We start from the raw sequence: 288,358 nt of genomic DNA on the forward strand, positions 1-288,358 counted from the left end.
GAAGTAACACACTTAAAAATAAAAGAGCAAAGAGCTTACTGCAACTGTAAAAATATCCTTTTTTTACCTCCCCACAAAGTGTCAGTCACGAGCTGTCAGAAAAGCAAAAGTCTTCTCCATTGACTAAATTCAGACATAAAAGAAAAACTTAGCAATTCTTTTCAAATAAGGAATAGGAAAACAAGTTTTCAATAAAGATTAATGCACTTTAAGTTCCAATTCCAAGCTTGTCTGCCACCAGCAGTCTCAGCTGTCATTGGGGTATCAGCAAATTCTACTGAAAGAGTCCTCAAAATGAAAGTATGCCAACAGCAGGACGTTTTCTGCCAAAACTCTTCTAATGCCTCTGTGAACAACCTGAAGTGAATTGACAAATTCACTTTCCTCATACTGCTTTTTGCTGTGTGCATGACAAGGATTCTGTCACTCCAGCCACAGCAGCTACATCTCTATTAATTTTCAACACCCCAGCAACCTTATCTGTGCTGATGAAACTGTTGCACAGCCCAAGACTCCCAGGATGACACATGTAGGTTGCTCAGCACCGCTCCTTCGTGTGGTTTCCTTCTTCCATTATACAGCTTGACCTATTGTTCCTAATGTCTTTTCAAACTAATATTACATCCAGAGATCTTCACATAGTAATATTTTTTTTCTAGGAGAGAAACCAGCAAGATTTAGACCTGCCTCTCCTGAATGAGATAGTAGGAATTGTCCTGGGGATGTCACATCTTTAAAAATAAATAAAAAATAATTTAAAAAGTAAATCTGGAACAAAAGGACAAAAGGTATGCCAGATTAGAAACTAAGCATCCCATACCTTTCATTTGGTAAGATGTATTTGGTGCATTGTGGGTAACGCATCATTCACTGGAAAGCTGCTTAATTTTCAAAACTACAACGGATTCCATCTTCCTATTTTAATATAAAGTGCTTCAAAATTACTAGTAAGATCCAGATAAAAATTGTGTGATTTATATTTACTGTGCGAGTACCTGAGTTAACAAAATGATCTCAAGAAATGGTGAGAAAACAAAACAAAACAAGAACGTTGGCTAGCTGTGAATGGCCGGTTCCTTAACTCTTGTCCCAACATTCCAATTAGTTCCTTTTTCCTTTTCTTAAACTCATCTAATCTTCTGTATTCATTCAATTCCTCAGTCTTTCACAAGATGTGAGGCAGTTTAACCATACTGGACTTTTAAAAGGAAGGAGGGAGAAGAAAAAAAGGAATAAAGTCCTATGTCTAAGTTATGCAAGGCAATATTTATATATTAATAAATGTCCTGCCCCACTCAAGAGGGCAATTCCATGGTCACCTACACCTGCATATTCCAATAGCATCCTCTCTTCTTTCTTCTTTTCTTTCTCTACTTCTGATAGTTATAGATGAAATAATTGGAGCTGAATCTCCATCAAGCTTACCCTAAAACAACAGTGCTGTTAAATTCAAAACTCTTAATAAATAATATGGTTTTGTGTGACAGCTTCATTTTCAGATTAAAATTCTGAAGTCTTCTGATTAGGAAAGGAATCAAAAGAAATACTGGAAAACTGCAAACACACAAAAGCATTAAATGTAGCATCAAAAATGAAGGCACACCAAACAAAACCCTTGTGCAACCTCAGTTGCTTTTGTTTGTGCACATGCATTGCAATATAGTCTTACATAGCTATGTGCATTTATTACGTAAAATGCCTTTTTAGAAAAAAAAATACTCCTTCTTAATGCATTTGATGATCACACTCAGCGGCTGAAAAGCTTTCAGGACCATGACCATCCCTGTATTTCAGTCTTGGAACTCTGTGTACTCCAAACTCTTCAAGTACAACTTTGAACTGTTCATTTCTTTGTCTCTGTACACAGTTCTCACCTCTACAGCAGAAACTGGTTCATTGTTTAGTTTTACAATTCCTCAGAACTCTTCCTCAGGTGAGGTAAGGAGGATAATATTACCTTATTTACTTACTGATAAGCAATTCCTGGAAAGATCAGGTTCAAAAGTGTCTACTAAATGAGTACTTATCTGAAATGTCAAGGACCTGTTAACTCGGAAGTAGAGCATTTATAAAACACTTCAGTACTCAAAGACTAGTTTCTCGCTGGTATCCACTGCTCATCAGTTTTGCAAAACAGACTTCAGAACAGCATGAGCGCATAATTAGCACAACCGCAATCACACTAAAGCATTTTGCTAAGTATCACAAAGACAACTATCTAGAAAAATAATTGCAATTTTTTGAGCAGTCTGAATTCTCTGTACGTGAGAGAATTAGAGCTTGTGTTGGCCAACCGGGAGGTTTCCTGCAGGTCTGGCTGCAGACTATTTCATAGCTGCACAAGACGTAATGACCTTTTCGACTACACTTGGGTGGAACAGCAGCAGGTGAGCAGAAGTACTGTACTGAACCAGGCCAAAGGGCTTCTGGCATCTCCTACTGTGTCCAAAAGCACAGCCTAGGGAAAAACGTACTGCTGACTTCTCCAAATAGGCTTCCACACTCCAACTTGTGGCTCAAGGGTTTCCCAAACCAGCAGTGATGTCTATATTTTTAGCTCTGAGTGGACTTCCATCCTGTAATAGCATCTGTAACATCTTGTTGCAAGGAGTCCTGCAGCTTAAAAAAAACCACCAAAACAACCAACCACCAAATTTTGTTTGCTCTGGTCCAGCCACTAAACTGGTCTCTAAGAAGCCTTATAATGGAACAGGCAGATAAGAGTTCTCTCTCTTCAGCTTTTCAAAGTTATCTAACATTTTTACAGTCCATTATCATATTCTCTTTGATGAGCCTGCAGAATTGAAAGGTGGACCTGCCTAGAAAAAAAGCTCACCCGGTATTAGAATTGCTAAAAATCAGTTTTAAACTTTTTCAACATGGAAAACTCAAAGCAACTAGAAATGACAGAACTGCAGAAGGAAAAGTTCATATACCCTACCCATGTATTTCTTCCGGGAAGTTCTTTCTTCCTTGCTTAGTTGCAGCTAATGTTACGTCTTTCTGAATGGCAATGGGCTTTGTTCAGTCCTCTATGGTCCTTGTATGTTCCCTTCTTGCCATCTCCAAGGCCTCACCTCATATGACTAATTCTGCTTTTCTCAGCAAACTCTTCGCCTGACCTGCCATCTCTCAGCCTTGCTGTATCTCTCTTACTTCTTGCATCCAGCACTTTCTGAAATTTTGCTTCTCCTTGGCTCCGTTGGTTCCTCAACACAAGGAACAACCCCTGGCCCCACTACTTCTGGAAGGAATGTAAAAACACTTGACTTTGTACTCAAAAGGAAGAAATTACTATTGATCATGTTCTGCTCTTTGTCAGCTCATTCAGCTTTGAAAGTCCTATTTTGCTCACTTGTTTCATGCACATAAGCTGTTGCACACCCTGAAACATCCTTGCTGTTCTTTTCGAAGGTGGGTGAGACTAGAAATGTACACCATTATTTCTAGTGAGGGCTTACTATTGATTTAAACATTTTGACCCTTTTTGTGAATTGCTCCACATGCTGTGTTGGCCCTCATTACCATGGTTTTAAACATAGCTTTCCAGAGTACATGGTCTTTATTTTATTTAAGTAACTTTAAGAATCAATCCTTGTTACTTATGTTCATCTCCACTACGCTGTTCTTCAACTAAAGAGACCTTTTCTAGACCTTTCCCAAAACTTCCTTGATAGCTGGTTAGTAATGGCTCTCTTTACTGTCAGGTATTCAGATACCCCAAAAAATGTGCTGGCACACAGATCAGATGCCTGACATTGCTTGATTGGGGAATCTTACCAGTTTTGCTCTTGCTTAGTAGAGATATAGACTGAGCATATATCATAATTATCAATTAAATGGCCTTTCCCCTAAACAGTATAGACATCTCAGTGAAATTTTCATTATATGGGCAGGTACCTAAGACCTCAGAGGAAGTCATCAGCAAGGGAAGAAAAATGAAAGCTACATTCTTTCCAGAGACAAGGATGTAGCCTTACTGAGTAGCTACCGAGATGACCAGAAATCGTGTTGGCTGCACTGTTTTACATACTCAGATAATGAAGATGCTCAAGGGCTTTAGCTGGCGGGTGAAAGGCAGTGTGCTGAACATGTGGAGTGCGAGGGGGATGGTCTGGCATTGTGTGGGAGACAGTGTCCCCCATCCAGTCTGCAAGCTTACAGAGATTTTAATTAGCCTGTGGTGTGCATTAGCTGGTCGACCAGCTCCAGAACTAGTCACAATCACTGCCACCTTCTACATCTCTCCTCATCTAAAGGGAGAGTAAGATGCTGCTTTCATCATATGACTCTTTTCTAATTATTCAGCTACAAATGAGACTCACTTCTAATAAAGCAAATGGAAAAAATAATAAACACCATAGTGTACACTTAAAGACATCCCAAAAAACCCCAACTGACTCATAGCAAAAAAAAAAAACAATCGCACTCCAAATAGGAAGTCTAGTTTAGTTCATGCTTCCAGAAGGAATGGAAAGGCTAGCATTTTATTTTTTGTAGCTGGTTTATGCTGATATCATTTTCAGCAAAAGCATGTGTTTAAAAACTACCATCATTGTCGCTGGCATGTTTAGGATTAAAACTAATTTGAAATGCATGTTTCTGCTACTGAAAAAAATCATATTAGTAACATGCATGTAGTCCCCTGAAATGGAATATCCCCTCCTCCTCTTTTTCAATATAGAAAAGTGAATATACTGGTCACATTAGTGTGTGTGAAGGCATCTGTATGTTTATGTATTTATAAGCACACACACATGAAAGTATACATTTTAATGTATTTCATCAATTTCAAAAATGCACACCCAATTTTCCCATATTTTCAACATCCAAATTTGTTGAGTGACACCTGTCCCAATTCTTTCTGATTTGAAATTGCAAATAGCTATTGTATTAGCTTTGAGATCTCTCCATACACTATAACATATACACAGGAGGCTTGTTTTAGAATAGAGGAAGCCTTTTATACAAGTGTAAATGAAAAATCATCAAGATACACCTGCTGAACATGCTCAGTTCTTTGCTGGTGTATTACAGCAGGTATAACCTCAACCTGGTAGCAGTGTGCTGAAAAAAGCTTAAGACACCTATTACACATAAAACTTAGTTCTGTATTTATCTGTACCTAGGACTATGAATGGCAAAAAAATAAATTAATAAAAAAAAAAAAAAAGAAACTTTCAACAGCTGAAGACCAGCAAAAGCAAACAAAATAAGTACTATCGAAAATTTTTCTTACTTCGTGGAATCCTGCGTATTATGCAGGACTGTTCTCTGTACCTGAATGAAATAACTAATTGTTAAAATATGTTTAAATCACAAGGTGCATATTCAAGGAGAAAAACAAAACCAAACACAAACAAACACCCTCCCCCCCAAATGCAGCATTCAGGTCTGACATTAAAAAAAGTTATGCAACATTCAAAAAGCTGAACTAGATATTACATGCAAGAAATATTTATTCAGCAGAACAAAACACATGAATTTGTATTTTTAAAGAATCATAAAAAATTGAGTATGAAAGCAACAGGACTATCAACAGACACCAAAACCTGATCTGTATCAGGTAAGAATTGTCACTGTGAGGTATTAAGTGTTTTATCATAAAGCACGTGTAATAATGTGCCACAGTGCATGGGAGTATTTCAAAGTTTTCAAGCAGGAGCAGAAAGAAGAGTTAAAAGAAGTAAGAGACACTTCAACTGCAGTTTAGAAAGCAAATGAGTACATTTTAGTCACATGAAGACAGCAAATCTTCCTGTGGTACAAATATGACGGATCATGCTGGATTTGTGCTACAAACGGAGAAGAGCTGGAGACAGAGCAGCAGGAGATCTTACCGCTAAAAGTAAAAATCTCAACTGCACTGAGACTTTTTGGCCATGGGAACTTGTTAAACAGCTATAAAAGAAAGAGATTTTGGAGGGGAGAAAATACATAATTCATCACCTAGTAATGATCTGAGCAATTTCAGTTATAACTGGATATTTTTCCAAATTTTTCAAGGGACTCTTTACATACAGTTTCATGAAATTACTATATACTATGTTATTTGCTATACTACATTTCCTATTTACCCTAAGATCTACAAAGGTACCTATGTAGCCATTCATCTGTAATCATGATCTGTAAGTCAGTAAAGTCACATTAAAATGCATTTTTTTTTTCTTCCTAAGCACACAAGCTCCTCAAGATTTGGAAACCTGCCCTCTACTTGTCTCTTTTGGTTTGTAGCAATCTGAATCTGTTTCTTCAAAGGATTTGTTTCTTCCCCCATTGAAAAGAGATGAACTATATGCAAGGCAGACCAAATAGCAAAATCCCTATGCAGTAAAATCATCTTGTATTTAACAAGTTGATAAAAAGATAAAAAAAACAGATTTGAAAATATTTTTCAGAAGTGTTGATACAAAGAGTTAAAGTACAAACCTGACAAGTTTTTTGTGTTTTATAAAATAAGTGTTAAACACAGCACAAAACAACAGAAGAAAACAGACTGCCAGCAAGCTACCAAGAAAAGGAGAATATTTAGAAGACAACTCTACCTGTCATTCCATTAAGAACATTAGAAGTCACTCAGTTACATAGAATCTCTACGATTATTAGGACACTCAGAGCCAGGTACTGACAATTTCTATGTCTAAAAGATTTTGCTGGTATGCTCACAGTTTGCTAAGACAACCCACCACCTCTTAGATGCTGCTATCATCCTCTGAAGAGGAGGATATGAGCCAGTTTTCCATCAGTTTTCCATTTCTGCAATGTAAGAAAATCTCACCAGAGAATGGTCAGTGCAATTGCAAGTCACATCTAGATCAAAGTCCAGGTCACCAGTCCTGAATTAGGCCTTACAGGCTTTGGGATGAATAACTGCAGGACTTCAAATACATTAAAATGGAAGCACAACACATAGTCATACATTATTAATAATCTTCATTGACATCAGCTCTATTCTTATGTCCCAGCTCAGAGAGTCAAAGTTCTTAATTAATATTCGGGATTGCTAGCCAAACATTCTCATACTAAACATAACTTCATCTTGCTTTCTTCAGGGCCACAGCCCTTTTCAATGCCTATATAATGAAAGTGAGACAGATTACCAAATTACACTGTCAACTTTTCTCATCAACTTACTCTCTAGTTGTTGGTTTACTGCGTGATAAGAGAGAATGTTTCCAGTGTTTAGCATGTAATGGTAAAATTTCAATAATATTCTCCTCCTTTTAAAAAGGGCTTTTTTTGTTAGAATTATTTTTATTCAATCTCATTGTAGTAGATTGTGCAACTCTGACATAAATATTAGATTGTCACTAATGCGACTCAGTTTCAAGGCCATATTTTTATCTGATGTAGCAATGGGTAACTTGTATGCTGTCACTACTTTGCAACTTCAACACATGTAACACCATATTAGCAAATATTAGCAAATCTCATACATTCTGATGAAAGCAATAAAATGTAAATTTATATAAGTAAAGTTTAAAGTGTTTACAAACTAAAAGAGATGAGGGAAAATAATGCCAGAGTGTATGCCATTTTATAAGGCACATACTTGTGTACGCAGATCAACCAGCTTGTTAAAAAAAAAAAAGAGAGGGAGCAAAACTACAGGAATATCTCACCACAGTTCATGTTAGCATTTAATCTCATATTATACCTCTACCAGCTGTGAGGAGAAACCAGACATATAACCTTGTTAAATGCTAACATCAAAACTTAGAGAAAATACTCCTGCATAATATCACAGGCAACAACATACAAGGGTAAGATCAGCAATGAGAAAAAGCAGCACAAAATCCATTATGCAAAGCAATGGCATGCTTCATACAATAAAAATTCACAGACATACACAACTGCAGCTAGAAGGTACAGTTTATTCTGAGATGCACTGATGAAAACAAAAACTTCATCCTGGAGTGTCCAATTTCTTATCAGAGTTTCTCCAAAGTAAATACTTATCAAACCACAATCACTCTGCTCTTTTAAAATCCAACCCTTTGTGAAATAACTGCAAATTTAAAGCTATGGAGGCCAATGGAACTCCACAGAGCTCCACAGGAAAGCCAATGGGGTAGCCAAGACTGCAAAAAAAGAACTCAACTCTCTCCCGCAATCACACCTACCCCCTAAAACCCTACAGCATTGAATGGCTCTTGGGCTAATACAAGTCAAGAAAGGTTCAGACAAGGAATGATGATCAATGAAGACCTGCAGCTTAACCTGTTTGTCATCAAGGGCACAGGAAGATTTGTGTTTTAGAGGAATCCCCTGAAGCAGCTGGGCAGGTGCTGCCAGAACACTCAGCCAGAAGTGCTGAGCACCCGATAACCTTCGCTCTGCCATGAGGAGATGATAATACACATGACATTTTGCTGAGAGGCTGACAGCGCAACTGGGAAGCTAAATTAACTTCAGTTCTCTAGACTTTTGCCTGAAAGTATAAAAGACATAAATTTTCCTTTCCCTTTTCCTTTACTAATAATCTGTGTTTAAATTTCATGAGGTCATTTAGAACACATGTATAGAACACCTTGTTTTGCACAGCATAATAGCAGCTCCTGTCACTGTTAAAACTTCTTTTTCTCTCATTTATTTTATGGATGTGTAAAGATTTTTCAATAAATCTTTTTGTTAAGCTGTAGAAAATACATTTCAATGGCACATTTTTGTGCCATAAGATTAAAAAATTAGGCTTCCAATTTAGAAGTTACTTATTTATACATGTATTCTATCTATATAAATCTGTAAAATGCATATTTTGTCCCAGCTTTTGCTGTTTCCTTCAGAATCTTGATCTCTGAGATATCTATTAGAAAGCATCCTTCACTTTGAACAAACCTTCTCAGCTCACATACAAATCATAAAATCGTAGAGTATCTCAAGTTGGAAGGGACTCATAAGAATAACTGAGTCCAACTCCCTGGATGTTCCGACAGAGGATGGAAGGAGAAGGGTAAAAAAAATAACACTCTACTCAGACTTTTACTTTTGTCCAGTGAGGTGAGTTTTTATTAGAAAAAAATCAAAAAAAAAAGAAGGAAAAATAATTTATTTAGAAAATATTCAGTGCACTTTAAACACATAATCTTTCAACTACTTTTCAAGTGTCCTGTATTTCTCTCCACTTCTTTTCAGTGACTGGCAAAGAAAGCCCCAGAAGACTAATTCCCATATGCTAAAGTTATACTTCTCAAAAAAAAAGCCTCTTTAGTATGTTTTTGATTACTGAATGATGAAGAAAATATTTTCCAAAGTACATCTGGAAGGGTTTTGAGCAAAGCATTTGAAGGATTAACAAAAAAGTCTGTTTATGTGTCCCTTTCAGAAACTTCTTTATATTTCATTTATCATCAGATTAAGGAGTTTTCAGCTGAATTGCCACATTTTGAGACTTTGATAATAACACAAAATACCTAATTTAGCTAACAAGTTAGGACAGAACTTGCGAAGCTGTGCATTCTAGAAGAGTTGTCTGCTTATGGTGAACTCACAACAGGACCAGTTCTGTTCCTGTACAGCCCTGACGCAAGGACTTCATACAGTAATTGCTCAAACACGTTTGGAGTCTTTGCTATTGATATGCAAGACAGTAGTCTTACATGCTTTTGTCTCAGTTTGTCTTCTAAGAAAACATATACTTGCACTTGGCTAAAAGTTCTTTTAAAAATACTGTTCTGAATATTTTTAAGATCAGACGTGTAAACCTCAGATATTACTGCTCTGATTGATTTTATTACTCTGATGTCATTCCTAAGTGCATAAAAGGAAGTTCTGAAGGTACACATTGACCTTGCAACTTCCATGGAATGTGGTGGTAGCAACAGACACTCTAAAATTGGGCAACAGCGATCTCATGTGACCTTGTGGGATGTCTCACACTTTATATACAATTCATTGATAACATATACAAGTGCAGAAATAAATAGAAGTATTTATTTCAGTCTTACTGTGTCACTTAACTGAATAAAAAGTCAATGCTTGTAATGCTTTTAACAAGAACAGCTATCCTGGGTTGGGCAAAGGTTCACTGAACCCTGTGCCGTGTCTTCAACAGTTGCCAAAACTGAATACCTAGGGACACCTAAGCAACTGAGTAGGAACACGTGAAAATATGTCATGATGCCTCCCATAAAATACAATACAGCCTCCAAAAATCTGCAACTCTGGGACTTGCAAAGCCAGAGGTGGTGATTTTTTATTTAATAGCCTTCAAATAACTGTCCTGTAACTTATATTTTTAATCCATATACAGTTCTAACGTCCACAACAATCCTGTGTCAAGGACTTCTAAAGCTTAATTACATATTTTTATTTTTCCTCAGCCTACTGCCTGCTGTTTTGATGCCTCCTCATTCCAATAGCATGAGACAGAAGGCATGTTCCTCATGGTATCTTAGAGACCTCTATTATATTTCCCCTTAATTACTCCTTTTCTCTTTTGAAACGTCCTACCACATTTACTTGTTCTTTACATGAAAATAGTTTCAAATAATCACTCTAGTTTGTTGCTTTACTCTGGATTTTTTTCTCCTGTATCTTTTTTTCTGGGAGGTAGCAGATCAGAACCACACACACTATTCAAGATGTAGACATACAAAAAAACTGTAAGAGTGGCACGTGGCTGTGCTTACTTTTCCCTGTATGTCTTTTTTACTGACACATAACAGGAGATTTAGTCAGTTGATCAATGCTGGTTTTGTGAGACCACATCTTATTAATGAGTGGTTACAGTCACCTTTTAACATTACTATTTTATATGTGAATTTAGGACTGGTATTCCTGCGTAACTTTGTACAGTTACCTACACTGAATTTCATGTGCAATTTTACTGTGAAAGAATCCTGTAAGGATCTTCTGAAATTCTTCACAGTTGGTCCTTGTCTCCATTTCTTTGAATAATTTGGTACTGTCAACAGGCCTGGCCACCCCACTATTAACTGCCTTTTCAGGATCAGTTAGAATCATAGAATCATTTCAGTTGGAAGAGACCCTCAGGATCATCAAGTCCAACCTAACCTTACCTAACTCTAAGCACTAAACCATGTCCCTAAGAACCTCATCTAAAAAAGCCTTTTAAACACCTCCAGGGATGGTGACTCCACCACTTCCCTGGGCAGCCTCTTCCAATGCCCGACAGCACTTTCCGTGAAGAATTTTTCCCTAATATCCAATCTGAACCTCCCCTGGCACAACTTGAGGCCATTTCCTCTTGTCCTATCACTTGCTATTTGGGAGAAGAGACCAACACCCTCCAATGCAGGTATGAGTACATTTCTCAGAACGGTTCCAGCACACACTGCTGCAGGACTCATTCTCCAACTTTCCATTAACAGGAAAGCTAGCGATTTATTCTCACCACTGTCCCCTATATTCCATCTGTTTTTTTTATTCATGAGTGGATCTTCTCTCATATTCCAGAATTACTTATATGCTTTTAGCTAGTGCCTTTTAGAAACTCAGCTGGGCTACATCAATCTCTACTCAGCATTCTGTCAGAGTCTTCTTGTCTGAAATGTTCAATATATATTTTTTAAAGAATGCTAGTGTTTTAAAGTATTTACAAATAGATTTCTATTATTTTCATACTGGGTATTCTCTTAAGCAATTCTCTTTAAGCATTACCTCACACTATGAACTGACCTACAGTAACATCAATGGCCACTGCTATGTCAGTGATCTACTGATGGTACTACCAATCCAAGCAGTTGGTAAAAAAACGCTGAACTTTTACAAAATAATTAAGTCATTAAGTATATTTCACAAAATATCTCTTCTGCCAGTAAGAAAAATTAGAAGGAAAAAAAAGGAGAGAGACTCATGAAATGAATAGTATACGTTTGTTTCAAAACAGTTGAGCTGTTTTACTCAACTGTGTGTCGAAACACCCAAAAGAATATAATATGTTATGCTGCTGATAGGCTCACATGCTTCAACAGAACTGTGTGCCAGGACATTCCTTACTAAATTAGTGACTAATCAGATGTTATGCTGGGAAACACACCCTCACGTGTTACAACAACCCAGGCGTCTGCAACATGAAAAAAAAAAATAAAAGGGGAACTACGACTACAGGTTCTCATGCCCCCTGTAAATAATTTCCATCCTGCGTTTTGTAATCTAATACTTGTATTTGGCAAACCAGACGCAATTAAAGGTCAAAACCCGGGTACTATATAAACTCTACTTACTCTGATCTTCCTCCTGACTATCACCGTTCTAAAGATTCCAAGCAAAGACGTCCTCTTCCTTACACAGCAATAACTAGTTGTTGTTCTTGTTGAGATACGACAGTAAAAAATATTATTTAAATAATAACAGACAGCGATTCAATGACCTGTGTCTCAGGTTCTGGAAACCTTGGTATTGTCTAGGGAATAACCCAAAAGCTGGTCTCATGATGCTGAAATCAATGCTAAGGGGCAACTGGCCCCAGAACCATTTCTGTACATTATGTATATATATTCTCACAATCAGATTCATGCTGATTTGTGTGGCAAGAAAAATTCTGTGATTGACAACAACTGTGACAGGTGACCACCAAAATGGGGAGACCAATGCCTCTGATAAATATACCTATAAGAGGTTTGGGTATTTTATTCAGTACCCATTTTTGTGGGGCATGAGGCCTATTTTTCTCCCCAAAATAATAAAATAACAAAAGCAATTTTTTTCCAACAGGAAACAGATTATACAGACAAATATTAAGAGTGGGAAAAGCTATTTGTATTTGGCAACAGAAAAACATCTTTTAACTTTTTTGGTGTTTGGCATAAGCCATACCATTTGCTTTTCATGCAGTTTTTTGTGATAATATGAAAATAGGGAATATGGTTACGCCTGCTACCTATTTTTATGGCTTTTTAATGGCTTTTTTCCTAAATATGAATTGACTTTTATTTTTAAAAAACAATTCCAGAAATGGAACAGTCCATTTTTTTCTTAATCTTAAAAGCAGTCTATTTAAAGTTACACTGGGGGCTCCCTGAATGCTATAGTTTATAAATACCCTTTAAGATGACAAGTCAAGTGACTTCAGGATTGCAAGTTATCTCTCACAGTTGTTCAACTGTTAAAATGGAAAGTGGTAAGAATAGAATAAAAATACCCATGGTGAAAATGTTACATGTGCAATGGAATAAATATAGGGAACAGGACACATGAGCATTTTAACATTAATCTCCACTTAAATTTACTCTCTACCCTTTAAAAAAAGGTCAGTTTTGTGAACTTCTCTCCTGATGAGCACCTTGAGGTCTGTCATTTTGTTCAAAGCTCCACAGTGATCAGATGCTTTTTTCCACTACTCATGATCTGTTGGTACTTGTGGCAATGATATTCTGCTGGTTTAGGCATTAATAATAATTTGATGCAACTGCCCTAGTTATGTAATAAAGAACATTTTAAAATACACAAAAAAGGCATAAGAATACGAGCATTACATTTGGAAACAGAACAAATCTCTGATGCAGACAAAGATGCTGTGGCAGCAGCCACAGCAGCAGAGATAAAGCTCTCTGCCCTTCTGTGGCAATCAGAGAGGCTGCTCCTGAACTAGGCAGTAGTTCAAATGTATTGTATTGTATTGTATAAGGATGTTTAGACTGTATTTGAGACTTTGTCTTTTAACAGGGTTGGTACCTTGGTACTCAAAAAAACCACCAAAACAACAAACAAAAAAATCACCAACCCCACTATTACTTGGTAACCAATTCAAAGGTGCAGCGATATGCAACTAAGGTCCACCTGCCTAGAAAAATGACTGATCTGTTTTACTACAACTGCCTAAGTTCTCTGAAATCTTTTAAATAGAATAGAGACTTGCTAACTCTGAGAGCTGCCCTTAAAAAAGGATATTCTTTGGAAGGAACTGACTTTTTCAGTTTGCACTGTCTGCAAAGCCTTGGAACACAGCACCTCAACTTGAAAATAAGGAATCAGACTGCACTCCAAGCCCTAACCTAGCAGTAGTTTTAGTGCACTGATATGCAGCTATGTCTACATAGTCACAACTACAAATTGTGAGACATTTGGTGCCGGCTCCCATCACAAATTAGAAAATTTCAGAGTACTGAATAAGTTTTAAAAATGTTCATAACCGGAGTCTGAGCTCAACATGTGGGTTGAAGTACACCTGCCTAAGAAGGAACATTATTTTTTGGCGGACATTTTATTAGAGTATTTCCAAACCTCTTGGATCCTTCAGCCAGAAGGATCTTTATCTAGGATACAAGGGGTCTTTGGCACTTTCCCCCACATACGCTTCATTCCAAGTTTCACTTTCTTATTGAGGAAATACCTGTCAATGACATCCTCGGACAGGTTTTCTTATAATGCTATTTAGGCCAGCAGCCAAAATAAGAGTGTACCCTTCTACATCCTGCCTCCAAAGCATGCCATTTTTAATAGACGCTTTGTAAATATAAACATGTCAAAAAAAGAAACAAAGCAAGGGCTTTATACTGCAATTGCATTAGTACTGTTAGGGAATAGAGTGCCTTAAAACTTCCCTAAAAATATGCAAAATTGACAGCAATACATGAAGTGTGCTTGTCAGCAGCTGATCATTTCTGAGCAACTTTGAAAAACAAATAGGGAAATAATAACAGATGGTATGGTTAGCAAGCAGAATTCAGTATTTCTGAGAAAGCTGATCTTGCTCAAAAATCATCAGAGAACAACATTTTCTTAGATTCAGGAGGTACTCGGGTATTGTCCCTTTTCTTTTAGTTCATTTGATACTCCCTGTGGACGGTCTTGCGTCCCATAACAAGCAAAGATTAATTAATTGCTTCAAGAGGGATCCCTGCAGACAGACAGAAAAAGTGATCTGAGATGGGTGGTACCGGCACAATTCCTCTGCATTTTTTCAGATACAGTTTTACTACAGACATGCTCACAGGCTTACAAAATGAACCCACAAATATCAGACAGATGAATAATTTAAGACAAGCTTGTAGCTTTCATTGTATGTCCAAAGTGAGGCCTACAATTCAACACAGAAGAGAGTATATTTTGTTTTCCCAGTAATTAATATTTTAAAGCTTTATCTCTGCTGCAGAAAAATACTGGTGCCAATATTGCTGTATCAGTAAGAAACATGAAAATATTAAAAAGTGAAGGACACCTCCAAACTTCTCTGCTGAAAGCTGAGAGAACTTGGCAAATGGCAGGCAACTGCCAATCAGCAAATTCACATGCAGCACCTGCCATACTTGCTCTTGTCTAAGACAGAAGAGTAGATCTAAGCACTTGTTATCGAGGTGGTGCAAAGCTGAGAAAGGGACAAGTGGCACGGGAGAGCTCCAGAGCAACACTCACCATTTTGGTTATTTTCTTTTCCTGCATCTCTGGTTCGTTTCTCCACCCACCTCCTCAATGCAATTTTCTGTATTTGCTTTATCACTTTCCTTGCAACTCCCATCAGCTTCCAGGAGTTGTTTTCTTTTGTTAGTGCTGGAAACAAGCTGAACTAAAAAAAACCCACACACCTGAAATTCTACATATCTTGTACTTAATGTTTAGTTAATACTGTGATGAAAAGAAACATTTTATCATTACAATAAACGTAGCAATAAAAAAAAAGATGTGAGACAGCCTAGATGATGGTAGGCAGCAGTGGGGAGGTCACATTTTTTTCCCCAGTGATGATAATATAATACGGGTGTTACATGACATGCCAGTGAGCATGAACACAGAGCTATCAGAACTGGGTCAGCTCAGAATTAGCAGTTCTTAATGTTGTCCACAATGAACAAATCCACCTGGCTGTGCTCACAGACACAGAACTGCATTTTTGACACAGCAGATCCAGAAGCAAAACTCTCATGAATAATTGAATGGTGGCTGCAGCTCCATACTTCAAACAATTAAACACGAAATAGAGCTGGCTTTACTGTACTTTGAAAATTGCAGAAGAAAATTGCCTTATGTTTAAATAAAAAAAAGATAAATACTGTGTTTCAGTTCTCCCACCATTACTGAGCTAGCATTTTTCAACTGAGTGTAACAGTTCATTTTTACCAGTGAGTAACAAAGGAAATGAATTACTGAGTCACTTTTGCACAGGATGCAGCACAGGCTGCAGTTTGCAAAGACTGCATTTATGTTGGGTAGTTATTTCACACATTTAATCATGGATGCAATGACTTCACTTGAATAAAAGCATTTCAAATCTAGTTTATTTAAGCATAGCAAAAATACATGTCTCATTGTGCTGGTGCCCGGATGACCTGCTTTCCAACATGGAGGCAAAAGGGCAAAATGTTAGGATAAGGATTTTCAGAAACCTCCATATGAGGTTCCATGAAATTACTCCTTTTGACTTATTCAACGAATAATATTTGTTTATGCCTGAGAAGATACACACAGAGTGCTAAAAAAAAAGCTTTCAAACAACATACTTAGAAATTATTACTGAAAGGTCCTGTCTGTGAGAGATTAGTCAGACCAAAATACTACTGTCAAATCTGACTATGTAAGGTGCTCTTCTGCATGGTGAAATTTTAACTACAGATTTGTATAAAACCACTTCTGCTAACCAGAAGAACAGAAGGAAAAAAAATCCCTAGAGGTAAACAAAAGCAATCTCCTGAATTATTCCCTAGTATCTCAGTGCTGAAGAACCAAAATATACTGTGACGTGTTGATCTTACAGAGCTCTCTAAATAGAATTAAAAGTTTAAAATAATCTTGATAATTTTGGCTACTAGCCAATGGGTTAAGGAAACATTATCAGAAGAAGGGAGAGGATTGTGGAAGAAATGAAGAGAGTAACACATTTCTAAAGGAATTATGGTTTATGAAGTTAAAACTAGAAAAAATAGGGCTAGGCAAGCAACTTCAGATAACTGCTCTTGCTTGGATACTCAGAAAGATACTGACCGAATTAATAACAACTGAGAAGCTGTTTAAAGCAGTCAACAATGATTATTCAGCATCCAAACAAGTAAAAAAGAAGGCATACTTCTTCAAAAAAAGTACATAGCCTGTACTAAAGAAAAGATAGAAGCATACAGATCAACCGTTGCAATGCTTTTGAAAATTTCCTATATGACACTTAAAAGCAAACTGCAAAAACATGGCTTATATGCAATCCCTATAAGAAAACTTCAAATTTAATTGAAAAGGGTAGGTATTAGAAGTGTCTTGTTATATGAGATTGATGGGTCCTTAACATTTTCATTTGGTATCCGCACTAATCCTTCAGATGAGTCAGTGGCAATACCCTGGGAGGAGTGGCAGACACTGTAGCGGACAGAATCAGTGTTCAAAGGGGAGCTTAACATGCAAAACTGCTTGAAAAAAAATTTATCAGCCAAAATCATGAGGAAAATACTGTAGTTGACAAGCCAAATGCATGAACGCAAAATGGAAAATTATTTACTGAACAAACAGTGTAGTAAAAAATGAGAATGTACCCAACAGAACAGAAGCTACTTGAGTCATTTGTAATAGTCTTAGGAAAAAGAAAAATACATGCCTAGGATGCATTTACAAGACATATACAGTATACAGCAAAAGTCATCTCTCTTTTACTCGATACTGATAAGGCCTCAGTTTGGGCATCAAGGTAGGAGCAATACAGATGCTCAAACATGAATGATGAAAGTTTCTGAAAACATAACTTGTGACTCAGCAAAGATTAAGTTGATAAAATACATCCTAGTTAAAAAAAGTTAAAGCAGCCCCAGTAAATTTCTGCTAGTCCTTTGCTTCTGCCCTTACTTGCTCAGAAGTTGCTCTTTTCTTGCAGCCATGAGAAAGTTTACCCTTTATTTTTAACTAATAGAGACAGAAAGAAATAAGGCTTACAGAAAGAGGAACACAATGTTTGTTTGGTAGTGGTAAGGAGGCTGGACAATTCCAATATTTTCTACTCATCTCTTCCATGCACTCTCTATAATGAAAGGTCAAGTTGACCTGGAGATGCAGAAGAAAATGCCTTGTGATGGCTAAGGCAGAGTCACGTTACAGCCAAATTGCTGGAGAACTGTGGGAAGTGGGCCTGACTTGAAAAGTTTACAAACCATTCTCTGTGCAAGAAGAAACTGGTTGTATGCAGCACACATTATTCCTGGCATACATAAGCAAAACCAACCAAACAAAAAAACCCCACAAGCCAAACAAACCAACTATTTCTACCAGGGAGATACATAACACCTTCAAAGGCTCAGCCATCTCCTTCAAACAAAAAGAACCAAACCAACCAACCAAGGACAGGTGTGTAGGAAAATGTATTAAACAGTCTTCAGACTTTAAGTGTGACTCTTTGGTCAAAGTTACAGCCTTTCTATTGAAGTATTACCATTTTTTGTTCCCGCAAGAAAATGAACACACAAAATTTTACCAGAATGCCAATTTTATCATTTATCAAATAAAAAAATAAACACTGAAGAACATACTAGTTGAGAAGTGAGCTAACAGTTTGGAAATAGCTAGCAGGAATAATGTCACGCAATATATATTAAAAAAATAATACAAACGTCAAAAAGTTTTTGCAATGTAGACAAATCCTTCTGTAATCTGCAGGAGGTTTGAGCATTTATATATAATGTACCTTTGTGATTTGGAAAAAAATCCCACCATGTGTATTGCTAGTTATCTGAGTTGGAACAATGCATTATGTAAAACAAAGGATAATTACAATTTGATATTTGAACAGTACATTGGCTACTAAATAAATAAAAGTTTAAACTGCAAATAAAACTCAATTTCCATTTGCCAAGACTACAGTTCTACGTGTATGTACCCAGTTTCTGCAGGATTGCAACCACTATTTTATATTAAGAACACTTGGGAGAATCATATTTTTAAGAAGAACTATTTGCAGAATGTTGTCTTGCTTTTATTCAGCCTTATATATATATTCCAGCACAAATTCATATAAAAACATGAGCTAAAATGAACAGAACACTAGATGCCTTCAAATTACACTGAAAAAACTGAAGGAGGAAATATTTGCACTCCGAAGCCTATTTTTATCTATTAGACTATTTTCTGCCCTCTGCCCTCCTGTAGGTCAACAGGAAGGTTTATTTTTTCCAGTCTATTACCAGATTCCATGCGGTTGTGTACAGCCATGTGAAGAATGGATCTCATCTGGATGACCAAACCAAGACTCAGAGACTGCGCAACAGAAACTGATGCCAACAGCCCCGTGTTTCAGTACTGACTGGGCTGCATGCCTGGCCTTGACTTACATGAGCTTTGCTCCCAGCTATAACATCAAGGAAATAGATGAACAAGCATAAAACAGAAACACTTCTGTTACAACCTTGATTCTGTTTAGATTTCCTCATGGAAAAAGACTCTATTTCCTAATCCACTCATCTGCAAAGAGATCTCTTCACAACAACCTGAAGGGCAGGCAGAAGACTTTTTTTTTTGAGATATGATTAAGTAGCATATCCTTAAGGTCTCAAGAGTGATCTGAATACACAACCATAATGTGCCTGAGATTCATCTCAGAGAAACTGCTTGCATGCGCACAGTTACAGAGGCAAATCTAGTCCTCATGCTTGTTTGTCAAGCCCTGCAGTTGTTGCTGTTGTGGAACAGTATTCCAGAACATCAGCTTCTTACTGTAACCATGAGCACCAGTCACTGGCATCCTTGAGACAGGCAGGCCTTCAGATCAGTAAGGAATAATGACACAAGGGTTGTAGTAAATGCGTGTACTCAACTCACTACCCTACGCTTATTGCATATATTCAAGGGAAACAAAAAGTCACCATTAAGGTACAATGTACCTGACCAGCCTACAGGCATTTTATTTAGGACAAGATGAATCATGTTATATATCTCAAAATACTTCACCTCTTTCTCCATTTATCACAAAATAAGACTGGGCAGACTAAATCAGAAATCTTTAGGCAATGACTGGCACATTGTTCTAAGCCAACCCAGCAGGCAAAGCATATGTAAATCAGAGGTATGTAAAGCTTCAGACATAGTAAATGAAGCATGGTAATTAGATGAAGTGGGAATTGTGCCATTTATCTTTAGTGATAACATTAAGAGGCTTTTTCCATTCCTGTCAGTAACATAGTAGGAAGAATTTTGCACAGCTGCATTACTGAGTTATGATTAGATTCAAAAGATATCTTCTTCTTGTAAAAAAACCAAGAAGCATGTATTATGTGGAGTCTGTCAAGCTCTGAACGGTGCTAGTACACAATATTGTTCTTCAGAGTACACTGACCATTGTAACATGCACAAATGTCTATGAGCTGGGCTGATGCAAGTTACAACCTGAATTTGAAGCTGATATGTCACGGCTGGGATTTAGCATCTGCTGGCCCAATAATGGATGCAGTTCCCTACCAAGCAGTAACACTCTTTTCCTGGGAAGCAAGCAGCAACTGTGACGGCTCTGGGAGTCCACAAGTATTGCCACAGTAAACTCAAATGAAAGGAATCACTGGAGGAGAGGCGTGGTGATAAACAGGAATGCCCTCGGTTTGGACAATAACCCCTATGTGTCACGCTTTCAACCTCCTGTCAGTGAAGGCTATTATCTTAGAAGTATCTCAGCTGGCTAACTACTGAGCTTCAAGACAGCTTCAATACTGTGAATATTAACTCATGGTTTCCAGCATCAAGTCCTAAACTGCTCCAGCAAAGATAGTTGACAGTTAAAGCTGCCTTGATTGGTCTGATCATGTGGGCAGCAGTGGGTAAGACATTCTAGTCAGGGTGATACGCTTTCTTATTGTTTCCACCTCTTGGGACCAGAAGAGAACATGCAAGTCTACCTGGGAAGAAAGCCCCCCTCTGGGAAGAAAGTCTTCCTTTCAAACTACAGGGCCAGGAGAACACTTTTAAGCCTTTTTTTCATGGCCTAAAGAATTATAACCAAGGCATTCGATGTATAATAATGTAGTAAGTACTACATACATACTGCAGTCTGTGCAGCTATCAGTGCAATAGTGAGCTTGACACCATCTTTGGTCAGGCAAGTCTCTTCCTAGAAGTCAGTAGCTTTAACTTGTTTAAGAACATGATCAAGCATAGGGGAGCCTGAAAACTAGCTATGCAGAGCTGCCAGGTTTTGTAACATTAACTCTTCACTCTTTGGCTTTTTCTCTTCAGTCACTCTCTGATAGCCATTTTAAAGGACTGTTGCTTAGTCTCTTCTCAGGCTGCAACTGGTTTTTTTAGGCTTGCTGCAAAAGGATGATTTTGAATCCATATTAATTTGAACTCCTTAAGCTTGACCACTCAAGCAATGAGGGTGTGGCACAATTTCTGTGCATATTCTAATACATCTACTAGCACTGACTAGAGAAGCATCAGGTTTCAAAGAAACCTCACCAGGATAGGAAGAAATAAAGCAGCTCTATAAGGTATAAGAAAGTAATTTAACAAGTGACCTTTTCCAGTGCTCTTTTAATAGTTGTTACCCATTTTTTAAAAGGCAAGGTTTCAGTAGAAAAGTTCCTCAGAAACAGAAGCAGATTCAGAAACAGAATGTGGTGCAAGAACCTGCTTCTCTGAGAAAGGTTCAGGATGAGTTCTCATGTTGCTTCAGGTTGAAAAATTTTTAACTTAAAATAGCACTAAATGACTCCATTAGAAATGGGTCAACATGTGTTTATGAAAGGCAGGTCCTGTTTGACCAACCTGATCTCCTCCTACGACAAGGTGACCCACCTAGTAGATGAGGGAAAGGCAGTGGATGTTATGTACTTAGACTTCAGTAAAGGCTTTGACAGCATATCCCACAGCATTCTGCAGGAGAAGCTGGCAGCTCATGGCCTGGATGGGTGTACTCTGCGATGGATAAAGAACTGGCTGGGTGGCTGGGCCCAAAGAGTTGTGGTGAACAGAGCCAAATCAGGTTGGAGGCTGGTTACGAGTGGTGTTCCCCAGGGCTCAGTATTGGGGCCAGTTCTGTTTAATCTCTTTATCAATGTTCTGGATGAGGGGGTTGAGTGCACCCTTAGTAAGTTTGCAGATGACACCAAATTGGGTGGGAGTGTTGATCTGCTGGAGGGTAGGAAGGCCATACAAAGGGATCTGGACTGGCTGGATTGTCGGGTTGAGACCAGTTGTATGAGGTTCAACAAGGCCAAGTGCTGGGTCCTGCACTTGGGTCATAACAACCCCAGGCAGCGCTACAGGCTCCGGTAAGAGTGGCTGGAAATCTGCCTGGCAGAAAGGGATCTGGAGTGTTGATTGACAGCTGGCTGAATATGAGCCAGCAGTGTGCTCAGGTGGCCAAAAAGGCCAACAGCATCCTGGCTTGCATCAGGAATAGTGTGGCCAGCAGGACTAGAGAAGTGATTGTGCCACTGTACTCAGCACTGGTGAGGCCCCACCTTGAATACTGTCTTCAGTTTTGGGCCCCTCATCATAAGAAGGACATTGAGGTACTAGAGAGAGTGCAGAGGAAGCGATCAAGCTGGTGAGGGGCCTGGAACACAAGTCTCATGAGGAGCAGCTGAGAGAACTGGGGCTGTTTAGCATGGAGAAAAGGAGGCTGAGGGGAGACCTTATCACTGTCTGCAACCATCTGAAAGGAGGCTGTAGCATGGAGGGTGTTGGTCTCCCAAGTAGCAAGTGACAAGACAAGAGGAAATGACCTCAAGTTGTGCCAGGGGAGGTTTAGATTGAATATTAGGAAAAAATTGCTCACGGAAAGGATTGTCAGGCACTGGAACAGGCTGGCCAGGGAAGTGGTGGACTCCCCATCCCTGGAGGTGTTTAGACGAGGTTCTTAGGGTTTAGTGCTAGAGTTAGGTTATGGTTGGACTCGATGATCCTGAGGGTCTCTTCCAACTGAAATTATTCTGTGACTCTTAAATAAAAGCACAGGTCTTCTCACATAGACATATTTTATATGGGAGACAGCCAGTTTTCACCGCTTGAGTTATCACAGAATCACAGAATGTTAGGGATTGGAAGGGACTTCCAAAGATCATCTGGTCCAATCCCCCTGCCAAAGCAGGAACACCTAGATGAGGTTACACATGAAGGTGTCCAGGGGGACTTTGAATGTCTCCAGAGGAGACTCCACAAGCTCTCTGGGCAGCCTGTTCCAGTGATCTGTCACCATCACTGAGAAGAAGTTTCTTCTCATATTTAAGTGGAACTTCCTATGTTCCAGTTTGCACCCATTGTCCCTTATCTTACCATTGGTTGTCACCAAGAAGAGCCTGGCTCCATCCTCATGACACTCACCCTTTACATAAGTATAAACATTAATTAGGTCACCCCTCAGTCTCCTCTTCTCCAAGGTAAAGAGCCCCAGCTCCCTCAGCCTTTCCTCATAAGGGAGATGCTTCACTCCCTTTGTTGCCCTGCGCTGGACTCTCTCCAGCAGTTCCCTGTCCTTCTGGAACTGAGGAGTCCAGAACCGGACACAATATGCCAGATGTGGTCAAAGCAGGGCAGAGTAGAGGGAGAGGAGAACCTCTCTTGACCTACTAACCACCCCCCTTCTAGAGTTATGTCAATGAAAAAGAAGACAGGCTACTCTTGCTTGAACTAGTCAGTGGTGCTCAACAAAGATCAAGGAAGACAAAAAAGGAAGGGCAACAAATTAACAGTATCTTTACTGAAGGACTCTGTCTCTGATGCTTTGAATGTATGTGCTGCACAATGCACATGAATGTTGAAAAAATTAATTTTTAAAAGAGTAATAAACAGTCATTCATCCTCCAACTACCACAAGCTTTAACTGCACAATAATAGTAGAAAGCATACCATCTCACTGCTAAAATCATCATGTGATAGCAAGTGACTGATATTAATTTTCAAAAGCAGAATTACAGAACACAAAGTTAAGGCAGGAAACAAGTCTGTTCAGATAATTTGTTACTTTCTGACTATATTTTTTTTTAAATAAACTAAACAGTGTGTGGCAATGTTGTTGAGCACTAGAATTGGTCACTTACGCAGTTAAACCATTAAAACAGGTCTTGGCACAGTTTTGGTACATGCCAACTAGCACCTTCCCAAAGAACCCAAGGTAGTTTCCAAGTTGGTGCAGACCAGGAATCCCTTCCAGCCTGCATACGGCCATTCCACATGGACCATAAGGCACATAAATGCTACAGACACACTTGTTTTGGGCCTCAATGCCAGAGAATGGTCATGAACACATTTAATTTATTAGAATATGCAGTGCCTCTCATTCAGAGTACCACAATCTATCTTTTTTTTCCCTCTCTGTTTGTTATTTAAGAGCATGAGATTCTCTCCTGAGTAGTGTGTTTTGTGAACAGAGAGTATGGGGATACACTTGATACAGCTTGATTATATAAGATAACATGAAAACAGTTTTTCATATCAAATCTTGAGTAAAATGAAAAGCAACCATGCACACAGATTCAATGTCTTATAGCAGTTCTTCTAATTTCAACCCAATTAACAGGCACATTTATATGTTAACATTCAGAAAAAAAACAAAATGACCAAACAAAAACCAAACAAAAACCAAAAACACAAATGCAAGCACACAGACACACCAAAACGAAAAACAACAAAAACAGAAAACAACCACCAAAACCCACAAATATCCACCACAGTGCTATCGTAAAGTCAAGTCTCTATGTGAACTTACAGAAGTTCAAAAGGAAAGCTAGGGTACAACAATTGAAATGCCATTTATGCTAAATAACCTCTCTTAAAGCCGCCTTAACACCAGAGGACTGTGAAGTGTCTAAAGCAACAGCTATTTTTAGAGAAGGTATGCAAACACCAGAGAACTGCAAACCGGTAAAGACTCTGTTCTGTGCAAACTGTCAGGTAATTAACAAAGGACACACATGCCTGATCCACAGCTGTAAAGGACATCACATCAAACCTTCTGTGCTTTCAAGAAGAGACTGGTCAACACCCTCAGACACACGGTGTGAATTGTGGGGCTGTCATATGCAGGGACAGGAGCTGGACTCAAAGATTCTTGTGGGTCCCTTCCAATTCAGGACATTCTGTGATTCAAAGAGTCAATCAGCTTGTACATGAACACTTATAGCCATAAAAGTTCATCTGGATTTCTGAGAAAAGTTTCAACAAGGTCTCTCACCAAATGCTCTTATGGAGACTAAGAAGTTATGGGATATGAGAGGAATTGTTCTGGTAAAGATGAAGACCAGCTAGAAAGAATTGTAGAATTTTAATCAAGTATCAAGGGATTTGTTTGCAAAAAAGCAGATGAAATGTGAACAGATTAATGTAGAAAATAATCTTAAAGTCACATGGGCTTCAAGTTGACATTCACTACTCAAGAACACAACCTGGAGAGGATTTTCTATCCATGAAAACATGAATTCAGAGCTCAGTAGAGGTTAAAAAAGCCAATCAAGAACTGGTATTTATCTTCAAAAGAAGAGAGGGCATTCTTACAATAATGCATAGTCCTATGCCAATGTGTAGTCCAAGGTCCCCCTGAATGCCGAGCACTGTTTCCAATTCTGTCCTCCTGACAAAAGGGATAACAGAAATGGAAGAAAAGTGCAGAAAAGGACAATGAAGATATCAAAGCTACAGAAAAGTTTTATTTTAGGGAACAATTAAGTAGTCATGGACTGAACAGGACATGATAGAGGTTTATCAAGTCACAGCTTGCTGGAGAATATTAATAGAGAGTGATTGGTCAGTATCACTTCCAAAACATGCACACACACACACACAAAGTAGAAAGGGATTAAGAAACTATTATATAGCAGTAAACAAATGCAAGGCTGTGTTTACAAAACACACAGTTTAGCTGTGGGTATCTACAATGAGACAAATTCATGGCACCTAAAACAGCTGGGGGGAGGGGGAAAAAAAAAAAAAAAAAAAAAAAAAGACCACTTCTGGTATGTAGAAGTCCTTCAACTGGAAGCTGCTGGAGGTTGGGAAAGCACAGGAAGAGAAGTACCTGGCAAACTTGTCCTGCTTTTATCCAGTACCTGCAGCCATGTTTGTCCTGGCTGGCCACCTTCAGAGAGCAGGTACTGAGCTAGACAGACTTATGGAGTGACCTTGTGTTCTTACCATTGCAAATGATTTTACAGAGAGACATACAACACTTATATTACCCAGCAGCACAGGCTACAGTGAGCTCATCAAATTCTCTTTTCTGCTCTCCCTATAGGGCTTCCCACAGAACAGCGAGTCAAATACAAGAACAACACCTGAAAACATAAACCCAAGATATTTGTACTATTTATAGTCTTTTAATGAAGATCAACTCTTCTGACTTTGGGATATGATGAACTAGAGAGTGAGATTAAAAATTTGTCTTGGGCTGCAGAATTATTTTTTTATGGAAACAAAGTGCAGTTAAAAATCTACTTTTCCTTCCATTCCAGGAGCAATCTGTTTTTCTTTGCTCTCCTCCTCTTTAATGTAAACAGACAGATAAATTCAGATGCTAAAAACCAAAAATATAGTAAGCTTTATGTAAATTTCTCTTACAAACAACAGAATGAAACACAAGTCATGCTAAAATCTTCAAAGCACCGCCGGTCTACAGAGAGACACTAAGTAGCACTAGCTATGGTAAAAAACAAACAAACAAACAACAAAACCCTATCCAACACCACCTAAAACAAACAAACAAAACACATAAAAACCCACTGCTCAGTTCAGGAACTAACCTGTTACCAGTTCCATATGGTTCCACTTCAGGTGAAAAGCCTGAAGATAGTTCATACCTCTAGAAGTTTAGGAATGACTACACATCTGAAGTGCTTTCTGTAACTGCCATTATATCAGTATCTATGCTATGTAGAAACCACAAATCTGCATCTTCCCTTTTCACCCTTGGCAACTTTGTGTTACAGTTTCTTCAGTGTTAGGTTATAACGCAACAGTGGTACTAATGGATATTTCTAACGCAACAGTTTGTTTCAAATTACATCAGGTCCAGTACAATAATTCCCAGTGGTCTGTTTAAAAGAGTAACGCTTTAAGTTATACAAACCTTTATTCTGAAAATGGGTTGTCTGTAAACCATTTAGAGACATCGTTTATACTGCAAACAAATTAAGTCAATTATATACTCTACACTAACAACATTATGTAAACATTTGCCTGTGAACTGAGACAGCTCAACGGCAAGTCATCAGACTTCACAATTATTAATTTATATTCCTATGTATCTCAACTAATATTTATTTGAAATTACAATGATCACCTACCTGTGTTGGCTACTACAGAGATAAAGGGAAACCTCAGCAAGCTTACCTACTTCTAGACAGCACTGGCATAATAATGTTCTGGAAGTAAGCTACCTTCTTAACCAACACAGTGTTTTTGCCTAATAACCAACTTCAAAGAAAACAACGATTCCCCAAAAACATAAAACGTGATAATCCCACTGTAAGAAACAGCATTTCTAAAAGTATTATTTTGATATGTTACTGTATATTGGAATATAACTCAAATCAGAAAAAATACACTTTCTACAAAGTTATTAAAAATTAAAGCAGATGAACAAGTAGTAATACACATAGAAAATACGCTAAGATAAAAATAATTCAGGTCTATGTTAATAAGAAGGAAAAGAGACAATTTAAGTTCCAGAGCAACTATAAAAAATATGATATAAAATAACCAATATATTAAAAATAATGTACTTACTTTCCAGTGATGCTCCTCCAAAGCTGTGCACCTGAAATTGTGGGAATGTAAGATGAAAAACAATACACTAAAACAAAACCAATATTATTTTCTTCTTTATTCATAAGGAGTGTTCAAATTAGGGACAAAAAGAATTAGAAAGTCTCTGTAAGGGTTAAAACAGGAAGGGTATATTAACTTAGAATAACAGTTCTTTAATTGTTTTCTGTAAACGTAACACACCAGTTAAAAATATAAATGCAAAAAAATCAGTATTAAATATTGCTACATTTTCACATGTAAGGAGAAGATGACCAACAGAACTTCTGTTTTACATGCCCAAACTGACAACCCCTTTCTATATTCCTTATGAATCCGTAATAGTCTTGCCATCTAGTGGCTGGCTGGAAGTGCGAAGTGGTGACACTGAAGTGCTACACTGGAAAGAATTCTTTCTGCTTTTCAGAGTGGCACTTAATTGATTTCAAGTCACTACTACCAGGTTTCTACAGTATTACTTCAAGAACCTGATTGTTCTTGAACTCTGTGTACAATGCCATCAAATGCAACAGTAACTTTTTTTAAAAAGTTAACTATACTAAAATAATCATCCTGTAAGCTGGAAAGCACAGGTCTTCCTAGCCTTCTCTCTATGGTGAAACAGGAGTGAAACAAACGAAAAAGGGATGGTTTGCTACTCTCTTAGCTTGGTCAATATCTGTACTCTTGGATTTGGTCGATACAAAGATAGTAGTAATTACAGCTAAGAGAAAACTTAGGTAAAACACTACCTTCCAACTAGTGAGGTATAAACATTAGTGGTTATTTATACAGCAAAGAGCCTAAACCCCAAATTCCATTAAGCTTTTCAGGTTGGTTTTTGAGCTTGCAACGCTCAAGCAGGAAAAAGAACGGTAACAAAAACTCTGGAGAAGGCAATGACAATAAATCATCCTTCAAAAAAGGTTGCAGATAACTGCCCTAACTTAGTAGGGAACAAAAGGCTGTGGCAGTCAGAACTGATCATCAGAGAAGAATATTATGCTTTTCCAACACTTATTTCCTGCTTTTGCACTATGCACAGGTGATTTTTCAAACACTTTGCATGGAGATTCAGCAAACAAATGGCAAAATAAAGACACTTAAAAAAAAAAAAAATCTTTGACTGATGATGAGCATTTTTCCAAAGAATTTTCAAGATGGTAAAGAAGCAATTAAAACAAACAAAACCCACCACACAACCAAAACCAACCAAATAAACCATAAAAAGGAAAACAAAACACACAAACAGCCCAGCCAATAAACTCAAAATCCTTTTCAAACTTAGTTGTATTCACATAAGACTTTATAGACACTGGAAACTAAACACTATTACATAAAGTAGAAAAAAAATACTGCTCACTTCTTATTTCAGTTGTGCTAAGATAGGTGCTTTCTCAGTCTGCTTACAAAGTTGATCAATTTATATTGGGTCACCCAAACTTTCCAACAATTATGTGATTAATATCAGAAGTAGGAATGTTTATGAAAACTCTGTATTTAGAAATAATGTATTTCTAGACCTAGCAGTTAAGGAACAAGAATGACTGTTTACTGACACCAGTTATACTCATGTTAAAATAAATCTCCTAATAGCTTTTCTACAAAATACAGCAAAACTTCACTGAAAATAGTAATAGATCATCATAGACATAATATTTCTCTCTGAAATTAGCCAATACTTTTACAATAACCATAATGTCAAAGTGGATTTAGTAACAACATGCTCTGAATTGCAGGTGTTTCAGCGAGGAACTCTATCAGTATACTGCCTTACCTTTTATCCTCGAGAATACCAAATCCTTTATTATCTGAAGGATGAGTATTCCAAGTATTATGAGAGAAGTCAGATGATACACTCTCCAAGGGGTCAGTGCAACAAACCTAGAATGTCAAGAAGTCATAAATGTTGGACAGTTTTAAACTTATTGGAAGTATACATAAACTGATAGCTACTGTTAGTACTGAAAATAAAAGAACAAAAATAGACTGATATTACAATAATTGAATTTACTTTCTTCCCACAACCTTTTCACAGGAAGCAAACACTGAGAGTTCCAAGCATGACAGTCTCATTTGAAGATGCAATTGTTAAACACACATTGAGTTTGTAGTAGATTTTTGTCCATACTTTTCTGTACTTCCTCTGTGCTTAGATAAAACAAAATATTTTAATTATTGCATAAGACACATTAATTTTAAAATTAATTATGGCTTTATTAACATAAATTGTCTTGGCACAACAGTTTTCTTTTTTGTTCATATACCAAAAAGGTTGGAAATTTTCTTGTCTTTTCTTTAGGACCTACGTTCACACAAGACTTTTATACAGATTACTCTCTCAAATGCAAAGATGAGGTAAGACTCATGGTATAATACTAAAACTTGTCTTCATAATGAGCTTTTGTGAATTTCATTTTTCATTACATTAAAATTTTAGAACATACCTAGTCAAGTCAAACAGAGCTAGACTCAGAACATATGTTTTATAATCTCATGCACTGCTGACTTGGCTATTCAGGTTGTGTTTGGAGATTAGCTCTTCTATTTGGTTTACTGACAAATATCTTAACTCATAAAAAAGGATCCAAAGCAAGTACAAATTAAAATTCAACTAAACAAAAAAAAAAAGCTGAAGCAGTTTAATAGCTTGTTTCAAGCACATTAAGCCAGAGATCTGATTATAGCTAATGAGCACATTAGTATCTTTTCCAAGGTAAAATAAAAAACAATTAACTTAAAAAAAAGTTGATGGTAGCCAAAGCCACTAAGATGCCACAGTTCAAGGGACTGGATCAAATGAGAATACCAACAGAAACAAAACCATACAAAGCTGGGAGGTTTCCAAGAAACTTCAGATTTGAAAACAGGGAGATTGGCCACCCAACTATAGTTGCTGCTGCAGAATTTTTCTGCAGGAAAGAGGGAGGAGTGAAAGGGAGAAGCAGGCATGGCCTATTGAGGAAGCCAAGAGACACCCATAAAGCACACTTGGATTTTTAAAAATAAAATTGACTTCCAGGTGCTTCTAACAAGCTCAGGATACAGTGCAGTTTTTTGAAAACTGCTCCAGTATTCCTTGCAAAAAACAGGATTGCATCAAATAAAATGTATGTGCCACTTATTTTCACATTTAACACAACCTCATAATGCCCAATCACCCTGAGCAGACCAGGATACAATTTCCAATACAAACAGATAAGCTCACTATGTGAGTTTTTCTGAATATGAAGGGTCTCTGCATCTGTGCAGAGTTTGAATTATAAGACTACTCTATCAAAAATGAAACAACACCACCAAAAAAACACCAAAAACCAAGTATGAAATCAGTACTTCTGAATTATTTCAGCCAGCTCAAGAAAAGCAATAGAGAAGCTTAGAGAAAAACTATTACGAGTTAAGCTCTTTCAAAGCTGCCCAAGCATAGCTCATTAAATCAAAACTCCTAACAGCTTACATCATGTCGTCCCACTGTTTTTTCTTGGTGATAATCTTTACCATTAAACAACTTGGATATATGTTTAAGGATCAAGTTTAACTGCACTGAAGACTTTGTTTAACCTACTTTAACTTATTGATAATGGAGATGTGACGCTGTAGAGAAAAATCAAATAAAGAATTTTTCATACAACTTCTAGGCATCAGAAATTCGTAACAAATGCATACCATTGAGTTATATGAGCTTAATGACATGCCTGTTCTATAGGTTCTTCATAGTGGCTTGTGCATTAATATTTTACAGAATCAAACAGTATGCCCCAACTTAACAATTGCCATTGGCCTGTCCTCAGCGGTTTAAGAAATAGATCAATACTGAAATTTATGTATGTGTGCATGTGAGTGCATGTGCACACACACAGACACATTTTATCAGTTGTTAAAGGTAAGATCAGATGTTTACTAAGAAGGTTTAGCCTGTCTTTCCAAGAAACATGTTTGACCTAGTTTATGCTCACAGCTAACCCATACCCCTAGTTTCACAGCTGTCACCTGCTGTTAAAAGCAACTGCACTAATGCAGCCGAGGATTAGCAAACAAGGATTAACAAGGTAGCATCCTCTCTGAAAGATGCTTCCCAGTTATGTCTACCTTCTCAATACTGAAGTCTTTCTGCTCCATAGCTTTTGGGGAAAAAAACCTGCAATCTAGTTGGAGCAGCTAATGCTGTAGCCAAACAAGGGCTCTCCACTTACTTGGAAAGTTTTGAATTGTTGTGACTGGACTTCCCATGCCTTAACATTATTGGCTGTCATACTCCTTCCTCCCCTACTCCAGTACTGTTTATTTACACTGTGCTGTTTGCAAGAAAGACCATCCCTTACAAATTCACTCTCAGCCATCATCTCGGCTCTCAGATGCTCCAGCTATATGGATTAGCAAAACTGTTTGCAAGCCATGTCAGACAGATCTACACCCTTGAAGCCCTTACTGATTAAAAGCTGACAAGGTCCCCTTGCAGTTGTTTGTTTTTCATGTCTACCATAAACTTATAAAAAAAAAAGCCGGGATCTGAAAACTACTTACTATGCTAACAGTGTAAGGATTCAAAATTCTTACAGGAATTATCAACATGATGCATAGCAACCAGGCTAACAAAAAGCTTCAGTGGTACTTTTGTTTATTATTAAGAGGTAAGGCTTTCCCACCCTCCTTATTCTTTGTGAGGAAGAGATGTTACTGAAGTATTTCCAGCACATACACATACCTGACAAAATTGAAAGGCTCCAGAACGACATGATCATATACTGCACAAAAAGATTTCTGTTTAGTAGAAGAATTAATAGCTATACTTATTCAAGAATTTTAATGCTTTTTAAGCAATAAACTGAATTTCAAAGTGTTTAATTTCTTCTACAAGTAAAATGGAAGTAACAAACATCACTAGAGACGTAACAAGATTTGTCCCCCCATGAAATTCCACAGTATTTTGAGAGATAGGTTTGTGGGTTTTTTTTTCAGAAAGCAAAGGTTAAAACTATGTATAGAATTATGTATTTTATGTAATGACTTCAGCAGTTAAGAGGGCAGTTTGCATGACAAGGGGGCAAGAACCTGTACTGCAGACAGCATGGGACTAAAGAAAAATGGTCATGAGGTGCCACAGGGCTCAGTCCCCAGCACTGGCTGAAATAGGAATCCCCAGCACATGAGAGGCCTCCACTCAGACACAGCTCCAGAGGCAGGACACAGCCACCTGGTTTCTGGGCATGCAAGAAATGCCTCGAGCCTCTTCCCTGGTATGCTGGTACCAGTGGCCTCACCTGTGAAAGATGTGCGCTGGTTGACGTATGCAGCAGCCAAGTGGAAGAGTTACTGGAGGCAGTAAGCAGGAGGCAGACCGCTATGGAGTATGATCTCCAAAACGTGACTGGGTAAGTAGCTAAGGAGCTGTCTGCACCTGCTCTGAGGAGGAGTTCAGATGAGCTGAGCTCCCAGTGTCCTTCCAACCTATATTCATTGGTGTAGGAAGAATGTAGATTTGATGGAGCCAAGCCTGCGATTGACCTCCACTATGAGAGACTGGGAAACCATTATTGTAAAAAGAAACAGGAGAGACAACTATTGACTGTTATAATCAAGCAGTGGTTGCCCATAGAGGTGGTGGTGGAATTTTCATCCTTGAAATCTGTTAAGACAAAACCCTGAGGAACCTGTTCTTAATTAGGTACTGATCATTTCTGAGCTGAAGGTTGTACTAGAGACCTTCCAAGACCCATACTGATCTCAACTATATTTTCACTCTATGAAAGTGACTGGCAAATCCTTTTCTGTAAGATGCTGAACCTAGAACTTTAAGGCATAACCATTTCTATTTCTTGGCCTGGTTGCGCTGCAGCTAGACCAAAATCATTCTAAAGAGCAAAGTTAAGAGTCAAAACTTGACTACTTCAACTGTGTAGTGGTAAAATATTTCTATTGCAATTTTAAAATAGTACCCATATACAATACTACATACGAGTGTGAGATTCACTGAAAAAAAAAAAAAAGAGCAATTCACTGAAAAAAATACACCATTCTGAAATTCCACTGAGAGTTACCTTACCTGCTCTTCAGCATTTCAGTTACCTTTGTTTTTTCCTACCTACATACAGTTACAGAGTACAAAAAAAATTTGCCCTAATCCCATAATGCAACTTCTCTTAGCAAGTCATTCTTCTTTATTTTTAGTGTCACATAAATAAGCACGTGCTGCCATTAATCTCTATTGCCTATTCAGAGGCTGCTAAATTTAAATGTAACCTTTTCAGTATTTTGGCAACTTCCATATTTTGCTAAAATGTTACATTTAAGTTCAAGAATGATGCTCTGACTAAAAATAAAAATAATTAAAAAATAATACCATTTTGACAAGGTTCCCATAGCCATGAAGGTCAGGTGGAAAGAAGAGACAACAAATGCAACTGAAATCCCAGTGGCAAAAGCAAGACTGTATGTAGTAAAAGAGCAACACATTAAAAACAAAGATTAGGCCTAATCTGGTTACGGAACCCCTTTACTTGTTCCTGGATGTGGTATTACCTAACACTGCATCACTTAAAGACAGAAAACTACCCAAAGGTACGTTGTCCTTCTTGTCTTTTCTCCAACGCTTTATAATATGGGATGGCCATATGTCAATACTGACAAGATATGTTAAATAACACAACAAATCATCCACTGGAACTGTTATATCAAGAAGTAGCCACCCCCCAGTGCAGAGCTCCTGGGACAATTAGCTGCACAAACCTGACCATACAGAGTTATCCAAGCGGCGCAAGTCAGCTAGGAAATTTCAAGAGGCAAACATCGTCACACAACACTGTAGTCTGTAAACACAATGAACTCAACATGGCAACAGCTATTTTTAATTGTACTAGTGACATACAGGGAAGGCACAGACCCCCTAAATTACTTCACAAGTCAAATATATCAATTTGAGGATATAAGCCTCATTTCAGCTGTGAAGGTATATTTTTTACAACATATTCTAGAATTATTAATGACTTGCACTTTGTGAACACAAACCATAAGAAAATATTTCTTCAGAAATTAAACAATATAGTTATCAGTCAGAGCTAGTTATTTCTGGAAAGCCTCAGTAGGTGCACTTTTACTACTCATGCCTCCTTAGATGAATTCCACAAATAACCACATAAATACATCAAGGTTGTGTATAACATAGACATGAACATGAAGCTTTGCTTCACCATCAGCTATTACAACACATTTACTGGCTGCATGAGCGATTTGCAGACTTGAGTTCAGTGCTCAAACGGTACCTATTTACGTCTTAAAACCAGAACTAAAACTCTTCAGAGTATTTTTGTGGTGTTTTAAATATCATAGGTTGGTATTGAGTTGTTTCCTCATTAAACACTAAGGTAAAAATCTACTAAACACCTTCCAGCCATAGTTTTCCATCTAACCAGCCTTGTTCCATAAGACGCAGCTACAATGCACCACCCAGCAGAAATGACAACTGCCCACAGCTCCACATGAGGTATCTGTGTGCAACCATGGGCTATGAGACAAACCAGCTATAGAATGGCTCTCACCTGTACAGATCACGTATTCCTAGGGCATTTTGAGAACGCTCAACTGCCAGCAAGGGAAATTCTGCTTTTTTTATCTGCTAATTTTAAAGGTATGTCTACATCTGCTCTTACAGGGAGTTCCCAAACACTGTTTCAGATGTCTGCAGTGATGGCATGTAGATAATGAAAAAATGTGGTCATAACTGTTTCCTGGTGGTAACTGTTTCCTGATCGGAGCTGAATGTAGACCATTCTTCCATGCTTACTCCTGGAGTGGTCAGTTTCAGTCTGGTTGCAAGAAATTCTGATGCCTATCTCAAGCAAGAAACCTGGAGAAGGGGAGGAGGGTTTGCTTTCTTCTAAATACAGCATGAAATAGAATTCCTGAAGAACCCTACCGAAATACACTACAAAGGCAGCATCGGGAAGCTCATGCTCTTACTCATCTTACTCAATAATTTTGTTTGCCTTCTTGTGAATCAAGAAGCAATAATAAATATTAAATTCAACTATATTTTATTTAAAGGTAATTTAGCACTTTGACTCGCATAATTGAAAAAACATCCCAAAGCAGGTTTGCAAAACCTGTTTTTTACATCTATTAAACCTGTGAATTTATAATTTCTATGTGCATTGCTCTTAGATATAAATGATTTTCATATTAAGCCTCTGTAAATATCAAAATGCAGTATCTATAAATATTAAAATCCAAATGCTCAGGTATTCAATACATTTGAAATCCAAAACTCAATAATCCCGTATTTGGCCTGCTGTTCCTTTAGTACCTATTGGTCTGAGCCAAAGTATTTAGATACTTGTTCAAGAATTACAGTGCAAAAATCCTTTCCACATGCCTGCACAAAACCTGCAAATACTCACTGAAGGCAGAACAAGTTATGCATGGTTTTATGGTAGAAACTGTTTATAGACTAGAATTTGGTAGAATCTTATTATATTTATATGGTATTTAGCTGTCTATCCACATGTCTGAAAGATGATACACAGAAACTGTGGTACAGCAGATCCCCAGTTGCAGAGAGGGAAACACATTGCATGTAAGAAAATACATATGCACATCTGCTGTCAAAAATTTTAGAATTAACAAAGACTATCATATTTGTTCAGCCAGAAAGCACAGATCAGTTCAAACCTGGACAGCTGTTTTTTTAGAAAACCTTCTAGAAATTATTAGGAATAACAAATAAACCTTTTGTCATAAGAAACAGACTTCCACAAACTTGAACTACTATTACTTTGACAGCCACCTGTGGAAGCTGTAATCCTCTCAGAGGTCTGTGCACGGTTGCAGGACAAGAGGCAAAGACTGCAGGGCAATTCTAACTAAAGTTAGTAACACATACGATAGGAATTCAAATTGCACATACTCTCTACCCCAGCTAAAAGAAACGACATTTTAAACTTATAAATAAGTCTAAATAAAAATTAAAATAGTACAATTCTCTAAGCAAAAAATATTACAAAAATCTCTAAAATGCTTTGCATTTAATCACTGAAGATAAATTTGCTTATAAGGTGGTAAACTTGGAAGTACATTAGTGGTCAGGGAAATATGATCAAGTCAATAATAAAATGCCACATTGCAAAATTATGTCCCACTGTTTGCAAGGAAACCTCTTGGAGAACGCTGTGATGATCAAATAACTTTTCAACATTGTGGTTTATGGACCAGATTTACTGTAACACTGCATTTAAAGAGGTATATCAAATAAAAAATTGAGAAGGAGGAAGTTTAAATGACTTAGCTAAAAGACATACCTTCTGAGTTTACTATGACATCAAATGCTACTGTTACATCAGTGACAACAGGGGATGGTATTTCCATTTTTTTTTAATTAAATACCAAAATACATCAAATAACCTGGCTTCCTTTATTTTTGCACAAGTATGCCCAGATGACCTTAATTAACCTGTACCCTGGCAAAGTACAGAAGAAATCTTAATCCCATTTTCTCATACAGTAGCAGCAGTTTGATGTTAAACAATCCACCTCTACCATGTTGCCCTAAATCTCCTTTTCTTTAATGCTCTCATTAGTCCTGTGGCATCTACCATGGAGCACAGCATATCCCCCTAGAACTTCCACTGTTTTCCTAATTCTACTTACTATTTGAAAGGTCTCATTATTTTGAGTTAATAAGAGATAAATGATAGTTTCTTATTGTAAGACAACTGCTTTAGACACAATTTCTAAGTTTTAGCAAGACAGAATAAGCCCAAGCCATGTTGCAATTCATCTGTTCTCCTTTGTTTGGGATTTCCACCTTCCACAAAGTCCTCATCCTGGATTTGGTCCTAAATTGTTCAGTAATGCTCACTTTCCCTCAGTTCCTCAATTATCCCATTTGATTTCTTTCCTGATTGATCCTGTTTTCATCTTACTGGTTGAAAAATGTTGTAAACTGTCCAGATTTTTATGTAACAGTGTCTGGCTCTTAAACAATGTCAACTTTCATTCCCATAAACCAATTTCGCAGCCCAAACTATGCAAACTGTCACTAAAAAGCTGTTGAGGTAATGGCTTTAATTTTTTTTTTTTTTTTTTTTTGCTAATTTAACTTTCTGTTCCACTTTTCTACCTCCAAAGACCTCAAAAGTTTTAATAATTTGTATTGGAAGAGTGAACATAAACAGAAAACCACCTGAGTGAAAACAACTAGACCCTAAAATTATATCACAACTTGTGTTGCCATCAGAATTTTAGCTTTACCTGAGAAAGCGTATTTTGGAATATCACCTTCTAAGGGAGAAAAAAAACCCAAAAACCCACAAACATTTTTTTAAGCTTGCAGAACAAACAGCAAATTACTGTACTGTAGTCGGGTATAAGAAAATAATCACAATACCAATAAATTACAAAAACTTGGTAAAGGGCAGCAAATTGAGAAAGTTAAGACCATTAGACAAGAAGAAATCAACTAGCACTCCTGTAAGAAAACCCATTCATGTGGATGTACAGTGAATTTCAAAACTGCATTATAATTGCAAATGAAATATGTCAACACATAACTTATTCTACCACTCTTATTTAAGGGATAAGAGAGAGAAAATCTTATTAGAGTTTGAGGCAACCTATATTAAATTATCCACTTTTGTGTTATCCTGAAACTTTAGATTTTGGGAAGGTAACCCCAAAATGACTAAAAAGGTAGCTCTAGGATCTACTGTAACAAAGACAGCTGAAGACTGAAATTTCCCAAATTCAACACCACATTTAGCATCTAGTTGCTATAAGAAGAAAAACATTTTGTCATGTACTCTCCCGAGTTGGAAGATATTACAAATTTAAGATAGTGATGTGAAGGCCAACATACTACAAAGCGGCCTCAAAATGTCAATACTCCTCAATCCAACCCACTTAATTTTCATGCATTTTTCTTTCTCATTGAATTTAGTTTGCTAATCTCCCTCCTGTCCAGCACCACTGATGAATCTCCCACATATATTCTAAATGAAAGCAAGTATTTTGGACCAAGTAGTTTTTTTGTTAGGATTTAAATTTGGGCAGAATTCCTTCTGTGTTAATTTTGCTTCCTATGTTCGCAGATTGGAGTGTAGTTTTTGGCAAGCTTAAGCCTGAGAGGTGAAAAAAAAAAGGATTCTGAATTACTGTGTAATCTGAATTAAAGCTACAGGAGGCAAAATACATGTTGTAATTTGCAAATTCAATAACTTGACTCATCAAAAATCTAGAGCTGTTATAAGCTGTGTTTAGATAGCCAATACAATCTATACAGAGTCCCTGTGAATTTCTTAGTAATGACATCTGTTGGCATGTTGGTAAGGAGGAGTGGCTTGTATGGATAAAAGCCTACAAGGATCAAGTGAGTCATCCTTAAAGAAGGGACCACACAAACTGCTGAGGGAAAACAACCACCAACCTCAAAACCCCCAGGCAGTACTGCTACAGTGACTGAAAAACACCGATGATCACCACACCAGCCTTCTAGGAGTAACATCACTAGCATAAGAAGACCACAATACAGACAAGATCAAGAAGAAAGTAACATTTTGTGAGTGTCTTGGTTTAATCCCAGCTGGCAACTAAGTACCAAGGAATTCATTCACTGTTTCCCATGGGCAGACAGGTGTTCAGCCATCTCCAGGAAAGCTGGGCTCCATCATGGGTAATGGCTACTGGGAAGACAAATGCTGCGACTCCAAAAATCACACCCCTTCCTTCTTCTTCCCCCAGCTCTATTTATTGAGCATGAAACCATATGGCACGGAATATCCTTTTGGTCAGTTGGGGTCAGCTGTCCCAACCATGTCCCCTCCCACTTTCTTGTGCACCTGCAGCCTTCTTGCTGAAAATTCCTTGACTTGGTAGAAACATTGCTTAGCAACAACCAAAACATCAGTGTAATATAAACACTCTTCTCATACTAAATCCAGGAAGAAAATCAACTCCATCCCAGCCAAAACCAGGACAGTAAGCATTGGACTTCCTAAAATTCAGGATGCCAAGTTCACCAAGATGTCCTGTTTGACTGAGCAGTTCCCTGAGGACTACATTTCCAGTGGTACCATGGTCAATGTTGACCACAGGCAGAAATGTAGAGTTCCCCTTTCTCAAACACTTGAAATGGAACATAATGACACAGCCATACCAAACACGTATAGAGTTATGAACAGCTATACAAATGTGCGTGCTGCATCTCCAATAGGTCAGCTTTTTTTTCGGTAACAAAGAATAAAATCCAGATGCTGGCATCTGAACTTGTATATGTGTATACACTGTGCTCTGTGTATACTGTGTACAGACTGTGTTTACACACTGCTCTGAATGTGCAGAAACCCTGCTCTATAAGCAAGCTATACATCAAGATGTAGCAGTGGCAGCATTTACAATTTGTGTGCAAACACCTGAAATAAATGCTTGGCCCAGTACTATTTTCTTATGGTGAAAGAATAAATTAGTGAAAAGCACTTTGAGATCTCTCCATGGTAAGCATTTTCATTGCTAAGCAGAGATTTCAAGTAAGAAACATTTCAATAACAAATCTTAAAGCAAATTGGACACTTAAAACAAAGCACACCAAACTTCTGAATGTGATTTTGTTATTAACATTTAAATACCAATTAGGTTTTATATCTGGAATAACCTGCAATGCACATGGCCAGTTCAGATGTAAGAAATATTGTTTCCTCCCTTGATGAATTAATTCTCCCATACAATAAAAATACTCATTAGGTCTCAAACCGAACAACAATAAAAAAATCCAAGTACAGATGATGATGAAAGACGCTATTTTTAATAGTAAATTTGACCACCATACCTGTCTAAATCAAGGAATGATACTTGTCCTTTACACAGTTGTTCAGTTCATTTGTTCATTCAATACAATAACATCCTACAATGTCATTAATAACAGACTGCAGCAAACGTGTATATTTGCAATGAGAATAGCAAAGTAATGCAATAAATTCTTTCCACAAGAGAAAGAAACAGAAAAAAACATTTATTACATTTGAGTCCTTCTACTGCTTCTCTTCCCAAGAAACCCCATGGAAATCAGTGTTTTGGGCAACTGGTGCATCTAAGGATGAACTTGCAGAAACACAGGATATATCTGCAAACTACCAAAGACCTTTAACAGTACAGAATTACTAAAAATAAAGTTGTCCCTCTGACCACGTAGAAATATTTAAAATGACAGATTGAGAAAAACGAGAAGCTGCCACTATCCCTCCTACCCCATAGACATATACAAAGTAATAATTAAGCTAGAATATTAGCTTAAAATCTAAGATTGACTATCAATATTTGTCTAAGATTTAACCTAAGACTGAAGGTTATCAGTTAGCAGCCTAACACTTAGAATACCTGGACTAAACTGACATCAGGATAGAATTTCTCTGCTCTTGGGCAAATCACTCATTTTCAGTACTATGTGTGTAAAATAGGGAAAAAAAAAAATCTTATTTTCTCATGTGGTATTTTGACTTCAGTTTATAAACTGTGTACAACAGAAAAGTAGAATTCATATCACATTTCAGATGATTAACTGCTAAATAATATGTATTTGAAACTTATTCATTGTAAAGATTTTTCAATTAGGGTCATTTGGGACAGTGGGCTTAAACCTACTCATAGTGAAGAAATAATGGGAGTGATAAGTGGCAAATGTTTTGTTCAATAACCAGATTTCTTTCTATTCCAACTGCCAGCCTTGTTTCATTCATTTTAAAAAAAGTTTTATGAAATGTTGGTTCAGTTAATACACCAGTATATCTAAAATGTAAATTGTATTACAAATAATATTTGATACATTTATTCAAAATATTGAAGTAAAGCATATCACGTTAGCTTTTTCAGGGTCTGAAGTTAGCACAGCGCTCATGTTACAAATCCAAGGAAACTGAAAAATGGTACAATACTGCCTAGTCTAAGAAGGTCCTGAATTCACAATCAAGAAGTAGTTGTTTTAAGCATTGCTGAAGAGTCCATGATGATTTGTTAGAAATATTTAAAAAATGAAGGAAAACAGATGAAATTAAATTTATTGTACCTACAAGAAAATTATTTCAGTAGTAAACATCAAAAATGCATTTATATAGTGTCATGGTTAAAATATCTTTAATGGGAAAGAGGTTACAATCAAATATAAACAAACAAACAAAGTATTTTGTGACATCAGATAAATAGTTGACACTCAGCAGCTCCTACTGCAACAGTTTACACACAAAGTGTTTCGAATGGCATACAAGAACTAAACTAACTGTGAGGGAAAAACACAATCCCACCAAAATTCAAGGGATAGGAGGAAAGAACTATCACTGCTTTCCCAACATTTAGAAATAAAATTAAACTTCACCTTCCCTTCCTCTCACTTTCACCAATGCTATTGCTGATATAGTAAAAGAAGTCTCCCATTCAGCCATACAGACTTCTCAGCTTTGAGAAATACTGCAATTAGAGGCCTGACACACTGGGAGTGCAAGTACCTCTGCAGGGTGATGGGGATATCTCCAGGTACGCAACAAAAGTTGAGGCACATGAAACAGTAACTGGGAAATGCTCCTTCAGCCAAGGCTCCTGTTAGGAGAGACTTCAGAAGCAGCAGAGGAGAACTTTTATTCCCAGTCCTGAATCAGTAGTGCCTGGCTGAGTCATCACAAACCAGGCTGACCAGTTGGATCTCAAACAAGAAAAGGAGAAGCAGCAAACACACTGTGCTGCAAACATAATGCCAACACCAAATCAAGGAAGTGAGAAGCTGGATTTAAACAATTGTTTCACTTTTGAAGTGTCAGGTAACAAGATCTTTCCTGAAGATCTTCAGTCTCAAACCACAGAAGTTTACTGGCCATCCTACCTGTCTCTACATATTTCCTAGTTTGTCTCCACCTCTGAAATTTCCCCAGCACTATGTTAGCGAGCTTCCTGCTGAGGTACAATACCACCAAAATGAAAGCAATCCTTGCCCTGACTTTTGCCATACTGACTCATCTTGATAGTAAGAAAGTGAACTACAAATTTTGATAAAATAACTTCACGTACTCGTCACATAACAAGTTGCTAGTAAGACTATCAAAGGAGATTTCCTCTAGGCATTACATAAGCAAGGTATATAGTGTATACATTATTATGACCCAACTTGGACAAAAGATCAACAAACAGGCTGCTCAGCAGCTACTATTCCTTGAGAGAAAAAATGTATTCTGTCAGATGCTATCCTTAAAAATTTTATCAGAGCCATGTCACAAAGAAACATAAAGCATTATCACTCTTGTAAATCACTGAAAGAACAGATCTCTGAGGTAAGCAGAGAATGAGAGCAAAACCATGTAACTTCCTCAATGAAAGGACTGACCATGGATATTTAAGAGCAAGACAGATAGTAAAAGTTAACCTAAATTAGACATCACACACACTTCTCCTGGGATTAAAGAAGATGAAATGATTTTGAAAATACTTGTACAGTGACATTTTCTTGTGCAAAGCAAAGCTTCAGAAAGTTATCTTTCTATGAATTAGATCTCATGTTTAAACATCACACTGTTAGGGTTATAGAGAACTAAGTGGAGTTTGCAACTAATCCATCTCTTCGCTTGTTTGCTTTTCATTTGCTTAAGAGGAAAGGAGGCAATTCTAGCCACAGGAGAGGAAACACAACTTGGTTTTAGAGTCTTAACAGTATTATTAGACAGAACCCTAACACATAAATTGCTTTACATGGGCAAGTAGGCATACAGCAACATTTTAGGAGATCAGAAAATGAAAAACATTGGCATTGGCAGAACATAAGATCAAGGGAAAGTCCTGAAGAAGTTTTGCATAGAAAGACAAGTTTTTCCTACAGAAACAAACAGAAGGGTTGTTATAACAATGAACATGTCCCTTTGTTCATGTCTAAGTTCTACCTGACAAAACGGTATCTGACTAAAACAATCTTAATCAAAAAAAGCGAACTGGTGCACTGCAGTTACATTCCAGCTGTCCCCACTCCACAAAGCCTGCACTAAATAGGCCACCAATTTGGAAAAGCACGCACACCCAAGATGAACTCTGAAGTAATGGACCAGCATCAACAGCGCAGCTCTAACTCCCGGCTTGAGGCCTCGCTTCAGGAGGGTTCAAAACTCTGCACCGAAACGCAGGCCCAGCACCCTTCTCTGCTGCAAGAAATACAGCTTCTCAGCAGGGCGTGCCGCAGCCGCCCGGGTCAGCCCTGGTCCGAGGCTCCTCGCTGGTGTATGATATAGGGGGGGAAAGGAGGGGAGAAAGCGGACACAGAGGGCGAAAGGACCCGGCGAAGCAGATGCACACAGCGCCAGGGCCATACCCTGCCCGGGAGCGGCTGCCGGGGCAGGATGAGGGATGGCGCAGGTGAAGAGCAAAGCAAGACCTTCCCTGGGGACGACCAGAGGGCCGGGTCAGCACCCCTCAAAAGGGGGCGGGGGGACGGGTTGGGGAAGGGGGGCGCAAACCAAACGCTCCTCCCGGGAGACGAGCGGAGCGAGAGGTGGGGTATGAGGCGCCCGTGGCCGGGGGGGCGGCAGCGGGCCGGGGCTTTCCTCTTCGGGGGGGCGGTCCCGACCCCGGCCCCCACCCGGCCAGGCTCGCTCACCAGAAAAGCAGGTTGGCGCAGACGAAGCCGCCCAGGCTGTGGAGGGGCCGCTCCCAGCTCAGCGCCGCGGCGATGCAGCAGCCCACCGCCAGCCCCGTCTCCCCCAGCAGCGCCGCGGCCGCCCCGCCTGACACCTCCGCTGGCTCCGCATCCCCTGCCGCGCCCCGCTCCTCGAGGGTCTCCGGCCGCTCCCGCCCGCCGCCGGGCTCCCCGCCTGCCTCCGGCTCGCGGGGCTGCGCGGGCGCCGTGCTCGCCATGGCTCGGTGGCGGCCGCCGGGCTGCCGCTGGGGCAGGCGGAGCTGGGCCGGGCCGGGCCGGGCTGGCGGGAGGCGGGGCAGGGGCGCGGCCCAGCCGGGCGGCACCGGGGGGCGGGGTCCGGAGCGCAGCCGTTTCCCCCGCACTCCACCCACCCACCGGCGCCTGTGACGTCACCGCGAGCCGCGCACCAGACGCGGGCGGCGGGGAACCGCCCTGCAGGCAGGTGTCACGAGGGGCTGCGCCTGCGCGCGGCAGGTGCCGGGGGCGGGGCCGAGGGGGCGAGGCGAGCGGCGGCGTTTGGCAGTTGGTGCTGTTGACAGTCGGTGGTGTGCGCCGCCCCGCGCCTGGCCGTTGGTGTCCGGCCGTGCGGTCCTGCCGGCTGCCGCCGTCTCTCCGCAGCTACGCCCCCCCGCGCTGTCCCGTCTGTTCAGGCCCGGAAATGGTGGGGCGTGGGGTTACGTTGGGAGTAGATGCTCCAAGCTGCCCCTGTCTTCTGTGGAGGGGTCATAGGTGTTCACCTAGGTTGCAGAAGTGAGCAGGTAGGGGTGGTGAGGATTTTGGTTCCCAGCTGGGGAAAGCTGGAGAACCCGTTGCCTTCTTGATTCAGGGAATGGTGTGGTGAACTGTGCTTTGTGTCAGTGTGCTCTAGTGAGGGACAGTAGCAAACAGCTCATTTTACTTGAGGGTAAAAGGTAGAAGTTGCTGATGGCAATCTGTGGGGAGGACAGCTGGGTGTGATGTTGGGTTTAGTGAACTGACAAGCTCCTAGTGAGGAGTGGGCTCAAGTAATGTCTACCGAGAGAAAACTGGATTGTGGGCACTGAAATGGCAGGGCTTGGGGTTACGGTGGGATTCGATGCTCCAAGCTGCTCGTGTCTTCTGTGGAGTGCTCATAGGTATTCACCCGGGTTGCAGAAGTGAGCAGGTAGAGGCAGTGAGGATTTTGGTTCCCAGCTGGGGAAAGCTGGAGAACCCGTTGCCTTCTTGATTCAGGGAATGGTGTGGCTATGACTCTGTGAAACCTACCGGAAGATGTTACTGCTGATGCTCCTTCTTCATCTCTTGCTCATGTAAATTCCCCAGCCACACAAAGATCTCCAAAATCCTCAGAAAATTAGAAGTAAATTATTGTCACACTGCTAGGAACTTCTCTCAAACAGTGCAGGAGGCTACAGGAGTTTGATGGCTCCCATCTGCATCTTAAGTATCTGTCACAGTTTACTGCAAGGCAACAATAAACCATGGCAGATGCTTTCTGTTATCCCCCTGCCCTCCTCACCAAGGAAAGGCAATAGGAGGAAAATGAAGAGAGACTTTCAAGTTGGAAAAGTTTAAAATGTTTTACTAATGCTACTAATAAATAGAGAAAATAATACAAAATATACAAAATCAAACGTGAATTTCCCAAAGCAGTGCAGTGTTGCCCACGGCAGAGCTGGCGCTGCTCCAGTGGCTGCAGGGCAGGTACCCGAAAGTCCTGGGCTAGACTCTGCAGCAAACCAGAACTGGATTCAGGGATGCAGGGTCTGGAACCAGGCCTCGGATCACAGGGACGACAGGAAGGGTCCTCTTCAGGCCATGGTTGAAGAGAGAGAGACCCTCATGATCTCGCATTTATATGGTGTTATGACATGGATGGGATGGAATACTCAGCTGGTCAATTTTAGTCACCTGTTTTGTCCTCCCCTCCTTGCAAATACACCCCTCTCACTTATGGGACATGCAAATTTTATCAGTATCCTTGGCTGTCATAGCAATAAGTATAAACCTGGGCCTCTTCTGCCTACTATTGCTACCAATATCAGTTCCAGAGCGCAGTGTCTGGAAAACATGCAGACAAATTCAGAAAAGTACAGTTACTTCGAAGAACTTAGCTGAAAGTAAAATTCACTAAAAGAGGAACTGGTCTTGTTCTTAACAAAACAAGGACAGTATCCAAGAAACATGCTTGAAAATCTATACTATGTTGTCCTGTCATCTGCACTACTAAATATCTGGCCAGCCTCAGGCTCACGACAGAAGCTTGACACTATCTTTAAGGTGATGATGTGTGTAATAGCGGATGTGATTATTGGGGAGCTGAATTCTGGAGAGTGTGCCTGGTGAGAAACAGCACTCCTGCTGAATAGGGACAGCCAAAAATTGGAACCAAAGAACGTGTCTCACAGTGTAAACTCAATGAAATTAAATAACTTCTATTGCAAGAGCAAAGTAGCAAAAATAGAAGAATTTAGAATTGGGAATTAACATCTGTTTCTACCTTAGTTAAATACATCCTGTTAGCTTGATTTTTTTTAAAGGAAAAGGTCAACATGCCTTTTCATCTCTGAGGTAAAAGAAGACAAAATAAGACCACAAAATCAAGTTTCAGTGTTAACTGTGGGTGGCAAATCTGCTGTATGTTTTGACCAGATGACCTTGGGAAGGAGTTATGTTACTTCTCTAATTCCACGTGGTCTATGTAACATGGATTGTACCCAAGAGGAAACATACAGACCATTATTCTACATAAGCAATTAATTTTTTTCTAAGGGACATTTTAGTTTTATGCTAATCTGTCGTATTACTATACTCTTGCCTCTGAGAACCAGGAGCCAGGCAGACCTGCCTGACTAAAAAGCCCAGCTAAGAAGTGATTGACGAAGTGTTGTCTAGGAAGGTCTGAGAGAGCAAAAGGAAAGAGATGGGCTCCCCTAGCAACCCAAAACACATGGACAGAAAAGAAAGGCTCTGGGAAGTAGTTGCGGTAAGGCTGGAGAAACACTTACCTGACTTGCTTCAGTCTCGTGCTGACAGAGAAAACTTTGCCCTAAAAAGGCTTGGTCAAAACAGTAAGTTCCATGGCTGAGTGCGTGTTGAAGAGAAAAAGGGGGCAAACCCGTGAATGTGCAGAGAGAGCCTCCAGGAGCCAGCAGATCACATGAGCAGGGCTGACACAGAGGGGGCATTGCCAGGTGCAACCATGGGAGATTTAAATGGCCCCTAGGGAGTAAGGTGACCAGGAGCATGGCAAACAGGGTGTGGCAGTTAGTGTGGCAGTTTGTGCAGCATTTCACCCAGGGAGGATGAGCAAGAAGGGCCCTGCCACTTCAAGCCAAGGCTGCAACCCACTAACAAGGAACTAAGTACAGCAGGAGGCATGGCGTGGTATCCACCCAGCAAAGAGCTGTGCCTTCGGCGTCCCTCACAGCCCCTCCAGCTGTAAGAACTGATGCAGCCACCCATCCAGAGCTTGGAAGGGAAGATGTAGTTGCCGAGGTCCCAGGCTGCAGGGTGTGCCTGAGTTTCTGCTCAGTCTCTGATGGCAGCAGTGATTTCACCTGTGGGCGATGGGCCCAAGTGAAGGAACTTCTCAGCCTGGTGGCAGAGCTTCAGGAGGCGCTGTCCAGGCTGAAGGGAGTCAGAGAAAGAGATTGACTGGTGGAATCACACTCTACCATCTACTAAGAGCACAGGAGCAGGCAATTCCAAAATGTTGAAAGTCAAGCAGGAAAGGCAAAAGGCTGTCTTGGCTGAGCAGGAGTCTTCTAGAACTACATCAAAAAAAGAAAGTATATGCTCGGTGGAAGCAACGTCAGGTATCATGGGAAGACTACAGAGATGCTACTTGCCACTGTAGCTGGTGGCAGTCTCCTTCCCCTTGCTGGTGTTCACTTACTTCAGTAATGTAAGCTGTTGTATTCAGCATTGAAGTCTAGCTAACTTCGGTTACTAGATAGGTCTGGAAAGAACTCAGCTGTTCTGTATGCACTTTTAAAGTGACCATGGGATAGTTAGCCCCAGAAAGCACACTAGGGTTAAAATGTTTAGATTTGGGTTTAACCAATATCAGGTCTTGATTTGTACTGAGTTTGTGAAATGCAGATAATGGCAATGTAATCCTATAGCCCTGTCACGGAGGGACCCCAAAGTTAGTTTTAGGCAGACAACCAGGTCCAAAACAGGCTGTTATTCTGTCCACGGAAGTCCAGGAAAATAACCAATTAGAAACGAGGTTTATACAATCAGTTACTCCAGTAACATAAAATACAGGTTCGCATATCAACTTTGAGGAAATTATTCGGGTGCAGCAAATAATAAAAATGGAGATCCACAGTGTGCATACACGTGGCTCACCATAAACAATGCCAGAGCCGTCCCTGACTCCAGGAAACAAATACACATGCCCATATTTTAGGCACGGAATACCCTCACTTTGCCTAAGTGAGGAAAAAAAAAGAAACACCCGCAAATTCTGCGAGGAAATATTAAATAGTTTATCACTCATGGTTCAGCGAGGCAATCCCCGTCCCAGGAGATTACTTTAGCGATCCTGCCTAAGGGGAGGGCTCTCGGCAGCAGCATTTGGCCCGTGCTCTGAGGGGACATGCCAAGCACATGCCTTGACGGGGGTCCCATTTATATACTCAAGTCAGATCTGGCTGTGGGCATTCCGGAAGCTTCTCTGCACCCCCACTCTGGTTGTGGGGTGCTCTGAAACTTCTCGGCACCTCCCCACTCTGGCTGTGGGTGCCCAGAAACTTGTTGGCTCTTTGGTGCCTCTGTGCCCCCTCCTGCTCTCTCTTAACGACCCTGGCCAATGGGCTTTGGGGTCAAATAAAGAAGTTGTTACCCCCGTTGCAGGAGAGCGGGGACGGGGGGAGGATGTGTTGAGGGAGAGGGGCATATGCCTGCACCTTCCATATGAAGGAAGGTGGGGTGGGATAAGGGGGAAGAAAGGGGAGGTGTGCAGCTGCCACAGGCCCTAAGGATTAAAACCATGGCAGATTTTAGGTGATCTGCTCTTACCACTTTATTTTACAAAACATTTGAGTATGATTGTATGGCCCCACCCTCCCATAATTTATACTCTATACTACATTTCCTTCAGGCATAGTCACAGGAGTTCCAGAAACCCCACTCTCTTCAGAAAATGGAATGGAAGGGAATGGAATCTGAGAGAGAAGGATGAGGTAGAGTTTCCCTGAGCAGGATAGACTAGAGATGTGGGAACTCTTTCAGATTTTGATTAAACTTGCATCTATTGTAGATTTCCTGGCCTCTACCATGAAAGGATATGAATAGAAATTAGTGAAAAGTTCTTCCAGAATACGTTTTGTAATTTAGCTAATGGAAAAAATGTTTCAAGTATTGGCAGATACCAGCTCTTCTTTTCACTGTTGATCATTACTGAGCTGGGTTTATATGAATGAGATAGCTGAAAGTACTCTGGTATAAACATCAGGGTGAGATAAGAGCTGGATCATTCATTCCCAGCCATTGAAAGTTTACATGTCTTTTTCAGAAAAATAGTAGTAAATAAGTTGTCTGGCTTTGCTCTTTCTGTATTCTGATGTTTTGCCTGCCAGGGTTTAAAAGGTTTATGTGCAGTTTGTGAGTTTGTGCTGGTAAAGCCTAGGACTAGCACCCAGTACACAATTACGTGTGAACTGTAATGCACAGAATTAAGTTAGGGACAGCAGTTCTGGCATCAGGGACTACAATGTAAGTGATGAATGAAAACTGAGGAGAAAGCTTTCTAAATGGTTGTATCAAATGAGCTTATGATTATGAAAGCATTCTAACGCTTCTGAAATATGGTTGAAAATTCTGAAGTCAGCATAGAGTAACATCATTGAATTCAATTGAGTATTGCAACTCAAAAATGGTATCTATCTTTTTTTTAAAAAAAAACTTGTTTTCCTTTTGCTTAATTTCATCACAAAATCACAGAATAAGTTAGTTTGGAAGGAACATCTGAAAGACATTTGGTCTGCTCTTTCTCTCCACATACACAGTCACTCAAAGCACCTTGGTAGTTGGTTATGACGGGTTGCTCTATGTCCTGACTGGCTTAGTTCTGAACATCTCTGGGGAGTGGAGATTCTACAGCACGCTCTGGGCAACCTGTTCCAATGTTTCACTATGTTCATTGTGAAGAATATTTTCTTATTATCTATTAAAAGTTTCTTCTTGTTCTGCAAGTTTTGACCGTGTCCTCTAAAGTTGTTTGGTCTGCACCTCATAGGGGAGGACTCTGGCCCCATCTGCTCTGTAACCACATATCGGGTACTTGGCAAGTAGATCCCCATTAACCTTCCATCCTTCAGATTAAGTGAACGCAACTCTTTCAGCCTTTCCTTCTACATCATGTGCTGTATGCCACTGACCTTCCAGGGGCCATCTAGACTCCTTCCCGCATGTCAGCATGTGTCTTGTGTTGCGTTGCCCAAAACCAGATGAAGTATTCCACATCATAGAATACCAGGTTGGAAAAGACCTCAAGGATCATCTGGTCCAACCTTTCTTGGCAAAAGCACAGTCTAGACAAGCTGGCCCAGCACCCTGTCCAGCTGAATATTAAAACCATCCAGTGTTGGGGAATCCACTACTTCTTTGGGGAGATTATTCCAATGGCTGATTGTTCTCATTGTGAAAAATTTCCCTCTAATGTGCAGTCAGAATCTCACCAGGAGTAACTTGTGCCCATTACCTGTCATATTTTGCACGCGACTCCTTGTAAAAAGGGAGTCTCCACCTTCTTTGTAGCCACCCTTTAAATAGTGGAACATAGTGATGAGGTCTCCCCTGAGCCTTCTTATCTCAAGGCTGAACAGAGTTCTCTCAGCCTTTCCTCACATGTCAGGCTTCCATGTCCTTTGATCATCTCTGTGGCCTTTCTCTGGACCACCTTCAGCCTGTCCACATCTTTTTTGTATAGGGAGGACCAAAATATGTGCTGTCACAAATGACAGGAGGGGAAGAATCACTTCCCTTGTCCTACTAGTAACCCATAGTTAATGCATGATTATTGACTCTGTACCCAGTCATCTCCACACCACTTCTTAACTTGTCTCTGCTTTGAAGAATTGCATCTTAGTCATTCTTCATATGGTAGCAATTCCATGACTTTGATCACCCTTTTTTCCCTTCCCTGAATCTTTTCCAGTTCTAAGATAACCTTGTGCAGTTCTAGTCACGTCATTACTGCATTCAAAGTGGGAGCAGGTTCTGAATTTAAGTAGTTTCATAACAATGCTCTGTGGTTTGCTTTGTGCCTTTTGTAATAATTTCTAATGTCTGATTTCAATTTTTTTTCCCTTTTCTTTCAAACTGCTGCAAAACATCAAGTTGTTGTTTTCCTGGAACTATTAAAGCTTCACAATATTGTCCATTAGTGATAATGATCAGTTCAGAGCTGCTCATACAGCTGAATCTGCGATTTGGCTTCCGCCCCACACACCTCACCTGTCTCACTTTATCTACTTGGAATTTATTCTAGCGTTTTGTCTTAAAGTCACACAGTTCTTTAGTGTACCCTTGTCCTCACTTTCCTGAATAACTTGATGTCATCACTAAACTTTGAGCTTGCTGATCATCATTTTTGCAATTCAGTGTTGAATAGGTTGAAGAGCACAGAGTTAAGAATGGACCATTTGCTCTTATTGTCTGTTCGGCATGTTCTAGCCAGTTATTTGGCCACATGAGGACTTGCCTTCTTTTTTGGCTATATAGCTTCCTCAAAAGCCTTAGGTGATGAATTTTGCCAAAAGTGTTTTGGAAATCTAGGTGAACTGGATTTCCCACATTCACAGGTCTGTCAAAGACCTTCAGCAAATTTCTAGGCTAGAGGTTTATTTTACAGAGCCTATGTTGCCTCTCCACAGCAGATTGTATTTCTCCAGATGTCCACTAATTATATTCTTTATTATAATATTTACTAATTAACATTAAAAGTTGCCTAGATCCCTCAAACTCTTTAAAGAATGATATGACATGTAACATACATACCATATACCTTTCATTAATTCTATTTTCTGCCTGAAGCTTCATGCGTGCTTTTGTGAACTTTCTCAAGGGTCTCTTCTCCAAACTCTGATATCTTTTATAGGTACTGTTCAAGTGTAGAATAACTTTGCAACTAATAATGGGCAAACAGTTTTCTCCTTTGATGCATATTCTCTTAGCCTTTCAGTATCCAAAAGATTTTTAATGTGGAGCATTGTTGAAACTACATCCCAAGCTGTTTATTTTTAATTAACTGTAGTATATCATAAACTATGGAGCAGGAACAATGTAAGTGTTGTCTTATGTTATATAAAATGTTGTTAGGACTAGGACACATAATTTTGGCTATTTTACATACAAGTTTGTCTATCAGTTAAAATGGCAGGCACTAACACTCCTATTCTAGTCCCATCCAATGCCACGTGCTTCAAAAACACAGCATTCAGTTTAATATTCGAGGTTTTGGGCTTCAATACAGCTATGTGGGTTGTTGCAGCTAACTAACTATATTTAAAGGAAATGAAGGGAAATTCAGAAGCATAATTGCCAGTTTGTCTCAGAGAACATCAGTCATCTCCCAGAAACACTATTTCAGAGGTTGCCCTCTGCTGTTTCTTTCAGCCATCAGCCTTTTGGCTTTTTCTTTTAGCTTCTTGAAGTAAACACAGGATAGCAAAATGAACGTGGTTTGAAGTTTTGTGTGTCAAATCCAGCCAAGTATATCTTGTCTCAAATTATCTTTTACAAAAAGGACTTCAGTCAGTAAGATCTTGTTTGGTCTTGATTGTGCGATGTTTTTTTCTTATTGTTTCCTTATTTTTACTTTTGTGTTCATGAATGTGTGTTTTCCTTTATCTAAAAAAAGAAGAACAATTTATTGCAGAACTCACTTTTTAAAAAACTAATAGCCTGTCACCAGTAGGATGATGCTGTTGAGAGTGCTCACACTGCCTCTGCTAAAGTTACACCAGTCTGGAAAACAGAGCACTGGTTGAGGGTGTGGAGATCTGTGTTCTTCTTCAGTGCTCCCACTGTCCCGCTACACAAGAGGGGAAAGATTGCTTGGACCTTCCTGATACACTTAATAGTCCCTGTATCTTCCTGACCTGGTCTTCGTCTTCTCTGACTGAAGTCTTTACAGATGGGGATGGCCTCATATGTGTTTGTGCGGTGCCATGCCTAAGCAGGGTGCAATCTCAAACAGATTTCCCAGGTACTTTCCCAATATAATGAATGAAAAGCAGGAGACCTTGTAATTTACAAATCAAAACTGTGGTCGATTTATAAAACAAATCTTAAAAGAGGTCTGTGCTTGCAAAAGCTTGTAAGTGACCTTAAGATGAAATACTTAGTTGCTTGAGGTTATGAGGCTGCTTAGCATATACATAATTATTCTTGGTTGTGGTAAACAATATTAGTCAGTAGGACAAAATTAAAACTTGGTGCTTTTAACATGAGGCCTGCAAAGATGTATGTTTAGGGGGAAAAATACACTAAGGAGCATAGCATGCTAAACAAAATTAAGTTTCCCAATTCAGACTTCTCAAAATGCTCTTCTGATAAACTGAAATGTTTTGTCATTGGGCAGTTGGAATTCATGGGACCTAATTGGCCTTGTAAGCTAAAACTACCAGGTGGTAAAAGATAGAAAAATGTAACAAGAGTGACAGAATTATATGAATGCTGATGTTGCTTCTTATCCAGAAATGTTAGTGCTTGGTTTTTTTTCCTGACTGCTACATTATGCTGTTTCTTAATGCCCATAAACTCAAAGCTTTAAGAGTGGAACCCAACAATGATGTAATGTGTGGAAGAATCAGGCTTCATTTTTAGTTTTTCTATAATACAGAACCATGATCATAATCAGAATGCTCTGGTACCTCTACATCAGATATTTCTTTTTTGTATGGTTAATGTGTGTGAGAACAATAGTAAATGTTCCATTCTCAAATGTAGTGTTGTTCTTTTCTGAATTTTTTATAGAATTGAGCTGGTGTAACAATATATATTTCTGTGTTTTGAGTTGTTAGCCTGGCATTACATGGATGATAAAGACAGATCAACTTCAAATTAGAAAGGTTCATATCTCTGAGGTAACTGTCTAGGACCCAAGACAAATGAATTTGCAGAAGAAAATGGATGTTGACAGGCTCAACAGCTATAGTCAAAGCCAGTTAAGAAACAAAGCAAGCGTTTTTAGCTCAGAAATAGTATTGTGCAGCAGTCTTATAAAATATTTATAGAACAATTTATAGGTGCTTGACAACAAACTACGTAGCTGTTATTGTCTGTTTAATCATGCCATGTGAAGATCAATAAGAATGATTGATTTTCATGGATCTAATTTTGGACCTAATTACTGTAATCTCTTAGATAGTGTTATCTGTTTGAATATATGTGACAGAGAGTCAATAATGACTTTATAGGCTTAGCTCCACCCATTGGTGATCTCCATCTGCGTGCAGGCCAAACAGGCCAGCAACCTTTTTGAATCTAGCAATTGCTTAGAACTTACGAAAAATATAAGCTCATATGGCAGTTGTTATTGATTGGCAAGGAAGAATAAAAATTGCTGGGAATCAGCAAATTCACATGTGAGTCTTTTGGCTTTATTTGTAAGGAGAGTGATCTAATCCAAACAAAACTATACAAGTGGCAAAACCATACAATGCCGTAAATATTGTGGAAAGTAACTAGATGCATTTGATTATTTCATTGACTTTATGAACTTACTTTTTAGCACAGATTATGTGGGTAATCCATCAAGAGTTGGTTTGATGCTGTGCTTTGTTTAAAACCTGTAGTTCACGAGACCAAGATTCTCAAAGTGTGAAGAAATGTGGAACACACAGAACTGGAAGCAGTTGAGAATGGAGAGAAGACATTTACTGTGTTAAGTACCCAAACTGCAGCCCCAGCTGCTGCCAGGGCGTGCTGCAAACTGTGGTCTGTACAGCTCAGGCTGCAGGAGGGCAGGGGATGTGTCAGTGTGCTCTAGTGAGGGACAGTAGCAAACAGGTCATTTCACTTGAGGGTAAAAGGTAGAAATTGCTGGTGGCAATCTGTGGGGAGGACAGTTTGGTGCGATGTTGGGTTTAGTGAACTGACAAGCTCCTAGTGAGGAGTGGGCTCAGGTAATGCCTACCAAGAGAAAACTGGATTGTGAGCGCTGTACTGAGAGGTCTGACTGGGGTAACATGGGGTGGGGGGTTGGGAAATACTCTCTCAGAGTGGGGCATGTAAGAAAATAGTTAAGGAAACATCCTTCAGAATGCAAAAATTATATTGTCCCCTTTATATGGATTTACTGGAGTACACACAAGATCCTGCCTTATAACTGGGAAAATAGACCTTGTAGATGGGGTTTCAAAACAAAAAGACTTCTGGCATCTACTGTTTTTTAATTCTGACACAGACAAATGAGAAGACGTTTGTGATCTTATTGTTGGTCAGTTGGTAAATATCAGGAGTGTGACTCAGATCTGCCAAGGAGATGAGTGTGTGGGTGACTAGCAGCAAAGGAAAAATAAACAAATAAACCCGTATGGGAGAAAAAAGGAAGTTACCTAAAAAGTCTGAAAATCACTGTTTAAAGACACAGAATATAGGAGTTCTTACAAAAATGTGTAGGAAGGTGGTAAAAGGGAGGTTTTGTTCGTTTGTTTTAGAAAGGGACCTTACTAATATAAATCACTCAAGTTAATAATGGTGTTACCAGGGATGGGTTGGAGATCCTTTAGATCCTTTAAAATGTTTTTATTAGCGACATGATTGTAAGAACACTGTTTTGATGTGGATGAAGCAAAACTAGGTAGGATAATCATAAAGGAAGGAATGGATACTCTTATGGATAGGCGAAAGAGAAAGAAAAGTAATAACAAAGAATGAAATATGCTTGGGAACTAATTTAAAGGACTAGTTGATATCTTGTCAGTTGATTAAATTGGGTCCTTTGTCCCCTCCTTTTATCAGTCTAGAATTCCCCTGCAGAATTAAAGTGGTGTCACTATGAACAGTACTAGTGAGATTATAAGATACAGGTAAAGTGCTTCTAATTGATAAGAGTTTTAGACTGTTGTTCTGAAGAAACAGTAAGGTGTTCAGTACAGTGTAACATTCCGATCTCCTTTGTTTTTAAAGAACTGTAATGGATGCTGAAATATGTTATGATGCTGATTAGGGAGCATGGAGAACTTGCTTTTGAGAAAAGTTTATTAGAAAAAAGTTTTAGTCTTGCAAAATGAAGGCTGGAAGATGATGCAAATATTTATACAATGTATTAGAAGTGAGGAGTGGCTAAAATTATACATGGAGGAAAAATTATTAAAATCAAAAGGCTGTGCTGGAAGAGGAACAAATAGTCTAGTCAATAATCAACTTTAGACAAGAAATTTTGGAAAAATGTCCACAGAGAAGTTCAGGAACAGTTTTCTGAACAAGTCAATGAGGGCAAGCAGCACATCCCCCCCAACCCTGGCCTCCACACAATGTACATAAAGTATCACTAAAAAGCAGTGACTGTTCAGTTAAAAACTTGCAACTTTGGTCTTAGAAGTTTCATTCTTTGTTTTGTTGGTGTCCCTTTTCTCCAGCCCTTCTGATGCTTCATGTATTTTTTACTTTATGGTTGCCCAGAGCTAGAGATGGGGGGGGTTGCTGGCATGCCTGAGAAGCAACCTGAGTAGCTGTTGCTTGTCCTGATCACATGTCTTGTGGAGAGCAAGAATGACAAGAGGAATCTCTCTTCCTCTCTTATCTTCTGATAAAGGCCAGGTAAAATCATACTGTAGCTGGAACTGCTCTCCATATGGTTCACTTCTTTGGACTGCTGCTGCCCTCTTCTGCTTGCTTCCCATGACTGTTGTAATATGTGCAGTTTCTGATGTAGTGCACTAGAGGCCTTGTGTCTGTTGTGACGTGTTGTGGGAGATAATTCAAAGTGGATTCCTTCAATATTAAGATTTCTCAGATGTTTGCTTGTGATGTGAGTTTAACCAGCATTAATAACTCAATAGTTCAAAAGAAATTAGGGTAGATGGAAAGGCGGATGAATTAATTGCAAATGCCCATCCCCACAGTCTCACCTACCTTGCTGTGTGTGTGTGAAAGTACAGTTGTGCCACAGTACAGCTAGTAGCTGTATTCCTGTCTCTGATGGAGTGAAATGCAGTGGATTTCTAGGGCTGGGCACCATGCAGAATTAGTTACATTGAGGACAGTGCTGTCATATTTGGTTGGTACTCTGTATTTACTTCAGAGCTGGAAATAATTTGGAGTGCATGTGCCGTATGTGAGAAATCATCTGTCAGCACTGAAGAAGCTGCTACTGTTCTGCCCCATTAAAAGGACTTAATGCCAGCATGTGTGCGTGTGTGTGTGTGTGTGTGTGTGTGTGTGTGTGTGTGTGTGTGTTCAGTGTTTGTACTGGTGCAAACCTGTGAATACCTGTTATAGCCATATGCCTCAGAAATGTAGGCCTTGAAACTAGGTTTCTGATGCAACACTTCTTGGGTGAAGCAATTTCCTCTGCATAACTTGTGTAATTAAGCTCATTAAGAATTCTAGCACCCTGACAAATGGATGTGTATGTATTATGAGGTACAGGGAAAATGCTAGACTAAAGCCTGAGGCCATAGGTGGAATTCAGGCACGGCCAGCTTTAAGGTGTGTTAAGATAATACAATTGTATTTCCGCTGCAGCTGCTGCTCTGTTCTTAGGCTAGATGGCGTAGTTTCTGCCCAGCCCTTGCAGCACATCTGGGCTGCTGTGGTCCCAGGGCTTTCCTGGCTGTGACTGTATTCAACTGGGTGCAGCCAGAGGGTGTCGGAACCTGCCAAGTGCTCCCAGAGGGTTTTCATCAGGGTTGGTGTAACTGCCTGGGGGTGGTGGGTCTCTGCAGCTGGGCAGGTCTTAAGGGCAGGATGGGCACTGGGTGACTCCGCGACCACCGCGGCCATGCCAGCAGAGTCCCAGTGGCAGTTGATGGGCAACAGAGCCAAATGGCTGCTCTTCATTCTTTCAGAAAATATGTGAGAGTTTCAAATCCCGAAGACCACAACACGTACAGTAAAACTCCCCTTTGCCCTAGAGGGACTGGGCAAGGAATGGTGTTTCTCCTAGAACCTTTCAACTTTTAATACTCAGTTCTTTGTGATTTCTGATGCATTCAACCTAGAGAGTGTAGCAGTTGCGATACTGTGGCCTGTCCAGAAGTACAGATCTACTCTTGCATTTTAAGTAGTGGTAAGGTTCTACAGTATTTGTTCTTTCGAAAACACAAACCTTTATTTCAAAACAAGAATAAAAGTAAAAATGTATTCTGAATTGTGAGAAAAGTTCCCCTCCTCTTTTCAGATACACTCAACTGCTACTATAACAGAAGAGATCATAGGCAAGAGAGAATTTCTGGCTCTAGCAAGAAATTTCATGTATTCTTGGAATAAGATTTGACAGAAGCAAAATAATTTGCAAGAATTTTTAAATATTTTATACTTTAAGGAACATTCTTCTCACTTCCAAACCCAGTGTATCTACTGTGCAGTATTTATTTAGATAAACTGTGCATTCTTTCTTGTATCAACAGTTATAAAAGCTTTTATTTACCTCAACAGCAGTAACTGAAGACTTGCATGGCAGGTTGATGGAAGTGGCATGAATGAAGAGAAGCTCTTAGATGTAGTGACAGGTGCCTCTGTGTATTGACTAAGAGCAAACATCCCTCCTAGTGGTGGACAGCGTCCAGAAGTCAGTCAGGAGGTAAATGAATTGCGACTGGAGAAGTGGCATCAGCTTCTCAAGGCTGTGACTCTGAACAAGATTGTCCCCTCTTATATTGCTGTTTTTTTGACCAATTAATGATGATAATGTGTCAGGGATTCATAGAATCATTTTGGTTGGAAGAGACCCTGAAGATCATAAGAGTCCATCCCATTAACCTAACACTGGCACTAAACCACGACTTCTGTGAGCACATTTACAAACAGCACATAGATAAAACTGAAGCTTCCTGCTGCGCTGGCTGATGTATAAATGTGTCATTTCAAGGATGCCTTGATAAGAGCAAAAGCTAAGTTCTTTCTGAAAAACCTGCATATGGAAAAAATCAGAAATTTTACAGTCTCAGATACTCTCTGTGTATGCAGCTATACCCACTGGAGTTACAGCTTTCTCATTTTTCTTGTCTTCCTTAGATAAATTCGCCTTTGCTGGGAAGGTGGGGCCATGAAATCAGTAGTGTAATTCAGCAAGTATTTAGGGACTAAGGAGCAGTATCACAGAGGGAGGTACTAAAAGCATCTGCCAGTTGGAGGATTTCTCATAGCAAGCCTTGCAGTCCAGGAAGGCCATGCACACTTACGAGGGCAGCGCGTGCTGCACTACTATGCTGGGGCTGGCTACTGAAAACAAGCCATCTTACATCAGGGCCACACAAATAGCAAAAGCTTAACTTGCACATTCCCTGTGGAGTGGAAGTGCTCAGCAGTCCTTCCCCTTTGCCCTGTTGGAGTAACTGAGACATATCACATGATCAAGGAGGTAGTTGTGATCACAAGAGGGAAACCTGCTCCATTACAACACAAAGCACATGTGCCTTTCCAAGCAAAGGCATATATATAGTCTACGCTGTGTTCCTGGCTTGGCTCCTGAGAAGGCAGATGAAATTAGGGCTTTGCTGCAAGTCCAACTCGGTATGAAACAGAAGCAGAGCACATCACATATATTTCCTTTATTGCTGGACTTTTTTTTTTTTTAAGCACGTAGGCATGATTCCTTAGAGGCTGAGGTTTTTAATAACAGTAAGGTTTTCCAGGTTTCTTTTTTTTTTTTTTTCTGTGGACAAAAAGATACCTTTGATCAAAGTTTTGCCTTATATTACAGTATTTCTGTACAAAAATAAAAGTCAAAAAATCAGCTTATTATTAGCTGATATTGCCCAATTTATTTACAGGGTAGCATCAAGAACCTTCATCAGGCAACCACGTAAAACAGAGAACTCTACACTAAAGCAGTTGCACTGTATAACTTTGCTTTCTTAGTCAACTCTGAAGGGCTCTGACCTTTGGCAGTCAGTCTGGGTTGGAGAGTCCAGCCAGAATTACAAAAGAGTAATGTCCTTAAAAGAAAAAAATTAATATTAAAAACTCAAGTGGACATTATAGAGTACTGAACTGATAATTGTATTTCCATATTAGGGTAGTCTATAAATATTCTCAGCTACATCTCTCTTTATAATACAGCAGATACAGAATGCAGACTTCTGCTACTCATATGGTAATAGATATTTGCAATAGTAAAATCAATGTATGAAAATTTTGGAATTTTCTTGTTAATAAAACGGCTTATAAAGGAACCATACAATTGTAACAACTATAACTCTGAACTATTAAAATGTACAGAAAGACTGTTTACACCATTGCACATACTTATTCCCTTTGCTTCAAAAGACTTGTGAAATACAGAATAAAATCAGTCAAATTTTACTGACAGCTCAAATATGCATGCACAAGGTGCACATCCATGGAAGCAAGGGGAAACAAAATGTTGGCGTCCATAGGAAAGCTGCCAGCAGCTCTCCAAAAAATATACTTTGCTCTTCTTCCCTCCCCCTTCCCGCATGTATACAGGCCAGTAGACTGGTGCAGAATGGATGAATTTACCTTTGTTTTCAGTGTTCTGGGTGGACAACAAAAAATCCTCTTGACTTTTATCAGCAATTTTAGGTCAATACAAGTTGAATTTAATATTGTAAGGCACTTATTACTGCTTGTATTGCAGTGGATCAAGTCTTAAGGCATGTGTTACATCAACTGAAGATAATAATGCTTTGGAAAGTTTTGAACGAGCCGGCAGTTCTAGTATGTGACTACTTCAGTTGATTTTCCCCTCCCCACCCTGTGGTCTTTATAAAACAATGTTTGAAGATATTTTCCGTGGAAACTCTGGTTCTTTGTTAGCTTGTCAACAGATGTGATCAGTATCATCAGGTCATTTGGAGGCCAAGCAGCAGTTCTATTTAGAGCACAGCAGAACTGGTTTTGTTTTCACCTGGAGCTGCCCTGACTTCCATGACTACTCACTGATCGAGAGGTGCTATAGCGTTTTTTCACGATCATGCTGATGTAAGCTTTCATCAGCTTCGCAATGTCAACCACCTGCCAAGAGAGTATAAAGAGCAAAGTTCTCAGTAAGGTAACAGTACGTGAATGAATTTATTTAGACACTAACAATATAAAACTGTCGAGCTTTCAACAAAACCCTTTTGTGGTTAAAAAATAAAAATACTCAGCACTTTTATCTATCTCACCATGTCTTCCCTTTAGCTTTCCAGGGATCTTGAATAAATCTGTAACAATTGCAGCAATTACTTAAATTACTAAGTAGTCTGGCTATCAGAACGGGAAGACCACAATAACAAAATTCCTTGCTCTTACCTCACTAGTTTCAAAAAGCAGTTCTCTCTCATCCACCACGATCTTGTAGGTGTTGGCAAGCGGTGCACCAAATGACAAGATATGTTCATACTGAAACACCTCCAGAGGCCTTCCTTCCCCACGCTTGTAGACAGAAACCGCATCAGCACTGACTCCAAGCCACAACTCTTGCGGGAATCCCCCTTCTTTACACTAGAGGAAAAAATGTGGATTAACGTCAAAGGGAACAGCGGCAGCCACAGAGCACTTACTGTTGAGGTTCTTGTCTGTAACCATTTTGTAAGAAGTGCATATTGCTTGTTCCTGTTTGAACGTAGCCTTTACACTTTTTAAACTTGTTTGCAACCTATTAGGCTAGCATTCCATCCCTCTAGATTTTATGGTTAACTGGTGGATATAAATGGCTACAGTGCTTGCTAATGGGAGAATGCTTTTAATATCTAGCATTTTATTATATCAACTGTCTGAGTATTGTGATACTGTATTTATGGTTTCACTGCTCTGTACTGAAAACATCATCTATACAGTATAAGAGGTAGTCCAAGTGTTCAGGAGGTCTTACCTCTACGTCAAAGAGTGTTGAGCCATAGCCAGGCCATTCCTTAATCAAAGCCATATACTTTGCCATAGCCTGCTCCTGGTTCATCCTCTGGAGTTTTTTCCATTTGTCAATAATACTAGTCCTGGAAGCTGAGATTTCCTCTTTGACCCACATGTCTAACATCTGATCCTCCTCAACCTTCTGTTTGCTGACAGAGCCACTGCGAAAACTTCGTCGCAATGTTCCTTCAAGAAAGCTGGCGCGTTTCTTCTCAGCCTTCTCTGCTGCAGTAAATGTTTTGGTGGACTGTGTAATCCGAGACTTGAGCTTTTGCAAGGGATAGACCTCTTCCATTTCTGGCACAGTGGTATGCAGAGTGTAATCTCCCTGAAGGTACTGAAGGCGCAAAGCTGCAAGGACCTGGAGGGTTTCTTCAGGAGCAGGATAATGTCCTCGAATCACTGCTTCGTGAGCCTATTGGGAGGAAAAAGGTAACTTTTATGTGCCAGTCTTTAACCCAGTCTTTGAAAAGACTAAGACAAAAAGGGGAAGTAGACTTGTTGCCAGGCGAACTCAGGATCTGCAATAAATGATCCATTAAATAATTCAAAAGTGATTAAATATCTTGGCAAATTTGTTAAACTGGGTAGGACATGGTTTACCCGAAGAACAGCAAGGCAATTGAGGAACTTGCTAAATGGGAACTCCTGTTACTAGTACAGCTCTTAGTGAACTCTTACATAAGTGTGACTGAATTGCTAAAACATAAAATAAAATGTAAAGGGGGGAAAATCAGGATCTAAACACCTGACTGGGAGGAAGCCATCTATGTTTAACAGCATTAGGAAGAAATGGATATCCATTTTGCTTACTGCTATCAATAACCTGGCTGTGAAACCTGACATTCCCAGACAAACAAGCAAAGCCCTAGGACAGCTTTGTAATAAACCTCAGAGGGAAAACAGTAAATCTACAATGGGTCCCAGATAAGGTTAGTAAAACATATATATGCTATAGTGTTCTACAGCATCAGGGATGAGATTCTGGACCAAGACAACACTTTAAAATCCTAGCTCTTTCCACACCCAGCAGCTAGGAGTTTTTTCTTTTTTTTCAGATGACACTAGTACAGGAAACAAACAGGCCTCATGTCTGGAGATGCAGGAATTGCAAACAGTTCAGTAAACACACAGAGACAGTTCACATCCAAGAAAGAGCTGGTTCATTTAGGTATACACTTAAGATGGAGACAAAATGTGCCTTTAAACATGCAAGATGGTTTGCCTGGGATTGTACACATGCAGAAGCAAGAGCTGCATTGTGGAAATGGAAGTACAGTATTTTAATAAGAAAGAAGAACTAAAAGATTTTTTTTCAGTGCCTTATGAATTAAAGGATTTGGGCTTTAATGTAACGGAGGTTACAGAAGTAAAACTGATGACAAAAGTGAACATTCTTAATAGGCCAAAAGAAGTTGATGACTGACATCAAAAGCAGACGATTAGAAAAAAAAGAACAAAATTGATGTTAGAATGCAATGAATCACCTCTTTAAGATATTCCTGTAATATTAATCAAAGGGATTGAATGTGCCCTGCTTTATAACTGAAATACTATTCATCTTGGTAAGACATAAAATATTTGGTTAAACAATGTCAGCACAGAACGCTGCATGAAAACAATCTGCTTCAGCCAATGCGCTTGTTTTAGTTGTTCATACAGAAAACTACCTAAACCTGCCTTTAAAACCAATAATGTAATGTAAAATATCTGATGCAGAGCTCTCATGGATTTTTTTTTTACTGTTTGAACTTCAACCTAAACCAGACATTAACTGGCTGACTCCTCTACAAGTACAGTCAGAATGGCAGCATTTCTAAGCCCAACCAAGGCAATCTATTGCCCAGATCCTTCAGCCAACAATAAGCACTTCTGGATTGAGCTACAATAGTAGGCTCTGGAAGGAGAGTTTTGGTAGACTCATAATGTAATATAGTGCCTTAGAACCTAAACTGAGAGCAAGGAAGAAATACTCTATTAGAGTGAAGATGTTTCTGATCCTCTGAAAGGGGAAAAAGGCTTCATACATATGAAAACTGAAATATATCACATCTTGATCACATCAGGCTTGTTTACCAAGAGAAAGTCAGTGTCTTGGCATTGCAAATGCCTTACACAGAAATCTTTATCTGTCTAGTACCTGCTTGAAAGAAGCTGTCCACTGGAAGAATTTTTAGCCATTTACAATAGAGTAGAAAAGGAGAAGGTCAGTCAACAATAATAAATGCCATCAGTGACAGTTTCTGAGCAAGTTCAGAACCTCATGTAATAGAAATCCAACTGCTGATATATTTAATTTTCATTGTAAATCACAGTATCACAGTATGTTTGGGATTGGAAGGGACCTCAAAAGATCATCTAGTCCAATCCCCCTGCTGGAGCAGGAACGCCTAGGTGAGGTCGCACAGGAACATGTCCAGGTGGGTTTTGAATGTCTCCAGAGAAGGAGACTCCACAACCCCCCTGGGCAGCCTGTTCCAGTGCTCTGTCACCCTCACTGAGAATAAGTTTTTTCTCAAATTTAAGTGGAACCTCTTGTGTTCCAGCTTGATCCCATTACCCCTTGTCCTATCATTGTTTGCCACCGAGAAGAGCCTGGCTCCATCCTCGTGGCACTCACCCTTTATATATATATAAACATTAATAAGGTCACCCCTCAGTCTCCTCCAAACTAAAGAGACCCAGCTCCCTCAGCCTTTCTTCATAAGGGAGATGCTCCACTCCCTTAATCATCTTTGTTGCCCTACGTGGGACCCTCTCCAGCAGTTCCCTGTCCTTCTTGAACTGAGGGGCCCAGAACTGGACACAATATTCTAGATGTGGTCTCACCAGGGCACAGTAGAGGGGAAGGAGAACCTCTCTCGACCTACTAACCACCCCCCTTCTAATACACCCCAGGATGCCATTGGCCTTCCTGGCCACAAGGGCACAGTGCTGGCTCATGGTCATCCTGTTGTCCACCAGGACCCGCAGGTCCCTTTCCCCTACACTGCTCTCTAATATGTAATTTCCCAACCTATACTGGAACCTGGGGTTGTTCCTGCCCACATGCAGGACTCTACACTTTCCCTTGTTAAATCAAATCAAATTCCCTCATGTTTTGCAATATGGATTCATTCTAAGCTCAGCACATTCATTGTGGATTTATGCTCATCGTAGCTCTCTTACGGTTACTGCTGAGACTGGCCTGATTTGTTTTACTTCAATGCCTATGAAATACCAATAACTTTTTGAAAAGAGAAAACACTATTGTTCTATTAGTTCTGAACAGTTGCCAACGTAGGTCTCTAATAATTAATTTGCTTGCCAATTACACATTTTTCACTTTATTTCTTACACTTTATTAAGAAAATGGTATTGTAAGAACAAAATTAAAAGGAAGTATTATCCTTTTTTTATGCAGTTAGTTCCCCTTTTTTTTACCACTACACACAAAGCAATTCACAAGTAATGCAGAGGAAAAGTCATAACACCAGGTAAATCATACGTGCTTTACTTTTATCAGGATAAGCCTATTTTGACCACTGAATTGCTTTCCTTGCACTTGATGCTTGAGTAGTAGTGCATTTAAACAGAAGCATAATAGAAACTCTGCTCTACCTAGATCTCTTTCTTTTTTCCTTCTCTAAAAGTGCTTCAAAATGGAACTTTGTCCTTTACCTGCTCAAACATAAAGGCAAATTCCACGCTATCTCTTGGGACGTTTTCTGTGTCCAGGAAGCAGTAGAGCTTGAAGTAGAACTTCCAGTGCATGTCCCCAGCAGTGGCAGCAAGCCTGTACAGGTGTGTGGAAAGACAGAGAGAGATCAGATCTGTGAAATCAAATGCCTTTCTAAATTGACACCTCAAGAATCTAAGCAAGGCATCAGCTGAATTTCGCTTTGCTACACCTGCTGTCAGTCTGGTGGTGTTGACAGGAGCTTAACTGCACACCACTTCAGACATTCCTTTTTCCCCTCATTATTATGTGGGTAAAGGAGGTTGATTGCCATGCATGTAACACAAGGACAAACAGATATTTCGGCTTGTACCACATTTTCTTACTACAGTGCTACGAATGGTTTCAGTTTTACTGGCAAGAAAAATGTTTTGAGCTGTACTGTGGCGAGTTCTATGTGAAGTTGGGCAACAAGTGGTCAGAATGGCAATGACTGCCTGGAGTTCAGTTCTCCTAATACTTGGACAGCCACAATACTAGTAGTGGTGGAAAAAAAAAATTAGTAGTGGAAAAGAAAATGTGGAAATAGAGATGACAAATATTATTCTACTGGTATCAAGACAGAGGAAAACCAAACACAGGTGAATAGGTGGCTCATTAATTCCTTTAAGAAGGAAAAATAAAGATGCTTTTGTTCCAGAAATGGCCATGTGTTTAATTCAGCTGCGTCATAACAAACAAGCAAGAGAAAGAGAAAATTCAGCATTATTGACATTGGAAATTTATTTAATTGCTGCTTATTAGAGTGGTGAGAGAGAAGGAAAGGCACACTCACTTTTCAAACTTTGCCAAGACATCAGCCACAATGGTCCTGCTTTCAATCGCTTTATCAGTAGTTCCATTGTATTCAAACAAAGCAAACATATTTCTGCTATCCTCCATGGCCAAGCCACGAATTAACTTTTCAACCACCTAATGAGAAACAGTGCATGAAAAAATGATAGCATGGAAAAGCAGCACCATAGTGTAAGACAAATAATTAGAAGAAAATTCAGATCTAGGTTTTACGCCAGGCTAAAAATGTTGCTAACATGTTTTCATCAGCAGTATTGTTGTCAAATTCCACTTTAATTTTATAGTAAATAATGCTGATTATTTCAGAATATGTGTATACAATCACCTGGCTGGATATAACCCCTGTATTTCACCAACTCAGCAAGAGTCTTTCAGCTTTAGGAAGCAACCTGGCTCTCATAGACACCAATATCTACTGAAGTTGTTCCAATGATGCCTCTGCTGAATTGCTTACTCTTTCCTCTAATTTTTCCTGTAAGAGGGAACTATAGTTGAGTAATTCTCTGCACTCTCACCTCTCCAGCTGTAGTGTGCGAGTTGATGGTAATCTTACAGGAGCCCCCGCCATGGCAATAAACTGTGGACGTCATTTCCTGCCTGCCGATCAGAGCTTCTATTTCATCCCGCGATGGCACAAACTCTCTGCATTTGGTTTTCTTCAGAGATTCATAAGTAAATAGTGCATATTTCTCCATTTCAGTTCCTGGAAACTGGTCACGAACCCTGTGAAAGAAATATTATTACTTTAAGCTGCCAGTCTGTGAAACAGAAAGTTTACTTATTTGAGAATGTATCCAGTACGCTATTTAATTGACACACTCAAAGGTTTAACTTCGCTGTCAAGGAAGGTGTTCTAACTTGTGATTTACTGTGGGGTAACTTATATACATTGATCATTTTGTTTTACAAACCTAATGCAAAGAAAAAAACTGAGCTACCTTTATAGCATTAACTACAGGAACCTTGTAATGACTCACATTTGATAGCAAGACAACTATAAAAATCTTGTAACCAACTCCCCTTTTTGTCACTAACAGTTGTTGAATGAAGACAAAACTGCACTACGGTACTAGAGAAAAAAGCAATAAAATGTATTTTGGCAGCTCAGTTTTGTGATGGTGTAATTGATTTCTTTTCCTGTTTTTCTTAACTTCTCTCTAGACCTTACTGTTTAGCAGTTAGTTATTGTTAGTATTCACTAATGACTTTAACAAATGCAATTCTTAATTATTGAAAACTGTTGAATTCAGGTAGCTCTCAGCAGAATATTTCTATAATATTTCCAGTGATAAAACACCAGCTTTTTAGAGCTATTAAGGTTTAAGTGAAAAACTACAGTGATTTTTGATTTACAAGGCATAAAAAGATTACTGCAGGATTACAGCAATCCTGTAAGATGACTATGTATCTGTTATATTGACACCAACCAACAAATGTTGTATCAGCTGCGATTTTTTTAACTGGAACACCAGTTTATGAACTGAGTTAAACTGAGAAAGTGAATCGAAGTTGGATTTTTTCATTTTAACACTTACATGAAGTGACAGATGTTTTTCACTAATCTTACTTTGGTTGAAAAGTGTATCTTCAACAGAAGCGTTTTACGAATATTTAGCAATATTTACCAAGTCCATACTCTAGCACAAACACAGACATGACTTTTAAATTACTGAAAACAGTTTGTTGTTAGTGGACTAACTTTCCTAATGGAACAATCTGCATTCTTCTGCTGCCTCACCAAAATGAACTCTACATTCTGGTTAGTGCTGAAATGTCAAAAATGATTTATTTTTTTAACGGTCACTAATGTATTAAAATTAGATCTGCAAAGAGACATTGCAAAGAGACCTCAAATAAATCTCTAAACATTCTAATGTTCTTTTATGTGTGTGATGCATACCTCACAAAACTAAGGTTGCACAGCTGAGAATGGGACCTGAGAGTACTGGCTGCAAGTCATTTAAGCAACTTTATACAATTACAGAAAGCCCCCCCTTTTGTCAGTGTTAACAAATTATGCATTCAGTTTAGTGGCATTTTGCCTGATTCTTTGAATGAGAGTAATTCCACCTAGATCAACCCATTCATGCTTTTCTTACAACGTATTTTAAGATTCATTTTTTGGCATAACCAGTTCACAAAGTGAACACATCTTCAAGTCTCACTTCAAGATGTTTTAAACACTGTTAGAAGTTGTGGGGAAGAAAACAGTGACTGAAGACACTTCTTTTCTCACTTCAGTAGTTCAAAGCTTTTTACCTTTTAAGATGGAACTTGAGATATTTGAGGATGCCGCGACTCGGCAGAAATGTGCAACTCATGCAGGTGAGGATTTGCCAACTATACAGGTTGCCCATGCTCCCAGGGTTTGGCACTTTGTTGGTCTGCTTGATGAGCTGACAGTAGAGCTCATCTCGAAGAGGTCTCAAATCATGTCCTGTTTGCAGGATACCTTGGATTATAGGGATGGGATCAGACATAGACTCCAGCTGCTGCAAAGAATTAAATATCTTGATGGCTTCATCCTGCAGAGTTGTGTAGCCTTTGTCTTTCAGCACTACAAAAGAAGAATAGGGAGAAAGGTGCTTAGACTGAGATATGGAAGAGAAAGCAGTCAGGCTTAACACAGGAATTGCTTAATGCTATTTGGTGACCCTTATCAGACAGGATATTAGAATGGAGCTTTTCAATTTCAAATGTGTGATGCAAATTCATTTCATGAGCTATTTTGCTATTGAGATTTGATCTGAAATTATTGAAATGCCATTTTGACATTTTCTGACAACATAACTTAAAATGTGTATCTTGCTTGATCAAGGGTTTTGTTGATGGAGAATCCACACTGCTGAAGTGTCTATGACTTTTTTGCTGTCACAAGAAAGTGAAAATCTAATCAGAACATAAGGGAGGTAAAGCACGACTGCATTTACAGAAGGTGGCAAAAATACATGGCATCACTTTTGTCTACAGCAGTCGCATTTCAATTAAACTCAAACAATGCTACTAAACTAGAGGAGGATGGAGAAGGGAAAGGTTTCTCCTAGGTTCCCCTAGGAAAGGTTCCTTATCACTTGAGCAGAAGGATATCGCTTGAGTTATCAAGAAGTCTTACCTGAAATACCTTAGATTTTAATCAACTGACCTCTCACCCTCCTCCCAAGGATGAAACTTCTGATCCAAGTCATACCTTGTTTCATATGCAGTTGCAAAGTAAGATAAGCAAATCCTTTTAAGGACACCAAATTCACAATCATCAATAGCTCTGAACCATTCACTCAAAACAGACTTCTAAGTTAGTGATTGAGCCAAGGATATTAAAATACATGATTACACCTGTTTCAGGAGTAAACGAACCATGACTTTTAAAAACCATGTCCACTTAAATGTTGTCTCCCATAAATAATCCTCCCACCACATCTGATGAAACTTAGACTTATTGTTAATTGGAAGTTGTGGCTTCTGCAGCTCCACTCATGGAATCAACAATAATTTGAGAAGGAGAAAAAGATTCAAGGAGACAAATGGATTTGGTTTAGTTGCCTATTTCAGTGCAAGGTTTTTCAAACTCAGTCATCTCAGCTGCATTGGTGAGGGCAACAAACTTGTATTACAGCAGCACTACCAACCTTCCCTTCTGGAAGATACGTGCAGGAGCAGCACCACGAGCCCATGGCTCTATGCTGCACAAACTGCTGTCTTCTGTCACCCAGAAGAGAACAGGGAAACGTCTATTTGTATTAAAAATATATGTTTTGCCTACCATTACTTCACTATAGCCCATTAACTAAAAACTTTCAGCCTCTGGTTTAGTCTTTCATACAGGAAAGTGCTTCTATGATTGAAAAACTTACAGTTTAGATTGATGTCCCCATATGGCAGAGGCAGTAATGGCGAGTGCAAGGGATGATGGGTGTAACGGAGAATAGGGTTTCTCTTATAAATCTGTTCAACCACATCAGCATTCAGGCAGTTTTCCTATTGGGATAAGAAAAAAAGCAGGATTTGAGGTCCAGCATTAACAATGCTGCAAGGCTTTGTGCCTTTCAGTTGGCTGTGAAAAAGTCACTCCTCAGTGTTACTATTTAGTGCTAAATCCAGCTGTGGGTACTGTGGCTGCCATGGCACTCTGCGGCCTATGAATACTCAGTATCTGCTAATCTCAGGCCTTGCATAAGCTTATGTTACCTGTGCAGTAAAAAACAAACCACAGCAGAGCTGCAGGAGACAAAAATGAAGTTTCACGAAATTTTTGAAGTGTCTTTTCATTTTACAATTGCTTTTACTCCGGTATTTCATAACTGGAATTAAGACATTTGTATTCAAGTTTTATTTAAAAATATTTCTCCAGCATGACTACTTGGTCCTTTCAGTTAGGACCTACAGGAGCTACCATAACAAAATAGTCCAGAAAAACTGCTGCTGTAAACCTGATGCACCTACTCTGACATCTAAATACTGTTTTTCCTTAGGCCACGTTTGACAAATGTGTGATCACTGTCTTCTATCAGTCCTGAGCTTCCTCATGTCCACTGCTCTGAAAAACAGCCTTCATAGTCTTGGAATTTAGGACTTGATAGGTTTTTTTGTGTCTCCTCCAAGAATTGTTATCTTCTCTCCTAAAAGCAGTTTAGCAATATCTCCAGAAATACATTCATGCCATGTCTTCAACAGGACCATAAAGCATTAAGCATTAATATGCTTCTTATCATGCAGAAATATGAGCTGTTGAGCCTGTGTTATCACAGAATAAGAAATGAAGCATAATGAAAAAAATCACCAGAGCTGTCTAGTCCACATCCTCGTGTGCCGCTCACCGAGGACACAGCCAGACAGGTCTGCTCACTCATGAACCTGCACGCTGCGCTCTACTGCCTGGCATAGCAATGTCTGTGGAGTTACACAAACCAGTAAAACTTGGTACTGCTTTCATGGAAAAAAGTTATCCCTCTTACCTTCTCAGCTGCACTTACACTTCGCTCTTTTACTGTTTAGATTAGAAATTCCTTTATCAGGTCAGTGAATGCACTCAGGTTCCACAATTTCAGTCTATGCCACTGTGTGATTAAAACTTAATTTTCTGCTTTATTACCCAATATGGCAAAGCCAACAAAAAATATTTAAACAATTATTCTTTCCCATCCCATGTCCTCCTGTTTGTGCCTACCTTAATATCCTGAATAAGCTGCTGCGTTGGAGTATCAATTGGCGCTTTTGTGTCAATCACATTCTGGATGGCACTTGACCAGCGGGTTGCCTCATTAAGCAATTTTGTATAGAGACGGTAACAATGTTTGCGTCCGTACACAGTTACATTCCAATAACCTAGCACAACAGTAAAAATCATTAATCACAGAAGATGCATTGATAAGAATACCTCAACTTCTATCTGAAAACAGCTGTAGTCCCATGAGACCCCGAGTGCTGCGCTCTGGATCATGCTGGCAGGTTTTCAGGATCTAAGAAGTTGTACGAGTAATTAAGTATCATAATAAAGATACTATGGTACAAGAGGAGATTCTCTCCTTTAAAAGAGCCTAAGAGTAATCTCAGAGTACAACCACCCTCATGCAGCCCCCCATTTTATCAGGTAATTTTAGTAAAAGTGGTCATAAGACAACACTATGGAATTCTGTTAGCTACTTGTGGGCCCTACTTCTCCAGCTCTGGCTGTAACATGAAGTTCTGAGTCTTGCTCTGTTGTTCATTGTCTGTAGCACACGTACAAGCAGGTATAGAGCATAAACTACCACTGCCTCTTCTGTAAAAAGTCATTAACTTCAAACCAGTGAAGTGGCGGCTATGGCAGGAAGAACATTTCAGTTCAAAATCTCTCCCTGCATCATTGTATAGGCTTTTTGTGAAACAGATTCTATTAAATAAAATCTGTTCCATCTCTCACCAGTGAAAAGCTCTTTGAAATGTCAGTGACCCCAATGAGATTATATAGGGCTGTCCACTTTCGCTTCTCATTTGCAAACAGCTACTTCCCAGCTGAAAACCAGTTTTGAAAATGCAGAGGGAACTGACTCGGATGTAGTCTGTAGGTTAGCACAAGCTGGATTCTTACTCCAGCGCCACCAATGTCAGTCCTCATAGCTCCTCAGCACATAAAATAATGTGTGATGAGAGTGCTACCCTATGTCTTTCTCCAGGTCTTTGATGTGTAAGCGTAAGTGTTCACACCAACTTAGCAGCAGTGTGAGTCTACAACAATTTGAATGTTGGTGAGAACAAGATGCAGTCCTGTATACATTGTTACCTCTGTTTTTTTGCCCAGTAATTACCTGTAAAATGCCTCAGTGACTTCACAGCTCAATTTGTTCACCAAATGCAACCATACTAATCCATTTAAAATACTCTTATGTGCTGTTTGTTGCATTAGCATGACAGAAGGCAACTGGAAAGCACATTTGAACAAGGGCAAAAAACTACCTGTCTCTTTGAAGATTTTTTCATCAGGTGGGACCACTGAGCAGAGGCTGTTCAGGACCAGTGTACCCAATTTCAAAGCATTTTTCTCTGAGCTCTTGTAGTAGTCCAAAGAATTGTGCGTCAAAACAAACCAACGCTTCTTTAGTTTCAATGAAGACATCTTGGGGTTGTTCTTTACTTCCTTGTGTAGCCATCCTGTTAAAGACACAATTTGAATCACACTTTTTTTTTTTTTAAAACAGAGTTGGACAAAATGAGGTTGTTCAAAGTTAGTTGTATACTTTCAACAACAAAAATGTGATGTGAATTGTTTAGCCCAGGTATTAAAAAACTTGGAGTAAAATTCTCAAACAATGAAATGATGACGGTAAATCAAATTAATATGAAAACTTTTCGACTTTTGTGTTTACCTGGAAAAAATGTTTCGTCAACTTAAAAAAAAAGCTTTTGTCATCATGACAGTGTTTTCTTATATGGCATAGCAGGAGTATAATTACAGCTGTATTAGTGTGTGAGTAAACTGAACTGTAAAAAGATGAGGCTCCAACACTGCCACGCAATGCCAGCACATTACCCAGACTGCATTGTGGGAACAACCTCTTGGAAGCTTAATGGATGCTAATTACTTCATTAGTGCCCCACTCAGTTCTTACCTCTCACAATGAATTCTTGTCCCTCCACTCTAGTGTCCCCTTTGGACCTTTGCAGCAGGGTTATCCAGTGATGCATCTCCTCAGGAGTGTCAGCATTACAGTGAAGAACACGATTAGCAGTGATGATCACAAATGAATTTGGTCTATGAAGATAAATGAAGATTGAAAAAGCCAATCAACATACATGCTGTTCACCTCACTTGCCATAACCATAAACACTCTCCATTGTTTGCATTTTCTATTCAGACAAATACTGTCCACGTCTAAAGCATTTATTTCAACACCACTAAAGCTAAAAAAAGTTAAGCATTCAAAAAGACTCAGTTATGCTGGATTCACACCAAAATGCCAGGGCTCTGAATGGTGGGAAAGTTTACATTAAACTACAACTTGTCCTGTCTCAAAATAAAACTATGCTGAGAAAAACCTCCAATCTTTAATTAGTTTTGGGTGTAAATCAGAACTCTGTTTCGGGGTCAGATCTATTTCGGGTGTCTGCTTCAGTAGCTACATTAGTTAAAACCAGCTACAATTTACAAAGGTCTATAGTGAAGCATCACGTGAACACAGATTCTTTTATTTTTAATGCAGTGCAACCCAACTCGCAGGGAGTACAATCTATTTTTAATGAGAGTCTGGCTTTTACCCATTCCTACACCAGGATTCGCTGAAGCATGAAGAACGGGCCAAGCGAACTGTGCTGATGGCTCTCTGGATTAGACAGGCAGGTTTTCCAGGCTACAAACACTCAGTTTAACCCTTTACCATTAATTGTTTCATCGTGGAACACACACAGTTTTTAAGAACTGCATCAGATGTGGAAAAAGGGAGTGATGCAGTCTGGGCCATCCCATGCATGAGAAGCTCACAGGATTCATTTTACAGTTCTTGCAATAAGGTAACTAGGTAGAAATCAGAACCAATCAAAAATTGTTTACGGGGATAGAGAGCTTCACCCAAATACGATACCATTCTCCAAAATCAGTGTGTGCCATGTAAAAGCTAAATGTATCACAGGGTTAAAAAAAACCCAAGTAAATAAAATCATTAGAAAGAAAAAATTGAAAACTGTGTGAAGGGAGGTTACAGTAAATCAAGTAACATGAGAAGGGCGTAAGTCATCTTGGAAGCTGTCTAAGTTACCTCCAGCGAGTGTTCAGCAGTGCCATGGAAGGGGTAAGGGAATGAGCAGAATCCAGTGTTTTGGTCACATTCACAGTGGTGCTCAAGTGCTACACTATGCAGGTAGAATGGTGGAGGAGGAAACAAGCGGGCATGTGAACTCAGCTGAAGAATTTTGTTAGTCCATGTTTTAAAATGTGTGAAGAGGAGGCAGCTTTGCATTGAGCTACATGAAGCACACTTTAGAAAGCTGGATAACATGACATACAAGACAGAAGCTATAGAAGAGCTGTAGCAAGAGAACTGGAAAAGGGGAATGCTAAGGTATAAACTAAGGTCAAGCTATCAAACAGGAGGTTATGACCAACAGTAGCCAACCTTCCAGGCTCCCCTCTCCTCCTCCCCAGCTTAGGAAAATAACAGGAGCCTCCTACTTTCTGCATACATATTCAAAGGGCTCTCTGCTCAGATTCTCTCTTTTGAACTTGCAATAATGGGTTCGTATGTGTCAAAATAAAAATAATCTACTGCCTGTATTAGTCAAATTAATTTCCTAACTGAAAAACCTCCCATCACTGATTTAGACCCATACAACTAAAACAAAAACAACAACAAAAACCACCAAACCAAAAAAACAAACAAAAGGACAAAAAAAAACCTGTGTGAAATATGCTTCTAGGAGAAATGCCTTTCGAACTTCAAATTTTGAAAGCTCCGGACATTTGTGTTGTATTGTTCAGGAAACCTGGGCTTATAATCACAGTCACTTGTGGCATCAGTCTCTTGGCAGGCCAAGGGCAAACCAGTAACTTAAACCCAGCTGTTTCACACATGTGCAATGAGGAGACTGGAATGAACTCCTGTAGCACAAATAACACCTCACTGCCAGTAACCTTATAACCAGACTCATAGCCTGAACCCGGATTACTTTTTATGCTCCCAAACACTGTTGCTTGTTCAAGAACTAAGAATGTCCTGATGGTTATTTTTCTATACTGCATTGTTTTATATGTTATAAAACGTTTTTATTCCAAGAAATAATGCTCATCCCTGCTGAACACAACACTCTTGCATGAGAAGCTGAACAAAAAAATGTTAAGTTTTGTGCTTACTGTATTACTAAAGGACTCAAAAACAAGCTGCTGTTTTCCAGGAGCATTACTTGTATAAATGAAAGACATATTTCATCTTCTACTTTTGGATCACTTCAGTATCTGGACAGTTCATATATGAAGCAGTGTCAGGGAAGTTAGAGAAACCCTCACAAAAAACACCACCATTCCTATTCCACGTTTTAACATGTGGTGTTTAGTACTGTGAAAAGGGAGACAATAACGAACAGTAGAATATAGAGACTAAAGTATAAAGCATCTGACTTTGGCTAGAGAAAGGAGAAACAAAGTCACCAGGCATGGTTCTGACTTACCGATCTGGATTGTCAGCAGCACAGACAGAATCAATTAGTCCTACGTCGAGTGTACCCTATAAGCAAATATCCAACCAGAAGAAGAGGAAGACATTTACTATTACAATACTCACAGTACTTTTCCCAGAGACAGGTGAAAGGAGCAGCAGCTTTGATCAAACAAAATGATCTGTGGATTTGGGAATCCGTTTCTCTTAACCATTAAAACTGCTGAGGGGAAAACTAAGAGACTCAGATAACTAGATCCAGTAAAAGATTATCTCTAGTTAAGCTGGAGGCAGCTCAACAACTGCTCGTATTTTTCTATGCTTCCAAACCTGCTTTAATTTTTCATCTAAAAGGGCCATCCCAATGTAAATCGCATCATCTCAGAACAAACTTCTGAGGCCATTAAGCAGAAGGTTTTTTATTTCCCTTTGCTTGATATTAGGTTCCAAATTTATCTCATTTATTCCCAGTGGATGTTGCACAGAATGATAAACACAGGACCAGAAACATCTCAAATTTTCTACTCTTGGGTTTTTAATTTACTCAATAACTGTATCTTTGCAAAACTTCAAACTCAAGCATACACTGTGGTGTGACAGGGAACTGGACTAGAAAAAAACACCTGCAAAACCAACACTCATTTTTCATCAAGGTGAATTATGGGAGAGGAGTCAGAAGTCAGAGTCTCCTCTTGTATAGCTACAGGGTGAAGGACATGGAGCCTCTAGCCAGTGTCACAGCTACCACCGCACGTAAGGAAACCAAGGTCGTGACTCTTGGAAGCTGTGGCCACCACAGTGCTCCTGTTTTCTAACAATGTCTGCTTTGATAAGTTCTTCAGATTTAGACTTACCACAGCATTCTGTGGATTTGCCTGCTCATCGTGCATCTCTCGAATCTCTTGCTCTGTGGACGCATGGACTTGACTCAGTACACTAAACCACTGGCTGTGGAGAGAAAGGCGGCGGTGTAAGTAAAATGTTGCTTCTGCACAAGCCCTTTGTCACCTTTGTTCTGCAGAGATCTAGCAGGTTCTGCAGGTTTTTGAAATTGCTTAGGATTCCTTTTGTCGACATGCATAAAAGCAGCAAGGCTTTTACAAACAAGTCCCTCCAGATCTCCCAACCAAGCTCATGTCATACCATTCTTCCTAAAGACAAATACCTTGTACAGAAAGGGGCATCTCTGAAAAACTGGCAGTAAGCACACTGAAACATCCAAGTGCTTAGAGAGCATTTATAAGACATTCCACACATTTCATCTGGAGAAACACACATTACCAGCTACACACAAAGACTTTAATGGGAAACCCAACCTTCAGATTATAAATTGTGCTGCACTGATGGCGTGACTCATAATACTTTTTACAATGATACTTCTGTAAACACGACCCAAGTCTATCGAGTCCTTTGCAGAAGCACAACTGAGAGAGAAAAAAGAGTAAAAACCCCAAGCAAATACCTCTAAATTTTCTGTTCCCTATAGAGCACTGGAAAATGCAGCTGTTGGAAGGGCCAGGGAAGTTGAACCTAAGCTAATTTGTGCCACTCCAGTAGCCTTGTCTCTATCCACAACAGGAAGACCAGCAAGAGAGGCTCCCAGTACTTTGGTCCCTATTGCTGAGCAGCAATTGCAGAAGGATTTTTATTCCAACCACACCTTCTGCTTCTGGGAAATCTCTGCCCTCCTGGCACTTGTATGGGATAAAGCTCAACTGCTTCAAGCAATCCCACTGAAATCTGAGGGGAGAGCTTGGCCTGTTCAGCGGGTTCCTGAATGCCATTCTTCAAGATATGAATTTGCCATTCTAATGGAAATCACCTGGGGCCAAGTTTTCAAAGGGCTTAAAAGCCCAGCCTTTCAAACAGACTCCTCACTTTTCTGCAGAGGTTTCTCTACCACCATCAGGTTGAGGAAACAAATGCAAAACTACTGACTTTAAATATAAAACTATATTCCTGCAATTGCTTGTAGTCAAAGAATATATGCTTATGACACTGAAGTGCTGCCTCCTTAATTCCAGCATTCAGAAGCTGACTGCTCCCTATCACATAGGTGTCTGGGAACCCAGCTGCCAAAGTAGCTTGAGAAAACCTCTGTTGTCTGTCAAGCAGTACCACTGCCCTCTAAATCAGTTCTAACAGCTTAGGCTTTCATTAGAAACAGTGCAAGGCACAAAGAAAAACAAAGATGTAGAGTGCCAGACAATAGAGAAGATGAGAACATACTTAGTTCTGGTTCTTCTGTTAAGGCTCAGCGATATCCACAGAAAGGTTGTGCTTAACACTTCACTTGGCTGGATTTAAAACAAGGTCACTGAAAACCCCTCCAAACAAGGGAAGGGTCATCTAGAGAGAAGGAACCACCAGCTGAAGAAAATTAAACCTCATCTACCAAAAGATTCCCAGAAATTCAATTCAGCTTCCATTTTCGGGCTCAGAAATTGCAAATGTTTTTAAATATCAACCTTCTATTTGAAACCAAAAAAGACTTCACAGCACTGCATGCACAGTTAGTAATAATACATTATTGGATTTTAAAGAACTCGGAGTTTTCAGAATTTAATGTAATCTTTGTGTAAACAATGAAAAAGAAATTAATCATGCCACTTTGCAGGAGACCAAGGCAGATTTTACTCTCCTTTTGCTTTCTTCCCTCTCAGGACCTCCTTTGCATTTCAGCTGAGTCCTAGAACCCAGCAACAGGGAAGAAGACAGATGGAGGGTTTGAAAGGTTTAAATCCTCAGCAGCAGCTGCCCACTGAAGCATTACATCTTTCCTCAAATACACTTCCATGATCAAAATAGTAATTCCTCTTTTTTGGGGGGGTGTCAGGTTTCTCTTGCTTTTTCCCATAATTGGAACAAAAAGCAACTTTGGATTGTGATCTAGACAGTGTACAAAATATTTTTTCAATAGCAGGTCCAGAACCAAAACAGTCTGATAATTTTGTACTTCACTTTCAACAATGCCAAACATTAGCGAGGCTTTGACTTCATCCCATTTGCAAATCCTTACACATGTCCCTCATTAAAGTTTTCTGGAAAGACTGAGAAGAAGGAAACATGGAATACAATGTATTTAATATGGATGGTGTGCAATGTGTACTATATACAACAATAGCATATAGTGTCTCCTCCTCCATGTTTAAGAAAAAAATGAGAGAGGTACATGACACCAGACAAGTCTTTATGCTGATAATTTCTTATTGGTCCCTAGGGCATGTACGCAAGTCTAGCAGAAGAGAGTTTAGCTAAGCCTTCATTTTAAAATATACTCACATCACACAAGAATCTTAACAATGAGTACTGGGAAAGCTCATACTTATTTCATGGGTAATTTTAAGGATGTATAAAAAATGAAGAATGATTCTGCACTGCAAGCGTTGCTAAATTTAAACTAAGGGTCCTGTGATATAGGAAGGTATTATACCTTTAAAAAGAACAGAATACCAAGCAGCTTCAAGGCTTCAGAGCAAAACGAGTTCAAGTGATGTTGACATAGGCATCCTGTGTTCTGGCCTTGGGGCAGCAAGGCAGTGGGTAATAAGCTGTGATTACTAAGTTCACTTTATTTAAATGCTTGATTTTTAGGGCAAGCATATGATTATCTCGCATGAACTGCAGTGTAGGGATTTTTTTTTTTTAAAGATCTGATCTGACAAGTCAAGCTTGCTCTGTACCTACCAACCTCTCCCTCCAGTTTGATATGGATCCTTCAGCAACAAAAGCAAGACCCTTTCTAAATCAGCAGAAAGGGAAACACGCCGTGGCACCCTCTTCTTATTCATGAACACACCTTCACCCTAAAAGCCAGTGACCACATTACAACTTTTACCTGAAAAAATTTTAGGCTCTGCTTAGGCAAGCAGATCCCAACCCTAAAGAATAATACATTATTTTTGTCAGATTACAGCGTCTTAAATACTGATTTAATCTATGCAGATAAGCACAGCAGGGTAAAGCACAAGACAAGCATCAATGGCTGATGACGCCTTTCTACATACACGCTGTATTTCAGAAAGTTGCTAGTAATAAATGGATAACAGCCAAATTCTAGGCAAATTTTCATTGGCAGTCTGACTCTTTCCAGTGATGGTCTGCCATGAGATTTTCTTTAGAAAAAGTGTTAAATACAATGTGTTTGAATATTTTGTGACAGTGGGCAAACAAATTAATGTCAAGCACAAGCCAGAATGGCACAGAGGTTAAAAAAAGAATAAAAAACACTCCCAAAACCCCCTCGAAAGACCAAACCAAACAAACAAAAAAGAAAAGAAAAAGGCCTAGTGATTTTCATACCTTGCATCCTCAGGAGACTCAGCAATTAAATGGTATGTCCTGTCGCCCATTATTAGATCAATACCATTTTCTTTGCCCGTATTATCAACAATCTCTCTGTAAAGAAGCAAATGCCAAGATTGACCATTAGAGATCATCAACATTTTGAAAATTCTGTTCTGCTGAGAGGGTCACAACCTACTGATACTTAAAATAACAGCAGTCAACCTTAATCAGGTTCATTTGCAAGATTCACAATGTCATTTATCAGACAGTATTAATTCACCAAACTACGGTTGTTGTGTTTCCTGCCTATATGGTAAAAATACTCAAACTACTACAAGTGTCACTATACCAAGTTGACTATTCTGTTATCTTTTTTAACAAGAACTAAAGAAAAAGTATTATGAAACCTCAAGAGACAAGGATAACTGGCTTAAGAAAAAGATATATTTCTGAAATGATTGCATACCCAAGTAGTTTTTTGAGTGTTAGAAAGAAAGCTCTTTAAGATTAAAACCAAAGAGCAAACAAAACCTGGATTAGTGATTCTGTGTGGTTGTGAGTCACTAGAGAAAGACAATTCCAAACGTGACTTCCAGAAAAAGCTGAGCACACACCTGCTGAAAAGTTACATCTTCCCAATTTGTAGTTTGGACATCTAAATATTGATATATTAAACAAATATGGATCACAAAGCACAAGATTTTTAAGGAGTAATTTAAGTTTTACTTCAGGTTTTCACGAAGTTTAAGAAGCCAACTTGATTCTGTTTTTTCTGTTTTACTGTACTTGTCTGAAGCTTATTATTTCCTTAATTAGCCATACTTCTTCATCGCCTATACTATTCTCATAAATCCCTATCGTATAAACATTATGCGTGAGCTCTGCTTAACAGACTCAGGAGGATGATTTCTCTACTATTAAAGCAAAAAGCTATAATTCTGTCCTATTTTTTTTAATTTGGTTTCCTCCCCTCCCACTATCAGTGTCCAACAGAACACCTCCCTAATGAATCAGCCTAAGATTCATTTAATTTGAACGGGGTCCTTTACATGGAGTTGTGAAATATGTAAGTCACACGATATGGCAGGAATGCATTCAGCGAATATTGAAGCTTCCTAGAAAAGCTATGGCTTATTTCTCACAACATATAGCTCTTTAAATACAAATATCCTTTCTTTTAGCTATTTTACAAGTTGTTGATTGAACCTACATTTCAAGTTAGTTTCAACAACCTTTACCTCATAGTTTTTAAGGTACGTTCAGCAAAGAACTTCTATAGGGCACAGTCAATGAAATAATGTGGCGACAACAAAAAGTGAAGGTTTAAACATATTAGAAAAACATGCTAAATAAATGGTATGGTACATGAGACAGATTCAAATTCAGTTTAAACAAAAAAAATGGTGGTAGGAACTTCAGTCTATATTCCGAGATTTACTTGAGAGCCAGCAGCCCATTGGTTTTACAAGAGCAAGTCAGGAAGCTCACTGAAAGTATTCTGTTCATGCTGCTTGAAATCAGACTCCAGCCAGGACTTCCAAACAAAAGATTAATCTAAACTTTCAATTTAGTTTAAGTACTCTGTTAAATTAACAAAATAAAACAGATACTTGCAAATTGCAAGGAGCAGCGTGGAATCAAGCGTTAAAGCCATTTCTATTTTGCTCTACCTTGGAAGAAAACCTAGGCACATTTTTATCCAGGAATGAGACTACCAACATTAGCAAACTCTAATTTTTAAATTAGATAGATAATCCATAAGTTCATAAAGCCTAGTGACTTTTTCGCAGGAAAAATACTATTCCTCAGAAAATCTCTTCGATGCATGCTTCAGCAAGCATAAAATTTTAAGGCGTAAGGAACTTTTGTTAGCAAGACATAAGTTACTAAGTTAAGTTGAGTAATTCTATTTTTTTTTAAAGACTTTATCACCACAATTACTTCAAACATGAAAAAAAAAAATGTAAATGCATACAGAAGATACAGCTTTGACCCATGTTAACTTAAATATATTCAGGGCGTATTAATTCCACCCTCTCCATTCTAGGTCTGCCTGCAGCTATGGACTTGGCAACATGCCCCAAATTGCCTTGGGAATCATTACAGTCTAAGTAGGGCCTCTAGTCTGGGAGAAAGCATAGATGGGTTCATTACAGCAGCAGTTTTCTGAAGTATTTGGCACCGGCTCAGCTCTGGAGCACTCTGCAGACACAGGAGAGAGCCAAGTAAGGACAACACTTGCTTTCAATAACTTCATCACACACACTCTCATGTTTGCATTCACACAACTTGAAGGCAGGGCACTCAACGTCTTCCTAGATTAAGCCTCAAGAAGTATTTAGGAGGAACTATGGCTAATATATGAACACATATAAACGTACTTGGCTGTCCGGACATCAATGGAGCCCTTTAGCTTTTCTTCACTGTCGTTTTCAAAGTACATCAACCTGGACTGTCTGAGAACAAACCATCGTTTCTTCCAGTTCCTTCTGGAAAGCGTGGATGATCCACCCCCCTTTTTGTGAAGCCAACCCTGCTTAAGTGCTTCCTGCTTGGAACGAAACCACAGGAAGGTCTCATCCTTCAGGACACACCAGCGCCGCTTCCATGTGTTTATTAAGCCACCTGGCAAGACAGACAGATGTGGGTTTATACATCGTTAAGACAAACAATTATATTACAAAACAGAAGCGGTGACCAAACCAACGCTGGAAGATGCTGACCAGCGATGCTGCAGTTAAACTGAGTCTCTGCTGTAAACCACAAAGCCAAAGATCTCATTTTTGCGCATCCTTAAGGCCACCAATACTGTTGGCAATCTAAAAACCCTTAAAACTATAAATTACAATAAATCTCCACATAATAAATATGTAACTTATATATAAAACTATATATACTTATACATAACACATATAGTAAATAATAGATTATTAAAAATTCATATTGCATATAACAAAACAGATCTTCAACACTGTTTTCAATGCATTTCAATAATAATTTAAGAAAGGTTTAGTGTTAAACTCTTTCCTCTCTCCAGTTTTCTGAAATACTTATGGTTATTAGGAAGTAACAATGTTCAACTCAAAACCACAAAACCTGGACAAGCTGTACTTAAAGAGCAGGAAATACACCAGTGTGAGCTCAGTCTTGCCAAAGTGTGGTTTTAATGCCTGAAATTCTTGTGAGCTTTGTTACGGTAGACAATACACCTTGCACCGTAGTTACACCACAGTCATAAAAGCCTTAACCAAACCAATTTACTCCTGTAATTCCACAAAAACTTATTGCGAACTATGTCAGAGGGTGAAAGTTGTGCTAGTGACAGCTGTGTACATCATTTTTTCTCACAAACATAAGTTTGTGTACATTCATCACTGTTCCTATTCCAGGAAAATAAGTTATGCTGCAGTGATGGCTACCACACAAGGATTCACCTAGATGATAATTTACTATCAGTTATCAGAACATAAAACAAGAATCTTAACTACACATCTCCTGTGTATACTCTTGCCGTGTCCCCCAGATCCCCTTGCTATACATTTCCTTCTTTGTGTCTTTTGGATCCAAAATGAAATTTGACTGATCAGAAAAATAAGTCGAGTGCTCATTAAAACCGATCTGCAATGTGGAATGTGGTCTATGTTAAAAGGCGCATGAATCAGCTTTCCTCAAAATTCGGTACAATTTGACTTTGTGAGTTATTTTACTCTCTTTATACCAGAGATTCCATTGTTTACGAGCCAGCAAAGGTGTAAAATGAAAGAGAGTCAGCTGAAAATGTTGGTGTTCCTTTGCAGAGGGAAGAACACTGCTAGATGGAAGGCATCTAAAGCAAATAATTTAATTTGAGAGCAGCTCAAATTAAGTTACTTTTCCACAACCCTTTGAAAAACAAGAAAATAGCTTAACTCTACAGAAATTTGAGCTCAAGGTATAATAAACATTTTTAGTTATTTTTTATATTTAGCGAATTTTGATTCACCCAATACCTTTCATGTACAGAAAGCTGTGAAAGTAGGGCAGGCTGACACAGCTATAGACTGAATCCCTCCGGTAGGAAAGTTCATCATCTGTATCAAATCTGGAGTCAAAATCTTCTTCGCTGTCTTCAAACTACAGAATAAAGTAAATAAAGGTGAAATAATCTCTCAGGACGGACTCTAGATAAAATTGGTTTAGAAGTCTTCATTTAAAACATTTTATGATGCACTGGAAGCACATAATTCCTCATTTTTCATCCAGCTAACAAAGGAAGGAGTACCTTGTGGTAACTTGCAGATTGAACTGTTTGATTACACACTGGCCTTGATGTCATGTAAGAAATCTATGAAACAGCTTTATCGCTGCTCAGGAAAGTCATCCCTTTGCAAGAGCATGGCCAGGGCATGTTACATTGTGTTACCTCCCTCCGTCATCGAAGCGTTGTGGGCAACAGTTTACAAAAGCCTTGAGAAAGAAACATATTCCAGAAGCTGTGGTAAGAGCTTTCCTCCACCCTCACCCCAAATAATCAGAATTTCTGTTCCTTATCTGACACACACCCTGAGTCATGCAACAGGCAGGAGTCCTCAACAGAGAAGCTAAAAGCATTTTCCTCTTAGGCAAGAACTGTCAACTTAACCCAGCAACCACGATGGCTCTTTGACTGTTTTTTTATTACCTCAACTGTAATAGATATTTTAGTGTTGGCTTTTTCCTTCTAAATAAGTCAGCGTTGCTGAAATACTTTCTCGCTCTCCCTGTCACAGAGTCTGACAGAAGTATTCTGTGAGTGGCAGAGGCAACCATATTCTTCCAACAAATATTTGTAGGAGTGAAGCCCACAGTATACTCAATAAACAGCACCGAGAAAGAGCTCCACGGTATAAGTGTCTGCCTCAATAATTTTAAGATTTGCCATCATGTGAAACTTATCCTCCAAGTAATCTCAAAATACACCTGGTAATTCAGGGACTTCTCCAAGCAGGTTATTCTGTGCTGCTGCAACTTGCACGCATAACTGAAGCTGTTTTTTCTGATAACAATTCCCCACCATGCTACCTGGTGCCCCTGCACACAGAGAGCAATTTTGCTGATGAAGAGCATCCAAGGCCTCGCACTGAGCTCCTCACCAAATACCGTGCGGTTCTGCATTAAAACAGACGGAACCACATCCTTGCACAAGCCTGGGACTGCAAGCAGCATCAGAGCCATCCCTAACTAACGCACTCACCCCAGTGGCATCTAGATGGCAACAGACAGCTACGTCTATACACGGTCTAAGCGAGTCAAACTACACAGCGCAGACATTTGCAAGAACAGCTACGGTCACTCCACAGCTGCACAGTGGGAAAAAAAGTAATCAGAAAGCATATATCAATTATTAGATAATAAAAACAATGATACTTACAGAGGACTGAGCTCCTTCAGAGCTAAACCGATATGCTCCAGAGCTATTGTAGGTCCCCACTGAGCATCGGTAGTCCGGTGACCACTGGCTACTGTGCGAATTGGAGAAGGTCACGCTGCTACCTGAAGTAATAGCACCATCTTCATAATCGTCTTGGTCATAATCGTAGTCTCCATCTGGAGAAATAAGTTCCACAGAATTTGGGGGTCTACATGATACATTTTCTGGCATGCAGTACGTGGATTCACCACTGGAAGAGTTGTGGAGACTGACTGTGTCATGGGCAGGAGGTATAAGCATGGTGTTGCCAGCAGCAGGAATTGTTGGCACCACCGTATCGTTCATATAGGGATCCTCTTCTGAGGAATCATCGCTTGTTCTGATGCCACTGGTCCTTTGATCAGAATGGCCATGCTCACTGGGGTTGGGCGAATCCTTAAATGCATCATCATCAGCTTCAAAGCCCTCATCTACCTCCTCCTCAGGATACGGCTGGCTGAAGTTAAAATTGGGCTTCTCACTGCAGGCATTTCCAGTCTGTTCAGTCAGCTCAGCGGGATACCCGTTGCCCACAGAGAGAGACCTCTCAATGTTTCGGACACATTCATCAATCTCATCAAAGTTCAGAGATTCCAGGAACTCCTGGGCTGCTCGACACGCTTCGTCCTCGAGCCGCCGGAGCTCCTCGTCTCGAAGCTGCTGCAGCCTCTGTAATGAAGCCTCTGTCAAGGACAGCTCCTGCTGCTTCTTCACACGCTGCAGGTCTTCAATTTCTTTTTCCAGACGCAGGATTTCTTCCACCTGCCTGCTTTCTTTCTGCTTCTCCACCTCTTGCTTCAGCTCTGCCTCCTTCTGGGCTTTCTGAATGGCAGCCAGTTCCTGTTTCTTTCTCTCTTCTTCAGCCTGCATATAAAGAAAATAATAAAATAAAGCCCCCCAGTGCAATATTTATTTTTAAAATTTATTTCTAAAGCACTATGCTTCCACCACACTGTTCATTTAAAAGGACCCTTATCCCTACATCAGAAAGAAAAAAGAAAAAAAAAATGAAATTATGATTACATTTGCTTACAGATACTGGACAGCTCAAGTACATGCAAAAAGTTCAATCCTTGCCAGAAATCAAATGAAGCATGAGGTGAAAGAAATTTCCATGCAAACAACTGTATTAAGTTTCCTTTGGCTTTATCTGCCAACTCCTGTAATAAGTTTAACTTAAATGCCACAGATGCCTTTTATTTTTTTAATGGCTGGGTTGAGATGCTCAAATAAACAGGATGGCTGAAAACATTAAGAATATCATTTACCTGCTGGGCAAGACGCTCTGCTTCTTGTCTTTGTCTTTCCCTAAAAGCGAGGCAAGAAAATAGGTTAGTAAATCAAGCTCAACATAAGCTCATCACATACCTTTGTAGGGCAATAGCTCAGCTTAGAGAGATCACATGGAAAAGACAGCCAAAAATAAGGTAACCAAGGACATATTTGTGAATATGATGACAGCTACATGCTTCTTTTAGCAAAAGAAGCAAAGGTTTCCAAAGTCACTTGATCAAGAATAGCCTGAAATAAAGGCTATTCAGACCAAAACCTAATGTGGCACAGACAGGAAAGTGATGTCAGACATTTCTGCACCTTTCTTCCTCTTCTTTTCTCCTTTCCTCCTCCTGTCTCCGCTTCTCCTCTAGTCGCTCCTTGTAAACACGTCGAGCAAGCTGGCCTCGCCGCTGCTTCTGAAAGATTATGGCTGCTTTCTTCAGGCACAGGAACCTTTTCCTACCACTGAATGCTCTGTAGTTCTTCTGTATCACAACCACATAGTAGAGAACCTTTCTATATCGCTTCCTGGAAGAAGGAATAATAATAATAATAATAATAATAATAATAATAATAATAATAATAATAATAATAATAATAATAATAATAATAATAATAATAATAGGTAAATTTATAAGGAAACAAGGAACTAAGCAGCAGTGGCGAGCAGTCTTGCCATGGTGACCTGCAATAATGGTAGCAAAACAATTTATTATTTCTAGGTCTGTTCTCATTCCCACTCTCCTCCCTAGGAGAGGAAAGAGATTCTCTCATTTCTATGACAGTGCTGTCTGTGTCCTCATTAAGGAAATACACATTACTTGCTTTACATGTTCCTGTGACTCTGACAAGGAGATGCTAAAAGGACAGCTCTGTGTGTGTGCACACACGCAGAGCAAGAATTTAGAGACAGTCATCCCTCGTCTCTGAAAAGAAAGATCACGAACAGCAGAATAGCTCTGTCATTAAAAAAGGAATATAGTTTTTCAGTAACATACTGGTCAGGATATAAGGACAGGACTAATATACACATGAAGAGAAACTACCTCATTATGCAAACAAGTTTCTTTAAACTGTCCTCATCTGATTTGTAGGAAAAGCAGAGAAATAAGCAGATGGGATGAGCAATTCCACCTAATACATAATGCATGAAGCCAGGTAAACAAACGAAACATTCATCAGTTATCCAATGTCATGGTTCTTTAAGAACCAAACTGGTTAGTTTTATTTGTCTTCTCTTTTCTTACAAAGATAAAGCTGAATCTCAGCTGGTAACTTGGGGCAGCTCCACTAGGTGCCATCCAGCTGGAGATCCTACTATGGATCTAATGCCATGATTCAATTACATGGATGCTGGCTGACCTCCAAACTTCCACACTGTCCCATTGATTATATTAAAACAATTCAAACTCCATTTTGTTTTATTCACGGGTCTGGCAAAGATACCAGCTGGTATTTTCCAAAGCCACTTACAGGATTTGGATGCCTGGTCCCAAGGAAAAGTTAAGAATTGTGCTGGAAGGATTTAACTCCATGACACCCAACCCATTTATTCCAAAGCTTGATCACTAATATTCTCATCTAGTCACTTACCGGGCTGCATAACCTAAGATGTGTGCTCGGATAATCATTGCTGCCTTGGTGACTTCCACCTCTCGCTGTTTCTCCAACTTGTGTTCCAAGGACTCCCGGAGAAACACCTACAGAAGAAAACTTCTGGGTTAACAACTTGTGGGGAGCATCACAGATAAAGGACAGCCAAGGTGCTGCCAATGTGAGTCTGAGCAACAAGCCTCAGCTTTGAATTCAGAGACAAATACACCATTTCCTCAACAGAGAATAAAAACAACCCAAAACATATTCCTCTTAAAAGAAAATATCTGCAGGCGATCCTCTAACTTGGGGGTTCAGTGGGAAGAGCCTGATTACAGGAATGGAAATTCTAATTAGAAGCAGGGTTTTTCCAAAAGCAAGACGGTTACTAGATTCATTAAACTGGCTTTCCCACCAAAGAGTAAGACAAGACAAAAAATGTGTAGGACCTAGCATGAACTTGCTGATTTGAGAGGCTGAAATACGACCCAAATTACTTAGCAGCTGGAAACAGCCGGTTCAGTGACACTGGGACTATCTGGGATGAGACCAGGTTGCACACCACAATGTGGTGATTAAAAGTGCATGGATAGCGTAGGCTCTGCTGAGGGAGCAAAGACAAAGAGCAAAGACAGCAATGTTTCCTTGAAAAGTTTGGGTTTTTTCCCTGAAAAACAAACAAACAAACAAACAAACAAAAAAAAAACCACCCCAAACCAGACTTTTGGAGTGTAGAAAAAAGTTTTCCCTCTGTGTTTAGGGGAGAAAAAGCCCATCATCAAAGCCAAAGCAGCAGCACTCCTGAGGAGAGACACAGTTGTGAGTTTTGAATGTAGCTAGAAAGGGATTACATTTTACCATCAATTACTCAACACTGCGGAACATAAGAAAGCTCACAGAAAGTCCCACAGTTCTGGTATCTGAGCTGCACTGGGCAACTCTTTCTAATTCTTTCACTTAGTGGGCAATCTATTCGCTCTACACGCACAGGCTTTAAAAACACAACAAAATTCTGCTTCAGAAAGGCATCCAGCTACTTCCTGAAGAAAAATGGACATTAAGCACACGTTAAGCTCAGGCTAATGCCTTTTCCTGAGCAGGTGCATTGCAGCTTGAGATGTGAAAGACAAGAAGAATTCACACTGAAGCTAAATCATTGCAATGTTGTTATCGCCCCTTTTAAATAACACGGGCAGGACGGTGCCCCATCCCATGTTCAGCTTGAAACCAATGTCCTCTTGTTCTCTTCTACAATGAGCTGTTTATTAAGACTCTTATAAATGTGCGGGCAGCTCCTGGGGGGGTGAGCCCCGGCCCTATTAAGATGCCACAGCACTGTCTGGGGTCTGTGCATAAACACTGTTAATATTCTGCATCTGAAAGTATAATGCAAAGCACTGATCATTATCACTGTATTATTTGTAAGTCAGTGTCTGAAAACAGGGGATGAAAGATGACTTCAATTGCCATCAGAATATTTCAGATGCTATCTTTTACAATGACTGTAAAATAATGAATTTAACTTTCCCAGTAGCATCTCCCATACTCCTTAAGCATGCAGAGGAATGGAGGAAAACGTTCAAAACTATGCAGTTGTGGGGTGAAGAGGATAAGGATGAAGGTCGTTTCACACAGAAATCAATCAGATTTTACAAAATATTTTTGCTACCTTATGGTAATGAGAGAGTTTTTTCACAGATCTAACATTTGACAGAAAAACTGCACATGTAGCACATAATTCAGCAAACTTTCCTTTAGGATCTGTTTTTCATTCTCTCTCCACTACAGAAGCCCTGGGAGCACCAACTAGAGTTACCCAGAAAAAAACAGAGGAGAAAGCCATCTGCAGAAGCCTGGGGGCTGATCCTTGGCAGTGATGGCCTCATGTTTGCAATCCACTCTCTGGTCCTTTGCACCAGGTGTTTTTAACATTTAGGAAACCTCAGATCCTGCAATGGGGATTCTTTTCCTGGGTACACAATACTTTCACATAATTCGTTAAATCTAAGAGCACAAATTCGCAAGGAGGGAAGCTCTGCACACAGCTGTTGTCCAAAATCAAACTGGCAAAATGAGCATGCAAAAACACCTGGATTGTTTTATTTCTCAAAGTTCCATTATTTTAATTAAAATACTTTGATTTTTTTTTTTTAAGACAAGAAAGTTGTGGGCAATTTTAAGGCTGTCTGGTAGGACGCACATTGAGGTCTAATGTACCTCTGAAAAAGATCCTCAGAGTAGGACAGCAAACACACTTAGAGCTCAACTCTGCCACATGAACATTGGCTAAAATTCCTACTCCTGATTTCAGCCACTGAGTGGGTACCATGTAGGTGGGTTTTCTAGCGTGAGTGGAGCTCCCAGCAGAACAAAGTGTTATCTCACATGCTCAATACTTCTAAAAACAATAAAATCCAGCTACCATGGTTTAAGTTCTGATCCTCCCCAGCACTATTGCTTGTGAGCAGTGGTAGAAAATTCACATGAACTCTTTCTCCGTGAGTGAAATCCCCAGTCAGTGTCTGAGTGCCTTAGACAGCAAATTCCTCAGCACGACCATTAATTGTTGCTATAAGGGTTTCAAGAGCACCAACAGCCACGCACAACTTCCTTTAAGGCCAGAAGTAATTACCATTACAACTACATCTCTGCAGCTGTGCAGACTAAATCCTGTCCCCTCAGCTTCGTGTAAGCACCATCCCCACAATATGCACAGCCAGATTATTTTACCTTATTTTTTCCAAGCTGCCATTCAGTGCTTGTGTTGTCATACAGACGAAGCAGGACGGCACATTTCTCATTTAAATCTTCAGGCAGAGTTAAGTTTCTCATGAGAACTTTATACCTGGCAATCAAAGAATATTTATTACTTCATTTAAGACACAAGTTCTATTTTTGCCATATGATTTTTTTTTTTTGTCATTAGATTTTCACTTTATCCCTCAACATGGGAATGTTGATTTGGCACCCATGACACATCTGAAGTGCATAAGTCAGCGTGTTTACCTTTTATAAAAGTCTTGAAAGGGCCTGCGGACCGGGAAGCCAGCCCTCCGAATCCTGACTGTCTCCAGCATCCCAGAATAGCGCAGCTGGTTAAGCACCACTGTCTGATCAAACTGGTCTGGCATCTAAAATGAGCAGGTTCAAAACAAGGATTTTAATAGCAATGGTAAGAGATGTCAGGGGAAGTAAAAAAGGGCAAATTTATGAATCTGCAACGCACAACTGCAAGCAACTGGCTACACAATGTCTTAAAGGACATCAGCAGTTCAGAACACATAAAAATATATCTACAGGATGGAAACAAAGGGGTAACTACACCCTATAATTTCCATAAACACAACGTTTACAGCCATTTAGTCCGATCAGCGCTCTCTTTCCATTTCTCGTATATTCGCAGGCCATTGCTGTGCAGGAAGAAATGACAGAAAGCAGCACAGGCAGCCAACAGCTCAACAGCTACAAACTTGGCTATTTTGTTTCTTTAGCGACTGAATTTACAGTCCCCATAGATAATCCCAAATATTGAAGATACACAAATAGAGTGGTGTGATACAGTTTTAGAAAACAAACAAACAAAAAAACCCACAAAACCCCGAAATCAGAAAGGCAGAAAACATTTAATTTTTAGTGTAGTGACAATTCATCTACTACGGACAGGGATGGAAGTTCATCAATGGAACCTCAAATCTTCAATGAGCTGTATTTCAAAGAGCTTCTGTTTGCTGTAGTTCTGAACAGCAGAAATATTTTCATCTGTGAACTCAACCCCCAAATTTCTGCTTCTCTGAAATAAGTTTCCCTTAGTTTGCATGCAGTTCTTTCGGCATCATTTTTCACTTAGAACACAGATAACCCTATCCACTCAGCCATGAAAACCTGTGAATACGGATGAGTGTGTTCCTTCCCCTGGGAGCATCAGGAATCCGCTCCTTCTATATCAGAACCCTTCGAGTCACCCGTGCTCCCCCCACGCTTTGAGGTAAACCAGCCACAGCCACACAAAGCTACGCAAGATGGTTGATAGAGAAGGTGCAGATGCCCCATCCCTGGAAACATTCAAGATGGTGCTAATCACTACACTGCAAAATGCCAGCAAACCTGATACCAAAATAACCCCACATGTAAATATACCACTTAATTCTTCAGCCCAAGAATTCACTTTAACCCACCAGCTGAGTGTCCTGCACAGTCATTTGCACAGCTGAGGTACAGTGCTTACTATTCTGCAAGAAGTTCAGAAGGTGGGATCTTGTAGATAGAGTCAATGGTTTATATAAAGACCTGAAGATCTTCAGCTGGTAGAAATGACAGTAAGATCAAGCCCTGAGCAACCGTAAATCAGAGGAAATGTTGGTATTTATTAACAGGCTTTAATCATGCCCCATGTTCAACTTTGCAAATAAATGACTTCTCAAAAGTCATTTCAGGAAAGCACAGACTCAGAAGTCAATTAAAGATATCTAGCTTAACTTTTCCACCAGCACCTTTATGCTTAGAACAAAACACTGTGTGCCAGTGATAACTCAGACTTGTTAATAAGGTAGCTTCAAGAATATTGATAGATTAGCTTCTATCTCCCTCCTTTAAAAGGCAAAATGTCTAAACCAAAACGTTGCTATTCTTCCTTTAATTTCTTTTCTGAAGCAGAGGTGGGAGGCTCCTTTGTAGGTGCAACAGCCCTTCTGTGCTGAGCTGCTGCAGAGCCGTGCGGCCAAATGCTTCCCTGGCACTCACCCTTCGACAGCGAAACACCTTCCAACCCTTTCCTTTGGTATTGGGGCTAAAATTCATACAGGAAAACACCACAGCCCTCCCTCCTTCCATGGTCAATAGCACCGAACAAAAATGAGAACAACTCGTGTTTTAAAAAGTGGCTGGACGGGGGCTATGGAGAAATTCAGCCACCGCCAGCAGCTGCTTTGCCTTCCCTCGCAATGGGGGCTTTGTGTCCCAGGGAGGCTTGGGAGCGACATCCACTCTGTGCCACCCCACACGCTGTTGCATTAATGGCTCTGTTACAAATACGACTTAACACTTAATTTCCATACCTGCATGTATAAAAAACCTAATGTTCTAAAGGGGGGAAAAATGCCTTTGCGAATGATGCAAACTCCCTCTTTTTCTCAGCGATGCGTTGCATTTGGATTTTGCCGCCACTACTAAAACACACCACAAGCAAAATCTTTGTGTTTTACTGAACACACAGCACAAATGCCTAATACAAAGGTATTGATACTGTCATGACTGGTATTGTCAACTGCATTTTCCATAAGTGCCCACCCTATGGCAGTGTTAGGGGACCCACAAAGCTGCCTGTTGAATCTCCAGAAAGGGAGGGAACGAACACAGATGCACACACAAATCCCTAGGAAAAACATATTCACTTTTTGCCTCGTGTAACGCAAGGCTGATGTGTGCTGCAAGCAGACGCCAGTCAATACATCTTTAATGCTACACCTGTTTTTAGTCCTTTTACCCGTCCCATACTCACTGGTTCAAAAGGTGACGTTGTTTGCAAGATTTGCAAACAAACTATTTTCGGTGCACTGAGGTGGGGAGGCAGACACATGGATGGGAGTGGGGACACAACAAAGCCAAGCAAAATTTGGACATCTCTCTCACAAGGCAGCCTCTCAGTTTGCAAGGGAGCACCTCCTGCTTTGAGAGCCAGATGGTTGCTGCACCCCCTAATCCTTTTATTGCCAGCCCCAGGCACTTAAAAAGTCAAAAGTCAGCCAAGCGGCTGGTGTGAAAGCTCATGTTACTTTTTAAAAAAACTTTCTCTTCCCATCTCTGTTTTGAGTTGCAGAAAAAGAAGCAACATTTTCATGACCTTCTTCCAGCAACTACAGAAGTTAGAAACAGCCCTTCTCTGTCATCAGAAGCTGGGATTGTCACCCAGTCACCCAGCTTCAAAAGCCTGTATTTATAAAAAAGCATGAAACACTGGAAGAGATGTTAACATGGTATCACAGCAGGGCAACATACAGACCATCACAATTTTAATTACATAAGCATACTCCTTCACTTTACCTTACTACTTATTTTTAATTACTCACAGACACATGAGGCTATTAAATTGGAGGGTCAAACCCTGCCCTGACATATCACGGGAATTACATCTGCATTAAGTCTGGTTGCTTGGGGTAAACTGGGGGTGGTGGTAAGAGATGTGCTGGACTCCTATTTCACACTTTGAATACCGAATGCCTAAAGAGATTCCCCATCACCTGGGGGGTTTTGACTGGGCCATCACAGCGACTCTCCATTCCTCATCCGTGACGAGAGCTGCAGCCAGTCAGAGAGGCAGCCCAAATCTGAAATGCTAAAATGCATCCATGGTTTCCCATGTCTAATGGAAACACCCAGAAGAAGTAACCCACGCAGTCCTGTTCTTAACACGACAGCATCCAGCATATCCACCTTATGACTTGGTGATACATTGCATCTCAGGCAGTTTTACTCTGGGGATGAAGAGGATTCCAGCCTCAGTTGTACAAACACTTGCAGACATGGATAACCTTAACTTCCAGCCAGCAAGACTCCTCATACTTAAAAAATGAATTGCATGTACGTTTATTGAACTAGGGGGCAAGTACTGTATATACCCAAATGTTAAACTGCAGACACTTCTAAGACAGGGGATGATGACCATCTCCACTTGAATGATGCTCACTGCAGTACTAAGGAGTTAAACTCACAATAGCACAGAATCTCGATGCCAAGGGTTTCCTATGCAGCTGATGCTCAGTCTTTTCTCTTTAGTGGTGCTCCTTCACTGCCCATGGTAAGCAAGCGAACTTTCAGATTTATACCAAAGTAATGTGGGACAGGACTCACCTCTGGGGTCTGCTAAATTTCTACCAGTGTTGCTGGTAAAAAAGAAATGGACTACTTTCACAAATGAACACTTTGGAAGAAATCATATTCTGTAGGAAAATTTCAGACAGACAACAGAACCATAGTTGACTGCAAAACAATATGTCTTCTAAAGTAAAAATTTGAAGTAATTGCTAAAAGACTCCTGAAAAGTAAGATCAAATTTAAAGAGGAGGCAACAGAAGAACTGAACTGATAGCTTCCAAAATTGTCTGAGGGATATAGTCAACTTCAAATCGTCTCAGTTTTCAACAGATATTTCACGTTTATCAAGGAATGATAGCACTAAAGCACTCTTGACATGCAAAATCGCCAGACTGCAGCTAGACTCACATGGGTCACAGCCACATTGAGGCACTGAGCACCAACATGAAATTAGCAGCTACAAGTCAGGTCTGCTCTACTCGATAAAGCTGTTTTTTTTGTGGTGTGCTCTTTCGTAGCACAGCTTCTAATTTATCATTTCCTGAATCCAAAAGTCTCCACTGAATCTGCACCAGGCAGCACCGAAGCCAAGGCTCCAATGCGACTGGAGTCTTTGCTGGTGAGACTCTGGCTCCTTAAGCTGCTAAATGCTTGCTCTGATCTGCTGTGACCTTCATGAAAGGCAAAGCTTCAGCCTGAAATCACAATTAGAAGCAGCCACTAGGACAGACATCTAACATCTATGTGTAATTTTCATGATAAAATAGTTCCTTAGATTACAGCCTGACTGAGGCTCTCAAAAAAGACCCTTCCTTTTCCCTGGACAGCAGAAATCCTTCTTCCTCCCTGAACTACTAGCTGCCTCAGAAAAGTACAGGGACAATAATGACAGATTACAGCAGCCTCACGGATTTTATGTAGGCAGAAAGAACTTCACAGAGAGACTGGGGGGGGGGGGGGAACAAAACAAAACAAAAACTACACACACGCACACAACCCAAACAACAACAACGAAACCCCCAGTCCCTTCTTTCTAGATATAGTTGTGAGAACTCAAGTAGGACTATGGCAGCTTTGCTACTGTGTCTTAAAAGTGTTGATTTTCCTGGCTTAGAAAAGTGTTTTGTGGATGTGGAAAAGTGGATATAAAATTTTTTTATTTAAAAAGAAATAACTTTTCTCAATGTCTTAGCTTTTAAAATCCGCTGTTTTACTCCTAAAATGAAGTCTTCGCAATTTTACTCTGGAGAAAAGCTGCAGAAATTAAAGTAGGTCAGTCTTCCCCTGCTTTAGAGTGGGTTTTGAACTTTTTTCACATCCTAATGTGTACTTGTATTTCTTCAGAAACAGGGGGGCCAGATCTTTCTGAAACAGTCCCCATGGTCTTCTGATCTCAGTCACCAGCTCCACAAGTCAAAACCAATGCCAGGCTTTCCTCCCAGACAAATCTGAAAAGTGTGAGTAAATTAACTTCTAATATGTAATTTAGGTGAACTGATAGAAAATTTCCGTATGTGCAATGTTTGCCTTTTTTAAACCACATTACACTCAGCGATTCCTATCCAACCTTCCTACCGCAACAAACCAGTTCATCCCCTGCTCTTGTAGCCATCATCTCTTCAGTCGCTTGCACCGTAAAATTTGGTGGCATTGGCTCTTTCAACAGAATTTCAACCTCAGGATTGCTGCGCTTACAGCACAAGGAGCATCGGAATCTGTGTGTGTCCTTGCCCAAGGACCGGGAGCATCAGGTCCCACTGACCTGAGCGCACATGTATTTCAAGGAAAAACCATTTCCAGTCTTCTCCAGCATGCAGCTAGCTGTAACTGGAACAGGTTCAGGTCGAAACATTGAAAAGTTTGATGCCTGCTTTGTTTGTGAAGACATGCCCTTACTGTCCCAGAGTATTTGTGTCCACAGACAAATATCATAAAGAGTACAGGGGAATAAAACCAAATAATGTAGTACTTCTACTGTATGGCACTGGCAAGTTAAGGAATATTTGGATAAACCTGTAATAACAGTAAGTGTTTTGCATGTCTGAAGTTCTCCTGGCTTTTATCCACACAACCACCCCCAAAAACCATAAAAAGCCGTTAAAAATTACTAACACTGCTGGAGGTAACTTGCTAAAAAAAGAACATGGGTCCGCTGCAACACCACTTGTGCCTCAAAAAATTCTGCTGCAACCTCCAGGCCGGATTTCACTGCAAACTCAGCAATGATAAGCTGTCACTTTTATACAATCTCTACAGGTCTGAACGTGAAAGTACTGCATTTACCAGCAGCAAGCATTTACACAATTAGCTGCTCTTCTCTTCAACTCCTACTACTGCATCTGACCTGGGTGACTCATCTTCCAGCCCCGAGTGTTTCAGATAAGAGACAGACTTCAAAATTAGCCACTCTCATGCCGCAGGTGAGAGCTGCCCACGTTAAAATAATAGTGTATAGAAAGGAACACTGTAATTTTAGCATTCTTCCACTGTACCCAAACAGTCAAAGGAGGAGATTCAGTGCACGAATGTGAAAATGCTTTTGCTTTTATATTCAGCCTGTCACCCAGCTTACTTTACAAGCAAGGGCATCTCAAGGGTATTTTTAAGACAGCAGCCCAGTTAAGAGTTACGAAGGAGTACATTACCACACTGACCATTTGCACTAGTGTCTAAAGATTTCAGCTAAGTCAAGACATCACTGATTTAGGTCCATCTACAAAGATGCTATTTCAGGTCCTGTTTGTTTATATATAATGAAGATAAGAACTGGAATTAGCTTCACTGTTGGAGAAAAGATGCTCAAACGAATCTGAGAGGCTTGCTGCCATTTCACGCTTCCATTGACAACAATCAATGACAAACTCACAAACTTGGAGCTACTTAAAACTACTTTTTATTAGTCACTGTGCTCTTGCATTTCAGAGATATCTTCTTTTTGTTTGGTTTGTATGGACCAAATGCTACCCCTGAGTAAACACACAGCAGCCTCTTTGCAAAACTTTCTTTCTAAAGGTGTGCAGAATTCGTTCTAAAGGAAGACAGATTTTGTCCACCTCTCTTATATCAGCTCACTCCCTCAAAATGACAATGTAATTTCTTACACACTGGTTAAAAAATCACAGAATAGGAATGGATTTTTAGAGTCACAGGCTTAAACACCAGAGATATTTATGTTTTCTAAGTGCATGTTCAGAGTTATCTACATGATTGCCTAAGTTTCAGTGAGCCCTTGCTGCTTGAATACATTATTCAGAGAGGCCATTGAAATGCACAGAAAGTCTCAGGGGCTGTTTGTCCCAGAGCAGCAACTGCAGGACCAGCCAAGTGAGACAGACAATTAAGAGCATTTGGGAAAAGAGGGATTTAAGGTTTGAAGCCGCTCTGGCAGGGTCTCAGTGCACTGACAGAAGGTGCAACTCGCAGCACGGGGGCCCCAGCTGGAACTTTTCGTGGACCCTCCTTCTCCACCTGTGAGTGATCTGCTGCCGTTTCATCTGAGGTCATCCTCACTAAAGCCTCCAGTCCCTGCAGACTAAACCCCAATCTGGCCTCATTCTCCCCACATTGTGACCAGGCTTCTCCTGAAGAAAATCAATCAGGCTGCCTGGTAGCCCCAGACATACCATGAAGAAACATGCTGTGAGGTACTAATTACAAGGACAGCTGTCCTTCCTTACCCACCCATGTCACAACAGCCAGTGTTACCACTGTTCATTACAATGGTCAAGACAACCACTGCACACACGGCTTCGTGTCTGCTGAGGCTGCACACAAACCAACTGCATATGGTGAAATCCTTACCCTCCATGTCAGTGGTGACTCCAAATAACTTACACAGACTGAGACGCCAACCCTCTCTCTCCCTCTCTTTTTTTTTGTTTTAATAAATTTTTCCACCATACTTTTACTCCTCCATGACAGATCACCACATTTTCACAAATTCACGCCTTACAAGTTTCTTTGTTATTTGACAGTTTATCGTCAGGCTGGGCATATAAGTACATTTCTACACTTAAAAGCAGTACATCCTGTTTCAGGATGGTTCCTCTAACATGATTTCTTCAGATAATGGTGTCTACTATCAAGCATTTATTCCTAAAATATATGAAGCTTCATTAGGAAATAGATGATCAGGGTGAAAATGCTTAAGAGAACCTCTTACTAAGATGAATGTCATCTTGCATGGCCAAAGTCTGATGTAGCTGTACAACCTTTTCTGGTAACAATCCATGTAAGAATCCAGTCCTGTGTTCTTCTAATACCTAGCGTAGTGTTACTACAAGTAATCTCACACTTGAATACATGAAAACTTCCACGTAGCTAGTTCTCACTGAAGTGCTAACACAATATCACTTCAGCAGGACATCCTGAAATCATACTGCAGATAACTTTGATCCACATAATCCTAACTCTCCTTGCCTTCCCTGGGCGACAAGAGACTAAGCAACCTTTTTTCAGACTGCAGCTGCACGTGGGGTGGGAGAGAATACACGGATATTGCCTCCTCTCCCCTTTTGCAGGCAAGTAGAAATGAGGAGGTGGAAACAGCATGGAAGAACCTCACTTCCAGCCAGAAGAGCTTGTGATGCACAGGTGGGGAGAGCGAACATTGCACTCCACAAAGGGACAAGAGACATCAACTCATGAAGCACAAGGAGAGGAGAAGAGGAATCTAAACCCAAAACTCACAGTATTCTCTGTTTCAGTCCTGGGCACCCACCTGCCGCTTCTCTTGATCTAGTTACACTCTGTTCCTTTAGGACCGTGTGTCTGAATGCCATTAGTCTTGAGACTCTTCTGTTTTGGGGCATTGCTTTAAAGAGAATACTAAAAATTCTCTGTTGTTTCAGAAGCCAGTTTAAATCACTAAAAAGCATGAAAATCAGAGCCAAGACACATTCAAACCAGAAGGCACACCTTTTTTTTCACTGAGCGTATTCATTGGAAGAGCTTACCTATGGTGGGGGGACCATTTAAAGCCACCAGACACTTCAAAGCAAACATGGGACGTTCTCCTCCTTTCAGCAGGTGTTAATGGTTTCCTCATGGTCTGCCACACAGTGGGGTTAGACCAAAAGATGTAACTAGTTCCCCATCACCACTCCAGTTGTGGAAAAAATACTGGTTTTATTTATTTGAAGAAACTTAGTGCTCACTATTGGGTCTTCCAAAGACTGACTCCGTATCAGAGAGAGGAACAAGACACACAGCTTGAAGCAGACAGTGCAATCCAGAACTGAGCTTCCCACATGCAAGCTTTGGCTTGGCAGGACCCAAGTTCATTATTATGCAAGTATTTAGTGGTCCAGCAAGAGAAATTTGGCTGAGATGTTACTGTGGTTAACTGTCTACGAAGACACAGGCTGCGGCACTGCGGACTAGCTTAAATGAAGTCATTACAAAGCCTTCACACATTCACCACAAAATAATAAAAAAACCCCTCTGCATTATCAGCTCCAATTGTTAAAAACAAGAAAAGCCCTGCAACAATAACTAATTATACCTCTGAAAACTATAAGGCTTAAAAATAATTAAAAAGTTTGAGCTGTCTTTAACTGATTTAAGTGTGGAACGTACATGTTTGTTGTATGGCCGCAAGGGTCAGCAATTTCCTAGTTAAAAATCAAAACCAGATTCAAAAAGTTAGGACTTGGTTGCACCTTTTTTTTCCATATTGAGGCCACAAGCAGTTGTTTCTTCTCCAATGCATTTTGTCCCTACACACGGTTCATTCCCTCAGTGGACCATAAAAAACGCCTACAAAGCACAAGGCTGACGTAACACACAGACTCGCTGCCTGGTGCTTTCTCAAGCAAGGAAACGTTCCAGTGCAACTCCTACACTGAAAAAAAACTAGGTGGTTTTATAAAATTATCTCCTAAGAAGCCCTTTCTCCTCTCTTTCCTGTACTGAGCCTTTTGTTTGAAATCTGTATTAAGAAATCAGCCAGGCTTAAATCACAGCCAATATCAGACATGCGTAAAGGAGGAACGCCACAAAATATTCAGCCGGAGAGCTGTGGGTTGCTAGGACACTGGAGGTCGGGCAGCACTGAAAGGGCAGATTATTCCCACCCCGGCACAGGGCTCCATTCACCGCTGGGTTGTGTCTCTGGGCTGCTGCCTGCACGGGCACCACAACCCATCCCTCCCAGAGCAGCCTCGTTGCCCGGCCCCCCAGGCCCCTGCACGGAACAGCTGGCACACGCCCCTCTGCACCAAAAATGCCCATGCATGGTCCTTGCTGTTCTGCATCACTATGGAGGGCTCACTTCAACCTGGAGGAGCTCAGGACACCGGGGGGGCTGCCTGAGAGCTCTACTGCAGTAGAGTTGCAGCGCGTGGTCTGGAAATCTGCTTTAAGTTTTAAAAGTATGAGGGAACCCCTAACACTGCAGTGAGTAAACTTTCTAAGTCTAGAGAGGGAAATCCAAGTTTACAGAAGGTGATGGGGATCCCTGTGACCAGCACGGACATCTGCCTGGCTGGCAGCAAAAGTTGCGTGATGGCCCAGATAAATGACCCAGCTTAATCCCATGTAATCAGTATGTTAATTACACCTACACTGTATATCTCAGCACATCTCAGATAGCGTCCGTCTAACTTTGCCATTTTTCTTAGAATTTGCTCCGTTGAGCTGCTGCTCTTAGAATCATAGAATCATTTTGGTTGGATGAGACCCTCAGGATCATCGAGTCCAGCCATAACCTAACTATGGCACTAAACCATGTCCCTAAGAACTTTGTCTAAACACCTTTTAAACACCTCCAGGGATGGTGACTCTGCCACTTCCCTGGGCAGCCTGTTCCACTGCTTCACGAACCTTTCCGTGAAGAAATTTTTCCTAATATCCAATCTGAACCTCCCCTGGTGCAACTTGAGGCCATTTCCTCTCATCCTATCACTTGCTACTTGGGAGAAGAGACCAACACCCTCCATGCTACAACCTCCTTTCAGGTAGTTGTAGACAGCGATAATGTCTCCCCTCAGCCTCCTGTTCTCTAGGCTGAACAGCCCAATTGTGCCCCTACGCATTTTCACGGTATAAATTCAGGACTGGCCTTGCAGATCTGCAGGCGACTAAACAAGGGGGTATCAAGATGAGCGGAACGTGTATGTGTGTGTGTTTGTGGGGAAGGGACAGAAAATGAAGGTAGTTGTTTGTTCTTGTGTACATTAATTTCACAGAAAATGGCAACAAATATGTTCTCCTTGGACTGCTTTGTTATAACACAACAGTGTCGGTCCACCCCCCCATTAGGAGTTGGAATGTCTCCTGCTCAAGTTCTTTGATATTTCTGAGAACCAAACCAAAATCAAATTAGGTATTTCAGATAACTCTGAAATTTCCATCCTAAAACAAAGAAAAAAAAAACAAACCTTGACTGATTCCTTCATATATTACATGAACATGAGATGAAGGAGCTCTGCAGATCACAGGTACCTGTGCTGCCACAGAGGCCATGCTGAAGGCACAGGTGAGTCAACATCACCTTGGCTAGAACAGCAAGTAGCTCCTGTGCTTCCTGCAAGCATTGCTAATAATTGCACTTGGCAGAGCAAAAAACCGTGGTGATCTCATTGCTATAGATTATATATTGGCAATCATTAACACTTGCAATGAATGTCATAATATATTTTTCCCTCACAAAAAATATTGCATGAACTACTTCTTTGTTCCAACCCCTATACATCCTGGAAATAAGACTTAGCGACAGTGTAAATTAACTTTATTAGCATGGTGCAGAGTTATCCAGAATGGATGGCAAGAAACCTCCCTTAACACCAATATGGTTATCAGACTACTAACTGATCTAACTACACACATGTACACAGAGAGAAAAAAAATGAGTTATAACCGATGGCAAAATTACATCAAAACTGATCTACTTTAACATTAAATCACCCTCTGAGTGATTTGAGATGGCATTGTTCATCTCCACAAAGCCTGCAGAATTTACAGACAGGGACGCTGGTCAATGGGTTCTTTGTTTCTCCAAGACAAGTTCCACATTTTCTTAGTTATTTGAAGCACACATTGTTGAATCATCTATTTTTAAGATGATCCTGTGAAGAAAATGTCTGCCTTTACAGAACTTCATGGGTTTACAATCTGCTGCTTCACATTTAAATAAGAATATGGCTCTCCGTGCCCCAGAAGTGGATTTTTTTCTGTCCCTCTTCCAAATTTTCTGATCACGGTGAAAACACACCATTAAGATTGGTTAGATGCATCTTCACTACTGACATCCCAGCACTACATTCTCCTGTGACCAGCCAGCAGTGTGGACCCCATGCCACTGCAGTACTGCATATGACAATTCTTCCCTCCTCCTCTGCACAGGCAACTTGTGGCTTTAGGCTGGGTACACAACTGCAGGACAGCTGCACATTTGCCTTGCTCCTCTTCAAAGCTGTGTGACAACAGGCATCGTGGCCCCAGGTACTCTGTTATGTGCCGGCCAGCACATCCAAAGCAGCATAAAAGCAGTAATAACTTAAGTCAAGCATTTAGACGTGTGCTTAGAGCTCATTAAGGCCAATGAAACGTATGTCCTTTAAGGACACGGCTGATTTGAGTTGTGCTAGGTTGTACACGTCTGTGGTCACATGGAAATGGCAATTCTGGATGGCTGAACAGCCATTTCTCCCCTAAGAAATCCATAGGCTGGCTTAAAGGTACAACAAAACATAACCCTTAATGTTTGAGTCAGAAAGAGACACTGAAGATATAAGCAACTTTCCTAAACGCTGCTTTGTTTGCTGTACAAATTGTTTACTTATGTTAAAAACTTCTGTGAAGCCAATTTAAGTGCTAAACCACTTTAAAGAAAAATTGTCATTTCCTCCTTTGAAATACTAGTTGATTAATGAGTCTGGACACTATTTCTTTTTGGCTAAATATGCAGAAGTGGCTGGCAAGCTGCAGATGGGCATACTCATTCTTTTCATGCTGAATCTGGGGCAGCCATTCAAACAAGAAAGCCAGTATCACAGAGGATTTGGTATTTACCTGGCTTTCTGAAAGCAAATGTCTTCTCTCGACCCATCTACTTTATGTCTGCTTGACTGTTAAAAGTTTTGAGGGCCCCAAAAGCCCCAACTTACCACATACTTAATGTTGAACATTTCTAGATCTACAGAGAGAAGTTCCAAAAACATCACCATCTCCTCATGTAAACGCTGGAAATCTAACACAGCACTCTGAGTTTGGTGACAAACTTGCCTTTTCTACACTAAACATTGTGCAATGCTCTCAGGTGTGTGCAACGATCCAAGGTGGCAGCCGAAACTAAACCCCCCGCAGTGTCCCAAATGATTTTCCATGGTGCAATGGGCTTCTTGGCTCACCAGCCACTTCACGGACTGGAAGAGGGCTCACCCTGCACTTAGGACTGAGCAACACCACTAATACTATCCACTAATAATGTCCTGAAGAGTTGTGGTGCTACCACCTCCTCAGCAAAGCTCCCATGAATGGCAGCAGCTGCCCAGCTCCCTGTTGGTTGAACAGGGAATGTACATCAGAACATGGAGGAGACAAACCAACCACAGCAACCTCAAACCTCATCGTGCAACAGCCAAAACCTTCCTGTAGTCTAGGCTGACCACCATCGCACAGCTACGCCTCCGCTTGATGTCCCAAAACATGGACCTTACAGCTACTACTTTCCACTCCATACAACTAAAGCACAACCTCGCTTCTGTTCACAGAATCACAGAATGTCAGAGATCGGAAGGGACCTCAAAAGATCATCTAGTCCAATCCCCCTGCCGGAGCAGGAACACCTAGGTGAGGTTACACAGGAAGGTGTCCAGGCGGGTTTTGAATGTCTCCAGCGAAGGAGACTCCACAACCCCCCTGGGCAGCCTGTTCCAGTGTTGTGTCACACTCACTGAGAAGTTCCTTCTCAAATTTAAGTGGAACCTCCTGTGTTCCAGTTTGAACCCATTACCCCTTGTCCTACTGCTGGTTGTCACCAAGAAGAGCCTGGCTCCATCCTGATGACACTCACCCTTTATATATTTCTAAACATTAATAAGGTCACCCCTCAGTCTCCTCCAAACTACAGAGACCCAGCTCCCTCTAATGACCCAGCTTCCTCCCATTAATTCTAATGGCAGTGTTAGGAATGGACCTGCCTTGCTTCTTAGGCTTGTAAACTACTTTAAACCAACAGAAACAGCAAATTCTGAGTGTAAGTTCGAGAACAAAGATAAGATGCTTTGATGTTCTTCCAGTAAGCACTTCATGTTTAAAGTTTCATCTAACGAGGTGACTACAAATGTTCTGAAATGTACTCAGTCCTTACAAACTTATCACAGTGAGGTTTTCCCCCCCAAAGTCTTTGCTTCTTTGCCACATCCTGTGTCTCAATTTAGAAAAGCCACACTATATATATATATGTACACATAAACAGATACAACTGAAGAGAAAAAAGTTTAGCAACTGACCTAAGTCTACTCTTAAACAACATCACCTTCTGCTTGGGTTTTGTGTTCCGAGGGCAGCTCTGATAAAGATCTATGAACAGCTGGCACAGTACTATAACTTTAATATAATTCCTATCAGCAATCAAGCTGTATTGGAAAGAATAAGTGCTGTTATGCTTCCATTTACATTACAGGTTGTAAACACATTTTTCTCAAGTAAGCCAACAAATGACAAACAAAACAAAGCTTAACTTTTTTGAAACTAAGTAGTTTTAGCAAAAGAAATACTGAATACATACAATTGATGTTTCACACAACAAAAAAACCCTACATTTTGACCAACCTCCACTGTGACCACCTGGGGTTTAAAAGGACACATCTCAACATCAGTGAGAGAAGAGCAACTGCAAGTTACAAGAGCCCCCTTTCCCAGTCCCATAGGCACTTTATCAGATCATACTTCCTCCATCTAGATTTGCAAGGCAAATCCAGGGTTGCTCTTCTTGAGACCAGAATAAAACTCCCATAGACGTCAGTGATGCAGGATCAAACCCATTCCCTTCATAACAGGTTCTCTCAAGCAATTTTAACCTAATTTTCTACCCTGTGGCTGAATACTAATGTTTGCAGAGGCAAGCTCTTTAAGTGGGAAAGCAAGGCAAAAAATGCAGATCCCAGAAGCAAAGCCAATCAGCGGTGAAGAACAGAGCTATTTTACCTGCTGGGTTGGGGGGCTTTTCATCAGGGGCGGAACGGGGGAGTTGATACAGCAAACAAAGTCCAAATATACTGCTGTTATGGTATTGTTTCCATTACTACTGCAATTAATTCTTTTTTCAGGCATATTCTGTTTCCCGAATTTCTCTGGCAAAAGAACTACTGTCTCAAATGTGCCCCATCAAGTTTCTCCAGTAAAACTATAACATTAATTTAGACTTCTGGGTGCTGCAGATCTCTTGCTGGACTCCCTCCACCCCCAAAAACATTTGTCCGCAGCGTCACTTTCTTGCCATGTAATCAAAGCAAAACTACAGCCGTGCCTTATGCCTTAATAAATTACAGGAATACTACAGTCCTAAACTTTACAAAGCTGGTTTTCCCGAATCTGTGCCACGGGTCGCCAAACAACAGAAAAGATCTTTCTCCAGAAAGCAGCACATCACTACAACACACATCTTCCCCCTCTGCACACACAGCTCTACTACTGCTGACTTCTTCCCCGCTCTGTGAACAATCACGCCTTTAACTTTCAAACAGAGTGTGATTTATTAAAGCAGACTACTTGGCAGCAAAGCTCTTCTGGCTTTCGAAAATACGATTAGACCAGTAAATTTAGTCTTTTTTTCATAAACTTGATTCTGCATGCATTTACCCTCTGGAAAAGAAAACACAAGCCCAGAAACATTTTGCTCAGCCAAACTCCAGCCACTTTCTTTTCTCTTTCTGCAAGTCCACTGCACCTCTAAGTATGCAAGATTAAAATTATAAAAAAGCTTGTATGAGTTAAACCCCTTACCTTTTAAGGCTTTTTCACCCGTCAGCGTTCGCCCATCGTGAAAAACTGAATCTTTAGCAGCTGCAGCTACGCACACACACACAGACATGCACAGAATGGGGCTTTCTTCAGCTCACTGGTATTTCAAGTCTTTCATGTGATATCTTTGGCTGTACTTGCTTAATTCATTCCTGCTGCTACTCAAAGGAAGTCAAGCCTGGCGAGGGCTGGCTCTACAGCAATCGCTGCAGATATTCCTGACGAACAGGACATGAGGGCTAATCTCACCTTATAGGCATCAAGAATGTAAATATATTTCACAGCCAACAAATTCCTAAACCTTAAGAGATAAAAAGTACAAAATGCCCTAAGGCACAGTTTAGCAAGGAAGTTATGAAGGTTAAAATTTTTGCTAGTGAACAATACTCTGTACCCCAGCGATGCTTTTGGGGCTCTAAGGAGGGCTATTTATCATGGACTGTGCATATGCCCTTGGTGTAGTTACCATGAGAACACAGCAAACAGGATTTGAATGCAAATTGCCATCTAGAGATGTGGGGGGATTTTTTTTTGTTGTTGTAGTTAAAAAAGAAAGCTTCCAAAGCTTGATGAAGTACACGCTTTTTCTGTGCATACATTTGCATGACAACGCTCGCAATTCAAATACTTGGTAGAGTGCACAAGAGGGAAGAAAAGCCAAGTTCTCTGCTCCGTATTTGTAAAAAGCAAATACTTCAGACTTGAGATCAGTAGTTGCAGATCCACAAGTATCCATCCATGTCTCACAATCATTTACGAAGAAATTCATAAAACAAAAAATCCACCAGGTGGCACAAAATGCAGAATTATTGCAGTGCCTGAAGTCAGCCGGAGGCGGTAAGACCCTCAGACTGATCAATTGCTGCAGCAGTCAAAATTCTTCCCACTTCTAAATATTACACTTACCTATTCAGAAAGAATTACCTACACAGCAGGCAAGCCTTACACTTGGAAAAACACCTCACCCCCAGGCATTTTCTTTTTCCCCAGAATTGTTCTAGCACTTTGTCGTTCAGGACACCTCCTCCCAAGTCCCTACTGAAGCAGCATTTCCTCCCCGCGCGTTCCCCCCACCATGCTCTGTGACCCAAAACCGACTCCCGCCACTCGTGGACAGAGTCCTACCAAAGTCCTACCAGAGTCTTTCCAGGAAATCCAGCAACTGTGCACGTACGTGCTGCAAAACATGCAAAAATCTGTTTGCTTGCGCTGCCTGGAGCTTGATGCAACCTTTACAGCACAGCGCCTGCTCCCTCCCTGGCAGCACCCCATCCCAGCTCTTTTTTTCCCAATTTTCAACTCCTTACACGACGGTCTCTTAAAGACAAACTCTAACACTCTTAGCAAAGGCATGCCTAGTCAGCCCTGCTTAGTAAACAACAAACCTTGATGAAGAAGAAGGACATGCTTGTCTGGGTGATTGCCTGGAGAGAAGAATGACCTACTTCAGCCCAGCAAACAGCGACGCTCTGAGATGGGGACAAAGGGACAACCCAGTGGCTCCCGGGCAGCACAAGCACACGCTGCACTGCCGAAGTGACGGGAGCGATCCTTCGGAGGGGAGACAGCAGGCAGGCACTGCCTGTGCAGCACAGAACTCCTTGCAGGAATCGTCTTGTTCCTTCAGCCCGGGATTCAGATCCACACTGCCGGCACATCGCTGCTGGTGCTTCGCAACTAGGAGCAACTGCTGTCCTCACACCCACTTTCCTTATCACTTTTACCTGAGGAGTCTTCTAGTGCCTGACCTAATTACTCAAGTGATGTGCCAGAAGATGATGCAGCTGAGACATACTCCACAAGTCTTGATTTGAAGCTATGTAATTCAGCAAAACCCAAGGCAACAAGATCCAGGTAGCTGAAATAAGTGGTGTTGGCCGGGCACGATGCCATATCTTATGACTGTGCCTTCCTGATTATGAACAATAAAGTCTTACGAGCTAGTTAAAGGGCTGAGGATAAATAGTTTGTATTTGGCCCCGTGCACTTGCTGGCCTCCGAGACTGGGTGAACATGCTGTGTTTTTGGAAATGGTTGCTCTCCTCCCAAAGGATAAGCCTGAACAGCAGCTCCCTGAGCCTGACCCAGGCTGTCCTGGCAAGCCCGACCTGCGCTCAGAACCTGTGGCTCTGCTTCCTCGAGAAGCAATGGCAGCAGTAATGGGCAGCCAGAAAGCTGCCTTAAAACACGTATTACTGAGAACAACTGAGATTAAAGAGAGACTTTTAAAATAGGCGGTAAGGATCTTTAAGACATGAGCTGCTTATACAGATGTAAATTAATACTACTAGACCTTAACTTTCTACAGGTAGTAACGCACATGCCCAGTAGCTGCATCACAACAATATAATCTATTCCCTTTACTTTTGAAGTAGGACAGAGTAGCTATTAACGTGATGATCAGGCTTTCTATTCCCTTTTTCTTATGGATAGAGAGTCAAGTTTACCCTATGATCTGCTAGCTCCCAGCATCAGAGAACCAGCTTCACTGCAGAAGGGCTACCCCTAGGCTCTGCAACTGCATGAGGAAACCATAAAGACACCTCAGTTTAGGGCCTAACACTTTTTAGCTTTTAACTGCTGGGCTCAGCATCTTTAAAAACCCACAAAGGTATCTGATCCCCAGTAAGGAGACCCAGAGTCTGCTGAGTGATTGAGCCTGGTGTATAAAGCACATGCGTGGTACACAACCACAGTGGGATGTGCACAGAAGTTTGAAGCTGGACCACTTTGTTAAGGATAATTTTTTAAAATAAAGACTTTGAAAAAGCAAAGTTTTATCTAGATGCTTAGCAACCTTGTGCTAAAGGTATAGTACAATATCGCCAAAGTTCAGAGCCTCCCTCTCTGCATCTTTCAAGGTTTTATATCAGTGCTGTTCTCAATGTAGTGGCATCAGACTTGCACTCTCCTTATCTGTATTTCCACAAAAAAAATCTCTCTACAAGGTGAACTCAGTAATTTATGCAGTCTCAATATGACAATATTGCAATTCCAGCTTGACAAACAGTTCACACAGTGCATTCACTGAACTTGTACCTGCTCCACACCCTGCACACAATCATCCTTGCAGATGGAGACAAGCTGGTCTCTCATTGTCTCTTTGTACCACGTTCCTGAGCTGTACCTCTAACTGGTATTTAGGTTGGTATCATGCTATACTTACATTTGTAATGATTCAGAGCTATTTTAAGAGTACAAGTTTAATTCAGACGCCAAGTGAAATATGTTTGCATCTTATTTTGTACTAGGGGACATACTGCTTGCTATTCCAGGGTGTCTCAAGGCTATTAATGACCTATACCTCAAAGTATATTGCAGGTGCCAATAGCCACACCTTGATCCCTTTAAATGCCTCTGTCCCCAGAAGTGATGTTAGCAATCTTATTGCCTTGATAGTAATTTTCCCAGAACGAATATGGAGCACGATAGGACTTCTAAGCAGCAGTAAACCTCACAGAATTTATTACAGACCTTTTTCTACCAGTCTTCCTTTGAATTGCAAAGTTACGACCAGTTTCACTTTTTCTGTAGCTCCCTGTAACCTCTACCCTGCAGTAGGTTTACAATACAGGTTTAATTTTGTACAATTTCTTTACCTTGCCTAATTAAATTAATAGAAAAAACAACAACAACAACAACTGAAGAGAAACAGAATTGCCCCTTCAGAGCTCCCAAGCTTCAGAGAAGGTGGCTTTTATCTTACCACTGGCAAGATCATCACTGCAACAGAGAAATGAGACAGACAATAAATGAGCAGGCAGGGAGCTGAGTAAAGACCCTGCAATGCTGTTCAGGTGGCACACACCAACACAGGTTTAAAAAAAGAAAAAATACATCAAAAAAACAGCAATCAACAACAACAACAACAACAAAAAACAACCCACAAAAAACAAAAGTGAAATTACCGTCTATATCAAACATTCTGTGCCAAGTCTAATGAAGCCAGGATTTTGCCTGTCAGGACCAAACTGGACTTAGAGCCGTAACCAAAGAGAAGTGGATGCACCTATGTATGTGCAGGAGAGAACAACCACATCTGAACCTGCTGAAGTCTCAAGGACAGGCAATTACAATCGAGGTTTTAAGAGACCAGCACAGATGCTGATGCTGGAGGTGGGGGTCACTCGCAATGAATACGCCGATATTATGTCACGTACTATGACCATGCCAATATATTTTCTGAAGAAAAATCCTAAACGGAGAAGGGAACTGGAGAAGGCACTTGAGCAAATCTGCCTTAGGCCAGCTCCTTCTGGCCAATGGGAAATTTTTTGCTTCTGAAGTAGCTTGCATTCAAAGTTCAGATTTTAAATTTACCCTGAACTGTCTCCTGAGCAGCACCAAGGCTGGGCAACTTCATCAGTAGCAGCAAGCTGGAAGAAACATGCAGCTGACAGCTGTAGCAATGGTTGTAGCTTGGTTTAAAAAGACACTCGTGGTTTGTTTTTGGTTTTGTGTGTGTGTGTGTGTGTGTGTGTGTGTGGTGGTGGTGGTTTTGGTGGGTTTTGTTTGTTTTAATTTAAGATGCACAAAAAGGATAGATGGAGACCAGAAAAGGCAAGGTTTCAGGGAGAAATCAATCTCAGACAGAACAGGAGGCAAGAAAAGAAATGTGAGTCCAAGAAACAGGGAAAGACGTGTCAAAGTTCAACTGGATGAAATGATATGTAGTTGTGCAAGCTGCACTGAAGATAAGTGGAGTTGAGGAGAAAGACCCTTCATTAGCAGAAAATACTCATTAAACATACGAAGTGGAAAAGTTTCCACGTTATGGCTAGTTCAGAACAGACTGGAAACTGTGAAAACAGATACACTGATTGTTTGGGGGTCTCAAAAACATTAATGGGTCCTCTGTTCTTCTGCCTGCTCGCTGAAATGGCTTGTGGCAAAAGGTCACGTACTCTGTGCGCTCCCTTTAGGAAACTGCACTAATGAGTGCAGATGCTGTTTGACATGTAAATGCTCAGTGGTTTACTGCATATGCTGAATTGTTTTTGCTTGCCACTGTAACAAATTTAATATTAAGCTTTTGATCAATTAAAAAATCAAATAATTACAGTAAATTATCACATCTCTTATCCAACATGAATACACTTTAATGTCTAGAAGAGCAAAGGAAGTACTGTCTGCTGCATGTTCTGCTTTTCAAAGCCTTCAATTTGTCCTCCCTCTGTTCAACATCATTCACCTACAGAATTCAAACATATTTCCAGACTAAAACAGCTCTCAAGCACCACCGCCTTCTCCCCTCCAGAGTTATAGAGGATGCTCACCAATAGGTGTGTCACCTATTCGTACCCAACCCAGTGAGCAACAAGTAGCTTGAAAGGCTCCTGATAACACAACTTCTGCTCTCCCCTTGCCGAGTCTCTCTGGTTCAGCTCCCGTTTAACAACACGTATTTCAAAACCATAACTAAAAAACCCATTTATTTCACATCATTTGCTATTTGGCAAGCGCTGCTTAAGTACTTTTGGAAGAGTGATGTTTTATCACTCCACATTACCATCACTGCAGAGTAAAAATGATGGATGGAAAACACAGAGGAAAACAGTCAGTGAAGATTTTTACTCTCTTTCAACCGCAGTTTCTCCTTTTCAGCGGCTAATCTGAATGTTTCAAGCAGTTACGTTTCTGACCAGCCCTGCAGAGTGAGTCATGTATGCGCTAATCCCTGGTAGTCCATGCACAGCTCACACGTCTCTGAGTGGTGCTGGTTCAGAGCTATGCAAACTGACTCACCTTATTTTGCTTCGTGTAACTGAAAAGAAGTAACAAGTTGTATGACACTATAAACTATGAAATGTTTAACGTGATGTGCATCCACAGAATCAAGCTGAGCTACAGAGGAGCCAAATACTGTTCATGTGCTTGCTTCTGTACCTGCACCATTGCAGAAGGAGCAACACCAACAATGTCACAAGGCTGGCACTAAAAACCACTGCGCCTGTGAGACATGAGGGGAACCGGAGGCAGTGCACAGAGGACAAAACTTGAAACAGTGAATCCCATTTTGAGAACACATGCCTGGGTGAAGAATGCCATCAACAAGTACTATGTATGACTTCCCTTCTCATTTTCCATTGAGTCTTCCACTGAATCAGCTACAGCGGGTAAACTGTGTCACCCTTTTCTCTAGTCTTGTTCTTCAAATAGGATTTCTTATTTGGTAAAGCCATTGAATCAAGTTAAATTTGCAATAAAATTAAAGCAAATGGAAAACAAGGACAAACATTTTTGTGTAAGATTTCGGGGAAATTTTATACGTACTTTGAAAGGGACTGTCTACAGGGATTTTCCAATCTGTTCCTGCATGCACTCCTGCAAATTAGATGCGGTTTCCTGAGACTGAGGCTGTCTCAAGCTCCTTCTGTTTGTACAGCTGCTAATTCTGTGAGAACTTTGTTTTAATGATAGTAAAATATATGTGCAGATACAGTAGCATATGCCAAATTTCTCAGACATGGAGTATTCTAGTGGGAAAAAGACTGGTAGAGCAACAAGGAACATGGGAGTGGGAACTCGGTGGTTTCCTTGCTATGGAAATGCAACTAGCACCTGGTTCTTGCATCAACCATGGCAAATCCTTGTGAATTTGGTACTGTGGAGATGAGCCTTACTTGGATGCAAAAGGACAAATAAAGAAAACACATGAGTTACGGAGATTCTTCTTACACTCCGGCGGCAGCAGGTGGGCTTTATAAGGGTCATGGGGTCTCCAGGCAGAAACAGGAGCAGGGAAGAAAACAAGCCTTTCAAAACTGCCCACCCTGAGTGATGAGGGGCTTTGCTACACACATGGGCTCACAGACCCCGGCTGCTGTCACCCGTGGGGCTTTGGCTACCTGGTGGCTGCAAACCTCAGAGCACCAGCCACTTCAGGAGGCAGAAAGCAGGTCTTACTCACTTCCAGGCTGTTCCCTCTTGCTATGGTGCCCACAATCTGCACATTATTTGACACACCACAAGTAACAGTGCAAAAGCAGACCAAATAGTTAGCAACTGAAAACATGTAAAGCCAAGGATGTACCATCCAGAGAACACAAAAACCTGCAATGCAATCTGCCTGGTTTGATGTGTTAGTGTCCTGATTAACCAGATATCCCAGAAAAATGTAACACGTAAAATTGGATTTATATCAAAGTCAACTATTTGTAAGTTGCCATGTGAAAATCATAAACTGGATTTCTTAGCACCGCTGCCTGTTGCATTTTTGACATAAGCAGACCATACCTGAATAACGGTCTATAAAGCCAAAGACAGATGCATAAAACCCCAGAATATCAGTACCAGGCTAACAATGCTAATTCCAGCAATTACTATATGATTACTGCTTCATTTCTAGCAAGCCCTCCAACATATCTAAAGTCTTGACATTGACTTTCATTATCTATGACTCAAAAGAGAAATTCCTACAGTAACCCATAGTTTCCAGGACTCTTTTGACAACATAGTTCTGTAGCAGAACAAAAAAGCCAGCATGAAGACACCTAGAGCTGTACATAAACTGAAAGATTAAGAGTGCGATGAGAGTCATTCATTCAGACCAGTTTTTCTATATGCAACACCATTCGCTGCCTCTAGTGATTTAAAACAAACTTCGCAGTTTTGACATTTTCCTCCTACAAAGGTTCCCACAGAATTGTCAACTGTGCAGTGCAGCCTTCTACCTTCCTTTTATAACCACCCTTAGAGCCAGTCATTTCTCGGAGTTGTGAGCAATGACTATTAAAAAGATGCCCAAAGACATGGCTCACCTTTTAAAAAAAAAAAAAAACAAAATAAAAATCAAAAGCCTTTCCCAGTGCCTTCACCCTGCAAAGCCTTTTACAAAGTCAGTGAAGAATGCTACCCTCTGCTTCACACAGCTGTAAATAACCAGACAGGCAGCGGAAGGTTAGGCCTGAGATGTACAGAAAAGACAGGTGGGATTTTAAATCTTACCTTCTGCACGTTGGGCTTGATGCACCGAACAAAGAATGGATTTGAAGAACTCAGCGTTGCCATTAAAGAATGAAGCGATTCCTAAAACACAGGTAGAAAGGAGACAGCACTTCACCAGCCGACTTTTTATACAAGCAACATACCCCAGAAAAGCTCCTGCAGCTCAGCATTGCAGGCAACATCTAACTGCAGCACCTAGTGGTGCACACCAGAAATTACTATAGGTTGTAAGCTCTTGCTTTTGAGGATACAGAATCACCAATAGGCATGTTCCTTTCTTCCACGGACCAAAGCTTTCATCACTGTTTTACAGCAAACAAGATATACAGATCGATATGAGGAAAGCTGCCTGTAAGGAAACACCAAATTGGAAAGCTGCTGTTTCAGGGATCTTTTGAATGAGTGCTTAAGACTTAGGATACACATTCCCAAATCTCTAAACTCAAGCAAGTCAAAAGGAAAGTTAAGGGGTCTAAGGCGAAACTGAAGTACCCACAAAACCAGATTTTCTCTTTTTATTTCAATCACCACATACCCACTCATTTTCCATTTTCCCTGCCATCACCAGCATTTTGTGCACAGGGAGTTCACCTTTCTTGTGAGGTCTCAACCTTTCTTGCTAAAAGGACACTCTTGATAATAAATGTAAGTCAACAAGAGGGTAGAAAAAATGTTAACGATTTCAGAAAAAGAGTTACTTCAGAATACAGTAGCATTTTATCAAAACTGGATTTTAAAACACACATGGCTGCCAAAATTCACAAAAATTGAGTAAAGCATAGAGTGGTAAAGAAAACACATCTTACTGAAAGACAATTCCAACAGCATTAAGCAGACAGTTTCACAGTTATTTCATGTGACAGCAAATTGCCTTTAACGATACAAAGTGAGATTATAAGGTTCAGTATAAAAAAAAACTTAGAAAAAACTCTTTTTTTTTTCCTGAGTTTCAAAACTCTGAGTGACCCAATACACATTAGACTATCAGTTGTTTGAACCTCAACTGGGAGATGAAAATCATAAAAACCCCTCAGTCCTTTTATGATTATTACTTTAATTACACATCCACCCCTTTCCCTCCTGAGCCGTCATTCCATATCTTATTCCAACTTGCCTCATTTTCTATCATTAAGTATGATAAACCATTTTAAACTGAAGTCTTGCTCCAAAGAGCCCAGAAAGCTAGCAATGATGATGTTTCACCCCTCTAAGGTGGCATGGGGTGCCAGGCAGCGGAGAGAATACAGAGCAGGCTGCCAAGAAGACAGAAAACTCACTTCTTAAAAGCAGCAACACTGTGTGTCCTATCATATATTTTGGAGCGAAACTGCCAATAGCAGCCTGTTGCAACAAATTCTTGCTTTAATAGGCAAACCAAGGGCTTTCTTGATGATTAAACACCAAGTGATAAAGGCAAGAGGCAGAGCTGTGGCTGTGCACAGGAGCTGGTACACAGCAAAGGGAGCAAACGGTGAAGTGAGTGGGAACATAAAACAATAGTTCTGTGGTTTGTTTGCCTTTGCCAGTCAACATAGCAAACATTAAACATCCAGAATATACAAAGACAAATATTTTCACCTAGAAACAAATACTTGCAGTTTCAAAAAGTAAAGGTTTCATCTGTATTAAACCTGTGTGAACTTACAATATTTACGGGCAACCAAGCCAGTTCTCAGACTTTTAGCAACACAGTCTGCTACCTAGAGAGACTGCAAAGTTTGTCAGTCTAAACAAAAATGATTTAATCTGTTTTCACATTCATCTGTGGTACAGACAGCCTGATTCTACACAGTGCTGCGTGCCCTTAAGTCACTGTCAGGTGACGAGCTAATCTGAAGTTTGCCCTGCTTTAAGCAGTAGGCTGAAGCAGATGGTGTCCAAGCTCAGCTATCCTCACCCCCAGGCCCACATTAGGCAGGCTGTCAAATGAAATGAAGAGTTAACCAACCTATCATGAGAATAAAACTGTGAAGGTAAAGTTCTTATCTTCAGTTGAAACAAGATGGACTAAACCCTGGAAGGCTTTAAAACATGGAAAAAAAACACTCAACCTAATTCTTTGGGAACAGGATGATGTGAAGGTCAACCTCTCGTAAAGCAGCTTGGCTGGTTAATGGCCAGTTACTGCAGCTTTAGATAAGGGGCAACGATGTTTTGATTTCATGTTTTACCATGTTTTACATTGCCCAGGGGCTCTGACCAAGACTAAAAGGAACTCTGTGTTATGTTCTACCTTGCAAAGTGCATGCAAAAATATGATCAATTTTTATATAGTAATATCTTAAAGGTCTACTTTGCACAGGTACAAATGACTAAGTGGAAATAGTACCTTCTGCTACCCCAGAGAGCTAGCAAATAGTACCACCACCGCATCACAACAAGTGGGCATTGCCCGAGATGAGCAACAGTAGCACTGAGCAAGCTGTCCAGGAAATATAACATTAGTGTTTTTTAAGAAAAGACATGGTGTGTGTTCCAGCACACACACCCTGCTATTCTGTCCAACAGTCTGCAATAGTCTGTTAGGAGAAAATCTGCCCTCAAGGGGTTTGAGTCTGCTCCCTTTTTAAGTAAAAGTGAATGAACAGCACAAATGTATATTAATTCAAACAAAATGAAAGACAACTAATCCAGACTTGTACTTACGCAATTTTGAGAAGGTTTTGTGCCAATCTTTCTGTTTTACATAATTTGCAGATAGACTTTATGCTAGATTTCAATTTGATGCCATTTTTGATGGTAGGGCTATAAAGCCTCATAAAAAGGTGTTTCATGAAAATGCTTTCTAAACTTCAAGCTAAAAAGGCAACACCTTAATGAGGTATTTATTCAGTACTTATTTTTCTTAGCAGACAGCACTGCTGTAAGGCTTTGTGCCACTTTGTGGTTGGTTTTAGATTAGAAAGAAAAACCGGGAGTACGGTGACCCACTTCACAGATGAGCTTTAAAATAAGGACAAATAAGCAAGTGGAAAGCAACGGGAGTTTTGTGCAGGTGGCGTGATGCAAAGGTTAGTTTCTGCTTGAAGCTATCATCAATCAGTTGATTAGTAAGTGCATTTTCACAGAAGCGACAGCAACGTTTTAATGCTGAAGTTTTGCCTGCTTTAATCCGCAACTGTTCTTTACTGAGCAGGGTTTATCAATAACTGATTAGCTACAGAGCAGAGACAACACATTAACTAACCTTGAACTGGAGACTGACAGTGGGTTTTCGGTGCTTGCTTCCACATTTAAGGGTGTCTTGATTGTTGCGACTTGAGACGTGTTCAAACAGATCATAGATGAAATCAAGACTGAAATGGGAAGGAAAAAAAAAAAACATCTCTAAAGTATATCTTAACAGACTACAAGGTTTACCACTATAGAAGGCAAAGAAAGCACTGCATCTTGAAAAGAAGCTCCTCCATGGAAAAAAAAAAGCTTAATGATTTTCTCTACAATTTTTAATAAACTATAGGTTTTGCCTTTGAAGAATTTATGCAAAGGAATAAAAAAACCCAAACCAAAATAAGGCAAAACAAAACAAACAAGTTCTGTCCTCTCCCCTGCCACCACATCAGCAGGGAAAAGAAGTGTGAAGTTCCTTCATTCACTCAACCAAAACTCCAGCTGATTGTAATGGGAACTGTACCTGGACAACGACTAAAAAACCAGACTTCCCGTTTGTTTGGGGCCATAATACAAAATAACCACCCACAAGAGCCTTATTTTCAGATACCAGCAGAGTATGCTGCACTATCAGTCTGCTATCCTCCTCTTACCGCTCTACAGAAATGCAGATCTTTTAACTTCATTGGAGTTGCTCCAGACAGATGTTGGTGCAAGAGCAAAACCAGGCCCAGCAGCTCTAGCTCATTTATTACTTTTACCTACATACTTGAATTGACAGATGTTATGTCAGATACATCATGAAACCAGAACAAACAACACACAGAGGGAAACACTTATTCAAGTTTCCCCCGCACAGAAGGGCTTAAGAGATTAACAAGCAAGCAACTCCCACAGCGAGGCAGGATGGGTGACACCCAGGCTTAGCTCTGTCCTCCTCTGTCACCTCGCTGTGTGTCCTGAAGTCTCAACTGTACACCTACAGAAAGGGATGTGGTACCGCTCCAGCTCACAGAGCACCCACCACAGTAGAATGACAGGAGGCATGCAGGTACCAAAGACATCCAAGCTCAGACTTTCTGTCACATAAATCTTGAAAGAAACTCTCCCTTTTAAGCTATTACTATATGGGAATTTGCACTGTAGTAGGTCTCCGACACTAAGCTTTCACCCAAATCAGGGAAAGCCAGGAATACAAGCAAATCAGGCTATCTGTAAAGCAAAAAACCCCCATGCATGCACACTGTCTATGAGTAGCAAGTGAGCTCTCTAGCAACCCTCTGGACTGAACAGGGATGAATTACTGCACCATGTGGGAAAACGCAACTTAGTGAGAACCGATTTCAGTCAGATGTGCTTACAGGTACCTCTGATAATTCTTCTACGCTCCTTTCAACTCTGTCAAGGTCTGATGCTATGCAACATTTAATGTATTCAAACTCTGGCAGATATGACACCCCTAAATGAAAATTGCAGAAACATACCTGCTTTCACGTAACAAGTTCAGGAGATCGTCTCTGAAAGTATCTCTGTTCTTCTCCAAGATCCCCCTGACATCATACTGGACCTAGAAGGAAACAGAGCTGGTTCAAACAACAAGCCAAGTAATCAGGCACCTCTCACAACAGCGGTGCTGTAAAAAGCACTGAGGGACCAGAGCACTTTAGTTAATTTTCAGCAGCCCCAGGGTAAAATTAAGCTAATGAAAACTCTGCTTGGAGTAATTTCAGAAAATAAAGAAAATTACCTCCCCAGCATAGTGCTTCACTCCAAAGTTGTGAACGGCAACTCTTGGTTTTACATAAAACGGATTGTTCTAAGTGGAGGGGAAAGAAAAGAGAAAAATATTTTGGGGGGGTCAGGGCGTGGAATGATATAAAGGATCACATTATCCTCTCAACCCAGATCTAAACAAACCCTTGTCTTCCAGTGAATTCCATGAAAGATTAGTGCTCCGAAAGCAAACAACCAACTTATAACAATAATAGGATTTGTTAGTCTGGGCTGCTTCAAATGCAGTAATAACAGATTTATAGTATCTAAAAAGGCATTATACTAATCCTGAACCCATCTGGCAGAACCATCTATTAAAGATACTTTGAAAAAGAAGGCTCTGTCTTAAACTGGCAGTTACGAAGATTGGTAGACATACGCTTGTATCCCAGAAATTCTCAAAAATAATTCTAGGATCACAAATAAAGGTAACACTAATCCAGATGGAGGAAACAGCAACCTTTTGGTAAATTACATCGAGATGAATACTTCATTAAATTAAAGGAAACTGAAGATCTACCTAATTTGTGTTACTGCAGGTTGTCAGAGCATTAAGAGCAGAACTTGGCTTATTCACCAGTATGAAAATCTTTAACTGGACAGTAACAAGGGTGCGTTCTTCCAGGTAGCCAAATGACATGGATTGCCACAGAAGTAGGATCACATCCAAAACATCCTCTACACTTATGCACCCACATATTTGAGCCATAAATTTCTACAGAAGACCCTCCGTATTTGCATAGAATACATGAGCAAAACATCACGTACAGCATGCTGGGTATTCAACTTCTCCAGCAAGGTGGAGTCAGTAGCTTGAGGAAAATGGCTCTCTTCATTGATGAGTGCCAAGAGGCCCAGTTTCTACAACAGCAAGAACAGGCAGAAGATGAATCAGTGCACAGATGGACACAGACCTTGTCCCCAGTTTGAAAAACCTACAAAGTTCTTGAAATTATCACGTGCAGAGAGGCACAAACCCAGCCGTAAATGACTAAAAGCCCACTCTCACAGAGGACTGGAATCCTGTTTTTCTGGCAACACTCCTTTTGAAACGTACAGCATATGATACATGGGCAAAATATGATATACGGGCAAAATAAAGAAAAAAAAGCTACTGGAAGAAGCAACAGTTCTCCTGATGGAGTTTTTAGCTGCATACAATGAGATTGCTCCAGAATATGTAACTCCAGCCTCCAAGATCTCCAGCGAGATCTCCCTTAAATCTGAGGAGTTTGTGTAAACAGCCTTTCAAAAATTTTTCTTCCATGAAATTGTCTACTTACTTGTTGAATCAATGCAAACTTTTAGCACCCAGAGGCATATCAAAAGACACACAGTTTAACTCCACACTGCACGAAACAAAACCTCCCTTAGCTTTGCATATGCCTCTGTGTAATCTCCTTTGATGTTCCCTGCTTCTCATACTAGAGGAGGCTGCAAACAAAGCAAGCTACCCTGCAGTCAATGAATGTGTCCAGCATGCTTCAGGTTGATACAGCCTCTCAGAAAAACACAGTTCTCCAGGTGCACATTTTCATAAGCCGCTTCCCACTGGCACAGAGCAGCTCCTGACAAACCCCAGCGCCCTGACAGCTGTCACGTCCCGGCAGCTGGATCCCCTGCCCGCTGCCCTGAGCTTCTGCCATCGCCTGAACTCCGGCGGCCACGCTCCCTGCTGCAGAGATAAACTCACGCCACTGTACAAGCTGGCAGAAGTGAACACGGATGAAAAAAATATATCTCTTCAGTTTTGTCATCCAGCCAGAGTTATCAGTTCTAGGTGGTGAAATTAGACCTCATCTGCCTGTCACCACCAACGATCCTACCAAAAACTCTGCAGAAACTTCATGCTCTTTGGCATCTTAGTACAAATAAGAGAACAAACAAAATTATAGATGAAGCAAAATCAGCAGGCAACAAATGAGGATTACTCGCATCCCACAAAAAGACATCACAGGAGCAAGAGACTGTCATTTTTTCTGCTTCCTCTTTCTATTCTTATTAATCATCTCCAAATATTGCTTTTGTATACTGTTAAAAGTTAAAACAATGAAAGATGTGTATATTGAGCTTACAATATAATGTAGAACATGTCCGTACATGAAAGAGATGTGACTGAAAGATCACTACTTAAACATGAAAGAGTCACCATTCTCTTCATGTGTTCTTTGTGTTGGCGAGTGTTTTAAGAATAAAAACTAGAAATAGGTACTGGTATCAAATTCTTTATTACCTTTTCAATAAGATCCAAGCACTCTCCATTGTCTGTCCAGTCAATATCCTCCCAAACTAGTCCTTCCCTAAAAAACAGAAGGAGGGCCTTTTCATTCACAAGTACAAAGAAAATATTTCAAATAGAGAAACAGGAGGATTTTTGTTGGAAAATACAGCAATATCAGCTTGCTTTTAAAAAATGCACAGCCCCAGACTAGATTTTCGAAGAAAGCAAAGGTAGCTGATAACCCAGATTTCAAGTGAACACTGACATTTTAAAAATTCTTTCACATTTCACCTGTACCTCTTACCTGCTGTATTCTAGTTGCTCCAAGGAAAATATGTGCTTGTTGAAATACTCCTGAAGCTTTTCATTTGCATAGTTAATATTGAACTGCTCAAAACGGTTTACCTGAAGAGACAAGAATTTTTGAAAAATGCACAGACTCCAAATATTCTACTTTGCAAACAAGGAACTGCTTTAAGTTGCAACATGTTTAATTATCAAGTTCCAGAGAAGATGACAAAGATATGTAGAATGATGAAGCATAAATATCACACAATCCATCTGCACAAAGATTTGAAACTTACCTCAAAGTTTTCAAATCCAAATATGTCCAAAATTCCAATGGACTTGAAGTCTTCCTTGCTTCTGATTCTGCTGTTGATTTTCTTGATGACCCAAGCAAAACACTGAGAATAAAGTGCCATAGCCATAGAATCTCTGCTGTCTATTGCCTGCATTAACGAAAGAACACACAACACATCAGTCACCCCTGTAACTGAGAATTTACCACTTTGCCAGTCAGTGTCCCTTGCATAGCATAAAGCAAGGTATAATGCAAGCAGGTCTGTGTTACTATGTACCTTTACAGCAATTGTATTAGCAGTTACAGAGAGTCCTGATTTAAACTTTAACAGTGTAAGTTACAACAGATGTACACCTACAGAGCTTTAACATTATATTTTAAAACTAAAGCACTCAAAAAATAGGAAATTTTAGACTTAAGGTGCAGAAGAAGAAAAGAGAGGCTAGGAAATAACACCTTAATTTAGACCTTTCTAGAGGCAAGCATAATGTTATGTATACCTTTTTCTAATCCCCTTCTTGTAAATAATAAAGTTATTTTGCTTTCAAAAATGCCTACCTGACACAAATGTACATAATGAAAAATATCAGCCTACATGATTCGATTTTGGAAAAAAATGGTAAGCAATCAGACTTAATAACAAGAGCCAAGCTACAAGCCCTAGCTAGAATGACAGGATGAGATATACAGAAATGTATATACACCCTTCCCAAAAAACTATGCAGTATTTTTGAAAGCAACTCTGATTCATCATCTAAACTTCTGATCTTGAGCAGCCAGTGATTTCACTGGACTCAAAGTCTGAGCCATGTATTTAACAGACCCGAAAAGCATGTTGAAACTGAGCTGTCTTTACCTGTTGTATACTAAGAGGTGTTAGGATTTCTTCTCCCCTGAGTATCATTGACCTCTGTGTCAACGCTTCAGTTAGCTGTGTGGAGTCCAGCCCCAGTAGTTCAGCAGACCTACCCAGAGCTGGCAAAATAAAGAGACATGCAAATATTTCCTTGAATGTATAAGGCTATGAAACCAATTATTATTATTACCACCATTTAGGATGTGTCTAAAATGAAGGGGATAGTGGACCAGAGATAAAAACACAACTAGAGATTCTAGGATATGTTTTTGCTGCTCATGAAAAGCCACAGTATCATAAATAAGCACAGCTGAAGGAATTTAGCAGTAAAAATTCATCACAATAACAAATATTTATTTTCTTCTTAATGTTACATGTGGAGGACTAAATCAACCTACTGCTTACACTAACATATTTTCCAAGATACAAACAGTAATTCACTCTGTGTCCACATGAATGCCTTTCAGCTTCCCTAGGGATGATGAGGACAAAGAAAAGCAATGAATTTTTTTTCTTACATGCATAATTTAAATTGCAATTTTGCTGTAATGTGGTATATAAAGCAGAATGTAATGCTACGCTTCACTGCTGTATTTGGACAAGCTTTTAAAATTCTCACCAGCCCAATATTTAGACATACCAGCATGCACTTTGGATTTGTAACTGAGGTACTGAAAGCTCTAACACAAGATACCTTCAGTGGAGACCTCAGTTCAAGGCGCGAGCACTATGTTTTGTCAGCTTGAGAATGTTTCAAAGAAGTGTGCTGGTTTTGGCTGGGGTAGAGGTAATTTTCTTCATAGTAGCTAATGTGGAGCTGTGTTTTAGTTTTGTTCTGGAAACACTGTTAATAACCCAGGGATGTTTTAGTTACCATTAAGCAGTGCTTACACAGAGTCAAGACCTTTTCTGCTTCTCACGGCACCCCACCAGCGAGCAGGTTGGGGGTGCACAAGAAGTTGGGAGGGGACACAGCTGGGACAATTGACCCCAACTGACCAAAGGGATATTGCACACCATGTAATGTCATGCTCAGTATGTAAAGCTGGAGGAAGAAGAAGGAAGGGAGGGACATTCAGAGTGATGGTTTTCGTCCTCCCAAGTAACTGTTAAGTGTGATAAAGCCGTGCTTTCCTGAGGATGGGGAGCAATGAATGAATTCCTTGTTTTGCTTTACCTATTAAACTGTCTTTATCTCAAGCCACAAATTTTCTCACTTTTACTTTTCCAATTCTACCCCAATCCCACTGCAGGGGAGTGAGTGAGCAGCTGTGTGGTGCTTAGTTGCCAGCTGGGGTTAAACCATGACAGAAGGAATTAGATTAAAATGGAATTTCACTACTATTAATGGAATAAATACATGTCTAAGGTCTTTCCTACTTAAGACCTAGCATCCAGCAGCAAACTAATTTGCCTTATCTGTTAAAAAAAAACCAAAAAAACCCATTATTTTAACCAACATTTACAGGCGCTAAAAAGCAGTAAGAGCCTTCCACTGTTTGTCCTTGCTATAGTCAGATATACTAGCAATAAATGTAACTTTCACAATCTCAAGAAACATCTACATACAACAAGGAAGCACAACCTTCTCACCTGTTTTAAAGGACACCTGTGCCCCACCAGCAGTGATGAACTCAATGTTTCCTAGATGCAAAATGCCAGCCAACAGCCTCAAAACTTCTCGCACCTCCTCCTTGCTGAACTGCATCACTTCCATTGCGGTCTGAAATGACATGGGAACTTCTTCAATAACATGCACAATGACTCAAAAATGGGGACGACGACAAACCCACCAATTCTGCTGTGAGGCCTTAGAAAGGCAAGTCAGGACTGACAGAGGGCCTTCCGAAGTTAATTCCTTTGGTTTCATCCCAAATCAAATACACCACAAGACATCATGAGGACCACTTGGAACATGCCATTATCACTCTGTTTTTAAGGAATCTCTTTCTGTTGCTGTAAGGATCCTGTAATTTGCTTTCAAATTCTCTGTGTAAACATTGAAATGCCCTACTAAGTTGTGCATCAGATGCAATTTCACTAACTTACACAAGTAACTCATAACCTTTTCTGGTTTTTACCACATTTTGTCAATTAGCTTTGTAGGTAAAACAAGGCATGGGGGAGGAAACACTACAACATGTAAGATTTGCTCATTTGTTGGCTCAGCCATGGAGAATTGAGAGGAGGCCTTCTGCAGCATATCCTGGGCAAGCCATGAAGCCCAAACACACATCTTAGCAGTGTGGTCTGGCAAATCAAGCCAAGACTGAGCAAGAAAGAGAGATAAAGAGATAAAGAGATAAAACATGTTGAATTTATGAACTACCAATATGGCAATGATCAAGGCTCAACTATGTAACAAAGAGAATCACAGATCTCTATCTAAAGAAACATTAAAACAAGAAGAACATACACTTTTCTCTGACATAGAAGGCGTAAGTAATTGTATGCCTCTGGAATCACCAGAATTTCCCAAATTTGGGTCTAATATGAGCCTGTCTGAGACCAGATCACAGTTATAGTCACATTATGGCCACTGCAGGTGTCTGACAGATGACACATGACACATTTTATCTTTTACAAATCATCAGTTACAAATGGAAATGTCTCAGATTCATCCCACAATTATGGAAAGAGAAGAGATAAAGGTTGAAGGTGCATTTTGTGTAGACTTTTCACAGCAGAGCACTGAGAAAGGCAGAAGCACTGGGAGGTTCATCTCCATGCTCACCACGCAGTTCCTCCCTCTCTCCCACAAAGGTTTCACTTAAGTAACGTTTCCAGGACTTCAACCTCAATAAAAATAACCTAAGAGGATGACTGTAATAGGAGAAGACAGGCCAGGGCACACTGCAGGGTTTCTGGCCACCTCCTGCTCTGGGAACGCAGCCCCTGCTGCAAGCGTGCCCACAAGGCAGGTGGCACGCAAGCATCACCTGCCCAGCCGATTTCATGCTCTGCCTACCCTGGCATGATGGGCACTAATTAAATGCTGTGCTAAGCACTTTAAGCCATGGGACTATAATGTAGGTAAGTCACCAACTTTTGCAACACCCCTCCCACCCCCACCATACCGCATGAGGATGTTTTACACTAAAAATAATTGCTGCATCCACTACATATTAATTTGCCAATTTGGCAAAGAGGTTAACATAGCTAAGCAAAAATATTTTGGTGAAGGGTATAAACCTCATTATTTTTACTGATTTTTAACATCTAACATATATCGCCTCAGTGATGAAGTAAGAAAGTAACAGTTATCCTAACAATCACTATAGATGAATTGCTGTAGCTTATTGGTGTGAGTATAAGACACAAAGCCATTCTTCCATCAGTGCCTGGCTTTTAATCTGTGTTTACATTTCCTTCAAATCCATCGTCTGAGTTACTCCATACAACTGCATTTCCCAGCTGCAACTTCAAGGGTCCCAGAAGCCCAGGTGCTTCATTCCCCACAGGCTGCACTGCAGACTCGACCCAGTATATGCTGCATGATCTGGGCAAAGCTTTAGGATGGAAAAACAGGGAAGCAGACATACTTGTAATATAAAACAATGTAGGGAAGGGCACAGGCAAGTAAATGCTTTGGTGTCTCCCTAGCTGATATTATTTTCATTTCAAAACTTAAGGATTACAGCACAATTTGAAATGCTAGAGTGAAAATCAGCTATTGGTAAGGAAGGTAAAGACATAGTCAAAATGACAGTGAAGTGTTGTGAGAAAATATCAGTCCCTGTAAGCTTAGTTCTTCTATGAGGGTGCAGGTAAGCAAAAGAAGGCTTTGTCACCTGCTCTATCCATGGGCAGCAGGCACCTCTAACACCAGCATTTTTAATGCATAAAGAACTAGGGAAACAACTCACAATGACTTCCTTGAAAGAATCTTTGTCACTGATTGTCTTATCCGCTATACATCCAGATTGATTCAGGTAGTGGTAGTTCTCCGGTACAGATAAGTAAAAAGCATCTAATGAGGAGAGAAAAGAGGACAAATGAAAAAAAAAAAAAGCCAAAAGCATGCCACAAATTACTATGTCAGAGTTAAACAGTTCATAATTAATTTGCTCAGGTTACGGTGATGCACAAAACAAATTTTTATATGAAAATCAGATATGGGGTTTTATTTTGCTGGGTTTTTTTGCTTTATTTAGCTGCACAGTGGAGTTAATTCTACTTTTTAGCATGCAAAGATAGCAGGCCCAAAGGGAGATGCTGAGGCAGCTTTAGGCATTTTTGTACATACACAAATGTCATTTCTTTTGTTCAGTGGATTTATTCTTTACAAGAGAGGGATAGGGGAACCAGAATTATTTCTCTTTGTTGCTGTGGAGTTATTTAGTACCAGCAAAAATATTCAGCTTGAACAGAATGAAGCATGTTTGTCCCCAAGTAATTTTCCCAGGGCCACAGCAGAAACTAGGAGAAAAATTACCAGCAGCTCAGTGACATTCTTCAACTAATCAGGTTGCTTTATCAAGCTGAGCTCAAATTCACACTCACTGAATCCCGTCTGAATAAATAACCCATTTCTCTGCTTGGGTTAGTGGGTTTCTGCAGTTAAATTCTCCGCTGCTGTCAGCATGGCTGACCGCTAGCAGAGAGCCACTACAGTCGTGTGACTTGCACTTTGCCACTCACCTTTCTCTCTCTCTTCTATCCCTGCCAGCAGAGCATAGAATATATGATAATTTCTTTCCCCGGGGTTTTGTCTTACTACACGATTCTGTCAAAGTAAAAAGTAGTTTCCATTTAAGCAATCATTTTTAATCATTTTATCCAGAATGTCAAAGAAAATATTAAAGCAAACAAAATTAACTGAGTAAAAGCAAAGATCAACTTACTTTTTCCAATAAATCTATAGACAGGAGGAAAAGCTTCAGTTAAGGAATAAAGTAAGAAGCAATTAATGCACAAGCTATTTCTAATTGTCCTTTTTTCACTAGAGACAACAGGAAAAGCACATCATGGTCTTTTCTTACGACATGCCTACTGCCATAACACGATGAATAAAGTAGTAACAATGATAGTATTGCAGATGTTCTAATACCATGTGTTCCCACACACCTCCTTTTTCTCCATCCCATCAAAACTGGACTTGTCATGTTCTGGATTTCAAATGACATATCATTTCCTTTACTTTTTGTTTTCCCTAAAGCTTGGAAACAGCTTTAAGGATGAAATTTAGCTCACTGCAAAAGCTGTTTATGTTCAAAACACTAGGTAGGATCCCCTCAGTACATTCCTCATCCCCACACCTCTGGTGCTCTGGTGCAGCTGGCTCATCATCCAGTTTTAACAAATGCAGGACAAATCCAAGGATTTGATCCACCCATGCTTGCACTGCAGAAATTCAGCAGCTCTGCTCTTTCAAATGCTTTTCCAGAAAAGTAAGAAGCTTATCTTTGGGTATAATAAATGAGGGAAATAGCTGACAACTGAAGTTGTCCCCAAGAACTGAGGCTAATTTAGCTCACTAAGTAAGAATGTGCACATGAACCACACTAGCAGTAGCAATACAAAATCCTGGTGCTCCAAGAGTAAATAAAACCCACCCTGTCAAAAATGCATGTGTGCATGTGCACAAACACATGCAGAATTTGGTGTTACTGTTTCCCTTCCCCACCTACATCAGCTACATTTAACTGTATATGTTTCAGGATGAGATGAAACGACAGCCCTCAGCAGAGAAGGTAGATGGGGGGAGGGGAGGGGGGGCTGCCCACAAACAAGGGGTAAAAATCACCAAACAAGGATACAATCTATAATTCTTCCTCCCTGAATGTTTCCTTTCTGACAGATGTTCAGCTGAATAAACTTCCCAAAGCGACTGGAGTTGTTGTTGTAAACAGTCTTCGCGTTGCCAAAAGCTTCCATAATTGGGCTGTGAAAATACAGGAGAACGACAAGAGCGTAAACGTGTGACCAGCATGCAAATGGTTCACACGGGACTGCTGAAAGGAACTGCACGCTGAAAAGCTCCCTTCTGACACCCTCCTCAGCCACAGCCAACATCATCAGTATTATCCTCAATTTATTAACAACAGACATCTCAGTTATCTGTCTAAAGATGCAAGCATTCTAGCAACAGGGAGATTAATCGTACTAAATTACTCTGCAGCTTAATCTGTAGCTGCTGAAAAGATGCACTCAATTCTCGTTGCAGTAATCAAATTATAGAAATAAGCAATCTCAGCACATAAAAATTGCTAGACAGAGGTAAGGAAAATAGTTCTTGTCCTAAGGCAATTAAAAAGAAAATAATTACATACAGCAGGTAAAACAGAGATGAAGCATGATAAACAAAAGTAATAGCATCTAAAATTGTCTTTGTTTTTAAACGCTTTAGAACCATGTGTTATTTTATTTGAAGACTGGTTTTGTTTCATTTGCTTAGAGTGTGTCCAATTTATCTGATGCCTTTACTCATCTGTCTTATCAGTTCTCCTTATCCTCCCCTTCCTCAGCATGCTTTTACCAGCTGCACACTTTATCTTCACTGTGCTGTATCTTGTTCTACCTTATCCTCAGGCTATACGAACGAAACCAATGATTTTTCCCTCCCATCACCCATTTCCCTTACTCTGATTATCTGAATTCAGCCCAAAACAAAAATGAAACCCACTACTAAAGTATCGTCCATTTCTGAAGTCTGCATCTTTTTACTTCATTAAGATATTGCACTGTGCTCACAACTCCCTAGAGCGGCCAGGTAACTTTGTTTAAAGGAAAACTTCCTCCTTTCCAACAGTAATTTTACTGTTCAGTAAATGCACCCACATCCCCAACTACGTTGCAAGCTCCTATTTCAATGACAAGGCTTATGTCTGGAAAAAAATATATGGGTATCGAAAGATCTAGTACCTGCTCTCCAGGATAGCTTGCTCCACACAGGAGGTGGTCTCTCTGCAGGACAGCTCCAAGGAGTGTTGGCTCATTGCAGACAAGAACTTGAGAATCAGCTTAGTGCTTTCTGTCTTACCAGCACCACTTTCACCACTGAAAGACAAGAAGAGGAGTTTGCACAGTTCCAGCCACCAGGCAAAAAGCCCTATGTCTGCCCATCCCTCCAAACTCTCAGGAAGATTGGGGTGATCAGAAATGGTACTTGAACAGCAGAATACCCCTTTAAGATTGCTGAATATGACATCCAACACAAAATACAAGTCATCTTTAGACTTCATGCCACTGTTCAGGCAGCACTGCAAGGTACTGATTGTGTAAGGATGTACACAACACCCGTGAAGAAAGGAGGAACTCTCAGAATACAAACAACTACCCAACAGTTCTCATCGACATGGAAAAACAAAGCACAAAAGCACAGAACTGGTCAGGGAGGAAGTTCAGAATATGAATTAAGCTGTGAAAATTTGGGATTTTATTGCAGTGATCTAGAAAAGGAGGAGCCCTGCTGTGAGAAGGAGGAGGTTAGATACGTCGACACACCAGTGCAAATCATAACACATAAGAGCTACTAGTATAATTAACACTTCTGTTCTTTGTGAGCCACATATTCTCTAACAAACTTTTTGTATGCCCATCCAAATAACACAGACTCACATGAGTTCAAAATACACAACTTTCACCTCATCACCACTGGAGACACAAAACCTCTCACCTTCACCCACAGCAGAACCAATCTATTTGATAATGCTACACCAACATTTTCAAAACAAACTGTTAGCAAGCAATATTGCTGGTACAAACAGAAGGCGATATGTTCAATTTCTCTTTTAAACCAGTGATCTAAAAAGGGAAGGTATAAATTTGGCTCATTTCCCTAGTATCCCTTCAATTCATTTGCCTTCAATTATGTAGCCTTATAATTAAAAACACACCATGAGCCATTAAGAAACATAACTTGGGGTTAATGTCTGTCTAGGTTGCTTACTCTTTCATCTGAAGTAATAGTATTTTATCCTAAGATGCAGCCTAAATTCTAGTCTTCCTAACTCCTAATTAAGCTATGCCTAATTCCAGTTTACTCCCAACAAAAGCAGGTACATTTTGGTCTTATCCAACCCTTCTCACTGTAGCAAGTGGGAATTTTGTCACTGACTTTGATGAAGCAAAACTGGACATGTGGAGCTTAGTTTGACAGTAATTTGCTGTGCCGTTGTTGACTGGTGAACCTCATAAATTTAGGTTACAGCAAAGTATAATGATGCTTTCCACTAAAAAGTCAAAAAGAATTGTACAGCCCAAGAAAGTAGCATGACATTTTCCAGTAAACTAATGCCAACAATTACAAAAATAATCAGGGAAGAGGCATTTAGAAAACATAACGAGACACAGAGATTTGTAGCTGAGATTTAAGTGTTTCCCAAGAAGAACCAGAAAGTCCTTAAAATGTTTCACAGAACTTCATACAAGATATACTACCCACATTTTGGTATTTGTTCCCTCTCTCCTTGCAGGCCCTGACCTGCTCATACTCCTTTTCCAACAAAGCAAATATTTAATATTCCCTGTATTTAATACTTGGTCCTTGTACAAAACATTTCTACTAGTAGTTTTGAAAGAGCTTCACAAGCCCTTGCATTATCCTTGTCCGGTGCTACAAAAATCAACAAGTGATACATATCTCTTCATGCCTAAATTCTCACCCTCTGAGCAGCATATAACTCAACAGCAGGAACACGGGTGCCAAGGAGGACATCAGTTCTTTCACAGAAACCATCCCCCTCTCTGCCCCATGCTCTGGAGCATCTGTAGTTCTATGCAAGCTGAAAGTTACCACACTGTAAATGAGAGCAATTCTACAAGTGACATATTCAAAACTGATGGAAAAATATTCCCTGCGCCTGTCTCTGGTATAGCTGGTATTACACACAATTATATGCTCTCGATTTTTTCTCAGAACAGGACAGGCTCAGAAAGAACTACCTGCCCAGTGTCCTGTCTCAGAGAGTCGCCAAATGGAGATGCCCAGGGAAGATGTGACACTTCTTTTCTGTGCTCTTCCAGCTTCCAGTTATCTGCTGTTCAGAGGGCTCCTGATCTAAACCTGGTTTCTATGTGTCTTGTAACCCCCAATGGATTTATCTTCCATGAATTTCTAGCCACACTCCCTTACAAAAAGCATATGAACATGTCTTGTTTTTTTGGATCTGCCTCCTGTTTGATGCCCCCTAGTTCTTGTATTGGAAGGAGAAACCAACAACTCATTCCAAAGCTCCCTCTCTCTGCTGTGCAAGACTTCATGAGTAGCCCTCCAATTTGAGCTGCTCATCTGCGTTAGCCATTCCCTTCTACCGAGCCATGCTATACTTCTGATAGTTCCTTTTTGTTCTCCTCTGAAACATCTTCAGTTCCACAAAGTCCTCCTGGATATCAAGCAAGGAAAATAAGGATTGTGCAAAATACTTGAGATATGAGCAAAGGGTAGATTTACCCAGTGTTCTCTGTTCATTTATGAGTAGCTCCTCTATTCTATTTAGCTTCAAAATTACTATTGACCACTGAATGGATGGGTTCCTGAAGACCTCTGTCATGATGGGTAACATCTCACCCCTGCATGCTGTTGATCAGCTCAGGACCCATAATTGGCTCTGCATTTTTCCTTTACAAAATGCTTTATAAAAGACAGTTATTATTAATGAGATGAAAATCAAGAACAAGCATGCTTAACTTTAAAGTTGTTTTTTCAACCCTACGGCACATACATAGTGGTAGATTAAGTGGGATCAATCTTTCAGACTCCTTAGAAAGCCTACGCCTAACAAGAAGTTGCCAAGGTCAGTAAAAGGGTAAATTTTTTTACTGCTCAGCCAGCCTTTCCAGCAACCTTTCCACCCCTTGAGTCTAAGTGCCCAGCTCATTCCACCTCACTGCATTCAGGACTGTGAAAATATTAAGTGTGACAGCAACCCACAAGGCCCCCACTTAGGAGATCTTTAAACTTTTGCCGTGACTTGTTCTATGCAGGGCATCTCACTAAGGGCACAGCAGCCTCAACCCCAGACTGCCGGGGTCAGAATAGGGCTCACTGAGAGAGACTCCTCATTCTGAAGGACATAATGCAAGTGAGGACGCTACTCTAAATCACTTCTCAGTTCTTTCTACTGGCTTTGAAACCCTGAAAACAGACAAAATAGTTCCCTTCAGCAAATACAGTTCATCAAACACACGTCTGGGTGTCATCCAAAGAGTACTTTGGTTCACATTGATTTCCAAGCTGAACAACAACAATAAACATGTCAGACTATCAGATGACAACAGAGAGAACAAACTGGTGTCAGACTATGACTTCCCACTCGTGGCACTGACTTTAATGTCATTCAGGGTGACTGTTCCTGCTCCTTCCACTGCTCTACATTTCTTTTTGAGTGCTTTAAAGTGCATTAACTGCTACTGTATCTGAAAGAAGAGCATGTGTTTGCTTGTGCATGGACTAGACCACCTCAAACAAAGCAGCAACAAAAAAACCCTAAAGATATTTTCTTTTTCTTACAATAAAGGAATGGAGGTTTGAACTTGGTCCCAGCTTCTGAACATCAGCTAATTATGGGGGAATTCAGTCCCTTTTCCACATGAGTAGAGGGTGGTTGGCTGTTCCTTGAGTAATATGGACTCCCTTCATGACTCTGCTGAGACACCCAGCTGAAATATCAGATTATGTTATTTTTATTTTTTTAACATGTCTGTTGTAGCATCAGATTTAACTGTGGTGGGCATTTCTTTTTTCCGCTTTAAATGAAACTGGACTCTGCAGCAAGGTTCAGATCAACACGAAACTGATCATTCGTTGATGTAGATGTTTTTGTCTACATGAGAACTCTAGTTCAACAGTTCAATTTTTAGGCTGGGAGAGCAAAAATGCCTTTTCACAACTGTGCAAATAATTCTAATGCACAGGTTGTGCACACCTTCTTCCATGTGCCATTTTGTTGACATTTTTAGGCTGCTAAGTCATTTTCATGCAGCATTACCATGAATTAAAGTAAGCCTGTGTAAAACAGGCTGATAAATAAGTATCTCTGGATTACTCAATTCCCTATCATCTCTTCTGTATCTCCTCCCTTTCCATCTCTGGTCTGGGTGGTAATGGTCTCATGTTTATATTATATTTTGAGTCACTACTGATGACAGTTTTTAATTCAGATTCTTGTGCTGACCCTCTCATTTACCCCACCCAGACAAACACTTCAAGGATTTCAAAACAGTAGAAGCTTTTTCACGGACTTTTGAACCCCATGCCTTAAGAAAGCAGCTCCAAAACAAAGCTGAGTCAATTCTAGATGCCAGCAGAGGGCACTTCGAGCCCAGAGGATGTGAGGACAGCGTTCAGTGCCTCACTTCGTGGGGCTGTTAACAGTTTGCTGCTGAGCTTTTAGATCCCAAAATTACAAGCAGGCAAAACTGATCATAATGTGAGGCCTACACAAACCATTTACTTATTTTAACTGAATGTAACTGCTTATTGTGTTTTCATGATGGTACAAAATTTTCCTTCTTCTCATCTCATATATTAGAGATCAGAATTCAGACATTGCAGAGGTCCACCTGATCATTTCTTTCAAATGCCAGTAGCAACCAAAAAAGCACGACAGTGAATTGTTGCAACACTAATTCTTGGCCAGTAAAGGGTGCAGGAATGACCAGGATGCTGATGATGACGAGCACACTGTTGTACCTCCACTTCTGAAGGCCCAACCTAAGTATATGATCACAGGGACTTTCCTAAACCTCATGAGGGCCACTGAAAACTTTTAGAATTTTTAAAATAATTTTGCTCTGAGTCCTTCACAGATACAGCAGATAATATTGTTTCAGGAAAGTAAATATGACATCTAATTTTTTGTTCTGAAGTGCACGTTCCACCATACTCTGTAGAAACAAGACCCCCTTACAAGGTTGTAATTCAGCACCTATCTGAAGCATTGAACTTATACAAAGCAATGTTTTAACCCATGACCACAGTAAGCAATCTTAAAAGGGCCTGCTAAGGCAAAATTTCTCCATATTATGGCTTAACTCTACCAGGGCACATGGTTTACAGAGCAGGGGGTGCTGGAGACTCCTCTGGAATATCAGAGACTTCTGCTCATGTCCTTTTTAGGACACAACCTGCTTCTCTCTTGGCAGCTTGTGGGGAACTGTAAGGTAAAATGCTTGGGCCAGTACAGAACGGCATTAACATGAAATACCAAAGGCCACCTTCTAGGCACTAAAAATTATTTTGGTCCTCAAAATTTGGCTATGTTGGGCTTTTCACAAGTTGTTAGCAGACATTACGCCATGAAATCATGACTCCAGGCTAGCTATTTTTGCATGACAAAGTTCTCTGTGCATTTCATTTTTTCTTGAACTGACACCTGGACTCAGCTTTGTATGTACAGCACTATGTATCAAATAAAAATTTAAAAAAAAAAAAAAAAAAAAAAAAACAAACAGCTGAAGAAAGCTGAAAAACCACACACAGTCCTCTTTGTGCCACTGCCAGGTAGAACCTGCCCAGAGGGGAGGGCAGGTGGGGATTGTGACCTGAGAGCTTGCAGAAAGCTGGAACCAGGCCCAGCTGTGTTGCACCTGATCCACATTTCTAACAACAGCTTGGGTGCTGAACTACACGAACCAAATCCTCCTCTTATCCAGGAAACCTTGCAAACTGGCCTGTAATCTTAAATGCCAGTAAAAAATGCCTATTGCAAGAGGTGCAAAAAATTGTGTCATCTTGTATGTGAAGAGCTCTCCACATTTACCTTGTCCTGGGAGGCTGCAGGAAGGTGAGAGCAAACAGGCTTCATCACCAAACCACTCCGAAGGTGAGAGAGGTGAGAGAAGGGAAACACAAATTCTCTCACTCCCCACTCCAAGCATCCCCCTTGGCTCGGAGCTCGACGGCTGGTGCCAATGCTGCCATCACCACAGAGCTGCTCCTCCCGATCCAGCGGGCCAGGCTTCAGCTTCCCCCCATTCCCAACACAGGCAAGCTGGCAGGCAGGGGAAACGGAAAAGAGCTGGCTGTGTTTTCGGCTCTTCTGGAGCAAGAAGGAAGGAGGAGCTGAAAGCAGCAAAAAGCTACTGAAATGTCAGTTGCTCTCAACATGCATTTGGAAGCGGTGAGATCCTTAAATCCAGCAACACAGTGGAGCAAAGGGAAAGCCACTGATTGAAATAAGCAGGGTTTTCCCTTTTGCTATTGTTCTTGACCGCATTTCTCAAGACCAGGAGGTTATTTTTTCTTTTCCTGTAGGTCAGGGGTGTCAAACTTGTTTTCAGAGAATCACAGAATGGTTGGGGTTGGAAGGGACCTCTGGAGATCATCTAGTCCAACCCACTGGCTAAAGCAGGTTCACCCAGAGCAGATGGCACAGGAATGTGTCCAGGTGGGTCTTGAATGTCTCCAGAGAAGGAGACTTCACAACCTCTCTGGGCAGCCTGTTCCAGTGCTCTGGCACTCCCAAAGTAAAGAAGTTTCTCCTCATATTCAGATGGAACCTCCTGTGCTTCAGTCTGTGCTCATTGCCCCTCCTCCTGTTGCTGGGCACCACTGAAAGGAGTCTGGTCCCATACTCTTGACACCAACCCTTGAGATATTGATAAGATCTCAGCCTTCTCCATGCTGGGGGGAGAATGTAGGAGTGGTTACATTATCACTCCTAAATGTAGAAGTAGTTACATTTATACAGTCCTAAAATTACATTTGGCCTTTTGAAGGCAACCATGAGGCTGATGTGGCCCTTGATGAAAAAGAGTTTGACAGGCCTGCTCTATGTACAGGGTTCAGGGTCTAGTGGTGACAAAGTACTGTGCTGCACAGGAATGTTTAAACGGGTTGGGAAAGAACTTAGGGTAGAATCAGACACGTGACTAGCAAAAAACACAACAGATCTTTCACTAAATGAAATTGTAAGGTGCGTAAGAAAAATGAACATTATTGTTCGAGGTCCACAGGACAATACAGAGCGAAGTTCAGAAATCTCTCCCAAAACTCTGATGGTTTAAAAACCTGCTTTATCTTAGAGTTATCCTCTCCATGCAGCCTAAATCACGTTCCCAAATCACCTCGCAAGGCACACCAGCAAGGAAAATCAAAGCAGCAGCAGCTGCAATTTACCTGATGAGGATACACTGGTTGTCATGGCGCTTCCAAAGGCAGCGATAGCACTCGTTCGCCACAGCGAAGATATGAGGCGGTATCTCTCCCATGTGGTGCTTGCTGTATCGCTCCATGGCTGCACGGTCGTAGAGTCCCGGGATGCTCTTGTAAGGGTTCACAGAGGCAACTATGGAACCAATGTAGGTCTGCAAGCACACAGCCCCCCCCAGAGTTGTTACTACACATGGAGTGGAACAGATTAACACTCTTCTCGAATGACAACAAATACAGATGTGCAAAACCCAGCAATCCTTTGGATAAAGGTGGCTTTCTTCCTTGCAGCAAAAGCAACAGAAGGGCAACAGTTGTTTCCACCTCCATTGTGTTTTCATATTCACCCCACCCACAGCACGGAGTTTCTCAGCTACACGAATCCCTGCCTTAACACCATTTACAGCTGCACAGTAATGTCTATGAGCAGTGGTCTACAGCTGCTTCTCACATGTTCTTAGGGACTTATTGAACTTACTGAAAACCTGACTGTGTCCCAAGTATCAGAGCAAAAGTCCAAATTTCCATGCGGAGTATCCAAGTCTTTCTCTGCTCCTCATTTTTAAAACAGAACTATCAGACATTACGGTAGACACTAGTACCATTATATGGCAGCAGGCCCTAAGAAAATCATGTGAATTGGCAGATGCTCCCAAAGCCACTGAGTTTCTACAACTTAATTCACTACTAGTTTGATGCACAACGGCAGCGGACAGGGCATCCATTTCTACCCTATTTCAATCACGGAGCACATCAGTTAACACCACTGAGGTAGCCACTTAAGCCTGTTCCCATTGCCTTAACTCATTAGGCTGTGGTAACATGAGCATTTGCAACAGTCTATTCCCACTGCTGTTCATTTTCTCAGTCACCTTCCACTCACTTCAATGTAATTTTCAAATAAAATCAAATTAAGTGAGGTAGGAGATAACACTAAGCACATTACCTCCAGAATTTCCAGTACACTTCTGGGCATATAAAATTAATTGATATACAGCATGGTGTGTGCAGTGTTACCGCCGCGATACTAATTTCATTTCGTTAAGCACCCCTGCTGTGGTTACAGGCAGGAATGCGGCTCCAACAACCCTGCTGCGGGCTCGCAAAGAGTCGGGCTGCGGAGCTCCAGCCCTCTAACACCGTGCACAGACAGATGCTCCATCCACAGCCAGCCTCTCGTCGCCAACAGGATCCAGCTGTGAAGCTCACAGCAGGACCAGGGCTCTCACCAGCTCCGCAGCACCCTGCCCAGGAATGCCTGGGGGAGGTGAGGAGCACCCTGCAACCCACAGAAACGAGCCCCATGGGCTGCTCCAGCAGCTGCCTTCTCCCCTGGCCTTTTCCACAGCTTTTACATTCCTCAGCCACCTGCCTCCCTCCTCTTCTCCTTAATTAACATGTAATTATCGCTGTGCACCAGATCTCCTTTCTCACCGCTACCCTGCTGTTCACATTGCCCATTATCCACCTGCTTGTCCTCCACCAGGCCCAACACGTGTAGCAGCTTTGAGCTCTTGCTAAAGGGGCTACAGCAGCGTCCCTGAAATTATGACAACTTCATTAGCTGCGAGGAGAATATTCCTCCTCTCAGTAACTCAAGTACCATTCACAGAGCTGTGAACTTTCAGTCTGTGTATTTTATAAAACCTCCCATGCTGTGCAATACCTCAGAAGATCTCATTGAGAGGAAAGATACCATTTCAACACGAGATCGTATCGCAGGGCAATTACAGCACTGAGACAACAGCTTAATTTCCTGGGATCATCCCCTCTTGGGTTCTTAAATAACTAACACAGAAGTCTCTGAGAAAAAAAAAATCCTCAGTTTGAAACATATTTCAGCACAAATTGCACAGGAAAATTTTAAGAGGTTTGTTTGTTTTGGTTTTTGTTTGTTTCTGTTTTTTATGACATGAATACAGTGCAAGCACAACCAATAAAACACACTGCTACAGATCTTCCTCTTTACCTTTTTAAAGTCTGACTAAAGCCTTAATAAAATATATAAAGAGTATCTTGAGGCATGCCATCACAACAGATGCCATGGCAAAAACACAAACAACAAAATCCCCCCCAACACATGATACCATCTAACTTTGTAATTGTAAGCATCCCTTCTACAGCTTCTCTGTGACCACGTGCCTGGCAGAACAACATCACATCACGCTCCCTGATCTTCCTGCGATAGAGCACTGGCAAATCTGCACCATCGGTGCCTACAGTGTGAATTTTCTTGACTCTCTTATTTCAAATGGTAAATATCGTGAGCGGCAACAGCAACCTGCTTCTGCACAGACTCACTTAACATGAGGCAGTCTTTCACATGGCTTAAGCATAACTTTTTAAAAATTATATCAACACTCCCAGAATTACTCATTACTGTGAATAAGAAAATATTTTTATTAAATAAAGTCAGCTGGCTTTATTGCCTCATAATCACGTATGGTATCAAGGATCAAAAAGCAGTGTATTGTGGCAATAACAGGAGCCTGGTGAACAGCAGAAACGATACTGGCAAAAACAATTCCTCAGTCACCTCATGGACTAACTGCAAGAACATGTCACTCTTTAAAAAAATTCCTTCTCTCTCTTTATTTTAGCAAAAACATGAAGAACCACAACCTCTACTGAAACAGCTCCAATTTTGTGGTTCCAGTTTTCTGGCGCTTTGAGTATATATTACCATTTTGCAGAACAAGCTAAACATGTGCACAAATGGCCACCAAATCAAAATGGTACAAGACAGAACACAAAAAAAACTCAAAAACCAGGTTCCTCATATCAAAGCAAGATCACAAAAAAGCAATATTCTTCACGGACACAGTGGATCAAATTTATCATCTACCAAGTGTCATAATCCAATCCAGAAGCAGCCACAACTAGATGTCTGCATGGACTAACTAGGAATTAGCTGGCCTGAGTGAAAGTTTCACCTTAACACAAGATAGTTCAGCAAGGTATTGATGAGCTGAAGCAGTACTGCTACTAAAAACTATTCCAATTACTTTAAAAGTTCCTATTAAAATACAAATTACAATTAAAATACCAATCTTCCTGAAGTTTTGGTAAATTTCCCCTGGGGATACTCAGCAGCAGCAAGATCTGCTGCAAGAATAATTTCCCACATCACTTCCAGCTTAATACTATGCTTTGCCTATGCGCTATCACATGCTTTTACTATAGCAGCAGTATTTTATTTTAAAGCAGATCCTACTCCTGCCTCCGCCCTGGCACCTCCAGGAGCCCCAAAGTCAGGGGCTTGAGGGCCAGCATGACCTGTACCCACACAGAAAAGAGCTTCACCCCCTGTTTGCAGGGCTCTGCTTTCCCTCCCCATGGAGGGCTGACCTTCTGTTTTTGCAAGTGCAAGCCCCCTGGCAGCAAGTTAAGCTGGTGTAAAGATAGACAGAAAATGCAGGGCTGTTCAGTTGATGGGCATGGTCTCCTGAACACTTTTTCTGCACCAGGCATCATCATGTGGCAAATCAAAGCAGTTAAGAGTCAGAAGTAGGACCTCTAAATTACTTTATTATGCTCACAGCAGCAGGCAACAGTTTGGACAAAATTTCAGGAAATGTATTTTCATGTGAGAATGTCACCTCCACTTTGCTTTAAAGAGAACAAATTACATTTTCTCATTGTTCTTTGCAGTTTCTAACTGGATTCTCACAGTTGCTAATTGTTTTAATGAAAGGACTCCAAAGCAGTTATGAATAGGAAAAATGCTCATACATCTGCCAGAGCACTGGCAAGCAGACAGGATTTGCGAAGATTTCCAGCTGAAATAGTTTGAGGGGTATCTCAGAGAAATCCTGTGTAGAGCTCGTATCACGAGCCTGACTTTTATTAAATACCTGGCAACAAACAGGAGAGTTCACTTTTTGTTATGCAACCAAATCAACACTTCAGATAGAACCACGCACAAACTTGTGAATTACTTTGTTACAAACTAAACCAGCAACAACTCGTTATCAGATCACTGCTATTGCATTTATTCAAACTCAAGAATAAATGAAAGTTGAGTTATTCAGCTGGAGTCCCAGTGCAGCACTTTGATTACCATATTAAAAGGTTGGGCTCCTTTCACACTGTTAAACTTTTACTGAATTTTTACATTGATAGTGAATCTCTCCAAACACTTTCGGTCACAAAACACAAACACTCCTGCCTCTGCTTTTAGCATAAAAAGAGGAAACAAGATTGATCGTTGATCCTCTAAGAGGACTTTCAAAATTAGAAGTTCAAATCCTGTCTTCTCAGCTAGACACTCAGTAAGATGATGGCATAGCAAGAGTCAAAATGAAAGACGTACTTTAGAAAGGAAGAGATTTTTCACCAGTTCTCAAAATGCTCTTTTTGTTTCACTTGTTGTCTTCTGATAGCAATCAGCTTTGAACCTCATGTCTGAAATCACCCCAGACTACTTCAAATACTCAAAACCAATTAGTTCTTTAACAAGGTTCAAAAGCTCACAAAGATTTCTGATACCCACAGAAATACTCTAGAAAAACTTTCAGTGGTCAGAGCAGTCCTGTCTGAGAGGCTTTTTATTATTATTTTTTTTTTTAAGGAAGACACAATCAGTTTACTTTTGTTTGATGCCAGAAAAAAAGTAAATCCTGTCAAAACTTTTATTGGTTAAATTACACTTTGTCAAGATAGCTTAAAATTACAAGAATCAGGTTTGCAACACATTAACTACATATAGTTTGAAATATCTTTCTCTCCCATGTAGAAGAGGCTTTTGGACTCTACACAGAAAAGGCAACAAAAAGGAAACTGCCCTAATGCAAGGTCACTTCATTAATCCCATAAACCAAACATACTAAATATATCAGGACCACCTTGCTCTCCCATTTTTTCCCATTCACAGATGCTTTTGGGGTACATCCTTTCAGGTTTGCTGCATATCCAGCAACCTGAGATGTTATGTTACATATATTTACATGACCATTGAGAAACCACACTTTGCACACTCTCTTAAGAGCACTTTCAAGATTTTCTGCTTTAGGACAAGAAAAATCTCTCTCATGACAGAAACAAAACCATGTTTACAGATGACTCAAAAACTATGTGTCTGGGTTGTTTATGAGCAATGCCCAATTTTCCTGGAGTCACTTAAGGAACTGATTCTGTGCCTGAAATGTAGGGGTATTAGTATCAATCTGACAATTTATTCAGCATGTACTATTTTCAGGGCTTACCCTCAATATATAGGAAACTTCAAATAGAACTGCAGTGCAACTAGCTAACTAAAAAGCTACACTTACATGTCACTTTTAAGCAATGTATGGGAAAATATTTTTACTACTGTTCCACACAACTTGCGTGTCTCCTACCTTTAAATCATTACAGCTACAATAACGCTACCAAATTACAATACCAGTGCCTTCACAGAACATGCAGAGGCAGACAACACTTGAAAGACCAAACAATAGCTGTCAAAGTTTAAGCTTTCAACATCAAATTTCAAGGTTTCAAGATGCAAAACCGAGGAACAGAAGAGTTTGCCACACACTGCAGATACAGCCTCTGTTGCTCCCAGTTCTCTCAAGTGATGGGATTGACCATAACCATGACTGAGCTTATTCTGAGGCAAAAATCAACCACCAGATACACATCAGCATAAAAAGGAGAAAGATGGATGTGCCATATTTTGGCATGCTCTTTAGGGGCGGCAGCAGAAGAGGCAAGAGTATGCCATAAACAGGATGATAATTAATGCCCTGGTTCTCGGTAGGACCTTGATTTATCCTCTCTGTGGTAAGTATACCCCATCTTTCAGCTAGTCCCATGATAATTTCAGTGGGACAGAATCTAGTTGTGTCTCTAAATTATAAACTAAAATGTCTGAAGCCAAGCTCCTTTCTTGAAAACCATAATCAAAGTGAAGTACTAAACTACAAGTTTAGATGTTTTCAACCAATCAAGCCATTTCTAAGATGGTAATGTCATACTCTGTAATCATCCCTACATGCTTGGGCTTCTGTAGTTCTCATCAAATTCGGTGACTCATGGCAGGTTCCCCAACTGCCCAAATTTACATCAGCTTCGATTTTCTTTCTCTCTGTGTTCCTTGTCAATGCACACACCATTGTGACCCATAAATTGTCCTTTTTTCTTCTCAAGGTGTAGGGAGGAGAGTATCAGTCTCTTTTCCCACATAACAAGCGATAGGACAAGAGGAAATGGCCTCAAGTTGTACCAGGGAAGGTTTAGATTGGACATTAGGAAAAATTTCTTCATGGAAAGGGTTGTGAAGCACCGAAACAGGCTGTCCAGGAATGTGGTGGAGTCACCATCCCTGGAGGTGTTTAAAAGATGTGTAGATGAGGTTCTTAGGGACATGGTTTACAAGCAGACCTGACAGTGCTAGGCTAGCGGTTGGACTCAATGATCTTAAAGGTCTTTTTCAACCACAAAGATTCTATGATTCCATGATTCTATGAGCTGTTTGTAAACACACTGGCCACACAACAAATGCAAGCATTAGCATCCACAGCAGAGGACCTTTAGAAGGGAACCAGAATACAACAGAGAATGTCACTGAGAAGATCAAGTACCAACAGGCAGCTAACCTACATCTGAGGCCCTTGTGCTTAATGTTCTCCTTGTCGTTGTTTTTGAAAAGCATCTTCTCAGGCATGTTCACGCTGCTTTGCTGCACTTTCCCATGTGCTTCAGCCTATGATGTAAGATGCAGCACTCACTTCTACCAACTACAGCCCTGGTGGCCTTTGCGCTTCCTGTGCTGAGCACAGCTGAGACCCAAGGCAAATATTTGATTATTTTTTAAACACATTATTTCACACGATCATAGGCAACTGTTGGGCAACAGCAGGCCTATTAGATTCATCCTCATCTGTTATGTTCACCTTTCAACCCAACGAATGTGACCTTAAGCTTCCCTTGGTATAAGAGTATTAAGCAACACCATCATGTTCTAAGCCCCTCCAAAGGCAAACACTATTCTGCTTCTTCATGAAAAAAATGGTGCTTTGCAACCCAGCTACCTTAACTTCTAAACTAAGCGAATCCTTCCACTATCTACAGCTTCAGCCTTGCACATTCATAGTGTCCTTATAGTATCTGTCTACTTCTTAAGGGTTAAAAACTGGGGTTTGGTCATCTTAGCTGCCAATCGAAATACTCAGTGCACACAGGCAGTCACATCTTTCAGCTTAACTCCACAGAAGGCCCAGAGATGGTGAAGAACCTGCACATAACTAAGAGCTCTCCATGGGTTAAGAGATACACTCATAGTTTAATTCCATCTTATTTTCCCATTCATTTTCTCCTACTAAATGGACTGTTCCATGTAGAAGGAAACTCCACAAGTGTTAACCGGAATCTCAAAAAAAAGATCCAGTTAGGAAATATGAAACTAATATAAAGAAAAGCTGATAAAAGAGCATTGTTACAGCCAAAGGTAAAAACCAAAACAACAGACAATAATATTGATGGCAGACAGACATCCTTCCTTATTTAAGAATTTCACAGGCTTTTGGCATGTTTTCTCCTGTATAAAAAGGACCAAGTCTCCTTGTTCTTATTGCTTTTCTTTGCTGACTAATACAATACAATCTCTACCATGTAGCAGTCCTATCTGCTGGATGTCAGGATAATGATTTTTTGTGCATAGACTGTTTATATTAAGTGTTATGGAAAAGTATCTCTCTTTACCACTGCCAAGTGGAGAGAGGAGGTGACCTCCCGAACAAAAAACCACGATCGATCAGAATGAGACATTGATTTTTGTTATTTTCATGGGCTGCAATACATGTAAATGTAGGTTTGCACATCAGACCGTAGCAATCTGTCTGCACAAGTGCACAGCTTAACTCCAACCAGGGCATCTCGGGCTCAAATCAGAAAAGGCCCCAGAAAGAGCACAGACCCCAGGGCTCATCGCTTCATTCCAAATGGCCTGTGGCCACACACCAGTTCTTCCTGCTTTGTTATTGTACGATGCTCAAATGAGTCTTTCAAAGTTGTCTGAAGGTCTAATTCACCCTCCAGCAAGGAAAAGAAAAAAAATAGTCTTCTTCCTTTCTATAGATTAATCTCAGGAAGATGAAGGGGCTTTTCAGCAGACAAAAATGCTGCTAGATGATATATCAAAAAGCACTGTCTCTGGAAGACTGGAGAAATATTTTTAATATAAAGCTTTGGAGATATGTTTCATTCTGCCTGTATTTTACATGCTAATGTCCAGATTTTCGTAACTTCTGTGGTCCTTTAATGTTTTAAGACCTCTTCTATAGAAAGGCCTTTTTTTTAGGAGGAGAGCAGGAATCAAACTTTAGCAGAGCATGAAAAAGGAAATCAAAAGCCAGAATAACTGAAATCTAAGTATACACCAGATAATTTGTTGGATGGCACCAAACTGTTGCCAAATGGCCATGGATCTAGAAATCAGCACTAAGATGGCAAATGGCATTAGCAGCCAAAAATCTGTTAAATTGAACTTTTGGACTTAGTTTGCTTTTAAAAGGAAAGACTGATGGGCATCAAAAGAAAAGCGCTGAAACTGCTTGAGAGAAATGGACTACATCTTTTCATATAAAAGTAACAACCTGGTTATGAATCATTTACACAGGTAGACAATAGCTATAAAAGTAATTTAATTAATTCTTAACTTAAATGGGTTGTTTGTGGCCTTTCTAGCGTTAAGCTGCCGGAATATGTGAATAAGGCAGTTGGCCGTTGTAGCACAAGCAGTAAATTTTGTGCAGCTCGCTTTACAGTCAAAGCCTAACTCACATAAAGAAAACATGTGCTGGTGACAGACAAGCGGCTTAAGTTTCAGAGTCCAAATTCCTGCCCTCCTTTCAATGCCTTTCCAGGCCTGGGAGCAACAGACCTTACAGAAAGGAGCCAAAGCTCACCTGCAAGCGAGGCAAATGCACACACAGAAGTGTTCAGCATAATTTGCAAAATCTCTGACTGAATGGCACTAAGCTTTTGTCGGCACTATCACAAGTGACTGAGAAATTTTCCTTTGGATTCTGCAAGATGATCTACTTTCTATTCTCAGTACACCGAGTTAGCAGTGACAGTCAATAAAGGTGTGGAGAAAATAGCATGAAAACAAGCCTTCAGATATGAGAAGATATTTGCAACATATCCCATCACCAATGACAAAACCTGCATAAGGTGACAGATTTCTACTTTGAAATTTACGATATGAAGTTATCATTAAGTAGGGCTTGAGTATCATCCAAAACTCATGGAAGTCAATAGGATTTGACCCTGTTGATCCTGCATGTATTATTTATTCTCCTACCAGCCAACTAAATTAGAAGAAAAATATTGGTACAAAGCAGACAGAAAGAGCAATATTTTTCATGTTTTAACAAAGCTTTGACCTCCTCTGCTTCCCCAGCTGTCTCACTGAAACAGCCTCCTGATGACAGAGGGTAATATCCCTACTGCAGCATGCACACACAGCAGGATACCAACAAGCACCTAATGTGCTGTAAACCATAATAAAAATGTATGTATTTGTGTAGCCATTGCATAAATTATAGTGTACTCAATTAGGCGGACCTTTCTGACAAGTCCCCTTTTTAATGTTATCATGTTGATCACAACACCTCAGCCTGACATATTTGCTAAGATCTAAAAATATGCACCTTTAAAATTCCCAGTGTTTTCAGTTGTGAAGACAAAGTTCACGCAAACATCTGTTATTGTTGTTGTCATTGTCATTATTATCAGCAGTCCCACAAGCTCTGCAGCATGGAGGAATTCAGAAGCAAAGCTGGTTAAACGATGGATGGTATTTGTTTACTTCTCAAATCATTACAGCTGTGTTCTTCCTCTAGCATGTATTAAAAAAAGAAAAACAAATAAAAAATAATGATAATCGACCTTTTGGCAGACAATTGTTGATCTATTTAACTGACCATCCTTTAGGAACATCAATCACCAGAAATAAATTCCACTAGATTTCCAATTAAAAGCCTGCTGTGTTTATATAGATCTTTGTCTGCTGCTCTCTAGTAACAGATGTGAAATGGAAGCTATAATTAATGCTCAGAGACAGGAACTCACTTTGAGCTACATTTTGAAAACACTATCTGATGTGTGTAAGCATAACATGCTAATTATGGAGGTAAGTAGCTATGTATAGACATTTGTAATGAATTCTTAGCAACGGCGTCCTCTACTCTCTGCAGCTCCACCGAGGGAGGTGGTAGGGAGAATCTTCCCCATCCCCCCAGTAGCACAGGAGGGCATGGAAAACACTGTGATTCATCAGAACACTTTTAAAATTTCTTTACTGTAAAAGCAAAGCAGTTATATCAACAGCAGTTTCCTTAGTGGCCATAGAGCAGATCCTGCAAACCGGTTACTTGCGACTCCTCTAACGCATTGAATGCCTATGGAGAGGAGCTGTGCAACCACAGCTGGGTTGCAGCCAAGATTAGAATAAATGCAGTTCTACGAGCCCGTGTAATAACAAGGGACTTGGTCTAAATGTACATTATATGCATCTCATGGTACCAACTAACAACACAATTTATGTATACAGTTGTGTTGGTTTTTTTTTTGCTTGTTTGTTTTTTTCAGCCAATGGCCCACATTTCTTTGTATCACAGAGCATGACAGCCCAAAGACCAAGGATGTTGAGCTGTCCAGGATGGTGTATGGATCCTTGATACACATTCTTTTTAGGTTCAGTTTCTGCAGGGAGTGCATCCAAATTTTTCCATTTAAGAAATCAGTCATGACAAGTTTTGCCTTTATAAGTAAACACTTCGGAGCTATTGTCTTCTACTGATCTCCCTTTTTCTTTCTGCCTCCACCTACAACTTGTGTCTGTGGTAGAGGACATCTGAACAGGAGTGCTTTCAAAGCATATGAATTACATCTGTCTGTCTGTACTTAATTAACCACGACTTCAGTGTGCCTTGCTATTTTCTCACTATAACATGCAGCAACATCCACTTCCTGGTGACCATTCTAACATGGCACAGAGCAACTGCACCAGATCTGAAATGAGTTTCACTGTACTCAGAAAAAAAAAAAATGAATATGCAAAAATCTAGACAAACAAGTCACAGAGAGCAACTGACCTAGATACTAAAGTGTCTGCGTCTGCAAACAGAATTTGAAAAAAAAAAAACCCAGTGGTGATTATTGATTAATACTGCACAAACATCAACTAGTTGCCTCAGGGAACCCTCATGACTCCGAGAGAGATAAATTATCTAATTACTGCAAGTTTAACAAACTACAGCTGAATATGTTGCTAAAGTAAATAAACACAAATAGATTTAAAAATCGATGCATAAATAACTGAATGTACTTTTTAAGAACGGATAACTGAGCATTCAGTGTAATAAAGTGGCTAGGAGCTCTGCAAGCAACCTTGTCAGAGAAGAAACATCTTTTCCAGTTTAACACCTTTTTTTAAAAATTGGAGAACTGTTGCTTTCTCATCCAAGTTATTCCATGTTTGTTGCTTCAGCTCAAGAGAGAAAGGAAGCCAGCCACAAAAAATGAGCTCCTAACTACCATCATCTTCCCTCTGATGTGGATGTGGCTGGTACAGCACATGTCTACGTGGCTGGTACAGAAGTTTTTAGACATATGCACACAAACCTAACAGATGGTTATAATTATCGGCGGGCAAGCTGCAGTACTCATTTGAGAGTGAACAAAAATAGGTTATGTTCTCTCTCACCCTTCCCAACCACCACACCCAATTGTTGGACAACCTGGAGGCCACTCTCCCCATCAGGGGAGGGCAGCTGAGGGACCACCACACCCCACCCCATGCAGCACCCCTCTCTGGGCACAGGTACATGTTCTCCACATAAACAAGATGGGCACGCGTCAAACCATCACCACTTCAAAAGGGGAACGTGCCTACCTGGCATTTCTTCAGAGCTTAATTCAAAAGGAAAAAACTAATCAGATGTGCTTTGAAACTTGTTTATTGCTTGAACTCAGGCAAACAAGGGTGGATCTGACGCTGAAAACCTCTATACTGATCTGCACAATGTATAATGCAGGTATTTCCAACCTGTCTCTCACCTCAGCAAAAGCTGCTCTCTAATCCTCTGGTCTGCTCTCCTGAAATTCACCACCCTGCCTGGGTAACTCACTGCTGGCCACAGAGACGGGACAACCACGGCTCATCCCAGAGCCAGCTCAGACACCGTAATTTGTGCGTCTTGCAGCACAGTCCACGTGGTGTGGTTTACAGCGTCCTCTCCAAGGGTAAGCCAGCCTCCTCCTCAGTGTGTACTTAACTAAAAGTAAACCAGGATCAACAGCCTGGGGAACAACCCGCCTTTGAACTGCGACAAGAATGGTGGCCGCAGCACTTCCCTTCTCCACGCCGCCTGCCCTGTGCTGGCCTTGCTTCAGAGCCAGCAAAATCCCACCTTCGCCTTCACAAAAGGCTCTGTTTTCAAATGTGGGCACCTTCCACATTTAGCACTGGTGTTTATCTTTCCATATTTTGCCACATACCAGCCTAGCCACACAAGCTAATCTGAGCATTCAAAGACGGGCATCAAACCTCATCTGCCGATGTCCAGAAGCAGGGCCTCCCATACCAAGTTGTTCCTAATGGAATCAAATGGGTAAAGAAGTAGCAATGAAAACCCCTGCACCATATGATCACTGTCACCCTAACTCTGCTCCTTTCCTGGACAGCAAAAGCGGTGATAGCCCAGAAGCAAACTTTTAGATAAAACCAGTATTAATCAAGAAATCTGAAAAAAATACCAGACAGGGGCCTGCTTTAAGTAATCAAGAAAGGGCATGTACATCCCATGCTTCTCACAGGCCGAAAAGGGAAAGCACGCGCTGTTTTCTTTTACGGAAACTCAGATAAAAAGTATCACTAGCAGATGCCACAGACTTGACCCTGATACAAAAAGATGGTTGAACGTAGGCACGAACAACTTCTGTCACTCACCTTCTTGCTAACAGCACAGACTCAGCTAAGAGCCTCAACTCATTAAGTGCAGAGCCGGGCATCACTCACACTATGAACATAGTCTGTATGCTAAATCAATATTCCTTCCTCTCCAAGGAACAGCAAGGAATAGAGAAAATCCCCTGCTGACCCTTTATAGCTGCAGTTATTGGCAGCACCAAACAAAATCCCTGACACATTTCACATAACTTGGCATCCATAGCAAATATCTTTATAGAATTAATTATGAAGTAGTGAAGAATTTAGGAACACATGTGTGATTATGTGTGACAAAAAAGTTATTAAGTAAAGGAAGGTTTGAGTTGAGACAACTCAAACATCTGAAGATATTTACTTAAATGCTCATTGCTGGAGAAACAGCTCCTCAAATACAGACAAACACACAAGCTAACAGTGGAAGAATTGCATAAATAATTGTCTTCCTGAGAAAGCAATTGTTTACATTTCCTTTTAATTGCTTTTTCTGTATTTTTGAAATGATATATACTTTACACTACAATTTATTATCTTGCACTTCATATAATTTTTATGTGTGTGTGAAGAAGCAATCCCCAAAACTTACATCCTAATTAAGCACATTCCTCATTAGGGGTACAAAGGTGCTTCCTGGTCTCATTGCCACTGAGAAAACTAACAAAAAGCTGCCAGACTCAAGAATCACATTAATACATTTGTAATACTACACACATATGCCAGCCTACACCTTTGCATATCTTTTGCCCCTACTCAGGGTGTGGACCAGGAGATGCAATAAAGAGGGACCTGTGAGGTGAAAGTCAGGACACAGCAATTACTTGATGGTTTCTATTCAGCGATGGCAAGAAGTCTTTCAATGGGATGATCAGCCCCTAAACTCAGCGAGGAGAAGGGCACCGGTCTTCCCAATTTAAACCTAATGCACAAGGGACAGATAAAGTCAAGATGCTGAGGTGGCTTCAACAGACAGTAAGTGTACTACACTGATTAAGCCATTCCTGGCCAAGCAAGAGGACTTTATGGAGGAAAGAGGGAAGCCAAATATACAATCTGGAAAGTTTTGATTGCTCCTGGCATGAACTCCAATGGCTTCTACTATCCTGCACAGGAACTAATCTGATCTCAAAACAGGACAACCAGGAACCTAATTTCTTCAGCAGCAAGTATGCCTTCAACAAGTGTAAACTTAGTGCACCTTTCAGTCCTTTTTTTTTTGTTGTTTTAACATTAAAACATTGTTGAACTATGCAATACAGTTCAGAGATTTTGGCTTGAAAAGACACAGTTCATTTTGCCATGGCAATGCCTCCTCCTACAACACATGCTCATATATCTATGAAGTTTCATAAAATTATTCAAGCTATTTAATTGGCTTTTCATGGGGTTTCTCTTCCTGGAGTCCTGTCCTGTTAAAACACTACCACTGGCACAGCAAAACTAGGGTACCAATGAGGAGGAAAAGAAGATGCTTCGTACATCAGGTCCCGGTTACATATACAGGGCAGCAGAGAGGCTTCCATATGCATTTTGAAGTACACCTTTTTTCTGACCTCCTTTTCAATAATTCTTAAGGTGAGGTAGACTCAAAAGAGTAAGCAGCAAAGTTAGCAAAACTGAAGGGGCAATGAGTATTCAGCAGCAACTGAATATCTGTCATCATTTACAGCACACGAACCTGTTTGTCTAGAAACGTACACCGCACTGAGCACCAAGTATCAGAATACCCTAAACTTGCCTTGACAAGCTAAGAAATAAGCTGGGACATGTCTCTTTAGAACAAGGCTATTCTTTGCCTCTTCAAAAAATTACTCGCTTTTACGCACACACTTTTTAAAAGGGGGAAGTGTCCTCCATCTGAGTACGCTTAATGACTCAGAAAACATCATTTTTTTTTATTTTGACTCACACTGAGTATTACAGTCTAACCTAACAACACTGGCAGAAAACCAAACTCTTCTCAAGTAGCTATTCCTCCCTGCACATGCAGGATTGTTCTTATATGCAATTCATTTTTGGTTTATCCATTTTTCTGAAAGGCAAAATGGTTCATTTGTTTTGAGGAAAAAAAAAAACCAAAAAACAACATACATACAGACTTTTGTAAAGAGAACTAACTGAACATTTAGGATTCCCTGTACTAGCCACTTTAAAGGTAATGTGCAAAGGAACATAATTTCTCTGTGCCCTTCTCTGCTTTCTATCATAAAGAAATTTCTAAATATAGGGAAAGTTTGGTTTTACATTAAGATATGTTCAGGTTTAGTAATAAAGAAATCAAAGATAATAGATGAAGCTTGGAATAAAGCATGTATATGGCCTTATCAAGGCGATGCATACAAAGATTATTTATTTTCTGCAATTGTTAATTAAAAAAAAAAAAGCCAGTTTTTCAAGGTTTCCAAGGGATTGCCTGGCCAGCCCTGAGCTACCTTCTCCTTCCATCGTTTGTTGGTGAGAAGTCACTAGATGAGGCACGCTTCAGCTCTGTGTGGATCCACAAAGAACTGGAGAACATAAGGAGGGGAGATACCACAGAAGACTGAAAAACACACAGCACCTACACATTCTAAAACATTCCCTCTGGATATTTTTCTTAATTTTAGAAGAAACTTACATAGATTTTATCTTGCTGATATCGCTGGAATAAGTTGTGCATAATGGAGCCTTCGTGGAGATCTACGAGTGCTGCCATGTCTTCCACGCTCTCCGCGCTTGTTTGATGCATAGGCGTTACTTTTTGGTGTGTGATCGTGCTCTGTTTATAAGTGAATACCTGAAAGAGAAGAAACAAAGAAAATAATAATCAGAGCACACATTCAAAAAATGGTATCTGAGAACGGAGCTTTCATACCCATTCATGTTCCCTATCTAGTTTATAAGTCTGCAGACTTGTAGAATATCACAGCCTGCCAGTCATACCTTCTTATAAAGCTTCTCTGACAGTAACTGAAGCCCCAAATACGTACATGGGGGTCATATGAAACCAGCACATACTGACAAGACACCGAGGACTACAAGGTTTTTTCGGGCAAATATTATCTCATTTCACACTGGACTACTGTTAGACTCTGTCAGGAGAAAAATAAACCAAGCACCAATCATTCCCAAAAAATCCAAAAGCAACCAAAAACCCAGCCCTTACAGTAAACGCCACTTATACTCAAATTACTATGGAAAGAAATGTTTTACAGTGCGAAACAGTAAATGAAAATTATTGCTCTAACAGGCTGCAAATGTTCATATGTTTGATCTGAAATCCACTAAAATGTTTCCATTAAATTCTCTGGTCAGGCTACTGGGTTAGGTCATTATTCCTAATGTAAGAGGCACACCAAGTTCAGTGTGCTGCAGATATTTGGAAATGAATGGGCAAACCTATTTCTAATTAATGAATTTCTGAGACAAATTTCTGAAGCCTGTTTCAAACAGACAGTAAAAGCTTCAGAAAAGCCACAATTTAAACACTGTCAGAAAACCCTTCTATGTATCTTCTGTAAAAATGCTCAGATGTACACATCCTCAATCTAGTTAAACTTTTATGAATACTAACGTCACTAAAGACTATAAAACAATAGCTTTGGAATTCAGCTTCCCATTTCCTTTTAATTTACATCTTGGCAGCTCATCCTCATAGACATATGCCTGCACCTCATAGCCAACGCTACTCAGGCAATACTAGTCCCCACCAATGGCCCCGTTTCAGTGTTAAGAAAGTCAAGCATGGGGTTAACGCAAATGCTTTAATAACATGGAACGTTTAAAAAATACCCTTCCAAAATCCTTTGGAATAACGTTTACAAAGCAGACGGAAGAAGCACAATAAGCGGCAGCCTGAGCGCTGGTGAGCACCGCGGGATTGCCGCTGCGGGCCGGGGATCACGCAGTGCTGCACGATGGATGGGGCCGTGCCCGTGTGGGAAGAGAAAACCCTCCAAAGGATTTCAGCATAAAAACATACGTGTGATCCTAGTAACGCAAAGACTTTCAGGAAAATAGTGATGTTGTCTGTCTTGCTGAGACATGTGAGAAAAAAAAGCTGAAGAAGCAAGAGGCTGAATGCAGACCGCACTTAAAATCAAAGCTGTGTACTCAGATATCCCACTAGCTGACAGAGGAGAATTGCCTGACGGAATTTGTTTATTAAAATCATATCACAGGTGTACCACTGGCACAGGCCATCCCACTGTTACAGTTGCCACTCGCACCAGCACAAAGCAAAGTGGGGGAAGACTCGGGGAGAAAAGAGATCCAGGAGACAGATTTCTAGCAGGTGCTGGAAGGCAGCCCAGATGCCAACAGGACACACGAGCAAACCACCAGAAAGTTCTTACAGATTCAAAGCATCCGAAGCACGATTCCTAACTGTGAAAAAAGGACAGGTACTGAGAGATTTGGGACATACTTTGTGGTAAACAACCACCAAGATGACAGGATAAGCATTTTTACAGGTCAGAGAGAGGCTGGCCAGGATGGAGAAAGCAGCCACTTGTACATGATTAAGGGGCAAGTGGTCCTGATATCTCAGAACAAATTTGAGCGGCATCAATTGATAGCACAACTTTGGGGCTGAAAAAAAGTGTTAGGAGTCCCAAGACTAATCAGACAAAGTGCAAGCGGGAATTAGAAGTAATTACATTTCAAGAGTAATAAACGGCAAATCCCAAAGTGGAAGAACCATGACAAAAATAAACCAAATATCATACTGCAGAACAAAGAATGCCATAAGCTGGAAGACTTGGATATAAACGGGATTTAAGGAGAGCAAATCCTAGGAAAGTAAGTAACTTAACAGAAGCCATGTGTCAGCCTGGAATTAAAACAGAAAAACAGACTCAGTAAGAGAATTAGGAAACCAAAAGGGGATTGTATATATCCTGTGAGTGGAGCTCATGTGAACATGGACATGAAAAAGAACATAATTTCTCGGAGGAGAATCTTCATATTTGTGATTTCTGTTGATATGTGACACAGGTTAGTAGGGCAGGAAGAGCATTCCAAACTTGACTAAGTATTTTAATAAAAATGCACCAAGATAACCAACATGACAATTGACTTGTGAGTGGCAGGACTATCAACGATGGTCTCTGCAGATTCATCCTTCCCACTCAAACCCACTATTTCCTCTTCTTCAGGCTGGTTGTTCTCAGACTTCCAGCTCTTTCACATGCTGCCTCCTTGTTTGGGTGAGGAAATGGCTCTGTGAGCTGACTTAGAAATACACCCATGTGTTGACCAGCTAGAAAACACACTGACCACTCCTAGTGACTGCCACCCAGACCAAAAAGGAGGAGGGCCTCTTCCTTCCCCAATGCTAGGGATTTACTTTTCGTCCACTGTTAATTTTTACCAGAGCCATACATCTTTCAGATTTCCTAAACCCACAGTAAAACTTGGTCAAAATCATCTAAAGATCAAAGCCATCACGCAGGGTAACAGGATCACACGTGCAGACCTCATCTCCTTAAAACAGGTTTTTTGCAGCCCTGATGCTCAAGCCCTGTAAGGCCTACTTTTTTTTAATTTCATCTTGACTGTTGCCTTTATCAGCACAAGGACGTGAAAAAGCTACCTTGAACTTTATAGTTACTAACTGGAAGGTCACGTTATGAAATATTACAGATTAAATCCTCAGGAAATAGGAACCAAGAGCCACTCTGCGGAGTCAGCATGCAGGACAGGAAGATGAACAAGTTGGCTCCTGAACCTCAAGAGGAACCCATTGCACACCACAGCAGCATCCCTCTGCAAGGATCTTGACATCATTTCTGGAAGGTCAAGTAAAACATGCAGGAAATTTGGAATAAGATTTAAGATGAGCCTAAGTGAGAATTCAGCAAAAAGTTCTTTCCTCTCAAGATATAAATGGTTCAAGATAATAAACATGCTGAATACATGGAATACTATAAATTAAGCCCTTAAGAGACAGCAGGCAAAATAACAACTCTCAGAGTTATTATGGAAGTGAAAATTAGAGGTTGAGATAGGAAGGAGCAATGCAAAGAACAACAAAACCAACAATCTCAAGAAGTACAAGACAAAACAATGAACCCAGCTAAACAACAGTGAAGACCACTTCACTGAGAAAGAAGAATGACACTTCAAAAATGCTTGACTGTCCCTACCATGGTTTACTAGTGCTGTGATGAACACGCCAAAAAGGCACTCAGATGAGGAAGCAACCTGAAAAGCCAGGGGACCACTGCTACCAAGTTCCCTGAGTAACACAGGGAAAATCTGCAGCAGGCACTCTGGGGTTCAAAAATAACATAGGAGGGAGCTATTGGACACCCAGATCTTAATAGTTTGCTGAAAGACCCCACACCTGAGAGCTGAAGGAGCACTGTTTAGTATCAGTCTTGAAGAAGAAAGCAAATATGACCAAAAGAAAGTAATCACGTGCTGCTGAGTCAGATTTCTTTGTCTAGCAACAAAAGAAAGACTGAAGAGATGGGTAAATGAGGTGGGGAATATTTGAATGAACATTAAAAATAGGGGGACACACAGAAAGTATAAAAATAAACCATACTGGTGTGTTTTTGACAGCCTGTTTCAAAACTTTGATGCTATGACCCTACGTGCTGATTCATGTCTGTTCAGAAATAAACAGGAGAATTCTCCCAATTCCACTGTTCTGAACTGGGTAAAATTCATCAGCCTTGTTGTGATGGGGACATACCCACAGCAATGTGAAGATTCACCTGCTCAACAACCGTGCTACCCACAGCACTTGCCAGATCTACTTTAGGACACAATATCCAATCACAGACACTGAGAGTGAGATCTACACTCATACTTCCCCAAAACCATTACCCAGATGAGAAAGAAGGACAAGCAGAGAAAATTAATTCATCATTCCACAATGAGAACATCAGCCTTGGAAATGGGATCAAGGGAAAACAAGTCAGAGGGAAGTCCCTGGAAGCACAGCAGCACGTCCAGGACACGGGCACAACTGCATTGCATGGATGGGACAGACTCCCACGTCACCCACTGAAACATCATCCAGATCCTCAGCTGCTGCTGCAAGAAGCGTCTTCTTTTTGCAGAAGATGCCAGTTGGACATCTCTAATGCGCTGTAGGAAGCTGGAGAACTTATGACAACATGCACTGAGATTAAAGGTGGGACTCTTCAGATGAACATTGTGTGAAGATGTTATTAGCTGTTGACGTTTCACGATGGGGTTTCATTCCGAAATTGTGGAGCATCATTCATAAATAAATAAATAAATAAATTCATATGGGACTCTTATTTGGAAAGCAAACAACCCCTAAATCATGTACTAAGTCAAAGATATATAATGAAAAATGATGGCTTTAGCCAACAAATATATAATTTTCCCTATTTGTAAATACCATACCTATTCAAAAATACTGCGGCATGAGCAGTGCAATATTGTACTTCACAACATACAAGTGTTTGTTAGGCGAGTCTGCATCCTTATATTTAGTTCAGAAAAGCATTTTTGTATGCCATGTGATTTGGAATAACTAGTATTTTACACAAATATATGCTTTTAAATTGACCAGTAAGCATATAAAGAAAACAACCCACCAACAAATCAGGAGTTTGAAGCATATGACTGCAATTAAATTAATTTCACTGACGCTTTTAAAAGAGCATGAAAACCACCAGCATGAAGACCTTAATATTCCGTGCTTCTTTATGTTGAAACTGACATTTTTATCCTGTGCAATTAATCTGGCATGAGAAAAAATAAAGAAGTCTTTCACACATTCCATTTAAGGGGAATATCACAAAACAATGTCTAATTAATTTTTTTCACTGACAAATTACCCCTATGCTCAAGATCCAATGGAAATTATATTTTAACAAAAGATTTAATTGGTAGTACGATTTATTAACACCAGGAAAGAATGGCAGAGTGGGCCCCCAATGACAGGAGCACACATGCTTTCTCTGTCTCACCAGATCATTTCGTGACATGATGCCAAGTGACAAAAATCCCCGCTTGAATAAGGTCATTAAACGCTATCAAGGGATTTCACAACAGCTGAGTCAAGGGAGTTTAGGAAAATGCTGAATTAAGTGCTTAGGTAAAGCACATCAAAAAACCCGCACAATCCCCATTTCTTGCAAAAGCTACAAGTCACACTCGGGCTCTCTGGTCTGCATGGAGCCAACACACAACCAAATCTCCCTGAGTGCTTTTCACAAGCAGCTGGGTTTTTGGTCTGATGTTGATGATCAGTATTGCACAGGAGGATGGCAGAAGATGTTCTAAAAGTTTCTTGATCAACAATTCAGTATTTGACTGATGACTGAATCTGCACCATTGCAGCGAGATTTTTATTTAAAGGAAGAAATAGGTTTGTCTGCATCTCTTGGAAGCCCTGACCCAAGCTAGATTGTCACTCAATCTGCTCTCTGAAAATATGCAAGATCACCTACTAAAAACTGTACGTACTGCGAGCATTTTAAAACAGCCCCTTCTACACAGTGACCTGATCCCTCACTCCTCCCAGACACAAGTCCCAACCAGCACAGGCTCGGGGCTTGTTCTTTAATCCGAAGATTGAGATTTGGATCAAAGGGTGGCAACAGGCACTGGCTCCCCACCTCTGCTGCCTCCAGATGGAGATGAGACACGTGCCCACATCCTCAGGTTGGACCATCCCTCACGGCCACTGCCCACCACACCAGCAGCCACCATTGTGGCTGGCCACGTGCTTCACCGCTGGTAACACCTTCCAGACATGGTGTCATCTGACCGATGCCACGTACTGCATCCCGTGTTGCTCGGGAATGGTGATGCAGTTCAGCACATCCCTGTCACCCAGCATGAATAAATCAAGATATTTGGTTTGGTTTTTCTTTGGAGGGGTAGCAGAAAAGGAGCAACCAACCTCCCTCTGCTGTCCTTTTCTACATAAGAAGAGTTTTTATCAGCCCTAGGTGTATTCTACAAACAACAGTGTATTACAGAAGAGACTACTGATATTTGTACATGGAAAACAGAAACAGCAAAGTCTCGCCACACACTCAAATTAAGTTGTTCAAATTCATATAACCAGAGGGACAATGTAAAATGCGGTAGTTTAAACATAAAATTCACTAAGATAGTGAAGGAGAGAGCAAAGAGGTATGGTACAGATGTCATCTGGGACACAGGTTTACAAACAGCATAAGATATAGCCAAACTTCCAAACTTTTTTCAATAATGCCTATGATATTAGCAAACCAGCTACTAGACACCATCTGGACAGCCCACAGACACGAGAAAGCAAAGCTGAGTGTGACCCAAAAGCTGAAGCCATCAGCCTTCCTGTTGCTGCCCCAGCGGCTGCTCTATGTGAATTTTCCCACAGGGTTAATCCCAAATGCCACAGTGACACGCACGACAGCCCACATGACTCGACAGCAGCTCCAGAGGACTTGGTTCATGCATTCAATATATCAGCATCCTCAGTCTTCTAAGGCATCTTTTTGCTTACAGTCAGTGACCCCACAACAGAGAGATGAACACAGCCCAGCAAAATACAGGGGACTGCACAGGAAAACATCCACTTAAAAGTACTAATTTTTTTTTTTTCATTCTCTGCTGTTGGTCTGAACCGAGGATCATCATTTGTGTTTCCCTCGTGTTTAGAAGTTAAAAGAATGCAGTAAATCTTACAAAATGTCTTTATACATGAGTCCAAGCAGAAAAGAGAGGCCTTGGGATCACATTACAAGCTATGGAATGCAGTGTTCAAGGGAGAAAAATAAATCACAACAGGCCCAAAGACCCAGAGCTTAAAAATAAAAACAAAAATCTAGAAGCTTACTCTTTTTTTCCTGGAGAGATCTACTGTCTAAGTAGATACTTAAAATACAGTACAAGGAGGCTTTCCTATAAATCAAAAGCAATTTAAGACCAAATGTAAAGCAGATTAACTACCGACATTTTAAATTCTACAGTTAATCATGACAAGAGTGCAACTCGAGTAATGTTTTTGTCCAATAATTTACTATTCCTCTGTAACAGCTGACCTTACACATCAATTCCATTGTCTCAAAACAATCTTTCAGGCAACAAGATGTACCAGGGCCCAAGGCTTGCTTTGATTCAATATAATTTAATCTTTTTTCAAAACAACAACAACAACAAAACCAAAACCAAACAACACACATTGAACTTTCTTATCTATTAAACTACAGAGGAAAATGAAATAATTTTATGTAAGGCATTTATTGAAGTCAAGAAAGAAGTATTACCAACTAAACTGATATCATTGCTACTGTGACTAACACTGGCTTTTACAAGCAAATATGCCGTACACGCATAAATTAAGCATCAGCTTATTTGTCACCTATGTTGTAAAATTCTTCCCCATTTACCCTGGGAATCACCCCAACCATCAGCCTCCCTTCCCAGTTACATGTTAATCTTGACCTCTAACGCAAAACGTCTAAACGTCCACTTCGCATTTTAGTGTACCTACCAAATCAGTTGAGTAACACACAACCCCTAAATCATGTATAATCCTCTATCTGGTCCATTGCTCACTTCAGTTCCGGACATTTTCAGTCTTCATTCTTTCTCATATCAGTCAAACCTCTTCCAAACCCTTCCCCTCAGTCCCCCTTTCATAACACCTCTCAGACTTCCCAGGGCTTGGGACATCTGGGTCAGGAGCTGCTCCTGGGTTCAAGGGCTGGGAGCCATCCTGGTGCCTTCACTCACCCTGTCCCCAACCTCCAGCAGTGACACCACCAGTGATGCCTTGCAACACCTCCCCTGGACAGCTTTCCTACTACCACATGCAGGCTGTAGTGCACACTCATCAGAATATCCCTCTTTGCTCCCGAGCTCCACAGCATGGGGAACCACAGCAACCCTGGTCACCCTGCAGCAGAGCTCGGCAAACCCACTAAATTGCAACTCTTTGTTGTTTCCCAGTGTGTTGATCGTTGTCAATAAGCTTGTCCGATCATGATGTCCCACCTAATGACTATTCTGCAAGAGGTATTTCAAGGCAGTTTATTCCACACGCTGACCTGTTTCCATTCATAGAAAAGCTCTATCATCAAGTAGGAACAAGCTTCCAATTACAGGTTCAGTGCTTATGACCTTTCAATCTGGCTTGCCTACACAGACAATAAGGAAATCTAAGTCAAATTAAGCACATCAATTTTACCTAGATTATACTACAGCAAGGTTGTCAAACTAATTTTCACCAGGGGCCACATCAGCTTTGTGGTTGCCTTCAAAGGGCCGAATGTAATTTTAGGACTGTATAAATGTAGGAGCAGTTACACAGTCCTAAAATTACATTCGGCCCTTTGAAGGCAACCGTGAAGCTGATGTGGCCCCCGATGAAAATGAGTTTAACACCCCAGTACTATAATAAGCCTCTAGGCAATCCATGCTAATTCTTACAAGAAAAAAAAAGAAGTGCATCTTTAATTTAACTTTCTTTGCAAGCAACCTTGTATATCCTGAAGTTATACAGCACCTGAAGAGATCGCAAAACTCAATTTTTAAGAAGTCCACCCATCTACAAATACCATGACCACAGCACTGCATAAAACGTGAAACGTTCCTGGCACGTCACCAGCACTTTCTTCAGCATGGAAAAGCGCCCCTTTCTCTCCATGAAGCAAGAAGTGCAGGGACTGCAGCTGCCCAGGCTCTCCCTGAATGCCAGGCCAAGTGAGTAGTCCAAGGGCAGGGCATAGGAGATGTACCACAAGATGGGCCTTCAGCTCCCTATTTGACAGCTGGTCAACGGCAGGACCTCAACTGGAAGCCAGCTTTGACAACAAAGCAAGCCAGGGAAGACTTCTCCAACCTGCTGGGCACTGCAAAATGAGATGGAGAGCAGACCCTGGCAGGTACCAGAGGAACTAAGGAAGGTCTAGGCTTATGATCTTCATGGGTTCAATCCTCTGTTTGGCTTGGGACACTATGCCAAAGACACCCCCAAGTTAGTGTTATTGGAAGCAGCACCCAGTAAACAGACACACTCCTTTGGCTTTCAGTGTGTGTCACCTTAATTTGCTCCATGGACAAAGGGCTGAAAATTGATAGTTTCATCTTCTCACAAGGAAAACTAAAACCACTAAGAAACAAACAAACAAACAAACCAACCAACCCACCCCACACAAACAACAAAAAAAAAAACCACCCACCAAAACAAAACAAAAACCAAACAATAAAAACTCTCTCACCCCTTACCCATCATCTTCCACACAATGGAAAAGTGCACCTATGGATGATGCCAGGCACTGAAAGCATTAGCTTGACTGTCAACATCAGTTAGCGCTCAAGCGAAACTCTCAATTTCAAATTCATATTTATTCAGTGATTCATATGACAGAAACAGCTGATTGAACAAGAATGAATTTGAATAAAATGCCCCACTATCAAGAACTGGAACAACCCTGTTCAATAAGCAGCCTACAAATTATACCAGCTTTTTTTTGAGGCACAAAGCAATTAGTCTCAAAAGGCCTTTTTTCCTAAAAAAAGAAGAAAATAAAAAAATCCTGCAGGCAGCTGACTGGACTGCTTCAGAGTCTAGGACAGGAGCAGCCGATGTGCAGCACCACAGCAATTAAATCAGTGGCAATGCTTACGTGGGCGCTGGAGCTCCGAGGGGACACCGATGCAAAGCAAGCCCTGTCCTGAAAGAAGGCTCACTGGAGAAAGCGATACTCTGACGAGCCCCTCCAGGATCCCTCTACCTTCCTCTCAGCCCAACATTTCATATGAGCTGACCCTGTCCAGGCTGCCAGCACAGTCACTGTGGCCTGACCTGAGGGTGCAGATGGTGGCCAAACCCTTCAGGGTGCCAGCCCGGAGGGACCAGGGGTCTGCCAGGGGAACTCCCGCCAGGCGCAGCTTCTTGGCGAGGAGCCCTTGCTGGGAAAGTCTGTGGCATTTATCTCCACTGTATTATCACCAAACCCAAGGAGGCTCTGCCATAGCACCAGCTATGAAGGCTGAAAGGTCCTTGCAGAACTCCGGCTCCAGCTGGTCTCCCCACGAAGGGGGACCACAGCTGCTGGGCTTGGGCGCTCTCTCAGCAAGGCTGCTGCAGAGGACTGGGAGAAAAGAAAAATAAAACAGAGTCAGAAAGGGGTTATTTTACACCAAAACAGATGGTCTTGCTTGCAAACTTCAACATGCTGGAACAACATAGGGCTTTGGTTTCCCCTGCTCCTTCTGCTTGGCAGCAGCCAGCCCCTCAGCTCCCATGGCCCACAGTCAGGGGCTGCAGGTTTACAAACACTCACCGTAAAGCAAGAAAAAGCCCCTGGCAGGTATTGTTCATGCATCCAGGGCTGAAGGCAAAAACACCCAATGTACTGAGTATTTCTAAAGCCGTTTATGAATTAAAGGACACAACAACTGGCACCTGGACAGAGGAAGTTCATACATATGTAATCTCAGTTTTCAGATCTCCTGACAATGCTTAGCTATGAAACTCTTGTTTCATTTTGTTTCCATTTTATTTTAGTTTCTCCACACCTTGCCTTGGTTTCTGCTACTATAAATACTGCACACGTCACAGCAACAATATTTGATTGTACTCAAATCACTTTTTAATCAAGCGACTTTTTGTTCATAATGGTAATGTGTCTGCTTAAGTAGGATGTTCCTGCCTTAATTTGAAAAACACCTTTCAGACCTTTCTGTTTTGAGGTTTCCAGAGAAACAGAATAGGGAAGATGTCAATACGAGAGAGAACTGGCAGTTTTCTTTGCTTTTGTTACAAAAATCTGAGTATGAGAGATCCTGTAAGTGTCAATCTGAACTGAAGCATGAGCTACTAATTTTGACAGACAACAAAAGCCAGAGTTCCACTATACTTTTTATAAACTAACTTTTAATCTTCTTTTTTTTTCTATAAATTACAAAATAGCATTTCTACAGTATTGGTGGTTGCCTTGTAAAGACAAGCGAAAACCCTTCTTTGACTGGCAACCTGCATGCTGCGCTCCCACCCACACCCTCACCACTACTTACTCTAACCCAGAAAATGGGAACAAGTGATCCCAACACCATGCAGACACCCTGGCTTGAACATCAGTCCCTCACTCATCCTTTTTCATTTTTTGAAGGATCGGGGGGGAAGGATTTTCTTTAAGCCTTTATTACCTGTTCTTTTTTTTCTTGCAGGTTGCCTGTGGTATGAGGCTTTGACACAGCCATACTACTACAAAGACAGACAAGGACCTATTTTACTTACAGCTGAAAGCTTCTTCACTGAAGCAGTCCTTCAATGAGGTAGCTGTCTATTCAAGCCCCCTTTCCCCAAAATTGTAGGTGTATTAATGGTAATTTACAGGGAGGTTGGGAGGTAGAAAGGGGAGGAACTCAAGCCCTGAATACAGTAAGCTCCTAAGGACATCTGTCTGTGAAAACAAATATGTACATTATGACACATAACACACAACTGAGAATGTTCAAAGAACAATTACAGGTAGGAGAACATGAAATGCTGGGCATTTTCCCCAAACTTAAGCATACAGTACAGTTTATATGGCAGCCTTGTTTACAAGGCCACGCCCTTTCAAAGTTAACTTTTATCACGTGTGCTGATCTCAAAACAATTCATCAGCCTTCCAGGAAAAGGCTACCTGAGGAGAACACTGCAAGACCACTCCCTTCATTGCTGCAGCCATTAACTCAGTTAAACAGCAATCAGGATTTTTTCCAGCTCTGACTGAAGACAACTGGAAGATTCTCTTTGATGACAGTGGGAAGGGGTGACCCCTCCTTACCTACATGCCTGGTTCTGACAAACAGAGGTAATTACAGGGTAGGCACCAACAGCTGAGCCCTCAGTGGGTCTGCAAGGCCACCTTTCAACCTGCACAAGTTAGTGCTGGGTCCCACCGTCAACACTGTTTCCCCCACCCAAGCATGCACCCCAAAAAACAACAAATTTTTGATAAGAGGAGAGTACTGTTGAATAAAAAAAAACAGGTGCAAGCAGTTTATTCACACTCAGAATTGTCCGTGTGTGGAACCAGCCTGGGTCTAGGAGGGGATCAATCGTTCACTTGACTTTGCTGCTGATCTCGCCAGACTCAGCAGTGAAGGTCGCTACAATCCATGGCAACACCACAAGGGGACAAGGAGGTCACAAGGGAAGAAGGCTCTGTATGCCATGCTAGAAGGTTTTATTGGTTTTGCCAGCACAGCGGAGATGAAGAGAAGCAGCTCAGCTTCAGCTCAGCACCACAGTCTTCCTGGAGACTGGAACACTTCGAACCACAACATGCCAGGCTGCGGTGCTGGCTCTGGGGTTAGGTAAGGCTACACTGCTTTTCCCAGCATGTCTGCAAAGACTTGGGGTGCCTCAAACTCCTATTTCTCCCAGAAGGCAGGGAGCTGGCTGTAAACCAGACTTTAAGCTTCAGTTTAGAAATAAAAAATTAGACTTCCCAACTTCCATATGCATATGGAGTGTATGATTTACTGCAAGGATGGCCACCCAAGTCTGCAAATCCTCTCAAATAATAATTCTGCAATAATCCCTCCTGAGAGGCACTGCTCTCACATGCCCTGCTAGCAGAACCGTGACAAAGGACTCTGTGTCTGCAGAGGGAAGGAGCAAGGGACCAACCTCCTCCCTGCCAGCATCCATGGGCCGCTGCACCAACCATGTGGGCGGCATCCACCCATCCCAAGAGGGCAGAGGGTCCCCCCGCTGTTACTTTCTCTGTAGTAGGGTACGTGGCAATGTTTTGGTAGCAGGGGAGTACAGGGGTGACTTCTGTGAGAAGCTACTAGAAGCTTTCCCCACAATCTGATAGAGCCAATGCCAGCCGGCTCCAAGGCAGACCCACAGCTGGCTGAGTCTGAGCCCATCAGCGACAGTGGTAGCACCTCTGTGATAATGTATTTAAGAAGAGGGGGAAAAAAAAAAATATGCAATGCCAGCAGCAGTCAAAAGAGAGGAGTGAGAACACCTGAGAGAAACAGCTCTGCAGACACCAAGGCCAGTGAAGGAGGGGGAGGAGATGTTTCAGGCACCAGAGCAGAGGTTCCCCTGCAGCCGGTGGTGCAGACCATGGCAAGACCAGCTCTCCCCTGCAGCCCATGGAGATCCATGGTGGAGCAGATTTACACCGGCAGCCTTTGGAGGACCTCACACCAGGAGAGGTGGATGCCCAAAGGAGGCTGTGACCCTGTGGGAAGCCCAAACTGGAGCAGGTTTGTTGGTAGGACTTGTGACCCTGTGGGGGACCCACGCTGGAGCAGTTCATGAAGAACTGCAGCCCGTGGGAAGGACCCATGTTGGAGAAGTTAATGAAGGACTGTGTCCTGTGGAAGGGACTCCACGCCGGAGCAGAGAAGAGTGTGAGGATGAAAGAGCAACAGAGACAACATGTGATGAACTGACCACAACTCCCATTCCCCATCTCCCTGCACCACTCAGGGCGGGGAGGCAAAGAATTCAGGAGTAACGTACAGCAGAGAAGAAGGGAGAGGTGAGGGGAAGATGTTTTAAGATTTGGCTTTATTTCTCATTACCCTACCCTGGTTTTGCTTGGTAATAAATTAAGTTTTCCCAAGTGAAGAGTAACTGGAAAGTGATCTCCCTGTCCTTATCTTGACCCATGAGCCTTTTGTTGCATTTTCTCTCCCCTGTAGAGCTGAAGAGATGGAGTGATAGAGCAGCTTCGGTGGGCACCTGCTGTCCAGGCAGGATCAAACTATCACAGTCTCTCTGGTGACGTGGCAAAAATAGTACATGACAAGTGAAAGGTGGGGGAAGGGAGCAAAAAGCTGGAATCATTCTGAATTTCTACACAGTAAGCAAAAAGTTTGGGTTTTTAAATGATATATTCTGACAGATTAGCTATCCAAGCAGGTTTTGTCATCAAAAATCATCATAAACTTTATTATTTTCAAAATGTACAAAGCCATGTTTATTTTGTAGTCTTACAGGGTAAAGTTTGCCCCTACAGTCTCGCTTTTCTCCAGGACTAGTGTGGTCAGACAACAGTAGCAGGCTCCAGCAGACGAACATCCTGGAGAAGCACTGCGAGTCAGTCAGTGACACTGCACATCAGCCCACTGTAGCAGGGCCTTGTTTCACTCCCTTTGACCCCAAAGTCTTCCCAAAAAAAAAACCTGAGACACTTTGCTAGCTGTGGCACAAAGCAAAGGTTAACGCTTCAATATACTCAGGGCTCTCAGATTTGTATGACTTTCTTGCAACAAGGCACTCACCAACTGCCACACAGAGCCACAACCATTGTCAGTGAGGAAATCTGAAACTTATTACATCGGTGCAATTAGGACTGGGTCTCCACCCCCAATTCCCCAGCACTGTTAACTGCAGGAGGAGAGTTTGCTGCAAGGAAGAACAAAACAGGTTTGGACAAGCATGAAATGAAGCTGCATGTTACTTTAAGATAGCAGCCGAGACAGTTAAGCATTTTTTCTTTACAATCATGAAACCCAGGTCCACGCCCTGACAGACCAACCACCTCCTGTCGATGAAGATCCCTCAGCCTCACACATGGCTTAAGTCAGAGGGTTCCTGCGGCCACAAACCAGCCAGTTTGATGAGACCAAGTGCTACCAATGTTTCATTTATTATATCCTGTTGTAACTCCATCTTTTTCACCTGTTTTGTTTACTTTTTTGGGGGGGGGACACCACACAACCAAAGTTTTCCAGACCTCCGCTACTCTGGTTCAAGATCAACACAAACAGTTGAATATTCCACAATGGTTCTATCGCCATGAAATCATGAGGAAGAAAAAAAGGCTTTATGAAGTAAAAAGAAGACTGACACATCCAATAAAGAAATAAAAATACTGTATCTTGTTTTGAAAAGGTGTAGAAATAAGGGGGAGGGCAGACTTGAAACATGTAAACTCACAGAAATTTCAGATTTGTGTGTATATGCCTGGACTGCAAGCCCACATGCAACTTTCATTTGCAAGAAAATACTGCAGCAGCCATGAATGCATACTTATCCTGAAGCAAAAAAATCATTAAGTCTAGACTAGGAACATGAGAAACTCTGCTTAGTTACAAGCAGCACACCACAGTCGTTTTCTAATTTGCACTGAAGAGGAGCATTAGTCAGACTGATTACATACTCAGGCACTAATTACTCAAGTTCTCTCAAATGCATGCTAGTAAATTTGATCATTACTCAAATAAAGTATACATTGTTAGGTATGCCAGACTGAGCTCTTGCTTTGACTGAGAGCTTTTTAGGGAAAAAAGCTACCTCTTTGCTATAAAGTTTTACAGTGTCTGGCATGAAGATGGAAAGGCCTCTTGGAGATAGTGAAGCACAAATATGAAAACACTACTACATTTTAATATGTCTGGTTTGGGGGAAAACAATATTGTATTATTTTTATTTGTTCTATTACAAGGAACATGAATAAATATACCAGGTCCAGGAGCCACAAGAATTCAACAAACAGCGTAAAAGAGCTTTTCTTCTGTCTGTCTCAGACTCTCTACAAGTTCTCCTTTTTCCTCCTTAGAGATAATAGGGGATGTATTACTGTTCATTTTCTGTTATTGTGAAGGTAAGAAACTCTTTGCATTGCACTTGTGAAAAGTCTGTTGATGTTAAGTACAAAAATCTTAAAGCTTTAAAAAAAAAAAAAAAGACTAGTAGAAGGTTTGAACGCACCCAGTCTTAGCCATACTCCTGCAGTAGACTTCTCTTATGGAAAAGGTTAAATAAGTGGCACTGCTAGAATTTGCTGAGGAGACTGGAGCACCCATCAGTCATTGCAGGGCAGATGGAATTGTCAAGACATGCCAATACCTTTCAAAGCCACATCCTAAGTCTTATTGTATGTCAAAGTAATACCCATGTCATATCTGGCATCAAGCATTATACATCAATAATGAAAAAAGTTGCTCTTGGCTGCAAAAGTTTGACAGACCATTCTGTAAGTCATTCCCATAAAATCAGCATATAAACTGTCTGGTTTGCGTTTGAACTATGAACCTCCTGCCTTGCAAGAAGCAAAAGAGAAAATTTAACATGTAAGAGGGTGGCCCACTTTTTAAAACATGTGTGTGCAATTTAGTTTTCCAGAGCTAGCTTGTGCTTTAATTTGAAAACCATTGTATTACACCAGATAGCATGTATGTGTATGTTGGAGAAGCCCAGTTACTGTTGGTTCCCATGATACAAGCAAAGAGCAACTCATGGCACTAATCATGTACCATAGTCTACAACATCCAGGGAAAACCATTATCAGTGGTGTGGAAAGCAAAAAGCACAGGACGGGCATAACTGCACAGTCATACATGGCTGGCGGCAGAGAGGTACCACCTAATACCCAAGTTCCAGTGTGGCCACAGGACCTCAGTTCTGCTTAATATCAAGGCAATTATGGAAACTCATCCTGAAGAGTAAAGAAAGACGCCTGACAAAGCTGCAAATTAGGAAAATGCAACTGCAGACACAGCAGCGCAAGACTGATTCTCACTACACCAACACATGCAGCACAGGTGGACTCTGAAAAATTAACAGGTAACATCTTCTCAAAAAAATGCTCTGGATTGAAGGCCAGACTTGTACCTTCAAGTATTTACACTTGGCACAAGTAGGACAAAAGGGTGAAAAAGTGGAAAAAAAAAAAGTGCATCCCATTAGTAGGACTTCTCTACGCAAGCATCTCCAACAACTATTTTATTTGGAATCACTGTAGTGCCACAAACGCTGCCTGAAGGTATGGAACTGAGGCACAATGAGCCGATTCAAGAGAGGGTCATACTTCCCATTAAGAAGAAACCAATAGTGCTCAGAGACTTCAGAGCTGCAGTCCCAACTATCATCTCAACAGATTATTTTAAAAAAAGTAAAATGACATGACAAAGTAGTCATACAGCACTGAGCTGAGTCACCACCAGGTGACTCATAATTAATGACTGACTCTAAGTCAACTGCAAAATATGAAAAATGTTGTGATTCTACAAAAAAAAGCCTTAATGTGTATCACAAGCTCTTTCATCATCAAAACATGCAGCAGCACCAGCACTAAAAGCAGGTTTCTTACACTGTAATGTAAACGTATAAAAAGTACTTAACCTGTAACAGAAGAGACTATGTCCTAAAAGACTCCATTGAGGTATATATATTCCTACCTTTCATTATAGTAGAACTCTTACCAACTATTCAAATAAAAGATGCATTATTTACCTGCCATTATGCATTACCATAGCTTCAAATACATATTTTTAAATCAATATCTTAATGTATTTTTCTGTTAACATCCACATTGACAAAAAAGGTGCGAGGGACCTCCACAACCAGTTATATCAATGGAAGTTCAGTACCAGTGAGGAATCACCCAACTCATTTAGTTCAAGACAGGCAGGTACAAGAAAATCATGCTTGTTTCTGGTAGGGGTTGAAAACTAATCCATATTAAGTTATTCTCAGGAGACCCTTGTATTGTAAAGCCTATAAAAACTACTGTTGTATTGGAACCGCTCAGTTCTGGAATTCACTCTTCTGAAAAACTCAGTTAACGAATTGGCTGGCACCACCATTGAAAAACCTCATATGCCTACCAGATGCAAGAGAAATACATGTTCTTATGCTTTTATCCACAAATATTACTGTGCTATGAAGAGGAAAAAACAATCCAGAGGAGTGTACCTGTAGAATATCCACTTGCAACAACCACACAGGTACAAATGTGAGTTTCCAATGTGTGAAATTAAAAGACAGTCCCCATGATTTTGCATTAGCTAGATTTCTTCGTAGCTGAAATTTTCAGAGAAGGAAATGGATTGAGAAGAAGAAAGGCTCAAACACAGGTGTTGGAAGTCAAGCATGAAATCTTGAAATACTGAGCAACTGTAAACAACAAGAAACCCCTAAAAAAACCCTAAAAGCAAGCTATGTAGGTTCCCATCATTATCTAAATTAGAGCACCTGGTTTCAATTACCATTATTTATAGGTTTTGACTTAACTGACTTGCCCAAGACCAAAACAAGTACCCTTATCAGAGGTTGCATAAAAAGTGAGAATTTCCACTCCACTACGAGACCATGTCCATCAAACACCGCTTTGCGTTCCCAGGCAGGGAAACACAGTGCACACAGCCCAGGCAGCAGCGGAGGTGGCTTCTTGGTGAGGGGAAGGTTTTACCGCCAGGATGCACTTCTGGAGAAGACAAGTCAAAGAAAGCACACGCTGGGCATACAACACATAAATCAGATTAAGTCAGGTAACAAAGTTGAAAACGCACTGGTTTTGATCTCCTGTCTGCAGAGCTCAGAGCAAGGTAACTCAAGCACCCGGATACGTTGGGGTGCTGACAGAGCGTAAGCAAGCGCTGGTCTCCAACGAAATCCCCGACATCAGAGGCTCTTCCCGTTAAGACAGGTCTGCACTAGATCCTGCTGATGCAGGCCTGTGAATCATGAATACAAGAGGTGTTCCTAGCAGAGCCTCTTGACCTCAGCAAGATTACACCAACTGCGCTTTTTTGGTGGATTTTCTTTGCTCAAAGGGCTACTAGGGTTACTTTTTTCAGGGTTAGTGGGCTGTGGGTTGTCCCCTCAGCCGGGAACTGCTAGCACATCTGCCAAAAATCTTTTTCCAGGCCCCCTGGGGTGCAGTTCGATCCAATTAAAACAAGCGCAAAAGTAATAAAACAGAAAAACTATTCCCTCGGTGCTGTGGGCTCCAGCAGTCCAAAGGTTTTTCACTCTACTACGGCACCAGCAACAGAAGTCAAACCCTTCCCAAGAAAGTTGTTTTGGCTATAACTGACATCACTTGGCCCTTTTCCACACGCTTCTGACATGCAAACCATGCTGGTGAGCTGGGGTCCTTGGACCTAATAGGAATTTTCTGCCCAGCTTCAAGGGAACTAAGGACGGCTTTGCCCCCACAAAATTCAGTGCTTAACTACAAGCACATCCTTCTACTGGTACTATCGCACCACTGCAGTTAAACCACTGCTGCATCAGCTGAAGTTATACTGCTATCAATGCCCACATGGATATTTTTGACTTTGCACAAACCACCTCCCAGAAAGTGAAAGATAAAAGTGCTCGGAAGAAAAGGAATAAATAAACAAAAATAAATGAAACACTAATGTCAGGATTTTTATCGATGTAGCTAAAACCTTCATAGTCACAATTTTGCTCACAGCTTGCTCCTGACGGGCCTCCACCAGTCAGCAGTTATTCTGTAAAATATCCCTCCAAAGGAGGTACTCGCATTTGGCAGCAGCTGTCTTTTCAGCAGAGAATCAAAGAAAGAGATGGATTGCACTCAGACATCAAGAATCTCCACAAAGGACCAATAACACGGGCACATGTTTATCTACCTGATCTGCTGAGAAAGAAGCTCATTTCCAAACAGTGCTGCCAAAATGTGAATTAGGATGCAGAGTCTCATCGACTCTGTGATCTGAAAGACGTTTTGAGCTGGCAGAGAGACAGCCCCCTGGAGCACAGTGCTGCAGGCAGATGCTTCGCGCCAGACACTGACCACAGGGAATGGAGATTTCACAGTCTGAGCTATCAAGACATGCACGCAGCAACCTACCACAGAGGAAAGGCTCAGGACAGGCTCCGGAAACACAAGCGACTTTTAAATTTTAGCAAGCCTTTGCCTTCTCTGCTTCAAAAAATCGCAAAAGACAACACTGCTGAGACAAGTTCAAGCAAGCGCTCCCCACAACTGCTGCTGGATCATGGGGTGAAGAAGCGCGTTCAGGTTGGCAACCAGCAAGCGTCTGTCACCATGGGAAAAGGCTGTTGGGAGCGCAGGTCGCAGCTCCTCCACCAGCCACATGCAACAAGCTGGGCTCATGTCAGATACACAACTCCCACCCCGGCTGGATGCTCAACACCATCAACCCCAGGCTGGACCCAACCTGCAGGGAAGGCAACGGGAGTCCCTGGCTAAACCCAAACACATGGAAACATGGGCACAGGTACTGCCCAGAGAATTGCCACTGAACTTACCAGGAGGTGAAAAGTTCCTCTCAACTTGTTACAGGGTGTATTGATTATTATGTTCTATTAAGAAAGATGCATATACTCCCATGATGATAGTCACTATAGTGACTATTTCAATAACAAAAGCTGCAATACTTGTCAAGCAGAACGTAAAACCAAAGAGCACAGTTTGGGGTTGGTCTGGGTATTTTTTTTTCTTTCTGATCCACAAAACTATTTTCAAACACAAAGCAAAAAGTAAAAGACAGGCCTTTAAATATCAAATTTCTAGTCCCAGAAACTAAGTTTTCTGTGAGCTCAGAGACCAAAGCTCAATTACCACTCTGTGTAGTTCAAAACACTTGTAACGGATTCAAGATCTTCTAAAAAAAAAATTTCAAACTCCATTTGTGTTCCAACAGTAAGAGCTGGCTTTTCATCCAAGCCTCTTCACAAACCTGTTGTTAAATAATGAGCTTTCGAAACTATGTCTAATAGTAAAATTCACTGTTCCCTTTATACTCATTATGCTGGCCTCTTGCTGTGCTTGCTCCTTTTAACAGATGGAGCAAGTATTAGCTTGATTTCCTACCACACATCAAGTTTTCAGCTGAGCTTAGCAATATACATCTCTAACAACTGATAAGATCTCTATTACTTTACTATTAAATGCATAAAGTTAGAGATTTTCTTTTTGCCTTGCATCTGACAGATAGTGAGAGCCTACCTTACTTTCCTGACGTGCTGTAACTTGTGCACGCAGACGCGACTGATAAGAGGAATTCAAATCAAGGCCAAAACTCAATTATCATAAAAGAAGTTAAATTAATATATCAATTTGCATCCATACGTAGAGAACGAAAAGAAAAAATAAAACAGAAAGAAGCACCCCAGGAATACTGCAGTTGATGAATAACAAAAGAAAGTTTTAATACTTAAAGTTAGCAATAGCATGTTGTGATGAAAAAAATAAAGTGCATGGCTGTTCAAAATATAGCTTGCTGACAAAGAAAAAAGAAACAGTTAGAAAATAATGTCATTGCTAAATCCCCCAGATTATATTCCTGAGACCCTGAACATTCAGACAGGGATAGCCAGGTTTGAAGCCAGGTGAGGCAGCATCAAGGAAAATGGGGGAGGGAGCTGGAAGCACTGCTGACAGATCACGGATGTCACAGCACTCCAGGTGACTCCGAACGCAGCAGCCATGCCAGGACGACAACGCGAAACGCCTTGCTGTTGGCAAGCCTGTGCTAACTTACATGCTATGTTTTTCAATTGGTAGACTAGTAACTTTTTTCTCTAACAGAAATGCAGGTCACTCCTTAAGTGTCACTCCTGGAAATTAGCGGATGGTATTCACAAAATCATTTCTCCGTCAGTCACAAAGTATCCTGCAGTGCCTTTGGCTGAAGGCAACAGCCAGAATCTGCCGTCATAAACACCAGAAAAAGTTAAAACCTTGGGCACGAAAAACCTGGCACCCTCTGTAAAACTAAGGAACCTCTCTCCTGCAAGTCCACAGGAGCAAGGCCCAGCCCCTATGACAACACATATGCCACACAGCATGTTTCCATACAGCAAAATGCCAAGCAGGAACAGAGCTGCAGCCCAGCCTGGCTGCAGGAGCTGGGGCGGTAGGAGGCCCAGCTGTCCCAGCGGCTGCAGCTCAACCCAGCCCACCGCAGTGCAGGGGGATACCGGCCCACACCTGCCTGGAGGCTTTCAATTGATCCGGCACCACGGGTTCCTCATTTTTGCTCTTTGCTTTTACGCACTCCGTATTATAGTGTAACAAATGGATGGGGTTCTGCACGTGTGACTGCTCTGCAGTAAACATACAGCAGAAGTACGCGACGCACACATTTACTCGTATTAAGTATGTATTTTTAAGCACTCAGATCTTCTCGAAGAGTGAAAAGGGATCACCACAATCATTTTCAGAATTCCTCCCTACTGAGAGGACAAGCCTGAGCCTATCAGTACCAATCCACCTCATTTTAAATAAGCATAACGGCCCCCACAAAATTTTTTAATTGAAATTATCTGTGGGGCTAGGGATAAATTGGGTTTATTTGCTGCAGTAAGTTGCAAAGACAAAGCTGCACGCTCAAACTATTACACAAAGCACTGGAGTCAGCAGGACCCAGGGTTCTACTTAAACACTGATTCACCACCTGACCTTGAAGAAGTCCATCACCTCGTCATAAATCTGTTGGCCCAGCTGTGAAGCTGGGTGAAAGCAGGACTTCCCTGCAAAATGCACGCTGCGTCTAGTTTGGCCTTTTGTTAAATAAATATAACGCCCCCTCAAAACAAAACCAAAGAACTAAACAATGTGTTTTTTTCCTACATACAAAGCACTTTGTACTATACAAAACTAGAGTACTTTACCAAGTGGGAGGGAAACAGATGTAAATATTTACACGTGTACTGCAAAAAGCTGTTACTCACTCTAGGGATGCGTACGCTGGTAGCTGTATAATTCAAGAACTACATCAGCATACTGGGGGTGCCTTTGCTAAACAGAAATAACACACTGGTCTCTGGAAAACATGCAGCGTGTTTAGAATGGTAAAGAAAAAAAAACCTGACATTAAGAGGACAGTTCCTGCCAGATTGGAAACTAAATTACCGTCAAACAAAACAGAGATTCAACAAAGCTACAAGTGCTCAAAGCTTAATATAGGAGTGGGTGAAAGTATTAGGTTTGCATCCAGATCTTTTTTTCTGTATTTCCACCATCTCACAAACTCTCCCAAAAGGCAAGTGTACTTTGGACTGGTAAGTAAGCCTGGAAGCACAGAGGGTAGCTATTTCTCCTTAGACAACTCTATCGCCCCTTACACCTCCCAAGAAGAAAAGTTCATGCAAAGATGGGGATGAGAAGGGCCACCTCAGCCAGTAACTCGGATGCTTCAGTTGTGCTCTGGTGTAAATGCATGACCTGCCACTTTATGTCCCTCCATACCTGAGCTCCTATGGAGGCTACAGGAAACTCACACTTCTACTATGGTGTTTAGAATAGTGATATGTAAATCCAAATGCAAATTAAAAATGGGTTTAAAAACCTGTGCTATGTAAGGGAATGAGGTTGACTGGATTCTCTTTCATGTGGCAAAGTCTGGCTTCATGAACTCATAGGTACTAGCAGCCTGAGACCACAACTTAAAAGTGATTAAAAAAATCTGGCACCAGGTTCCAAAACCTTCCTTATATGTTAATTTTATCTTCCATTATAAATCTGTCCATTCAGAAACTTGTCAATAAAAGAGAAGTGGCTACCGTTTTCTGTTGCTATCACTTCAAAGGTGAGCTTGTTCTACAAGCATCAGCGTGGCAATGTTTGGCCCCAGGTTGCTAACCAGTCGTCCATTTCTTTCCGTTTCCATACACAGAGGAAGCATTGCTTATAAATGCAACCCCAAACCACATCTGATAAACTGCTTAGTATTTACATAATGTCCACAGTGAAACCAGTAAGTACATCATGCTGCGAACAGGTTAAAAGTCAAGCAAAATATGCATGACTCGAGAGCAGCTTCAGCGACTCTGAATCTTTGTGGTGTCTGAATCTTTGTCTGCTTCAAGCTGCCTAATCTGCTCTAAGGACATCAGGTACAGTAAACAGGTTGCTCAGCTTGTGGAGAGTCAGATTTAAGGATTTCATATTCAAACAGCACTGACTTGGGTAGCGATGTTCAAGGACTTTTCAAAGTTCGACCGGGGAGCTTATCAGTACCACAAGGTGAATACTGCTCTACCTAACCATGTTTTCTTTAGCCAAGGCCTGCGGTTTTGTTTTAATCTAGCATCAGTGTGACATTTTAACTGAAAAATTAAGCCTTCACTTAGAAAATTTCTGTATGCTACTGCTGTCCAGGATTTCCTCCACAGAAATAGACGTGCATGTGATGCAGAGTAAACAAATGTCCAGTGTTTTTGGGAAGCAGTACATGTATACATCTGCATGAGCACCCACCTCATCATCTACATAGCATATGTACACGACTTAATACTTTTCAGACAAGCCATATCAACCTATTAGAGGTATTACGAAACTGCAATTCATTGCAATAGCTCTGCCTGCTTCGGAAAGCATTCAAACAAATGCATTTGATATGTACATTATGGGCACGCCTGGGATTAACAGGTACCAGAAACTGATCTGGAGTAACTGAATATGCACAGCAGTGCCTGGTCTGATCTGTTAACACTGTCATACATATGGAATACAAGGCAAGCATTTAAAAAAATGCCCAGAGAAACAACTCAGAGGAAAACCGAGGGTGATGCTTGAGAAAACATGGACCCCTGCAGCCTTCTGCTTCTTGACCTCCTCTTTGCCTTCCGCACAGGCTTTGCTGGACACAGCCCCTGCCCACACCAAGGGGTTTGTTCACATACAAACTCAGTGCAGCAGTCACATTCTCCTTAGAAGTACACGCTCGTTTGCTGGATTTACCAAGCCTTTGTCACACTTCAGTTCCTCTCCTAATCATGCAGAAATACTGCTCCCTCTCCCCCCACACCGAGGACACGTGAAAAACATTAACATATCTCAAATGCCTAGCAGACCTTGAAGTATCCTTGATGGAACTGTACATTTCCTGGGCAAATCTTGTGGTGACAGAAATCCTGTGTAATTGCATCTAGGCCAATAATGATGCACAGATAATGCCAACAAAGTCTGACCATCAGATTTCAATGTATACTAAACACCTGCATGAAAGCAGAATTAATAACGTAACAGATTCTATAATTTACTTCTAATTAGAACTCCTTGCTGATGCTAGTGAAAAAATACACTTTCAAAAGAGAAATAATCAGCAGTAAAAGACGTATCATTATTTTTGTTACAGGCTTGTGGCACTCTTAGATATTAAGATTTCTCCCTTCCCAAAACCATTTTCAAAACCTTACAATTCTGCTACACATGGAAAGCTTCAGATGAAGCACTCGATGGCAGGTACACATCTTACTAACAATGCATACATTTTCATATTAGCTTTTATTTTATCACCATAGGCAAAACAGTATTTTTTATCTCATGCAGGCCCACAACAGTTCTGGTGATTCGATACACGAACACTCTACCAGACCATTCTTTGGAGAAGGTAAGTTTAATTTAAAAGGGGAGTGAATTGTCTCCAAGAGGCAAGATTTTATCTTTCCTGCAAAAGTCATCAGTTCAACGCAGTTATAAATCACTGGAGAAAAACTCCACAGTGAGTATTCAGCAGAGCCTCAGACATTTAGCAGCTGAACACCTCGAGACAGCCCATTTGCCGTTGGCGTGCTCTGGCTGCTGCTAAGCAGGAACCCCCCTGCAGCTCCGAGATGCCGCAGTCTCTGCTAACCCAGACCAAAGCACGCAACAGGAGGACGAGGAGACCATCTGAGCGCTGTGCTCCTCATGAGCTGAAGGAGGCTCAATGAGGTTTTGTGTGCTGCTGAGGTTTGCTGGGAGGTGCTCGATGCCAGGGCTGCCCCAGTGCCCCCCTGGCTGCCCTGGGGGGTGCAAAGGGCCTTGGCTCCTGGTTTGGCCATCACCTATCCCGGGAGCCCCCATGCTCCTCCTGACTTGACCCTGTGACCCTACAACATCCAGAAGTTGCTGAGAGCCAATTGATGCCGCCTCCCCTGGCACGGGTCCCTCTCCTCTCCTGTGTGTGCTACAACCACCTCACTCCAGAAGGGCAGGACGCTGCTTTGGGTGCTGCAAGCAGTGCTGGAGAGAGGTCCTACAGCACTTCCTAACCCTCCAGGGTTGGACTTCACAACACAGTGTTTTTTCGACATGCATTTTTTGCTTGTCCTTAGTTAAATCAGCTTGGATAGATAAACATCCTTAAATCATCTCTCAGCTCCATCATGTGTATCATAAACAGGAACTGGCTTGTTTTACAAAATAAAGCGTACTGGATGAGAGAGAGCCACATGACCTACAATAACATTTTCTTCCCCTGGTTTAGTGAACATAAAAGCACAACTATGAAAGAGCACTTAAAGTTCCTTTTGCAACTGATATTGAAAGAGTTTATTATCACATTGCAGAAATACTTGAGGTCTCATGAGAAAGCTTGATGTTTTCACACAAGTCACTTTGAAATGTTCAAGAACGCAAATGTCATGCGGCTCCTGAAGGTGCAATGACACGTTATCCCACAGGGAAGCACCTGCATTCCCTGATGAAAGAACATGAACGTCTGCAAGAAGTACTGCATCTTTCAAATGGAGATGATTTCAGACATCAAGCCTTGAAAGTAATCTGGCATCAAAACTCCAATTTGACTGCACAGATTTAGTTTGTAAACAAAGTTAACTTGTGCAGAGAAGGGTATGGGAAGATGCGGAGGATCCCCCTTTGTTTCTAAATTTCTCAGGTACACAGAGGTAACATAAACCTCAAGAACTACTCAAGTGACCACAGGAGGCAGATCAAATGAGCTTTCCATCTACAAAACCAGTGCCATGCAGTCAAAGCCACAGCAGCCTTCCCCAGAAGCCCTGCCAGTGGACACTGCCTGCTTCCCTACCTGTCCATCACCCCCACCTCGCCACATCTGCCAGCCGGGATGCAGGCAGGGACCACCAGCACACCTCACCCAGCACCCTACGCACCCCTCAGATGGTGACATTTTTTAAACTACTCTCTTGATTTGAAATAATAACCTAAAAGGATTTGTCACAGCTCGCATCCCCAAGGGAGCAGTGGGGCAGGAGCGAGACATGGATCTGCCCAAACAGCGGCTCGCAAGTGTCTGTCCTGGCCATCAGAGAGAAGGGGGAGCCTCTTCTGACCACACTCAATACTTTTTTAAATGGTTGCTTGCATGTGCACTAGCGTTTTCTCACAAGCCTTCATTGTGTAAAGTCCTGCCCAGGATTACCCAGCACTTTGACTTTTGAATTTAAAATATAAATAATAAAGAATAATAAAAATAATCTAAAATAATAAAGAAACAGGGCACTCTATACTACTTGAGTTTTGCTCAACTCTTAATGCTTAGTGGGGATATAAAGTCACGCACAAGTTGACAGAAGTTTTCCCCAAGTAAAAATCTCAATGTCCATCCACCATTTATCTGCACAGTGAGGTACAAAACCTCACCAGAGCAAAACTGAGCCGTGGCCTGTTGCAGAGCGAAGTATCCTGGCATGTAACTGTGCTTAACCTAAACCACATGTTCCTGAAAACTCCAACAACACTGAACAATGCGATCAGCACCACATCCAAGGGAATTTAGGAACAAGGGAATAACTGAAGTGACAAGCTTGCTTATCATGATGCTACAGATTCCTCATCATTGTTGTTGTTTTTTGGCACAATGCAGTCTGAATTCCTTCCCGTGTTTTGTGAACAGCTGAACTGTGTTCCCTTACAGAAGAAATTAATATGGCAGCCTGTGTACATCTGCTTCAATCTTAAAACAAAAACAGTTTTGCTACCCTTAGTACAAGCATAATAAGGGAACCAAAAAAGCACAGATGGTTTGTACTTTCTTTGCAGAAAGCCAGAAAGAAGACTGACATCTCAACTGTTTACGTAACCACAACCCATTACGCGGCCACAGAAAGCCAAAGGGGCAACACAGTAAGTTCTTCTTTGTCACCATCTCAGATACCGGCCACTTCAGTCAGGTCTTATAAAAAGCATAAAGGAACTCTGCTTGCAGATAAATGCTTTTGTTCATACAGATTTAATTTATATTACTAGTAAAACACTTAACAATGGCCACACTAATGCCAAACAAATTAATTTCAGTAAAACTAAAGCAAACACTAGCATTTATGTTTAGGCAACACAGAACAAAACCCTTGAAAACCCAACATTAAAGGAGTTATTTATGGTCATGTCTCAGCCCTCCTGCCCCCATCATTTGTGCATTAGAAATCTCTGGGCTGCTCACTTGCAAACTCTTATGACTTCTGATAAAAAGCGTTTATGAATTGGTAGCCAGAAAGTTCATTTTGCAGGAATAATACAGTCAACTTGGTAACTTGGTCTGGTAGTCAGGGGTGTTTCAGTTCGTGTGGGGTTTTTTGTTTTATTTTGGGTTTTTATTGGGGGGTGTTGTTTACAATTCAACCTTTTTTCATAAATATCTCACTCCAGGATTAAAACTTTCCCCTTCCTGGAATAAATCAAACTGATAGCCATTTTGGCAGAAAGGCAAGCAACAGGAAAAAAGTAAGGACAGCACATCAGCACATGTCCACCATATCCAAGAAGTATTTCATAACCTGCTGTGTATTTTTTATGTAATACACAGTAAGTTCAGGAAAAAACAACACAAAACAAAACAACAACCAAAAAAACAGACACAAAACATACACACAAAAAAACTAACACAGGCTTTCCCCTATTACCCTTTAACAAATATTCAGATAATAGCAGTTCTGTAAAAATATCGCTCTTGATATAAGCAGGTCAAAAGACAAGCTGAACTAGGTCCCGAATCACAAAAAATGTTTTCTGCTACAGATCAATGCCTTAGCATTATGAAGTGTCTTTTTAATATTTCTATGCTATAGCAATCAATATTTTGAAGAATTTAAGAGAACCAAACTAATGATTTTTCCAATTAGCAAGTACATAAAAAAGTAAAAAAGATGGCACATCAAAAACAAAACAAAAACAAAACAAACAGAAAACCCACACCAAAAAAACCCTCGCTCAATTTATGAGCGCTTCCCCTTGAACCCACAATCAAACATTGTACTTATATAACGTTTGGCATTTTGAAGCAGCGTTTCCACTAAGGAAAATGTCTGTTGTGAGGCCCTACGATTGCATTAAATCCTTACTAGATGTGGGGAGGCATTTGTGCTTCACAGGAGGGAGGGACGGCACAGCTTGGAAGGCTTGCAGGACACACGTGGGCTTGCAGGGCACACACGGCCTATGCAGCCTTCTTTGGTTCACAAACATCTCTTTCTAAAGAGCACAGGATGGAAAAAAGCACGGGTGAGCAGGACAGAAGCTTCCTACCTTGCAACCCCTTCCATACGATGCTGTGCAGGCTGGGGTTACCCAGTGCTGGCCCCAAAATTTGGGCAGAGCCTGGGACTGCGCTAGCGGGGAGGCCTGTCACCTCGCGGGTGCGCCCAGCTCACATCTGTCACCAGCTCTGTTTACAGGCGCGTCAACAGATGCTTGCAGCGAGAGTTGCTGAACTTCGACATCCCGCCTCAAAATATAAACACTTCCCCACAGAAGATAAATCCCGAGTACCAAAAGGCGCTCCCAGCTGACTTCCGGCCTCCCTCAGCCCAGCCCCATCCCCCAAACCCAAAATTGCCATACACACACATACCTTAAAAACAATAGCAGTAAAAAAAAAAAAAATATATATATATATATAGATATCTAAAAATATATATATGTGTGTGTATATATATATATATATGAAACAAACGAAACCCCAAACAAACAAAAAACAAACCACACACAAATGAGATGCCACCATTCAACAGCCACAGCACCAAGCTGTTTAAGTATACTAGAAATAATCAGTAGACTTATTACATTTAAGCCCAATATAACTAACTGCAGAATAAAATTAACTTCACGGTGTTTAGATAGATGGAATATGATTTCCTAAGAGTAAAGCTGCTGAATTTGGTGTTCACCCTGAGCCCCAAAGGCAGAGGATCTGCTGCCCAAAACATGCACTGGCCACCCAGCAGCCAGAGTCAGTAGTCACAACTCTTCATAGGCACCATTATATTAAAAAGCATTGAAGTCTTTATTTATAAAGTTTGCAGAAAGAGATGGATTCATTTAACACTAAGAGTGGCCAACATCAAAGCCCGCTGCATATATTTGTATATTTTCTTAAGCGGCTGTATATACAAGGGAGTGCACAAAGGGCTTCTTTAAAATGCTCCCCTGTGAGGCTGTATTTCAAGGGTAATAGATACTGAATCTGGGGTAATGTCCGAAAAAAACACTGTTTGGAAATATTGTTGAGTCTTCACATGGAGGAGTGAGAAATGAGCACGACGCTTTTCAACTATAACTAAGAAAATCCTTGTCCAGAAGGATTTACTTCTCTGATGCCTGATCCTATGAAACGATGCAGCCAAACACAGCATTTACTGATAAAGAGTCCTACTGACTTCAATAACTTAAGCCAAGTAACTTCAGTGGTGTTATTCATGCTCTGTGAATATGAACGGAAGACTCTTGTTCAAAAGGGCTCCTCAGAGTAGCAAAGACTAGCACAAGAGAGTCCCAAGTGAGGGTGAGAAAGGACACAAGGCAAAGAAAAGAGTCCTTATGTAAAGTGCTTAACCATTTGCCTGCAGGTATGGGATTTTTTATTTTTTTTTTAATCAAAAGTCAGAAAAATATGCACTCTCCTGGTGTAACCATATGGTAACTCTAACGGAATCCTATCTCTAACTCAAAGATCAGACAAAAAGAACCCCCCCAAACCAAGCAAAGAAAGAAAAAACAAACCCCAAACCTCAAACAAAGCCCAGGTCTAACTTTTCTGAATGAGGTCACAATAAGAAACTCCCCTAGCCTTCAAACCAGAAGGGGGGAAAAAAAAAATAGGTGAAAAACCTCCATGGAAAACATACTTGAGCTGTGTTTAACAAGGAACATCTGTAGCCTTCCTTCCCATTCTTGAGACGCATAAATGCCCTAGAAGAACCACATTAAGCTAAACACACAGGAAAAAATACTTCTGTTGCTGACCAAACCATTTACAGGTGCCTCTGATTTGAAGCCACGGATACTGAGCAGTGCTCTGTTTGCTGACATAACACCATGCCGTGAAGGACTTCTTTGTAAAGAAAGTTCACAGAAAGCTGGTTTAACTGATGAAGTCTTTACTGGTGAAATGGGACATCTGTTTTTAAAGAGCCTACATTTTTGGGATATTACCGCTCAGCTGCTTCTATTTATAACATGTTTTATTTAAAAGTTCCTCTCAGTCAACTAAGCAGGTATGCAATTAAGTATCCTGAAATTTCAGTGTTAGACTCTGGACAGTTTGCAGCAATGAGTTCAACTCTCACCTCTCCCTGAATGAGTTTCTTTAGAGCAGATTTCCCCTACATACACACAAACATATTACATCTTACGTTTACAGAAAATTTCCATTGCAAGGGAAAGGGCATTATTAAACATATGTGCTATAAGGTGCTGTCCTGAAAGCCCCTGACACTCACAGGCTTACACACAGTGCTACTTACACAAACCACCATGACTAACATTAAAAAAAAGGGGGGGGGGGCCACTGGGGAGAGCAAATGCTGACTACTGACTGTACAATTTTAAATAGAATTGGATGTACAAATGGAAGAAAAAGTAGAGAGTTCTTGTTCGGAGACAAGAAAGATGTTATTAAAATTAATACCACGCAACTCAAGACAGCTCTTCTGAAAGATTTCAGTCCTCCTCAAGCTTCTTCTATGTGCTGTCTACACTTTCACTGGGGACAGTTTCAAGTGTGTCCGTACAAGTCAAGAGCACAATGGAGTCCTCTTTCATGCAAGGGAAAAGTTAGCATTTATCTGAAATAAAGTTCACATTATTCAGAAAAGGAGAGAAACTGGAATGAGGTTTTTTTTCCTCAGCAGAACCACTGATACTCTACCAAACATAGACAAGTAAGTCATTTCAAACAAAGCGTACAGTGACAGAAAAGCTTTTAGCATTTTATTTAAACACTCACTTGAGTGCTTTATAAGCTTACACAACTTCATTAAAAATTTATAGAATATGGTGATGAGGAAACGTCTGCTTTACTGTAAATAAAATACTTAAGGAAGAAATCATTTTAACCCTAAAAATAGAGGTAGCAAAAATACACTCAAACATGAAAAAAAGATGCAGCAACTGTAATGCCATCTTACATATATATGTCTGTACACACAAGGAAAGATTAGAACTTATTTTTTTCAGTCCCAGTATTCATAGACTGAACTGACATACTTTGTATGTATATTAACAGACATGATGTTTCCAAAACATTAGTCACAGAGTCCTTCACCACTTCTGTGCAGGGTAATGGAAGAAAAAACAAACCAACCAACCCACGCAACCACCAGCAAATGAGCACAGCATCTTGTCTTCTGGAAAGCATCTGGGAGGTGCTTATAAAAACATTTACAATATGAACTGTCTGCTCATTGCAGCTTCTGGAGTCACTGCAGACCCTCCACTTTGAAGACCAGGCTGCAGAAGGCCCTTGAGAGGCCCTCCAGAGCCAGCTGCAGCTCAACACCATGGAAGTGTGCTGAGAGGGATGTTATAGCTTTCATCTCCCACTCCTTTATCATGGGCCAGGGTGATGAAACATGGCCCTCATGTACTTTTCCCCTCCTTGTATTTAATGAGGCTTTCATCTCACGCCGTACAGTGCCACATTTTTCTTTTCTTTTTTTCCCCCCATGAAGAATTAAGACTGTTTTCTACCTATTTGTTTAGAAAAACCCAAACCTACAGTGTGAAATTCCCTTTTTTTAGTGTGTCATATCACATGTTTAGATCTTCCACTCAGCCTTTTACAACCATCTCACACAGAGGATGACAACAGCAGAAAGCAGTATCACGATGATCTTTAATGATAATTAACAAATGGGCTGCTTAACTGCAGCATTCACGCAATACAATAATATTTGAAGAGTAATTACATCACCATGTGATTATCGAGAAGGGATTCAACACCTGATACGCAACTTGTTGAAACGCTGAAAGGTTATGGCATATTCTTGTAAGAGTATTTGCATTGGGTAGGATTCCCTACAACCAATACCCCTTCAGCATACAACCACATGCCACCATGGGGTTTTGGGGCAAACTTATTTCCACCACTCTGAAAAGAAAGAAGAAATTAAGAAGTAATGTACTGGGCTATAATTTTTCCTTTACTCTGCAAACTGACAGTGGCAAAGACGTGAAGTCCAAGCTCATAAAAGTAAAACCTGAGCATGATTCCAGCAAACACACCTTCCTAGTCCCACTGCCCCATCAATCACATCTTGAGAAGTCAGACAAAATGCTCAATGGAAAGGCAAGAAATACAAAGTTTAATAGAAGCTACTGAATTAGAGAAGATGAGTAACAATGCCATGCTTTGATAAGGTCCCGACACTTTCATCAGTTTGTCATTAGACTTGAACACGAACAGCAGCTGTCAAAAGGGTCTAGGAATACATACAACAGGCCACGCTCCAAAAAATCATCACTGCATGTTTCTGTAACCTCACCCCTTGCTTCCCCTGCCTCATTTTTCAGAGTGATCGCCAAGCTGTCAGAGGTCACCATTGGGCATTATCTCAGTTTCATTTCACCTGCTTGCAACCTTCTGCAGCCCGCAGGTAACAAACAGCAAGGGCAGAACAGTCTAAAAATGCATCAGGAAAAGGAATGGGAGGAAAAATACTAACTAGACAATGTCAGCTGGCACTGTCTCTTTCCAGGCAAAGTACACTCCCAAAAACATAGGCCTTGAAAGGATTTAAGTTACCAAATGCAGTGAATGGCTAGTATGCCTCCGGCTGGGCATACTTCCTCATCCACCAAATCCATCTATCCATCAAATCTGTATCTCTTCAATTTAGAGAGAAGGATGTTTTGGGGGACCATGTCAAAGGCCTTACTGAAGTCTAGAAAGAGGACATCTGTAGCCCTTCCTTAGTCCACTGATGTATTCATTACATCACAGAAGGCCACTAGGTTGGTCAGACAAGACTTTCCCTTTGTGAAGCCATGCCTCAAATCACCTCCCTGTCTTCCATGTGCCTTAGCATAATTTATAGGAGGCACTGGTCCAACAAGCAACTGGAGATGTTAAGATGGCAGTGGATGGGAGGGGCAACACAACAGCTATCAGGGAGCTGAGCTCCCTGACTACCTCTTCAGATGCTGAGGACAAGAGTGGCCTTCACTCATCTCTCTGACTCCCCAGGGACACAGAGCATAACTAGGTTTTTCCACTAGAGACAGGACCAGACACGAGCACTTGATTGTGACCTTCTCTCTGTCACCTTGCTTCCTTTGCCACATGCCCAAGGACTTTGGAGAGAAGGAAGACAGTTTTGTCTGCCCCAAACCCTGGTTATTTCATCCCCATTTTCTTACCTCACTGCCAGGACAGTAGCAATTTAACCTCAAGTAGATGCCATCCTGCCCATCAAAAACCACTCTGCAACTCTGTCTAGTTCCTTTCCTGCCTGGAGAAAGGCACGCAAGGAAAGTAAGGGTTCCCTGGCTCTCAAAGACATGCTTTACCATCATGCTTACCAAGAAAGACCGTAAGTGAAGGCAGAAAGAACAAGCAGCATGTTTTCCAGTCTACCATGCTTTTCTTAGCCTTGTTCACTACCTGAAGCTATCTTCATTTGACTCAAATAACTAAAAAAAGGAAGCAAAACTGAGGGAACAAACATCCTCAAAAAGTCAAATGGAATGTCCTTTGGAGGCTGACGACTGTCTGAGCATAATTGTTTATACGTGGCTGAACCTAAAGATGAAATTTCTTCAGGGAAGCTGCTGGAACCTAGGTCTGGATAAACCATGGCCTAATAGAGAGCAGAATAAATAGATAAATAAAAAGTAAGTGTGTGAGAAAGCAGAGCACTTCCAAGCTGTCAGCAACTGTCATGGCTAGTTCTACCTTCTTCTATGGGTTAAAAAGGAAAATGAATTTTAAAAAAGAAGAGAATGGACAACAAGCTCCACGCCAGTCCCCTTCACCAGCTGATGGAGTTGCACTGTGTGTGTTGCTCTGGTTTTCCTCTGGGAGGTGTGAATCAGTGCCCCTCCACTGCTGTGACACCCCAGTGCCACATGCAGAACCACTGAACTTTATGGAATAAGGCTCCCACACCTCTCAGCATCACTTCGGCTTTGTTAGGCACAATCATAGCAACCGACCAGACAGGCAATGGAAAGAGCTATTAAAACCAAAGCTGCGTATTTAGGTCATGCAAAATTCATGTTTTATTCACAAACCTTAGGTTTTTATTTTCCCCTACGCGTTCTCCATAAGGAGAACAGCTTCTTTTCTACAGAGTGACAAAAAGGAGAAAACAAAGCAGAGCGATGCACATACCTGACCATAGTCTGTCCTGAATACGATGACTCCTTCCGCACAGGAATGAACAGTACTGGGATAATGCTGATTATTTTCTCGCAGCCAGACCCGAGACCCCTACAATAAACAAAATAGAGTTACAGATAGCACAAATGAAAAAATAATTTCATTCAGTATTTTTATTTGGAAGTACTTATCAAATAAAAGCAGAGCAAACAAGAGCAAAATTCAAATAAGCAAGTGGAAGCAATAAAATAAAATAATCTCTCAGCAAGTATTTGTTGGTTTCTGCCGGAACAGTAAACACAAGAGAACCACACTGAAATGCCTGGTTTTTTTTTTTAATAGAAGTTCCTAAATGCTGGCAAGAGCAGCTGGAGCCCATTCTCGGAGTCATGTGCCTCACGTAAAATTACGAAGTGGTGTTTGAATTCAGACACAGTTTAGAAGATCCTCCTCAAAGCCGGCTGTCTCACTACCTGTTTATTTTCAATCTCTGTTAGGCACTCACAGCACTTCCCCTCCTATCATCTTTCACCTTTTTTCTAAACCACTTTGCCCTTTATGTGCTCCTCCTCTCTTGGCTGCACAACACAGAGGATTTAAAAAAAAATAAAACCCACTAGCAAGCAAGGTGACAAAGAAATGACATTTGCTTTTAGAGCTGAGGAGGCAATGGAGACACTTATCTGCAAGCCACCTAAGTCAGTGCAGTAAAACATGGCAGGTGCAGCCTATTTTAGTTTTCACGTGGCTATTTGCAACCCTCAAAGGTAGATCTGGTGTCCAGAAAACAGAAATATCCAGCACTGAGAGCAAGGGAGGAGGATGTGGGAGGAGGAACCACAGCTGATGCAGCAGCTGCAGCCAAAGCCATGCCATTAGTGATACCAGCTCAAGTTGCTCCAGCGCAGGAGATGGCTTCAGCTGGCATGAAGACATTAAGCAGCAGCACCCCATGGCCTGACCTACAACCCAAGCTCTACTTCTGTTCTCTACAGACAGCAGGCTCCATACCACAAATACAGTATTTGAGGGATTTTTAGAGTACAAGTATATTATTATTTTTTCTTCACCAGAAAAGTCCAATTACCTCCTGAAGAAAAGGTAGCGGGATGACAGAAAGGAGTTGGAATATACCTTGATAATCAGAAAGGGTGTGACCTTGGGTGTGCAATCACAAAAAAAAAAAAATTAATTTTGCATGCTAGCATCCAGAGATTGTCCTTGCCTGAACCAGGCGTACAGTTGGTAGGGTGCAGGTTCCTGATGAACAATCATGGCAAATGCAGATTTTTAGTTGTGTTGCATACTTAACTCAAGGGGCCTGTAAGTCTATCACAGAGTTCTGCCATGTTACGAGTTGCATATGCTTAAGATAAAGTTGAATAAACACTATTCTTGTTTCTGTGTTGGGAGAACAGCAGCACCAAGAAACAGAATAATACTCATGAAGAATATGAAAACCCTTGCTGCTTGGATTCTCTCAGTGGCGAGAGCCTGGCTGCATATAGAAGACCACGTAAGAGCAGCCCTGGCTATATAAATTCTTCCCTCCACCTTTTGGCAAACTGCTTTCCATTTTAAATGCTGCAAATGCCTGTGGAGCTGTTTGCCCTTTTACCTCTGAAACCTCAAGCCAGATGGTTTCCAGGTTTCAAGCACGCCTGAGCCAGTTCCAATACAAGATATGTCGACTCAAAAGCGCAGGGTGAGGGCAGAGGGGAGCAGAAAGGAAAGCACTAGCATACCGACGTGGGCAGGGGGGGAGCAGGGGACCAGGAAACAGCGAGGAGACGACTGCCCAGAAGCGGTAAAAGCAACAGAGAGGACTTGAACATTTAAATCAGAACCTAGTGATAGCAGTGGGAAGATGTCCACTCACTGGTCTGCATCGGACTCTGGCCACCAGAAATCCCAGGGCACTGCTATGCTTGCAGTCTTCTTGAGCTGCACGAACACCCCCACACTGACCAGTCCCAGGGTCCCTCTCACCCTGTGCTTTGCAGGGCGAGGAAGGCTCAGGTGAGGGCACTGCTCTTGGACCACCTCTGGTACATCCCCACCAGAGCCAGCAAACAGAAATATCCTATGTCCCTTAAGCATCAGTTGGAAGGGACCTCTGGAGGGCATCTAGTCCAACCGTTCTGCTCAAGCAGGGTTACCTAGAGCTGGCTGCCCAGGACTGTGTCCAGATGGTGGTTGAGTTATCTCCAAGGATGAGAGATGCTACAACCTCTCTGGGCCGCCTGTGTCAATGCTCAGTCACCTCCACAGCAGAAAACCATTTTCCTCATGTTCAGAGGGAACCTCCTGCATTTCGGTTTGTGCCCACTGTTTCCAGTCCCTCTTTGCACCTTCCCATTGATGAGATCCCCCTTGAGCCTTCTCCAGACTGAACAAACCCAGCACTCTCAGCTTTTCCTCATAGGAGAGATGCTCCAGTCCCTTCATCATCTTCGTGGTCCTTCATTGGACCCTATGCAGTATGCCCATGTCCCTCCTGCACTGGGGAGCTCAGAAGTTGACACAGCACTCCAGGCATGGTCTCACTAGCACAGAGCAGAGCAGAAGCATCACCCTCCTCAACCTGCTGGCTGCACTTTGCCTAATGCATCCAAGAGAAATACCTATAGAAACTTCAGGAGATGCAATACTCCTGAGTTAACATCGGACACCAGAAGAAAGAACTGTCAGCCTATGAAACAACCCAATTCAATCTGTCAATCACTGTTTCATGTTTGAATATTTTCTTGTTATTAGTAGAATCATTCTGGCATATAACAGAAGGACTACAAGGTTGTTCAGCTCATAAAAAATTTTTACCTCACTGGGCTTTTCTGCCTCAACCTTATAAGCCCTCAGAAGCAAGGCATAGCAAAGCTTCCCCCTCACAGTAAATAACCATAGTTTTGTTCACAAATTGTAACATATTTAATAATGGTGACTGCTGACACTGTGAAGCTCTGGAAACCTGATGGCTCAGCAGGTGGAGGCAGGTACTACAGTCACCCCAAGCAGCAAAGGAAATTTGGCCCCAGACTCCCCACCACCCAGAGAAATGCTTTCACCAGCCTGTACCGGACAGTCTCCACCTCCTCCTCCTCAATTAATTGGATCCATGGAACTTCACACATAAACAGCAAAAAAATTATTTGTCAAAATGCAGTCAAGTTCTTCAAGTGCTTCAGGACAACCAAGCCCCTGTTGTTCCACTGATTTCTTATTTGCCAAAATCTCCAAGCTCAAGTAACATGACGTTCAATGCTTTCAGGGGCAATGAAAAGCTTATAAACATTAAGCCGCAACAAAATTTGCCAAAACCTCAGCATTCAGAATAGCCTCTCACAAGGAGGAGAATGTTTTCCATCTTGAAATTAAATAATTTATCCTAATTTTTTTTTTCTGGCTATGAAGGGGAAAGAAAGGGGCCTGCACAGAAGCGTTCCCTTGGTTGGGGTAGTCCTAAAATAAGCTTTTTAAAGCAACTATGAAAGGGTTTGATTTAAACAAATGTACATTGTTAGGGGTCAATAACTGCTATTCAGGCGAGGTTGGAACAATGCAGTTCACAAAGCCTGAGGCATCTGAAATGCAAATACAACGTGTTCCCTGGCAAGGTAGCTCAACAATACAGTATCTGTCCATGGGCTGGGTGCACTGCAAGGCCTTCCCTTCTGGGGGAAGGAAAAACCCAAAAAAGTCTTCACAAAAGGCAATCCCTCTGCGATGCACTGAAGACACACAAGTGACAGCTTCGAGAACAAAATCCTCACTAGTAGTTGTATGGACAAGACTTGCGTCGCACAGAAGCCACCTGAGGAAGGACTCCACTCAACGCACATGGCAGCACATTATACTGATCTGGACCCGGTTTGGGAGAAGAAGCCTGGGAACTTGGCTACACCAGAGCTCCCTGACAAGCCATCTAACGTGCTGCAACTCTGTGATAACAGGTAAGCTAAGCCATGGAGCGCTTATGGTTTTTATGCCTGTGAAGCGAGGTTGTAAAAATGCTTGGAATAGCATCTGCAGAAGCAGGGCCATATGCCATCATTTCCATAGCAAATAAATTTCTCCTGACTGCAAAAGGGAAAGGAAATAGGTTTGCAAATGTCACAGCTGCAAGACCACCTGGAGAAGTTCCTAGTCCTACACCACACAGATTTTATGGCTGAAAATGCAAACACTACCACTTATTTTCCTCTGTATTCTGTTCTTGCGAGATGGTAAAAGTCCATTCTATTTTACTTTCTTTTGGACACATACACTGGAAATCACAAAATTAACTAAGAACTTTACCTCAACTAAGTAAAATGGTAGAGCATTCGTTGTAAAACTAATTAACACGCTAAACTGGTTATGCATACAGGTTGCATGCTGAATAAAATAACTGCACATTAATTACATTTTTTATATATTATGTATCTCTCTATATAAAAAAGGAGATACTGTGTTCTCCTCCAAGTGAAAATGCTACTCATTCACATTATAATGTAAAACCCAGTTGATTCATCCATGCAGTTGAGTCACAGCAGTTAAAACTGCTTTAAATTAAGGGCACTGAAAGTAGATTATGCTGTATCTGCATTCAAAAAGCATTTCACTACTAGGGCTTGGCAAAGCAAAAGGAACAATAGTCAATATGTATTTAGAGAACCTTTTGTTCATGCACTACAGTAGCTTGGCTCCAAATATAAAGTCTGAAAGACAGGAAGTGAAGTTATTAACTAGGTCAAGCTGGGCATAGCTTTCTAATGGAAAAGATAACCAAAACGACATTTGCCTTTATTCCTCCTCTTTACTAATTCACACACCACAAGGAGGGCCGCAGCAAAAAAGAAGCTATCCAAACAAAATACAACTTTGCTGATTTCATATTAATGAACAGTTTTGCTTCTGAAAACTCACGCTTCATTGTTAGCTTAGGAACACCGAAAACACGTCAGTTTAGGTACCCAAAACCCTTAACATGCCAAGTGCACACCTGGCCAGGCTACTCAGGGGCAAAATCATGAAGTTCACTGGAAGGTGGACATCCCTCACCAACTTCAACCCAAAAATGAAGCGTTCAGCGTCTTACGCAGAAAATGACTTGCTCTTCCACGTCTCAGTCCACATAAGCAAACAAGTAGTATTGGCCACTTATCTGTCTGATGATTTACTCTCTAATTCAGAGTGCTGATCTAGATCCCCTCCTTTGCACTGCCCGGCTTCCCCGGTGCAGATTTCCTGCACTCATCCACAAAAAGATTCCACAACAGTGGTGCTTGAAACACAAAAACTACTACAAAAGTCTGCGAACACTTCCAGCACACAGGCTGTGAAAGGGAAATAAATTAATATTCCTGAAACCACAGCAAGACAGTGATGCTAGGGGGCTCCGTTTGTCTCCAGCCATTCTGCAGCCCCTCTGCCAACAGTCGGAAAACTAGCGGTTTTCATCCAGGGAAGGTGGGTTGGTGAGGAATGGATGGAGGTACGGAGAAGGACTAGTTGAACCCTAAGTCTCTGTAGGTGGTAAGAGAAAGCACAGCTTTGGAAGGTATTTGAGCATGTAATCTACATTTCAGTACCCTAAACTCAACTCCATGAACTGACTACATGCTTACATCTAGGTGCCCACTTAATCCATCTGAATGGGGTAAAACTCATTTTCAAAACACTTACAGCACTAATCACAATTTCCTCAGAGAGCACAGGAGTAAACCACTAACACCTTCTCTCAACAAATTTAGTTCTGCCTCCTGAACAATCCCACTTTACTTTAGTGTTTTAAAGGAGAACAAAGCCACAAAAATGTTTCCATGGGATATAAGGTCAGTTTAGGGCGGTTAATTTCCTGCAGAACAAAATCTCCTTGAAAATGAGACGTTTCTGTTGCCTGTCCATCCCCCACAGCTGATCAAAGCTCCAACTCCCCTGCTCCTGAGGTCTGTGCAACAGCTGCTGATTAACCTTGAACAGGCTTCATCTCCTTCTGTTTCAGTAACTGGAGATAGTGCAGTGCTGACGACGGCATAACGCTTTAGAAACAAGAAACTGGATTAGAACAGATATTATTACTATTAGTGACTTGAGAGGGAAACAGAATAAATTAGTACCTTCTCCAGCCCTTTGAAAGCACCAGTACTTCCCACAAGACTGCCACTTCATATAACATGACTTTTTTTTTTAATTAAAAAAAAAAAATCCAAAACATTTTATCATCCAGTTATTCCCAACACAAACAGCACACAGAGATTACCCTCTATATATGCAGGTGGATGAGCATGCTCCTCCCCAGCTTCTGCTGCTCAATCTGAAGACACACATTGCTAACAGACCTTGCTGCAACGCCAGAAAGCAACTGCACTTCTCTGCTAGAGCTCTGAAGATGCGGTCGCCAGCTCCTGAGGATGACAAGGTTCCCACATCACTGGGAAACAACAGCTTTATCATACTCTGAAAAGCAAATCTAACAATGAGATGCTATCAGGTCTTTTCAGGAGAGTGACTGTTATTGCTCCAGTCTGAATTATGGCTTTCATGAGAAAGATTCAAGTGTTACCTTTACGTTTTGACAAGTTTTGCCGAATAGCTTTTTTGCTGTTGAGACTGTCCAACCTATACAAAGGCACCATGTCTAGAAAAACACAACAATACAGGAATTTGGAAAGCCTATAATCAGTTGCAGTCAAGTTCAACAGGCTGCTAGGGGACAACAGCTCTTTCTCATGCCTGCAAGTTTAGGTAAAGTAACAGTTTCTTAGCAGTCAAGTCAATGGCATTTCTCGTTTGTTCCAAAATTAAAAATCAGCACTTAGAATCATAGAATCATTTCAGTTAGAAGAGATCTTCAGGATCAGAGAGTCCAACCATAACCTAATCTAACTCTAGCACTAAAGCTTGAAGTACTACTTGGCAGCTGACCATGATTAAAAATGTAAAAACGAGAAATCAAGGAAGCTTAAAAAGTGTATGTCAACTTTCATCTTTTTACTGGATCTGCCATTTCAGGTCCCACTGTACATCATCATCACCAGTGGGTACCACAGACCCACCTGGCAGGCAACACCATCTCCACTGCTCTCTTCCCCTACACCTTAGCTTGTGAGGGGGGCAGAAGAGGATCTTAATCTGTTAAAACTCAGTAAGGAAGATAAGTAATTCAACAAGACAACACGTGGGAGGGGAGAAGAAAGAGGAGGCAGTTACTGATGACAGCAGGGGATGTAAGAAACACAGGGGAAGAGAGCTTGGGGCCACTGTACACCTTTCCATCACTGTCTATACTGAGGCAGCAGCCTATTACACTCATGCTCATCTAAAAAGTAGTATGTATTCTCTCCCCTTATTTGAATTCCCAAAGAGGTATATACAATGTCCTCACAAAAACCTTAAAACTTATCCTAAGAACCAAACAAGCCCTAACTCTGCCTTCACAGATTTCAATAGGAGTTGCAGTTCTGTCTTTGATGACAGCGCAGTTTTGCCAAGTACTCAAATTTTTCCAAAACCACATTTCTGTATTAATCACAGTCATGACTACAAATGTAAAAAAAGTCCCAAACAAAACAACCAACCAGAAAAAAAAAAGAAACACCAAAATCTGTTTCCTTAAAATCAACTGAATTTAATTGACCTGTATATATGCGCACATCCCAATTCTTCATCCATGGGAGCTGAGATTTTTTTAACCTTTTTAAGAAAGACAGAACCGAGAATGGACAGTGAACATAAAAGCAGCAGGGGAAGAGAGACTGTCCTCTAAAAACCATTCACCAAAGCCTACAGCAACATAGCAAGAGTAGTTATCCCAGCACGACTGCCCAAACAAGCCAATTTAAATGACCACTTGTTTATGCTTTTTTCATATCATCTAGTAAGTTGTCACAGTGCTGTGCAGCTCTGTCACTGACCTGGGGACAAGAGAACAGCACAGCACAATGCTTGTAGCTCATCCACAACACTCAGCTATGCTACATGACAAGCTTATAAACTCACTTCAAGGTGGAGAACGATTTCTAAATCCACATGTGTGAAGTCATGCTAGCACCCTCTTCTCATTCAAGAAACTGTTCAGTTCTTAATATTGTTGTACAATGTACCTGGACATTGACTTTTTAGAAGAAAATCTAATACAGAACAACTATACAGTGCTATTTTTTTCCACAGATACTAGCTGTGCTACACAAGCACGGATATGCCTTATCTAGAGGGACACTACACTGGCTCAGCCTGATTTGAATTTGCAACGCAGATGATATTTCTGATCAATATACATTTTCTACCATTGACCACTCTTAGCCAGCCATCCAATTTTATTCTGGTGGTATTTATCAAAGCCTTCTTGTGTCAAGGAGCCTCATTGATAAAATGCCAGTGCTGGACCTGAAAGCACACAGGAGGAATTGAATTTAGCAAGGTAAGGACCATTTCTAGTTCCTAGGAAGCTCAGTGTTCGGCATTCTTGTGTGAAAAAGATAATGCACATTGAGCAGCAGATAAGCCAAGAATAATGACACAGCTTTTACATTGCAAGTTACTGGCATCAAAGCTTCCACGTCAGCTCTCACTTCATTTCGTCAATTTTCATTATAATTTCACAAGTCTGACAATATTAGAGGGCTAGAAGGCTTTTTTTTGTTTTGTTTATGTCTCCCTGCAACTTAAAAATACCAGTTTACACAAGTCATTTTCCAGGGTTTAAAGTAGGGATGGGCAAGAAGGGAAAATACTTCCAGCCTGCCTTGTTGTAGAAAACAACTATAACATCAGAGCCTTAAGACAAAAACAAACCAACCCACCCAGCCCACATTCTTTAGAAGTGTTTGTTTGGGGGTTTTCTATTTGTTTGTTTTGGTTTTCCCCTCTTCTTCCAAGCTCCCTATTTTCTTAAAATTAAAACTCAGTATTTTGGAGAGACACAGTTCACGCTTTGGTGCCATACGAATTAGCAAAATGGTATTCCAAGGCTAAGAAAGTGTGAAAAGGAGAGAGAAAAGAGAATAATGGATCACTCAGCCTACAGATCTTTTCTTTAATTATTTCACTAATAGAAATGTTGGTTATTGAAAATCAGAGAATTTTATATATCACGTCACAACTTCTTTTCCTAAGTGCTATGGATCCCCTTATATCAAACTTGCAACAGATGATTCAGCAGGCTTCACTTCTCTTTGCATCTTTGCTTTCACAATACAATCATTCCACGACTATTTCACCACAGGAACACAAGTATTTAAAGCATGCAATTGCACTGAATTATCTCTTTACATTGCTAGTTCATGCCTCAATATTTTTCTATTTTTTTTTTTTTTTTCTCATCAGTCTCATTTCGGAAGTTACATGGGGTTTGCCCTACAAACACCAGAACCCCTTCCCAACTTTGCCCAACTACCATGTCCTACAGATGTCAACAGGACCCTGCATATGGGTAAACATCTGTAGAATAAGGACTTTCTGGCCTGCACCAAGTGGCTGCAGCATCTGGATAGCCACAGCATTGAGGCTGGTTTGGGAAGCGCGGGAAGGCATTATCAGAATCGCAGCATCACACAGAATGAGTCCAACACAGGTTACAAAACAACCTGAGGTAGTGCAGAACCAGTACTTCACACCCAGGACCCAACCATCCTTAAAAGTTAATTAAATAAAAATTAATCAACCCTTTAAGTCCTTAAAAATCCAGGATGTGAGGGCAACCCTCTGTCCAAGCCCTCCTGTGGTGCCTGGCTTTTACAAACAGATTTGGAAGATGGAACCATCTTTCACCAGAGCAACACACCGACATTCTGACAAGTGGCAAACAGCACGGCACCCATCTGTGCTCTCCTTCCTCACCTTCCGCACTTCAGGAGAGCACAGAAAAAGCAGATCCTGCCACTGGAGTCCTAATATGCAAGGCTGGCGTTAGCACCTCCTCACACTAATTTGTAGGCTGCAAACCACGATTGTCCCCAAGCAAATCCGAATTGCCTGTCTGGAGATCACCTGATGGCAACGCAATGAATTAAGCAAAAAGTAGTGGCACGCTTTATCATTAAAGGGCAGAGCACCGGCTCGTTCCCATGTACCCAAGGAAGACACGCTGGTGGCAGAGGGCTTGTGCACAGGGGAGCATCAGGGATGCAGAGACACATTGGTGTGCCCGGAGAGTATTGCCTGGGTTCAGCCTGGCTCTTCGGACAGCCCACACACGGCCAACCTCATTGCAGATACCCTCCTTCAGCACGGAGGGCACGCGCTCCCAACCACATGAAATCTCTGCCTTCTCTGGGGATAACTCAGAAGGACAGTAGCATTTATTATGGCATGCGATATCCAGCACTTTTTGCCTTTGGACTTGAGTACGGCAACAAAACGCATGTCTTAAAAAACAAAAGTGAGTGGGCAACAGTATGTTAATTAAATCCTAGAAGCATGTTAAAGCACTCACAAGCTACTAAGTAACATGTATTACAGTTGTACTACACAGAAAGGGGCAAGCATGTTTGCTAGAGAGTTATGAGAGTTTCAACCAACATAACAGAACTAAACAACTAAAGAAGCAGCCAGTGTGTAGACTTTTTTATTATTATTTTCAGAAAAACAAAAAAAAAATAGAAGGAAAAAAGTCTTAGAGTGGACCACAGTTAGACTCCATAGCAGACCTGTAAAGATGCCCACAGGCCTAAACTGATAGAAAAAAAGAATTATTCCTTTTTCCATTTATTTTAGAATTAATTTGGTTTCACAGCAGTTGAAAAAATTATATTAACAGGACCCTCAGAAATCACTGCACCTGTCTACAATCCTAAAGAGGTGTCCTTTCTTCTGCTTTCCTAAGCCTTAGTTTTCTCTTGTCCTTCCTACCCCATCCATAGTCCATGATGCCTGGGAATCACTCCCTAAGACCCTGGTGGACACTTTTGGGTGTGGAGCAGGCAGGACTGGATGTCAGCAGCAGTTCTTCCCAGCTCTTCTTTCTCCAGTGATTAACTTCTCCTTGTTCCCAGGTCAGAAACTCAGGAAAGACTCCCAATAAAATTTAATACTCAGCTGTGAATTGAAATCTAAACACATAAGATTTGATCACTGTTGTATTTCACCGTAAAAGGGCACCCTGTCCCCTTGAAATGTGATGAGAATGTATGAAACTGTGGAGGATAAATTAATAACTTTAAATAATTTATTATTCAATTCAAAATTAATTCAGTTTTCAAATAACTCATTAAATAGGATCTAATCTGCCAGCCCGAAAACAAACACCGAAGTGTCACTAATATGAAATAGCCACTCATGAGTTACTTCCCAAACTGTGATCAAATGTTTTTAAACAGAAATCAGTTGCAACAGGTATGCAAAAACACCTAATTGACTTTCTCAACACAGAGGATGAGGAAAATCAGATGGTAGTAGTGGAAGAGAAACCTAATCCCAGCAGAGCCTCTCAGCTGCTGGATGGTGCAAGCAGAAGACTGTCAATCAGGGTTAATCTCTGCCTTCCCAGAGGCTACATGACACCAAAGGAGGCTGCACCAGCCACATTTTACACTGCTGGAATACATACAGAAGGTGCAACTAGTACAAAAGCGAGTTGGGAACTGATACTGAGGGAAAATTTAACAATGAAGCTTATATTTTAGGTAAAGTTGGAAAGCCATGATGTTCAGATAAAAGGCAGTGTTTCCTGCACATGCTTCGAACTGTTTCGTACTTTAAACTTCTCTTGGGCATGAGGTGATGCTTTGCAAGGCTTCCCACTGCAGAGCCCCCCATTGCTGCTGATGAATACCAATGGTATGCAGCAGTCGCAAGGTAAAAAGGCAGCCCGAAACACTGCAGGCATTATATTCAGCCCCTCAAGGTCACAACCCCCTGAAAAGCAATCTCCTGCTTCTGCTTAGTCCACTTCTTCCCCCGACCAGATACATTTCCTTCCAGTAATGCTAATCTTATTAGCATATGTGTTCTGATTTGTCTGCATGCGTGCAACTATAAAACAAACCATCTACAGGGCAAGTCACCTGAGTCATTATAGCGAGTCATTTTTTTCTTTTATTGGGGTTTTTTCATAGACATTACATATAATACAAATTTAATCTCTTTAAATTCATTCAGCAGTAAGCTGCCAGAAGGGAACACCTTTAGTAGAAAACCCAGAAACAGAGCAGGTATGTAGATCAGCAACTCTTCTCCTGTCATCGATACTTTCACACCATATGCTGGACTGAACCCTGACATTTTATACTGCTTCCTATCTCGCCTCTACAGAGAAATCCCCCAGGCAGGTCACAAAAAGCAGCTCACAGGTCCCTAGGATGTACAACAACACACCTTTCCTCATGGCTTGTAGAATCTTTCCAAAGAAGCTTAAAATCTGCACTCCACCCCTTCCAACAAAAAGCTGTGGCACATGTCCTCACTTGCAGGCACACCCAGAGACCTGACACATTCCCATTCTTCATATTGGTTTTGATGACAGGGATGAACATGTCCTGCATCACTCTGGTGCTGATTTATTATTTCGTTTTCTTTTGTTTTCTTCAGTGCATGTTTATATGAGCTGGTAATTGTTAACAGGAAAAATGGCTACCTCAATGTAGGAGCAGAAAAAGCAGAAACACAAAGCAGTTCCTCCTGTTTTTCTGTTGTTTTTTTTTTTTTTTTTTAAATGCATACATGTTTTACTGTACTTCAGGTTGATAGAAGATTTAATCCGAAACTAAACCACAGAGCAATTAGAAGAGCTTCACCAAACAGACGTGATTTAAAGCATTAATAACTGACAAAACAGGCATGTACCCTAGAGATAAATGATGCGTACAAGTAAATGAATCTAGGCTGAGACTCTCTTCTAGTTTACTACATCCCGTGTGCAAAAGCATAATAAAACCAGGGCTGAACAGCTGTATTCATCTCAGCAAGCAAAGGACCTTCTCAGCCAAGCAATTTTGACTATGCACTGAAATTTCCCAGAAGCGTACCGTTTATATATGAAGGTGAGAAGTCCTTGCACTCAGGCTCTTCCCATTAGCCAGGTGGATTAAACTCAAGCAAGAAGCAGAGCATCACTGCAGCAGAGGGGGAGATTTTTTTTTTCTCCCCACTTCTTCAGGATCAGGTCTGAAATCAGATTGCACCTTGCTACCAATATGACCCACTCTGGCAGAGAGGTAAAATTCAACTTTTCTGGTCTAAATCCAGGGGGGAGATCACGCTTCCTTCACACAAAGACCTGCCAGCTGTGACTAGCAGCCACATCTGCCCCAGCTTGGAAACTCTCACCAAGTGCCAGCTGTGGAGAGCCATGCTACCCCAGATTAGAAAAAATGACACAAGACCAGAGACAGACACCGCCAGAACAGAGCTGCTTTGAGAGAGAGATACTCACAAGTGAAATCTAGTAGACTTTAAGGCTGGTGAAAGGAATGAAATGACAGTGGAGACCTAGAGGGTGTGAAATGTATTTGTGTGTGAAGCACAGGTATCTTTGTGGAGATCTTGAGATGTACCAACAGGCAGGAGGTTGTGCTGCTGGCAACAGCATACGCAGGTGCAGGCACCTCTTTCCACCCTGGCCATCTCCTCTTCAAGAAGTCTGCATCTTTCAAAACACACTATCCAATACCACAGGCTATACATAGATTAACAGATATCTCTATCAGGAAACAGGCAACATACATAGAGCAAGCACCAACTTCAAGTTTGACAAAAGTATGCTTTTCTCCCGTAAAGAAACTGCGCTAGTAGACTTACACACCTCCGCTCTGCGTGACCCAGATCCCCTCACTACCAAAGGCATGCTGGAAGCTACATGTCAACACACTAGACAGCAAGATTTCACCAGCAGCCCTTGTTGACCCTAAAGCCCAGGGAAGCATGATTCTTCTCTCAGCTACCTCTGAAAGTCTGTCTACTCAGGAGCACAAACCTTTAAACGGCAATTTGTTTTACTTGGCAATTAATTAAGTCAACCGACTTTTGTAAACGTCAGCCCAGACAATTCCATAAACATCTACTTCCCACAGCGAGGTGCAGCTCCCCAGTCTGTGAACCTGGGAGGACTTCACAGGCTTGCCATCACAAGGACGTCGCATTAACAAGTGACTGCACAGCAAGTTCAAGTCAAATTAGCAGGGTGCCGAAATTAAAATGCAAGTGTAGCACTCAAAATGCAAGTATTACCGATCCGTCCTTGCCCAGAGAGGTGCTTCTACTTAAATAAAAAGAACCCTAAAGAAAAAGAAAATAAATAAACAAATGGACTTCATAGTATTCAAATGCCTGCAAAAGCTCAGAGAAGGAATTTTCCATGACTACTTGACATAGTGCTATTAAAACATATTTAATCTTACTTAGTCATAATCAGATTTTTATGGCACTAGAGAAAGCAAGCCTAAGACAAGTATAAATGTCTTTCTTTGCCTAAACACAGCCAGTATCTTTTACTACTTTTCATATTAGTAATAAAGTCACTCCTCATATTACTACACTGTGAGTCAACAGAACGGCTACTTGTTGGGTTTGGGTGGTGTGGTTTTTTTTATTTTAAATAACTCTTTGGTAAAATGAAATGACCTGAGCACTGTTGAAAAAAAAACTTTTCCACAAATGCTGGAGCATGGAACTGTGCAAAGAGAAGCTTTATATGGGCAAATTACTGTAGAACAGAAGAGGATTCAGGAAAGTCTCCTTAGCCTGAAAGAGCACGCGCTTCATTTCAGCTGATGTGAACATGACACATGCCCGAAACTGAATCAGTGCTTCTTCAGCCTGGGCCTCCTATAGGAAAATGCTCAAACTTGGTCACCTGCAGGGGAACCTGTCCCTACTGAATTACTCTCAGAAGTATAGTTTAAAAAAAGAAATGCAAGTTTTTTAAGTGTGTTACTAATTATTCACAGAGCTTTAGCCCAAATGGTATTTTTACTCTTCAAAAGTCAAAAAAACAGCTTGTTATCGTTAATCTTGGAGCAGCAGAACATCTGAGAAGTATCTTGCTCATGATTACCAGAAAACCCAAGCCCACACAACAGTTCTGCTGAAGCTAGTGCCCTTGCAGCACTCTTTAATGCTGGGACAGTAGGAATCATAAAAAGTCACTTAAGCTTTGCTGCAAATAAGTGTTGCGGTAGCCATGTGTTCCTCCACTGCCAGGTTCATATTAGCTTCCTCCAAGCTTTGACTCGCCTGGGCAAAAAGACCTGGCCTTAAATGCAACCAGTTTTCTTTTCAGAGAAGTCATAAATAACCTCAAAAAGGAACAACAATTTTCTGCTTACTGCACATACTACCTTTAACCCCATATGCAGAATATAAAATACTTCATTCTGCAGGGACGAACAGGGAGGAACTACTTTTGTATGTGCAGCGGAAAATACTACAAACTACAAGGACTATGTGCTTGCTTCTTCACCAAGGAAGTCAACCAGAACTTGGCTCCTTGCCTAGCACGAGCGGTAGATCTGGTTTTATTTGCATCAGTGCAAAGATGTGGGCAGTGAGAGAGCCTTACGCACCATAGCTCATTATCCAGGAAAAGAGAGAAAATGTTGGAAATGGAAAATCCTGTAGCATTTTGCAACTGGAGAATCAAGGAAAAAGCAGATTGAACTACTTCTTGAGGGTTAGAAGTCCTTGGCAGATGCAGAGACGCAATATAAATCATCCAAATCCCATGACAGCGTTCACATGACATCACCTTCCCTCTTGCCCATGGGCCAGTCTTCCAACAACTTCCCTGTTGTTTCAAGTATCAACTTGTCTTTGTTTTGAACAAGTGACTGTATTTTCATCATAATTCTAGCTGCTGACGCATACGACGAGCACAGCTAAACTCTGGCAACGTCTTATCACCACACTGAGATCTTTTGAAGAGAGCACCTATACAACATTGTTTTAGTCACGTTTTCAGTCCCCTTTCATCCTCAGATAGCCAAAAATATGACTGTTTACGTGCAAATGTGAGTGTCAGAACTTCTGTGTATATTTTCAGATATGCACACGCTTTTACAACACTTTCTTCTCCTAGGAGTTCAACCCCCGCCTTACATTCACATAAGCAAGATCCTGTTTGTACAGGACAACTATAAAATCTAGGCCTATACCCGGAAGTATGCAGAGACACACAGAATCATACAATACCAGGTTGGAAGGGATCACAAGGATCACATGCTTCATTTTAATCCCTCAAGATCACATTAAGACCCATCTCAAACATACGCAACTTCCAGAGGTAATATACAACTTCAGACAACTTGCAAAGAGTTGTGTTTTGGTTTGTTTTTTTCTTAACCCCATATGCTGTACAAGTCTCTCCCTCAGGTAAAATCGTATACATCAGGCTTTTTATCTAAAAATAGTTTACGGACACATTTACAAAAATAAAATATGTGATTACATTCAATGGTCCTTCTGTTTCAAGAAGGATTTTCCAGCAGAAATTTTATCCAGCAAGTTGATTCTCAAATATTTTAGAGCGAGTTGGGGCTGACTGTGAATCACCTAGCGCACTCCCACATCCACACAGCTCCTGAGGTACCTGTGTGAATAACACGGATGGTGCTGTGCCACAGGTGTTGAACATTACTTGCCCTGGAAAACTCAATTAATACTTTACTTTAGACAATAATGTCATACACAGCTTCTTCCTGCTCGTTTCAAGGAAAGCACAATGTCCAATTCTTCAAGTCTATTTTCTACACACTGCCTCCAATTTGAGCCTTTTTTACTTTTTCCTAACAGGAGCTCTCACTATAGCATCTGCTGCCTGAAGGACACAGGCTGGCATGGAATTACCCCTATCCAGTCCTAATGAAATTCAATTTCTTCAGCAGAGTTAGGAACTACCAGACACCTTCTTCTTTACTCCTGACTTCATACACTGCTCTGCTTCCTTTCTGCTACATTAAAGGAAGCATCACTGAAATTCAGACTTCTGTGGGCTAATATGCTAGCAACATTTGCACCCTTCCAAAGCCAGTTGTCTCTTAACAACAGCTTCCTAAAAAGCCAAAAAAAAATCTCCAATGCAACTTCAGAGTCAATTCTGTACATTTCCCCTACAAAGGTCACCAGTAGTAGATGTGCTTCTCTCCACACATGCCGTGCACTCCATCTGTAAGGAGTTGGCCTGATGGTGTCATAAAAAAAAAAAAAAAAAAAATTAAAATAATTAGGAATTAAAAAAAAAAAATAAAAATTCTAGCGTTCCAGGAACATATCTGCAATAAAAGCAGCTCTACAGTCAATGTACAAATCAATGTAACAATGATCCCGAGACGGATTAAAAACTGCTACTGAGTTGGACAAGTCATTTGTTAACAAAGCTGTATCTGTACGGAGAGCACAGAGACCCGATTGTGGCAGAGATTCCTGCCCTCATCCCCGGCGACTCATACATGGCTGCAGAGGCCACCCCAGCGCTCCTGAGCACAGGGCTGTTCCCCACTGGGGAGCGACAGCAGCCATGCAGATGGGCATGATCCCAAGTGTGAGAGTTAGCTTTGGGGAAGCTTGAGCCATGGTCACTACTACTCAATTTGCAACAAGTTCAGCTGTAATCACCTACTAGATATTAGTCATTTTGATGAGTTAAGTGGAGTTTTGGGGGTTTCCTGAGTCCAGCAGGGATAGTGTTCACTGAGTAACACTGGGTTGGAAGGGACCTTTAAAGATCATCTAGTTCACCCCGACCACCATGGTCAGGGACATCTTTCCCAAAATGTTCATTAACTGTCCCATGGCAAGCTTGGACTATGATGTGTAGGAAGCCAAGCGACTTGTACCCAGCTAGAAGCCAAAACCACAAAGTATTTTGGAACATATATTACAACTCTTCTTTAATTCAGGTGTCCCACACTCACCCTGGCATTACCAGCCTTGCTGAATCAAGATCTCTACTTATTTTAAGCAGAGCAACACCCACCAGGAGCTAAATCTCCATGTCTCCCAATACTGAGAAAAGAAGGCTTAGGGCAGGGGTGTCAAACTCATTTTCACCGGGGGCCAGATCAACCTCGCGGTTGCCTTCAAAGGACCGAACGTAATTTTAGGATTGTATAAATGTACGAGTTGTTACATTTATCCAGTCCTAAAATTAGTTCAGCCCTTTGAAGGCAACCGCAAAGTTGATGTGGCCCCCAGTAAAAACGAGTTTGACACCCCTGGCTCAGGGGAGACCTCATCACCACTTCCACTATTTAAAGGGTGGCTACAAAGAAGACAGAGACTCCCTTTTTACAAGAAATCACATGGAAAAGATGAGGGGTAATGGGTACAAGTTACTCCTGGGGAAATTCCAATCGGGCACAAGAGTGAAATTTTTCACAATGAGAACAATCAGCCATTGGAATAATCTCCCAAGGGAAGGCGTGGATTCCCCAGCATTGGTCACTTTTAAGATTCAACAGGACAGGGTGCTGGGCCATCTCATCTCGACTGTGCTTTTGCCAAGAAAGGTGGGACCAGATGATCCTTGTTGTCCTTTCCAACCTGATATTCTGTGATTCTATGGCATTATGCAAGTCATGGCATCAAACTTTAAAAACCCAAGCCTCAACACTTTCTCTCACTGCTTCTTTTGGTTCATTACCTTTAGCCACGATCACATTGCTTAGCTATAGTTCACCAAACCCTAAAACACTCCTGTGCCTTTAAACCTACCCACCCCATGCTTTTCCTTCTCCAACAACTTCCCCCTCCTGCCCAGCCAGAAACTGCTATCACAGCCGCTTGTTTGAAAAGTGCCAACGTCTGCTGATAAAAGAAGCAAAGCTCACCATGGGGACGGATCTGCTCACCTCCGCTACCTGTCGCTTTGAAGAGACCTTTGTAACAGGCCTCTCGGCTACCGGAGAGCTGCTCTGCAAAAATGCTCTGTACCAAGCCATGACGTGTAGGACACTCAAAACCAAATTTCTTCTGGTTCAGGATGAACCCAAGCTCATTGCATCTTTATTATCACTTTCCAAAAAGGAGCCTGAGAAGTGTAACATGTCCACACGTTGGCATTAAATGGGAGAGAGGACACAAGTGTCAATGCTTGGTCGGTCAACACTAAGACAGAAGAAATCTAGGTCTGAAGATGCACATCCCAGTTATGCACCAGTGAAGTTAATTATTATTTAGCTATTCATGCGAGCCCCCAAGTTCCTCACTTAATCAGGCCAAAACACGCAGCCAAGTGTAAAAGGTAGCTGCTGCTTTAAACACAGACTTCAAACTAAAAATGTAATTTGTGGGATCAGCACCATATGCAGTACAAGAAACCCAGCGACACAGACTGCACGAGGTACCCCTCTGGAAAAAGGTTAATCCCAACACCTGGAGACTAGGAAAAGCTGTCTCCCCTCCCAAGATGCTCTCAAACCCCATGGGGAGCCCCTGGGGTCTTCAGGGCTCTATCAGGGTCCCCGGGGGAGTCTCAGCTACTTTAGGCTGGTCCGTGGCATCCACCTCAACACAACAGCACATGACCCCAAGGAAGAAAATCAGCCTGCTCCTTCACAAGGTCACAAACCAGGTGTTATTTTCCAAAAGACAAGACCTACTGACCCAATAGGTACACATTAGCTAATCCCTACATGAGGATGTCAAACCCATTTTCACTGGAAGCCACATCAGCCTCATGGTTGCCTTTGAACGGCCAAATATAATTTTAGGATTGTATAAACGTAGGAGTAGTTACTGTTTCCACATTGCTGACATGATTACAAATATTACAAAAATTTTAGAACAAAATTCACTGTTTTATCAAAACTGTAAATGTACTGACAGAATGGTGACACTGCCCTGCAGGGAATACAACTTATTAAAAGTGAAATTATTCACAAATTCATGTATTTATTTCAGACTGGGGCCAAATAGCTTTTGCCATTTATGCAAGTATACTTGAAGATGTTTCTTTGAGCAGAAAAAAGCACAAGTGCAGCTATTTTTAAAGCTATCTAAAAAATGGCAGGGCACGACATTACCTTACTTTTCACTACACGGTAAAGATGAAAAACTGGAACAACCTCTCTCTTTTATCCATCCGTGAGCCTAAATGAGTAACTCTATTTATAGCCAGTAACGGTTACCACTTCTGAACTTATTTTTTCTCCTCAACAAACCACCTTTCCAGCAGGGAATTTAAACTTTCAGCTATTCAGATACTTTTGTTAGTTTTCCTCTGCATGACTTTCGAGCTGTCAAACAACTTCCCCAGTCATTGAAAAATAAACACAGCCATTTTCTTGTTTACTGTTTCAGTTAATTCCAACTATTATACGTAAGTCAGAAAGAGGGATCAGATATACAAACCAATGGGGTTTTTTTGCTTTTACATAATCTGAAGCAACTCAGTGTATGTTTCCTCCAGCTGCACCAAATCATTTACTTGTATTTAAGAAATGAGAAAAAGCAAGTGCAATATACAAGAATGTTAGATAACATCAGCATTAGCAAAGAATGACAGGTTAATATAAAAAGAAGGCACAAATACAATATTTAGATCTGCACCTGTGAAGACTACAAAGTATTATTTACCCCTATCCCTCTCCTCTTTGTTGGTAATAGGGAAAGGAAGCAACAGCACCCAGCATTGCAGCTGGAGTACAATCAACTGTCAGCAAGCTAAATAAATATGCACACCCACAAAAGCAGCAGCAGCTTATAGAGCTATAGCTTTGAGCTTATTGACACAGCCTTCTCTTTTTTAAAGCACAGACAAGGATCATCCTAGCTTCCAGGTGGCCTCAGACCCTTCCACAGGTGAAGATGTGAAGAGCGGACTTCCCAATGGTCCCAAGCACAGGCTGCCTCCAGCAGTCTCAGGTAAAGGTCTTGCCATGTCACAAAGATCTCTTGAAATTTCTCCCTCTTTTAACAATTACAAAGATCTGATAAAAACCCAGGTGTTTCCTGAAGAACAAGTGGTAGCATCACAACTGCTCTTCTGGACAGAAAGAGCCACTGCTGATTACTAGGTACTCTGATACAGCATCTGGAACAAAATTAGGGGAAAAGGCAATCACATGACAACAAAAAGTAGGAATTTCAGTGTCAGTAAAACTAAAAAGGGCAATTTTTCCTCCAATAATATTGCCACTAACAGAGCAGTACTAACAAATACCAAAGTCCTACTTGTTAGCACATACGTAACTGCAGCTTTCTTGAGAACAACCCCAGATTTCTCCAATAAGCCTATGTGAAACTATCCAGAAGCATGTCATTGCGATTTAAAAAGACAAGCCTAAAAAGTGAGGCTTTCCAAAATGTTAGCATTTACAATACCAGAGGCCCAACCAGAAAAAAAAAAATACTCAAAACCTACAGCTAGGAAAACTCCAGCTGTCCTCAGGACAGCAACAGAAGATTATTCTCTGACTTTGACAGGCACTGCAAGACCAAAAGAAGTTTAATTGATGCATTTTAAAGCAGTAGCTATCAGACATCCTTCTCCTGTCCGACAAGGAGACCCCTTTGAGAAGCCGTCCTGCTAAAGCATCTACTCCCACGCCACAGGTGTTGAACATTACTTGCCCTGGAAAACTCAATTAATACTTTACTTTAGACAATAATGTCATACACAGCTTCTTCCTGCTCGTTTCAAGGAAAGCACAATGTCCAATTCTTCAAGTCTATTTTCTACACACTGCCTCCAACTTGAGCCTTTTTTACTTTTTCCTAACAGGAGCTCTCACTATACCATCTGGTGCCTGAAGGACACAGGCTGGCATGGAATTACCCCTGACGCCAGCTCCTCTCCTCAGCTTCTCCCAGGGCACCTCGGGCGATCCCCGCAGCAGCGTGACCCATCACCTGCTGCTCCAGGTGTCCAGACCTTTGTTGCCTTGAGCCCTTCGTGCCCCTTCAATTTAGCCACAGATTAACACACACCCACTCTTCCTTCCCAATGAGAGGTGGCTCCTGTCTACATGCAGAGTGGTCGGCACATCCCTGTGCTCCGGGACAGCTGCAGCTGATGCTGCCTACCAAAAACTCTGATGCCTTCCAGCAGCAAAAAAAAAAATTCCCAGGAAAACAGCAAAGCTTTTGTGGCCTCTCTGACTGCATAAAGGGACAGTGCACTTTTATCAAATATTTGCAAGCAGTATAAAGGAGTGTTTCTGTAAGCAGCACACAAGTTCAAGAAATCAGAATTCAGGATTACAGCTTGCATTTGCCCTACTCCAGAAGCACCTGGAACACAGTAAACACTGAATCACTACCCAAAGAAAAAGGATCCCATGACTCAACATTTTCCCTTTGCACTCAGGCACCCTAATAAGAACTGCTAAGGAACAAGCCACTGACAAAGGACCGGTGGACGCTCACAAGAAAATGCACAGACTTGTGTACCACCTTCTGTCCTCCACCAGCTAGTGATGGCATCTCCAGGTCAACTGCATGCTACAAAGGCATCCTCCTGACAAAGGTGTAACAATACGGTATTTCACTACATTGCAATTGTGCTTACTCCTGAGCTTCTACATGAAAAACCCAGGGAGTTTACTAGTGCACACGGGCTGTAGTCATTTAAGGTACTGAATAACCAAAGCAAAATGACAGCAGAAATAGTGCAATGGAAACACTAATTCAGAATAAAGAACCTCAAAACTAACACAAAACAGAGAACTGCCCTTTTGCTGCAAGTGTTGCATAACTCTACGCCAAAATCCCATCTGCCATCTGTTAAAACTTCTCAGATTTGGTATGCAAAATGCTAGAAATGTAATTGCAACAGGAGAAAAAAAAGGGGGGGAGTCTGCTGCGCAAATTATATTTTCTAGCACAGATTGGCTGTGCTCGTTCATTCCTGAAAAGAGCTTATCAAGTATCATGCAGCAGAATCCGACTCTGGGAGTTTCAACAACAAAGAGTTCACTTCATGAGACACTCCTCCTGGTACACGGTCTGAAAAGCAGCAGGAAATGCCACCCTTCAAAGCTCTGCTGTAAACGCCGCTCTCATTCTCTTCAGGGAATATACTAACTGATTGCACACACCAAACCAACCCAGCCATCATACCCATCACCAGGGAACTGTAATGAGGAGATAAACCCTAATCACACAACCACAGTCTATATTTAATAAGGGGAACAGATTTGAGAAGACAACCAACAAAGCAAGAAGTCTGAACTACGGAATCGGCATCTAATCCTCGTCCCGAAACGACCTCCGGCATCCTGCCAACTTGGCTCCTTTCTGAAGAAAATAAAAATATACCCTAACCAAGATACGCAGTTGGGTTTTGACCCACTAGAATGGTCAAATAGAAATTATCTCAACTGCTTCTGTAAACCAGATGGGTACATTAAACAAAGGGATTTGACTTTTCCTCAGGATAAACAATTTCATAAGAAAAACAATCCCATTCTCTTAACAAATGTATTTAACTTCATCTGAGTAAACATTTTAATGGCACACTAAACAACAGCAACTAAAATAGGACCAAATAATCCATTTCCGTTAACGCTATAAGCATCAATACTTTTTCAAAACAAGGAATAAACTTCTCTTATCTCCTGTCCCCAAAACCAGGACAAGTTTGGCTGAATGCGAAGGGGAGGCGTGAGAATCCTTCCAGAGAAATCCTGCATTTCTGTAAGCAAGAAAGAGAACAGACGCATGCAGTGCACAACATCAAAGCCACACAAGCCTTCACCGGTAGCACCACCTTCATAGTTCAACATCATTTCAACAGCTACAGAAATGATTTCTCCAGATGCTGAAAAGTTCATCAAAATTAGTTTTATAGAGCCTTTTGAAGGGTTGTTAAGAGGGAGAAAGAGGGCCAAGAAGTTTGGGGTGTTAACTTTGATGACAACATTCAGAAATACTCAGCTTTGTAATTCCAGCTGGCCTTAATGGCAACTAGCTCTCATCAAATATTTCAGCCTCAGGTCCCTACCCAAGGTTAAGCTACAGGCACCAAAACCAATCCTGACTTGGAGACCATGATGGCAGGCTTGGGCAGCAGGGCGCCACTCTGCCAGCATAACCATGTCCAGTAGACAAGAACATAAGAAACAACCCAAAAAACCCTCAGTACTTTTAATAACTACTCCAGTGTAGAAAGCCCTTCAGTAAACCCGCTCAGGGTGGGAAAGTAGCTGTGCCCTCAGGGAAAAAAGCAACAACCAAACATTCTCCTCTGCTAAGACATCCTTATAGCATCTCCCACAAGGCACTCCTCACAACAGACTTGTATTAAGACACTCGTGTATTGCTGGCCTATAATAAAGGATTATGAATAATCTCCCAAGAATATATAGGAAGAGGCAACACTAACACATCAAAGTGCACTCAGCCTTTTATTTCCTGAGTCCTCCCACCGCAGCCGTTCACTCTGTGTGTGCCATGGGCCAGGATCACGGGTGAAGGCCGAGCCTGGCTCCGCAAGTCTGCTGCCGAGCTCCCCTCTTCCTTCCTTTCTCCCTCATTTGGAACGAAGCAAAAACAAAACCCAAATAAATTCACCAGAAGATTTAAAGATAATACTGATTTCTTTAGTATTCAGTTTTGCTTAATATTCACCCAAAACTTTCTTGTGAGGCTCTCTAAGAGATGAGGATTACACACTTTCAAAGAAAGTCTGATACCCTAAACCAGGCAAAATGCCTCACTGAAGCAATTTAAGTATCTGCTAAAACGTATTAACATATAAATATGGGAATCTTATTCAATACTGAAATCTGCCTAGCCGCTGGATGGTATAGGAGATTGGTAAAGTCTATCCTCCAGGATATTTTCCTTCAGCATGCCATTAATCCTAGAAGGAGTAAAACGTATTATACTGACTCCCACATTCCGGCTCCGCTCCAGTGTTCTTACAATCTACCCACTGGGGGCAGAGCCACTGAGACATATGAGAAACCCAGCTTAATATGTATTGGATCTGAATTTTCAGTGCAAGTTCAGAAGAGCACGCAAGTGACCAGTACCTTTCACTTTTCAAGACTTCCTTCCGTACAATAGAGTAAACTGTGAAGTTTTCCTCAAAGCCTTAAAAGGGCTGGAGTGCTCTTTGAATTTATTTTTCCAGTTACTGACTGTGGCTGCTCATTCTTAGTGAAGAATAACTACGCACAATCGCTAGTTAGGAGAAATTACAAGATCTCACATGGAAAATGTGTTAAAAGCCTACTACAGAAGAGTTAACACAAAATGGAAATGTTAACTTTCGTCAGTAAAATCGAAAATACACCAGTTTCTGCCATGCTTCAAATCTAAGAAAAATCAGGTCTGCTCCTAGTAAGTTATTCAACAAGGAAAAAGGGATGTTATCAAGTTCCTCCAACATCACTCATGTCTGAGATTTCAATGAAAAAAAAACCTTTCTAAACTTTTTAGCAAATAAGAAGGCTTTTACAGGTTAGGTTGAAAAAACAGTCATTTGGCCCCAAAGGAAGCAGCATCTAAATAAAGCGCAAGTATTTACATTTACCAGTAAAACAAGCACAAGGGGGAACATGTTTACAGCCGAAACAACAGGGCAGTCTTCCCCAGTCAGTCACTGGTTTGCAGCGGGAATGTGTCCAGCCAGTCGCAGTGGCCATAGAACGACACTGGGCAGAGCAGGACACCCTTCCGACCCAGCTCTGCTCTGGCTGTCCTGCTGAGGACATCAAGGACAAGCATAAATGGTGTTTGGACCTACATGAGATGACAGCCTTGATCACTGACTTTGCAGAAACGAGTCTAGGATTGGACAGTACATTCTCTCCCAACATCCTCCTACTTCTTATAAGTGCTTTTAGAAATACTAGTAATCTTCACTCATTTCTTCTGTCCTAACAAACCTTTCCTAGTATACTTTCCAATATAATGCTTATACTTTCCATGTAACAAACCGGTAGTTTCTTCTTCAGCATGGATATAGTTTATTTCATAAGGTGGATCTGGAGGACTGGTATTATCAGTTCTCACTCTGCATTCAAACTTTGAAAAGTCCCGTCTTTAAAAAAAATGGAGCATTTGAGCTACTTTATGAACTTCTAACCAAAAGGATAATTCACTTAACCTTTCTTAATCAGAGGGTTGTCCAAAACAAATTTGCATGACAGTAAATATGACCAATGGATAACACATTTCAGACATAGAGGACATATCTAGAAAATCCCAAGGGTTTTAAAAAAATAAAATTCAAAATTTGTACCAATAATACCTGAACAACAGTAATTTGCCTGTAACTGTTGCCCCAAGAGCTAGCCATCCTCCCTCTTGTCTCACTAGCTGGTTAAAATGTCACAAAATGATAAATAACAGGAAGGCCAAGAGAAATGAGAATACCTAAGCCATGACCCTCTCATGCAAGCCTGAAGTCATAGTCAATCTAGCAAGTTTTGAGGTCATATCCCAAAACTTGTAAAGTAGCCACAACTAGTGACTTAAGGCTGATAATTTTTTTTCCCCCTTAGCAAAAGTCTTAATTCACAGTGACTTTCTACCTCGTGCGCTTCTACTGGGGCTCCACCCAAAACTACTTTCCTGGCTCAGACCACAGCTGGGGACTGTGATTCACTAAGGAAAATACCAGCCCCACGGCCAGAAAGGCTGGGCAGATCAAACTACCCAGACAACACTCTTCCCTCCAGAACTGCGATGGGCATGAAGTCACCATGCTGGGCATGCAAGGGATGGAGCTGCTGCTCCCACCTCTCGCAGGAGACTGTGGCACCTTCTACTGGGGCTCCGTTCACCTAAGAGATGTAAAAGGACATTTCTCTTGCTAGAAGTTGTTTTTTTTTTAAGTTACACCAATATTCACTTCCCTTATTAAAGGGGGGGCGGGGGTGGAAGGCAAGCGTGCTATTCACTTGCTAGGAGTTAGGTCTGGAATTGTTCTGTGCAGACACAGTGACACTATACAAATACACACACACACATATATACATGAAGCCATTGATCTGACCTACCGATTCTCCTTGAGCTATCTTCCAAAGCCAAAAACCAGATTCATTAGACTATATTGGTTTTACCAAGCAGAAACCCAAGATTTGGCTACAATCACCACAATGGAAGCACAACATGGTACAAGTGAACCAACCAATGGCATAATAACTGATGAAGGGCCCCAAACTCTTCTGCCCTTTGCAGCACACAGGGGCAACAAGGGCACTGAAAAGAAGCAACACAAAAAGCTCAAGCACCCCTTCCTTTCTGCATCCCTCTCTCCTACAAAGTCATACCCTCCCAGCTCCACAAAACCACAGAAAAAAAGAAAACAACTAACCATTTCAGTGAGGTGCCACCAGATGGAAAAGCCAAGGCTCAGAATCAGCCAAGACTTCTGTAATGGTGGGGGTTCCACAGCTCTCCTGCAGCTGGATTCTGATTGAACATACCTAAAAAGCCACAAGCAGACTGTGCACAATGTAGAGCCTCTATTGCTAATTTCAATAGTTACGTGTTTTGCAGCTTTAAGAGAATTCTTGTGTCATTTTACAATATTTGTGGTGCCAGCAGGGCTGCTAGGCTCCAGCCCAGCAACAACGTCTACGCTTCAGTTGCACAAATCTATCTTATGAAAGGCATATGTGAAGTACATGTAGTAGCCAATTAGGATGACGAGCTATTGATGAGTTGAACACGATTTCCTGACTTACAGAAACAAACCTACAAAAGCTTTCCCTTCTGTCTGACTCAGTAAGGTGGTCCTGAGTCCCCTTGAAACATTTTCTGCTCAAAACATAACGCGCTCTAATTAACCTAAAAATAACTCCTGACAAAACAGCCATCCGCTTCTAAAAAAAACTAAACATGAGAAGTAGTCACAGCTCAGAAACTTTGGAAAACGCAGCCAATGTCAACAGCCGAGAGAGGCACCGTTCCTTCTTGGCCTGGCTCTGGTGCTCAGAAGTCCTCCAGAAATGTAACCTTTATGCCACCACTGAAGGGATGATGGTTTTGCCCCACTGGTCTGAAATGCCACTTTGCTAGTGGAAGCTACATGACCATCTCAAGCCGGAACATCACACCCACGCTTGTGCTACCAGTGATACATTTTTAACATAAACCAGGAGACCTCAGAGACTGTCCTAAAAGCGTAAGCTACGCTGCACAGCACAGCCAAAAACAATTCGTATCGATGCCAAAATTTATAAGCATCACCAGATTTTCACACTAAGAGCAGAAACTTGGCAGTGCCAAGGTGAGGCTGTTGCAGGGTGCCATGGGCCTGTCAAAGGTCTCCATGAAGGGCTCTGTGCTGGAAGGCAGTGATCTTCCACACACCACAGCATGGGAGCACCAAGGAAAAGTTTGGCACAAGCTGTGTATCCAAAATAAGAGTTTCCATGCTCAGCAGATACCACCTCTGACAGCCCCCTGAAGCTAAGTTCAAAGCCTCAGAATTAATTTTTGACCATAGAGGGAGGTTTAACACTTTCTCCTTCACGACGCATGCTGGGAGCCCTGCCCTTAAAACGAGGTACACAAGAAAATATGTTAACTGTGGAAAGCAGAAACGAAGGAAATCATTCTGAGTTCAAGGTACCAGCAGTATTGCCAAAAATAAAAGCATGCTGGACACAGAGCATCTGCTGTACATCACAGGAGGCTAGCCTGCAGTTCCCAACAAACCTCTGCAACATCAGAGAAATATCAGTAGGACCTCTATGATTACGATAATGCTTTTATAATGCTCTCCTTCAACAACATGTAACCAGACATGCTAGACAGAAGGCAGAAGCCACGGTTGTTATTCCTCCTTCTCTGCCAGTTGTGGAAATTAAGGGCGGAAGAAAAAAAAGCTCAGCAGCAACCAAAGGCAGACAATCCCTGCAGCCACCACTATGCAGACTGTGCTGCAAGCTCCGCAGGAGCTGACCACCAGCTCAGAGGGCAGGTTTGGACAAGATGACCTCCAGAAGTCCCCTCGCCAACCTCAACCACTGCCTGACCTCAGCTGGGCCAGCAACCGCCACGCTCCTCCTGTGACAAGGACGGCGATCACAGTTCAGCGCAACACACCATATATATTGGGCAAACCGGCTCCCCACGTGGGAGGAAGATGAATCTTCTGCATCCACTTTCCCTGCTGCTCTGGTCAGCACTGCTTGGGAACTTCAGATGCTGAAGAGGCAGTTTGAGTTACCCTCTCCCGCCATTTTTGCGCAAAATTTCTTCATGTTCCTTCTCATCTTGAAATGACTCTCCTCCTTCCCTCATGGCATACATCCTTTTTTTTAGCAGGGATGTATTCTCATTGGAAAAAATAAGTCTGACCTCAGCTACCACAGGAGACTGCTCCCTTGCAAGGACCCTAGCTGTTGCTAAAACATATGGGAACAATTTTTTCAGGCTGTTTTGAGCAACACAGCCAAATGGCTCTATTGTACACATCCATACTTTTAATTCTGAGTATGGATCTCTGGGATTTCTACAGGTTCTAACACTTTATATATGGAAATATGACTATGTAAATACACTGAAAAAGTTATAATTCCACCACTGACCTTCCTTCAAGCATCAAAAGGTAGCACAGATCAATCAACAGCCTGAAACAGTTTTTAAAAGTCTCAGAAAACACTTATTCTCTGTATTTAGAATAGGACATTGTAAATATCTTCCAGCAATAAAAGCATTTTGGGAAGTAAGGACCAGGGCCAACTCTTCTAGCCTAATTATTTACTCATATGATTTTTTTTTTCATTGGCTGAGTTAGAAAACTGGACAGGGATGGAAATTGAGGCTTCTCTGCAGGCAGGTACAACCACTTGTCATTCTATAGGAATAAAAGCTAAGAATACTAAGAAATAGCCAAAGAGCTGTTAAGTCTTGGCTGATGGGAGCTTGGTGTTACTCCACATCTCACTGAACGTGGCAAGTCCCAACAGGAACCCCTCCTCTGCGACAGGCGTGTTCCTGTGCTCCAGCAGTATCTTACCCAGCTGCCTCCTTTTGTTCCAGTGAGCATCGTCCTGTACTGAGAGCAGGTTACAATCTGCATCTAGCTATATGGAAAAATACAGGAGAAATAGTAATGCAGGTTCGGGGTTGTTTGTTTTTTTTTTTTTCTATAACACCTTTTAGTTAGTTGGACAATGTTCTTCTGCGACAGCCAGACTTGAAGACACTCCTGCTTCTAGCACAGTGAATGGTGGCTTCTTGGTAATTTGGAGGAATGACTCCTGTGAAGTCTTACCATACACCCTTCTCACCAAACAGCTTTTCTCAGAAAACACCATTGTATCAGCGGACTCACACCACTGCTGAAGGAGAGCAGAGCAGATGAGGCCGGCTACCTGCGCCCTGCACCCAGCTTCCTCTTTCGTCCACACGCTACAACTTATTTGAACGAGAACAATAATTCTCCCAGATAACTCAGCAAATATTTTCATAAAGAGCAGCTGCAGGATGTCTGCCTTGCACAAATTAAATTATCCTGCTAGTGGCTCGATCCAGCGCCTTCAACGGTCGTTTTCTGTGGTAGCTGGGTCAGGCCCAGTGCATTTCTGCTATTGTGCCTTACGCACATGCTCCAGTGTGAGGAAAGGAAAATGTTGATACTTATGGGTAGGAATTTGGATGCAGATTAAAGTCAAGGTGCTATATTTACTGATCTTCTAAAGTAATATCGCTATGTTGAAAGCGAGTAAGAGTTCTTAAGAAAGATCAAAGTCTGCATACAGTAACCACAAATTAACATAAATACATGCTGAAATACTAACACAGACTGGCAAAATTTACGTGCTTTTTCCCTAGGGCAAGTAATTTTGGCTAATAATGGAGTCAAAACCATTAAAACTCTTCTTCACCTTTATGTAGGGCACGCTACTGTACTTTGTGTCAGAGCGAATGACTCTTCAGATTAATTTTGCAAGACTAGGCTAATACTACCATATTGCTCACGGCTTGCAAGCTTTTGAAAGGTGAGGGCTACATCCTCTACAGGAAAAGAAAAAAAAAAGGCAATATTGCTACTTAATTCAGACTTTTTGAAAGTTAATCCTGCGTTTCTTCCTTCTTATTGCACTTGACAGAACTTTTGTTGTCTGACAAATGAAAAGCTAACAAGCAGTAAGGTGTATGACGTTCTTTTGTTTGACTAATTACTATTTCGGTAAACAGATCACCTATTTTCCTTGTGGAAGCCTCAACAGCAGCTCTGAGAACAGGAGGCAAGTTATTCATGAGGGTAAAGGACATTTTTGCAGCTTAATCACAGTCCTGTAAAACAGATGCCGGCTCTGTATTTACAACCCTGACAGTGCAACTGCTTTAGCAAGGGGTGCGATTAAAGCAATCATGCAGTCACCAGAAGTCACGACCCAGATGCAGGCTTTGCCAGCAGTCTACAGGCACAATACATGCACGGAGTAGATGCATTAATACCGGACGCCTTATGTTCATAAGACTGTGTTGATACTAACCAGGCCATACTGATTTGATGAAATATCACAGTAAAAATCTCAGTTTAGACCAGAAGAGGATCGAGTTTTGACTTTTAGCATTTATCCAGAGTAAGCAGCAATGTGTCTTTCCTTTAGTTTCCTTACCTGACATGATGAAGTTGTCAAGACCCACAAGATAATGGTAAAGCTCAAACTACTTTCGAGACTTAAGTCTCATTGCTTTGCATTGTATATTGGAAGATTTTGTCTATACTTAGTAGCATGTACTTAATAAGCAGACTTAAAAAAAAAAAGGCTGCCCCACAACAGCTTTGCCTCTGAAACCTCTATCATTTGAAGCCTCACATGGCCATGCAGGATGGAAAAAGTGGAGTCCCCGGGTTTCATGCCAGGAATCCCTGAGGAGGGAGCTCCCCATTCCTCACCCCAAACACCGTTTTAGAGGCCGCCACGCCGCCGGCCGCAGGGACGAGAGCAGGGGAGCGGACAGGGACCCGCAGCAGCCCCACCGGAGCCCAGGGCAGCCCGCTGCCCGCAGGGGACCCGCCGCGGCGGGAAGTGCCGCCGCCGGGCGCGGGGGTTCAGGGGCTGGGGAGCTCGGGCGGCGCGGCGGGGAAAGCCGCAGCTCCGGCGCCTCCAGCCCCTGCCCGCTCTAATGAGCCCCAATTAACGCCGAGGGCCCCCCCGGCGGAGAGGGGCAGCAGCCTTCGCTTCAGCTCGGCGGCCTCCAGTTCCGCCCCCGCTCGCAGCCCGAAAAGCGCCTGGTAATTTGGGGGAGCTGTGCAAGGGGCGCCGCTCTCCCCCGCCCGCTCACGGAGCGCCCACCCCGGAGAGGCTGCTCCTGCGAACTCCCTGCAAGCCGAGGCACTGGAGGGAACACAGGACACTTTTCGAGAGCCCTTTGCCGCTCTGCTGCCAGCTCTTGCCCCTCAGAGCGACCCCACGCCGGAGAAGGGGAAGGAGGAAGGTCCCGCCAGCCCGCGCTCACCTCCGCCAAGAAGTTGTCCATGGTGGCCCCTCGGCCCGCCCGCGGGTGCGCAGCGCCGGTCCCCAGCCGCGCACCATGTGCTGCTGCCCTGCCTGGCTCGGCTCGGCCCCACCGAGCCGCCTCAGCCGCCGCGCCGCTCCATCGCGCCCCAGCGCCGGCACCAGCCCGCAACCTTTGTCCGCCCGCCCCCTCAGAGCCGCTCGCACGGGCGGTCCCGGCAGCTCATTGCCGCCGCTGGGAGCCGGGGGAGGGGGTGAGGAGGAGGAGGAGGAAGGAGGCTCCCACTGCCGCACGCTGCTGCCCCGCGCCCGGGGCCGCCCCGTCCCGGCGGGGCAGGGGCAGAGGCGGAGCCGGGGCCGCGCCGCTGCCTGCGCCGCGCTCAGCCGCGCCCCCGCCCCGCCCCGGCCCGGCCGGAGCGCAAGCAGCGACCCCCGGGCGTCTCCCCCGTCCCGTCCCGCTGCTGTTCCCCGGTGCGGGGGCACTGGGGGGCGCGTATCGTTCCGCCCGCCGCGCCGGGGCGGCTGGTCGGACACGGCAGCCGCCTCCCAATGCGGCGGAGTCAAAGGAGTGCGGGCACTGGAGAGAAGCGAGAGGCTCGGCGCCGGTGAGAGGGTGCGCTGCGCTCCACTCCCTTGTTCTGCCACACAAAGCCACGCGAAGCACTGCCATCCAGCAAAAGTTACTGACGGAGTTAAGTGTCATTTGAAGAACATATACCTGCAGGCTTCCGTGGCATGCAACAAGCTCTTATTTAAGTTTGTGGCAAATAGCCATACCCGGGTTCCTTTTACTAAATACATACTGTAACAGCCATTACTTCACACTGAGAGAACAGTGCAGATGAAAGTAGGCATAGGGCCACCTCCTAGAGCTTCACTGGGCTTCATTCAGCAGCTCTCTCTAAAGCTTTTTCAGTCCTTTAGGTTTCTGCAAAGCAGATATAAAGTCTTTATTTTTTGGAAATACTTCTTGTTCATCATTTTGCTTTCTTGCACTACAGTAAATAACAGCACAAGGAACACGGCAAAGTACAAGTCAAATCTTGCAGATGTGAGCCTATTTCATTCACATTACAGAAAGAAATGTACAAAACATAAGTTAGAGCCATAAGGAACATGAATGAAGCTTCTGGTCTTTTTGTTGCATCAGAATTCTAACATTGCTTTGGGAGCTTGAACATGTGAGTAGTGATACAGGAGATTAGCCCTTGATGTCGGAAATATTCACGAGTACGCCAGTCTAATTTTTTTAAAGTGTCACAGGAGCTAGTGTGTAGAACACAAAATGGCCACCTTCTCTAAATCAGCAGCTCCCCCCAGATAGCCTTGCCGTGGCCAGCCACCACTGCTCCTGGCAGCAAAAGTGGGAACGTTTCCCACCTTGCTTGTAGCCCAGCACAGCATCCCCCATGCAGCATCCCTGTTGCAGGTTGCCAGGCCCAGGCAGGAGACATCCTGTAGGACACTCTGCAGCCTTCCAGGGCAGTCCGTTCTCTTGCCAACCTCCCTAATTGCTACAACCATGTATACCAGTTGTACCTTCCTATCGTTGCTCTGAAACTCAAGGTTTGCTCAGGATTTCACCTGATTTGGCCTGTCTATGCAGTACCAACTTGCAGTGAAGTTAGCCTAAGGAGTTATTCCACTGTAGCTTATATGGTACATATTCCAATGTGGAAGCTCTGTAACTCTATTCCAAACTATTGCACTTCTAAAGTTACTCTAGGGGAATGGGGTTTTTTCCACAATCGTTGTGCCAGAAAGCTTCCCCACTCAGACAAGTCCTAATCTGGGGAGGGCTGAGTCATATCAGGGGTATTTATTAAGTTATTTTGACTTCTGATTGAGTACTTTGTTTGACACCATGCTATTGGAATGTAACGCACAAGTCTGGCTACTGCATTGCACGTACTGAGGTCTATGAAGTACAACAACGTAGGAATTCATCAAAACTTTGAATCTGCCATCCAATAAGCAGCCTGTGTTTTTTTTTAATTTAGTATTTCAGTAAATTACAAGAAAACTTTACTAATAGAATAGCAAGGGGCAGATTTATGCAGCCTAAAAGTATATCACAGAAAGAATGAGTATTCTCTTTGTGGTGTGGATATATTGCAAAAGACTGTAAAATTCCTAAGGCTTTTCTTAGGATTTAGAACAACTGCAAAGAAGCACAAGCAGGAGGGGCAGAGTGGCTTGTAAAGTCAAGTCCAACAAACTTCTTCCTTTCCTCCTTCTTTGTCTTCTCATGTTAGTCTCGCTCACAGTTTGTAAGGGTTAGCATCTGTGTTTCATAGGAAAGGGGTTTTGAAACACGGCATTTCCTTTTCCCGCTCAGAAAATGACCCCAAACTGGTTTCTTACTTATTTTATGCAATTGTTTTGGAATTTGGAAAACCCCACAGATACACTGTACAAAGCTCCATACATCCATGAACATCTGGGGACTTGGCCAGTACTGCACAGCTCCAATTTTCTTTTAATCGGTAGAAATTCCTTCACTGATTGTGTGCCTAAGGTAAATTACTTCCTTTTGAAGCTGCTCACATGTGTGCTGTCTCAGTTTTCAGGATGGGTAGGGACCAGGAACAGACCAAAGGCTCAGCTCCACCTCCTCAGTGGGACACCTCCTTCCTGATTGCAAAGGTCTTTCCACCTTGTGCAGGCAGTCGGTGGTGGCCCGGGGGCCCCTTTCCCCCAGCCTCTCTCTTGCTTCGCACAGTACAGCTTCGGCATTTGCTGGATTCGCTTTACTCTCAGACAGTCTGTCAGACCATTTTAATATTCCTCACTTGAATGTTCTGCATAACGTGAGTCAGGTCACATCTTCACCCGGCTTTTCTGGCCTTCCTTCCCTCTATCAGTAGTTGTTGAAGTCCACAATTGTCCAAAATGTCCAACAAAAGACAGACATCTTCTTCCTTAGCTCCAAAGTACTTTTAGCAGCTTCAACTTTCCTAAGACCCAGGACTTCTAAAGCAGACTTCAACCACCACTATCTCTGTCAACAACTAGAAATCTCCCATAGCATGCAGCTTGCTCCGTTTCTGCTCTGGAGGCAAAACCAGCTTACCGTCTGAAGGCCAGTTATCTATAAATTAGAAGTTTCACTTGAGCTGCGCTTCTTCACAGGGAATTTCCACAGACCAAATTTATAGGACCTTTTAAAGATTTATTGCACGTGCACTTATGACAAAGTTCACAGACATGATTGCATCCCAACAAACCATTAACTCATTCAGTACCTTGAGCACACTTGGTCGAATTCTAGATGTCCATTTTTCAAAGTAACTTTCTCCCCCCATTCTCATCTGCCAAAACTGTCAGAGCACAGTGAGGGCTGGTGGCTCCCTATGGCTGAAAGTGTTGGGGGCTCCCTAGGTGGGTGAGGGCGGAGCCTGCCAGCCAGGCCCCGTCCCACCACCCCAGCCAGGAGCAGGGCAGCTGGAGTGCACCAGCCCATGGGCAGGGTGGGGAGAGTCCCAAGGGGGTGGACAGAGACAGTCAGCGCTTGCAGTGCCCTTGGGGCCACGACAGTACCTGTGTCTGAAACCAAACAAGTTGTTCTGTTGCAAGTCTCACGTCTTGGCCATCTCTTACTGTCCATGATGATGGCCTCTGTGCATGTCACAAATCTTGCTCCCTGTTCAATAAGCAAGCACTTGTTTGATTGCCCCAACATCACTACAAAATCTGTAGTGGGCATATTTGCACTGAGAAGCTTTATATTCTATGCTTTTCTGAAAAGGCTGACAAGTTTTCGTTACATGTATGTGATGCTTTATTCTTGCCTGGCCTACATTACCTTTATAGTTGCCATTTCTCAGCAGTGGTATCGTTGAACTGAGATGATTTTAGCTTTTGCATGCCTGCCTGTTTTTTGCACAAAAGCTTCCCCTTTGCATCACCCTCTGGAGGAGCTTTCCTTTCTCTACTGACTGCACTGAAGTAGGTTATCTGCTTTACTCCATAGCACCGTTACCCCTTCTGTCGGACATGTGGATTATTTTCAGTCAAAGATTTAAGTGATAGATTTAGTTAATACAGTCTTATTAATGGAAATGAGCCTAAATTAAAGTTTTATGCTCACCAACATGAGGTGGTGTGTTTCCTTACTCCCAGTTTAAGGCCTCGTTTAATCCAGTGCTATCTCCAAAATGTGCTTTCAGATTTTTCCCCTTGGGGTCTTTGTCCATGGCATACCTCAAATTCAAAGTTGTCTACATTTCTGGTAAGAATTCCTGTTTCTTTAAATTTACTCCAGAATAAGAGTGCAACCACTACTTGTGTTTATTCTCTGGGGCTGTTATTGCACTTGTGAGCTCCAGTCAGATTTCATCTAACTTTTGGTACACAAGATGTTTGGCATTGACATTGTCCATCAAAATCTCAAGATTTCAAGCACAAGGCATTATTGGAGAAGCAAATATTTCTGCAGTGGGTGGCAGTGTACAGGCAGACTGCTAGCACAGAGCACAGTTTGCTCCCACACAACTTTGGAAGGATACAGTGAAAGAAAAGATTGCTCTAGTCAAAATTGTCACGATCTGCGCAGAGCAAAAAAACCCAGATTCCTCACGTTCTTGTCCATCATAATTCCTCTGCAAGCATGTGCTCGGGTTTCAAAGCCAGTTCCAGGTCGTGGTCCTAGCTTTCAAAACACTTGGTGGATTCTCTTCAAAGGAATACCAAACAGCAGGGCTGGATAGTCATCCTCTTTTTCTGAATCCAGCTTGTAGTTAGCCCGCTGTCCATGTGCACTGTACTGGGAGCTCAGAGTCTGACTAACAGTTGTGAACTCCATGAGATGTGAGGTACTTTAGAGTTAGGTCCTGTTATGCTGAACTAAATCTCGCCAGGATGAGCCTAGCCCTTACAAGTGACAAGCAATGGATCAAATTAATTATTCGTGCTCACAGAAGAACTTTAGTTATTAACCTTTAGGAGTCGTAAATAAATAAAAAGTGAAGAGCTGGCAGATTTTGCAACAGCTTCATTTGTAGCTACCGTAATATAAAGTCACTTCAACATTTTATTTTCATGTAAACAAACTCCCAATAGGAATGAAGAAAAAAAGCTGGGAGACATTTTCTTGGCTTCTTCAGCCTCCCTCTCCTGGATCTCAACAGCTTTTTCTGTGGCTTTGACTTCTTTACACTCTAATTCCCCTGAATGTAGTTGCAGTGCAAGTAGTTTTATGGAGTCCTGGAGGAGAAAAGAAATAACAGCTGTAGAAGCCCCACACAACAATCATAAACAACATGGATGTGACACTTTCTGTGCTGCTGGGCTGACCACATATCCAAAACATCAGGCCTATTCCTTGTTTGGGATATACAAATCCAAAACTGTTACCACGGAGCTGGGTTATCAGCTTGGGATCTGGCAAAGGGCATTAAGTGTGGGTTGCTATACTCACTTTCTGACCAGAACCTCTACCTGGGAGATTCTGAGTTTTATTTTCTACATAACAAACTGGTCTCTATTATAAGATTTCAAAATACGACTTCACAGACTACAAGCTTTTTTTTTCCCCAATGACATAGAGCCACCTCTTGATTCTACTCAGCCCCCAGACAGTGACTTGTCAGAGCCTTGCTCTCCCTTGCTTATCCCATTCACTCCATACCTCATCCCATGAAGCAACCTGTTTCCTTCTGGGCCTTTTGTGCAACCTCACTGCTTGTGACAGCAGGCCATTCCCTACGTCCAGCTTCTGTCACCTTTGGCTGTCTAAATCTCATTCACCCTTTGTCTTATTTAAGATTGCTGCTGCATTTCTTCCTCACCAGCATCTCTTAATACAGTTCTTCTTCTTTTACAATCTTACAGCCTGTGCATTTTAATTCTGCCTGGAATACAGTTTTTAGAGAAGATAGCAACAGAGAAAGCTGTATTGTAGAAATACATTGGTTTATCACCTAAAGACACCTGTTGGAAGAAAAACAGAGGAGTGACAGACAAAATTTATCAAATAGCTTAGAATCATTAAGGGATAAAGACAGTGAGGAAACATAAGAAAAGGCATAAAAATAAATGAAAACTTTTCTCATCTTCTTCTGAAGCAGATTGTGAATGTTTCCTTTGTGTTCACCCAGGAAGCCTGTTTAAAAAGACACATGTTTAAAGGCTACTAGTAGTTGCAAACCTTGCAGTCACAGCTTATGCACATGACCATTTATCAGGTAGTCAGACCTGAACAAAACCTCTCTGAAGGTCACTACCACCGGAGCAGAGCCTGGCAGGGGAACCTGCCAGGGCACCTTTTGCTGCCTTAGTGCCAAGTAAGCTGGGTTAGTTCAAAACACTTCCCCTAGTAAATTAAACCAGGACATTCTCATTTCTACTGAGGCAAACAAGGAACATCCACACTTTCCTTGCCACTGACAGTGCTATGAAAGGAAAAATCTTCAGTAAAAGGACAGCAAGCCACAGCGAGGGCCAGCCATATCTTAAGCCACTGCAGCTGTTCAGTCAGCAAATATAAATCAAAGGCTGCCTTCTCACTTCTGGTGTCAGGCCAGTTTAAACAATGTCCATGCTCTATCCCCACCATTTATCGTTCTTGCAGCTGCGATATGTGCACAGGGTAAGCCTGCCTTAGTGCTGTAGTTTGGCACCTTAGACGTGAGTTCCCAGGTCCCTCCCACTTCTCATGCTTCAGTTCATATTGGGAAGCAGTCCCAGCACGTGCAAACTGTGTCCCCTCCATAGGAAATTAAGCTAAAAGATGTGCTCCAGAAATGCCCTGGACCAGCTAAAGGGTGTTCAGGACATTGGGTCAGATCAGATCGAGTCTTCTGAAGTGCATTTAGGATGGAAAATGGGTCACCAGCATGGTGGATCATGGAACAGATCCCCCTAGAAGCTCTGCTAAAGCACATGGAGGACAGGGTGGTGACTCAAGACAGCCAGCACAGCTTCACCAAGGGCAAGTCCTGCTTGACCAACCTAGTGGCCTTCTACAGTGGAGTAACTACATCTGTGGACAAAGGAAGGGTTACAGATGTCGTCTGTCTGGACTCCTGTAAAGCCTTTGGCGTGGTCCTCCACAACATCTTTCTCTCTAAATTAGAGAGGTATGTATTTGATGGGTGGACTGTTCAGTGGATGAGGAACTCATAGAATCACACAGAATCACAGAATGTTAGGGATTGGAAGGGACCTTGAAAGATCATCTAGTCCAATCCCCCTGCTGGAGCAGGAACACCCAGATGAGGTTACACAGTAAGGCGTCCAGGCAGGTTTTGAATGTCTCCAGAGTAGGCGACTCCACAACCCCCCTGGGCAGCCTGTTCCAGTGTTCTGTTACCCTCACTGACAAGAAATTCCTTCTCCAATTTAAGTGGAACCTCTTGTGTTCCAGTTTGAACCCATTACCCCTCGTCTTATTGGTTGTCACCGAGAAGAGCCTGGCTCCATCCTCGTGACACTCACCCTTTATATATTTGTAAACATGAATGAGGTCACCCCTCAGTCTCCTCCAAGATAAAGAGATAAAGAGACCCAGCTCTCTCAGCCTTTCCTCATAAGGGAGATGCTGCACTCCTTTAATCATCTTTGTTGCCCTGCCCTTTGTTGAACTGGCTGAATGGTCGCACCCAGAGTGTAGTGGTCAATGGCACAATGTCTGGATGGACACTGGTAACAAATGGTGCCCCTCAAGGGTCTGTACTGGGACCAGTACTGTTTAATATCTTCATCAATGACATAGACAGTGGGATCGAATGCACCCTCAGCAAGTTTGTGGATGACACCAAGCTGAGTGGTGCAGCTGGCACACCTGAGGGACAGGATGCTATCAAGAGGGACCTGGACAAACTCAAGGAGTGGGCCCATGTGAACCTCATGAGTTTCAACAAGGCCAAGTGCAAGGTCATGCACCTGGGTTGGGGCAACCCCCAGGCTGGGGGATGAAGGCATTGAGACCAGTCCTTTGGAGACAGACTTGGGGGTACAGGTGTTTGAAAGACTGGACATGAGCCAGCAATGTGCACTTGCAGCCCAGAGGCCAATTGTATTTTGGGCTGCATCAAAAGCAGCGTGGCCAGCAGGTAGAGGGAGGTGACTCTGCCCCTCTGCTCTGCTCTGGTGAGACCCCACCTGGAGTCCTGTGTCCAGGTCTGGAGCCCTCAGTACAGGAAAGACATGGACATGTTGGAGAGGGGGCAGAGGAGGCCACAAAAATGATCAGAAGGCTGGAACAGCTCTGCTGTGAGGACAGGCTGAGAGAGTTGGGGTTGTTCAGCCTGGAGAAGAGAAGGCTCTGGGGAAATCTTATTGGGGCCTTTCAGTACCTAAAAGAGACCTATAAGAAGGATGGGGACAGACTTTTTATCAGGGCCTGTTACGCGTAGGACAAAGGGTTGTGGTTTTAAGCTAAAGGAGGGGAGACTCAGGTTAGACATGAGGAAGAAATTTTTTAAAATGCGGGTGGTGAGATGCTGTCCCAGGTTGCCCAGAGAGGTGGTAGATGCCCCATCCCTGGAGACATTCCAGGCCAGGCTGGACGGGGCTCTGAGCAACGTGGTCTAGCAGAAGATGTCCCTGCTCATTGCAGGGAGGTTGGACTAGATGATCTTTAGAAGTCCCTTCCAATCCAAGGAATTCTATGATTCTATGTTACACTGTACCAATATGCTTCTGTTTCCCTGCACTATTTTCTTGTGTAATGTAGCAGTTATGTCTCCATGGGTCAGTGCAGCAAATGGGATGGGGGAACTGATCCAAACATTTTGGTTTGGTTTTGGTTCTGGTTTTGGATTGTTTTCTAACAAAAACTTGACAGAAAACTGTTTTGCTTCCAACCAGTTCCCTGAGCAGGTTCAGACAAATACCTTGCAAACAAATGTTTTTGCAACAGAGAGAGATACAAGGACAAGAGTGCTCTACGTTGCTGCTAGCAGTTATTTCTTATACCAGGTCACACCTTCAAAGAGCCAGGAGGAATGGCCTTCATGGTCCCGAGCACTTTGGAGAAAGTTTATACCTTTCAGATATATAGGCTTTATCAGCATGCAGTATAACTAATATTGTCAGTGCTTTTCTCTTAGAAGCTTCTTTCCATGCATCTGCCATGGTAAAGAAATATACTTCCCCATTCCTCCTCAGTTCCTTCCTGTGTCTGAAATCAAGAAATTCCATCATAGCACAGGGGAGCAAAATATTCATTTCAAAGCAGACAGAATTTCCCACAAACTCTAGGAGGGCTTAAACAACAACCACACAGCCAGTGAGACACTTAGAATGCTTCAAATCTACACATTACAGGGGAGGATGTTCTTTAAAAGTGTGTTAAAGACTGCGTTAAATAACACAAAAATAAATTTTGGTCATTGTATCCTTTCATAATAACATTTACATCTTGGCAAACCTTGTCTGAACATTTCTTAAAATCTTCTCTGGCATTGCATTGATGTGGTATGTTCCATTTTGGTAGCTTAAATTTTTTTCCCCCAATATAATTCGTTTACTTCAATATCTTATTCATGCATAATTTTAGGATGTGTTTAGGTCTTGGTTGAACTCTAACTTTATGGGTTTGCTTATTTCCTGAACGTGTTCAAGTAAGTAAACATGCAATTTCTTTGGTACAAACAAAAGCAAAGTTCCTGGTTTACATAATTTTGTTGTCCCAGAGTAGAATCAAAGGCTGCTGAGGTAGTTTATGTCCCTATTTAGAAATAGGAAAACCTTTGTTTTGTGTACACAGATAGTAAGCACTTCAGCCTGACATGTCAGAGGAAGCTGGGGAAGTTAGCAAGCCCAGCGCTAGCTACACTCTTTGCATGCAGTCTGCCTGCAGCGGTATTTGGTGTTTGTGTTTACTTGCAACATGTGACAATTAATCGACTGGAAAGACATGGTAGTGATGTTTAGTTCCAGGCTCGTTAAAGGATATATGAGACCATTTCTTCCATTTCCCTTGATTCTTATCCCAACTGCTCTACCGTATACCATTCCCCTAGCTCCCATAAAACTGTAGCAGTGCTCATTCTTTTCTTATTCAATTAATTGCAGGATTTGCACAGGATGCAGTGGCAAACTGTAAACACAAAATAAAGAACACAACAATTCCATAAATAACGTTGTTAACATTTGAGTAACAAACACGGTAGCAAAACAGGTGTTTTTCAAAAATGTGACAGTAGCAAGCCCTCTAATTCCAATGGGCTTTCAAAGAGAAACCGGAAATAACTTGCATTTGGATCTTCGCAAATTCTTTCTTGAAGCAATTAACACCTGTGGTGATGCATCCAAGCAAGTGCACTACCAGAACCTCATGCCTTTTCTGCTGCAAATAGGTAGAATACCAGATACACTGGATTATATTGTCTGGTGACTCTTATTTCCTCCATTTTTTTTTTTTCCCTAAACACTTCAGAATTCCAGAACTGGAAAGATTTCTTTGTGTTTTTGAGCAGAAATCTGAATATAACAGCATGGCTTATGTGAGTTTTGCTCTTTGATTATTATGTCAGTAATTTTTTTCCTATAGAAAACTACTAAATCTTTACAAGAGATTTTTACTCAAAAGCATTCCAAAGCCTTCTAGAAACCCTGCAACGCAGCTAATCCCTTCTGCATCTCACACAAATTCTTCTCCAGGTTTAAAAGCTTTGAAAGCAAATGGAAACTTCTTCAGAGAGGAAGCAAAGACCAACAAATTTGTGTGAAAATCAAGGCAGAATCCAGTTAGATGGAGGGAAATAATCTGAAGCACAATCTGGCAGAATGGCCAGCTGACATCTGGAGGGTGGGCAGGATAGTGGTATTCCTCCTAGTCACAGTTACCAGAGTAAAATCTGTGGGAAATCAAGCCTTGCTCTATGCAAAGGTTAAAGCACAGCAGCTGCTGTTCATCTACTGAACACAAGGGTCTGCCTTGGCTTGGAGAGTTCTCATCTAGAATAAATTTCTTGGTGACAACATATCTGAAGGATATGATGTCCTGACTAAAAATAAAAATGCCTGGTTGAATTCAGAGCAGCCTTTGCTGGTGATTGACCTAAATAAGCCCGACTAATTGAAAGGGACAAGTAGTTCAGCTTTGCATTTTCATTTAGTGAATCAACTTTTGTCTGGAAGCGTTTTGAGAGTGTTTCCTCTTATCTTCATTAAAAATAGGTGAATCTCTTCTTGGGGAAAAAGCTAACATTAAAAAAATAAACATCAAAAGATGAAGCTGAGTGTAGCTAAGAACAAAATGTGTGCTAAATTAGGGTTGTGTTTTTTGTCTTTCCTGTTATTAATGGCATCCTCAGAGGATACTGACTCACTCGATGACTGAAGTGCTTGTGGTTTGGGACCCATCCTGAGCCAATAATCCTGGAACCAGGGAAGCTCTTCCCTTTTCTTTACATAAAGAAGCTTCTAGATCCTTTTTCCATTTGTTGCAACACCAAGAAACATGGGCAGCGAAGTGCTCAAGTTAGGACTCTAAAAGGGACCGAGTTATCATCTCATGAGGTTACCCAGCTACAAGCGAGATTTTCTAACAGGGAACAGTCAGGGCTTCAGCAACATTTGAGTATTCTCCCCTTCACACCCAGTCAGACCAAGGATTGGTTTTGCAATCTGTCACTTCACCCTGTCCCTGTAAGCAGGGATTTCTCAGCCATGGGCACAGACAGACCTCACCTGTGGTCCAAGGAGCAGACCTGAGGAGTGAGGCAGGGTGACATGCTTGCAAAGATCTATCCTGCCTTCTGATTCTCTCTCTCATGTAAATTCCTGTCACTTCTCTTTGCACCAACACGAACACACTTGCAGTTGTTTTTCTTTTGTTCTCAGTAAGTGATAGATGAAAGGGCTGCACATCACAGGCTCAGCGCTGTATTTACGCTTGGGCATTTTAGCCTGATTAGAAATTCAACTCTTCCTGTTACTCAGGTGGCTGGATTATTGCTGTGGAAAGCACCTGCCTTTGGGGAAAGGTGATAAATAATTCAAACCTTGTACTGAAAGTCACCTTCTTCTGCCACTGTGCTTGATGTTTATCAAGACCTTCTAGCAGTCGTAACCATTGCACTGTCTCCACTGTGTGACATGTGCATTTGTAAGGCCTCTTCTGCCTTCATGCTGCACTAAGTATTTAGCATGTAGGAGGTGGATCTTCCCAACAGTAAGAAGATAAAGGACTGTCCTCGTCAGAGTACTTCAGTCAGAATTGTCATTTTATGTTTTCCCAGTTCTTGTCCTGACCTCAGCAAGATAGCAATCTAGATTTAAAAGCATAACTAGTCCTACATAAAAAAGTATGGTTTTTAATTTTACAGTAAATCATTCTTAATAGACTAAATTATTTTAAAAGGACACAAGCTGAAGAGACATTAAAACCAAAAAGGCTTCCATATTTAGATCTAAAATGCTAATGCAGTTTGAAAAGTCTGAGCAGGGTTCTGTTGAGCAAATTAGTTATGAACGCAGTGAAAAGATGCCCTCAAGATGCTCCCAAGCTAGGAAACCGCTGAAGCACTGCTAAGGTTTTCTTCTCATTCCTCACATATTCACCTCCACCTGTTTGTTACTGTTGTTACTAGGTACCTTCTGTTTCCAAATTATTGCTGTTTGAGTGGGCTTTTGGAACCGCCTGGAGCCCTTGTGGAGGCAGGGAGTTCTTTGCAGCAGGCAGTCAGGGCAGCAGCCCACAGACTCGCACTTCACGCTACATGTCTGGCTTGGCATGATGTCTCAGCTGCATGGAGATGAGCTTGTGCTTAAGTCTTTGCTGAACTGGATCGAGTGACAATAATCTTGCCTAAGGTGGCCCTCGAAACACCTAACTACTGTTTAGCAATAAAACTTGGAAACCTGAGGTGGGATGTGAGCAATTTAGAATGTTAGTTTTCAAATCCTGCCTGCTTTAAACATGTACAGTAGATAACAACATTTATGAAATACATCCAGTGCTATTTTTACCTAATTGGAAGCCAGTCCCACAATCTTACTAGAAATGTGCTGGGATTTACAGCTGTGTAACTGAGAGACAAATCATGTTCAAGCAGTTGGACTGCACTCTGAACAGCGGGAAAGTAGCCCCAATGTCAGCCAAGTAACTGCTGCTCAAGCCTCTATCTGCAAATGCTCATTAGTGCACTCTGCTTCATGAACAGGGCAAATCCCTCAATCCTTTCACTTCTGGCTAAGCCATGCCTGTGCTGTGTACTGCAGCTTGGAGAGCCACTGAAGCAGAAGGTTTTGTGCTACAGTCCGGAATCCTCTGGCTGTTCTGGTGTTCTTCTGCACCTGTCTGAGCTCCGAGAGCTGCTCTCCAACCTGTGCAGTGTGTCAGTGCCACCGCAGGATGCAATGCTATGGTGGTACAGCAAGGGAGAGGGCTGGTCAGTAAGAGCGTGAATTCTGTGTAAGGCTTCCCAGTTCATACATTTCTAGAGTGTTTTGTAATTAGGAGGTCTCTACTGCTTTAAAGCTGTCAGTCAAAATGGGCTTCTTTTGGTTTTTGGGGGAATGGAAGATTCTGTTTTCTGTGTGACCTTAAATTACCCAGACTATACAATGGGTGGCGTGATTGGGACACTCACAGTGACCACTTTTCTTCCACTGTAGTCCTCCCCCAGCATCTTTTGTCCAAACTACATCAGATCCATTCATTAAGTTTTCCTCTTCCAGTCTTACACTATTTCTAAAAAATTCACAAAGGCAGAATTGATATTCCAAAAAATAATGCCAGCAGGAAACAGAATGGAGACTGAAGCATTCTCATCTTGAGAAGCAGGCCAACAAAGAGAATATTGTCTTCATTTTGTAAAAGTTTATTGTCAAATTGCTTTGACCTCAGCTTTAGACTTATCTATATGTTGCTCTGTAACAAAATTTGAAATGCTGACAGAACAGCATCAGTGCTCACAATACAGTAATCTCATGACATCTTTTGCAGTTGGTCTTTATGCTCACCATGATAGAAAAGCAGCCAAAAGGAGCACATTATGTCTAATCACCCTGACTGAAACTTGGGCATTCTGCAGTTGAGAAATACAAATCAGCAAACATTTTATTGACTCAACTGCTGGCAGTATTCAGCTTTTGAGATCTTTCAAAATAACGTATTTATGAATATTTTTCACTTAGCAAGGTGCAATCCAGCTTCTAAATATAATACAGTGTTTGCCTGGAAGACTGACATGAAGGGTCAGTACTGAATATTCCTGATAGCAGCATGCAAGTACACACATACAGCTTGTGAAGCAGCTGGTGTTTCTTTAGAGAGATGTGCTTTGTCAGGAACATCACCATCTGCAGGGATGGTATTGAGTGTGTGGTCTGGACATGAATAGGTCATCCAAGTAGTGACAGTCAAACAACATCGGATTTTTGAAGTCTGTAAGTACAGACTTCATATAAAATTAGCAAATGGTCCTGGTTCCTACTAAATTAGGGTAAAATGAAGAAAATGTTGCCAATAAGGAAATTCTGAAACAGCCCTTCAACATACACATCTCAACACTGGTACCACCATACTCCTATCTAATGAATTGGAGTCCAAATATTTCTGAAGGTAACCTGTGTTTTAAAAGATCTCCCAAAATCAATAGCTTTAGTTACTCAGTGATGTGCACTTCAGAGCTGCTTCCTCAGCTGAAATTTAAGCAGTGAGAATGGAGGAACTTATCCTGAGTACAGCTGCTAGTGATAATCTAATTTTACTTAAACAGAAAAGTGATGTTGTACAATGCAGACCTAGTTTTCTTTTACTGATGCTTTTCTTCCCTGATGATAACTCCATTCAGTTAAAAAAGTAATAAAAATAAAAGACAGAAGCAAACAAGATTCAATGTATTAAAGATCAAAACTGAGATTGGGAGAAATATCACTGTATTGAAAAGCTACAGGATGAACTTCATATAAAATTCTGTGGTAGTTCATAATGTTGCGACACATATAATGACAATGTCCTCGGGGACAAGGCAGAACGAACATAACTTTACATAGGACAACATGATGGATAAGCTATCAGATTTTCATTACTGAGCAGAGGGTGTTTTTTTTCATTTCTACTGGATTTATTATAGCAGTTATTAAGGTAAATAAAGCACACCATTTACTCCAGGGAGGGTGGCAAGAGACACAGCAAACAAGCTGTTATTGATTTGGCTCAGGGACAATGAAATACCCACTGACCCATTCCCCAATCAGCTATTTACTGCTTTTGCTTATTGCTAGATGACAGCTAGTGTGACAGATGTCCTTCATTTTGTTATAGATAAATATTTTAGTTTGCTGGAATAAATACATATGAAATGCTTCAGAATCTTATGACGCGCAGATGAGATGCAATGATCTGTGCAATGAGATGCACAGATACAGATCTGCAAAAAAATTAAAGAGTCTCTACATGTGCACCTGACATCTAAATACAAGTTTTCATCTTCCCGATTTATTATGAATATTAATGGATGCCAGTACTTTGTTCAATTATAAACAATATCAAGATATTTTTTAAAAATTTTGAACAGCGCTCTTATATTTTATGGTATCATCAAAAGCCCTTGACAGATTTATATTACACATGAATTACAACCAGCTGTTAATTACAGGGTTGTAGTTCTATCAAAAGATTCAGGTAATGTCATAAACCACAGGAGAGAAGCCTGATTCAATAAAATCCCAGAGGAATTCCAGATCTCTAACTTCCACTTTGCAATTTTACATAGAAGCTCTATGTGAGGAAATATTGACAAATACCTCCTTGCCCAGATTCCCTTCTTTCAACTCATCCCACTTCATCATTCCCTCCTTTTCATGACTCCTTACATCCCTACATACTGGGCCATATTTCTTTGACTGGCAACTATAACCACTAGTTCAGCTGCAGTCTTAAGGCTCTTAAATCCTAATCTCTGTCTATTCTATTTTACATTACACAGAATCACAGCATGTTGTCACCATTTGAATTCCCCCTTGCAGAAAAGTCAGCAAAAGCAAACATGTAACTATTATTGATACACATAAGTTTACAGGCCAGTCAGCTGGCTCAACCCACCAGTGAAAGTGGCTGTGCTAACCTCCTGGGTGGAGAAATGGTGTATCTGGGGTGTGGTATAACCCCTGTCCTGGTACTTATTTATATTGATGCTGATTCCCAGGAGGCACCAGCAGTTTGTCCCACCTGGGTCACCACAACCCTGGGGGAAAGGATTTCTGCGTTCTTTAAAGGAGGAGGCAAGTCAGGTCTTTCACAAAATTAGCCATTTTCACAGAATCACAGAATGTTAGGGATTGGAAGGGACCTCGAAAGATCATCCAGTCTGATCCCCCTGCTGGAGCAGGAACACCTAGATAAGGTTACACAGGAATGTGTCCAGGCAGGTTTTGAATGTCTCCAGAGTAGGAGACGCCACAACCCCCTGGGCAGCCTGTTCTAGTGTTCTGTTACCTTCACTGTGAAGAAGTTTCTTCTCATATTTAAGTAGAAGCTCCTGTGTTCCAGTTTGAACCCATTGCCCCTCGTCTTATCATTGGTTGTCACCGAGAAGAGCCTGGCTCCATCCTCGTGACACTCACCCTTTATATATCTGTAAACATGAATGAGGTCACCCTTCAGTCTACACTTCTCCAAGCTAAAGAGACCTGGTTCCCTCAGCCTTTCCTCATAAGGGAGATCCTCCACTCCCTTAATCATCTTTGTGGCTCTGTGCCACACATGATCCACTTCATATTTTCCTAGCTAGTTTGAACTGCATGGCACAGGACAGAAGGAAATTTTTCTTCTCAGCGAGGATGTGTCAGAGTAAGTCTGGCAGGTTACCTACATTCTGGCTGTGACATTCACATCCAGTCTCTCCATGGCTCTATAAAGTGTTGGACAACTACAGACATGTGGTTCCTTCCGTTTCTAACACAGAACTAAAAGATATTTAACATACTACTTTTTCTGCATAAAGTCAGGGGACCTGGAAGCCAAGAGGAAGGACCAGTTACATGTCACCAGCCAGTACCGAGGAAGGTACAGCCCAGTGCCAGCGAGTCATCAGTGCTCCCGGACTCCTACTGCAAACCAGCAGAACTGTTTCAAAGCACAATGCACTCACTCAGCACGTCTCATTGGTGTGATTCAGTGGTATCGCTTACTGCCCACCCACGCTTGAATGAAATGACAACAAACGGAATTACACAGTTTACATAGTTTGCACTTGGATGAGGTATACCTCAGCTTGTCCTCCCCAATGCTCACAATTTCAGACTTTTGTAGCTTTCTGAAAATGTTGCAGATCAAGCCATATTGGAAAAGAAAATCTAATGGCTAGCAAGAGTTAAATAAATGTAACAGCTAGCAATGAAATCCCAGAATCCAGAGCTGTAAAAAGCCAGGATTTGCAGAGTTTGGCACTTGAAAACAGATTATATAGGTGCAGAAATATGACAGCTGTGTATGATCATAGCCAAGGAGCAAATTAAAATTGCTCTTGAAATTCCCTTGCAATTAGTGCAGGGACATTGCTCATCATCAAAGTCTTTGCTCACAGGTCCAGGGTTTTACAAAATGAACTGAATGCTCATGACACTAGCTATGTTTTGGTGTGATTAGCCATAATTAAACAGTGGGGAAAGTCTCTGCAGCCCAGAAGATCTCAGATCTCATTTTGAAGTCTGATGTGGAGCAGCATTTCAAAGAACCTGCAGGTCACCACCTTAAGGTAGGAATCTCATCTGCCTGATTTACAGTTTTAACCTTTCATAGAAAGCACTTATTGAGACGTTAAATGCCCGTAGAACAAATGGCTTGTTGGACATATCACCTTTGTCAAAGGGGATTAGCAAAGCTCAGATAATTTCCCCTTACTGATAATACGCCATTTTTACCACCAGCTTATCTGTAGACAATTCTTTTAAGAGAAAGAACACCAGCTGGCATAAGACAATAACCTAATTTCAGTGAATTATTTCCTCTGGAGTGTAATTGGTCAGAGGAAATTAAATCAATACAAAAAAAGTCCCATTTATTTTTGATCTTTGATTTTCAGAATAAACATATTCAGTGTATAAGCACATGAACAGTCCCATTAATGTCAATGGAAAATTTCAGAAGAATGTATCATGGTCCAATTTATGTTGAGCCTTTACAAAAATGCAGAGAATTATTTGTTTTGTTTTGTTTTGCTTCTTTGTTTGTTTGTTTACAGATTCAGATTAAGATCTGGGTTCTTCACAAGGATGCCTTTGAAGTATCATGTAAAAAATCTAGAGGAACCTATTGTTAAAATAACCAGCTAAAGTCAAATCCAAAGATGCAATAATAAAGCTCCTACCAAGATGGCTCTGTGCTATATTGATTTTATTTTTTCCTTAGTATAATGCTAATCTTATTTCTCCAAGAGAAGAAATTGGGAAAAAAAATGTGGAAACTAGCAAAAAGACTTGAACAGTGTCACAGACAAGGCAAAAGCACACCCCTCTGAGTGTCCGCTGTGTTAGGATAGTGTGTTAAACACAAACTACGGTAACACTTTTAAAATGTGCATGTTGGAAAAAAAAAAGTCAGCCTTCTTCCCACATACCACCTTCTATTTCAAACATTGAAAAGATATGTAAAATATGCGAGTAAGAAACAATGATCTTCAGATCATAAAAAATTTGAAACTAAATATAATTAAGGTCATTCTGTGCAGTTCATTATCTTGTTTTCTATGACACTGCAGAGATTTATGCCTGTGCTTTAATGTTGTGCATTGTTCATAATATCATCTACAACCGTACTTTCTGAACTGCCTAACCCTTACAGTTTTTGGTGTGACCAGAACAAAGTATGCCTGCATGGTGTGGGATGTGGAGATGTGAATTCTGCAGGTGAGTTTGCCAATGATTTTCCTCTTGACCTTGGACAACTCACTAAGAAGGCCTCCTGGCACACTGCCTGACGTACTTGACTCCCACGGGACTTAGTAAAATGTGTGGGAGGATTAGGCCTTCGATACTGTGTCCCTGCATCCATTTACATAGCTGGATCCCCAAAGGCAAGATTACTTTGTCTGCAAAGGTGTCCCTGACAACCATTAAGACCTGAAATTTTAGCTGATACTCTTTCCTTCAACTCATCCTAAGCAAAGAAAGACAGAGAAAAACAACTTCCTGCACTGAGAGGCTCTAATCCTTTATTGAATCTTCTTGATATACCAAGCCTCCCAATGCAGCTGTGTTCTGCAGCACGGGCTCCTCATCCATGGTGAGAGCAGCTGGGAAACTGCTGCATGAAAAAAAAAAAAAGAGAGGAAGAGTTATCTTTGAGACCTGTAGCAAGACCTTTTGCTTTAGGACATAGTTCTGTTTGCAGTTTTAAAGTCCTAAAGCTTAAGTATATACAGATACGATATCTAAATGAACAAACAAGAAGTCTGGAGGGCGAAGCAGAGAGTGGACAGGAAATGCCTTAAGGTAACCCTGGCAACCTTAATTTTCTCCATTTGTGCAGTCTTTAATTTTGTCATCACACAGTAATGACTCTCCTTCAGCAGACTGCCCTGCCAGATGTTTATAGAAGCACCAGCAACCACCAGGTTTAAGGTATCTAGGCAGCCGGTACTGGAACAATAACAAAAAAACAGTGGTAAAGCCCACATGGAAATGTACTGATCTTTCAGCTCTGGAAAGAACTCCACAGTTCCTATCTGTTTGTTTTTCACTTGTAAGACAGTGGGAAAACTGAGCAAAAAGAAGCAGAAAAACCCTCCATGAACGGTTCATCTTACACAGAAATTATACTTCTAGGATACTGACATGAGTTTATCCAACTCCTCAAGGCATCTAAAAGCAGCTGTGTTGCTAGAAGTCCAATCCTGACCACTACCAAGTCTCTCAAGGTTTCCTAGCCATCAAATATGTTTCTCAAGCAAGACCTTGCTCACTTAACTGAAAAAGAAAAATCAGTACAAACCAAAATTTTTTCAATATGTAACATTTTCAAAGACAAATCAAATTTCTTTATGAAGTCTCATTTAGGAGAAATTGTTCCTCTGGAACTCTCACAAACGTGGAGGCAACAGAGGAACAATAACTGTTATACTGTTTATACAGTCATTGTTTATAGCAAACACTGTTGCTGATATTGCGATTTTATAGAGACTGCACCTGCAAATGCAGTAAGATTGTTTTCCCTACCCCCACTGGATTAGCTATACTAGGATATTGTGTTGAGACTGGCAACTGGAGTTTTCTCCAGTACAAAAATTATAAATAATAATCCCCTCCCCTCCTTTCCTCTCTAGCTAGCAGGGCTAGTAATCAGGCTAAGAAGAGCTTCTAGAGCACTTGAGGAATATCTGCATTAATGTTTATGAAATATCAAGTACTAAAGAGCCAATCAACTACTGGTTTATCCAAGATAAATACTTTTTAATGAAATTACAGAAGTAAAGGTCGTACGGAGGAAAAATAAGTTTACTTATGCTGTCTGTACTGTATCATTAGTTGGCTGAGTAACCAGGCGCCTTATTACCTATTTGTGAATACAAGGGTTCTATGTGTGTCAAATTCACTATTTTTCAGCTATAGGTAGATCAAAGTTGTAGAGCAGAAATCTGTGTTTAACTCAAAAGACAGTAGGAGGTTATGATCTATTACTGTTGAAGCAAGCAAAAAGATTGCATTTGAAAAATGAGTCTGGGGTATCCGCAGTAGAAAGAAAACACAGAAGTACACAAGCAAGAGTAATAAGTAAGATAGAAAAGATGAAGTAATAATAAATCAAGTGTAGAACTCATCTGAGAACCTTGCAAGCTGATGTGCAAGTGCTGCAACATCTGGAAAATTCCTCCGAATTTCAGTTTGTAGACATGAAGGCTCTGACGAATGAGGCAAGCAGATCACCAGCATCCATTAATAATCCTTCATGTCTCTTCTGGGGTCAGCTATCCCTTGTAACAGACCTCACGTTAAAGTTTAGCACGTTGGCCTCAAAACTAAACCCAGGTTGTTAATCAAGAAGTATCAGAAGTATTTATGACAATCTCTTTGTCCTGTTTTATCTCGCGTAACAACAGGATCCAAAAGGTTTCATATGGAAGGACAAATACAATTTTGCTACTTTGAAATGAGAATTGCAGCATGGAGTTTAAAATCAACTGAAAACATCAGTTTAGTCCAAAGGAATTCCATGCATTTAATTAAAACAACAGGATAGGTGTTCCAAGTTACCCGATACTGAAAATTGTGTTGGTTTGTTTGCATGTTTGCAACGTTTGTTTTGTGTTTTCCAGTAAGGCAGCGAGAACAAAGATCTCTCTCAACTCTCTGCCTCTACCATTTCTCCTTCAAAATTACGATATGTGCTGGTGTGAGGTGCTTGTAGGTGGGAAGGCGATGGCAAACAGCATCTTGTCAAGTTTCCCCAGGGTGGATCCGCCACTGCTCACAGAAGTGGTGTTTCCCTTGCCCCACAGTGTCAGGAGTGGGGTTGTTGTAAGTGCCCACTGATCACTCTTGCTCCTCAGGCTTGGCCCTTCTTCAAGGCCTGGGCTGAAAGAGGCCAGGGGGCATGATGGCAAGAGGAAAGACCAGGTGGAAGCCAATAATGTTGGGATTTGAGGGTGAAGGAGAGGAACAGCTCGGAGCCCCTGGCAGTGACCGTGGTGGGGGGACCCTGCTGTGAGCTGTGGTGGTGTAGACTTGGAGCCCACAGAGCCTGGAGAAGAAGGTGCCCTATGGAGACTGTTGGGTGGCTTCTAGATGGTATCCTTGCCAAAAAGCCCTGCCAACAAGCCAAAGATGTGGATCTGTCTCCAGGCAAAGGCCTCGGCGCAGGCAACGGCTGGCATCTGGCTGTGCGTGGCTCATTGACACACACCAGGCCAGGAGCAAGGCTGCCATGCAGACCTTGGTGCACATGCCTTCCCCTGGCCACCGGCTCCATGGGTGGCAGGGTACTAGGAGGTGGACTCTGGACTTGATCTCCATCTCTGAATGGATCATAACTAACACTGATATATGTTATACAATTATTTAAAGAATCCTTTAACATTATTCCTCTAGAATCCAGGTATCACCTCCATCAGCAGGTGCTACTTCAGCAAGAAGACAGAATGCTCTGGTAGTACTTCTGGCAGTTTCTGTTATGTGCAAGGCAGTGCTAGGGGCTTGTCATTAGAAACAAAGCAGCAAACAAACAAACAGATTTTCCTTCTCCTTCCCTGGAGACATTCAAAACCTGCCTGGACACATTCCTGTGCAATCTCCCCTAGGTGAACCTGCTTTAGCAGGTGGGTTGGACTAGATGATCTCCAGAGGACCCTTACAACCTGAACCATTCTGTGATTTTGTGATTTTGCCCAAAGCCACTGAAAAGTGTAGCTACCTCAAAAGTGAGGTCTGGTCAGGAAGACGCGGAGTGTTGGATCCAGCTGACTGTCAATCCATGTCTAGGAGCAGAATGAGGTGCAGGGATGTTGTGTTTCTTCTATCCCTGCAGCTGTTTTCCCGAAAACTGGTGAGCAGCAGGGAACCTCCTACGGTGATGTGAGAACCATCGTGCACTTGGGACAGAGGCAAAGTCCAGGCATGTTGTAACTAAAAGGTTTAAAATAGAGATTCACTTCAATAGTTCCATTCAGAGGATTAGAAACTTGAAAGAAGCTTTAAAAAAAGTTCTTTTGGCAAAATGCTTTCTCTAAAGCGTACACTAAAGAAAAAACTGTAATATATTTAATTAAATTTTCAGTCAGAATTAAGTGCCAGTGGAAATGAGGAAGACATGTGCCAAAAGAACCAACAGTTTGGTGGTTAAGGCAGCTCATCTGCTGTGTGGGATGATAAAGTCCAGATCCCACTTTAAAATTAGGGAATGTGATTTTCTTGCTATTAATCTAATTGTTTTTTTATTCATGCCAGGATCAAATTTTAATTTACGTTCAAGAGGTCAAAATTCACTTAATGTTCTTGCAAATAGGCTGAATTATTAATAGTGCATAATGCTAGTAAAAAAAAATAAGTAAAAATAAGCTTTTATGGGGGATAATATGCATTTGTATTAGCTAACCAACTTTGGGTTTCACCTATTTGGAAACAGATCAATTCAGAAAAAATAAGAAATTATTTACTGACAATTAAGGATTCTGCCCGCATTTTTCCAGGGCTATAAGTGCTTGAGTAATTTTCACTAGATATCAAATGACAAAAAGAACATGGGAAAGTGAATTACCTTCACCATTAAATTTACATCCATATGCATAACCATCATTTGTGTTTCTGCTTTCTTCTCATTTCCCCATGAGAATGCAGTAATCCTACTATTCCCATTCAGGTAAATATATATTTTTCTTTATTGTGAAAATAACAACAGCATTTGGCCCATGGGGAAATATAACTGTAGCAATACTCCAGATATTTTATGCATTGTATCATTCATGTATTTTGATAAATAGCCTTGATAGTGGAGTTCCCATCCCAGCTGCTCCTTCAGCTTCTTGATCTGAGCTTGTTGTCTGGGTCAGCAATTCAACTACCAACACTTTTCAGTCTTCATTAACCTTGGTGTTATACTCACCTATTGGTATTTTCATACCTCTTGTATTTCTTGAAGACTTCTCCAAACTCAAATTAAAGCTTAATGGTGCTATAAAATGCTATAAAATGCTTCTAATTTACAATTAATGCAATGGAGTTTTGCTTGTAAGAATAAGGTGGTTTTCAATGGTATGACATTCAAGCCAAGCTGACAGTCCCAGCAAACAGGCCAAACACCACATCTCAGCATTTTACAGAACCTCTTTGATAAAAATTCTCTCTAAAGTCAGGTAGGATTTTAAATTAAGTATAACCCAATAGCTTGAAGGCAGAGGCTGAATGAGCCAGTGCTCCTTCCCGTTTCTGCAAGCCTTACTGGAAGCAACCAGATTGAAGCTCCAGGAGGGAGCTGCTGTGGACACCCATGTGAGCATGTCCCCAAACACCGGCATGCGTGCTCCTATGCCACTGCAAGACCCGCTCTGAGCTGTGGGAAACCCTGTAACCACAGCCCTGGGCCTCTCCATCTAGGCTAATTTACATGCTCTTCCCAGTGTCTAAGCATCAGGTTTGTTATCTCTCCATCTCTAGCTATATCTTTGTATAAAATCCCTTTCAATTCAAAACTCTTTTAATTCAAAACCACGAAAAGCCCTTTTAGTTCATAACTAAATTTGGCATAAGCTTGGCTAGAGATGATAATGTACTCAAGGAGATTTAGGGTTGGTTTTTATTTTCAATTTATAAAACACACTGAAAGTGATTAATATCCACAGGTGCCTGGAACTCTTTAGTATTTTTAGAAATACACCACTGTCCAATGTTTATAATTTTCTGCAGCATCTTTTGTGCATGGATCTCAAAGACTTTTCCTAATATTAAATATACTTAAACACTACATACGTTATTCCCATTTTAAGGAAAAAGTGACACACAAAGAAGATGAGTAATTTGGCAAAAAGGGACACATAACCCAGACATCCTGGGCTCATGCCTTAGTCAGACAACAGTTCTATTGGGACTAGGTATTCAGCCTGTTCTGCTAAAATTAGCTAATTAATAGGATTATGAAGTGAGAGACTTAATATTCCAGTAAGACCTGTAAGATGGCTATAGTTCCTAATACTTGAAAGAGTGTCTGGATTGTGACACCATAAGAAGGAGAATACACTCACTGCTCACTAATACAGTATCACCCAAAAAAAAAAAAAAAAAAAAAGAGTAATTTACAGAATGTTAATCACTAGAGAACCAGAAGAGTTCAGGGAATCCATCTCCCAAAATGTAAGCTTTTTTTATAGCAGGATATGTTTTTTTTAAAGGTGAGTCACATTTTCAAACGTGCATATGTTGGATAAATAAGCAGTAGTACAAAATATCTCATGAGAGATTTAGAATAATAGAGATTTACAGTGATACTGAACATGTCAGTTTAGTAATTAAATAAACTGAATGTGTTAAAATTTTAAAATTAGAATATTATTTAAAAAAAACCCAGAATGTAGCTAACCCATCATGTAAGTTAGGAAAAATTTGCTTCTGTAAATTCAGAGACTAATTTTCAAAGAACATTTGAAGGTCAAAGCACAATGCATAGGAAGATATGTCTCATTGTTCTATTAACAACATAAGATTTTCCTAACCTATACAAAATATTATTATTCTGATAACATAAATAAACATATTTACTGACAGTATTAATTGTCTTGTCTTGAGTGAAGTAATTTATTAGTAGATTAGCAATCAAACTGGCTCTGACTTCTGCCCCTGGAAAGCCTCTCTCTAGTCCTCAGTTCTCTTTGGCATTGACTGCCAGATATTTGGCATAAGTGAAATTAAACTGAACATAGCCTTCTTATGATTACTCTTCACATGTACTAAGTTGTTCTCCATGCTATCATATTCTGCTCTCCACATGATCATATTCTTCTATCTCTTAAGGTTATCCTATGCTATTTTCCGTATTTCCTGGTGCTGGGAACAGTTAAGCATAGAGGACTGAAGAGTAAACAGAAGGTCTACATGAAGGTCTAAACCAATGAAATGTTTCAAGTTACCCTGGATGCAACAAAATTAAAGAATGGGGATATATATGCATCTTTCTTGAAATGTTCTGATTGCCGAACAGTGTACTTTCAAGATAGGTGACCACACAACCAAACTTGAGTGTTGTCTGTGACAAGGCTTAAATGGCTTTTCAGGAACTTTAAGGTTGTTTTCCTTCATTGAGTTCTGCTGGGCTACTGCTATGACTGATTCCCTTAGGTCACCACCACCAGGCAGAGAAAAATATCTTTTTTCCTGTTCTCTGGGCAAACTTCTGTTAAAATTAGGTTCAATTAATCTCAGGTTTGTATTTTGAGGAAATTTGGGCGGCTGTTAATTCTAAGTGTCCTTTTACATAATTAAAACAGAGCAAACGGGCTATGGAGGCAGTGGGCAGATACAAGCCTGCTACGGAATACATTACAGGAATTCTGTAGAAGATGGAAAGCCACCAGCATGGTCATCTGCTAGTTCTCATTGTCAGCAGTTCCATGACTAGCACATCTCCTTTTCTCCAGCTCTTATCAATCTCAGCTGGTGCTGCGAGTCTTTGGCTACATTACTGCACTGTAATTAATGTCCAGCACAGATGACTTGGAATTCTCCAAACAAATAGAAGATACCAGTGAATAAGAGCAGGTTGTAGGAACGTGTTAATATTGACAGAATTCTGATCCAAATTATATACCTTACAATAGCCAATAAGTTAGTCTCAGTTTTAAATTACACCTTGGTTTCACTCAACTCTGCAACTGAACCACCAGGCTGCAGGTGAGTGCCGGGTGTATTTCTCAGTCACTGCTGTTGAAATGGCATCTCTTGATTTCCATGACATGCTGTGGAGCAAGGACCTGAACATTAGTTCCCACCATCTGAAGTTACAGTCCTCACAGCTGAGCTTGCCGAAATATTTAATGATTAACATGGAAAAACTTCAAAGGGAGAAACTGAAACATCCTGCCCATTTCTAATTTTTCCAAGAATAGTCAGCCTGGGGCGGGGAGTATCATGTTCCTATATAAATGAAGACGCAAGAACAAGGACTTAACCCTCGTGGCCTAGAGGATCACCCAGGCACTTTAGCTATTCTGGGACAACTTCCTGCACCATCTTGATGGATTTGGAATAGTTTTTAACACACGAATTGGTGTTGTATAGGAAAAAACATTCCCACCCAGTTCTAGCCCTGTGGCTATATGGAATTGCACCAAAAGCTCATCTGGCTCCCAGGCCTGTGAATCTAGGCAAACACACAGCTTAAAATTGTTTCCTGCTCTGAGATTACCATGAGTTGGCTCTGGCCCTTCATAAATTCTCTTCTGCATCTGCAGATGAAACAGTTCAGGGCAGATTTAACATATACATTTGACTTAATCCTAGCTTGCTTTGCCCACCTCTGCATGATCCTCAAGTGCAGACTTTAATATGTGGCTCTAACTCTGGCCATGGGTACAAGAAGATGATTTGTATGGCCGTAACACCAAGCAGTGCTGATCTCAGGTACGGTCCTACTGTTCTTGCCAAATATACCATGAAAAGGAAGTCTCAGTCTGAAGAAAATCCTCTCTCACCTACATCCTCCAATACTTATTATATCATCCAAGGGGTTGGTGTTTGTTTTGTTTTGGTTTGGTTTGGTTTGGTTTGGTTGTTTGTTTTTAAAGTAGACAAGCTAGGAGACAGAGGACAAACAGCAACTGGTCAAAAGCACAGTCTCTCTGCAGGTTTGGAGGACTTCTGTGTGGAAATCTGGGCAGGAAGTAATGTATTTTGGAACCGTAACAGCTCTGCAGGTTTCCTATTCAGCTGTTACCCAGGTGCGCCCTGAAGAAATTTCCTTTTAGAAATGAAAGAAAAACACATGGTAGTATCTACATGCACTATTAAAGAACTTGAATACAAACACTGAATTATTTTTTATTTAGAACAGATGGTATTTAAAAAGGGAATGCAAAGGAAGTACTTACGATGGGATACGTGGTACAAAACAGGTGAGTCAGAAGAAAGGTTCAAGTCCCATTTTGCAAATTAAATCTCTTGCTGGAAAAACAAGGCTACTCACATTCTCAACTGATCAGTAGCAAAATTAAAATTAGGGGCCTCGTTTACAGCCCTTTGTGCATGTGTCAGACACTGTCACCATTTTCATTCAGGAAACATGATAGACGGGGCTTGCAATGATGATGCAAATCATGACTGACGTGTAGTCACAGAGAGCTGCAGGGGGTGAGGGAAATATGCATAATGTCCATGGAGTCTGGATCGTCTCCGTGCTGTTAATCACCCAATGCTGCGAGAACCGTTGCTGTGAGCCATCAAAGGATGTGGGATGTTAACCGCTGGCAATGCTGGCTGGAGATGGGAGGATGGTTACGTCTGTCTTTCTCATTTTCTGACACATCACAACTTCTGCGCTTCACAGGACTGTTGCAACAAGTCACTGATAAATTCTTTTAGATCATCAGCTCTTCTAACGTCATCAACTTCCTTTGTGTCAAAGCACCCTCTCACTTTTTTTTACTTTAAGCAACCCAGAAGGGATTAGTGTGTTTACAGTGCAGAATTGAGAGGCCAGTGGTCTGTCTTCTACTCCCTGTAATACTGCTAAATTCTTATCTGACCTTGGCTTGGGATGTAATGCCATGAGTCAATTTCCTTCTATTTAAAAGAAACTAAAGCTTCCCTGAATCCTATAGGACTTGTCAATTCTATTTAATTATGATGAAATAAATTATTCTTTTTGTTGCAATACATGCAAATATTTTATGTGTCATTATGTTAAAGTCATAACCACAAACATGACATGTTGCCCAATACCAATGGGGAACTGGAAAACATTTCAACAGAGCAGTTCTTAACGGTGCTTTAGCAAAGATACCTCTGCTTTGTAATTTTTCTTTTGCAGCAGATGTCACAACAACTAATGAGAGCTTGTCCATTGACATAATCCAGCTTTGGATCAGGCAATTCAAACTATTCATCAAAAATATTTGTTTGATCCTCAAAATCCAGGAGGCAAGCTTATCTTTCAGGATGTCAATAATCATTTTGGACTACTTTTTCTTTTAGCCTTTTACTTTTTATTTTTTTTCCAAGTTTTTCTATAGCTACAAAGACATGCAGGACTTGATTTTAAAATATATTGTATTCTTTCGTTTCTAGTATTGTCTTTAAAAAGCACCTGTCGCTTCACCTGTCCTTGATAATATCACAGGATTAACCTAATATTAGCACTAAAACCTGCATGACCTTAAGAATTAAAGTTCCAGTGAGGAAAGTCATGTGATAACTCATGTGAGCCATGTGCCAGCATGTAAATGTACAGATATGAAGTCATTCTAGAGGACTCCCTCATCTATGTATCAATAACATATACTATTGAGATTTGATGTGTTAAAATTCGGTTTCAAAATTCAGGATATACAAGCAATTTGTAAATTTCCATGTTTGCTGCTATGAAATCAACAGCCCTGCTCAGCAGCAAGCCCACAGCTCATTGTTTGGCCTTTTACTGCTGATGTACATACTGACATTCTTTGTTTTGCCCTTGATATTCCTGCTAGTTCAAGCCAAGCTTTGGCTTTCCTCACCCTGTCCCTGTGTGCCTCGCCAATATTTCTAAATGTCTTCTTTGTAGCCTGGCCCTGCTTCCACCTCCTGTATATGCCCATTTTGCAGTGGAGCTGTGCCACGAGTTCCCAGTTTAGTTGAGCTGGGCTGCTGATACACCTGCTTGTTTACCCAGGTATCGAGATGGACCATTCTTATATCTGGAGGACACAGTACATACAGATCTGGAAGTTCTCCTCATCTCCTTCGCCCTGCAGAGCTGCTTCCATATGATCCCATCTACCCACTCCCTAGACTCCCTAGGGGTTTGAAGAAGACATCCACTCCCTTATCCTTAGTCCATTGCTGGTAGCATGTTGCCTACCATGCTGCCGCCTTCCCTACCCTCCCTTTGTATCTGACCCACAAGTTCTCACCAGATCCTTGTCCCACAGGAGAGCTCCATCCATTCCAGCTGCTCCTTCAGTCTGAGGGCATCCACCTCTTCTTCTTCCCTGCCTGTCTTTCTTGATGAGCTTGTACCCTCCACTGAAGCACTCCTACCATATAGGCTGTCTGGCATAATTAAGCACACATTATTTGATATATTAAGTGTTGTTCAAGTGCAGGCTCTGTTTCTTTGACATTTTCATCCTACAATATATTATCAAAGCAACAACAGATTCAACAATCTGTTTGTGTGCTGCAGTCATACTTGCTCCTCACAGGTAGGTAAGTAGGTAGTTTTACTATGGGTCATTTGGAGAAAGGCTGGGACATTCACACTTGCCCATTCTTTAAGAGGTCATTCAGGATGAAGGTCGCATAGAACAAGACACAGATCCCATACGCTTTGCTTTCTTTTTTTCCTCCCTCTCTCTTTGTTTTTCTCTAGTTTTCCATTTCTTTCTTTCTTGCACTTCCTGTCCTTCTTTCCTTTCTTCTAATTTACCTTATATCCTAAGGAAACAGTACAAAACATAGATTTTCCTTGATGCTGTGAAGTGAGCAGGCATATTTCTGCTGGGGAAAAGTCTCTAAATTTTGCAAGTGAAGCCCATATTTTTTTTCCTTGCAGAAGAGATTTTAAAGTAAATTGATATAGACTCATTATGAACCTAAATTGAAAAATGGCGCTTCACAGAACAACCGGTGTCAGAGTTCTCAGTTTTCCTTAAAGACTACTAAACCTTCAGTCATCTTAGTAAGGGAAAGGCTAACCATAACTAATCTTTATGGTAACATGTGTTCAGTAGGAAATAGAAACCTTCACAGAAGTCAGCTATTTTCATTTTATTGGAGAAGCTTATCAAAGAAGTTCTATTTGCTCTTACGTTCAGTCCATAAAAAAAAAAAAATAAAGCCAAAATGATATTTTATTTCAGTGCACAATTTTCCCAGTAACTTAAATTCCTTGTTCTGTGACTTGAAAGCCATGAAAAGTATTCAGACTCACAATATTTTTTGAACTTTATGCTTCATCTTCCACATCAGGATTTTGTACTGTATCATTTTTTTTGTCCCAGCTTTGGCTCTTTTGGAAGCCATCTTTTGCTACTGTTCAGTCCAACACATTTGTAACCGAGAAACCAGGTATACAATGGCTACGCAAGCTCTACAACTTTTAATTTATCTGTATAATACTATGAATGCTGAGTGAAAAGTTGAGCAAAATGAGAGCCAAAGTATTGTTTTGATCAAAACTACCCAGGAGAGACATGAAATTGTAGCAAATGGTAAATTTCCATCATGACAAAGGGAGGGGTCTCAGATACTACACTTAGTCTCCTAATAGTATCACTGTGTATGTGGAGAGGAGAAAACAACTAAAATGAGATAACAACACTTTTTCAGGTGATATGAAAAAGTCAAGAAGAGAAATGTGAGAAAATTTAGGATGGCATCAGTAAGTGAATGGACAACATGCTGATGAATGAACTTCAGTACTGACTGGTGGGCAAAGTTCAGGCTAGTGACACCTGCCCCGTGGTTTCTGTAAGGGCAAGACAACACTGACGTTATTGTTCAAGCATTTCATTGTGCATACCTTGCTCCCTGCTGCTGCCACATCCCCCCTTCCTCCAGAGGCTGCTGCCTGAGCTAGTTCAGGCAACATGAGCTTTTCTGCACTGAAGTTCAAGCTTAAACCCAGCTATTGGGTTTGGACTCGATGATCTTAAAGGTCTTTTCCAGCCAAAATGATTTTAAGATTCTGTGATTCTATGAACTCTGCCCTGCAGGGAAAGGAGGCCCCAGTCTCTCTCCCATTCCCTTCTCCCAGGGAATGACATGCTATTTCTACAGCCGCACCCCTGCCTACAGCTTTGCAAATCACTGTGGGAAAGGGAGCTGGCTGCCACTTGGGTTTCAAGGACAGCACAAAAGCAGTCTGTACCTGATGCCGAGCTATTGGCAGGGTAATCAGATGAATGGGGAACAACACAAATAGTGCTGGAGAGGCACAGATGCCCATAAACTAGAGATGCAACCTCACCTGGTCATCCTCTCTCAAAAAGAATGCTGCACAACTGGAAGGCTGGAAAACCAATCAAGAAGTGAATGTTAAGACTATGTAAGACTATTAGAGGAACATGACAAAAATTGTTTTTAATGGAGCTTTGCAGAAGACAGGTAAGGATTCATGTTGCCCCTTATTCCCTTTGCTGTGGGAAAGATAGGAAATATCTGCCAAGGTATTCTTCGATTATACATGACAAGGATCTGCAGAAAATGAATATTTCTGATTTTTAGGCCTTTAAACTAATGCAAGACAAGGACTGAGGGGACTTGAATTTTGTTCAAAAACTCTTCTAGGGCATGCAAGTCTACAATGAGTGGGGCTTGTGTATCCTAGAGGCAGTCCCTAGGAAAGGAAGCAGTGTCATAGAATCATAGAATCGTAGAATGGTTTGTGTTGGAAGGGAGCTTAAAGATCATCTAGTTTCTAGTTCCAAGCCGCTTGCCATTGGCAGGGGCACCTTCTACTAGACCAGGTTGCTCAAGACACCATCCACCCTGGCCTTGAACACTTCCAGGGATGGGGCATCCACAGCTTCTCTGGGTAACCAGTTCCAGTGTCTCACTACCCTCATAATAAAAAATACTTAGTACTTACTGTTGCTTATTAGTACTTAGTTATACATAGTACTCTTGGTTAAGAGAATTTCTGTGCTTGAGGCTCAAGAGACTTCATGTCCAAGAGGCAGCTTTGCTTTGCTTCCAGTCAGTGTAACTGTAGAGGAGTTACACTGCTCCCAGAGCTGCTTCACAGCATTGCGTGGATACATCAGTCTGCTCAGCTAGTTCAGAGATCCTTACACCATACGTCATTTCATGGCGAAGTCATTAGCCCTCTGTTCAATACACAGTGGACTTCGGTCTCACACAAAGCAGTTTTAGACTTGCGATTGCTCAACTTAAAAATCAAAGAGGACACCTTCACTGTAAATACTGTAGCAATGTACTAAGCCAGCCTGGCCAAAAGGAACAGTGGCATATTGCAAGACATGACCTGGTTTGCAAGGCTCACTTGAAAAACTGTTTAAGTAATAGGACAATTAATGTGGCTCATGCCCAGTGCAGTTCCAAATGTCTGTGGTACTTCACAGGCCATGCTAACTAGTTTATAGCTAGTTCAGTCAGGTCTACATTCTACTGTCTTCACAGAAGTGGCTGTAACATAGACAACCTGTCACAAAGGAGCCCTCAAAAGGCATTATGATATATGGTGTTCCTTCCATCATTCAGCTTTTGAATGAGACTACATAGAGAGGCGGGAAAGAACAAAACACACGCATAAACTTCTATAGACCTAGATGAGTGTGCACTAGGCATGCAGATGCCTGTAGCATCTAGAGCTAGTGGTTTATGGTGTTCAAAATAATTCCCTAATATTTATGGCATTTGAGTAAACTTCCCCATCAAAAAGAGAACTCACTTATGCTATCAGCGGTTGTAAATGATTTATAGGATCTGTATCCAATAACTAGGTGAGAAAAAAACCTGAAGCACATTCTCTCTGAACACCATCACAGGCAACGTTATATCTAAAAAAGATTTTGTCAATTTTAGTAAAATGAGTGCCCTAGTGAGTAATTTTAACATTAATTTCTTAATGCATGCACAAATTACAGTTAACAGGAACTTCACTGGATTTTACTATTTTACAAAACACATGGGTGAGAATACACTTCCCTCACCCTCAGGTAAGGATGTATTTTAAATTCTAAAAGGCCTCACTGGAAAGACTCAGCAATTTGCCAGGATTAGTATTTCCAGTGTAAGACTTGACCAAATATGAGTTATGAGAGTGGAAAAGGACCAAGCCATACAGAGACATAACTATGGGAAAGTATTTGCTCATCCTTTGAAGTCCTGGGTATCGTGTAAATAAATCTTTTCCTTTACTCTGCTGACTTCAGATTTGGAGGTAAAGTTCACACACATATTTAACCTGGCATTAGGAAAGTTCATATAAAAGACCTGTACTTCAGGACTGAAAATCAGATTTTCACCACTGCTAAAAAGAAAAAAAAAAAAAAAAAAAAAAAGAAATTAAGAAAAAAATAAAGAATGCCTAAACTGTTGTGGCAAACTTGCAAAAGCTACTCATTATATCTTTTTATGCTGATAACAGAATACTGGCATTAAAATTAGTGTTGGGTTATGGAACACAATGTATTCTGATACTGAAAACTTGACACTAGCTAGCAGCGTTCATGCACGGCATCAAGTGAGAAGAGTTCCCAATTGGAGTTTACAAGCTAAATTAGATTGATAACATAGAAGTCATAAGCACTCAAAGAAGCTGCTAAGGGTGAAAAAAGGGGAGTCTGACAAACAAGTAGAGTCCAGTGGAAAAAAATAAGTGTTCTGTGTTTGTTTCTGTATAGCTAATTTGCATCAAAGCTAAGAGGAATCTTGATCCTAATCAGAAATGCTGGGATGGACAGAAGATTTGATAAAGAGCTCAGAATCAAACAAAGGACTTTCAAGATTCAGTGGCCAAACCTGAAGCTCAGAGAGGTGAAGTTCACACCACAGATCAAGTACAAGCTTTAAGGTAAGTTTAGCTGTTCATACTGTTTACACAGTGATGTGCTTTCCTTTCAGAATGCTATGCTTTTGCAGTATGTTACAGTTTACACAAATTATCGTGCTGGGTGAAAATTACTTGGTGAAGAAGTTGCATGGCCTCTGTTAGATAGTACAAAACCCAGTAAATCCTGACTGGGCAAAGTCCAGTCTTGCTTACCAAGATTAGTTTCTGTTTATTTAATTTTAAAAACTGCTTTCTGCAGCTATTAGGAGCTCAGGGCTGGAAGTCCTGCTCTTGTAATCTCCACCAGGGACGAACTGTTGTTTAATCCATACAGGCCTGTTTGAAACCCTCTCACTTACATTTCCACCTCTAAAATTACATATGGCAAAAGAGAAATTTTCAGTCAAGAGGCTACACAGACTGTTTGGAAGAGAGACAACATCCCTAATTTCATTTTCCACTTACCAAATGGGCAGCAGTTCTGAAATGGGTGTCTCTGTGATATGTCTGGTACAGTGGCATCCCCGCTATGCATAGAATTGGTATAATTATACACATCCAGGATGAAAAGTGATGGTGCTTGACATATCTCGAGAGACTTGGCAGTTTGGGTCAAGACTGAGAGATTCAAAGAACTGTTCAGATTTGCGTTCACCAGATCAGCCTCTCCTGGCTTTTCAAGGTATCTTCTCTGCATCCATAGGTGCAATTGCATCTAAGCATTACTTATAGGTTTTCCTTCCTAGATGTGAAATTCTGCTCAAAGGAGAGGACAAGTCCAAAGGGTAGAATTACCATTTTGATTTCACTTTTGCATGGAAGAAATTATCTATTTTGTTTCTTGTCAGGTTATGTATTTTAACAGAAAATTCAAATACTTTCTTGATGGTTTTTTTTTGTTGTTTTTTTTTTTTCTTAATGTAAATATAGTCCATATTAATCTTCTGTAGTCTGGGCTGTTGAAAGTCCTCTGAAATCAGATGTCTAATCTTGAAGTCTGCACATGTGATTATACAACACAAATAAAGTAACCGCCCTTTTTTTTTTCCCCCTGTGCAAACTCAAGAGAAAAAAGGATGGTGAATTATTTGGAAGCAACACCATATTTTAGCCTCTTGAGAAACAGCAGGGACAAACTCAAAAAACACTGTCAAGAATGTGTGCCCACATTCAAAGGTATTGGAGGATACCACATATTTTAAGTTAGTTTAATGAATAAGTCAAAACAGAAAAATTTTTTCCTATGCTTGTTAAATTATATCAGTTACATCAACTATAAGTCATCTCTGCTCTGGAGTTTGTACTATTTCTTGGTAGAGAAGTAAAATAAATGGCAACAACTACTTTTAAGTACATTTAGGAAACTGATGAATACTCTGAAGTGTGGTTAAATACAATGACCTTTGCAATACACAGGGACCAAAATACCTAAAATAAACTTCCGAGGTTAAGCCTTGCACCCTTTGAAAAGTCAGAGTGTGCCACTCAGGACTCCTTTTATAAACTGCACAAGCATTTTTTTTGAACACAACATTTCTGTGGACTTCAGAAGTCTTCCCTGCTTTGATGGGAGTCTCTTGGATAATGGACAACTGAAGTCATTCTGCTAAATCATTAAAAGCTGAGTATACCTGCTCCTTAAACATATCCTCCCTCTAAACAGTTGCAGGGTTTGAGTTACAGATACTGAGCTAAGCAGATTAATCAATATAGTTTTAAATAGCGTGATTAAATGCATCCTCATTTGTTCCTCCTCAGTGCCTCAACTCTTTCTTTCTAATAACTCTCAGAAAGAAAAGTCACAAGGCTGAAATAGTACTAGAACTTTTGGGAAAATATGCCAAGAATCACACTTTCTGGGTGTCGAGAGTTTAGATTGCGGGGTGACAATAAAACCCTGGCAGATGTATTGTTAACCTCCTCTCCCCCAGTCTTCCCCCTTCAGCCCCTCCCTCTCCCCCCTTCCCGCTAAGGACAGGTGATTGGGAGGAAAAGAAGGACAGACAGAAGAGAGTTAGAAAAATCAAAAATGTTTTACTAATGCTACTAATAAGAATAGAGAAAATAATACAAAATATACAAAACCAATCTTGAAAGTCTCAGCAACTGCAGAGCCGGCACCCAAAGTCCTGGATTGGACTCTGAAGCCAACCGGAGCTGGATTCAGTCACTCACTAGGCCTCAGTTCGCAGGGACGACTAGCAAGGTCCTCTCCTAATGTTGGCCATAAGGAAAAAGGAAAAAGGGACAACATCCTCGTGATCTCCCATTTTTATATGAAGTATTCAAGTGAATGGAATGTTATACACAGTTGGTCAGTTTCTTGGTCACCTGTTTCTCGTTGTCCCTCTCACAAGATGTCCATCCATGCTTATCATTAAGTTTGCATTCCATTGCTATGTTTACCAAAACATGTATCTGGTTCTCCAGGAAAATGCAGCTAATATGAAGGCTTTAGCTGACAGGCAAAATTCACTAAAAGAGAAACTTGTTTTTTAACAAAACCAGGACACTGGGCCATCTTCATGCAGTATAGTGCAGTGCATAATCATATTTTCTTCTTTGCAGGTTGCTTTTATTTCTCCCACCTCTGAGGCTTCGCAAAGATTAAATCTATCTGAATGATAAGAATGCCACAAGAATACAGCCTAATGGATAGTAAATAGACACTATATTACAAGAAGTCAGAATCTAGGGCTGGGCTGGAACAGGTGACATGGACTTCACCTACAGGTTACTTCAGAGAGGTTTCTGAAGAGTCACAGAAATTGTACCTAGCTCTGATCCGAGTCACATTAGGGCTGTTGCGAACTGTTGTATAACCAGAAAAAGCTGGTATTTGTCAGTCATAGTCGTTTATGTGCACAGCACAACCCTGAGTACCCTTTTTCAGGGCCCTGAGGGCACTGCCAGCTCTGACTGTCCATGCCCAGCCCCTGGGGCTCCCCTCACTTGTCCATGGCCCAGGACCCCATGTCAGCCCCCTGGGGCCATCAGCCCCTGCCCCAGTGATGCTGCAGCAGGGCTGGTCTCCTGCCCTGACCCACCTTGGGAGCCCTCAGCACTCCTGACCCATGCAGCGCTCTGAGCATCTTGCGATCATTTAAGTAAGCTGTTATTAATATCATCCCTATGAAGTGGAAAATCTACCATCCTTTACAGAAAGCAAATGAAAGTCTTTATGTTCATCTGGAATTATCTAAGTATTTGGTTAAAAATCCCAGGACAGAAGCATGACTCACTCCCACATGGTAAAACGTAACTGAGTTTTTTTAATAAGCAATTTTATTTTTATCTAAGTTAGTTTTAAGTGGGAAACTTACTTTTAATTGACTTTAAAAAATATGTTGGTTATCAGACTTCTATCAATGTTATATTTCCCCAAGCTTCACAACTGATTGGAAAGACGGACCCCAGGGAGAAGAGCCAAGGCTGACCCCTCTGCCAGCCAGCCAGCTGAAAGCAGGAGAGCGGGCTTGTAGCTCCAGGCTGGTCACAGCACATCCCGCCCAGTGCCCAGTGGGGATCACTGACCAGAAAATCAGGGATAGTGTTATTGGTGAGATATGGGGAATACGGGACTCCTATAGAAAACAATCTTTTAACTCTGTTCTTTATGGAAAACTTATTTGAGACATGTCTTTGAAATGCAGCTTGCCATAACTATGTTTTGTTCATCAGCAAGTACATTCCAGTACTTAATAAAAGGAGACTGTTTCACTATCACATATAACTTCTCTATAAAGCAAGAAATTAATCCATTGCAGAGCCATAAAGCAGTGGAAGAAGTGAAAGCAGGAATCCCAATTCCCTCTTCCGTGGCTAATTGAGAAACTATACTTACTTCAGTTTTTCTTAATTATATGAAGTCAGTCACTCTTTACAGAGGTTACATCTATTTACCTGGACTGATGAAAGAACCCTGCCTTTACTATGCTTGCTATCAGAACTTCTCACAGCATAATGCTAATGCACAAATCTTATTCGTGCACTACTTAAATGCTGATTGACATAAGTGTTAAAACTGGAAATTTTAATAAAAAGCCTTCAGTTTTACAGTTTCACAATGCCTATGACCTGGGATTTAAGGCCAAGCTGTAGGTACAGAGCAGAAAAATTCTATGGCCATAAAAAAAGGGGCTTAGAGTGTGACCATCTCATGAATCATCTAAATTCTAAATTCCTGTCTGCCCACACTCTTTGGAGTTATTTTTGACAAATTCAACAAGTTCAACAATGGGAAGAATGGAACAAACAGACGGTGTTGTGTTTCAGCTCTGGCTACTGTCAAACTGGGCTTTTAACCAAGGTGGACCTGTTCTGTTTTTCCTTACAGATCATCACTGACCTGAGAATGTGCAGTACCTACAAATGCAGTTGCTCTTCCTTTACTTGCAAGTTATACCTTTGCCATGCAGAATCATCAAAAGGGCAGTACTAGGCCGCTTGTAGTTACTCTCCTTTAAAATGGATATTATTCACTGCTCACGAAATCTATCGAAGTTAATGAAGTGCTTTAAGTTTTACAGGTGGAAAAGTACAGTATTTGCCTCTTGTTTATGTGCAAATTTGAGAAATGGCTTCATCAGAAAAGTGATTTTAGTAGAACTTAGTTCTATGACATACCTATGAAATAAGAAATACTATCTTGTCTACTTAAAAATTAATTGTGGAAGGCAGAAAGGTACTAAAGTAAAAACACTTCTGCGATCATGCAGTATATGTCAAGAATGTATTGAGAAAATAACATCTCAAAGACTATCAAGTGTTATGGGTGGCCCTTCTCTAGCCACCAGTTCCTAGTTCCCTTCTTGTGCTAGTTTGATCTGGCAGTAAACCAGTCCATAGTAAACAAGAGTAAATAATTTCACTTTTTTTGCCAGGTTGTTTTTTGATTGGTTTCATGCCCTACAACTGGTTTACCAAGGAATCACCTAAGTGATGTTGTTTTTGCACGTGAAGGGATTGTAGCAGTGCTGGTTTAGAGAAATTTGGGCTACCCTGAAGCCACAGCCTGTGGCTAATGTCCCAACCATGGCTAATGTCCCAACCATAGACAACAATATTTCAACTGTATGCAGTCTTAGCTGCTGATCTCCATTTGATTCTATATTTGGTTTTGCTTTGCAGCAGCATTTATTTTCCTCTGATGGTATCAAAAGCCGCTTACTGTAAAAGTTCTTGGAGGAGAATAACAAACGTGTTATATATTGTTTTCTTCTCAGAGTTTGCTATGATGCACAATGGCATGTTGTAATGCAGTGAGAAACATGGTACTGAACAGCACCCAGTTCATTTCAATTGTATTGCAATCCTGAAGGGATCTGCCCAACAATGCTGTTAAACAAAGTACTTAACTTTTGTGGGAAATGTCACAGACTTCCATTGAAGCTTTTCCTTCCTTAACACAGCAGTCACAAGCTTAATAACTTCAAGCAATATAGCTCTCAAGTTCCCACAAAGAAAGTATTTCAGAGGATTTGCTGGTCTGCTGTAGAAAAGCATAGCATGAAACCAATGGTAAATGGTATTGTTTTACAATGTGCATTATTGTTTCATAGCATAATGTTCAAAGAGGAAATGCCTCTGACAGACTACACTATGAAAGCATGTGATTAGCAGCAGAGTCAGGACTAAATTAAATAAAGCAGGGCTCTAAACACGTATTCTCTCTTCGGAGACATCCTTCGTTTCAGGTCACTATGAAAGGACACACAAAGTATAAGACAATTTTCTTAGAAGGCAAGTTATTGAGGACAATGAAGACAAATGTCTAACTGAAAGATGTTATGAATTTTAGTGGGTGAAAAAATAGCTGATGAAATTCAGATAAATGTAGAGCAATCCTACCTTTATATATCCATTAGAATAGGATCTAAGTTAATGTTTCCACTCAGTAACAATATCTAGTGGTTATGCTTTCCTGAAAACCTTGGCTTGGTGTCCAGTAGCAAACACAAAAACAACGACATATTAGGAAATTCTAAGTAAGAGAGAAAAAGGCAGAAGGTATCATGCCACTATAAAGCCCCTACATTTTAAATATGGCTACTAAATGTACCCCTACATTTTAAATACTTCATATAGCTCTCTTACCATCTCAACACTGGAAAAGGTGTGGGCAAGGGAAAACATGTGGAGCAGTTTCCATATAGAGAATGATCAAATGGGATAGAATTCTTCAGGCCCAAAGTAAGACGACAGAGGAGTAATCACACTAGTGGAAAGTGTATGGTGAAGCATCAAGAATCTAATACAGACCAAGTGTCCTTCTCCTCATAACCTCTCTTCAACAATGGCAATAAACAGATGTTAGTGAAGATTAAGTGTAGGGTACAATACTTATGTCAAATATTCTCCTAGCTGCCATATATTTTCAGATTGGCGTAGTCTAGGCCTAACATGATTTATCTGTTTTGCAACTCTGAATAGATCTGTCCTCCAAATACTTATCCTTTTCAAGTCATGTAAAATTTCAGTATCCAGACCATCTTTTGGAAAGTTCTGCAAGTCTACCACCCACTGAGCCAAAAAACACCTTCTTTCATTTGTTTCAGATTCAGTTCTTACTAGGAGCCTCTTTCATACTGCAAGAGACAGTGAGCAGTCAATCCTTGCCATTATGTCTACACAATATGTGATTCTGAATACCTCTAGCATATCGCCTTGTAAGCCCTTTCTTTTCCAAACTGACAAATCCTACTCTGGTCATTCTGGCATATGCTCAGTCATCCTTTTTTATCTTACTTTGGTCTTTTCCAGTTTTAGTCAATATTTTATTTTATTTTATTTTATTTTATTTTATTTTATTTTATTTTATTTTATTTTATTTTATTTTATTTTATTTTATTTTATTTTATTTTTAATCATAAAGGAGACAGATCTGTATGCAATATTAATACTGAGAGAAAACAATGCATTTATGCATGCAAAACGTTATTGTTTTGTCTTCATCCCTTTCTAAATCATGTCTAACTTGTATTTTGCCTTTTTTGACTGCTACTGAATAGAAATTGAATTGACATTTGCTATTGAATTGCCACTCATAATCCAAAGGTTTCACTCCTAAATGTCACTGGTCAGCACAGAGCCCATTATTTTACATGAAATGGGATTTTTTTCTCCTTACCTTTACCTACATGGAATTTTATCTAACTTTTCATGCCCAGTCACTATTCTCAAGAAGTCCTCCTATACTTCTTCACTGTGTGTCTTCATCTTTACTATCAGAATGGCTTCATATCTTCTGTAAATCATTCCATGTGTTGCTCACTCTCTCCCTTGTCCCCCCGCACCCCAGTCATTTCAGCAGCACAGGTCTGGTCATGGTCCTCCACAGACTTCTGGGACTTCTCTCCATTGCTATAATTGACATTTCCCTTCCATCTCTTGCATCCTATCTCATAGACTATCTACGTCTTACTCAACAGCTCTTTGGATTCTGAAGAGCTTTTAAAGGAAAATAGCTTGACTATTATCAATCAGCTATTTTGTCCCTTCCCATATAGATCTCTTATATTCGCATGCCCACTAATTCAATTATTTATAGGACTTTTACTAACTTGGTGGGTATAAATCTCATGCTACAGATGTACAGTTTCCTTCATTCTCCCTGGAACCTGTTTTAAAGACTGGCATCAGATTTACCATTGGTCCAGTGCTCAAGTACCAACATAGTTTTAGACTGAGAGGTTACACATTGCCAGTGGCAATTCAGCTATTTCATCCTTGGCTTCTCTTAAAGCACTTGGGTAAACACTGTCTATCACAGGGTAGTATTTGCATTTTCAATGTTTCCACAACCTCTTTAGCCACTTCAGTGTCAGATATACTCTCTGAGGACCATCCTCCCTCTCCAAAGGGATCCAACATGGATCTACAATTTAGTGCACAGTAAAAGCTTGTGTAAAGAATTCATTTGGTTTCTCAGCAGTGGCCTTGCCCTCTCAGTGCTCCTTTAATACCATGAGCACCATTTGGCTCTACAGCCTCTCTGGTATGCTCCCTGCTCTTGTGATGTCTGAAGGAATATTTAGTATTCATTTGATGCTTTTTGCTCATTGTTCCTTGAGCTCTATTTTGACATGCACTATTGCATTTATACAATTAATCTGCCGGAGTTTACAATCCTTTTGGTTACAATTCCAGCTTTTTGAAAGATGTCTTCTTATTCTAATAACCTACTTATTGTGCTGGTTAGATATGCTTGCTTCCTTTTACCCTTATTTAAGCCTTTCTTAACAGGTGGTACACACTACTGCTGGGCTTCCAGTATGCTGTCCTTCAGCAACCTCCTTGTAGACTGTAAAGATTTACTCCCTTTAAGTTAAATTCAACAAATTCCTAATTTTCACGTATTTCATCTTTTCAAAGTTGTGTACCACTGGGGTAGAGATAGTGGGGTGTGAGGCTGACCTTTTTACCTCTGAAAGGATGCTGAATTTGCATTTAGGATTTGTTTGAACTCCCATTAAAATCAATACTGGCTGTGTCTAGAGAGGGCTAGGTTAAGAACTGCAGGTCAGGACTTCCTGGGTTTTAAAGGAGTAATTTCTATTGGTATCTCAAAGATACTTAAAAATTGGTAATGTGATTAAGACCTGCTCAAGGATTTTGGCCTAATGAAAGTCAGAGGTACTAAAAACTTTGTAGCAGGAATGAATCCAACAATAGGCTACATTAGCAACATACTATGGAGTATGTCAACCATAGTTTTAATTAGCTAAAAGATAGGGAGCCACTAAAAATACACAGTAATCAGTGAGAAAGCTGAGACATTAAGCATTCTTTAGCTCATTTTTAAGCTGGTACTTTACTAAATCCCTACAAGCTCTCTAGATCTTCTGATATGCCTGCAGAACATGGTAGTTTGAAAACATCAAATTAACTTTTGTAAGAGCCGTTTTATATGTGTGTGTGTGTGGATTACTTCCTTTTTTTTTTTTTTTTTTTTTTTTTTTTTTAAAAAAGCTGAATCCTGCCAGGAAAACAAATAAATTCTAATTTACTTCATACAGAAAACATCTTCTTGTGGTTCAGTTCAAGATATAATTCAGTAAGGAAATTTGTTACCAGCCTGGTTCATATTTGCATTATGGTATAAGAAATCATTACTCATCTAAAAATACTTGCAGTACCTCCAAGTTGTTTTATTCATACTTCTCAATATATTGAAAAAAATCTGAAAGTCACTAAAGGTAACATAATTAATGTTAGGCAAACCTGTGAAGCCATCAAAGGGGGAAGAAGTCCTACCAGGCTCTGTTTGGAAACTGTGACAATGTGTGTTACAGACAGCTCAGCTTAAAACAGTACAAGTAACAATACTTCTGGCATGGTTGAGGAGAACTTGATTTTACAGACTTAACATTCTTTATGTGCAGTATTTTGCATGCCACTTCCCAGGTCTTATAAAAGACAATCTTAGCAGCGCACATCAGCAGAACTGAAATTTTAATATCATGGCTCAGATCTCTGTCATTTGAGCCAACAGTAATTTTCAGAGCAGAGTGCTCTTCTCTGTTCAGACAGAACACTGGAGGAGACACACATGGCTCTTGCTGAGCCCTTTCAGATATTAGAGTCCATTAGCTAGTTCCTCACAGTCCCTACTGCCTACTTTCTTTTATCTTATTCTTGTAGACCTTTTATGTTTCTGTCTGCCCACACTCACATCAATCCTTGTCCCTTTCTTTACTATCCCCCCTCCCCATTCTGATCCTTGTTGCTACCCCATCCTATCCTCTTTATTCTTGTCTCCTTAATCTTCTCCAATTTGCTTATTTCTATCAACAGATCTGTCTTTTTCACTGGTATGGTCACAAGAAACAGCTGGAATATTTAAGCTGATGCTCAAAACCCTTTTATTCTTAGGCAAATACCCAAAGGAAGTTCAATCTCAACTTCATTTGGAAAATGTAAGCATTTGATAAACAGGAGCTTATGTAAAACCCTAGCTACCAAGCCGTCTGTAACAGTTAACTAACCCTTTGCCAGTGTCAGAAAAGCCTGTAATAAAGAAGGCCTCTAAATTTAGCTTGAAATCCAATTGCTAAAAATGAAATATAGGAGCTAACCTTCCTCTTCATTGCTGCTACTGCAACCTGGGTCTGCCTTCACCCAGTGATGTCCATGCAGTCCATTGGTTTCTGGGGAGAAAGTGGCAATTTGATATTTTTTCTGAAGATTTCAAAAGGCAAGGAGAAACAGTGGCATCCTGAAGGTATACGTTCTCTTTTATATGCTTCTATTTTCATATCAAAACCCTCTCCTAGACCCAAAGCTAGTGAATGACAGTTGGATACATGGATAAGAAAACCCACAATTCATTATTATTGGTCTGAATTGAGCACTGCATGACACTGAACATTGCAGAATCAAAATTATCATGGACACCCTCCACTCTGGGTGGGATGAATAACCCAGACTAATGCTGTCTTGGGAAAAAATTCTTTGAGAACAAACATGTGACCAATCACATTATCACCCCTTATTAATTTCTTTCACAACCTCTGGCAACCTGAACATTTCAAATTCTTTCCTAGTGACATCTGTATTCATGTGTCTAACTTAGAATAAAACTCACTGCAATAACACTACCCTTGTGTAAGTCAACATCACGCCCTGCTCCTGTGCTCACCGAAACCCATTACCCTTTGGAGCCCCACCACCAGCTCTTTCCTATTGATCAGCTTTGCATGACTAGATATAAAGAATATCCTACAGCTGCCTGTAGACCCTGCACCTTCTAGCTGCCAACTGAAACCAGTCCCACTCACTCACCATTTCTCTGCTCTTTCCTCACTAACTCCTAGTACCTATCAAACACCCCACTTCTGTCATTTAGAGTTTGCTTAAAACTGCAGGACAAGCAACAAACACAAATAGATGGGAAAGTTTTTATTGGAGTTACACATACTCTATCTGCACTCTACCTAGGCTTAGCAGTGCAGTCTGCTTAAAGCATCTTGTATAACATGGCAGGGATAATGAACATCAGTATCTCATTTATACAGCATTTGCTCCCATCATGCTGACTGACGTGAATATATTTTCTGTTTAAGCTAATAAGTTATTACTGCAAAGTTAAGATCTTTTTCATATTACACTGACCAACATGCTTAATTTAAACAATTTGTTTGGATCAGGATTTTAAACTGTCAGTTTTTTTCTTTAGTTAAGATGTATTCTTTGGACTCTCTCCAATTAATATTTAATTAAAGTGTTTTTAACAGCACTTAACATGAGTATCAGCTGTAAACTATGAGAACTTGTTAGGAACAAAAATGCAGACTGTGCAAACAAATCCACAAATTTCACAAATTTTTGCAAGAGCAAAATAACTATACTTAAGACCAGTGGAACTGGTCCAAGAAAAAAGGGTTATTTATAAAGGTTTAAATTCATACTTAACTTCAGAGTTTCAACTTCCCTGGCTAGACTTTACATTTTGAAAGTACTGTAGATAACAAGATCAAAGCTAGCAAACGTGAACAGGAAAAGAGCTTTCACAGACTGGTCTGAGGCACTCAGCAACAAACCTAATTCAACACATTATTCAGCTGTGCCCCAGATAGAAGCGCTTGAAGTATGATACAGTGCTATTCTCCAATTCTTATGGGCATGCCTACATACCTACTTCATCAGTCATACATCAGAGACTATAGCTCTTTTGTCTCCCCAGTGGCAGTTTTCAGAAGCTGCCAAAGGCCATAAAAATAACAAGGATAGGCAAACAAGGGAAAAACATGGGAAAGGCAGATTCAGGACTCTAGTTCTTAGCTGAGTAACTGCTGGGAAAAAAAAAAAAAAAAAAAAAAAAAAGGAGAAAAAGAAATGTGGGAGCAACACTTATTACAATACAGTCAATTTGATTTAACAGATTTAGTGACATTTCCTATGTTATGCAGTGCCACGGACACAGACCATCCTAAGTAAAATCTCCAAAATGTAACTGATATTAATTATGTCTTTTTGCTATGAGTTGAGAGCTCTCCATGACAGATCTACAGTTTGACTCATTATATTCTAAGTAATGGTTATCCTATATAACCCATGAAAACTTTCTCCTTGGGAGATACAATAGAAGACTTTCTCAGGTGCCTAAACCTACTACTGTCACCACTGAAGGATTCACAGAAGTGGTTCATGAGACTTTCAGAAGGCACTCACATTCTTAACTATCCCTGGCATAAAAGTTCCCCTCAATACCAACATTTAGATACTCTGCCAGGAAATGTCCTGCTTGAATTCATTCAGACCAGATCACTTGTGTACCTTTAAACAGTCTTTTGTATTTTCCCCCATTGCTCTGAGTATTCAAAGGAGAGTATTCATGCCACACACTCAAATCATAAAGCATATTGTCCTGCTTCAGCAGCTGCCTACCTTCTACTGCTATCTCTGATCCTAATTCCTGTCAGTTTTCCTCTACCCTTTCAGGAAGCCCATTTCCATGTGAGTTCATCATTCTAGTCACTAGTCACTATCTCCAGTAGGTTTCCCTGTCTTTGGGCTATGTTAGCATTGGAAAGGCCAGAGGCTCCTTTACAGTTGTGAAGTATAAATGTGACTCTGCTTTTAAGTGTGTCCTGTATTCCTTCTCTGCCATGAGCTAGTAAGATAGAAATTTATAACGTTTACATAATTTTCATTTAAAACAAACAAACAAACAAAAAATTACAGACCTTATGACATGATATGAAATCTGCTTTAGGACAATGGTCCTAATGCCCTGCCAAATCTGGAGATGGAAACATTTCCCAGGGATGGGAAGCTTTTTAGAATACAGCCATCTATCAGAAAACCTCAGTTAGACTTTTTTCCTATAAAAATGAGTAAATTTCATTTTTTTGAATGTAGATTGCTTGCAGAAATATAATCTAAATAAGATAAACTGTACCTGGCAAAGCAGAACACACACTGCTAAACCTTCTTTATCTCAGTGAAACAGGGACAGCTTTGTATTCATGAAAGTGACCATCAGAAAAGGGTGCTGGTCTCTTATTTAGTCTAACAACTGAAGGAAGCAAAAGACCAAGCTATTTTTTTAAAGCATCTCTTACACAGATTGCAAAGGGAGGACTTTGTGAAAGACGCTCTCACATCTTAGTTGAAATCAGGTCTAGTCCAGGGAAGGAAGCTTTTGCTTCCTTTTGCTGCTGATTAGGAGTCTAGAGCTTAAAGGGCAATTCCAGACAAGGAAGGAGATATTTATCGCTGCCCTTGGAACACTTCCCACTGTTGTGCTTATTTTTCCTCTCTTTTAATCACAATTTACAGCTGAAAATCATACCTCAGTGAATGGTACCAGCATAAACAGCTGTTCCATGAAGATGCTAGACCATTCAGCATTGTTTTCAATACTTATAAATGTTTCTAATAATATTACATGGTTTCAATCAGTAAGCAGTACTTAAGAAGTACCACAGCTGTTCTCTGAGTAGCTAAAGTAGATCAGCTTGTAAGAAAGCAGCACAGGAAAGTCCTCCTCTAAAAAGTACAGTGTGGGCTGAAGCCATCTGGTGAGTATTACAGGTCACCTTCTCCTCTCAGCAATATTCACTAGGGGTCAAGTCCATACAGGAGAGATGGTTTGCAATGCAAATTGAGAGGAGACCTTAGGATCAGCTCCCAGCGTTCAGATATAAAACATCCCTTTAACCAATCAGTAAAGTCACCTGGACATGGTTTCCATGCTAAATTAGGGGAATGGCATAACAAATAGCAGAACTTCAGTTCTTATCAACCTGAGAAATTCAGGTACTGGAGCAAAAGAATACTTGTGGGACTCAATAGGAAGAAGTACACCTGGGGCAGAATAAGCCCGTGCAGCAGTACACGCTGGGAACTGGCTGGCAGAGCAGCAGCCTCAATGAGCAGGACCCAGGTATGACAGTGGATGCCAAGTTGAACAGGTGCCAACTATATACTCCCATGAATGAAGGAAACAACTAAGGGTTACTTTAGGGAGAACATGGCCAGCAGATCAAGGGAGGTTATTCCTTGCTTAAACTGCTGCTGGGAGAGCTAGGTATAGCTGGTCTACTGTGTCCACTTCTGACAACCCACATACACTTCAAGAGGGATGTTAAAATCTGGGCAAGGTCTATAAAAGGTCTATCAAGATGGCCAGGGACACAGAGCATGTGAGTGATAAGGAAAACCTGAAGGAGCTGTACTACTTCTGTCTGGCAAGGAGTGGCTACAGTGGGATAGAGTAGCAGCTTGTTGCTACCTGAAGGGAAGTTACAGAGATGACAAGGTCAGACTTCTCTCAACGGTAGCAGAGAACACAAAAGGGGCAAGAGACATGTGTCATGACTTGAGGTGTTCAGATTGGACATCAGGAAGAATTTCTTCACCAGCAGGATAGTTCAGCACTGAAAGGTGCTAGGTAGAAAGTGGGTGGTCTCTCCTGGCTTTCAATGTTCAGCTAAGCAAAGACATTGCTCTAGGGTTAGATAGCCAATGATAGATGGTCACAGATATAGTGATCTAGCAATGGTGTTAGTTCTTGCTTTAAATTGAAGGGTGTAATAAATGACATCCAGATGCCCACTCCAACCAACTCTTCTATGATTGTGTGAGAATTTCTGCAATGAGAACTGACAAATGAGAACTGAGAAGCTGAGGCTTCCTGAGCCCCTACAGCCTAGATCTACCTTATTTCTTTCTTTATTTGCTAAAGAGAAAAACAAGCGGTTGAACTCTCTTTGCTGATGGGAAAGTTCACATAGTCAAGTTCACTCAGGGATGACAATGTTGTGACTTGCATCCTACTCTAATTCCAGCTCAGTCCTCACAAAATAGACAGTTGCATGTGTGCCATAGCTTCTTTTTAAGTCATCCCACAGCCAACTTCATATAAGTTATAGTTGATACCTCTTAAGTGGTCTGTACTATCTTGTAACTCTTAGAAGAAAGGATTCATTTCCACTAGTTTTTGCTGACTTGCAAAGTTTGAGAGTGACTGCCACAGTTGCCATACCAGGACACAGGAATTTGAGGTTCTTATCAGAGCTCTATATTTGGTAGAGTTCCTTTTTTTATTTTTTCTTTTTTTTGTTTTCCTGGTTTACAGTGATTCTCAGGCTGCCCAAGGCCTGCAGTATGACTTCAGCTGTCTCACTGATTTGCCCCAAATGCTACTGAGGTTCATGTTTCAGTCTGGATGATTCTGGCCATAAATATTTTTGGTACTCTGTGAGAAAAAAATAACATAATTTAAACCAAAAAACACTTGTGATTGGACAGAAACTGTTCTCATTGAGAAATTTTCAGTCATAGAAGCACATGAACAAGGCATTTCTGGGAGAATGAGTGTATCTTGATGTGCAAGGAAGAAATAACACAGGAACAACTAAAGCCCATGCTCAGCCTGCTGTTTGTGCTAATGAGGTCAAAAAGCATAACTGGTGCTTTTGTAGTACTGTATGAAATTATCAAAGCCAGAACGTATGTTCTTACCAAAGTTGAAAACTGTCTAATTCTTACGTTTTGTATACTTTACCTCATTCAAACCTACTTGGCCATCAGTTCACAGTTTTGACTAACACTTTTCTACTACTCTACCACATCAAAACAGAAGAGCCCTGTGCATTGTGGTTTTGGCAGCATGCAACCAAGCACTGAGAATTAAGATCTTGCCACACTGGGATCAGGTCTCATTGTTGAAGAGCTTCCCAGAAACACAAAAGAATGCAGATCATTACAAAACCAAAACTCATCTAGATTCTGACACTTGGAGGCTGACTTCTAGACCATAGTATTGAACTTATATGAACTCCTCAGAGTACAGCATGCTTGACTGCACATTGCAAATAAATGCCTGTCTGAGGTTAAAATATAGCTATCTTTAGCAGAAATATTCCAAATATAATAGAGCATCAGTGAAAATGGAGCCTGGCTAAGCTTGGGCTGTTGCAGTTACTTTCCTTTATTCTTCAAAGCTGCTGATGAGTCATTCTTTCAACCACAGGATTGTGACTTGTGTTAATATAGGGCTCTGTTTAGTTGGAATTTTTGAGGAAGGGCACTTCTTGTCTCTGCTGGTCATCATTTGTTAATATCATCACCATCATATTTGCACAAATGCCTATTTTAGGATAGTCAGAAAAGCTTCTCTCAGATATCTCAAAATCTAGATGCCAATATCTTGATAATTATTCTTCCACCATCCCCTATTGTATATCAGGGAAAAAACAGCAGATTGTTTTTGTATTTGATGTTGTTAAGACTCATATTATAGAAGAGCCTGGAGTTACTGTCGGCAGGACTGACTAGCTGGGAATGATATGGCAATTAAAAGCACTGAGGCATAACCTTAATGTTTCAGCAGGTGAAACACTAGTTGTTAAATTAAGGACAGGTGAAAGATTCTGGAATTAAAACATACCTTGTAGCAACCTGCCCATCAAGTGTTTTAATGAGAGATGGGTGGTAGCTAGCTGTCTCAGCTGCTAGTCCCACTGTTGTTTTGAAGGTGGTTGTGTTCCCCACTACAACTCCACCTTGTCTGGGTTTTCCAAATCCTGTTTGAATTCACCTCCAGCACTAAGACCAAATGTGATATGAAATATTTTGCTAATAAGCTATTGGACATATGGTCTAAACGATGATCAGCATTCCTTGACATAGTGCTTAAAACACGGTACACATTAGAAGACAGTCCTCTTCTTCCAGATTCGAACTTATTTCCAGATTTGACATCACCACTTTTACCTGTGATGTCTTCTACCTGGTTTTGAGTCACAAAATACTTCCCCTCCAAGGAGAGAAACAGTTCCAAAACCCAAATCCTCTAACGTAACTATACAAAATAACAATATTTAGTTTTCACTTTTTGCAGGGAAAAACTAATGGGCAAGAAATACTAGGTGTGTCCAGTATTATTTTTGGTCTCCATCATAAGACATGATCTATGTAGGTATGCTACAGCTCTTTTTCTCAATGGTACAAGTTCAACACTTCATTTTACTATGTGTAAATTTTATGTCTTTCTAAAGACTTTGTACAAAAAGAATGCCAAATTAAAGAAAACTTAAATCACAAGTTCCAGCTTAAATCATTGAGAAGAGAAAGGCAATTTATTAGTTCATGACTGCACAATTTAGTTTGATTTAAAGGCTATGAGACTTACTTCAGATTCTGTTACCAATATTTATTTCTATTTGCTTTTATTAACTCCCATAAGGGCCACACCACTGCAAAAATGCATCAGGAGAAAGGAAAGAAGTGGAAAGAAAATCTTACTATTCACAACGTAACATACACAAAACTTATACAAAGCAGTCTAATGATCTGTGAGCTTGATCTCTAGCCAATTTTAACTTTATTCCTGAGAATAAGATTGCCATCTAAGATTTTGGTTTGGTTCAGAACCAAAATTTGGATATGAATTTCCACTCAGTTCAAGAATGCTTGGATCCACGCTTAGCCTGGGACTGTAATATAATGAAGGGTATGTTAATTTAAGAGAGCTAGAAGAAAAGGACTGTAGAAAAACCTGGGATATTCTGGGTAAAAATTGCACAGTGCTGGGAGAAGGAAGGGAGGTGGAAAGTGTGCTTGCTTAAGTATTGCTTAGAGCAGTAAACTCGCTTTGCTGTAGGACTAATATAACTTGCAAAGCTGAAGTGACACTTTTAAGGTTAAAAAAAAGTAAATGATAAATTCATAGATTCTCTGAAACTCTAATACAGCAAAAAAATTATCCAAAGAGGATATCAGGTGGCTGCTGGAAGTCTGGAAGGTGTTTTCTAGGACTGTTTATATTGGACTTCACAGTGATGAAAGCTATTTTTGTGTTAGAATTGTGACAAAGCTATTAGGTAAAGCCATCATGCTAAACCCAGAATTAGAAATCTTGCATAGTTTGGGGGGGGGGAAAAAAAAGACAGACTAAGACAGGGTCTCCTGTCCTGGGAATTCTGCTACTATGCAACTTGACACATCAAGTAACCTCTCACAAAATGAAGAAAAATAGTTGTGGTGAGCAGAAAAACATCCCATGCTCTCAAAGCATGTACAGTTCATCTCTTTGCTCACTTTATTTTGAAGTAAATTTCTGAATATTTAGCTCTCCTTATTAAATATAGATCCAACAGGGAATGGGATGATGACCATATTTCTCTTTGGCAGCACAAGAAGCTCCCCTCAGCTATATTACTTCTTTCTTGCTACCTCTGATCTTACTCAAGAACTGACCAAGAACAAATATTGGCCTCTGGCTTCATTTTTCCTTGTTTTGTTTTCTTGCATTACAGAACTAATGAGAGATATGACCAAGAAAAGAAGGAGCGCAAGACCTGCAGCATCTACTGCTAGGTGTTGTAGAGCACTTTGGGGATCACTGGTGCTGTGAGCATGATTAAAAATGAAGTCTGATTTCCTTTGGGTGTGGTCCTGGTCCTTCCAGCTCTGAGGGCTTCTTCTGATGAGGTTCCTGATGTCTTGTAAGGAAATAAAAAAAAATGTAGTAGGTATCCAAGTAGAAAATTTAAGTCACTTGTTTTTATGAAGCTTTGGGTAATTATTGTAGGTTTTTTCAGTTCTGATAAATTTGATTGAAGTCTGTCAAAGAATCAGAAAGAGAATAGGGACACAGCTGGCTGGGGACAATGTAATCACCTGTGAATTATTTTCTCAGGGAACTGAACAGGACATACTTTCAGCAGGTAAGAAGTACAAATTATCACTGTGGAGTGGAAAAGTCATGGTAGACCAGACCTGATAGAATGACAGAAGGCACAGGATGATATCTTGTTACTTATAATGTTGGCAATCATTTCATTTCATCTACCTACCTTTATCTAACGGTCACGACAGGAAGACTCCTCAAGACTAGCTAAATAAAATACAAGCCCGCTCCCCAAGCCCTTTGAAACATAAAATATTTTCATAAAATAAGCCAAACCCTAAAATTATCCAGTGTCAGTAGATTATAGAAAGAGTTAAGAACTATTTGGCCTTGTAAAAGCATATTTACCATCTATCCAGTGTTACAGAGGACTAAACAACTGGTCATGATTTATATCCTTTAACACCATTCTTAAGCAAGAAAATACTTTCTACTGATTCAGTTTGGCCTTAATTGACATTTTATGCTTTTTCTTCTATAGTGAATAGTGTGGATGGAAAGATATCTCATCTTGCTGTTAGAAGTACTGTCTTTTCTTTAGTGGATAAGCAAATCCAGAAGAGCAGACCTTGGCATGAGTGTGTACACAATATGACAACAGAATCAAATGCTGATCCTCAGCTTAACACCATGGTTCAAAATAAAGTGAATGGATATAGCTCACAATTATAATTTTTTCAGCCTAGATTTTTATTCCAAGATAAACTTCAAGTTAATCTGAATTTCACTTATTGTCATTTTGCCAAAATAATTAATGGCATTATTCACAAGTTGTCATATTGTGACATATATGTATGACAGAGACAAGAACGGGTTTGTCTGGAAATAATTTTATTTACAAGGTCATTTGGGACCTGAATCTAATATGATTTTGCATTCTCCAATCTCTCACCCAAATGGACTGCTATCTAAAAGACTGAAACTTGATGCACCACTATTTCCATTAACCTAGTTTAGTCACTCCATACAGTTGGTCTGCCGTGAGCTCTTGAAATGAATAATTTTCCCCCATCACTTCCTGTAAAGCAGGAGACTTCTGATATCTAAGAATAATATTGTAAAAGGTAGTCTGCCTGAGGTCTTGCTACGAGCTCAAGGAACCCTCACTGTGCAAGACACCCATAGATCCCCACCCTACACAGAAGTATTGGTTCCCTTCAAAAACTAGCATTATAAGCTAAGATCCAGAGCCATGGTATTTTCTGGCAGTGTGGTGCAGCTAAGCTCAAAGAAAGGCTGTTGATGACTCTAAGGATATGCTTGTACTCGCGGGTAGGTGAAGAGACACTCAAGGCAGCTCTAGAGAAAGCAGGCATGAGGAGGAGGTGAAGATGTATCCATATTAAAGAAGAAGACACTGAATACATTTGCCCTCAAAATCTTCACCTGAAATATTCATAATGAAAAACTGTACTGGAACTATACTGATGCTTAAAGATATAGTTCAAAGAACGACGAAGACAACAGGAACATTGCCATCACCTTAAGAGGAAGGGAAACTTATTTAGATAATATAGGAACCAAACTGGATTTTCCTTGAGGCTTAAATCCCATAATAATTTTTATCTAAAAATATTTAAAGTTTTTCATCTTTTCCAATCTCATTTTGGCAAATACCTCATCATGTTCTATGCTACCGGCTCCAACCAAAATCTACTATTTAGATGTCCGTGATAAGACTGTTCTCATGGTATTTTTTTCCAAGCCAAAAATCACATATTACCAGAAATATTCTAAGAAATGCAAATCTGTCAAGTTTTCTAGCCTAATTAGACTTGCATAAAGAAAACAGACCAACTTCTAATGATCTTGATGCTCACAGTTTCTCAGTTCAGGTGTATCTACATTTATACCAACCCTACAGTTCAGATTTACTTTCTTCAATGTCTCTTCTATGTAGAGAATTTAGGTTTTTTTGCACCCATATGCAACCATGGCTGCAGAAATTTTGTATTCTCTGCCACATCATTATCCAAAATTCATGGCTATGAGCAGAGCGTAGCATTGAGCTATCACAGTTATGCCAAGTCAAAGTAATTTGCACATGCTCAATTTGCAGTAAGCTACCACTGTGAAAAAAGTAAACAAGTTACCTTCAGATTGCAAGAAATCATGTTGTTTGGTTTTTTTTTTTTTTTTTTTAACTAATCTTAAGTCTCTCCTTAGCTAGCTGACTGTCTTTTGAAGGGTTTCTAGAAGTAGATGTGCTTGTAGGACACAAAGAAACAGAACAAGCATGGCTATGCTGGTTCTTCTTTTTTTCCAAGCAAAAGCTCCCATCCTACCAGAAAAGCCCACCCATCTCCCCTTAAAACTTCTCCAAAAATGTATTGCAGATTTTCTTCTTGTAGCATGGACAATGCAGAAGTCCTTGATAAATACTACTAAAGGTCAATCTGAGACTGCTCCCCTCTCTGAGCAGTTCCACAGTTCAGAGAAAAAGTTCCCTTGACCACTTGATTAGTGGATACAGCTGTACTAATCATCTCCAGGAGCACCAAGCAAGTTGAATCAAACTTACTAAATATGCATTAACTGTCAGCTTTTTATTGCTCACTTGCTGTAAAGTGAGCAAACACCCAAATATGAAACCTTTCATTGGCAGTAACTACACGCATTTGACCTTTTGGAAAATATCAAACAACACACCTGGCTTTTGAAACTCTGAAAACAGCAGAAATCTTTGAATTATTAATCTCTCTTCCTCGCTTGTGCCTGGAAACTCAAGAGAAACAATTTCATCTGTTAAGAAGTCATACCTGAGAATTTTAATGCTGAGTTTCAAGAGACAGGAAAAAGTGGAAGGAAGTATCCAAACTGCAAACACCAAACTCCCCAGCTACTTGGTTGGTCCAGCAACAGTAAGAAGTATAAAGTATGGGTTCAACAAAGTCAACTTGATTCAGCACGATTTTGTGTGTGTTAGTGTGACATATATAACCTCTAGAACATTATTATTGCATGTGCATAAACTTGCTGGGAAAATCCCATAGTCAGAAATAAATAACTAAGAATGAAAGACACATGAAAAATTCTTCAAAGGAGGAATTTTTTAATGAAGAAACACAACATTGTCCTCTTAAAATATATATAATTTCCTGTTAAGCAAAAATGTCTTAGTGCTGTAAGACTTGTTTGTACGTTTTAGTGTTGTTTTACTTTGCTGGAGGGCCGCTTCTACGCCATCCCTGAGCTACTTAACCTCAAGACCTGACCTGAGAATATCAGGGAGCAGTGAGAGTGGAGCTGGTCCATGAGTGAGGAGAAGCTGGGATCCTCCTTGGTGTCCTTACCAACAGGTATTGTCCTGCAGGGTCTGAACACTGTCAGGGTTCATCAGCAGGACTGGGCACAGCAAGTGATGAACCAGGGTCAAGGTCCATCCAAGGGGCCCAGTCTGGAGCAAAAAAGGGTGAAGACAGAGACAGGGCTGGAAACAAGGCTGTGGAGTGGGTCTGAGGTCCATCCATGAGGCAAGGCTGGAGACCAGCACTCTTCTGGTATATCCCCAGTCAGGTCTGGGTTCTGCAGGCTGTACTGACATGGGGTTTTGGGTCATGGGCAGGAGGGTGGTGGCCACAGGGGAAGCTGGGAAGGGACAGTCAGGACTGGTAGTACCTTTGAGGCCGTAGCACTGAGCCACTTCTGCCTAAGGATATCTTCCGTAAATCTGAGGATTTGAGACTCAGTAACCAGAGACTAAAACATTATCATACCTTTCATTAAAGGCTTTGGAACCAATTTATGTTTCTATACATTACTGTTCATTAGTGAATATATATTAGAAGCCTGGCTTTCCCAATATAACCTTAAAGCTGTTCTTTCCTGGGCTATATCTACCCAAACATTTCCCAACATTTTCCACTGCAAATTTCATGCTGACAATCAATTTAGGGGTGTTGCCTATTACTTGCCCAGCCCAGTTACCCAAAGGAACTGAGGGAGAAAACAGAACCCATAGGATTTATTCACTAAAATGATCCTGAAAAATAGGTCACTTTTTTTTTTTTTTTTTTTTTTTTTTTTTTTTGTCAGAGGTACAATAGGTACTCAAAACATTAAGTTTATGACCCATTTGAACTCCCAGGTTTCTATACACAATGAGGCCAAATTCTGTCTCAAAACCAGCTTGATTTTGTGATAAGGTAACTAGAGGAATACTGCTTGTCTAAACTTCTCCTATGACTCTCTTTTCATGCAAGCATGACTGAGAAAAACCTTCCCCCATTTGGCTCTGTTCATACCTTTGAAACTTGTACTATTCTCTTGAAGGAACAATATGGTTGGATCACACATTCTCAACATGTTAATGAAGGTACCAGATGTTGCAGGACAATCTCACTTCCACCTAGATAAACACATGAAAATCAGACACCTCCTACTCCACTGAACAAGATTAAGTAACAGGACAAACACGATGTAGAAATGCCCAGTGATGCTAAAACTCACTTGTTTGGTCTTTCTGACCATGAAGTGTGGGCTGAAAAACAGAATTCTTACGCTGCTTTTTACTCCCTGAACTTTCAGGTCCAACACCTGAGTGAACCTGAATTTGAGGACCAACACAATATTTGACTGCCTCATTTTTGTAGTTGTAAGAGCAGAATGTTTTGAACTCTTCTTTTTTTTAAAAAAAAAAAAAAAAAATTATTATTCTGAATTTGATTTCAACATGACCTTTTCACTCCATGTAATCAGGTCAATCAGCCTTTAGCTCCATGCAGGTGATACACACAGCACTTTGGTGTGTAACAGCACATCTCCCAGGGATGTATGAAGGGAGGCAGACTCATCTCCCCTGAGGCTCTGTAGGGAGTAATCCTGTCAACCAGAAGCTACTGTACTTGCCTACCTTTGAACTCAAGTTGTTTGGCAATTTTTCTCATAATAATTATATCCTCAGAGAGCTTGGAAATCCCCAGTTCACACATTTTTTCAGACTAAACAGTCATCTATTCTTCTATCTCTATTATTGTATTTATTGCCAATGGCATTTTTTGCAGTCTGTATTAGAGAAAACTCCCACCTTGGTCCCACCTACTTTGGTGTCAGCAAAGCCTGCTCACCTCCCTTAAAGCCAGACTTCTTCATTGTGAAAAAAGTGTTACATTCCTTGTGCTGTGGAAGACAGATAAACTAGTACAAAGGAACTAGAAGGAACTGGGTTTGGCAAGGTAAGGGTTGCTCAGAGAACCTGTGGTGTAGGAGCTGCTGAGGACCTCCTACTCCTTGCCCTGTGCCTTCTCATGCTCTGGAGCAACACATGGCTACAGGACAGTCCTGGGCACTTCTCTGCAGCAGCTGAATTAGCAGGTAAGGAGTGAGTGATCTGTCCCAACATGGAATCATAGAATGCCCTGAGTTGGAAGGAACCCACAAGGATCGTAGAGTCCAATTCCTGTCCCTGCATATGACAACCCCACAGTTCACACCAAGTGTCTGAGGGTGTTGTCTAGCCTCTTCTTGAATACTGTCAGGCTTGGGACTGTGACACCTCCCTGGGGAGCCTGTTCCAGTGCTCCACCACCCTCAGGCTGAAGAACCTTTTCCCAGTTCCAACCTAAACCTCCCCAGGCACATCTTCCTGCCATTCTCTCGGGTCCTCTAATTGGTTGCCAGAGAGAAGAGATCAGCGCCTGCCCCTTCTCCTCCCCTTGTGAGGAAGCTGTAGACTGCGATGAGGTCTCCTCTCAGTCTTCTCCAGGCTGAACAAACGCAGTGACTTTAGCTGCTCCTCATACAGCTTCCCCTAAAAGCCCTTCACCAATTTGGTGGCCCTCTTCTGGGCACTCTCTGGTAGCTTTATATCCAGGTGAGGCTGCACCAGTGCAGAGTAGAGCGGAACAATCACTTCCCTCAACTGCCTGGCAATGCAAATCATGTGAGGGGTTCACTGCTGAAAAGAGAGCCATTTCTCAACCTCACTTCATTAATTTTTGTGTATCCAAAACATGTTTTGCTATATCCATAAAGTCACGCAGAGTCTTAACTTCTGGAAGAAGAGAAGCAGCTGTAACGGTGCTGTTATTTATTATGTGGCAAGTGATGCTATGCTCTAGGGATTTGCACTGCTTTATTACTTTATTTCATTCTCCTTTCTGTATGTATGAGCACTGGTGAAAACAGGTGTTTAGTATTCTACTCAGTTTCCATTACAGTGGCTACTAACTCATTTCATGTGCGTGCTGGTACAGTCAGACCAAAATTTAAGTACATAGAAGCAGAGTTAGAAAAAGTAAACCAGAGCTATCTATAGCTGATTTTACCATCTGTTCTGCCTTGCATGCTGACTGCTCAGGTATAATGTCAAATTCACTGAGGGTTTAATAACTTGCCTCAATGTTTTAAATAAATTCCTTATTTGTATTATAATGTATCACTATAAAATAAAGACCAACCAAACAAAAATTAAAATAAATGTTCTTTGCTTACACTCCAGAGAAAAAAAAGGGGATATACCTTGTCCCCCTGTGTTGCGGAGGAGTAAGAGGAACCAGACCTGATTTCCAGAGTTTCCTGCTAAGAACTCAGTCACCAGCTCTCAGTCAGTCCCTTGAGAAGTTAAGGTAGACCACTTGAGTATTTGGTCAGACCTGAACATGAAAATGCTGTGTAACATCTTTTCCACATATGTGAAGATCCAAAGTCCTTTAATGAGTTAGGAGGAGAAGAAATCCATCACTTCTCCAGTGCAGGACTGTTTGAGGTGGGAGCTCCAAGACCCGGGAACTGAATGCACACCATGCAGGGAAGAATGCCTGTGTCACCAGATGTTAATTTCCATCTCTTGCCATCTGTAAAATCTGCATGATACTTGCTAGTTAGGACAAAAAGCTTGAGTTTTACAAATCCAAATTTCCTTAATAGTATTTTTGTTACTTTATATAGATGTCGTGCTGGTAAGTTCACTGTCTACATCAACTTTAAAAGTTAAAAGACACCATATGTAGTATTAAGTTTATTGTTAAAGAAGGGTAAATATTAGTAGCTGGTTACAGCAGTTTACTAACAAGTGGCAGTTGTGGCTCCTTTAGAAAAATAAAGGAAGCTGTCCTCAGGAAGGGTAATGATGCAGTATCCTGTTGACTCCAAACAGATAGACAAAGGGATATAGATTCAGATCAAAAAGGAAAGGATGGAGAACCCGGCACCACTATAAGCATTTGGGGCAAACATTTGCCTATTTGTTATAACTATACAATTTTTAAATACACCAGAATTGTATAAAGAAGAAGACAACGACATGTTATGAGGAGCAAGGAGAGCTCTTCTGCAAACTAAGGATGTTTTCACTTCTATATATCATTAGTTAATATTCCCAACTAGGGACAAAGCAAGAAAAGAAAAGAATACAAACACTCATGCCCCACATATCTTTAAACTTCACTCACATCTTAAAGCTTTCATAAAAGTAGAAATGGTTATGTCATTGTTTTTTACATGCTTTCTAACACTGACAATTTGCTGTCAGCTCTCTCTCTCTGTTTGTTCAGTATTAATGAAATAATACAGAGGAAAAACTGAAATACCTATCAGCAATCTGAACTGGCAAGATGCTTGCTAAAAAGGAAAAAAAGATGTAAACATTTATCTAATCCTTCTCAATGGCTTAAAAACCTTGTCTTTTCCTGCATGCAAGCTCCCTGCAACTAAAGTTTTCTATCAATTTCTCAGTGAAAGACCGGTAATAGATAATTCTCAGAGGCTCCAAATCTGGATGCAATCATTGTGCTACCGTGTGGAAGTCAGCAGTGAAATACAACTGCACTTGGGGCTGAGGAGTGCCGAATAAACTAGGAGTTTAGATTAGGATATCTTACCTGTTCTAAAAACTAATGGGTGTCCTGCCTTTAATTTCTGAACTGAAAAATAACTGACAGTCTCTCCATCTTCAAAAAGTCAGTCTCCAAAGCCTCCATCAAGGTATTGCTATTAACACTTGGTTAGCTTTAAAAAAAACAGCTTCTGCTTGAAAATATGGCTCTGTGATTTCAGACTGCAGTCTTGTCCTAGCCACATGTGGCAGTTCATATCAAATGGTTTGCAATGTTTTTGTATTTAAGGATGATGAGTAACAGTCCCTATTCCCAGTTGCAGTCATGTACTTCTGTAATAAGTTTTCTTTCAACGGAAGCTGCTGCTTACTAATGCATAAGTATGTCCTTGGGAAGAGAAGTGTTCCCCAACTCCTCATCTTTCACCACCTACAGTTGGCAATGCTCTCTCCTGTCAGCACAGGCAGCTCTTGCCATCCAGTGTGGAAACTCTTCAAGGACTGAGAATAATGATTTTTTTTTTTTTTTCACTCAGTTTTAGTACAAAGTGCAAACTTTACGGTTTGCTATAATCCCTAGAAGAGCAGGCTGTGCTGTTTACAATATCAATTAAGCACCACATTTGCACAGAACAAAGAACCAGTGCTGTTTGAAAAGGGCTGCTCTCTCTTGGCAACGACAGCACGTGTCCGATGCCAGCCAGAAAAAGAGATCTTAATTCCCTGCTGTTAGCGATGAGAAGCGGAGGTGAGTCCAGCAGACACAAACTACGAGTGAAACTGGGACAATGCAGCAGGCAGAGGAGAGCAGTGGGGTGACAGACGTCATGGGAGGAAGGCTGGCTGTCTCGGAGCACTTGGCTTTTTTCCAGATGCTTTTTTTTTTGCTCATTAGGTCTCCACAGAGCAGTCAGGTAAATCTGGGCTCCCTTCCACCGTTCTCTACTTTGAAAGAAAAACCTCACTAGTTTTCCTGCTCTGCAGTCATAGATAGTGGCGGGCTGCAGACCAGGGTGCAGGCTGGTTGGAGCTACACAACATATTTGGTTCTGACTTCTCCTCCTGCCAAGTTTCTGCAAACCCACTATGCCATGGGAACTGCCTGCATTTAGTCTTTGATTCTGCAGTATGAACAAAGCACTCTTTATTTGTGGGGAGAAGGAAAGTGAGCTCATATGAGCCACTGGCTGAGAATGATCACATGGTCCAGTGCCTGTAGCAGCTCCCATCACACATCTGCTCCTCCGCACCCTGGATAGGGACCGCAGAGATCAGGCTTCCCAGTAAGAGACACACCATACCTGCTGTAATGTGTACAGAATTCAGATTTGAAATCAGAGGGAATGAACACTAGGTCTTGATTTAGGAAGAGGAGAAATACGAGAGGTGATCTCTAAATTGATGTTTCTCAGATGCATGAATTTAGCCCAACTCAAACATTCAGGGTCAAAGATAACAGATGATGCTAAGTTTGGATTCTGAATACCCAACGCTTGCAATGTTTGCACCTACTCAGACTCAATTTGAATTTGAATTCCTCTCTATTTTATGTCATTTCCTGAGAGTGGCAGCTTTGGTAATGTTGGGGAGGCAATGTTATTTTACCTGCTCTTTTCAGCCTATCAGCAAGGTTATGCCAAGTTAAAATACAGTGACCTAAATTAAGAGTGAGCTTTAGCCAACCAACTTAAAACATTTCTCACCAGTATGCTGAAGAAGCAGTTAATTTTCATCTAAGGGTAGAGCTCAAATCTCATCCATATATGGCAGAGTTCCTAAGATGCAACTTCTTATTGTTTCCCCTAGCATTGCCCTGTGAGTGCAGATGCATACTCACCAAAAAGGGGATGAATTCAGGAGATGATGCTGTCAGAAGGAAGGAGGCTAAACAGACAAAGCTAAAACAAATGTAGTCTTATTTCTAAAAATAAATTATGGTAGTACCGACACTTTCAAATAAGGAAGAGAAAGCTCTGTAGCAGAGTAAAAGGTATTTTGATCTCTTGGTGTTATAGTCATGTTCAATAGCAAAGAATTGGGATAAAATAGTGCCTACTGTTTCAATTTTTTTTTTCTCTCAAGAAATCCAGATGTTTTCTACAAATATTAACAAAGCAACTTTCAGAATACCTCAGAGACACAAGAGTATCATTGCAGGGAGAATTTTAATAGAAATAATTTTAACTGAATGCCCAACCACAGAAACATTAAGATGGCTTTACAGCTACTGCGGACATCCCTTACACCACAATTTATCCACCAGGAATACACCCTCTCCATTTCTTAAATCACTGTAACCAACTGCTTTCAGAACAGCTTCTTTCTGTCTTCTGTGATTGGAAAAGGCACTGTATAATACAGAACATTACAATGGAAATTTTTTTCAAGGTTACTAAACAAAAATTTCTCAGTATTTGATTTGTGATTTGAGTTGCTAGAATATGACATATGTTTGATGCATGTTTTTATACAGATCAGAGAGATGTAATATGTAATACTTAATGCAAAACTAAACATTTCCCACTTTTATTTGAAAAGCCAGTGAAAAAATAATTCCTTGCCCTTTTTGAACTTCGGCATTACTATGTCGTGGCATGTATGCATCTCTCACTGAACTTAAGAGAGCTGCAGGTTGTGGGAAAAATGTGTCTGGCCAAAACCGGGAGCTATGGAACACCGTACTGAGTTCATAACATGAAATACAGTGCAGTGGCATCATCTTGACTGTGCATTTCTAAAGCACTGTATAGGATTAGCTTTTTTGAGAATGAACTTAATTTTTGAGAATTAGCACTCAGAGCATTATTTTTATGGCTTTGTCAGAAGTAGTATTAGCTAGTAAATGTAAGAACAGCCATCCTGACTGAGATCAAAGCACTGTTTAACAGGGATCTAAATTGAAAGCTCAGCCTTAGAGTGACAGGCATGGCTGTGCTGTCCAATTCATGGCATTGTAATGGCAAAGGGGATCTCCTACTGTACGGTGTACTGAGTGCCTTGGGTTGTAACGTTTCCTATGACTCCACACCCTGTTGCTGAGGTTCTGGCTGCACTTGTCCACCTCATTGTTTTGACACCTGCCCATTTCTCATGCCCACCAAGTCCCAAGTCACTTTCATCCATGCTCTCCTTGTCCCGGCCCAGATGACCACCCACTGCAGTGGAAGAAATCGGCATGACAACGGGAGACCTCAGCAACTGCAGATCCTATTTCCATTCCCTTGTTCTGTCGTGTGTCCAAGTAAAGCACCCTGGCAACATCTACTGGGTCCTCAGATATTTTCATGGACCAATGGGCACTGTTGTAAGTCTCAGCCAAGTACCTCTTCTGGCTACTTTGAATTTTTGATTCTTTAATCCTTCGCCCCATTCTTTTTCCACTTATCTCCTGTGGGATCACTTGTGCTTTTTCCTGACCTTTCTGCCTCTGTTTTTCCCTTTTAGTGTTTCTTTATCCTTATTTGGTATTCTGGGGGGACTGGTAAAACCAATAGCCCAGAGCAGACATATTTGGAATGCAATGGGGCCATTGTATAATGACACTTCTTCTAAACGCTCTCCCACCCTCCAGCATTTTGTGGCTCAGAGACTCACTGAGAAGGAAGATGTGTCTTTTAATTTTAATAGAATTTGACAGATTCATTTTCTACTCTCTTGTCCAAATATATGCTTTATCAGCATTCGTTGAACTGTGGCCACACACAAAGAGAAGTTCTTACATATATGCAGCGTAAACCCTGATTGGGTAGCATCTAGTTCTCTTTGGCAGTAAGCCCATAGCTGCTTTCAGATCTTTAGGAATATTTAAAACCATGCTTTAGAAAATCACTACTATCAAATAAATAAATTTCTTATTTCTGATAATTTTCACTGTGGTTTAGAAGATGAATATGCACAGGCTTGTTTCAGAGTGAGAAGCTTAAGTCACCAGTGGGTAACAGTAATAGCTAGATCTCAAGCTGGTGAGGTAATATATTTAGTTTGCTTGGAAATCCATTTATATTTGGCCCTTTGTCCCCAACCATTAGTTCCCTGAACAACAGTTGCAGATACTCATTGTTCCAGCATATCGGAGGAGTACAACAAAGACTTCGTTGAGCTTAAAGCCTCCATTCCCTGCTGTAAATCCTACTGAAAAGTGAGGGTTAGTTATGTGTTAGTTACACAACACAGTTTAAGTAGTCGTATGCCACTGATCAACTACCCCTTCAGCACTGAAGTCACTTGACATTCATTTTTTCAGCAGTATCCCAAAAAATGCAAATTTCAAACTATATGGTTCTCTTTTCAAATTGTAGTCACATTTCATGGGTTTGCACTGATGAGTCTGAGATAACATAAAATAATCATTTTATGTTGCAGTATTTCCAGTTGGTTAGTGACAACAACTAGTATTCTAACAGACACATCTAAGTAATTAAGAGGAACTCCAAGTGTCTATGCTTTAAAAAAAAAGTATAGACGCCTAATAATCCTCTTTTCAGAACAGGATGCCCAGAAGAGCTCCTGCAACATTTGGTCAACATTTTGCAAATGTTCACAAAGCCCAGTTCATAGGGTACTGAAGCATCTGAAATATCACCTGATCAGGGATGGTGGGATCTTGTGACCTCTGACAATCTGTTCTCATTGCTTCATTTTCTAGTCTTATATTTGTAACAGAAGATGGAACATATCTGCTTTATCAGTCAATTACTGTTTTATTGCGCCTTGCATGCTCCTGTGGCTCAAGGGCATCACAGGATCCCCATGTGCTCAGGCATCATTTTTTTTTTTTTGTCACAGTGAGGAAGTGAGATAGTGTAGGAGTTATCAGCCCGAGCTGATAAACCTTTTCAGAAAGGAACATACATATCTAACGTGTCTGTAATAATTGGTTTAGATAAAGGCAGGCTTCCTTGAACCATGTATTGGCCTCTGAAAGTCTTTATTCCCTTTCTATCAGCTGCTTCTTCATTCTTGCCTTCTGCTTATAGCACTACTGTGAATTAATGAAGGACGACATAGAAGACTTTGCATGTTAGTGCATTGTTTTCCTGAATACAATCTGTAGAAGATTTCAGCAAGAAACCCATAAATATCTTGATTTGTTTGGGCTAACATGCAGATTTTTCCTAAAGTTAAAATTATCTGGATAAACTTCTTTGATGCTTTTGCTAAAAAGGATTCCAGGGAAGATTCAGGAAACTTCATCAATGAGTCAGCTGTTGCTGCAGAGCTATGTTTGTAGAACCAGGAGAAGAATTAGTGCATGTTTAGATAAATGATACACTTCAGAGAATCAGCACTTTCTTTTTGTTGTTAAGGAAGTCATGTCTCATAAATTTCTTGGAATATTTTGAAGGTGCAGTCAAGTGTGTAGCTGATTTAGTCTTCCTCAATTTCCAGAAAGCTCATAAGGAAATGAGGCAGCCTTTGCATAAAAGGGAAGATCATGCCATAGACAATTAAATAATTAATATGCAAGTGTAGGAGAAAATGGTTTGTTTTAGCTGTGGAGGGAGGATATCGGCAACACATTATGATAAGGCCTATATGATGAGGTCAGCACAGTCTTAAAAAAAATGGAAGGCTAGGAGCAGCAAGATGAGAAGTCTTCAAATTATGTCAGTTTATACAGGTTAGGGAGAACTAGTTGCATGTAGCCCCAACTGGACTGAGCAACTGGAATTCCAAATGAAAGATGAAATTCAGTTGTAGATGAATACTAAGTGGAGTTCATGGAAATAAGCACTCCCAATTCAAATATGAACTGATAGATACTGCATAAACTCCTGTAACTCACAAATGAGACTCTAGTTATTCATGTGTGTATACATCAGCTAAGTACCAATCAGAAAGCAAGGACAGTGTTGAGAGTTATTAGGAAAGATATAGAAAACAGACTCTACCAGTATGTCACTGAGTACTTCCATGTTACACCTCCGTCTTGAATACGGTGTGCAGTTCTGCTCTGTGAACTCAAAAAGGACAGAACAGAACTAGAAGAGCTCTAGTGAAAGCCAGCAAGGTATGGAAGACCTTCTGTACTAAAGACCAGGACACTTCAGTTCGGAAAAGAGGCTATGACATCATGAATGGCCTGGAGATTGTAAGGAGGGAAAGGCTGTTCGACAGTTCTTCCAAGACCAGAAGAGTAGGTCATCATGCTAAATTAGAAGGAGAGAGGTTCCAAAGGAAGTAGGTCCTCATCCAATGTAAAGTTAAACTGTTGAAAGAAATCACTTTCCAAGGGGTGGTGTGGATGCTGGTAGTGTACATGCACTCAAAAAGCAAGCAAACATTCATAGAAGAGTATCCATCAAGGGTTACCATATAC

General features: G+C 41.0%; 2 protein-coding genes across 2 annotated transcripts; both read right to left on the reverse strand.

Moving 5' to 3' along the window:
* Positions 1-5,795: 5,795 nt before the first annotated feature.
* On the reverse strand, positions 5,796-44,458 carry LOC309435830 (reticulophagy regulator 1-like; the record flags this gene model as incomplete). Its single annotated transcript, XM_082044573.1, has 4 exons — positions 44,201-44,458; positions 29,372-29,478; positions 27,577-27,607; positions 5,796-5,901 (listed from the first exon to the last, which is right to left on the reverse strand). Exons 1-4 carry the CDS (start codon positions 44,455-44,457, stop codon positions 5,796-5,798), a joined length of 501 nt encoding a protein of 166 aa, XP_081900699.1. The 5' UTR covers position 44,458.
* A 15,479-nt stretch (positions 44,459-59,937) lies between these two features.
* MYO10 (myosin X) lies at positions 59,938-221,787 on the reverse strand. Its single transcript, XM_082047078.1, is given in 42 exon segments — positions 59,938-61,378; positions 61,658-61,849; positions 62,220-62,672; positions 65,918-66,032; positions 66,751-66,887; positions 67,286-67,493; positions 69,030-69,327; positions 70,622-70,745; positions 71,935-72,092; positions 73,203-73,397; positions 73,856-73,998; positions 76,404-76,459; positions 77,245-77,338; positions 80,693-80,788; positions 83,059-83,302; positions 84,667-84,790; positions 86,067-86,969; positions 87,374-87,413; positions 87,699-87,908; positions 88,974-89,080; positions 91,704-91,818; positions 91,980-92,104; positions 115,698-115,778; positions 118,885-118,993; positions 120,293-120,375; positions 120,556-120,624; positions 121,350-121,442; positions 122,815-122,881; positions 123,107-123,207; positions 123,387-123,533; positions 124,242-124,360; positions 125,835-125,964; positions 128,108-128,211; positions 128,883-128,967; positions 129,086-129,099; positions 130,001-130,125; positions 131,106-131,240; positions 138,304-138,491; positions 153,885-154,043; positions 189,260-189,358; positions 221,537-221,560; positions 221,563-221,787. Coding segments are annotated over 42 exon segments (6,231 nt in total). The 5' UTR covers positions 221,614-221,787; the 3' UTR covers positions 59,938-61,267.
* Positions 221,788-288,358: the final 66,571 nt, after the last annotated feature.

This window comes from Streptopelia decaocto, assembly GCF_964273445.1.
Source record: "Streptopelia decaocto genome assembly, chromosome: 2".
In the NCBI taxonomy this organism is placed as follows: domain Eukaryota; kingdom Metazoa; phylum Chordata; class Aves; order Columbiformes; family Columbidae; genus Streptopelia; species Streptopelia decaocto.